Source organism: Alligator mississippiensis, chromosome 4, assembly GCF_030867095.1.
Source record: "Alligator mississippiensis isolate rAllMis1 chromosome 4, rAllMis1, whole genome shotgun sequence".
In the NCBI taxonomy this organism is placed as follows: Eukaryota; Metazoa; Chordata; order Crocodylia; family Alligatoridae; genus Alligator; species Alligator mississippiensis.
In genome coordinates, this window is record NC_081827.1 from 10388970 (window position 1) to 10619617 (window position 230648).

At 46.0% G+C, this 230648-nt stretch overlaps 5 protein-coding genes across 14 annotated transcripts; 3 read left to right on the forward strand and 2 right to left on the reverse strand.

Annotated features, from left to right (window-relative positions):
• The first annotated feature begins 25143 nt into the window (after nucleotides 1-25143).
• On the forward strand, nucleotides 25144-84516 carry LOC102561541 (store-operated calcium entry regulator STIMATE). Of its 7 annotated transcripts, none has more exons than XR_009461483.1 (10): nucleotides 25144-25393; nucleotides 52172-52220; nucleotides 53251-53346; nucleotides 55871-55992; nucleotides 69345-69457; nucleotides 70966-71049; nucleotides 72800-72916; nucleotides 72969-73103; nucleotides 74626-74854; nucleotides 74971-75262. XR_009461483.1 is itself a non-coding variant. In XM_059725757.1 (9 exons), exons 1-9 carry the CDS (start codon nucleotides 25210-25212, stop codon nucleotides 83955-83957), a joined length of 1014 nt encoding a protein of 337 aa, XP_059581740.1. In that variant the 5' UTR covers nucleotides 25146-25209; the 3' UTR covers nucleotides 83958-84516. The 7 variants fall into 7 exon arrangements, 4 of the variants coding, with proteins under 4 accessions (XP_059581740.1, XP_019343134.1, XP_059581741.1 ...); XR_009461484.1 differs by having other exon boundaries at nucleotides 74629-74854; XR_009461485.1 differs by lacking the exon at nucleotides 72969-73103 and having other exon boundaries at nucleotides 25146-25393; nucleotides 74971-75256.
• Nucleotides 84517-86912: 2396 nt separating this feature from the next.
• Nucleotides 86913-139358, reverse strand: ITIH5 (inter-alpha-trypsin inhibitor heavy chain 5). The gene is made up of 14 exons (XM_006264736.4): nucleotides 139123-139358; nucleotides 134072-134116; nucleotides 129247-129410; nucleotides 126933-127040; nucleotides 125292-125542; nucleotides 120395-120564; nucleotides 117713-117829; nucleotides 100124-100295; nucleotides 97128-97437; nucleotides 95884-96437; nucleotides 95485-95541; nucleotides 93800-93916; nucleotides 91615-91992; nucleotides 86913-89699 (listed from the first exon to the last, which is right to left on the reverse strand). The coding sequence occupies exons 1-14, from the start codon at nucleotides 139240-139242 to the stop codon at nucleotides 89407-89409; spliced, it is 2856 nt and encodes a 951-aa protein (XP_006264798.2). The 5' UTR covers nucleotides 139243-139358; the 3' UTR covers nucleotides 86913-89406.
• An 11784-nt stretch (nucleotides 139359-151142) lies between these two features.
• Nucleotides 151143-189013, forward strand: ITIH2 (inter-alpha-trypsin inhibitor heavy chain 2). The gene is made up of 21 exons (XM_014607520.2): nucleotides 151143-151320; nucleotides 153538-153612; nucleotides 156932-156964; nucleotides 158167-158339; nucleotides 158601-158705; nucleotides 161035-161197; nucleotides 162375-162482; nucleotides 163635-163763; nucleotides 166714-166830; nucleotides 168158-168326; nucleotides 170524-170649; nucleotides 171653-171834; nucleotides 172740-172925; nucleotides 173767-173906; nucleotides 174506-174678; nucleotides 177856-177984; nucleotides 180302-180415; nucleotides 182356-182554; nucleotides 184674-184846; nucleotides 186310-186421; nucleotides 188606-189013. Exons 1-21 carry the CDS (start codon nucleotides 151237-151239, stop codon nucleotides 188751-188753), a joined length of 2838 nt encoding a protein of 945 aa, XP_014463006.1. The 5' UTR covers nucleotides 151143-151236; the 3' UTR covers nucleotides 188754-189013.
• An 807-nt stretch (nucleotides 189014-189820) lies between these two features.
• KIN (Kin17 DNA and RNA binding protein) lies at nucleotides 189821-213334 on the reverse strand. Its single transcript, XM_014607521.3, has 13 exons — nucleotides 213162-213334; nucleotides 208903-208997; nucleotides 206893-206936; nucleotides 206651-206773; nucleotides 205634-205815; nucleotides 204396-204444; nucleotides 204019-204076; nucleotides 202349-202475; nucleotides 201548-201598; nucleotides 200761-200829; nucleotides 199800-199899; nucleotides 196057-196157; nucleotides 189821-192856 (listed from the first exon to the last, which is right to left on the reverse strand). The coding sequence occupies exons 1-13, from the start codon at nucleotides 213273-213275 to the stop codon at nucleotides 192794-192796; spliced, it is 1176 nt and encodes a 391-aa protein (XP_014463007.1). The 5' UTR covers nucleotides 213276-213334; the 3' UTR covers nucleotides 189821-192793.
• A 62-nt stretch (nucleotides 213335-213396) lies between these two features.
• On the forward strand, nucleotides 213397-226969 carry ATP5F1C (ATP synthase F1 subunit gamma). 4 transcript variants are annotated; one of them, XM_014607574.3, is made up of 10 exons: nucleotides 213398-213504; nucleotides 215693-215727; nucleotides 218501-218632; nucleotides 219086-219290; nucleotides 219755-219898; nucleotides 220474-220538; nucleotides 221745-221900; nucleotides 225142-225238; nucleotides 226074-226108; nucleotides 226830-226969. In XM_014607574.3, the coding sequence occupies exons 1-9, from the start codon at nucleotides 213461-213463 to the stop codon at nucleotides 226078-226080; spliced, it is 885 nt and encodes a 294-aa protein (XP_014463060.1). In that variant the 5' UTR covers nucleotides 213398-213460; the 3' UTR covers nucleotides 226081-226108; nucleotides 226830-226969. The 4 variants fall into 4 exon arrangements, with proteins under 4 accessions (XP_014463061.1, XP_059581742.1, XP_014463062.1 ...); XM_014607575.3 differs by lacking the exon at nucleotides 226074-226108 and having other exon boundaries at nucleotides 213397-213504; XM_059725759.1 differs by lacking the exon at nucleotides 226830-226969 and having other exon boundaries at nucleotides 213397-213504; nucleotides 226074-226114.
• Nucleotides 226970-230648: the final 3679 nt, after the last annotated feature.

Consider the following 230648-nt stretch of genomic DNA (forward strand, 5'->3'; position numbering starts at 1 on the left):
GACCCTACGATGACAGGCTGAGAGCCCTGGGGCTCTTTAGCCTGGAAAAGCGCAGGCTCAGGGGTGATCTGATGGCCACCTACAAGTTTATCAGGGGTGACCACCAGTATCTGGGGGAATGTTTGTTCACCAGAGCGCCCCAAGGGATGACGAGGTCGAATGGTCACAAACTACTACAAGACCGTTTCAGGCTGGACATAAGGAAGAATTTCTTTACTGTCCGAGCCCCCAAGGTCTGGAACAGCCTGCCACCGGAGGTCGTTCAAGCGCCTTCATTGAACACCTTCAAGATGAAACTGGATGCTTATCTTGCTGGGATCCTATGACCCCAGCTGATGTCCTGCCCTTTGGGCGGGGGGCTGGACTCGATGATCTCCCGAGGTCCCTTCCAGCCCTAATGTCTATGAAATCTATGAAATATATTCTTGTGACCCACTTTTGAGTTGCAACCCACAGGTTGAGAAATGCTGGATTAGATGGTCTCCTGGGGTCCCTTCCAACCTTAATTTTCCATGATTCTATGATCTGTATGTCACTGGTAAATACAGGGTTTGGAGGAAGGAAAGCATATATCCCAGTATTGTCCCTTAGGCTTTAGCTCCTGATGTCTTGGTTCCACTGGAATATCTCACTTGAATATAGAAAAGCCCAGCAATCCTGGGGATCTAAGCTGTGCTTGCAAAGCACAGCAAGGAGGTAAGCTTTGTAGAGCTAATTAGATAATGCTAACACTGCATCCAGTGATAAATTCATTCCAAATTCAGACGAAAGTCACAAAATCCATGAGTGAGGCACAGAATATTTTCCTCCCTGCCACAGAAGTTCATGACTTAGTTCATAAATCAATACCTGGAAGCCTTCCCAGCTGGAAGGCAAGGCACAGAAGAAAACGAGGTGGGGACAGTCTGGAAAGGGGGCTGGGCAGCCGGCTAGCATCAAAGATCTGCTGGGCTTCAAAGGACGGGGTGTGTTTGGTGGCGGGCTTGGGGCGAGATGCCAAAAGGAAAAGTTTTTGAGCTCTGCTGCCTCTTTGATCCATGGAACAGCTTTGGGTTGTTGGTTGGTTTGGGGGTTTTTTTGTGACTTAGTACCCTTGTATTTGAGGGACATAAAAGAGACTTGGGTGAGGCGCTGAGTTCTTCCTGGGCTGGTGAGGGAAGGAGTCCACCTATGTAAACCTTTCTGTGCGGGGGATGTCCATTGATTCACCATACATTTGTGCTTTGGAATAAGCTTTCCAGCAAGGCCTGCCTCTCATCCCATTCTCCTAAAATAAATTAGGAGATTGTGGTGTCGATGCCTACACAGTCAGATGGGTCACCAATTGGCTGGAGGGCCGCACCCAGAGAGTGGTGGTGGACGGGTCTTTTTCGACCTGGAGGGACGTGAGCAGTGGGGTCCCCCAGGGCTCGGTTCTTGGGCCCACACTGTTCAACATCTTCATCAGCGACTTGGACAAGGGAGTGAAAAGCACCTTGTTCAAATTTGCAGACAACACTAAGATGTGGGGGGAAGTAGGCATGCTAGAAGAGATGGACAGGCTGCAATTGGATCTGGACAGGTTACAGGGGTGGGTGGATGAGAATAAGATGGGATTTAATACTGACAAGTGCAAGGTGCTGCACCTGGGGAGGAAGAACCAGCAGCAGACCTACAGGCTGGGGAACTCCCTTCTCGTCCGTGCAGAGGCAGAAAAGGATCTTGGAGTCATTACTGATTCCAAGATGAACATGGCCTGACAGTGCGGGGACGCGGTCAGGAAGGCCAACCGCATCTTGTCATGCATCCACAGATGCATCTTGAGCAGGTCCAAGGAGGTGATCCTCCCCATCTACACGGCACTGGTCAGGCCGCAGTTGGAGTACTGCGTCCAGTTCTGGGCGCCGCACTTCAGGAGGGGTGTGGACAGCTTGGAGAGGGTCCAGAGGAGGGCCACTCGCATGCTCAGGGGGCAGCAGGGCAGGCCCTACAAGGAGAGGCTACGGGGCCTGAATCTGTTCAGCCTCCACAAGAGAGGGCTGAAAGGGGATCTGGTGGCCATCTACAAACTAGCCAAGGGAGACCAGCAGGCAATGAGAGAGTCCCTGCTCCCCCGAGCACTACTGGGAGTAACAAGGAGTAACAGCTATAAGTTGACGGAGCGTAGATTCAGGCTAGATATCAGGACGCACTACTTCACAGTCAGGACGGCTAGGATCTGGAACCAACTTCCAAGTGAAGTGGTGCTCGCTCCTACCCTGGGGGGTCTTTAAAAGGAGGCTAGATGGACACCTTGCCAGGGTTGTTTGACCCCAGCATCCTTTCCTGCCCATGGCAGGGGGTCAGACTTGAACTGCTCAGGTTCCTTCCGACCCTCCCAACTAAGAAACTATAAGGTCCTCCGCTAGGGAAAACTGGACAGCTCTTTTGAGGAAAATGGAGTTTTGCTGACTCTCCCCAGCTGAGGTCTTCATTTTAAAAGCTTGCTTCTTTCACACATGTCTACACTATTTCCCTGTTGTCTTTATTATTCTGTCCTCCCACCAACCCGCCCACCCACACTTGTTTTATAATTGCAGAAGGCATTATCATTTCTTAGAGGTTTGACCAGCACCTGGTACAACAGCACGTGGTCTGTTGAAACTTCTCGGTGCTCCTGCAGTAGAAATGTTTCTTGCCTGGCAGCCTCCATGCAAACAAGGAAAGCGGCAGATTTAATTTTCATCCTGCCTCCCATACTATCCCACAGGTTTGAAAGCAACTCCCCATAAACATCTCCAAGCGACTTCCTTGTCCCCCTCCCAATCTATCCATCATAACTTTCCTCTGCTATGATGCTGACAAAAGCTTGATGCCTTGTAGGTTGTTTATATAAAGGCAGGGTAGATTTGCACCTTATAGACTAACCAAAGTAGACATATCTATCTGCTGCTCTGTCTTCTTCTCCCCAACCTATCTGCTGCTCTGCTTTCTGCTCCCTGCCCTATTTACCACTGTGCTACCTTTCGCCTCCATGGTCTACTGCATGCCACACACAAAAGCTGCCCATGCCACCCTGGTAAGCATGCCACAGGTTGGCCAGCCCTGATTTAGCACGTTCCTCAGCCCTCCTCTTGAAGCTGGCCCATTTAACAGCCAGGAGGAGAAAACAAGTGAGGCAAGGAGAAAGAGAATGGATGGAGGGTGGTTCAGTGAGATGGATAAGGCCTTGGAATGGCAGGAACATGTGTTCTGGCCTGGGCCCACCCTTAATGGGGCAATAAACTAACCCACAGTTGTTTATTTTATTCAGTGAATATTAAATTAAACATCTAGTGGCAATTACATAACAGCTCGAAATACAGTCTTACTCTCATATATTGTGTACGGTAGGGTGAGGAGGGGGTGTGGGCATGGTGGGTGGTGGGGTGGGTGTGGAGTGGTGCAGGTAGGGATATGTGGTTGGGGTGGGGGGTGTGGGAGCTTTGGGAAGGTGTGGGTGTGTGTTGGGGGTATTGTGGGGGTGGGCCGTGTAGGAGGGGAGGTGTGGTAGAGGGCAGGTCTTTGGAGTCCCTGGAGTGTGAGAGTCCTGGGAGCTGCACCAGGTTGCAGCGAGTGAGGCCAGCCCCACCCAGCCATATAGCGCACAGCTCCCTGCACTCCCACCCCAGTCTCCAGCTGCAGGTGGCAGCAGTGTGTGGGGCAACCCCACCCAGCCATGTAACACGCAGCTCCTGTCCAAGGCCCTGCCTGCACATGGTGGCAGCATGTGGGGCTCAGCACACCTGCCTGAGCCCCTGGCCACACATTGTGGCAGCGCACAGGGACAACCTAGCCACACAACACGCAGCTCCTGCGCTCCCATCTCAGTCCCCAGCTATCCATGGTAGCAGCATGCAGGGCCAGCCCAATTTGGCCCCATAGCATGCAGCTCCTGCAGTCCTGCAGCATGTGGGGCCAGCCCAGCCCAGCCCCATAGCATGCAACTCCCTCTACTCCTGCCCTCTTTCCACCAGTGGGAGGCCCTGGCCCTGGCCCTGGCCCTGGCCCTGGCCTGGTAGGGCCCATACCTGCATTTTCAGGCTCACAGGTAAGGAGGCTGGGAACAGCCTCGGGGTGGGGGTGACGGGGCAGGCAAAATCTGCCAGGCAGAGACTTATTGTCTCTATCAGCCCTGGCTCAGGGCTGGGGTGGGTGGGGGTGTGGCAGGCCAATAGGGGGTGCTTCTGTGCCAAGATACCCACTTCACTTCACTTCACCCCACCAAAAACCCAGCTTTGGGTGCCTCCCCAGGGGCACTGGTCAGTGGCACTGGTCAGTGCCTCCCCAGGGGCACTGACTACTGGTCAGCCCCCTTCCTGGAGCATACTTGCAATCCTGGGGTACGGCTGCCACCACCCAGACTCAAGCCTTTATCTGGGCCCTGTGCTGCCCAGAACACACAGCCCTGTAGACTTGGGATCTTGGAGTGTTTCTATTAACCTGAAGCACAGAAAGTAGCCTCCCTTAGTCAACTGAGACAAGGGAATCGAAAAGGTGTGCCCAACCCCTCTCATGCAGGTACCACAAAGCTTGTTATAGCAGACAGCTTTATTGGATAGAGAGGGTGGGCGGGGGGAGGGGTACAGGTTAGAGACGTATCAAAGAATAACGCAGAGCAAACAATATGGCTTGGTCACCTTTTCATATGCTATATTACAATAAGCTCTATTTCTAGATTCATTTCAGGTAAGTTACTCACATTTCTGGAACGGGCTCCCAAGGCAGGTGGTGCTCTCCCCTACCCTGGGGGTCTTGAAGAGGAGATTAGATGAGTATTTAGCTGGGGTCATCTAGACCCAGCACTCTTTCCTGCCTATGCAGGGGGTCGGACTCGATGATCTATTGAGGTCCCTTCCGACCCTAACATCTACGAATCTATAAGCATCATGCAAGCTTCTCCTGGAAGCAGGCAGTTCATGGAGTGTCAGGGAGTTTCCAGATGCCTCTTCCCTCCTTTCCCCAAGATGCAGGGGCCCTTAAATAACTTTTCTGACCTCATCCCTTGGACCAACCATAAACCAGTATTCTCAGACCACGGCTGACACTGATTGGTCAGCTTAAAAAATGTCAGCACCCTCAGGTGAGAGTTTAGGGGTACACAGGACAGAGGGCTAGCCAGTTCCCCTCCTCCCGCTCCCCCCAAGAATTTGCGACCCTGTTACTATGGTGCCCAGGTGCCTTCCCCAGCCAGAGTTTGTAGCCAGAGTGGGGGGTTTTAGGCTGTAGCCCTACATCAGTGAGACAGGCAGGCAGAGAGGTTCATTCCTCCATGAGGGGTCTACTTAGCAGCCAGAGCTGTACCTCCTGCACGGAGGCACCGGCTTGTAGAGGGGCAGCGAGGGCCAGGGAGGGGCCCCACGAGCCAGATGGAATTGCCTGGCGGGTCAGACTTGGCCTTCGGGCCGTATTTTGCCTGCTCCTGATTTAGTGCATCAACGTGAAATGCGGTTTAACCCACAGTGAACAGTAACATTTGCTATAGGCTGCCAAAGGGAACTGGAATAGGTGGGTCTTCTTGGATACATTTTTGCAGTATTTTTTTTTTTTTAGCATCTAGTCCTGCAATCTTGCATGCATGAAAGTAAGATTATGCAATGTCAGGCCCATAAGGTACGACTCGAGTAGCTATGGTATAGACCGATAGTGTTGCATAGCAAGCACAAGGGTTACTGGCCTGGGTGTTGTTTGATGCCAGTCGAACCTGGTTTGATTTCCAGGCCTGGACAGAAATTGTGCAACTTGAGGCCTACACTACCTATCTTGCGCTGTCAACAGTTATAACCCAGTAGCTCAGATCTGTTACAAAGAGGATGGCAATCAGCCATTCTCCATGTCCAAAGGGGGCAGGATAAGTACTGGTCTTAAATTATAGTAGGAGAGCTTTCGGTTGGAGAGAAGGAGAAACTTTTGAGCTCTGTGGGTAGTTAAGCACTGGCACTGATCACCTAGACAGGTTGTGGAGCCTCCATCCTTGAAGCTTTTACATGCAAGCTAGATAAACACTTGACTGGACTGCTTTAGTCAGGGATGATCCTGCCTTCATAGTTTCATACTTGGCAGGGTCGGAAGGGACCTGAGCAGATCTTCAAGTCCGACCCCCTGCCATGGCAGGAAAGGGTATTGGGGTCAAACAACCTTGGCGACGTGTTCATCCAGCCTCCTCTTAAAGACCCCCAGGGTAGGAGCCAGCACCACTTCTCTTGGAAGTTGGCTCCAGATCCTAGCTAGCCACTCTGACAGTGAAGTAGCGCCTCCTGATGCAGAGGGCTGATAAATGACTCCCCGAAGTCCCTTGCAGCTCTGTTTTCCTATGCTTCTGTCCCAGGGAGTAAAATTGCAGCTTAGTTTACCATTCATTTTCAGCAGTAGATATTGGGCCGGATCATTTTCTGCATCACTCCACTTACACCAACTTATAGCAACTGAGGGTCTGACCCTTTAGGATAAAAAAACAACTATATGATGTGTTTCACTAGGAAATCATATTATTTTCAGAGTTACAATAACCTCTCATTGCGAGTGCCTGGCACAGTGCATTGCGTTACTCCATTACCTTCACAGCAGGGAGCATTTGTTTGTTCGGAGCCTTTCGCAATGGGATCCCTGCCTGTGGTGGAAGTCCCTCAGTGCTCCCAAAATACCTCTAGCCAATAATAAATAAATAGCGGGGGATTTTAAATGCATGAATTAAAACTGATTAGGGGTCTAACACAGCCCTCTTGGCTTCTGTGTAAGGGATGGGGGATGGTTGGCAACCCGAAATCCCCTGGCCAGTTCCCAAGTATCCTGTCTGGCATGGAGCCAAAACGTTCTCAGAATTAAGTGCCCTTCAACTGAGGAAATCCTGTAAAATGTGGTCTCTAACGTGGCTGTTTTGCCATCAGAGGGAGCAAAAGGGTAACCCAGATAGCTGTCCTAAATAAAGGCACAAAATGCCGGCAAGGAAGCGTGAAGGGTATCAGAAGCCTCTACAACCTCCTGCGTGCACCTGGGGAACCTAGTGAGTCATTGTGAACTATTGTTATAGGCTGGTAACCTCCCAATATCCCTGGGGAATCCAAGTTTTCCAAGGCATTATAATAACAATGTACAAAGAAGCTGACTTTGAAACTTCTTGTCATGAGAAGCCAAGAGAATTATCCTCGGAGAATATGTGAAGCCCCTTTGTAGTGAAAGATAAGTATAGAAAGTCTGGATGAAAACTAGTGTGGGGTTGGACTCTCCAAAGATAATGACAGGGCAGGTTGGTTGAAAACAAAGCACTCAAATCCATGGCTGTCAGAGATCCAGCCCAAGCACCAGAGCTGGCCCATGGAGCCATGTCATCCAGCCCCCGGTGCTGGCCCGGGATCGCCCACTCCAGGACCCGCACGCAGTACCTGTGCAGAGTCAATCTGGGACCCCCCCACCCTGCATTCTGGATCCTGTGGCAATGGTGCTTGCATCTGTTGATCCAGGACATGTGCCACACATGGCACCCACTCCAGCCAGTTTGGGGTGGGCACCATGTGCAGCACAGGTCCCATAGCAGGCACCAGACACAATGCAGTCCCAGACCAGTCAGAGCAGGTGCTGGATCTGGCATGTGGTGCAGGGAGATGAATCCCTTGCATGACAGATGCAGCGCTGCATACGGCACCCACCCTGGACCAGCTGGAGCAGGCCCCACATGGGGCTTACATCCTGCTCTGGCCTGAGCAAGCATTGTGGGTGCTGGATCCAGCATGCTATGGGAGGGAGGGTCCTTGGGCCTGATCTGGTCTGCAGGGTCAACCCTGTGCTGCTCATCTTGTGCACAGAGCCAGGTGAGTTAGACACCTCTGCTCTAATCCTTTCAAGTGGCACTTATTTAGCTCACATAATTCTCAGGAGCAATCACCGCTGGCTTTTAACATCAGATTTTGGCCAGCTGAAATGTTGGGTCTGCTCCTCAGTGCTAAGCCCTGCTCCTGTGAGAGCTGCTACTTCAGCAAGAGTCTGGACTGATGGGCAAACAAGAGCTGCAGGATCCTACTCAGTGTATCTATTCATTTTAGGTTGGATGAGCAGATGGACAATCCACTAAATAGATGCCTTTCCTTAATTTACCCATGTATTTGGGAAATTCAGCATCCAAACTTGGGACTGGACAGGATCTTCTGGATCATCAAGTTCCAGCTCCTGCTATCACAGATGACTTTGTCATATAATCCCTCTCACAGACTGAGTCTATATCCTATCCGCTTTTGTGCACTAATGGATGCCGTATTGCCTTCTGTAAAAGAAATAATTGTTTTTGGGTAGTGTTTGGTGACGACTTTATGATGTACTCGAGTAGAAGAGGAATCGCATAGTAACTTTACAGTACACTGGCAGCCACCATCATTGTTCACACTGGCCGTGTCTACATGAGCGGCAGACTGCGCAGTTGTTACTCTGCGGTCATTCAGTACTCGCATAAGAAAGTATTTATGCAAATACTAAATGACTGTGCAGGAACTGGTGTTACTGTGCAGTACTGATCCTGCATGGGTTTTTTCCAATGCTACTGCGCAGTAGTGTCACATCACGGTTAGTGCTCAGCAACACTAATGCGCAGTAGCAACAAGAAACTGAATGCAAAAACTCCTGTTGAGGAGTCATGTCTCCCAATCATGTGTTCTCAGTATTAGTCCACCCCACCTACCTTCATGAGAAACCCAGGAGGCTCTTGAACGTGTCCACACCACCACAGCAACATGTCTCAGTCAGGCTGCTGTCGAACATCTTCCACCCAGCACCTTTTACTTGAATGCTCCAAACCCCAAAATGAGCTGATGAGGGCACTGCAGGGCTATCCTTCTGCAGCCATTTTCAAGCATGCCAGAGACCAGCAAGTCAATGGTCACATGTGAAGACAAAGGCTTTCTGTTTTAAATAAGTCTTTTATTCCCACGGCCCCAACCCATCTCCCTGGTGAAGCACACCCTCCCTGCTGGGGTCCTGAGCCAGTCTCCATGCAGACCCTGCCCATCCACTCCATCTGGTGCCCCCAGAAGTTGGTTTGGGGCGGACAAGCTGGGGTGCCTAGGCAGCGGGGTCAGGACCAATGGTAGCAGCAGCCAGAAGGAGCCACCACCACTGGGGCTGTTGGGATGCAGAGTCCAGTTGCTGTGCCACCCTAGTCCCACTGCATGCCCGGGGGTTGCAAGACCAGTTACATGTGTCACAGCCTGGGCCCAGCAGAGCCGGATAAAATCCCTTGGTGGGCCAGATCTAGCCCATGGGCCATATTTTGCTCTGCTTTTACAGAAAGTGCTTACTCTGAACCAACTGAAAATCAATTAAAGGACCAATAGAAAAAAGATCAATAGGAAATGATCAGTAGAAAATATAGACTCTAACATCATAAAAATGTAGGGGAACAAACCTAAAGAGATCATCAAATCCATTTCCTAGCATTGAGGTGGGAACAAGTATGCCTAAACCAGGCCTGACAGATTATGTCTGAATTGTTCTTAAAATGACAAAATTAAGGGGATTCCACAATCATAGAATAATAGAATCACAGAAAATTCAGGTTGAAGGGACCTCAGGAGGTCACATCTAGTCCAACCCCCTGCTCAAAGCAGGACCAGCCCCAACTACATCATCCCTGCCAAGGCTTTGTCTACCCAGGTCTTAAAAACCTCCAAGGATGGAGAGTCCACCACCTTTCTGGGTACCTGTTCCAGTGCTTTACTACCCTCCTAGTGAGAAAGTTTTTCCTAATATCTAGTTTAAACTTCCCTTGCTGCAACTTGAGCCCATTGCTCCTTGTCCTGTCTCCTGCCCCCACTGAGAACAGTCCAGCTCCATCCTCTTTCTAACCCCACTTCAGGTAGTTGAAGGCTGCTATTAAATTCCCCCTCCGTCTTGTCTTCTGCAGACTATATAAGCCCAGCTCCCCCAGCCTCTCCTTGTAAGCCATGTGCTTTGGCCCCTGAATCATTGTTGTTGCCCTCCGCTGGACTCACTCCACAATTTTTATAGACAACATGTTTCAGTGCTTTCCTAATGATCTAAAATAAACTGGATGACATTTAATAAGGATATGTGCAAAATACTATGTTTAGGATTGAACAGTCAAGTGAACAAATACAAAATGGAGAAATGACTGGTTAGACAGAAGTACTGCAAAAAGAAAAACCCCACATTGGAGCTGGCTACAATGGACTGCAAGCCGGATATGAATCAACAGTACAGCTTTGTTGCACAAAAGGTAATAGCATACTGGGATATATTAATAGGACTGTCTCATGCAAGTCAGGGAAAGCCATTCTTCCACTCTCTTCAGCACTTAGTGAAGCCTCACCTGAAATACCGTGCCCAGTCTGGGCACCTCACTTCAAGAATGATGTAAAGAATTGGAAACAGTCCAGTGAAGAGCACTAAAAATGACAAGAGCTTGAGGAAACATGACAAATAAGGAAAGGTTGGAAGAAATGAGATTATTTAGCCTGGAAAAAAGAAGACTGAGGAGGGATTTGCTAACAGTCTTCAAACACAAAAGAGCTTGTTAAAGAGGATGGTGATCAATTGCTCTCTATATCCACCGGTGACAGGCTTAGAAGTTATGGGCTTAAAGTGCAACAAGGGAGATTTAGGTTGGATATTAGATATTATCAGAGGGTGGCAATGTGCTGGAATAGATGACCTAGAGAGGCTGTGGAAAACCCGTCCTTGGGAGTTTCTAAGTGCAGGTTAGACAAGCATTTGTCTTGGATGGCTTAGACCAACCAGGATGTCCCTGCCCTGAGCCGGGCGTCAGACTTGATGCTCTCCCGAGAGCCCTCCTAGCTGTGTTCTTCTGTTTCTAACTCGATAGTTAGAAAATCCCTTTTCTAATAGCAAACCTAAGTCTTCTTTGCTACAAATTAAAAAGATTTATTCTTTTTTTGGTTCCAGTAGACATGGAAAACAAATGATCACCCAGCCCCTTACAGCAAGCTTTAACATACTGGAAGATCATTATCATTTCCCTTTTAGTCTTGTTTTTTTTAATTGAAAAACCCAGTTCCCTCTACCTTTTATCGTAGGTCATGCTTTCTAAACATCTCATCATTCTCTGGATTATTTCTAGTTTGTCTACATTTTTAAAATTTTGGGGGGGAAAATCTGGCCGCAGTATTCCAGCTGAGGACTCACCAATGTAGAGTAGAGCAGAATAATTACTTTCCATTTCTTACATATAAAACTTTCTTTGTAAATCCCAGAATAAGCATTGGCTTTTTTTTATTATTATTATTATTTTTTTTTTGCAGTAGCATCACACTATTGCCTCATATTCCATTACTGATTCAAAGTCTTCCTGCAGTATTGTTGCCAAAGCAGTTACTCCCAATTTCGTATTTGTGTATATTTGATTTCTCCTTGCCTGGTATTGTCCTTGGCATTTGTCTTTATTGACTTTCACCGTATGAATGTCAGGCCATTTCTTCAATTTATCAAGACTATTATGAATTCTAATCCTGTTCTCCAGAGTGCTTGCAATCCCCTCCCAGCTTGGTGCTGTCCAAAATGTTATTCTATTTTAAAAGTCATTAATGAAAATGGTTAACTAAAGCAAAGCCCAGGAGAGACCCCTGTGGGACCTTACTTGCACTGCCTTCCCAGTTTGACCATGACCTTCTGAGAGATCTGTGAGCACTCAGCCAACAGATCTTTTTGTGGCAAGGAAGGCAAAAGGCTTGGGAAGAAAATGCTGACTATCACATGAGGCTCTAACAGGCAACATCTAGGCCATCGCTAGTTATCTATCCATCATCTGGTTCATCTGATCTTTGAGAAGACTTGTGGGGTCTTGAAGGTAGTTGTGGAGAATCTGGTCTGGGATGCAATGTTGCCTATGCTGAACATGCCACCTAAAACATAGCTGGCACACCTGATTGGCTGCAGGATGGAAAGTATCCACCAGAACTAAGGCTGCTTGGGATAGAGTGGTGAAGGCTTCCCAGGTATAACTGGGGAACAACAGATATGAGGCCGTGGCAGACCTGGTGGAGAAGGATAAAGCGGATGCCCCCAGCAGGGACAGTGTCACTCCACACATGACAGACGGCGCAGAGGGAGTGCACCACAAGGAAGAAACGCCGGGTCCTCGCCATCGGGGACTCCATCCTAAGGGGAACGGAGGGTCCCATCTGCCAGCCTGACCCCATCGCATGAGAGGTCTGCTACATGTCAGGGGCTAGGGTTCATGATATCATGGAGAGGATCCCAGCCTACATTCGACCCTCAGACCAGTACCCCATGGTTCTTATCCATGTGGGAACAAATGACGCGGCCAGAGGCAACCCAGACTGCAACGCAGACTGCATCATGAAGGACTTCAAGGCCCTGGGGGCCAAGCTCAAGGAGATGGGGGCACAGGTGGTATTCTCCTCTATTCTCCTGGTGAGTAGATGTGGACGGCGACACAAGGCCTGCATTGGCGAGGCCAATTGACAGTTATGGAGTTGGTGCCACCAAGCAGGCCTCAGGTTCCTGGATAACGACCCATACTTTCGCTCAGGGGGCTTGTTTGGGTGGGATGGGCTACACCTCTCCCCTAAAGGCAAGCATGTCTTCTCTCCCAGGTTGGCTGATCTCATGCGGCGTGCTTTAAACTAGCTTCGCCAGGGGATGGGGCCACAGGAAGACTTGAGGACACCTCCCAACCAAGACAGGTGACATGACAAGTTGTGCCCAGGTAAGTGACAGGGGTCCAGATAATCCTGGGAATCGGGGGGTGGCACACGCACCAATTCATGGCCTTAAATGCCTCTACACCAATGCTCATTGTATGGGGAATAAGCAGGAGGAACTCGCCCTCTGGATAGCTAGCTCAAACCCAGACATAGTAGGGCTCACAGAAACCTGGTGGGATTCATCCCACGACTGGGCAGTTAACATTAGGGGCTACAGATTATACAGGCAGGATAGAGCGGGGAGGAAAGGCACAGGTGTGGCGCTCTACATCAAAGAGCAATACACATCCTCAGCCAGCAGGAAGGGGTCAGAGGAGGGGAAGGCTGAAGTGCTCTGGATCAGAATACAGGGGGGTCGCAGGGAAAGGGACTTAACAGTGAGGGTCTACTACAGACCTCCCAACCAAGGGGAAGAGCTGGACTGCGTATTCATGGGTCAGCTTGTGGAGTCACTTAAGGCAAGGGATGTAGTCGTCATGGGTGATCTAAATTAATCAGACATCTGCTGGGAGGAGCAGTCAGCCAGGTCAGACCTCTCACGGAGGTTCCTGGCCAAGATACAGGACCTCCACTTAACCCAGGAGGTGCACAGTCCTACCAGGGGGAATGGCCTGCTGGACCTGGTCCTGGTCACAGGCAACGACCTGGTGAGGGGACTCCAGGTCCTCGACCACCTGGGCGACAGCAATCATTGCCTACTGGAATTCACCATCCTGCGCAGGGTGTCAAGGGCCTGCAGCGAGGCAGTAGCCTTTGACTTCAGGAGGACCAACTTCAATGCACTGAGGAGATTGGTAGGAGAGGCACTGGGGTCCTGGAGAGTAGGGGAACTGGGTACCCAAGATGAATGGTCATTTCTTAAGGAGATGATACTCAGAGCCCAAGGAGCGACAATCTCAACGAGAATCAAAAGGGGCAAGAGTGCTCAAAAGCCCCCCTGGCTCATCAAAGGCATTCGGGAATGCCTGATTGTCAAAAAGGAGGCATACACCCTGTGGAAGCGAGGGGCTATCACCAAAGAGGAGTATACCTCCATCGCTTGGGTCTGTAGCGGGGCTGTTAGGAAAGCTAAGGCAGGTACAGAACTGGGGCTAGCATCAAGGATCAAAGACAACCAAAAGTCCGTTTTTAAATACATAGGGAGTATGAAGAAGGCACCGGGTAACGTGGGGCCCCTGCAGGATATGCTAGGCAATCTGGTGGTTGCACCAGAGAAAAAAGCAGACCTTTTTAACAATTTCTTTGCCTCCATTTTCTTGTGCAGGGACCAGGACTCCCCCACCAAGATTCGGGACGGACTCACGAGAGACTCCGCCAGGCCTAGGGTCAAGGAGGACCAAGTTGGGGAACTTCTGGCGGGGCTGGATGTGTTCAAATCAGCAGGTCCAGATGCTCTCCACCCCAGGGTGTTGAGGGAATTGGCAGGGGTTATCGCGGGGCCCCTGGCATGGCTTTACAAGCACTCGTGGTGCTCTGGCCAGGTGCCAGATGACTGGAAGAGGGCCAATGAGGTCCCCATCTTCAAAAAATGGAGGAGGAAGGACCCGGGCAACTCTAGGCCTGTTAGTCTTACTTCAATCCCGGGGAAGCTCTTTGAGAAGATTATCAAGGAGCACATCTGAGAAGGGCCAGCAGCGGGGATGATGCTCAAGGGTGACCAACATGGGTTCATTAGGGGCAGGTCCTGTCAGACCAACCTGATTGCCTTCTACGGTCAGGTCACAAAATCACTGGATGCAGGTGTCGCGGTGGATATAGTCTTTCTGGACTTCAGGAAGGCCTTTGACACTGTCTCCCACACCATTCTCATTAAAAAGCTAGGCAACTGTGGCATCGATGCCTACACAGTCAGATGGACAGGAAATTGGCTGAGGGGCCACACTCAGAGAGTGGTAGTGGACGGGTCATATTCGACCTGGAGGAATGTGAGCAGTGGAGCTCCCCAGGGCTCAGTCCTTGGGCCTGCACTGTTTAATTTCTTTATCAGCGACTTGGATGAGGGGGTGAAAAGCACCCTGTTCAAATCTGCTGATGACACCAAGATTTGGGGTGAGGTGGGCACACTAGAAGGGAGGGACAGGATACAGCTGGACCTGGACAGGTTAGAGGGGTGGGCAAATGAGAATAGGATGGGATTCAATACTGACAAGTGCAGGGTGCTTCACTTGGGCAGTAAGAACCAGCAGCAGACCTACAGGCTGGGGAACTCTCTTCTCAAAAGCACAGAGGCAGAAAAGGATCTTGGAGTCATTATCGATTCGAAGATGAACATGGGCCGACAATGTGAGGACACGGTCAGTTGGGCTAACCGCACCTTGTCATGCATCCACAGATGCATCACAAGCAGGGCCAAGGAGGTGATTCTCCCCCTCTACGCGACACTGATCAGGCCACAGCTGGAGTACTGTGTCCAGTTCTGGGCACCCCACTTCAGGAGGGATGTGGTCAACATGGAGAGGGTCCAGAGGAGGGCCACCCGCATGATCCGGGGACAGCAGGGCAGACCCTACAATAAGAGGCTACGGGACCTGAACCTGTTCAACCTCCACAAGAGAAGGCTGAGAGGGGACCTGGTGGCCATCTATAAACTTACTAGGGAGGACCAGCAGGGTTTGGGAGAGACCTTGTTCCACAAGCGCCTCCCAGAGTAACAAGGAATAATGTCCATAAGTTGTTAGAGAGTAGGTTCAGACTAGATATCAGGAGGCACTACTTCACAGTCAGGGTGGTTAGGAGCTGGAACCAACTTCCAAGGGACGTGGTGTTGGCTCCTACCTTGGCGGTCTTTAAGAGGAGGCTTGATGATTACCTAGCTGGGGTCATTTGAGCCCAGTTCTCTCTCCTGCTCAGGACAGGGGGTCCGACTAGAAGATCTGCAAGGTCCCTTCCAACCCTGTATCTATGAATCTATGAATCTAAGACAGTGACAGCCACAGACATGGTCTTAGGCATGGGTTCCCAACCCCCAGGCCATGACCTGGTACCAGGCCGCAAAGAGTTGGTTGCTGGTCCGCAGGAGGGTTGGCTGCCGTGGACCAAAAGTGACTGCAGACTAGCAAACCACAGACTGGAAGTGACCAGCATACTGCGGACTGGCAGCCAACCCTTTTTTATACTACTATAAAAATGGTTGACTGCCTGCCCGCAGTATGCTGGTCACTGCTGGTCCACAGTTTGCTGGTCCACGGTCACTTCTGGTCTGCAATTTGCTGGTCCTCTGCAGTTTGCTGGTCCTCAGCAGAAAAAGGTTGGGAACCCCTGGTCTATGGTATGCACTGAAACACCAGTTGCACCCCCTACAGATTCAGAGGTTAAACCTGTGCAAAGAAACCCAATGTTTCCCCTTCAAGTATTTCTTTAGCTGTGCCCACTGCTTATGGTGATTTCATGTCTATCAAATTTCCCCAGTTTGCTCATGAAAATATAATGTAAGACAACGTCAAAAGGCAGTGAGGGCCAGGTGTGCCACAAATGATGCCCCGTGTCCTCCCTGAGTGCCACTCCAATTTCCTTGCAGTACCTGACCTGTTGCTTTGCCTTCTGCTTCTTGCCCTGGGCTCCTTGCCTGATCTGCTGCTCAGCTTTCTGCTTCCTTCCCTTTCTGCCACTGTGCTGCCTTCTCCCACCCTGAACTGCCACGTGCTACACAGAGAGGCCGTCCATGCCACTTGTGGCATGTGTGTTGCATGTGGGCTACCCTTGTCAAAAGCCTTACTAAATTCAAAGTACAGAGTATCTGTTGCTTAGCCTTTCTCCAGCAGCTAATTATCCCATCAGTGAAGGAAATTAGATTGGTTTGACACAATTTGTTCTTTATAAATCCAATCTGGCTACTTTTTATCACCTTATTATTCTCTGGGTGAGAATAAATTGTTTAATAATTTGGGCTAGTCTCTTTCTGGGTATTGAAGCTAGGCTCACTGGTCTATAATTCCTCAAATCCTCCTTTTCTCCCTTTTCAAAGATAAGTACTACGTTTGACTTTCTCCTGCCTTCTGGGACCTTCCCCATCTTCTGCAACTTCTCAAAGATAATTGCTAATAGTTCTGAGATTGCTTTGGCTGGTTCCTTAAGTACTCCAGGGTAAATTCATCAGGCCTTGCCAACATAAACACATCTAACTTACAGTGGCAGGTTCAAGCCAGAGGGGTGGCTGCCATACCCCCTGGGGTCTGTGTGGCTCCTGCCTGGCTTTTTCTCTAATATGGCCCTTCCTTAATCGCCTGCCCACTTGCTGTTATTGAGATTAAGTAAGGGAGGCTACCCATGGGCCTTAGAGTGAGCCTGAGTCCAATCAGCTCCTCAGTGGGTCCCTCCTGGACCTAGCCCTTATGCCAAATAGGCCTTCTCTGCCTGCCTGTGCCCCTGCAGGGCACCTATAGCCTCAAGGGCAAATTGCATGGCTCTATTCCTCCCCTACACCACATCCCAAGCCTTGTGGGTATTAGCACTTCCAATGTTTCTTTCTCTTAGCCCCTCCTGGGTCTCTCTGCCCTCTTTCTCCGGGCCCTCAGACCCCTCACGCAGTGCCTCTTGGGGACTGTAGACCCTCTAATCCCTCATCCCAACCCTCCTTGGCTGGCAGGTCCTCTGCTCCGGCCCCTGCCTGGTCTGGAGCTCTGTTCCTGGACTCAGCCCCATCTCTGGCCTGGAAACCCTGTTCTCTTGCTCAGTCCCTTGTCTGGGCTGAAGGGGACTCTTTGTACCCCGCTCAGCCCCATCTCTGGGCTGGGGGGGACTCTCTGTAACCCTGCTCAGCCCCACCTCTGGGCTGGGGACTTTGTTCTTGGCATCGTTTTCTATTCTCTCTTCATTTCCATTAAGTAATGGCCCTGCGCTTGCCTTGGTCTTTCTCTTCTCATGTGATCATAAAAGCTTTTCATGTTGACTTATATGTCCCTTGCTAGCTGCAGATCAGTTTACAAACTTTTGTATAGGTCAAGGCAGGAAAAAGTAAGACATTGTAGTGTTGATCTTCTGTTGTCTGCTGCCACTTGTGGCTAGAAGTGGCTCTATTTATCAGTAACCTTGACAGAAGTATTATTCAATTGCATCCCCTTTACAACTGCCAGGCATCTTGATTGAAAAAGAAGTAAAAAGAAAGATATAGATGCAAAGCTGACATGATCCGAAGTGCATGCCTGCGACGTGAGATCCAAATACAGCAAAAGCCTATGTTGGAGGAGAGAGACAGAAAGACGAACATCAAACATACAACACAAAGTCTTGGTGGTATATCAGTGTTGGTTAGGAGTCTGAAAAAACCCCACACCTCTAACTGCTGGTAACCTCCTTCCCACCGTGCCTATGCACACACTGTGTATAACCGCAAACAAGTCTCGTGCCAGAATAACTTACATTATTTGAGGAAGTGATCTAACCATGAGCTTTTTTTCATAGTATAAAATATATCTCCAGTAGGGGCCTTTGTCACTGTACCTATAGCAGTATAGTCCAAATGCTATTACTTTTGTCCAGGAAAAAAATTCTCTGCTTTTCACTTGTCAAAAACATCCTATTTTTCTTACAGGTACAAGTATCACAGGTCTTTTCATAGTTTCATAGTTTCATAGTAGCTAGGGTCAGGAGGGACCTGAACAGATCATGTAGCCTGACCCCCTGCCACAGGCAGGAATGAATGCTGGGTTCACAAGACCCCAGACAGGTGATCGTCTAACTCTTTTTGACCTTGTCCAAGGTAGGGGCAAGGACCACTTCCCTGGGAAGTTGGTTCCAGATTCTGGCCACCCTAGCTGTAAAATATTGCCTCCTGATCTCTAACCTAAACCTATTCGCCATCAGCTTCTTACCATTGTTCCTTGTCACCCCAGGTGGTGCTGGGGAGAAAAGAGCTCTGCCTATTTGCTGTTGATCCCCCTGATGAGCTTGTAGGTAGCCACCAGGTCCCTCCTCAGCCTCCTCTTGCCAAGGCTGAACAGGTTCAGGTCCCTCAGTCTTTCCTCATAGGGCCTGTCCTGCTGCCCTCTCACCAGCGGGTGGCCCTCCTCTGAACCCTCTCCAGGCTGGCCACATCCTTTTTAAAGTGTGGCTCCCAGTACTGGACGCAGTACTCCAATTGCGGCCTGACCAATGTTGCATAGAGGGGGAGTATCACCTCTCTGGACCGGCTTGAGATGCACCTTTGGATGCATGACAAGGTGCGGTTGGCTTTGCTGGCTGTGGTCTGGCACTGGCGGCTCATGCTCATCTTGGAGTCAGTAACGACTCCGAGATCCCTTTCCACCTCTGTGCTTTCAAGAGGGGAACTCCCCAGCCTGTATGTGTGCTGTGGATTCCTTCTCCCAAGGTGCAGCACCCTGCATTTGTCTACATTGAACCCCATCCTATTCTCGTCTGCCCACTTTTGAAGTCTGTCTAAATCTAGTTGCAGCCTCTCTCTCCCTTCAAGTGTGTCCACCTCACCCCACATCTTAGTGTCATCAGCAAGCTTGGACAATGTGATTTCAACCCCTTCATCCAAGTCGCTGCAATGGAAAGTCAATGGCACCTGGATGTGGTGCTAGCCACATTGCCCCTTTGTATGTCCTTGGCTTTAGAAACTTGATGTACCTAAACCATAGTAGCAAAAAATAGCTTCCCTTTCAGAACTGACATTGAATATGGACCTGATGGAGAGCTCTTCAATTTGGGACATTTTTGCTTGAAGACCAAAGTATTCAAAACAACCATCCTTGACCTTCAATACTCTAACACACACCAATACTTTGACACGTGCCATCCTTGCACACACTAAGGAAAATCTCTGGACCATGCTGGATCTCTTCACAGAAGCCTACCAAATTTTGAGCCTCTCTCTCAACTAAAGTGCTGTATCAGCCTGCTCCAGGCCATGAATGTGACCTCCCCTCCTTAAATTACCATGGAAGGAAAGATCCTGGAGGTAGCTGAGCACTTCCTTGACCTACAGCTGTTATCTCAAGAGCCTGGAGAGGTGTCACCAACAATGCCTCCAGAAAATCCTCTTCATCAAATAGGAGGATTGTTACACAAATGCCAGCATCCTTCCTGAAGCCAATGGTACCAGCACCAAGTTGGTGATCCTCAAGCATCAACTTTGCCGGACCGGACATTGTGTGCAGATGCCCGACTCGCAATTCCCAAAACAAATGCTCTACTTCCAGCTGAGATCTTGTGGCAGCCAGAAAAAATGCTACAAGGACGCACTGAAGGAATACCTTAAGAAAACAGATGCTGACGTTAAGAGCTGGGAGGAGCTGGCAGCTGACTCCAATGTCGTTGCGATTTCAACCAAGTGGCAGCCTGCTTCAAAGTAAGGTGTCCTGCCCTCGAAGCAGAGAAGAGAGGGCAGAGGAAGGAAAAGAAGAGGAATCCTAGCCTACAGTCTACTTTCCTCTGTGAAAAGACCTGCCAGTTCTGCAGACTCAAGGACTGGACTCTCAAGTCAGCTCAAGACCCATCAATGAACTTTGGTAGAGATCATCCTCAAATTGAAGGATTGTCTCTGCTGCCAACTATACCATACCAACCTGGTTGCTCAAGGACCAAGAACAGGTCAGGGTTGCGAGTTTCCAGACAATCATAGCCAATTCCCCATGGCCAAAGCAGCTCTCATTTGGTGCTGTAGGGCTAAGGTGAGCCTGGCATACAGCTGCAGGAACGTAGTTTTCCACATCCAAACCCTGGAGATACAGCAGATCATCCCAAATTTCCACCTTGGTCCAGCCACTCCACTCAGTGCTCACTGTATGAGCCCCAACGTGACTTTCCATTCATTATATGTAGTATCTCAGGGATTACCTGCACTCAGTGCTCATCATATGAACCCCATCGTGACTTTCCATTATATGTAGTATCTCAGGGATTACCTGCACTCAGTGCTCATTGTATGAGCCCCAACGTGACTTTCCATTATATGTGGTATCTCAGGGATTACCTGCACTCAGTGCTCATTGTACGAGCCCCAACATGACTTTCCATTATAGGTGGTATCTCAGGGATTATCTGGAGCGTCTCTCTGTTTCATTCTCTATCATCCACTCATCTTCAGTATCACCACTGTATGTCCAGCTGTTATTTGCAGCTACAGTAGACAACAGAAGGGTGGTGTTGCATGGAGTTTTTATGGTTTTGGTCATAAGCTTGCAAAATGGCATAGAAAGAAACACAAATTATGGGGTGGAGCAGAAGGATTTGTGGGACTTGGGTCCTAAACTCCCATCATTCCAGGAGAGGAGTGACAGTGCTTTACCATACCCAGGGACTGCCCTGCAACATACAGCTAAATGTTTCCCAAAATGTCGAGCACCAGGCAATGCTGTCAGGGACATGGGAATCCCTATCCACAGGGTCAAGCGATCTCTTGTTGATACAGCCAACTGCTGTGCGGAAACACTGCACAAGCAAAGGCAAACCACTGTGAACATCCTCCAACAAACTGCTACATCAAGAGAAATCTCCTGGCAGAATTTCTACTGCTAAAATTTTCTAGAGGAAACAAGAAGGGAGCATAAAAATCAATGCCATTTTAAAGGCTATTTTATTTAAATCAATTGCTGCTTATATTTTTTCTTTTGAAACACAAATCTGTTTAAAACAATATTTGAAATGATGTTTGTCAAGGCCATCTGGACTCGTAGTAGAGAGGCTATTTTTTATTAGGCCAACAAGATTTTTGCAAATAAATGCATTCCATATTCTATTAAAATCTCTAATAAGCAATAATAAGCTTTTATTATTTTTTCAAAGGCAAGGCATTCTTTGTCAGGTCTCTGGCATAATTTCTAGACCATCATGGCTACAACTACACTCTTACACTACTGCATGCAGGTTAGATTAATTTCATCTCCCACTGATTTCAATGAGAAGGAGGCACTGAATCTGCTCAGCCAGTCTTGAACATCACAATAAGGACCAATTGTGGGCACTTGAAAATACGGTCCACAGTAACCAAAAAACAGTCTGTCATTTCACTAACTATAACTGATATTTTACGTATTAAAATATGCTTTAATAAGCTGGCTTTGCCCCTTACACAGTTAACACATTTAAAGTATTTGTATTTAATGAATAAAGAACAAGTTGAAATGCTTTGTGTGTTTTGAGTCCCAAATTGCATCCAAATACGGCTTAACTCAATTTCTGCGTATAAAAATAGCTAGTAAATAATGCTTCATTCACCAATTGCTAACACAATAAAAATGTAAAACTTGAGCATCAGCATAACTTGATGTTGTTATCTAATTGCTTAAATAAATATGTTCAGTTGTTGTGCCTCCTCCTAATTAGCAAAAAAAGAAAAAAAATGTATGACATTTGGTATAAAGATTGAACATGGCTGCAAATCAACAGACCTCAAAAGATATGCCAACTCTTGAAAATGAAGCTTTCTTTAGAAGGATAGCTAAAAACACAAATGCAAAAACCAGATTAAAATCAATAATTTAAAGCAAGGCTTCTTAATCATAATTAAATCATGATGAAAGCCAGTGATTTAAATCACTGGATATAAGTCAATCGGTGAGTAGGCCTTCTCTTTTCCTATGGCAGGAAATAAAAACTGGATGTTTTTTGTGTGAGTGCTAGTTTCTAGGCTAGTTTATGAGCAAATTACAAAGTCAGACGCCCGCCTAGCAGAGATCAGGAGTGTTTCTTCTAGCTCTGATCTCTGTGAAGGACGCTGTTCCTCTCACTAAGGAAACCTGGTACCTAAATTAAAAAAAAAAAAAAAAAAGGATCAAGCCCAACACCTTGAATTTGGGTTCTCCTTATGCTACATTACCGACTGCTCAATGACAGGGGATGTGCTGGCACATGATAAAACATAATTTGCTCTTGCAGTTGAGATGGGTTGTATTTTAACTTTCTGAGCCTGGCTGACTGCCAGGACTTTTACGTAGAAATTGTTTCGGTGGGGTGGTGCAGGCAACTACCCTGGAGATCTTCAAAAGGAAACTGGATGCACACCTTGCTGTGGTTATTTGACAGTCTTTCCTGCCCACAGCAGTGGGGCTGGACCCAATGATCCCACAAGGTCCCTTCCAGGCCTAAACTTCTGTGAATCTGTGAATAATAATAATTCTCAGAAATCCTATAATGATCTGGGAGACTTTTTTAAAGCCTAGCATTGCCCACATGACCCTCACTGCAAGGTCTAAGTCCCTTGGTACTGCATAAACTGGACTTGGGTCAAACAGCTGGCAATAAGGGGCAATCGGATGAAGCAGGGGTCCCGTCCTGGTGCTAGTCTGTACTGATTCTGGAGAGAAAGCTGGTCTGCTGCGTGGTGGCACATGCCTGTGGCCTTTGCTGAAGGAAAAAGAAGCCGAGGGCTCAGTTACCACAGGGAGGGAAGTGGTGGCCTTAGGGCTGTCGGGCCCCTGGGCAAGAGAGTCATTTGGGGCCCGGTAGAGGCTTAATTTGGATGACCTATAAGCAAGTCGGACATTCTTGATTTCGATTCCACTTTGCCCTATCCATGAAACTTATTCATAAGTTGAAAAAAGAACAAACTTTTTTTAGTAACTTCACCCCCGCCCCGCCAAAAAAATTGTTGCAAAATTTTGGGGCCCCCTAAAGTGCAGGGTCCCAGGCAGTTGCCTGGTTTGCCCTCCCCTAAAGCCGCTACTGGGGAGGACTCCCAGCCGCCCCGACTCAGGTCTGTGCGGCTGAGTGAAGCAAACCCCCTGGAGCTTCGTCCAGCCGGAAGGGGGAGTCCCTCTCACCTCTAGCCCCCAGCTGAGAAACTCATTGCCACCAGATCAGCTGCCACAGTACTGCCAGCTCTCGGGATCTTGGGTGGTGTTCTTAGGCTAGGAACAGTTGGATTTTCCCCCAGGATAAAGCTTTTATTCTGGGATCCTACGGACCTACCAGCCCATTGTCCTTCCCCCTCCCCCAAGTATATGTAGCTAAAAACAAGAGCGGTTTGCTCTGGGACAAGGAATTTTACCCTGTGATTTTACAGACCCACTGAAAGGTACCAGCCAGAATCCAAAGTTAACACCCTGACCCTGGACAAATCAAGGGTAATTTGAGGGAGCCATCATTCAAAAATCTAAGATATAGATATAGATACAAAGATATAGATATAAATATAGATACCCAAGATATAGATGTAAGGATATAGATATAGTACCGAAGATATAGATGCAAAGCTATAGACATAGATACCCAAGATATAGAGGCTAAGATATAGATATAGATACAAAGATATAGATATAAATATAGATACCCAAGATATAGATGTAAGGATATAGATATAGTACCTAAGATATAGATACCCAAGATATAGATATAGATACCCAAGATATAGATGCAAAGCTATAGACATAGATACCCAAGATATAGAGGCTAAGATATAGATATAACTATAGATACCCAAGATATAGATGCAAAGATATAGATATAGATACAAAGATATAGATATATAGATACCCAAGATATAGATGTAAGGATATAGATATAGGACCCAAGATATAGATGCAAAGATATAGATACCCAAGATATAGATATATAGATACCCAAGATATAGATGCAAAGATATAGATATAGATACAAAGATATAGATATATAGATACCCAAGATATAGATGTAAGGATATAGATATAGGACCCAAGATATAGATGCAAAGATATAGATATAGATACCCAAGATATAGATATATAGATACCCAAGATATAGATGCAAAGATATAGATATAGATACAAAGATATAGATATATAGATACCCAAGATATAGATGTAAGGATATAGATATAGTACTCAAGATACAGATGCAAAGATATAGCTATAGACACCCAAGATATAGATATAAATATAGATACCCAAGATATAGATGTAAGGATATAGATATAGTACCCAAGATATAGATACCCAAGATATAGATATAGATACCCAAGATATAGATATAAATATAGCTACCCAAGATATAGATGCAAAGCTATAGACATAGATACCCAAGATACAGATGCAAAGATATAGATATAGAGGCTAAGATATAAATATAGATACCCAACATATAGATGTAAGGATATAGATATAGTACCCAAGATATAGATACAAAGATAAAGATATAGATATAGATATAAATACTCAAGATATAGCTACAAAGATCTAGATACTCAAGTCCTAGATACAATGCTACAGATAAAGATACTCAAGATATAGTTACAGTCCCGTTCAGGAATGTGGAAAACTTCGCTCCTTCTTCCACGGCTGCACCGTCCATACATGCACGTATATATATGTGTGTATATATATATATATATACAAGAAAGAGGAAGTTTCCCGCGTTGCCGAGCCGCAGCCTTCCCGAGCCGGCCGTAGCGCCGCGCCGATCCGATCCGAGCCCGCGCGGTGTGCGGTGTGTGGCGGGGCCGGGGCCGGGGGCGGGCAGAGAGCGCCCCGCCCCGCCCCGCCCCGCCCCGCCGGGGCCGCCGAGCAGCTACTTGAGCGCGGTGCGCGGCGGCCGCGAGTCAAGTCGGGTCGGGTCGGGTCGGGTCGGGCGGGGTCCGGGTGCAGGTGCAGGTACAGGCGCGGGCGGGATGGCCACGTCCCCGGCGCCCGGCTCCACGCGGTCGCTGCTGGTGTTCGTGACGGAGCGGCTGGCGGGCAACCTGAGCCAGGCCGAGCTGAAGCCGCACGGCTGCGACAACGGGGCGCTGATGGACCGGCTGGGCGTGCTGGTGCAGGGGCTGCTGGCGCTCATGGCCTTCAGCACGCTGATGAGTGAGTGCCCCCCGCGCTGCCGCCTCTCGGGGGACCCCTGCCCAGGAAACCCTTGTCTCGCACGGGTGTCCTTAGAGGGTGGGGACAGGGTGCTGCCACCTAAATGCGTCCAGTTCTGGGGAGGAAAAACTGTACTGGAAGTGCCCCTGGTATAAGGTGTGATGGGACCTGCCCGCTTAGTTGGACTCCTGAAAGCGGCTGGATGTGTGCTTGGAGGAAAGGGGCAGCTGTGGGGCGCAGGGGTAAGGGGCATGGCAGAGCTTCCTAGACGTGCAGCGCCGGAGGAATTGGGGAAATGCAGTGGGGGTGGAAACCCCCCTGGTCAGACCCAGTTCCCTTTCAGCATCCACCCTGTGTGGCTGTGCAACGGTACGGTGCTGCATCGCTCCAGGACGTGGGTTACTGCTCGCCAAGTAGAGCTAGGAGTCCCCCGTCCCCCACTTTAATAAGGGGGCACTAAGGGCCTGTCAGTGAGTGCTTGGGGCAAATAAAATGCAAAACACAGGTGGGAGAGCGAAGGTTAACGGTTCAAAATGCGTGCTGTTAGAAACAGCTGAGTGCTTGATCCTATAAGGCTTTAATTTGCCTTGAAACAGGCAGAAACAGTCATTTAGACTTGCCCAGGCAGTTTTGAACGATGGTTCCCTCAAATTACCCTTGATTTGTCCAGGGTCAGGGTGTTAACTTTGGATTCTGGCTGGTACTTTTCAGTGGGTCTGTAAAATCACAGGGTAAAATTCCTTGTCCCAGAGTAAACCGCTCTTGTTTTTAGCTACATATACTTGGGGGAGGGGGAAGGACAATGGGCTGGTAGGTCCGTAGGATCCCAGAATAAAAGGCTTTGTCCTGGGGGAAAATCCAACTGTTCTTAGCCGTTGTGGGCAGCTGCATGTGCGTTGCAGATGGTGCAAGTGTCTTTAAATAGGGATTTTGCGTGGCTTCCCCAAAGAAGCGTTTTTGTGGGGGCTGGGTGTTGTAAAGTGCTAAAGTTGAATTTTGACATCTCCCTAGATTCAGAAGTGGGTTGCAAGAAGATATGGAAGGATCATGAACAAACTTTCATAATGAATTCTCCTTTAAAAGAGGAAAAACATGGGAAACCATAGCTTTTTCTTTGCAGGTTAATAAAGTTTCAGCTTGCGTGGGGCTGCGTGGGGCCTCCCTCTGCCCCACACTGCGGGGCTGGGGGTGGGGGCAGCGGGTCAGGACTGGCCATCGATGTTTGCAAATGGGTCCTGGTACAAAAAAGCTTGGAAACCACCCCTCCAGAGATCAGTGACCACATTGTACTGCTTCCAAAAAGTTTAAAGCACAGTTTAATTGCAAGAATGAACTAGATGCACTGGATGACACCTGCATTTTTTTTTCCTGACTCTTTTATTGTAGAGAGAACTTCAGCTGGGACACTTCAGTGTTCAAAGCATAGGATAATCTTTCACTTGGGTTTAACAGGGAGGTGGAATAGCTCCGTGTTTCTTCTGGCTGTCTCTCCCCATTGGTTTTGTGTTGGATTTCACAGCAGCACCGGGAATTTGGAAACCCTGCAGCTTGCTTTCCAAATAGAGAAGTGTGTGCAGGCTCAATGCATGTGACTGACAAACATCTGAAAGGGCGAGTGTGGGGATGTTTGGGGGCACAGGAGCTCTGCTCTCAGCTGCTCTGCCCCTTCAGTAGCAAGGTAAGCAGAGCTTACACCTGTTCTAGCAGTGGGAAGCACTCCTATTAGACAGATGCAAGTCTTTATGTGTGATCATGGCAGGAACACCTGTTAGTACTTAACTTTTGTGTAAAGAGTGCTGTCTCCAGGAGTTGGCCACTTGAAAGGACAGTAGATTTGAAGCCAGCTGTAAACCTAGATCCAGTGGAGCAAAAGGCAACACAAAAAAATTCTGCCTTTTCTAAGGAGTTGTGGCACAGGTTGGCTAATAGCTACAACTCGGGGGTTTATTGCCAATGCTGCACAGTGGATTTGAGCTGTTCTTGAATGACTTGCCATCCTCCACTCGCCCCCAAACACTCAACTTAAATACCTAGCTGAAGAGGCTACGGTAGCGCCCCAGTGAATGCATTATTAAATCTACAGCAGAGTGGGTTGATGTTACCCTTTGCTTGTTAAGATTGTTGCTTTAAATCCTAATTTGACTGTAATCAAGGCAAACAAAGTCATGGCTGTAATCTGTTAATGAAGATTGTCTGTGCTACTGTGAGCAATTACTCAGTCATTTATAAAATGTTAATGAAGTGGGAAGGGTAATTGATTAAAAGGTAATTCATCATGGGTTTATGGGAGAGAAGAGAAAATAAAGCCAACAGATTGGCCTGGCAACAAATATGATACTATTTTAATGTAGAATATACAGTTCTAAATTATGTGGCATAATTGATACTATTTCAAGGCTAGATGACTTAAGTGCCTGGGTCCTTTTAAATACTATGTTAGTGTTTATACAAAAAAAAATTAAATGCAAATTGAGGTGTGGAAGTTTATGGCTAGAAACACTGGGCCAGCAGCTTCGTAATGGAGAGAGAAGTCAGTGGGTTTAAATCCCTTTCCCATTTGAGTTGCGGGACTACTATGAAGGGTTGTGTTATAAGGAGCTAAATGAGACAGAGGGGGTATAATGTGGGTTGGAGCAGTGAAGCTAGACCTGAATACCCAGGTTTTATTTTTGGCTGTACCAATGTTCATTATCTCAGGCAAGTCCTGCATCACCTCTGTATTCATCTCCCTCCCCTAGCCTCCCCACCCCATTTTGCCTGTTGTTGTGTTTAGGGTCACAAAGGGATCATAATACACCTGGGACTATGTTGGTACCATCCCCAGTGCAATAGGAGGAAGTATAGGAAGAAAATACTTATCTTTTATGGAGGTTGGGTTGGTTGGGGTGGTAAAGGAGATGTGGAGCAGGTGTTGGGTGGTGTAGGGTGGGTGACTCAAATTTTAGGGGAAGCTTGTTCTATTAACACCATCTTTCTTTTAATATTTTACCACTTTAAATTTTTTTTTTTATCTTCTACTGAGATCAGTGCTGGTAACTGGGTAACAAGGTGCTTGCGAGTTGACTAGAAGCAGCAATTAGAACATGCTTATTTTAAGTGGAATAATCCTGGATCTGTTCCTCTCAAGAGGAGAGGCTGAACTGATGGTTTTAAGGTGGTTTCACTATGGCTAGCAACAGAAATTACACACAAACTGGTATAAGTGATTGGAAACTGGTTCAAATGTATAATGCAACAGAAATTCACTGCACATCAACCACTTTCAAAATGGCCTGAACTGGTTTGAGATAAACCTGGATGGATGTGGTATCAGACTTAACTGATTTAGGGTAAATCAGTTTATTGAACTTCTGTCCCAGAGCTGCTCCAGATACATGTTAACTTGCAGTCCCCCAGCATCCCAAGATGCTTTGCGCTCCCCCTTCCATAGTTGAGCAGACTAGCCTTGGCCTAAGCTGTGTGCTTCTGCGGCTCAGGGAGGTGTGCTCTAGCGCCCCCCGGCTTCTGGCCTGGGCCACTGCGGGCATGCGGCTGCATTTCCAGAATCAAAAGTGAATGTCTGTTCACTGTTATCGGTTCAATCTATGCAGCTTGGACTAATCTGCAAAGATTGAGTCAATTCAGCCTTAGGCTTTTTGTCTGTCTGTACTTGGTCATTGCAGGAGGAAAACACAGGAAAGAACGATCATTTGATCTCGGCAGTATTCCTGCCCAGAGCAGGGGGGGAGTTGGACTCGATCTTTTGAGATCCCTTCCAGCCCTTAATTTCTATGATCTTTTCATCTTGGGCACCAGGCCCACCCACTGAAGCACAGGCTAGTTTCTAGTCCCTTCAGTACCAAGGTTGACTATCTGGTGATCCTGAAGTGTATTAGTGACTCGAGTGTCATGAGAGCAGCAGAGTTTGCTGTGCTAAAAGAATGGACTTTGCAGGGCTGTATGCAAAAACTACAGAAACAAAGGTATCTTTGGATAAAGTAGGATAAGATGTGCCAGACCAGCGAGGGGGTCACTCCAAACCAAAGGGAAGGGGTGAGGTCTGAAATGAGATGCGAGTAGCTGAAATGTAAACTTGTCCTGTTCAGATTTCTATGATAGCTGAAGCCTTTATTTGCCTGCCACTTCTCAGCAGAGACGGAGTAACAGTAACCCCTTTTGCCAGATGGGTTTGTTGCGATGGAAGAGCTGCGGGGAAGGTCTGTGGGCAGATCTTTGTAACGTGGACTAGGCCTAAAGTTGTAGAGCAAATTGCCAAATGGGGACCTAGGGCAAATGTGCTTGAGATCCTAAGCTGCTTATTTTGGGAGCTTTTAAGGAGGCAAATCTGCAGCCAGAGTGGTGGTAACGGGCGACTCATTTCCATTTGGGTGACAATGCCAGTTTGATGTGAATTCTTCTCCCAGTCAGAACTGGAAAGATGCCATCCCATGGGCTTGAGGTTGCCTGAGTATTACTGTTATCTGTAGGTATGGTGTTGCTTAAGGCAGCTGGATTACAAAACTTGGCCAAATAAAGCTGTTGAAGGCAGTTGTACACACTTTGGGCAGAGTTGAAAAGGTATGTTGGGGTGGGGGAAGCACAGCAGCAACTCCAACTTTGAGGGCCACTTTGTAATATAGATTTGCAAATGCAGGGCAGGCCCCATTGGGATCTGCTCTGGGAGGACACGAGCCCTTGGCAGGCTTGCAATTGAGGTGGCTAGACTATGTATGCATTCAAAAATTAATGAATCCTCTCTCTGCTACTACATGGGACTCGATGTTTTACTTTTCAAATCCTCCTTCATTGAGCAAAGTGGTTTAAGGCAACCCTAGGGACCCATTATAACTCTATTAGACTTGTTAGTTGTGTGTTGTGCAAAGAGCATGCATGGCATCCTTGCGGCTCTGGCCCATGTCTAGTACGTCTGCATCCAGATCTTGACTCCAGTAAAGACCAGGGCTTGTTCTGGTTCAGAACGAGCCCTACACTGGTAACTGCTTTATTTGAAATTAGATTCTCTTATCCTTTTACCTCCCTTGTGTTTGAAAAGAAATGGGGGTGAAACACCGAGCGGCAATCTACCACGTTCCCTGTGCAAGGTCGCAGCAGCCAGAAGTGTGGCTAATGGCATAATCCCATCTGAGGAAGCTTTAAACATGGGTTTTGTCTTGATTTTTTTTCATAAAGGTGAAAAGAAATGGCATTCCATGGTTATTTTGATTGTAGAGGCCAAATGTTAATCAGGAGGGGAGTTCTGGGAGTAGTGGCAACGAAGAGGGAAATGCAACTTTTTTTGCAAGTGACTTTTTCCAGGGAGGACTTCTTTGGGCTTTGACCAGAATAGCCATTGTATCTATATTTTGAGTTTCAAATATGCAGTCTACTTCCCGTCCCCTCCTTGCCCCTAGTCCTGACTTAAAATAATAAACTGGGGACTTCTGGAGGGTTTTCTGTGCATCCTGGTGGAGACTGATTTTATTTTTTTTCTCCCCTTCCCTCCACCCCCATTCTAAGCAAGGAAGCAACCCTATTTATCAGTATGGTTGTGGCACCCTTCAGGTACCTTGGCTTATTAGACTTACCCCTTGCAAACTTTTCCTCCAGGACTGTAATTACAGTTCTATCTTCAACTCGGCTACAGACGTTTCAGCGTTGCAGCTATGTTCCCTTTTCCCTATGGTAAATTGCTTTTCACTGCCTCGATGCCCATGTCCTTTGAGATGCAAGATGCAACATGCATTGTCAAGGAAAGGTTATTTGCAAATGGGGGGGGAAATGTTCATACAGCCCAGGGCTGTCTTGTGTCCTGTCTGCACTGAAATGAGAGCCATGCCTGAAAGCTGTTTAGAGCGTGGCATCCCTCCCTTAACTAATAAAACAGAGGCTCCAGCCTGGTTTTTGAAAAGGGCTCAGTGCCCTCCGGGTGATGTTAACAAGGGGGTCATACCAACACCCCCTTCAACACATCACTGCTACTGCCTGAGGCTGATTTCTGTATATGCAGGAACTTAAGGACAAGCTTCAGAGGCTAGTGCTACAGCAAGTGGCAAGATGGTGATCATAAGCATCACCACCAGCCCTGCTTAATTTTACTCGATACTTCCTCCTTTTAGAAGACCCTGTTTTTAGTTGCTAATAACTTTGTCAGACTTCAAGCATTTGGGCTGCTATTTTCCATGCTTGGGCTAGGGACAGAAATTGTGCGCAAACCAGTATAAGTGATGGGGAAACTGGTTCAAATCTAATGCAACAGAAGTTCATTGCGCACAGACCCTTTCAAAATGGGTTTAAGGTAGACTTGGATGGATGTAGTATCAGACTTAAACCAATTTAACCTAAATCAGTTGTTGAACTTTTGTACCAGATCCCACCCAGATTCAGGTTAACTTACAGTCCCCCAGCATCCCAGGATGCTTTGCATCTCCCCTGAAAAGTTGCATGGTAAGTGGGCTAGCTTTGGCCCAAGCTGTTACTCCAGCTGGGCAGGGAGGCATGCCCTAGCACCCCTTCCCCTGCCCCCCCAGCTTCTGCCTGGGCCCCTGCGGGCATGTGGCTGCACTTCTGGAATCAAAAATGAATGTCTGTTCGCTTGCTCATCAGTTCAGACTAACCTGCAGCTATTGAATTGATTCAGCCTCGGGCTTTTTGACCGTCTGTACTTGGCCTTGGTGTGTGCCACAGGATGAGTTTTTTTTGGAAGCAATTTCTCTCATGGTGGTAGAAATCTGTGCAGAATAGGAATACCACAGACCTCATGTGCCATTGTATGGCCAGCCGGCCTGCTTGATGCATGGACACCAACCTACCTCTTGCAACGAATCCTGCATGCGTGCAAGCAGAGTTGCACTTGTGATACCTGTCCACCCCAGCAAGATGCAGTTAGCCACTTGTTAGGAAGTGCATAGAAACACCAAAACTTATGAGGTGAGCAGATCTTGGCTGCTTGGAGTGAGGCTGCCATAGGAAAAGAAATTGCTTTAGTCCTAATGCTGGTTCACAAGAATCCAGTTCTCAACTGTTTGGTGGAAACACAGACTTCAGGTTTGATATTGATGATACAGCTATTTGAAGCACCTAAGGACCTGAGGCACACCTCCGTAACTCATGTGAACCAAGTGGCGCCCAACTTCAAAAAGCTAATCTATATATTACAGTGCTTTATCTCTTTGCACAGAGGCTGGACAGTGGCTGGGGCAGGGATCATCCAGACGGGGACAAACCTGAGCCTGGCTTTTCCACTCATCTAATGACAACTCTTCTCACACCTTGTAGCACCCTTCAAAGGATCTGGCAGCACCCCAGAGTGCTCAATCACCCTGGTTGAGAATCGCTGCTCTAGACCCAAGGATAAGCTTATTTGACTTTTGCCTTCTCTACTAGAAACAGTTAGCATCATGCTTTTGGGTTAAAATACCCTGCCTCTTTACCTGCTTGTTCTTATCTTCTCTCCAGAAAGAGAAGCATGTGATGGATGCTGCTTAATTAACTGCTCACTAGTAATATGCATGGTATGGGAATACACGAAGAGTATACCTATCCCACAGGTTCTTTAAGACGCAAACTTCTTCACGTGAGGGTATAGAACAGGAACTTTCTTTTGCCTTTGTCATGTAAGTCTGAAACTGGATTTTTCAGTCCTAAAATTTAAATGCTAGTACTCTGTCCCCTGCACAGTATGGTTTGTACAGCTGTTGAGGTAGGACCTTGCTAAATAGCTCAGGCGCAGGTTAAGTTTACATGTACGGAGCTGTCTGCTTTTTTTTTTTTTTCTTCCATTTAGGTCTTTAAATTTGTGCTGACATCTTCTGAATACTAGCCTACATTATAATATCAACTTTAAATACGAAGCAAGTGGGGTCCTAAATCCAGCAGGAAGCTCCTGGCTTCTGAGAAACCTAAGCAATATTTAGCTAGCACCAAAACTACCCGAGGCAGCGGCTGCCCAAGACCAGAATTGCAAAGGTTGTTGACTGTTCCTCCCAAGAAACTGTGAAAGAATGAAACTTCATGTCTGTGCATAGAAGCAAAATGAGGAACGTGATTAAAAATTGCTTATCATAAATCTTAAGGATGCTCTTGCTGTAACTGCATAACATCTGCTCGGTACTTTCCCAGCCTCTCCTGCCTGGCTTCCTGCTATGAGATTTTGACAGGCAACTTTAACCTACTGTATTTTCTTGCATACTACATCTCCTGAAATATAATAGGCCCCAGACCTCTTTTTTTTAAAAGGCAGAATGAAGGAAAACGATTTTTTTTTTTCCTTGCAATAAGAAATCGAGTAAGGAGCAGAGTCTGCTCATTGCTCTGTGCGTTGCGTGCAGATTTTGCTTTCACTTCCGCTACAACCAGCAGAAACCAAAGTGTGCATTATATACAAGAAATGCAATAAGAACCATTTCCAGCAACTTTTTCTGGTAGTAATGGGAAAATGTGTGGGGGTTTTTTGTATGCAAGAGATGACAAACCCAGTGGGTCACTGACTTGCCTTGCCTCAATTCTAGTTCTTTTCTGAATGGGGAGGATTTTGGTCATGTCAACTGATTTTGGGTTGTAAAACCCCACTGGCTAAAGCTCCCTTGGGATTTTGGTGCACTAAGTAGTTGGCATTGAGTAAAAAGGAGTGGGGATTTACTGTGAGCTGCTCTGAAGTAACTGCATTGCGTGTCTGCTCTGATCCATAGTAGGTGAAACCTACCCCACAGTAAGTTTGGCACATGTCCTACCATCCTTCTTTGATTTAGGGCTAAGCTGGTGCACTTTAGCTGCTTGTTGCCAGTTGATTCATGTCCTCTTACCTCCATAGCATCTGAAAAACTGGTAGCCTACATCGCTTATGCCTCTCTGAACAAAATGGTATATGGGTCCTGCCCTGCCTTCTTCCTTTTACTTCATGGGAATTAGTTCATGCACCCATACTTTCAGCAGCTGGAGTGCAAAGTGTAAGGGGGGGGGGGCCTTCAAGGCATTGGAAAAGGGACGTGGGTAGTAAGCAAGAGGAGCGCTGATGGAAAAAAGCATTGAGAAATTGCATCCTCCGCACAGCTATTGTATCGGTGTGTCGTCTGGCTTTATGAGCCTTCCAGCGGGAGGGGAAAAAAAATCATTAGCAGTCTTCACCCAGTGTTGCCAACTCCTGCTATTTTATTAGGAAACTTGTGACTTCAAAAGCCCCAGCATCTGAATTTCTGAGATGTGTAGGAGACTCATCGTGAATCCTCCTAGCCCTTCTGATAAGGAGGAAAGCGAGAAAATCTGACCCAAGGACATACAATGTTAACCTAGAAGGCAAACACCCCAATTGTGTAGTATTAAATATTCTTGAAGCTTTGGGGTTGCCCCTGCTTCACCTTGGAACTTGATTTTGAACTAGATGGCCTCTCGATCTCTCTCTTCTGATTGTATGATGAGTTTAGGAGGCCTGGGTTTGGGTCTGGTCTGGGTGAGATTTGGTGCAGCAGTAGGAAGTCACTTGCCTTGTCCTAACCATTAGTTTTCATCCATAGGAAAGCAAATACCGCTTTCTGAGCTCCTGGATGCTGAAGGTGTGAACTTCATAATGATCACATGAAAGTCTGCTGCTATGGGCATGGGCCCAGTGGGGTGAGGATGCCTAGCGGTCTAAAACTGCACGTTATCCAATAAATATCGTAGGTGGTAGTCCTAGTTTCTCAGAAGGCAAGTTAGATGTGTAAGTCTTAAACTAAGTAAGATAGAGAGAGCACAAGCTTGTGAGAGCCAAAGTCTACTTCGTTGTATGATTTAAGTGAATTTTGGTTCGTGAAAGCTTGTGCTCTCTGTATATCTTACTGGGTCTGTAAAAGGTGCACACCTATGCTGCCTTCTGACTGATTGCAGACTAACATGATCTGGTTCCAGCTTTTTGCAAGCTGCCACTTTTGGGCCTTGAGCTCCAGGAACAAAACAGTTATCTGTCGATGGCCCACTTGATCCCTGGCCTCTTCATGGAAGGGCCTGAAAGAGGACGAAGTGTATTTTTGGACGCTTGGGATGGTAGTAAGAACTACTCCACAAACTTAATGCAGACTAGGGTAATTTGTCAGGCTGGAATGACTCTTGAAGGGTGCAGGCAGAACTTCTTTTTATTTTTTTTTCCTTTAAATCGGGAGAGAAAAAGACTCCTATCATAGGCTTGCATTACTTGCTGATTAGTGTGAAACTGAGGCTTGAATTGGACATTACTTGCAGCTACTTTAGTTCATGTGTGGTGTTTAATGATGGTTGATGACACTGTCCCCATTTTACAGGGGGAAAAGCAAGGTGCTTGAGTGGAATGACTTGCTTTGAGGCTACCTGGAAATAGAGCCAGGATCTCTGCCCTTGCTACAAGGCTGCACTGCCTCCCAGTATTATCTTGGGCTCATGACTGGTCCAGCTATTCCCCTCTGACTTAAACCTGCACCTTTTATAGATTAACTATCCTGCCTTCTCTAACTAAAATGCCAGCGTAATGCCACACGCTATGATGGAGCCTTTTCTCTACAGATAAATGCCCTTGTGCTGCTTACATGGGAGCATTTTCTGGGCCTATATTCAATGCAAGTAATCTGGTTAAGTATCTTTAGTAACAGGTAAAGAAGCCGTAGTTCCTCTTTGGGGAGCAATTTTCAATATTCGAAGTTGCATCAGAGGGGTTTTTTTTGCTTTGTTTTGTTTTTGTCTCTTTGGAGCAGTTCGAACGCACGGGAGATCTGCTCGGAAATATGCTATGTCACCTGCTTTCAATGAACAAATGTCTAGCCCTTTCCTAAGCAAATATATCTGGTTTTTCTCAAACCCGTGTCCTCTTGTTCTAACCGCAGTATCTCAAACTTGGCAAACAACTTGTTTTACTTTTGCTAATTATTCCCCAAGACAAAACCCCTGTTTTGAATATCAGTTGAGCCAGTCTGAAGTACATTAGTCTCCCAGCCTAAATTGGTATACGGGAAATGTGTAAAGGGTACAACATAACTCGCAAACAAGGAACTTAGGCCTTAATACTTCTGAGTACCTGTTGGATACAAATATTACTTTAACCCGTACTTTTTCTAAGCGACACTATTCTAGTTTGCTTAAATAGAGGCACCAGCAGCAACAATGGTCTTTGTAACTGGCCCGATCTGTTAGACTGACGGCAGATGTATGCCACGAGCCTTGCTCGCTCGGGCAGGCTTGATCTCGAGAGCGCCTCGCTCCTCGGCCGCTTCAGACAGCTGTTCTGTCTTCCCTCCCATTGTTTCTCAGACCACGCCGTCTGGGTCGCTGCATGTTCAGACTAGTAATAATGTGAACCCCAGCACGCTGGCCTGTGCATCCTGCCTGTTGACTGCTTCCTCTCTGGGGCCTGGAAGATGAATCCTGTCTGGGAAAAAAACTGTTTGATGGCAATAGGCATGCAATGTAGTCTCCAACTATATATAAATAGCTTCAGCTTCCTCTAATACAGTTGGCTTCATAAACTGTGCTCTGGAGGGGAAGAAGATGCCCTTTCCCTTGTACAATTTAATAGCCCAGCTGGCTAATGAGAAAGTTTCATAGATGTTAGGGGCTGGAAGGGATCTGATCATCGGGTCCAGCCCCCTGCACCAAGCAGAAAAGATAACTGGGGGTCAAGTGAGCCCAGCAAGGTAGCTTTCCAGCATTGATGTGTGAATACCTTATTGCCTTGGGCAGAGGATCCATTTGACTCTAAACCACATCAGGTTCTTAAATCCACTCTGAACTAGGCTAGGTTTGGCCCAGGTTCACTTGTCACAGGCAGCTAAAAAGGTGGCTGGCCCTTTTTTTCAAGTCCCTAGTGTAAATGGGGTGACCCCATTTCAAGAGGGAGTAAAATGCAGATCAGACAGCATAGAGGCTTTACTCTGCTGGCAGCAGAGTGGTGTATGGTGAGGATCTGCCCAACTTCAGTGTAGCTAATCCTTTCTCTGCAATAGAAGCCCATCTACATGGCTGCTTCGAACACCTTCCTTGCATGGTATCTGAGCTCTGGAGGGTGCCACAATAATATTTCACTGTAGTACGGCATTGTTTGTCAGTGGATTTCAAACTGTTTTACCAAGTAAATAGGATAATAGGATTTTGCAGATGGGGAAACTAAGGCAGAGAAGGCAAAGTGGGTTGCAGAAGGTCACCCAGCAGCACAGCTGGCAGTAGAAGAGTCTGCATCCCACCGCAGCATCTTCTACGTGGTGCTGCCTCAATATGTCCAGTACTAGGACTTCCCCAGGTGAATGAGAGTGGAGCATATGGAGTAGGGGTATGAAGAGCTGAGTGAACATGGTCTTGTTGTAGTCTTCATCCATTACCTAGCATATTTTTCTAAATCTACCTCCAAGCTGGAGGAGAGGCTGGGAACTTGCCTCATCTTATGCAGAAACACTTACTGTTGGGTCATGCTATAGCTTTCTGCAAAGAGTTAAACTGGCAATGTGCTGCTGCTGGTTAGAAGTACTATAAGTATTTAAAAAGCCACAAAAACCTCACAACCCCCCCCCCCCCCAATCATACAGTAGCAAGATATTAGATGACATGCAGAAAGTCAGCAGCTTGGTGTTACGACTTCAACAACAAGGTGAGTCGACATTTAATTTATGGGTGTCACCCAGTATTGAGTGTGACATTACAGACTTATCACACCTCCAAAATGATTGGTTTTGTTGACCTTTTGGTACCTGTCCAGTTCATACACATGCATGGCTTGCTTGTTGAGATGTTTTATTTGCATACTTTCTGGTACCACTAGCAAGTTTCGTTGCTTTTTTTTTTTTTAATATAGCTTGTCTTGTGTGATCAGACATCAGGTAGAGCTCTGAGAATACTTGTCTTGGGGCTCCAATGTGTACTATGTCAAATATTATTATCTTTAGGGACCTGCCAAGCTCACAGTGGAAGTGGGCTGCACAGCAGCCCCCTTAATCTTGCAGGTTCCCCCACATGCCCCCCACCCTGCTGATGGGTAGAGGAGCCCCACTGCTTGCTCCTGATCAGCAGGGAGGCAAACAAATGTGACTTGTTCAAATATGGGGTGGGTGCAGGTTTCCTGTCCTTGCAAAAATATAAACAATTGCAATTGTGTGTGTACATTTGACACAATACACATTGGGGTAATTGCAGTTATATATTTTTGCAAGGACAGGAAACCCTAAGCTGTGTGTGTTTTGTGTTTGTGTTTTTTCTTGTTTGTTTGCAGTTACCCAATGTGTATCATGTCAAATGTTAACACGCATGCATGTGTGCGGTGGAGCTTCTCTGCCAGTCAGTAGGGTGGGGGGTGCACTGGGGAACATGCAAAATTTGTGTGTGTATAATAGCTGTAATAGCTAATCCAAGCCAATAAAATATTTTTATACACATGCATGCATGCATGCATGCATATGTATAAAGTACATATACATGTATTTTATATACACAAAGTACACACACAGAGCTGTATCTATTTGCATGTAACTTTTCTAATTCAGTGTCTATTTTAGTCCTGTAGAACCAATAATAGATCTCCAGGAAACCACTTCTGACAAAGGGCCTGCTCAGAGACTTGCCTCTCTTTACCCAACAGTGTCTGAAATTTCAAAGTACACACAATGCTTATTGTCTTCCGTTAAACCGGAAAGGCTGGGGTGTAGCTTGCTTTCCTCCGTGCCCCTTCCCTCTTTGGAGCCCAGTGCTCCTTGTTCAGATTCTTGCCCCATTTCCTTCCCCTTTGCTTAGGTGTGGCTCTAGTTTATTCTAGGTATGCAGTGGCCAATGTACAGTCTTCTTGATTTATAAGAGAATCCAAATGCAGAATAGACCGCTGTTCACTAACAATGAAGCTGTTCATAGAAGATTTCTAACAAAAGCAAGTCTTTGGTTGCAAACTGAGGTCATATTTATGGGTACACACTTGTTCCCAGGTCAAAGTGCAGGCATGTCTCTCATCCTGGGATAAATGCAAAAAAATAAATAATTCCCAGATGAGAGACAGTAACAGTTTATCCTGGGTTATTGCAAAGTGTGTCTGTGTGGTTACCCCAGGACTGCGTTATTAAATCAGTAGCAGAAAAGCAGCCCTACCTTCAGCCACTCACTAAACCCTGATTAGAAGGGCATTCATTGTGTGCCAGTCCTAGGATATTTTTGTTCCAGGACGAGCACAGGCAAAACGTTTATCCTGGGACAAATGTGACCTCTTCCTAGCCTGAGAGTCATACGTCCTGCCAGTGGATGGCAGTTCTCCTCTCCTCCCTGCTTTGGAAGCTGAGTAGACCTTACCAGGTTAATCTAGAGAGAGGTACCTTGTTCCTAATGAGTTTGCCAGATTTGCAGCTGGGAAGTCTCTTGTTCAAGTGAAAGAAAACTAGTCTCTTCTGCGGTCACTCTTAACACTGTTCCAGTATCTGGCTGGCAATGGATTTAAATGGTCCCTCCTCCCTTCTTTTCCTTTGGGTACCTATACAACTTAAATTCCCCTTGGAAAATATATACATCTCCAGCTGGTTGGTTGGTCAGTCGGTCGGTCTGTCTGTCTAATTTTTTTTGTGGGTTCGTGATCAGCAGTCCCTGGATATGAGGATGACGGTCTTCCAGGAAATGGGGAAATCAGTGAGTCTGTAGCTGCCTGGGGAGACCAGCTGGAGATCACACATTCAACTGCAGATACAGCAAAGTTTGAGGGGCAAGGGGGTGCATGTGTGATTTGTCCACCTCCATTGTGGGATGGGTTTGCTTGAGTTGATGGATGCCACTGGGGGCCAGAAGGCACTGTGGTGTATGATTCAGTGCTTGAGTAGTGACCTGGGTATTGATGCCAATGTTGTGTTACGCAAGGCCTTGGATCTCTTTGGCCTGGTAACCACTGGTTAGTTGGGAGTATAGGCTTTGTTTTGGGAGCCAGTCAGCAGGCATCCTTATGACCTAGGGATCCTGGTTTTCTCTGATTTGGATTTTTTTTAATTAAAATCCAATTTGAAGAAAACCCCAAATCCACACTTTTCCATGATTAAAACGAAACACCGCTAAGATAGATGGATAATATCAGTTGAACAAAATGTTTGATTGATAGATTTGCAATTTTAAAGCACTTTGGAAGCCTACCAGTGCCTCAGTCAAAATAAATTCTAAATGCCTATGTATTTTGGTGTTTGGCTTTCTCATGGACAATCGAAGCTCCCTTCGCTCGCCAGGATGTGGGTCGGGCTGCGGCTGTCCCTGCCCTCCACTGCTTTGTGGCACTGAGCAGCCCTGATCTGCCAGTGTCCCTCACTCCTGACCTGCACCCCCTATTCCCCTCCACCCCAGCCCCACCAGAGGAGGCAGGTACTGATGCCAATACTTTATGCCAAAGGCTGCAGGAGGCAAAGTGTGTCTGAGCCAGCCCTGGCTGGATTCCCAGGCCCTGCCCTGTCCCCTCCATCCCCCTCCCCCATGGGACAGGGTTTGGTGTTTCCTGCCCTTCTTGCAAACGGCTCCTTGCAGGCTGGCAGAGCTCCAGCCCGTGAAGGCAGTTTGCAAAAGGGGGAACAAGTAGTTTCCTACTTTAAAGGGGGAAATCCACATTTTTCCACATGAAACAGAAAACCTGGATCCCTGTGTATGCCATGTCTTGTCTTGTCCAATGGAGCTGGTACTGTATAAACATGCTGGTGGTGTCTGCTCGAGCCAGAAGACTGGCGTTTGTGTTTAACCCACAAACACTGCTCCTTGAAAAATAGAGCATAGACGAGTTTGAGCCATGAAGTTAGGATTCAGATGGAGATCTCTGATTGGCCTCGCCTTTGCCAACCTGGTTTACAGTATCTGAAGGCTGGGTTTAAACAGCAAAGACTGAGATGGGCTAATCAAGTTTTTAGCAGTGCAGTCTACAGTTAGCTTAAAGAGGGGGAGGAGAGAGGTTGTGGTTTTTGGTGGGGGGGAGAGGGGGGCTGGATTTTTTTTATTTATTTATTTTTTTTAAAGTCTGAGGTCTACAACCAGCTCAAAAGATTTGATATGAATTTAAAAAATCCAGGTGTTTGAGCCAGATGTTTGGGATGTGCAAGCAAGAGAGTTTTCTAAAGGTCCTTCTTTTGACAGTCCTGCTACTAAAGAATGAAAAGCCCTAATATACAATAACACAAGACTTTAATGCCTGCATTACATTACCCCATTACTGATGCTAAAATGGCCATTAAGCGGTGTATAAATAGTGATCCTGAAACAGCCGTTCAGGTTTGAACTTGGGTCTCTTGAATTCAAAAAGCATGAGCCTCTGCTTGTCCAAGGTAAAGCACTGGCTTCTTTGCTCAAAAGTTATGGAAATCTGTTCGCCCGGTCTCCCTGTTTAATGAAGCTTCATGGAGAGACTTTTTTCTTTTCTTTTCTTTTATATGTAATGTTGCATTGTGGTCAGCTTTGCTAGCCATGTGCTTAACTTGGTTGTAAGCACTCTGATGCAATCACCTTCATGTTTCTTTGTCCTGTAAAACTACTAGCAGGCATCCTAGCACTGCAAAGGAAACCAATAGTTCCCTCGTCTCCATGTTCTCAAGGTTTCCAAAATAAAGGACTAGCCAAGATGAAATAAGCTTGTTGAACTTGTTGAGTCCTTGCCCATTGGGTTCTAATGTCGCATGTTTGTACAGCTCCAGGCAGCTGAACAAACAGTTTTTTCTGGGTTAAGGTCAAGCATGATTGATGTGTCCTGAAAGAATGGCTTGTTTCAGTCTTATAAGCAAATAAAATCATTAGGAGGGAAGTCCGAAATTTACCTTGATTTCTAGGGTTCACAAAACCATGCTATAACAACTTGACCTTGTGAACACCTGTTGAAAAGTGGCCTGAATCCAAATTCTGGTCTCCAAAATGCACTTAATGAAATACCACCTGACTGGGTTATTTATAGTGCTGTGATCACATGCAGTATTATGTGCATATGCGCATACCGACCCTTCTTGCACCACAGGTTGCATTCAAGTGAACGAGGGTGGGAAGAATCGTAGAAAATGAGGGTTGGAAGGGACCTTGGGTTATCTAGTCCAACCCCCTACTTAAAGCAGGACCATGACCAACTACTTCATCTCAGCCAAGGCTTTCTCTAGCCTGGTCTTAAACTGCAAAGGATGGAGATCCCACAACCGCTCTGGGTAGCCTGTTCTAGGGCTTTACTACCTCCTAGGGAGACTGTTTTCTTTTTTACTGATATCTAACCTGAACTTCTCTTGTTGCAACTTGTTCAGTCGCCTGCCAGCACTGAGAAGAGTGAAGGCTGCTACAAAGAAGATGCAGCTAGAACTACCTGAAGAATGGTTATTAAATCCCCCATCTTTTCTCCAGACTAAATAACCCCAGTTCCCTCAGCCTCTCCTCATAAGCCATGTGCCCTAGCCCCCTAACCATTTCTGTTGCCCTGTGCTAGACTCCCTCCAAGTTGTCCACATCCTTTCTGTAATGGGGGGCCCAAAGCTGGACACAGGACTCCAGATGAGGCTTTACCAATGCCAAATAGAAGAGAATAATCACCTCCCTTGATCTGCTGGCAACGCTCCTACTAATGTAGCCCAGTATGCCGTTAGCCTTCTTCCCAACAAGGGCACGCACACTGTTGCCTCATTCAGTTTGTCCACTGTAGCGCCCAAGTCCTTTTCTGAAAAGCCGCTGTTCAGCACATCAGTCCCCAGTCTGTCGAGGTGCATGGGATTGTTCTGCCTTAAGTGCAGGACTTTGTACTTTGTCTTTATTGAACTTCATGAGACTTTTTGGCCCAATCCTCCAATTTCTCCAGGTGTCTCTGAATCCTAGCCCTGTCCTCCAGTGTAACTACTACTCCCCCCAGTTTGGTGTCACCTTCAGTCTTGCTGAGGGTGCGCTCTATCTCATTTTCCAGATGGCTAATGAAAAATTGAACAAAACCCTCCTCACCCCAGACCAGTAAGGGACCCACACTTTCCTTGATCTTCCTCTTGTTGCTGACATACTTGTAGAAACCTTTCTTGTTATCCTTTACGTCCCTTGCTAACTGCAACTCCAGTTGCGCTGTGGCCTTTCCAGCTTTATCCCTGCATGCCCAAACAATGCTCTTATACTCTTCCCTGGATGTCTGTCCAAACTTCCACTTCTTGTAAGCTTCCTTTTTTTGTGTTTTAGCTCATTGAAGCGTTCCCTGCTAAGCCAAGCTGGTCTTCTGCTATACTTGCTAGTCTTCCTGCACATCAGGATGGCTCATTCCTGCACCCTTAAATTGTTTTTTGTGGGATGTTTTTTCTTTGAAGTACAGGCAACTTTCCTGGACTCCTCTCCCCCTCAGACTGGCCTCCCAGGGGATCCCATCCACGAGTTCCCTGAGCAAGCTGAAGTCTGCTTTTCTGAGATCCAGGGTCCTTACTCTGCTGCTCTCCTTCCTTTCTCTCAGGATCCTGAACTCGACTTCTCGTGGTCACTTCTGCCCACATTGCCATCCACTATACTACATTCCCCACCAATTTATTCTTCCCTGTTGATCATCAGGTCAAAAAGAGCATGGCCCCTAGTTGGCTGCTCCAGCACTTGCACCACAAAGTTGTCCCTAGCACTCTCCAAAAACTTCCTGGACTGCCTGTGCACTGCTGTATTGCCCTCCCAGCAGATGTCAAGGTGACTGAAGTCCCCCCCACCATGAGAACCAGATCCTGTGACCTTGACATTTACGGTAGCTGTTTGGAAAAAGCCTCGTCCTCCTGGTCTGGTGGTCTAGCAGATCCCCACCACAGCATCACCCTTGTTGCTCTCCCCTCTGACCTGAATTCAGAGACTTTCAGCAGATCCATCTCCAGTTTTGTACTGGGGATCTGAGCAATCGTACAGCTCTTGCATTTAAAGCACAACTCTTCCTCCTGTTCTTTGTGAACCATTTGCATCCATCCGTGACGGTCCTCCAGTCATGTGAGCTATCTTACTCCAGTTGCATTGCAGTTTTGTGACTGTGCAAGGACTTCTAGTTCTTCTTGCCTGTTTGCCTCAGATGCACAGAGCCCAGGAATTAGCCTGTTGCCTTACTTTCTCAGGAAGAATGAGAAGGCCTCTTCTGTTGCCCCCTGCTGCTCGCGTTTCCTCCAGTGTCCTATTTTCTAGGCTGCTTCTCGCAAAGTCTGTTGACCCCAGTACTTGTAGGGTGCATGTAATGGCTCTACTAGGCGTAAGGGTGGCCATTGTAGAGGACAGTCTGGTTGTCCTGTATTGATACAAAACCGGATGCCTTTATGTTGAAGAGAGAAATAGGGGATATAAAGGCGTCCAGTTCTGTATCAATAGAGGACAACTGGACTGCCCTCTATGATGGCCATCCTACTTAACGTATTCAAGGCCCCTCTACTCTACTTCTGTCTGTAGCCACTGGAAGTCTCTTGCAGGAGCTGTACTCCCAAAGCAGAAAAAGATCCCCTTTTTGAAGAGTTTATCAGCTCCCTGTAGCTTTCATCTCTCCAAAGAACCCAGTCGCTTTAATGTGGATTTTGCATTGCCCCTAACCTCTTGGGTCAAAGCTACTGAACTATTCCACTGCCTGTATAAGCCCTGGTAATCTTGGCTGGCTTTTTAGTTGAAATCTTGGACAGCCTGCCACAGCGCCGCACAGTAAATGCCCTATTAAGCAGTTAATTATTTCTCTATAATACTAGCTTTTATCTTTAATACAACAGTTTTACTGTCTCTGATAATTACACCGTCTCAGATAACTCTCTTAAATCTAATGAGGCATGACAAGCCTTGCTCAACAAGGCAGCACTCCATTAACTTCTTACCTCTTATTTGTCATCTTATCGCGCTGAATTACTGTATTCCTAACCGGAGCAGCTCGGGATGCACAACGTGTCACTTTCCATTAGGCCAACAATGAAAATCATCGCCGGAGCTCCTGCTGCCAGGTTAATGGTCACCGAGCGAAGATGGCTCATTGGTCCACCGGTGCTGCTCAACAGCTACTCCCTATGGCTTGATAAATTTCTCTGCGCTGTAACCTGAACAGGCTCGTGCAGTTTAAGTACCTTTCACCCGCTGAATGGTCTTGTCAGCTCGTACGTCTTTCTCTTGTTCCCCAGGCGGAGACAAGGTGCACGTAGCCCTTGGAAATTAATCTCTTTGTGCAGAAGGTTGTCTGCTCAAGGGTAGCATGTGTGCAATAAAGGGCAGTTGCCACAAAACCCAAGAGGAGATGAAGGTTTGATTTGCTGGGATCCTTATGAGCTAGGCTAGGAGCAGAGCTATGAGATGTCTCTTGCTTGGTAATGAGGCTTTCATGCAAGAAAGAAGGACTGTCTAATCCAGTAGGCTCTTTTGGGGCAGGGGGGCTCCCCATCTCTGAGGCCTAGAATAATGATGAAGCTTACGGCTTACAAATCGGTTCAAAATGAGTAACTCAAATTCTCGTGGAGAGAGAAGATCCCAGTAGAGTGACCCTAGAGTTTAAATTCAGCATCCTGTTAGTTGGCTTTAGATTATGCTGCTAAATTCTGCTCGGCTTCTATGAAGATGCTAAGATTTCTTTTAAAGTGCAAGGTAGTAAGCAGAGATGCTCCTTTCTACATACTACTTCCATCTCTGTTATTGTCCAACCCAGAGGTGGCCAAGCTATGGCACAGGCAGCCTTTTTGTGCATATAGGGCAGGGAGCAGAAAGCAAAGTAGCGGATCGGACAGGGATCACAGGGCTGGGAGCAGGAAGCAGAGCAGCAGATTGGTCAGGGGAAGAGGACTGAAGTAGCACTTGGGGGGTAAAGGGCCAAATTGTGGCATGCTGCCCCATATTGGTCTAGCCCACAAGCAAAGTGGGTATAAGTCTAGGGGGTGTCAAGATGCACTTCTGTAAGCTGGCATGTTGCCTTCTGTTGCCCAGTGTATCCCACTGATTGCAGCCAGGATGTGGGGAAAGGAGTGGAGGATGCAACCCTGCAGGTAACTAGCCTTATGCTTTGAAAATAACTCCTAATTAACCTAATATTTAGCAGGCAGCCAAGGCAGGCGCATGATGGGTTCTTATAAAAACAAAAGTATTATGCTAGGAGCTAAAACATTCAGGTAATTCAGCTAACTGGCTTTGACTCTCGCTTGTAGTCTGTAATGTGAGTGTGACCGCTGCAGAAACGACTGTTGCAAAATCTACATTGCAAAAGTGGAGTTGCAGCTGTGCAGCTCATGAGCGAGCGAGGAACCTTCTCTGGTAAGGATATATTCTGAGCCTCCGGGAGCCGTTGGACCTGGAGCAGAAACCCAACGCGGCAGTATTGTGGCAGTCTTCTCCGGCTAGAAAAAAACCTATAGTTACTGGTCAGGAAAGACACTAACTGGGTTGTGATCAGGACACACAGATGGTTGGTGCCTAAGCCAATGGAATAGGAAGGGCTGATTAGGGTAAAATTGGAGACCTCCTCGTTATGCAGGCATAAAAAGGAGCAAGCTTGACTTCCTTTTCTGGTTTTGAAGTCTCGTTGTTGGTCTTAGGACCTGTGCGGCATCCGGTGGTAGAGTTTAGTAGGATAAAAAATGTAACCCTTCTGTGGATAATTCCTCTGAAATGCATAGCAATCGCTTTCTCTGAGGCTGCGTGTTAAGTCAGCCAGAAAAGTAACCCTTTTTGCCAAGGGTAGGTTCTCTGTCTTATCAAGCAGGTAGCTAAATTTTGTGGTCTGCACGTGTAAGCCAGGCAGCAGCCAGTGTTTGCCATAACCTTGTGGTTACCATCAACAAGTGCTTGAAGCTGGCATCATCTGCATGTGCCGGCACTGAAGTGTAAAGTGCAGATTATTCTCTGCTTTGGAGTTTTCTACCCTTGGTCCAAACTGAACCCACTGATCTCCAGGGCATACTGCTGGAAAAATCTGATGCCGATTCCTGCAGAAAACCCTTAGCTGCGGCTTGGGCTTTGCTCTGTTTGCACAAGGGGTAGTTGCATTGTTTCTTTCTGAACTGGTCAAATGTCCAGAGCAGCCAGTAGAGCTAGGCCAGGGCTCATGGGAAGTGTTGTCAATGCAACCCATTAATGCTGCTCATGGCTACAGCAAATACTTCTGCAATTCCTAGATGCACATCTCTTTAGGTTGATGGGAATAGTTGTTGCCCACAATAGGTTTGCTCCATATTGCTCAACCATAGACCTGGAGAAGTAGAGGATCGTGAAAAATGGGGCTTGGCTTACAAACTCATAGAGAGACCTTTCTATTTCTCTGGCACACTACTATAGGAGGCTTTCTACCTCTACAGTCAGAGTACAACTGTTTTAACTCCATTAAGCTTTTAAACTCTTTTGTCTTGATATTAAACCTGTGGACATCCAGTTTCAAGCTCCTTGCAAGTACCAGGGCTAGAAATTTTTTACCAAACTCCTGAACGTAGTGAGTTGGTCATATGACTGTTGTGGGTGTGCTTTTGAGGGGGGGGCGGTGTTTTGAAGTGACCCCAAGGCTACAAGACTGGGGCTGGGAGAAGAGCCTTTGGCTTCTAGTCATAAGCCAGTAGCTTAGTGATGGGTTTTAGGCTAATGTTAACAACTATTTACAGACACCTTGAAAAAGCCAGCACTAAACATATTACTTTTTCTTTGTGGGGATGGCTGGTGTGATCAGCATTATACTCTTTGTTCATGTTGGCACCTGCTCTCTGTTAAGGAAAGGTACAGAGGCAAAGCATGGGTCAGTAATTCAGAGCTAAGCTAGGGCAAGAAGTAACCGGTCACTAATTACTTGTTTTGGCGTGCCAATACAAGTTGCAGTGCTTCTGTTCACAGGCCTTGTCAGGCTCTGCATAACTTGCTGATGTTCCTGCACCTGTTTTACAGACTGGTGAAGAGAAGTGCTCTGTCCCCCTCCCCTTGGTGGTGAGTTTTTAAGCTGTTTCAGTGTTTGTAGAGTGCTTAGGAGAATCTCAGGTTCATGGGACCTGGGAAAGGGAACAGAAATACTCGAGTATTGCTCTCTCCGTTCCCTTCTGCAGCTGCCCCACCTTCAGATCTTCACCATTGTGGTAGCACCTGGGAGCCCGGATGTCAATTTAAATGCAGGACTGTGCCAAGAGCAGTGTAGCTATATTAAAAACATGGTTCTTGCATGTCTTTTTAAATAAATAAAGACCAGGGTCAACAAGTGAATACCCAGATGGCGAGGTGCCAGGAAACAGTGGGCCCACCCAAGGGTACTTCCATCGTCTCCTCTTGAAGGGCTTGCCTGCAGCCCCCCCTCTCTCCTCCCTGCACCAGTAGCATTGCCAGTAGTGCAAGCTGTTCTGTATTCATTGCAAGGCCAGCGTTGGCAGCTAAGGAGAAGAGGCAGCTGGCCAGGTGGTCCTACCCTTCCCATCTGGCTGTGGCACCTGTTGGAGGTGGGGCTTGTCTTACACGGCCTTCACTTCCCCCAGGAAGGGACTCTGAGGTGGGCTGCTTGGGGCCCAAGGCTATTGCTGTGGGATGGCACCCCTCTTTTTCCATGGCAAGTATGGCACAAGTCTGCCAGCACAGCTTATTAGACTGAGCCATGCCTGCAGGAAAACTGCAACGGTGGGAGCTGTCAAATTGATGCGGCTCCCTGGGCCTGTCTTTTCATCCGTCCCTGATGACCGACAGTGGCCTTGGCACACATCTCCTGGATACCTTTTTTCTTTTAGGGGAAGTGGATTACAAAGCTGAAACGCAGTGGCTGAAAGGTGTGCTGAGAAGCTACCTGAAGAGGCCTTCAAAATCCTCTGTCCTCAGCTTAGTGACTACTTGAGCATTGCTAATACTAACAAATGAACGTGCCTTGTAACTTCACCTGGCGTGCCAAATCCTTATAAATGTACTAGGCTATTAGTTTACAGCATATACCCCAGGGACATCTTTTTGTAATGGGATTATACATCACACTTACTCATGCTTCTGTATTTTGCTATGATGCATGTTTAATGCTAGGATCACAGCTTCCCGCTAGATGGCACTCGCTGTCAGTCTTTTTCTAAACTTCCCCAGACCCAGGAGCAACTGCACGGAAAGAATGCAATTTATTTTTTTTAACCCTAATATTCTTTTTATAGTTCAAAAAATATATTGGGCTTTAAATAACAGACTTGAGTCCACTCCAGATTGGAAACATTTTTTTTAAGCCTGCTCCATCAATCTTCTGTGGTTGTCTCAGGTTAATTCATTACCTCTTGCTAGTGCTGGCTTTGTGACCAATTACCAGGGATTTTAAATGTTTTGAGTTTGAGACTGTATCTGGCTCCTAGTATGTTAGTGCTAAAAGACTGTTGTGCTAAAAATCATGTAATGCAGAATATGGCTGTTGCAAAAAAATTCATGGGGACCATTCAGCATCACTCTTTTTAATGACAGAGCCACTCTTCCACACTGTATTTGCTTTATCCTTGGGTCATCCAACTTCTGGGCCCCTGGGGACTGCCCCATGAGCTCCCCCCTGCCACATGCAGCTTGGCTCACCACCTCCCCTTCCAACCTGCCCATGCAGGCCGCCCAGGTGCCCCTTACTATGCAAGTTACCCAAGCAGCCCATGTACAGCACACACAATGGGCAGCTTGGCCACCTCCTCTGCTGAGCATGCAGTGTCTGCAGCCCAGCTCCCTGCCCTGTGCACAGCATGGGCAACCCGGCCCCCAGAAGCTGCAAGAGCAATGGGCATAGAGATAGCCAGGTGGGAGTCCATAGGCCATATGCTAACCCATGCAGTTGGACAACCCTGCTTTCTCCTATTACCTGTGAAAGACAGGCACCAAGCAGACCCCCCCAAAAAATCAAACTAACCAAAACCCTGTGGTTGTTAAAAATGATGCAACAACTACAACTCTTCCTCCTCCTCTTCCTCCTCCTCCACTGCCCTGAAATTCAGGGACCTTTTCGTTACTTCGTGATCAGGGAAAGCACCGAGTGGCTGCCTTCAATGGTTCTTGTGAAAAGATGCTCTACTTTGGGATACCCTAGTGTAAATCTAATACAAGGCACTGCCTGCAGGCAGCTGAAAATCCTAGTTTGTCTTGCACTCCAAGGTGCTTCAGGAACACACACGTGTGCCTCTTGTATTTGGACATGAGTGACTGTGGCTACAGATGACTTGAATTGCAACAACTCTTCTCCATTTCAAGATTGGGATGGTCAGTGCAGTGCAAGCCCACTTTCAATTTACACACTGAGAATGAATGAAGAGGTGTAAGGTGCCTGGGTCTGCCCAGATCAATGCTCCTGTGGTTGCTCGGTGCTGCTCCCCTATGCTTACTCTAACTTTCTTTCCAGGAGAAGCCCAAATAGGCATCTGAATAACTGAGGCTTTGCTTATCCATGAGGGAGGGAGTATTACTAGACCCCCCAGGATCTTGATCTCTGCTTTTTTGTACGACCCTTGGTGAGCTGCTGAAACTCTGGCTTCATTTCTGAAGCAGGTTAGAGATTCTTCCCTTGAGGATTGATGGAAGTAACAGAGCATGCTTTGGCTTCCTTGGATGGAGGTAATCTGTAGCATCAGATGAATGAAATGAAAACAAGATCTTCATAGGAACTGGCAGGCTGACTCGAGTGGTCTTTGCCCATTCTTGCATTAGCTAGTGCTAAGCCTCCTCATTTTCTGCTTCTACCATGCTTCAGACCCCTCCTAATACTAGTCCCCACTGACCTTTTTTTTTTCCTCTGAGCAGGTCTTACCTGTTGCTGAATAGGGCTTATTAATAGAGTTATAGTCATTGCATCATTTGGAGACCTATATAACATCTCCAAAATGACAGGAGTACAAGACAACTTTTGCAATAGTCAATGGACTATTAATAAGCCTAATCAGCAACAGGTAAGTTCTGCTCAGGAAAGTCAGATGCGACTGGTATTAACCGGGGCGTCTAAAGCAGAGTGCGTGTCCCGTCCTTCCCATTAGATAAAATTTGCAGACTTCTTTGGAAAGGGGTCTTGGCCTTTGCGTATGGGCTAGGCAAGCTGCGAGCATCTCTACAACATCAACATCATTTTGCAAAAATTTTGTTAGTCTAATAAAAGATGTCATCTCTATTATGAGTCCTGATTGCCTTTCTACAACATCCATGCACTTTGCCTAGTTTCTGGATCTCTGTGGGGCTTAGTTTGGGAGCCAGGTGCTTATCTTCTCAAATCTGGGTTACGCACACAATGCAAGCCCAGGTGCTAACTAACAGGAGTTTTCAGGTCAAATGGCAATGTGACAGATGAGCGGAGGTGTCTCTCTGGGGTGGGGTGATGACTGTGTAGAAGATTTATTTAGGACATAAGCCCTTCAAGTCTGCCCCAGGCCTCTTCAATCTAACCTCTGCATACTAACCTGATCCTACTGCCTGTGTGGGCTGCTTCCCCTAAAGTACGTGTGGATTTTTTTTACATGGTAATAAATACTGTTGACAAGAGTCTGCAATTCCAAGGCTATTAAGGAGCTAGCAAGTGGCCAAGCCAGTATGGGCTAGACAAGCCTGGCAGCACCTGAATGTCTGGCTCTTGACAGTGGCAGAGACCGCCAAGCTTGTAAGACTGCCTTTAGTGTTAACTTTCTGGTGGCTGCAACAATCCTTGGGGATCTTGGACTAAAACGCATCTTAGCTGTCATCTTGGCTAGAGAATTAAGGCTCTCCTCCGCGTGACCAGTCCAGCACAGACTTCCTCATCGACTAGCCCACACATCTTAATATTTTCTGATGAACCATTTATCCCACTTGAGGAGAGGCCAGGAGGTGTTTTGGGACTGAAAAGAACAGGGAAAGCACATTTTGGAGAAATGTCAAAGTCCTCTTGTTAATTCTGCTGCCTCCTAATCTTGCTGCTTATTCCAGTAGGCGCTCATCCCCTCTCCTAATTGTGACCTTTCCGTTCTCTTGCAGTAAAACGATTTAGGGAGCCCAAAGAAGAGAGGCGTCCCTGGATGATATGGTGAGACTTTCCCAAAGCTCTGAATTAAGATTTTTGAGACCATCTTATTCTGCTTATGGTAGCAGGCCTCTAGATCCTGTTTCTAAATACTGAGCACATGGTTAATGGAGTGATGTTACCTTTCCCTGTAAAAGTTTCCAAGATGCAACAGATAATCCTGGCTGCTACATAGCATGGCAGGTTAAGAGTGGTGGCCCCGTGTGGTATGTTAGTTGAGAAGTCCCTCTAACCATTACTAGTAAATGGTTTGGTTACTAATACTAGACAGCCATGTGCAGCTTCTAAAATGGTTCCTGTTGTAACAAAGCAAACTAATTCGGGAATGGGACGTGTAGATGGGATTACTATGAGGACACCAGGAGGTTTAGAAAGCTGTTTAAATGCCAGTCAAAATCCCCCACCCGCAATCTGTCAAGACTCTTGTAGCTGGTACAGAGCTGGCAGCTTGGTTCTGTTCCCCCTGGAAAAAGTGCCACAAGTATTATCACAGTTGGTATGAATCCTGTCCTGCCATCTCCCTCTCCTTGTTGATATCCTCTGCTAGGAGACTGAGGGCTGAACAGGTCTAAGTAGGCTCCAGAACTGCACTAAAAACTTCTGGTTTACCTGCAGCAAATTGGCAGTCATGTCAGACAGCAGCCCACAAAGCCACATCCACACAAGCGTGGACAGTTCTTAACCTGAGGGCAAGAAGCAGCGGCACACCTTGTCCCCAGATAATGCCTGTGCCATGTGCCCTCTGGCACGTGGCAGGTTACCCTGGGTGGGGTAGCACTGGGCTGGCCCCAGCAGCCTTACCTGGGAGCCTGCTGGGGCTTCAGCAGAGGTGATCCTGCTGCTCGGCGCCTGGCTGGCAGCTGGAGTGGAGCCAGGCTCCAGTTCTGGGTGGTGTGTGCTGCCCTTACAGGCACTGCATCACTCTGCTCTTTTTTTGCACACACATATTATTTTTTTTTTTACTCTGGGATCTCCTGAGCTTGTGTATTTTTCTCTAATGCTGCTACTGAACAGCTCTGTCTCGTTGCATCAGGTTTTATGACACCTCCAAGCAAGCCATAGGTGCCCTCTTCATCCATTTTGCCAATGTTTTCCTATCTGATCTTACTGAAGAAGACCCCTGCTCTCTGTAAGTATAGCAGTGTGTATGCATGTATGTCCTTCTTGTGACAGGAGGAAACTATATCATTTGCAGCTATAGAAGGCATGGCATATGCATGGTGGAAACAGACACTGACTTAGATGATCTTCAGTGTGAAATGATAGTGCTACACTTGAGCTGCTAGAGCTAGGTTTTTACCTCCAGTAGTATGGGAAGTGTAAGACTGCACATTAAGTGGTTTCATAGACATTAGGGCTGGAAGGGACCTCAAGATTGAGTCCAGCTGCCCACCCAAAGGGCAGGAAGTCAGCTGGGGTCATAGGATCCCAGCAAGATAAGCATCCAGTTTGCTCTTGAAGGTGTTCAATGTAGGTGCTTGAACCACCTCTGACAGCAGGCCGTTTCAGACCTTGGGGGTTCGGACAGTAAAGAAATTCTTCCTTGCGTCCAGCCTGAAACGGTCTTGCAGTAGCTTATAACCGTTCGACTTCGTCATCCCTTGGGGCTCTCTAGTGAACAAACATTCCCCCAGATACTGGTGGTCACCCCTGAAACTTAGGTTGCCACCAGATCACCCCTGAGCCTGCGCTTTTCCAGGCTAAAGAGCCCCCAGGGCTCTCAGCCTGTCATCGTAAGGTCTGTTTTCATGACCTCTGATCATGCACGTGGCTCTTCTCTGCACTCTCAAGCTTCTCCACATCCGTTTTGAATTGCGGGGCCCAAAACTGGACACAGTACTCCAGCTGCGGCCTCACCAAGGCCAAGTATAATGGGAGAATGACGTCCCAGGATTTGCTTGAGAAGCATCTATGGATGCAAGCCAGCGTTTTGGTTGTTTTACTAGCAGCAGCATCGTGCTGCAGGCTTATGTTTGTCTTGTGGTCAGCGATGACCCCCAAGTCCCTTTCATCCGTAGTGCTAGCCAGTGTAGCACTGCTGAGCCTAGAAGGACGCTGCAGGTTTTTCCTCCCAAGGTGGAGAACTTTGCATTTTTCAGTGTTAAGCACCATCAGATTCTCATCTACCCATTTGCTGAGCCTGTCCAGGTCAGCCTGGATCGCCCTCCTGTCCTCGTGTGGATGCTTTGCCCCAAAGTTTGGTGTCATCGGCGAACTTGGCCAGTCTGCTTCTGACTCCAATGTCCACATCATTAATGAAGATGTTGAACAACATGGGTCCAAGGACAGAGCCTTGGGGGACCCCATTGGTCATAGGGCACCACGATGCTTGACTTCTGTCAACCACCACCCTCTGGGTCCGACCACGGAGCCAATTGCCCAGTTTCCCAGGTGTCTGCACCTGCGCAGTTTGGACAGAGCATTGCTTCCCAAGTACCTTGAGTTTGCAGCTCCTGTTGACTGTCATAGACTTGCTGCATAATGCTGCCCAGGCTGCTGCTTTCCTTTACAGGTCCCCAGTTTAGAGGGCAGGTACCTGGAAAACACATGAGGGTCTGCAAACAGCAGAAGGACTAGTGATAGCATTGCTGAACAGAATGGCAATTTGTGTATTTAGACAAAAATATGCACGTCTCTTGCCTGTCTGATTTCTAAAATCCAGATTTGTTCAGATTTGTCTCTGGTTTCAAAGGAAACGTATCTAAAATGCCTTTTTCTACTATGACCTCAGTCATTAGTTTTGGGAGCACCTTTTACTATATGTTTTGTGTTTTTTTTTTTCTGCCTCTACCAGCACTAGCTTTTGGGTTTATAGTGCTAGAGAAGAACTCTTGGTTAGTTTAAAAAACTCCAAAACCAAAAATAAAAACAAACCCAGTAACTCCTCAAAGTAATTCACTAATTCAGATTTCCTGCTGCTCTTACTTAACGCCCCCCCCCCCCTTTTTTTAAATTGCATATCTCATTTACAGCTTTGCTGGCTTTAATTTGGTACATTTTGCAGACACTACTGAAGCTTTTTTTTTTTTATGGTTGGATCCATATATAACCTATTCCTTTTTTTTTTTTTTTTTTTTTATAGGCTTCAACACAAAGTCCATGCAGCTTCCTCTTAAAATAGACAAAGCTCAGCTGTATCTTTTTCACCTACATAGTTCCCATCTTTTAATTCTGAACAAGGTCCTTCAGCATCACAATGCATCATCTATCTTTCTGGTGGGAGATGGGTCTCAACCCTTCAGAAACACAAGCTCGTGGTATAATTTTGTATGAAAATAACATCCCTCAAAATTGCTCATCTCTAGGAAGGGTGAGAATGGCAGAGATCTCTCCTGTTTTGGGGAGTGAATTTGGCTTGGAGCCATGTCAAAGGTCCTTTTCAATTGATGGTCATACGTTAGGTGGTCTGGACACCATAGTAGACCCATCACTTGCTTGTATGTGCTGTGGGCTACATAAACCAACAAGACTTAACCAGGCTAGTTCGGTGGAGTGAGTCTATGGAGCGAGGTGAAGGAGACTTACTAGTTAAGACTCTTATTTCAGCAGGGGCTTTAAGGATACCACAGCTAAAATTTGTGGTACAATGGGAGTAGAGCTCAGCTGAACATGCATTACGAGGTGTGTTCTCTATTTTTATTTTATTTTTTTAGCTATTTAATAAACTTCATCCTTGATGCCACCCTGGGGATGCTGCTGATCTGGCTTGGGGTGAAGGTTGTGTCCTGGTTTGTGGAGCGTCAACAGTACAACTACCTCATCTTTGGAGAGTATGGTAAGTGGAGGACAACTGTTCTTCCCCCTACCCCCAATATGTGGGGGGTTTTCAAATCAATACACAAGATGAGCTTATGCTCACAGTTCACGTTGGAAGGTGCAGGGTAATCGAACCTGGATTAAATGAGTCCAAGAGTTTCTGTAGCAGATAACTAACTTCTCAGAGGTGCCTATCAAAAGTGCTGTGGTCACTAAAAGGCTTTTGAAATCACTTAAGTTGCAAATAGCTCTGCATCTATAAACCCTTCCCAACTCTTTGCAAGTAAAACTCTCCCTCACCAACACACTGGCCAGCCCGCTTCTCCAAGTGAATAGGTAAGCTAAGCTTTGCAACCCCTTCTGAAGATCAGCTAATTCAGCCTGCCTCCATAGCTGGGCTGAAATGTTTCAGGCCAGGATGAGCAACTCAATACCAAATCACTTGCCTCATCCATGTTGGATGGCATACAAGTAGAATCGAGTACAAGAATGCGATTGCCAAACTTGAATACCTTCTGATAGCAAACTTTTAATTTGCCAAGTAATTTCACTTTATGCTTTCTGATAAAGGTCTGGCTTAACTGCTATCCTTTTTTTGTCTGTCCTCTATTTTGGAACCTGGGAACCTGGTTTTCCTCTTCTCGTACAGCCCCACTAGAGGGTAGCACTTCTCCTTGTAAAAATAAAGTTAAGCAAATACAGTACTGCCAGTTGGCAAAGTATTTGCCTTCCTGTGTTTGGGGGTGGCTTTTTTTTTTGTATTTTAGTCTAAACAGTCACTGAAACCTCCATGGCTCTGTGGTTCATAGCCAGTCCTGCTGGAAAAGTGATGTTCTCCTTTTCCCACTGCACATACTTACTGTGGGGGCTAACAGACTTACTAGAATTAGCAAGGGAAAATGAGTATTGTGGTTTGTTTTGTTTTTTTCATTCAAAGTAGCTGAGGCTTGCCGCAAAGTGAACTCAATATAAAGAGTTCATTGGTTCAAAAGATAGCATTTCTAGTTTGGTGCTTATTTTCACAGCTTCAGGGTTGTTGGTTGTAGCTGTGTTGGTCTAAGGACATAAGCCTTGTCTGCCTATTTTCATAGCGACCTTCTAGAAGTTCGAAATGGGGAGACCTGACTTCTAGAAGCCAGGTCAGTCTGCCTGATTTTTGCCGGAGCTTTTAAGTGGGTAGCTGGCTAGTCGGGTATCCATGTCCAAGTTGTAGCCATATTGGTCTAGAGACGAAAGGAATCGCAATTCATGGTAGAGGCTTTTTTTTTTTTTTTTTTTTTTTTTTTTTTTTTTTTTTTATTAGACCAGTTAAATTTTTGCAAAAAAAAAAAATTATTTAATTGCAAGCTTTCGGGCACAAGCACCTTTCTTCAGGCATGGGAGAAAAGGTTAACTGGTTAGAGGCACTGGCATGTGTAGGTAGAAAGGATGCAATGTAGAAATGTTTTTCACAGAGAAACCTAGGAAATAAGATGGGGCAACTGGGCAAAACTTCTCTCTGTATATGTGAAGGCTTCTACATGTTTAAGATCTGTTAAGACTAGAGTCATTCTATTGATTATTGGCTTGTCATTGCATCAGTACAACACCGCACAGCTTAACTCCCACATTTATTATGGAAACAACAGTTGGAGACTATCCCATATGCATGCCTTAACTACAGAAAGCCTTGTGGACAAGGAAGTCCTGCCTTTATGGGGGATTTGAATGGGTGATGGCAGGGGCCAGTACTGCGGATGTGCTCAGGCAAAGAACTTGATCCCTTCAGGAGAGGGACTTGCCATGGTGGGGACCTAGACCAGATGACCAGGAAGTAGCATCCAGACGTATGTCCCAGTAGCATGGAAGAAGGTACAGCATCCCCCCCTTTCTAACAGTTTGTCTGAAGAAGGAAGGGCCTTGAGGAAAAGAAGCTTTAACTTCCTTCCTGATGCAGTAAAGAAACGTCTTCATGAAGCAATGGCAGCTTTTGAGACGTGGTTTCAAGCGAGGCAGGTAGGAGGTTGGAGGACCAGAAGAGAAGTGGCTGCAGTTCTTGGGTGGGGAGAGGTGACCCTGGGTGGCTATAGGTGTTGAGCTGGAGGAGGGTGCATATTGCATGCAAATGGAGAAAGTGCCCATGCTTTACCATGGGTTAGATGGATGTGATGAAGAAGCAGAATGACAGTATCTTTTTATACATGAGTACTTGTTATTTTATACCTTCTCCCATGACTGAAGCTGTATGCGAACTTCTGTTCAGGGCATTTCCATTTGTAATCTTCAGGTGAAGCCCTTGAGGCTGGCATGGCGGTTTGATTAGTAGAGAATAAATCCATCTGTCACAACCTCTGCCCCAAAGTGACCAGAATTACTATAAATTCCCATGTGCACGGCTGGTTAACAGTAGCAACACCAGGATGTCATTGCCTTCCTTTTGACCCTGCCAGTGTGAGATCTTGGGCACATCCCTTTGTCTCTACCAAATGTTGCTGTATCATGCCCATCCCTTAGTGAGAAAACTTGACTTAGATGGGAATTGGGATTTGAGTGGATATTCATGACTCTCCTGGAAATCTTGGCACAGCATGGTTTCAAAACTGGAAGCACTCAGTTTTGAAACACCCCTAAACTTCTCTTGTGCTGAGAAACTTATACTTAAACCAGCCTTCTGGATAGCATGAGGGCAAGTGATGGATGATGCCATTTTAATCTGCAAGGTTAATTAACACTTTGTCAATAGAAGTGAATGCTTCCCTGTGTCTCTGTTCCACTGCGGCAGTGGAAGCTGTGCTTTTTAGTATTAAGCCCAGCTGCAATATGTCACGCTCTTCCAAAGAAGGGAGAAATGCCAACTGGCTGGCTAAAGAAATGATTTAAATACTCTTTTTGTCTGGCTTGAGCAGTTATTTTTGTTGAGGAGCAAAGGCAGAGCATGCAAGTCACCTATTCTTTGGAAATGACCTGTTTGGGGAAATACCAGATCTTTACAGGGAGGTTCTTAAGACCCAACTTTTACAAAGCCTTGGCTGGGATGATCTAGTTGAGGCTGGTCCTGCTTTGGGCAGGGGGTTGGACTAGATATGACCTCCTGAAGTCCCTTCCGACCCTCATTTTCTGTGATTTTTATGGCTAAATCACTTGGGTGGGTGGGGGAACCCAAGTTTCTTAACTCCTGTAGTTCAGTTAATAAAGGTAGGAACCCAGTTGAGATTCGGACCGTAAAGGTGGGTTCCTTTTAAATCCTAAAAATGTGACTTGGGACACTTGGAGCTAGATCTGGTTAAAGTTTTGATGTTTTGAAACTCCTTGAGGAAAGTAGGCAAATGCTGAAGGGAGGGTTGCTGTGCCAGGCTGCAGCCTGGATCAGTTAGCCAGCCAGCAATGAGCCACCTGCATAAGGGGCTTCGCCAGGCAGTTAGCTATAATGGGGGGAAGTGACTGGCTAACTGGGAATAAAAGAACAGGAAGAAGTCAATGAGGGCAGGGGGGAGTTAGAGGTGGGGAAATGGTTGGATGGGCTGGGAGGTCTCCTCCTCGAAGGAAGACAACGGGGGGAGAGATGACCCATCCCGGGCATGCTAACTTTGGATTGTTTGACCTTTGCAACTGAACCCGGTGGTGCAGATCAACCCTGGGGTTTTGAAGCCTGTGTTGCTGGGACCAGACTAAGGGCATGTTCATTTGAATTGTTACTTGCTTTTGGCCAAGCCCTAGGAAGCGGAGGAACCAGGGGCATTGCAGCCTGTGGTTTTTGGGCCCAGAAAAAGACTGTTACTGGGACCAGGGACTAATTTAAGCTGGCCACCCACTACAATTGTCTGGGTGTCTTGCACTTTTTTTTGTGTCAGGAGTTTGCGAGTAATTCAATGTTCGGAGCACCGCTAGGTAGGTTTGGATACAAATCCAGAGCGTTGCCTGCAGTGAGAAACATGCAAGCAAAGGATTAGGGAAAGGGAACAACCAAAGTGTGTAGTGATCAAAGTGCAGCCTAATGCATTGCTTATCAGCTTCACTTGAAAATATTTGTTTTAAACCCCTCCTTTCTCCTCCCCTTCTCCTGGAAAGATGGGGGACAGTCTTTTTTTTTTATTATTAAACGCATTGGGGCTACAAGCCTGTAGCTCCAGTGATTCTTCTGTACAAATCGAATAGGATGCTTCCATTAAATCCCTGGCTGGATATACAGAAGCAAGCTGGTTGGGTTGGGTTTTTCTTTTTAAACACCGTTTAGCAACCTACTGAACTTGGCCTGTCTAACTGAGTTGTAGGAGAGCATGCTCCATGCCAGCTCATGGGTTTAACTGCGGTCCTGTGTGGGATGCATTTTTGGCCCTGTGATTATGATTAGACAACATTTCCATAACAAATATTCCCACGTCCAGGGGCAGTCGGGAAGTTGTCTGCTAATGCTTAAGCAACATGTCTTAAGTGACCCAAGTGCCTGCCTTTCCTCTGTGCAAGGAGAGAGATGCTCATCAGTTTTCACAATCTTGCTCTTTGTGCTTGTCTCTTGACTTGGACTAGGCATGTGTGAATTTTGTGTTCGTGGGTAATGGATGCCTAAATATAAATGCCTCTAAGGAGTAAAAGCACTGGAGAATGGGCATCATTTTAACTTTTAACTAGAGCAACAGTTCTCAACCAGGGTGCTGTGGCATCCTGGGTTGCCTTGATCACTTCAGGGGTGCTGCAGGGTACCATACAATGCTAACACTGTTAAGTCTGCAAGCATTATTCACAAGATTTAAACCCAGAGATTTCCTATAGGAAGCCATAGCATTAGACGGACCACAACAGGGCAGAATGTTTTTGGGTTGTTTGCAACAGAAGAATTGCTGTGTTATCTTTCTGTAGTTGAAAATCAAGTGAACTAAAAGCTGGGCACTTTCAGAAAGATGGCTTGAATCTAACAAGGTTGAAAACCACTGAACTAAAGGGACTAATGATTTCAGTTGTAAATCCATGGAAATGCAAGTTTGCATTTGGTAGGTAGGTATTTGGACTAGAAGGGGATCTCTTGAGCCGTAGGCTGGTCCAGCTCTTCCAAATGGGTATCCATTTATATGCTGCCTCTCCTCTTTGAAGTGCTTGTCCATATTTTGGTCCTGTAGGGGTGCTTATGTGCCTCAAACACTTGAGCTCCAACTTCTTGCCCTGCTGATACCTGTATAGCAGGCCTTGCTGCTTCTGTTCTGCTAAGGATACTTCTTGTTCCTCAATTCTCAACTAGCATCTATAGTGTTCAGCTTGCAACCTTTCCAAAAGCCACCTGCTTGTTTTTTAACTTGATCCTTGCATAGAAAGCATGAAGTAGGGCTGGAAGAGACCTCCAAAGGTAATGTAGTTCAGCTCCCTGTCTGAGGCAGGATCGTCCCTATCCAAATCATCCTATATAAAGCCATAATCTAAACTCTACTGTTGGCTCAGGCACAACGCAAGACCTAACGCCCTAACCTGCCACAGGTAAAGCAAGGGAACCACCGTAGCCAGTGTCCTGCTTCTAAAAAGTGGTGTTAATATATGCTTAAGAGATGTGAGGTAGAGGGCCATGCTCCCTGCTGCAGAGGAAGGTGGAAACCCCCAGAGTCCATACCAGTCTAACCATGGGGTAAAATTCCTTTCTGCTGACCCCAAATGTGATGCTTGGTGTGACCCTGAGCACAATGGCAAGACCTAGCCAGGAACCTCTGGCTTTGGAGCAATGGCACACCCCAGTTGACATCCCCAACCTTGGCTGCAGCTAACACCCAATTCCTCTAAGGAAAGCTTAAATGCCCTGAGACATAGCAGAAAAGGGGTAGAGGGGGAAACCAGAAATGTGGCAAATACCCATGATAGAGCATAGGCATGGTTATACCTACATCATCCTCAACCGGTAGCTGTCCAACCTCTCCTTGAACACCTGCAGTGATGGAGGATGGCCCATAACTTCCCTTGGCACCTATTCCACTGCTGCACTGTCCTAAACAGTGAAGCATTTTTTTTTTCCAGATATCCAACCTAAATCAACTTTGCAACTTCAGCTCATGAGTCCGTGTCCTCCTCTGTTCCCATCTTTTGAGAGCCTTGCTTAGAAAGGGCTGAACGGACAAGGAAACCAGTGTCCCAGGCAAGCTTTTGGCCTGCTCCGATGTCCAGTGAAGTCTGTCCTTTGACCGTACCCATGGGTCAAGACAGGCAGTCTTAAGTTTCAAAGGCTATCTTTTCTTGGGGGGGTGGAAAAAATCTCCAACAAGTGGCTTCTGCACTTCAGATCCATCTTGTACCCATTCCTTCCACCCAACAGTTGGTCCATGGCCAACCAAAAGGTTTTGCTTCTCCAGAGCTAAGCTGACCCTTGTCCCTGGCATCGCATATGGCAATTCTCTTTCAATGGGAGTAAGTTTGGATTGAAACTTTTTACCTGCTGCTGTAGAGGAGTCAAACCATCACACTTTCTCAGCTTGTTGCCCTCTGGTTTCTGTATTGTTTCTGGTCTGCATCCAGACCTTTGTATACCACTGTTTAGTGTACATGTAGCTTCATAAAGGCAGCGAGTAAAGCTACCTGGTGGTAACAAATGCAGCTTGCAGGCAGCTCAGTGCATTAAGGAAGCATGGATTTAAAAAAACCCAACTTTAATTTGTGGGGAGAACAACTTGGAGTAGAGAAAGCAGTGCTGCTTGTGAGAGACTAAAGGCTCATGCCATATCCAGCACCGCTGAAGTACGTGCAGTGAGGCCTTGGGACAAAACTGTTCTTTCCTTGGGTGGATCCACTTTATTCTCTGGGGAAGAAAGATGGTGATGAATCTGTCTGAAGCCCTTGTGCAGTCACTTGACATACCGTATTGAAGTCTTGCTGGGCCACTGACACTGTTTATTTTGCACAATCCTTGCTGTCAAAATCCAAGTACAGGTATGGGGTGGAGGCCATGGTTTTATCACCATTTCCCTACTATGAGACCTGGGTTTTCTGGTTTAATACACATACTGGCATCTGCATGTTTCTTAGCAGGACAGAAATGTGTAATAGGGACAAGCTTGACCAGGATAAGATGAACATAAGAGTGAGGGAGCTCAAGATAAGCATGTGTCCTGTTGGCTTGCAATCAGCCTTGGCCACATCCTTTGGAGCCTGAGGTCCTAATGGATCCATTGCTTCTCCTATAGAGGTAACAACTATGAGATGTGCATTTTTTTTTTTTTCTCCACTCCTCTTCCAGCGGCTGTATTGGTCCCATGGCCTAAGATCTCAAGGCTTGATGTTAACATCTGTGTCAAAGGAGGTAGGCTAGCAGCTAGAACAGGCAGCAGGTAAAGTCTGCCTATACAGTATTGGGCTCCAGCACAGTCCTGAACAACCTGATGTTTGGTCATCTGAGAGGGGTGATGTCCTTCTGTAAGCCAGAACTTGATCTGGGAGACCCTTTAGTGTCTTAAAGGCAGGCTCCTTCTGAAATGGACAGTGTCTACACTGCGAGTAGCAAGCGTTGTGGGGCTGCTGGAGATGCATGCTTCAAGGCATTTAGAAGCTGTAGCTTGGAGGAGGGAGACTTCTCTTCTCCTTCCTTTTGGTGAGCACAGGAGTCCGAGCCCACGTGGATACCTGTTAATGGTAAATCCTGTGACACTGGCATTCATCCAGGCTGAGTTGGATGCTGGTTAATTCTTCTCGCCTAGTAGCCCAGTGGCTAGCAGACTTGACTTCTCTGCCCAGGTAAGGAGTTAGCTGAACTTCCCGCTGGAAGTGATGCAGCTGATGTCCCCAGCAGCTAGATGGCTCCTGTAGAAAATAGAGGCTTGACCTTCATCCCAAGTTGGCTTGGCACTGGACAGCTTCTTGTTTCCAGGAAACCAAAATTAGCAAAATATAACTGCAAAACAGCCACTGACCCTTTGGTCAGGGGGCAAAAAAACAAGCCCACATCTAATCCAGATTCCTGCCTTGTGCTTTAGAATAGATTATCTGGTATGAAAACAGTTTTTTATTTTCAGAGATCTGAAAATAAAACCAAAAACAGGAGGATAGGGCAGATCAGATGCAAGAACATCTGGGAAACCCTAAGCCAGGCCTCTGTTATGCAGATACTTGACAGATTTTTTTCCAATGACCTGTCTGCTGTAATATCCAAGGCTGCTTGTAGGCAACTACCCTTTGCAAGAGTTCCCCGGGGATTTCAGTGAAATGTTTCTGCAGAACTAGAGGACTTTCAAGCACTGAAACATTTCACTGAATTCATCATGCAGAACCTATGGGCACTTGCACACATGGGGAGAATCTGCTCCATGCTGGAAATCAAGTGCAGCGGAGCAGACTCGATTAACCTGGGAGATCTGTCGATTTTTAATCGAGTTTACTCGAGCATGTAAACTGATGCACACTGGCAGTCTTGTGCATCGTGTGCATTAGTGACCCAGAGCATGGCAGTGCTGCGCTTTGAACTAAAACGTGCTTGGTGCGCTTTGAATTAAAACGCATTGAATGTGTTTTAGTGCAAAGTGCAGCACCACAACCCTTTTCTCAGTGCCGATATGCACTGTATCAGGAGTACATGTAAAAATGCCCTATGAGACTCCATCTGCAACCAATGTGAGCTAGGCTAATTGGAGAGCTCTGGACCAATTCCCCATGTTGTAACACTGATAAATTAAATAGGTTGTTCTCCCAGCTCCAATATGACAGCTGGGTCTTGCTCTTAGACGAGGCTCTGTCTGAATGTGGGCAAGTGACTTCCCTCTCTCTTTTTGTTTCTTCCCCCATCCTTTTTTTGCTTTTCACTTACTAGGTCTTGGAGATGCAGTATCCAACTTAGTTGGTGGTGTGTCAAAGTGGTACAAAGCTGATTTTCAGTTCCCATCTTCAGAACTGAGACTTTGAACTTCTCCTAGGAATGGAGATATGCGCTAAATCAGCAATCTGTAAAATGTTGGTATTGTCCAACCTCCTGCAGTGTTGGAGGAGGGATCATTTTGAGGCAATGTAGATGAAAGGTAGTAAAAAAAATTGGATAGGTTTGGAAAGATGGATTTTTTTAACAGGATATTTAACTTCAAATTAAAGCCTAATAAAAATGTTTGAGGCACATGTTTGCTGTTTCAAATTATCCAAGTTAGTTGTATGGGGAAAGTTGCTGGCTGAGCTCTTGGAAGCAGAGTTTGAAGTGCTAACATTGAGAGAGAGCCATCTATATATCGATAGGTGGATGTTAGCACTTCATAGAGAGAGAGATAGCTCTCTCTCAATGTTAGCACTTCAAACTCTGGTTCCAAGAGCTCAGCCAGCAACTTTCCCATCCAGTTAACTTTGATATTTCGAGCAGCAAATGTGCCACAAATGTTTTCATGAGGCTTTAATTTTTAAATAGTTTTAATTTTCTGAAAGTGGCTACTGAGGGCCCTACAAGTTCATCCCCTGCCTCCCCCAAAATTGAACTAGAAAACTTGGGTGCATCTTAAATTTCAAAGATCTCTTATTTGAAAGAACACAGTGATTTGGTCAAATTTTAAGATACTACTGTAGGAGTTGAAAACAAGATTTGCTGCTCCCCCCCCTCCCCCCCATGTGCACGGATTAAAAACTACCCGTGAGAAGGTAAGACTCATTCTGAAATCTTTTACATTTGTTATTAGAAACGCACTCAGTTCAGATTGAACTGTTTCTAGATTCAAATCTGTCTTGTCACTGTATGTATTGCATACTTAACTTTTAAAAGCTGTGTTAATCCACTTTTTTTTTTAAAACTCTTCTTGCCCCCCTCTTAACTTGAACCAGGGTTTTCGTGTTGGTTTTTTTTTTTTCTTCTGTAATCCTCTATTTGGAAGGAAACTGAAACATGCCATTGCTCACTCATTTACAGTAAAACTTAAGCAATATTGTTTAACTTACTCTTCAATGTGTAGAGGAACAATGAAGCTTACACTTGATTGTGCTTGTGTACAAGGAAGCTGCAAGTTGCCTTGTTTTTTTTTGAGGCTAGTTCCCTTTAAAAAGTTGTCTTTTTTTAAAAGTTTCCTAGAGTCTCACTCTGCCTTTGTGTTTTAATTAATACCTGAAATGGATTTTATTAGTTGATTTAAAATCTCCTTGGCTTTGTCCTATAGCAACGAGACCACCGGTATACAACTGCAAGGCTTACAGACGAACCTATACCAATCCAACTTGGTCAGCACAGGCCTGTCTGTGCTGCTGTGGAAGCAATTTCTCAAGCTTCCTTCCCCCCAGATTCATAGACCCCACTTATCTGTGCTGCTGAAATCTGTTTTGATCTCTTATTCTTGCCTAGGGAGGGAATGGCCTGCTGACTGGAAAATAACATATTTTTCTTGTCTTGCAAAGCCTAATTATAACCCAGAAAAAACAACTTGCTTGATCTCTCGCAAACTAAATGTGAGGGGGGAGGAAGAAAAAGCTTTGAAACCAGGAAAAGGTTGGCATTGGATTGGAGCTTTCAAGTCTGAGATCCTTTCTTTCTTCAGCTGTGCTACTCCATCCGTGGTAGTAAAGATGAACTATTTGGACATGATAAAGCTATCTGGCATGCACCGTACAAAGCCCAAGAGCCATTGCTGTTGGGATGATAACAGCTGGAGGTGTTCTGCAGACTTTGCAGAGCCTTGGTGGGCCCAAGACAGCAGATCAATTATTAACCATGGTCACATAGGCTGAAGTCTCATTTCTTCTCTTTGGATGGACTTGGGTTGCATCTGGAAACATTCAGCCACTGCAGCTTCCACTGGGAAGCCTAACAGCAGAGCATCTGGGGATGTGCGGAGGATGCTGTGGTTTTGGAGACCGGCCTCTCTACAGGGGTCAGAGCACACCAGCTGAGCACGCAGTGACCCAAAGGGAAGCCAGAACTCGAGCCCAAAAAGGAAACGCAGTGGCTTTTGTTTTCTCTTGTTGGGGTTGGGACTAGAATAGCACCAGGAATGGGGGATTGGAAGGGGCCACTGAGGACAGTCCCTGCATTAGCAGGCAATCCAGGTCCATGGTTTCAAGGAAATCCTTGCATCAAACTGTCTTGCACAATGCTGCAGATTACCAACACCCCCCTAGACCACCTGTAGGTGAAAGGAAGGGCAACCAGGGCACTGCCAGTGCCATATCCTTGCCTGCTGGACTTGTAACAACCAAGAATGTGTATGGGAGGGGATCAGATGTTGGCACGTGGAGAGAAATCCACCTCTTGGTTTGACAAGTGCATCGGGGTGGCGGCACTCTTCTTCCGGATGAAGGAAACCACTCGCTCTCCCAGCACTTTCTCCCCTGCAGACAACCTTCTCCCTTCCACTCCGTCATGCAGCTCTGTGCTAGTGTGAGTGCAGGATAAGAGCCCAGCCCCCAGAAGCTGCACAGCTCATGTCTAGCCTCAGTGGTTTGGTTCCCTCCTTTTTTTTTTCTTTCCTCTTCACCTCCCCTATACCCAAGCTGTCCTGCTGCTTGCTCCCTTCTGCTCTTGCTGTTCCCGTAATCACCCTTTCAGCTTCTCGTCTGCCTTCCACCTGCATCCGGCTCCCAGCTTTTCTTCCTTTTTCCAAAATCATAGAATTAAAAAAAAATTGTGTTAACACTTCAAGTTCTTAAGGTCTACGCCTGAACTCCCAAGTTTCTATCCTAACCTCTGATTGCACCCACCTTGTATTGTACAAAGGAGGGCTAGGTTGAAAGCAATTAGAGCTACAGGATTTTTATTTTTTTTCTGGCTAATTAAAATTGCAGTGCTAGAGCTAAACTTCTGCTTGCTGAACTAGAAGCCTGGCGAAGGCCCAGCCCTTAATGATCACAGGCATATTTCCTTTGGACTTGAAGATCCAGAACTTCAATACTGAACTTCTTTTGTTCATGCCCCTGGGAGGTTTTGCTTGACGGGTTTCTTCGTGTGCAGCATTAGGAGTGGCAAAGCACTTTCTTCTTTTAGTGCCCAATTTATCTTGGCTGCAAACTCGGTGTGCAATAATATGAGAATCTGTCTGGAGGGACAGAGGTGCAAGGACTTCTTAAACAACCAGAGTTATGATACAGAAAGAGAGACCCTCTGAATGCAAGTTGCTGCTGGAGCCAGGTCTGATTTTGCTCAGCTGCTTTACAAATTCTTGTTGCATCTGCTTCCCGTGCACACTAAAGGCTATATTGGACTCGAGTAGCAAAAGGAAATGTCACTTGTGTCTCGAGAGCCTGTTGCCAGAAACTGCAACCCAGTTTTGCAGACCCGAGATCCCAGGGAGCCTGGAAGGGAAGCTACTGCATGTAACTGATATGACTCCACTTATAGTTGCTAACAATAAATACACTTTTAGTTATCGCTACACAAGTACTAGTATCATTCATATTTAGCTAGCTTTTTATTTTTATTTATTTTTTTTTATTTTTTTCTGGGTTTTTTCCTTACTCAAAATGAGGCTGATTTGAGAACCTGTCTCAGTCTAAGGCCATGAGTATCATAATCCCTGACTCTTTGCTCTCATCAGCAACAGATCCCTTACATCTGCACTGTGTAAGAGGGGAGTTATGTCAGTACATGGGTTCAGTCGCATAGTAAAAGCAATGCCTGCTGAGGGGCTAATCTTAAGGGTCAAGAACTCCTCCATCAGAGAGAACCTGGCAGTGATACTGGATGTGGCTCAAGACCCTTCTGGCACCTAAAATTCCCCTGGAGGTCTCATTTGGGTGCAATACTCTTTGCTTGCTGTTTGCTGCTGTACTTGGCATATAATTCAGCTTGCAGCAGAGGGGCAGTACTTCAAAATTGTATGAAAATTCAAGGAATTATGATCATGAATCTAACTTTAAATATGTATTCGGAGTCTGTATTAATATGCATGTAGAAGATAATAAGCCTGAGAAATGGCCAACCTTGGTTTGATACTATTCTACACAAATTCATTGAATGTCACTTTTTGAAGTGTGACTGGCCTTGTGGGTAATAGGGAAGCAGGAGATGGCCTCTTGCTTTTTTTTTTTTTGTCTTTTTTGATGCTATCCCATGTGGCATTTTTTCTCATAAGCAGACTATGGGGAAATGTGATCTAAATGCACCCACTCTGGTGACTTTGAGCTAATCATAGAAAATTTGGGTTGGCAGGGACCTCAGGAGGTCATCTAGTCCAACCCCCTACTCAAAACTGGACCATCCCCAACTACATCATCCCAGCTGAGGCTTTGTCTATAGCATCGTAGAAACTGTGACTTTCACCTGGTTGAAAAATGGCTCTGAAACCATGATTGCCCTGCTACCAAACAGGCAGAGCAATTTACTGTATTCACACTGGAATAATGTCTGTCTATGAAATTTTAAATAAAGCAGCTTAACAAGTAAAGTTGGGGAGGGGAGTCTATTGAAAGCTTGGTTCTAGTTGGGATTTTCAGTAACCGAGCAGAACCCTTTCTGTACCTATCCTGTTCTCTCAGGTGATCCTCCACAAGCTGCTGCTTGGATCGGCCAGTGCATCCTCTACTTGCTGATAATGGTCTTTGAGAAGACTGTGATCAGCCTTGTCCTGCTCATCCCTGGTTGGACAAAGGCAAGTTCTCAGTTTGTTTTTGTACCCAAGGGAGTTGTGCCGCTGCATTATACACCTTCAGTGCTTTAAGTCATACCTCACAGGGAACCTTCTGAGATGCATGAGCAAGAACCTGCATTTGGGGGAGCATTTATTGGCTGAAAAATGATACTAGAAGTAGACCATTAAAGACCCTTAAGTAGAACTGTTCAGCCTGTCCAAAGCCAAGAGCTTGTCTTTATGGCACTAGTCTGAAACGCTAAGACTTGGATGGAGAGAGCACAAGTCTCCCAGCTCTTCTGCACTGTGACCTTGGGAAGATGTCAGCCTAGGCACAGCTGAAGGGACACCATGCATCAGGGTACAGGCTGGCTCTGGAGACTGCTGTGCTTTCTGGGTGCTTGCTTCCTAGCTTTCTTTTTTTGCAGTGTTCAGAAGTAGTCTGGGCAGGTGGACCTCAAGGCCAGTTGTCTCTACTAGTAAGCAATCCCACAATGGCAGGTTCTGGCCATCTGGTCCTTCTCTACCCCACTTCTTCCATAAGTAGAGATGGGGTGAAGGAAGATGTAGCCCACCCATTTCTAAAGTGGCCTCTGGTTTACAAATGGCAGCATAGTCAGCTGTAACGTGAGCTGTAAGACATGATAGAGATGGCAGATCACGTGGTTTGAATTGGCCTAGGCTGGCACTTAACACATCCATTAAATGTGCCATTTACTTCTGCTTGTTGCTGTAAGTAAAATTGCAGACTTTGGGTAACCACTAGCATTCAGTGTCCTAATCTGTTCCCACCACTAATTGTTACTGGTACAAAAAAAAATTAATTCTGCGCCTGCTGAAAGAGTGCAGCTTACCCTCTGCATGTGGCTACAGAGAACAAGCAACTTGGGGTGTTTTCTCAAGGATCAGTACTGCAACCAGCTTCCTTCGTAGAAGAGACCGTGATGTCAAATTTGACCGATGTAACACAGGCTGTGAAAATTTATCCAGTTACTCGGGCACGGAGTCTGTATACAGTTGATTCCTGGGAATGAATATGAACTTGCTGGTGAGACAACTGTTGATGTTGAGTTATAGCATGTCTCCACTGCGATCCAGTTGGTACCTGCCTGCTGACACACAGTAAAGAATGCTTTGCCTAGGGATAACGAGCTAGGTTTTGCATTGACCTATATGAGAGTAGAGGAAGCTTAAACAGTAAGTCTGGATCAGGCTGTGTGTTTCTGGATTCCTTTCAGCACACCTCATGCAAGGCGGTTGTCCTTTTTTGCAACCAAGAAAAGAAGCCAAGGGAAATCCCACCAGTTGCTTTTTAAAGACCTGCACAGCTTATGCTTCACGAACGAATAAACATCTGCTTAGCATTCGGGTTGTCAGGAAGTATCTGGAGGGAGTGCTGTAGCTTGTTACTCTGGCTCATGTAGAGAAGCAAGATGAAGGCTGATGCAGCCTCTGTTACAGCTCATGGCTAATATCTCCTAATAGAAATAACGGTTTAATAGCCTGTTTAACTTTTGTTTCCATTGCAGCTTCAGGAGCTTTTGCTGGATTACATCCCAGACCCTCAGCTGGAACTTGTCCTGGTGATGCTCGTTGTGCCTTTTATTGTCAACGTAAGTGGAGCCGGAGGACCTTCCTGAAAACAGTCTGCATCGTTTATGCTTCAGCATCCTGAACGGAGATCGCTGCCCACGTAATAGGAGGCAGTTCTTTCCAACCTGACCTTTGTGGGTAAAATCAGACAAAAGACAGGAGGAAGCAAAGGCGATGTGACCAGTGTCACAACAGGCCAGTTCAGGCTAGGGTTAGTTACCCCCCTCTCCTAGGGCAGCCAGTCAATTAAGCTAAAATATCTGCTGCCTACCAAACTGCTGCACATGCATAGCAACTGCTGTGCTGCCAACACTTTATCTGATTTACTTTCCAGCATCATTAACTGGAGGAACTTGACTTTGTAACTAAACCCCTCACTTCATACTTCGTGGGAGCTCTGTAGAGGCTGGCAGCTTACTCCATATAAGTTGTACTGTAATTGCACAGACTGAAAACAGATTCCCTACCTGGAAAAATCTACTCGGGTTGTAAAATGAGGCCAACGATTGTTTAGATAATGTAAAGGTGAGGATAGCAAAGAGCCTCGAGTTGTTTGGGGGGGACTCGAGGGCAAGTTTTGTCCTCAAGTCAGTTGCTTAATAGATTGTGGCAATCTCAAGGGGTCATTTGACAGCGATTGTCTTGCTGCAGTGATGGGAATTTCATTTCATTGTGAAGCATCTGGATTTCCTTTCCAGCAGGTCAAGAGGTCCCAGGCATTCAAAGTGTTAGTTGTTGCCGATCATGAACTCTGGTTTTGCTGGGTGAAGATTTTTTTTTTTTTTTTTTTCCTCCCCATGGGACTGTAGTTTGCACGTCTGTGTCTCCAAACTAAATACAAATTACAGACCCTTTCTCCACTTCTGCACCCTCTGAGCTAACACTGCAGGATGAGCACATTAGATTCAAAGTAGATTCATACCATCATTGTATCAATGGAAAATTAAGTGTATAGTGCTATGAAATCTGGCCACGGGGAAATGCTGGATGCTGTTGTCAGATCTTCTGTTTGTGGAGATCTTGGAAATGGAAACTTTGGCAAAGTTGAGAAGCTGCCTAATGTCAAAACTGGGAAGAATCTGCTACAAGTCAGACCGTAAAGCTCCAATTTACTTTAAAATTACTTGGGTGGAGGGGGTGTAGAAAGGATGAATGGAAGCCAAGAAGTATGCATGTAAATAGGATAATTTAGGATCATCCTGTATGATGTCAGTCTTCTTGCTAAAAAGGATTTTTTTTTTAAATGGGACCTCCTTGAATTCCAGCTGGGTGTTTTTAGTAGGTGTTCTCCCTCCCAAAGGGCTGATATTCCTGAGTGAGATTTTTCTAAACTATTTTTCCCCTACCAAAACTGCTGCTAGTTTAGAAAATATCACTTGGAAATAAGTCTCAAATCCTTTCGTTAGGTTTCCATGATCCAAAGTGGGTGGGACCAGAAATGCTCCGGTTGGTGAAATGGAAAGTCATAGTGCAGTGTGGTTTGACATGGCTATAGTGATGGAGGTCCTGTGCACAGCCTGCTGGGAGTTGAAAAGTTTTCTATCCGCCTTAACTTGGGATGTATAGAGTTTTCCTCGAACTTTGTGCTTGTTCCACTCGATGTCGCATGCATCCTAGCAAGTGTATTAGTGTCTTACGTAGGTGGTAGTTCATCCCAGAAGCTGTAGAGCCACCCCTTTGGTCATGCCAGGTCAGTCTCCTTACACTGTATAAGGCTGCCCTTTTAGAAATAACTTTTTTCCTCCTTTTTTTTTTTTTTCTTTCTTCAAGGCCCTCATGTTCTGGGTTGTAGACAGTTTGATCATGAGGAAACACAAGCAGAAGGACAGCCTTGACCTCAGCGGGTCCATAGAAACCCCTCAGACTGTGATGACTGAAGAATCCCAGGTAAGAGCAAAGAATGCGCTGTGCAGATATGCCTGTGACAAACCCTCCTTAGGGCTGCTTCTTGGATTTCAGATTGATCTGGGCAATGTGCCGTATCCCTGCGATGGAGCTCCAGACCCTCCCCACAGCTGTGCAACACCACGCTTCCTTATACCTTGAGAGGAGTTACGAGCCATGTTGCAAAAATGTAGGTGTCGGGGCTTAAGGGTAGGAGTCCCTTCTCAGTTGCCCCTTGTACACATTTTAGTCTGACACTTGCAAGCTCTTCAGTCCAAAGGGCAAACATTAATCAGTGACCAATTGGTTTGTTCCCATTATTTGCTTATACAAAAGTTCACTGGACATGTATAGCGTCCATACCTCTGACGGGGTTTTCGGTCAAGGCCACAAGCCAAGCTGCTGCATCTAATCCTTTCCTTCCTCCTGACCTCCAGCCCCGCTTCATAAGTGCTGCGCATACAACTTCTAACTTCCTGCTGTGCATTGGTAAGATCAGTGAAAACCTGTAAAAGGAGTGAAGCTGGCATCTAAACTTGGCTTCTGCTGGTAGATTTAAATTCCTCTGGAGGTGGACCTGTGCAAGGAGTGCATTTTTCTTTTTTTGTCCGTTGGACCCACTAAGTTTACTTGCACTTTTGGCATTTAGCGCTGAGACTAAATCTGATAATGGCTTATACATGGAAGCATACGATGAGCTGGCAAGTGTTGGTGCAATGTAGGCAAGAATTTTAGCCTGGAAATGTGCTGCTGTGTGTATCAGATAAGCTCGGTTTTCAAGGGTATGTGGCATGGGAGAGCAGTGGTTTTCAGCCTTTTTGGACTCGGTGCCCCCTCCCATAACTTGTGAATTGAGTGGCACCTGATTTCAAAAAACTACTCTATGTATTACAGTGCATCCCTCCTTTATGCAGGGGCTTGGCAGTAAGGGTTTGGGATTGTCTAGGCAGGGACAAGCCTGAACCTGGCTTTACTACTTATCCCCTCACTCCTCCCAGCACCTTTTTAAAAAGCCTGGTGGCACCCCAGGGTGTCTTGGCAGCCTGGCTGAGAATTGCTGTATTGAACTTTTTTGTATGGAAAAGTGGCAGAAAAGTGTTTTTTAAACTTATCAGGCAAAGGAATGGCGCACGCCTGGCCTGCGTACCTCCTTGGATGAAAGCTGAGTTGCTCCCCAAGAACACAACTGGGTGGGGAACCCATCCTTTCACAGGAGTTAAAGCAAAGCAGGTTTGATCTGGCTGCTTGTTTTACTTTAGCTCTTAGTTCAAAGTGTGACTCTTATGCTAATCTTTTTAAAAGATCTGTATGGACACGCCTATGTTTAAAAAAAAAAAAATGCCAGAACTAATTAATCATCTTGAACCAACTAGACAAATACTTTGTTCAGATTGAAGCATACTTCTGATCTCTGACCTGTGGCTGCTGCTGTTCACACTTTCTTTCCATTGTAGTTGGTAGAGTTGGCTTTGGAAGGCTCTTTTAGGGGATTTAAATCAGTCCATGCTTGTCATGGTGGATGGACACCTGAACACTACTTTTCTTGCTCTTGCAAGTTGAAAGCCTTGTTTTAAACAAGTGTAAAGTTGTTCTAATTTTTTAACTTCTCTGGAGTTGAGGCCTGACCTCCTTCCCCTCCCCAGTTCTCAGGCTAGAAAGATCTGATTGTAAATTACCAACTTGTGGCACAGCTAATCCCTCTTATTTTGTAGCAGATAAGAGTCCCTAACCTAAGAGTGGCTGAAAATGGAGGTATGATGGTGCTATAGCCGTTCCAGGGTGGAGGGCTGCTGTTCTCCAACACTGCTGGTGCTGCCAGTCACATCTGGAAACCAACCATGACTGTGGTAGTGAAGAAACTCTACTTGAGGCTGTCCATATCTAGGGAATCATGCTTTTGTGGAAACTATGAAACCTGGTGTTTCCTGCAAAATCTGCAGGGTGGGTATGGGGAAAGAGAACTTTTTTTTTTTTTTTTTTTTTTTTTTTAAAGCTTTTTATTTCTTCCCCTTCCTGGATGGGTCTTGTCCTGCCAACTGGGTGCCTTTCCCTCCCAGGTGGGCTGCATCATGAAGAAGGTACCAGTCAAGGCATTCAGCAGTCAAGATGGCAACTATCTCCTTGTCCCTCTGCCAATTGGCACCAAGGAGCAGAGCCTTGCCACCCATCAATGCAGAGGAGCAGGGCCACTACAAAATGCCTGCAAAATGGGCTCTTTGTGCTGAAACAAAGCTGTGAAAACGGCCATCATGCCGCGAGTTAAGTAGATCCCTACCCATATCCCAGCTATTGCAGGGTTTCTCCTTGCAGTGCATTTTCCAATAACCAAGTAATAGCTTCTGTGGTGGGGTGGTTTTTTTTTTTTTCCTCTTTGAAATGGTCACAGCTGAATAAATCTTGCTGTAGGGAAGGCTTTGCAGTTGCTTCCTTTCCAACTTCTCATCTTACTGTGGCTTTTATAGGTTTCAAGTACATGACTCCACCCCACCCCCCGCTCATCTCCTTCTCCCCCCTCTTTTTACATGTTCAGAAACATTAGCTCCGACTCAAAGGAAAGACTAAGCTGACCTCTAACATCCAAATAACTTCTGTTGGCTTGACTTGTAACCTTCCTGCTCTACTCTCTCTGGTGTTGCAGCTAGCTAGGAAGTGGCTTTAACTTGGCATTTTGAGTATTGTCTTACTAGAGCTCTGCCAGGCTTGCTGCCTTCATTTTGACCTTGCTCCTTCACATACAGCACAAAATTGCACAAGCTGTCTGCTGGTCAACTGGCTGCACCAGTATTCGTGCCCAAATGGGCAAATAGTGTAAATGTAATGATCTTCAAGACCTCGGACTTCTGTCTCTGGGGACAGAAATTGCACACAAACTGGTATAAGTGATTGGAAACCAGTTTAAATCTGGAACCCATCTCCAACAGAAGTTCGGTGCGCAAACTGCTTCCAAAATGTCCGAACCCGGTTTAAGGTATCAACCTAGATGGGATGTAGTATCAGACTTAACCGATTTAAGTTAAATCGGTTTATTGGACTTCTGTTCCAGCTGCCTTCCAGATTCAAGTTAACTCGGTCACCCTGTCTCCCAGGATGCTCTACACCTTCCCCCACAAACCCACCCTTGCAGGTTGGGCAAACTAGCCTTGGTCCAAGCTGTCTGCTCCAGATGAGCAGGGAGGTGTGCTCTAGCGCCCCCCAGCTTCTGGCCTGGGCCACTGCAAGCCTGTGGCTGCATTTCTGGACTCAAATGTGAATGTCTGTTCGCTTGCTTATTGGTTCGGTGTGTGCAGCTTAGACTAACCTGCGAAGTCTGAATCAATTCAGCCTCAGGCTTTTTAACTGCCTGTACTTGGCTTTGATGTTCTCCATTAAACTTCTTCAAAGCCTTGTGTCTGGTGATATTGTGGAAATACAGCATTGCAAGCAGTTCCCTTAACTTTTTAAATTGGCCATCTGAGTTATCTCTTTAATGTGTCCAAGGCCCATAGTTGCAGTGGCTAGTGGGTATCTTGTATCCAGACTTTTGGAGCTAGGATTTGGTTGGGATTTCTCCCCCTGTATGGATAGTCAGTGGTGCATGTGTTCTGCTTGTTTGACCAAGATAATTCCTTCCCTGGCTGCTGGTAGCTAATTGAGGAGGGGGAGGGGGATGCTGAGTATTGCAGGCCAGCTCTGCCAAGTACAAAGTGCCTGTGAGTTTATCAGCATTCATCAGGACCGTCTCGGATAAGGCGCCAACAACCCCCATTACGTGGCTTACTTGAATTTCACCCCTCTATCTCCACAATGAAGGGTTTCATTCCTGTTGCATTTGAGCTCAGAAAAGGCTTGTGTATATATAAAATGGAGCTGCTGCTCTTAACCTGCTAAGGACACTGTAGCACGGTCTCTGTGGCTGGAGCGAAAGCACCTAAACCATCTAAAGGGCTAACATCACTGCTTGCAAAGCCCCAACCAGCAATCCTGCTACTGAAGTAATGACTGGAAAAGGGCTAACGTGGTCCCCATTTTCAAAAAGGGGAGGAAGGAGGACCCGGGCAACTATAGGCCGGTCAGTCTCGCCTCCATCCTTGGTAAAGTCTTTGAAAAAATTATCAAGGCTCACATTTGCGAGAGCCCGGCAGGGCAAATTATGCTGAGGGGAAACCAGCATGGGTTTGTGGCGGGCAGATCGTGCCTGACCAACCTAGTCTCTTTCTATGACCAGGTTACAAAACGCCTGGACACAGGAGGAGGGGTGGATGTCGTATACTTAGACTTCAGGAAGGCCTTCGATATGGTATCCCACCCCATACTGGTGAACAAGTTAAGAGGCTGTGACGTGGATGACTGCACAGTCCAGTGGGTGGTGAATAGGCTAGAGGGTCGCACCCAAAGAGTCGTGGTAGATGGGTCGGTCTCGACCTGGAAGGGTGTGGGCAGTGGGGTCCCGCAGGGTTCGGTCCTTGGACCGATACTCTTTAATGTCTTCATCAGCGACTTGGACGAGGGAGTCAAATGTTCTCTGTCCAACTTTGCAGATGACACAAAGCTATGGGGAGAAGTGGACACGCCGGAGGGCAGGGAACAGCTGCAGGCAGACCTGGACGGGTTGGACAAGTGGGCAGAAAACAACAGGATGCAGTTCAACAAGGAGAAATGCAAAGTGCTGCACCTAGGGAGGAAAAATGTCCAGCACACCTACAGCCTAGGGAATGACCTGCTGGGTGGCGCAGAGGTGGAAAGGGATGTTGGAGTCCTAGTGGACTCCAAGATGAACATGAGCCGGCAGTGTGACGAAGCCATCAGAAAAGCCAATGGCACTTTATCGTGCATCAGCAGATGCATGACGAATAGGTCCAAGGAGGTGATACTTCCCCTCTATCAGGCGCTGGTCAGACCGCAGTTGGAGTACTGCGTGCAATTCTGGGCGCCACACTTCAAGAAGGATGCGGATAACCTGGAGAGGGTCCATAGATTCATAGATGTTAGGGTCGGAAGGGACCTCAATAGATCATCAAGTCCGACCCCCTGCATAAGCAGGAAAGAGTGCTGGGTCTAGATGACCCCAGCTAGATACTCGTCTAACCTCCTCTTGAAGACCCCCAGGGTAGGGGAGAGCACCACCTCCCTTGGGAGCCCGTTCCAGACCTTGGCCACTCGAACTGTGAAGAAATTCTTCCTAATGTCCAGTCTAAATCTGCTCTCTGCTAGCTTGTGGCCATTGTTTCGTGTAACCCCCGGGAGCGCCTTGGTGAATAAATCCTCACCAATTCCCTTCTGTGCCCCCGTGATGAACTTATAGGCAGCCACAAGGTCGCCTCTCAACCTTCTCTTGCGGACGCTGAAAAGGTCCATGTTCTCTAGTCTCTCCTCACAGGGCTTGGTCTGCAGGCCCTTGACCATACGAGTTGCCCTTCTCTGTACCCTCTCCAGGTTATCTGCATCCTTCTTGAAGTGCAGCGCCCAGAATTGCACGCAGTACTCCAACTGCGGTCTGACCAGCGCCCTATAGAGGGGAAGTATCACCTCCCTGGACCTATTCGTCATGCATCTGCTGATGCACGATAAAGTGCCATTGGCTTTTCTGATGGCTTCGTCACACTGCCGGCTCATGTTCATCTTGGAGTCCACTAGGACTCCAAGATCCCTTTCCACCTCTGTGCCACCCAGCAGGTCATTCCCTAGGCAGTAGGTGTGCTGGACATTTTTCCTCCCTAGGTGCAGCACTTTGCATTTCTCCTTGTTGAACTGCATCCTGTTGTTTTCTGCCCACTTGTGCAACCTATCCAGGTCTGCCTGCAGCTGTTCCCTGCCCTCCGGCATGTCCACTTCTCCCCATAGCTTTGTGTCATCTGCAAACGTGGACAGAGTACATTTGACTCCCTCGTCCAAGTCGCTGATGAAGACATTAAAGAGTATCGGTCCAAGGACCGAACCCTGCGGGACCCCACTGCCCACACCCTTCCAGGTCGAGACCGACCCATCTACCACGACTCTTTGGGTGTGACCCTCTAGCCAATTTGCCACCCACTGGACCGTGCAGTCATCCACATCACAGCCTCTTAACTTGTTCACCAGTATGGGGTGGGATACCGTATCGAAGGCCTTCCTGAAGTCTAAGTATACGACATCCACCCCTCCTCCTGTGTCCAGGCGTTTCGTAACCTGGTCATAGAAAGAGACTAGGTTGGTCAGGCACGATCTGCCCGCCACAAACCCATGCTGGTTTCCCCTCAGCATAATTTGCCCTGCCGGGCTCTCACAAATGTGAGCCTTGATAATTTTTTCAAAGACTTTACCAAGGATGGAGGTGAGACTGACTGGCCTATAATTGCCCGGGTCCTCCTTCCTCCCCTTTTTGAAAATGGGGACCACGTTAGCCCTTTTCCAGTCTTCTGGGATTTGGCCCGTGCGCCACGAGCGTTCGAATATTCCCGCCAGTGGCTCTACAATGACGTCGGCCAGTGCCTTCAGCACCCTGGGATGGAGCCCATCCGGGCCTGCCAACTTAAAGGCATCCAGTTCTTCCAAGTGACTCTGCACCATCTCAGGATCTACGTATGGAAGTCTGGCGCCTTGCTGCTGCCTCTCTACAACCCCAGTGAGACACTTATCGTGCCCCTCGCTAAGGAACACTGAGGCAAAGAACTCGTTGAGGAGTTCAGCCTTGTCCCCCGTCTGTCACCAATTGTTTCTGTCCAGAGAAGGGCAACTCGTATGGTCAAGGGCCTGCAGACCAAGCCCTACGAGGAGAGACTAGAGAACCTGGACCTTTTCAGCCTCCACAAGAGAAGGTTGAGAGGTGACCTTGTGGCTGCCTATAAGTTCATCACGGGGGCACAGAAGGGAATTGGTGAGTATTTATTCACCAAGGCGCCCCCGGGGGTTACAAAAAACAATGGCCACAAGCTAGCAGAGAGCAGATTCAGATTGGACATTAGGAAGAACTTCTTCGCAGTTCGAGTGGCCAAGGTCTGGAACGGGCTCCCAAGGGAGGTGGTGCTCTCCCCTACCCTGGGGGTCTTCAAGAGGAGGTTAGACGAGTATCTAGCTGGGGTCATCTAGACCCAGCACTCTTTCCTGCTTATGCAGGGGGTCAGACTTGATGATCTATTGAGGTCCCTTCCGACCCTAGCATCTATGAATCTATGAAGTGGAAGCAGTGACTTGCTGGAAGATCCCGAGTCCTGCTGTCCAGTAGGTCTGTGAGCCACCCCTGTGCCTGTCCAGGTCTTCTCTACTGCTGAGCTATAGAAATGGTGTGTGGGGCTGTGAAGAGGAGCAAGGGTTGCATTATAGCCTCGAACACTTCCAGGAGTGACTTTTGTCCTCTGGTATGAATTGAATTTTCTTTCTGTGCTGTTTTGTCTTTTTAAATTCAAAAAGCTTCCAACTGGGAAGGGCTTCCAGCAGGCTCTTTCCTTCAGTCCCTTGTGAAGTTCCTTCCCCTCCCGTCTGAACACGCTGTGCTGTGTGCCGGTGCCTTGCATATGTTGAATTGCAGAAGACTTGAGGGACATGCAGACTTGAATGAAGGATTCCTGTATTCCAGCCTCGACTAATATCTCCCTGCCGCCTCCTATGCAAGTGCCAGTAAACCATATCAATGGCATCATTGTTCTCTTTTCATTGGAAAAAAAAAAAAAAAAAAGTTGGATTTTTTTTTTTTTTTTTTTTTTAAAGCCCTTTAATGTTCATTTGATCTCGCTGGGTTGGTGGCTGTACCCAAGGGCACATGGCAGACTAAAGAGCTAAGCTGAAAGTACACCCATCTGACCTTGCTTTTGCACTCTTTTTCAAATTGTCTGTGCAGGAAGTCTTTTCTCAAATGACCCTTGAATGTGCCTCTGGATGTTGTTTCATTGGTTAATGTTGGGACTGATGAGGGATCATGCCATGAGTCTAATGGACCATGTGGCTATCACGACACTTCTGGTTTGTGCGTCTGAACCAGTCCCGTCACCCCTCCCAGCCTCCATAGCTTTCCATGTACTGACTTATGCCAGGTTTCTATTAATAACACAGAGTTGGGGTCCTAATGAACTTCACAAGAGTATTTCAGATACAACTGGGATGGAGAGAGGGAGATTGAATGAATGAGCTGCTAGTTTTTCACAAGTGCTAACTTCACTTGATACAAAAGAAGGGCTAACTGGGCTGACAGACTAGAGAACAAAACTTAAGGTAGCTGTTTTTATTTGCATCGTGGTATAAATAACCTCTCGGCTATATTCTGATTATTGATGGCCCATGTTACACCTTATATTCTCCATTCTTGTGACAGTGATCTATTTAAGGCATGGTTCTTGGCTTGGGATCCAGCCTGCTGATGGAAATCAAAGGGCCTGGGGGAGTACTGGGGTGGTGCTATTGCCCTGTGTTCTAGGTCTGTTATTATAAGTCTTCTGCTGCACCTAATCGGTTCATCCTGTTCATGATGGACACCTCCTGTTCTTGACCCATCCTGATGGGTGACAAGGTCCCTTTGAGCCCTAAACTCCTGTGAATCTGTACTATCCATCCTCCTCTTAAATCTCCTCCAGTAGAGGAGCTAATGCAGCTCTTTACATGTACCGTGTGTGTTTGGGGACCTATCCCATGGCTCTTGGCACCGTGATGCTCCAGGATTTTCAGTGGTGGGAGAAAGTTGCCTTTCCAGGAGTCTGCCAAAGGGAATGTCTTGGCACAGGTGTCTGTCTGAAACCTTGCTGCAGAGTAGATGGGTTGGGGACTTCAAGCCTAGGCTAGCTTGAGCCCTCTGGGTGCAGGCCAGCAGCCCTGTGAGGTAGATGTCAAGATGCTGCAATTACAGCAGTGAAGTTCCCAAAACCAGGCTGGGATGCTAGTTCAGAGGGTCCTCGCCATCCTAAGCAGTAAAGCAGGATGCCTGGAGAGTCTTGGGGCTGGCCTCCAACATACCTGTCTAGGCTGTGTGCAAATTGATGCTTTTACCTCCGGAAAGGGACAGCTTTTTGTGACAAATGACACCTGGCCTAGCCAGCTGTTTGCTTTCAAGTTCCATAGCCCCCAGCCATGCCACACTTCACCTTGCAACACAGCAAGGGAGACTTGTCCCCACTGAAATGTTGTATTATAAAACACTCTTTCCATACTTTTCCAATGCATAGTGGGGTTTTTACCATGCTTCCCACTGCTGTACCTTTCTCATGTTTATGGGACACGGTTAGCTTTGCTTTAGTTTGCAAAATCAATCGAGGGAGTCCAGGGCAGGCTGTGCAAGGGAGCCCTCTCCCTCCAGCCCCTCCGTCACTTTTGAAAGATAGTGATTCATTGCAGTTTTCTGTGTATTTTCCTGTTTAGTCTTCCTGTTGCCATGGTTGTTGGCCCTGAGTTGCAGCCTGTATGGTTGCAAATGAACACGCCTTACATCTGCCATGTGTGTGCACTGGAATATCTACAGCCAGAGACCCACACCCTCCCTCCCCTCCCCCATCATAGCTGATATCCAGGACTAGGAAGAAGCCTTATTCCTCAACTATCAGGCAGCATGTTTAACCGTGTCTCAAAACACAGCAATACAGGCAAGACCTCCTTTGGCTTTGATACTTGGGAGAAAGCATGTCAGAATTGGATGCATCGTGTTGGGATTCCTAATGATGAAGTACCGTAACTCTCATATACAATATACCTCTGAATATAATATGCACCTTTTTTTTAAAAGGCTGAATGAAGAAAAAGATTTCTTCCATAATGGAGTTACGGTGGCATAGAGCAGGGGTAGAGCCTAGCCTTCAGATGATTTGCCGTCTCTGAAGCCTTCGCTGCTGCTAAAGATTGGTTCCCATGAGTGGATCTCCGATTTGCTAAAGAGTCTCTAAAGCTGTGAAATAAGAGATGGATCAGGAGATGTTAGCACACAGCTAAAAGAAAGGCATGCTTGATGAGTGGAACAGCAAGACCATTAGAAAAGGTAGACAATTGTTAGCACATCTGGAATGAAGAACAATGAGCCATTAAGTCTATTAATTCCCTCAGCTGTCTGAATACTAAGCCCATGGCTACTGCACTGTGGAGCTGGAGTCAAAGCATGGTGTCTGTTTTAGGCAGAAAATTAGCTTCCCTGCTTAATATACGCACCCAATTTTGGGGGGCTGACTTGAGGGGCAAGAAAATATGTCAATACATATTGGACATGGGCTGGAGTCTTGTTTGCTATCTAAAGCTAAGCAGGGTAAGATGTGGCCAATGCAGAAATGGGAGGCTTTCAGTAAAGCTGGGTAAGAAGTGGTTTTCTTCTTTAGTAAGTGGTGCTTGTTTTTCAGAGGTTTCTGGCTCTCAGCGGGTGGTTGGTGACTGATATGTAAGCTGTCTAGCTGACAGATTTGCGTCTGAACTGATCCAATCTGCCTTTTTAGCTTAACTCTTCCACTTTGAGCTGCAAATGCCACTGGATTGCAACTACCCCTTGTAGGATCTAGGGGGATGTCTACAGATGGCCAACGAAGTGCTATGCAGAGGTACCCAAGCTGGATCTGAACAAAAGAGCTGCATCAGTACAAGCAAGGTGGTCTGGCAAAGCTAACCGGTCTGGTTGGAGTGCTGTACTAACCACAGCTATTTTGCTTCCTGTATTTGAACCAGCTTGACTATCTCTGCACGGCATGGCACTGCACTGCATAGACAGGATGGATACCCAGCTCTAACTGGAAAGAGTGCACTGAGCGGGGATTAAGCTCAGACTTTGAGCCTTGTATCACTTTGACTAGGGAGGCTTGGATCTCTTGATCTTAGGGCAAAATGAGGGTGGCTCTGTATGGTCACTGATGAAACTTTTTATCTTCCAGTGAGCTGTCTTTTAGGAGATGCTGCCTATGGTATGTCCAGTTTAAAAGGCATTTGGTGCAATGCAGCTGCAATTATACACCAGCTGTGTAGCCATGAAGCGCAAGTCCTTGGTCAACAGTCTCTCCATTCATTCTTGTCTCTGCAGGTGTTGCTCTCCGCGGACTTGGATTTTGACCATCCTGAAAGCAACCGGGACATCTCAAGGCTCCAAGGGACCAAGCCGAAAGTGAGGCAGGCGGGCTACCAGGTGGTCATTTAACCAGCTGGAAATCAAGTGAAATGGAGAAAGTGCCAACGAAGAAAATAGTGAAAGCTGTTGTTGAACTCTGCCGGAGGGCTGGGTAGGCGTGATAGTCTCTTGTACCTATGAATGGAGACCATATACTAACACTACCCCGACGGACCCTTTGAGAAGTTACTTTTTTCCCCAATGATGTATTTGTACATTCTGCATTCTTGCTGCCTGGTATGGTGGCTGGCACTGCGTATACATAGTGCCCGTACCTGTATTTGTCTCCCGAGCACAGCAAGGGTAGAATTAATAGTTGCATTTCTCTGGCTGGCCAGCTGGTTTGTAGTTTGTCAGGACTGAGGCATAAAGGAAAGCTCAATCTTTTTATAAGAAGAGATCTTTATCGTGTATTAGCTCTACCGGGCCACTTTTTTATATGCACAGATACTTGACTTTGCAAAAATGTATTTAAATGTCCTTTTTGGGGGATGAGGCTGATTGGACCAGTGAATGACATGGGTGTCTGTTTGGTTTTTCTTTTTACTGTTTTATACGGATGGTAATAAAAGCCTGATTTTTGAAATTGCTTTATGGTTGGAGCATTCTTGTACTTGTCAGGCCCTCACAGCACAGTTATTGGTAAACTAGTTCCATTTTTCTTAATGCCCATCTTCCACTGACTTGCAGCTTGTCCTGCAATGTCATGACTGAACTGGAGTCATTGTGAGGTTGGTCGTGGCTCTCGGCTTTTTTGTTCAGAGAAATCGGAAGTCCCTTGAGCCAGTGGTGGTAGGAAGGGATGTGAGGGGGAGAGTGATATATCTTAAAAACCTGCTGCCGATGGCAAAGCTCATCTGTTCAGGAGATGGGGCTTTTTGTGTCTGGCTGAGACCAGAAAGGACTTCCAGGGAGGACCTGAAGGGTCTTCCCGGGCTTTGCTACCTTCGGCTTCAAATGCACTTCCTTGATCTGCCTTCTTGCACAGAAACGCAACAGCAGGTGTGGCTCTGAGTAAATGCTGCACTGCACACCAGGGGAGAACAAGTGATGTGGCTGTGCTGCTGCATGCTCTACTGAGGGGTGTTTGGGGCCTGGTTTTTCAACTAAAATACCAGCGCTCCTAAGGAAGACTCTGGAGCCAATGGGAGACTGGGGTGTGGTTGTTTTGGGGGTTTTTTGGAGCACCCTCCTTGATCCTCCAAAATGCTGTGCCCTCAGCAGTGCCTAATGATTTTTTTGCTGGATACCAAACAGCTCCCTATGACTTACTGAAGCTCGTAAAGTGTCTCTTTAATGAGGATTTTGAAGTGCAAGCCCAAACTTGCTTCCCCTCCCTCCTTTCATTTTTTCAAATGAACCTTTTAAGGCCAAGTCATGAAAGGTCAGGACCACGTGAGGTTCAAAATGCCAACGTGGTTTACAAACATCCGAGACTAAAGGTGCCAATTACAGTATGTGATCCCTTCCACGAAGGCACACATGGCTGAGTCGAAAACCGTGTTCAGAACAGAGCTGTGCCAAAATCGTGAGGTCTAGATGTTGCAGGGGTTTGGGTTCATCTTAATCCAGGTGGCCAAAATAGCACTTTGCAAGAGCTCATCTTGGTGAAAAACCAAACCATGCCCCAGTAGACTGGCATGGTGTATTAATATTTTATATGACACACAATGAAGTGCATTAATCTGTTTCCCCTATGCAACTTGTGCACCGTCATACAATGCACAAGTTGAGTAGAAGCTAAATTTTTGGGCTGCAGGAGATACCTGCAGCAAGACTTTTTGCAAATATGCATTTTTGTGCTGCTAGTTGAGAATTTCATGGAGCAGCAGAAGTTGGACCTCTCGATACACTTTATTCTTTAGCAAAGCACCCTATAGGCATACAAAATGCGTGCATGCACTTCTTTCCCTTGACTTTGCCCATGGTGTGCAAACACACTCGCATACAGCACATCCACATTTTCCTGCCAGTGCTTAATCTTATCTCAAGGGCTATTGCCATGGTCAGCAACACCCCCTCTTGGGATTGCTCCCATTTTTTATTTTATTTTATTTTTTTCTTTTAAGGCTCCTAAATGAAATGGAGGTGGAAAGGATGGAGAGAAGTTCAGGGCTCCCTCTAGCTATATAATATAGGGAAACCTCCTGAAGAATAAGGACTTGGGACAGGGGACAAGCTGATTGTACCTCCTTTAGGCAGACAAGGTTCCTTGGGTGAATTTGATATCTTTTATTAGACCAACCCAAATAGTTGGAGAATATTTTATTAAGCAAATTCACCCAAGGAACCCTGTCTGCCTATGTCCTTAGACCAACACAGCTACAACCTAAACCCCTACCTCTTTTAGAAGCTTTTAAAGCTTTAATAAGAAAATACCTCTCCTTTAAACAGTACAGTAGTTTTACCCAAGTCCTGTTATAAGATCCTTTATCCTCCTTCAGAGAAATCTAGAGTCACTACACAGCCTTTTCCACTAATGTTTAAATACCTAGAGATCTTTTATTTAACTCATTTTCTCCCACTCCACCCCTGCAAAAAAATAAAAAATAAAAAAATACTCCCCTGCACATACTTCACCAGGCAGAACAACTTATGACCCATCTTAATGTTCAATCCACTGAGGCAGCTGGCTCGGATCTTGTAGAGAATGAAATGCAAGACTGTGTAGATTAGAGGATAAATGTCCCTTTGAGGAGGGAAAATGCTTTGCCCAGTGTGTTTTATATACCTGTGGACTAGACTCTGCATAAAGATGCTGCTAGAGGATGGCATTTGGCTTTTTCTAAGCACGTTTCCATCAGGATCCCTCTGGCTTAGTGTTCATTATTGGTGATTGAAGGGTCTGTTGGGGGAGAAGGGGTGTGCAGCTGGTCTGCCACATGACAGAATAGACCAAGGTCTAGTTCATGTGAAACAGGCCTGCATTGGGCCTCTGGCCAGGCTTGTGCTGCTTCTACACCAAATAAAAACTTTACTTCTATGTTCACTGTAAAATGTTTATTATGAAAATGGATAAGTGGACCCATGTTACCCAGAACACCAAGGTGCCCTCGTGGCAGCTGCATGGAGTGAAGCTGTATTTCACTGAGAATACAAGTCCCTTTCTTTGCCTGGGAACTTGCGTGCATAGAGGAGCGCACCGTAACCCAGAGTAAAAAAAAAATCAAAAAAAATAAATCTACAGCTACCATAAAAATGCTGCCCTCAATGGACTGTGCATTTCCTACAGCCTGGCACAGTGGTGGAAGACCAAGCTCTCTCAAGGTGTTGAACTAGGGTGAGGAGTGGGAACTTGGTAGGGAAACCTCTTGGCAACAAGTGCGGTGCAAACGTGCCTGATTCCCTTGGGGATGTTCTTTCTGCAGCTTCACCAGTATCCAGACAACCAACTCCAAGTAAAACAGCCAGTTGAGTGCAGGATGTAAAGCAGCCTATGTATTCCTGCCACCTTTTCAGGGCAGAAACCAGTTTGACCAGCACAGTTGCCCATTCCCTTTGATATTCTCCCTCCGTGTACCTGCTGCAGGACTCTCAGCTTAGGTTGTTAGGTCAGCTTGCAGGAGGTCTGTGCCTTAGCCCACACCCAGGCCTCCCACCAGTCAAACAGCAGGGGTGTGTCTTTTCTTTCTCCAAAATAGATACTGGTCACAAGTGTCAGGCCTATGGTAGCTTATGTGGCAATCCTGGCTTGAGGATTAGGGTGGGAAGCAGCACTCAAAAGTCTGCCTGGGTTGCAACCAGCTCCCTGGAGAAGATTGTTTCTGTGCCTAGGGCTGTGAATTCTGCTTTCATTACAAAGCACTAACTTTGGCGCGAACTCTTGGCACTTGAGGTACCCTGGCTGAGCTTGGTCTTAGGAAATTTTTAATCACAGCCAGGCCTATTTTCCTGTAACGAGTATGAAAATTCACCAAAATGCAAAGCTTAAATGCGTGTGTAATGCACCTGCACAACACAGGATCAATGGCAGATCTTGCAGCTGAAGGATGCTGTAGATGCCAGACTATGGTGACTTTTTCTACAAAACATATGGTGAGCAAAAAGACCAGCAGTGAGTGTGCCTGCATTGCTAAATCTCAAAGCTGTTCCTCTGCTCTTTTTCCAGATGACAACTATTTGGCTGTTTTAAAAGATGCTTCCACACACGCTCCCTTCCCTTTTTGAGTCCCAAAAAGAGAGAATACATTAGCTCAGCTTTGGCCTCCTGCACAAATATGTTTCTAATTGCTGGAGTCGTCTCTGGCAGCATTTTACTAGTATAAGATCTCCCTGGTGGCTGATGTGCAGCTTTATTAAATGATGCTTCATATTTTTAAATAGATCTCAAGCTAGTCCTTTGGACTGGCTCCCTGTGCTTTCAGGCACCTGCAGTGGGGGTGTCTGGCCTGATTCATAACTTTGCCTTCCAAACTGCCTTGTCTGTGCAGGAGAGGAGAGGACTGTTTGAAGGATAGGCATTTGGAGATTAGAAATGAAGATCATAGTTTGCCCCTCCACCCTTTGAGCTGCTTTCTTTCCCAAGGAGCTCTGACTGTAACGGTTGCTAGAGGAGTCTCTGTAAATACAGGAGTTAGGACATGCGCTGTGGTCATTGGATTCCTAGTGTCCAGAGAGCTTAAAACTTTTCCATTAAATAGAGGTGATGCCTAGTACTGTAATGAAGCAGCTGAGCTGTGTGTTGGATGCCCATGCAGGAGCTTTTTGGAGGAAGGAAAGAACATGGTTTTAAAACCACAGCTGAAGGACTGCTCAGCCAAGGTGCTATGAGAGATGGAGCTTACGCTGTCACTGTCATTGGTTTGGACGGAGTTACCATCCAGAGCACGGCTGCAGTCCAACAGCAATAAGCCATGCAAGGGTATGCTCTGCTTGAGATCCCCCGGGATAGAATTTAATTCTTCCCAACAAACCCGAACCAGGTAGTGAGGGCCAAGAAAGCAAGGCTGCAAAGAGGCTGCATGGTTTGTTTAACCCTTTGCTGCCCGTGGGTTTCTTCCAACACATGCTCCTGCCCCTTACCCAAAAGCATCAATGGTTGAATCGAGTGGTGCTCCAGATCATCTCCGCAGTCAATGAGATCACTTTGTTTTATCCCACCTCAAACATCGTCCTCTACAAGTTGTACCTAGCTGTGTGCGATGAGCCATCCGCTGGTGGATATTGCACAGCACCGCGGGGGATTGATTTATTTCTACCCCAGCTTCTCTCTGCGCTGTTGAATTCAACAATACCTGCTCCCTTCTTCCCCCTCCATCCCTGCCCATCTGGAAAGTGCTGGCCTCCTTGCATGCAAAGCCTCACCCCCACGTTCCCAGGACTCAACCCACGTTCTTCCAGCACAGAAGAGAGGCAGCAGATTTCCAGAGGGAAAAGCTTGAGCACCAAGAAAAAAAAAAGCCCCACCCAGCGCGAGAGGCTCTTGCAGGGCAAACGATGCTACACGCGCTGGTGCAATCAGTGCGATCTGCCCTCACAGTCAGTGACTCATCCCAACGCCAGTTCCTGTATCGAAAGGATGAGAAGCCAGATAATCCTTGTAGACCCCATCAATCAGCTTGTCTGCATTGTTCTTGGCAAACCAACAGTTGACTTCCTGCTGACCGTTGTAGATCTTCCTCTGCTTCCGCACAACAGGAACCAGGCGACCTTTCACCTTCAGGGTATTCCCAGGGCCTGGCTTCGGCTCTTCTGTTTGGTTCTGACCGAGCAGCTGAGCACTTTTGCCTGGAGGGTCCTGGGCAAGTTTAACCTCATGGTACAAGAACTGACCTGCAAGGAAAGGTTCAATTTACTTACTGAAGTGGCTGCTTGGTGCCTGATTTTTCTTTTCAATACTGTCCACCTTTATTTTTATCTTTTGTAAACACCGGGATGATGCTAGGAAGGATCTACATTCTCTTTTTCTTTTGCAAATCTCACAAACCTAGCAGTGGGGCTGGGGATGAGACAACGGGGACCACAATGCTGCTTCATTTCCAAACGCACAGGTCTCTGCCACTTGAGCGAAAGGAAAACTCCCCAAGCTGCTAGAACTAGTAAACCTCAGATTCCCATCTGTGGGCAAAGCTCTTGAAAGGCAATGCACATGGCTCTCAGAGAGCGCCAAGGATGCTCCCTGCAACCTGGGAGCCCTAGGTTTCCCTTTCTTGCTCTGGAAAAGCCTGCAGGTGTGAGCTGGAGTAGGCATCTTCATATCAGAGCCCAAAAAAGGGTCTTAGATGCCTGAAGTGGGACTTAAAATGCTCCCTAAATTCAAAGTTGCAAACCTGATTGCCTCTGGTGAGCTGCTGTCTGATCCCAGAGGTGCCTCAGTTTACAAGTTGTGGTGATCGTGCATGTCCGGAAGCATTTTGCAACCTTCCCAGGGCTGAGCGGCTCAGCCCTAAGCCTGCCTGGGATGCAGAAGCTAGGGGTTTTCCTCTGCCTATTCCTTCCCCGAGGGGCCCACTGCGGTACCTGCCCTCCGAGCACACCCAGTAGATCATCTCCCACACACAATGCACTGGTGGCTGCCACTTTCTTTTAAAATACCAGTTTTATACATACTCCTGCCACAGCTGAGCACCCTCCTCATCACTGTGGAGTCCTCCTTACATGTATCCTTTCTGGCCAAATGGATTTTAAGTCTTTAATTTTTTTTTCCTGCTCTGCAGAACAGCTTCAGCAGGAGAGATGAGAGAGCGCCTACCCGCCTGACAGTGAGGGCACTCTCCTGGGAGATGGGAGATATGAGATGAAGACCCTGCAGCAGAGGAAGGACTTAAAATTGGGTCACCCACAGTGTAAGTGACTGCTTGAACCACTGAGCTACTGTACAAGAGGAGGACATTGGTCTGCCCCCCTTGGGAAAGAAGGGAGAGAGGTGTTCTCCTTTGCAGGAGGCAGTTCAAACTGCAAATCTTGCATGGCAGGTGGCATCTCCCCATGGCCCTGAATTCAATGCCTATGTCTTAGAGGTGGCCGGGATTTAACCTCTATTTCTCCCCAGGTATCCAGCTTGTAGCCACATTGGTCTAGACCAGCAGTTCCCAAAGTCTGACAGATTGTACACCACCAATTTAAAACAATACAACCCCATGTACCACCAGCAAAGTTTCAGTTCAACTTTAAGTACCACCAGCAATTTTTTGGCATATAAAGTAATTATAATAACTCTGTTAGTGCGTACCACTAATAGGTTGTCCAAGTACTACTGGTGGTACCCGTACCACCAATTAGGAACCGCTGGTCTAGAGGCAAAAGCAATCAGGACTCATAGTAGAGGTGATATCTTTTATTAGACCAACTAGTTTTTTGCGAAACAATATTAAAATTTTATTTTTTTTTTATTTTATATTTTTGCAAAAATCTAGTTGGTCTAATAAAAGATACCACCTCTCCCATGAGTCCTAATTGCTATTTCTCCCCACAAACTAGACACAGAGATGCACCCTGGGTCCTAAATTCCACTTGTGAAGTCCACGTGCATTGAAATCCTCAACCCTGTGATAGCTATGGTCCTTTTTTGGGTCTAGCCCCTGGAGGAGTAGGAGTCGGTCTTCACTGGGCCTAAGAGGGAGTGCTAAACCCTTCAAGCTACCAGATCCTGCATCTTTCCCTCAGCCCCCTTTGAAATAGCTATGTCCCCCATATAAATAATGCATTTGCCGACAATGGACAGAGCCGGAGAGAGCATGTCACCCACCTAGCAGCCCGTGGGAATGGGTGGAGAGCCCTTTGCTGTTAGAAATGTAGAATCCCAGATGGTCCTTTTGATACGGGGCAGGATTCTTGTACTGATGAATCAGGACGATGAAGCTGATGGTGCCTCCTATCGTCACCGTGACGTTGGAATTGGCCGCGACGGACACTTCCAGGCCGCTGCTCCCCACAACGGCGCTCCGGTCGCATGGCAGGATGAGCCTTTCCCCATCATCCAGAATGACTTTGGTGGGTGTAATCTCTAGGTAGGATCTCTCTGGCTTATTGCTGAGGATAGTGATGGTGCTAAAGTAAGTCCGTTGTTTCTTGTGGCCGCTGGGAGGAGCCGGGGCTCCAATTAATTGCCCGTTCACAGTTACACCTTTAAGGAAATGAGAACCAGAAGTTTGAAACCAGAGCATATGAATAACTCCAGGCTGCTGCCCTGCTTCATATGTAATGTGAGCCTCATTTTTGAGTGGCCTCAAAACCATCTGGGGTCAGGCTGGATGATCTGTTCAGGTCCCTCCTGACCCTAGCTACTATGATACCTAGCTACTACGATCTCTCACGGGGCTACTTTATTCGGACTTAGATCACCAGCGCTAAAGTCATGAAGGCGGTCAGAGATTTGCATGCACCTCCAATACGCTCACCGATGGGTTTCAGAAACCACTCTCCTTCCACTGTGCCTCAGTGTTTGGACCGGAGAGGCCGACTCAGAGAGCGAGATTGCCTCTCTGCACAGAGCTCATTAAGACCATTCTTGGCCTAGCGTTTGCCGGCAAGAGCATCAGGTCTGGTCACCCTGGCTGCCTTTCCATTCAAAACTGGCCTCAAAACCAGAACTCATTTCCTATCAACCACCCAATGATAACAACAGAGGATCGTGACTACCCTGGGCTCCATCCAAACCCTCATCACAGAGTGAAAAACTGCCTATCCCATCATCGCAGTAGCAACTCTGGTCCTTTCTCCAAACAGGCCATTTCCTTTAACAAAGAGAACTGTGTTTTCCTTCCAAGTCACTCAATTTGATCCGCCAGAGCAGGCAAACAGCAGCAAAACACAGTCTGGGGGAAAGTAGTGGGCTTGTTGCCAGGAAGTTGATTTTATATTAAATAACAGGGGGGGAGGCAGACAGGGCTTGGAGCTGGGACCACTGCTACCAGCGTAACGCAGAACAGATCTCCAGCTCTTTCAGGATTTTTTTTCCCCGCCCCCAGACTTTTCTATATTTTTTGCATTCTTGCTCCGCAGTTTTCCTGCTTAGGAATAATCCTCTTACAAACCGCCCTGCTTCAGAATCCCAGATCAGATGAGAACCTGAGGCAGGCAGCGCCCATCCTGATCTCTCCAAAGCAGATGCCTAATCATTTTGGTTTTCACCTTGCTTGAGGCATTCCTAGTTGGAAGCGAAGCTGTTTGAGTGCAATTATTACTGATCCTCTGTTAAAATAAACTGCTCAATGCTTTGGAGTATTTTTTTCATTGCAGCTCGGGAGGGACTCCGCTGAAAGCTAAGTAAATAGTGTGCACTTGAATGCTAATAAGTGGAGCAGACTCTGATCCTTTGGATCTCAAGGGTTTCTTTCACTTGCAGCGATGGTTGCAACCCGTGGGCTGCAGAAGCTGAGTCAGTGCAATCCACTGAGGGTGCAAAGGAAGGACAAATCCCTTGCATAATCTCTAGTGGGCAGGGGCGCTGGCTCATACAAAGCATCACATGTTTGCAAGCTGAAAATGAAATGACCATTTGTTTAACGGCTTGAGGAGCAGTCAAGTGCAGCCTACACACTATACATGGTTTGACTGGTCAGTCCTTCAGATTCAGATCAAGCTGGATGTGGGGACTCTGTTTCCCTGGTCCTCACTTCTGTATTAAATACATGGGTAGCTGCAATCTGCTGCATCCTCCATCATGCAGGAAGTAGCTGCCTCTGTGGTTTCCTCCGCAGGGCAGTATTCGGACACAGTATTTAGGACCCTTGGGTTCCACAAGCAGCCACTGGGATGGCACATGCATGACACATGCCATCTGCAAAAGGGCAGTAAAGCCTCCTTCCTTTGCAGGCTCATTTTAGTCCAGCTCACCAGGCATCTCATTGCTAAACATCCTACCTACAGGACTCCTGCCTGCTGCTCAGCTTTCCTCAGGGTAGCAGCAGCAGGATTCCCTATTATCTTACCAGACTCTTTGTGGTCAGAGACCAGTCGGAGAATGTCCCCGGGTTGCCCATCGATATTGAAGCAGACAGCTAGCTTGCTGGAGGGGAAATCGATGACAAAGTGGGGGTCCCCGTCCACTGAGAAGACACAAAAGGGGGAAGAGGTGTGAGGGAAAGCTGCAAACAGAAGCATTCAAGTAGGGAATTTCACAAAACGCTTTGCAAAGAGCATCAGGACCACCGTCTCCCGCATCCACTGATACCTTAGGGCACCTGTACATAACACGTGTACGCCCCTTATATTTTAAGGGGTTGACATAGAAAGTATGTCTTTATTCTTGTTTCCACCAAAAACATTGAGTTTGGGGTGCAAAACAAAAGTGAAAAATTAAACATTTCAAATGGGAATCCAAATACTTCGACCTTGAAATGATCCTCCTCAAGGGAGCTGTAGTTTGCGTGCCTCCTGTTCTCATTTTATGTGCAGGCTGGACACCATAGCTGGTCTACATCTCCACCGTGCACTGAAATCTCCTCTGACTGAGAAGGCAATGAATAGTGACCGCTACAGCGTATGGAGGAAAGGTGTGGCTGGGCATCCTAGTGGGAAGCAGGGACCTGTGAGTATTTAACACACGGATTTGACTGTGAGGAGGGACCGAGGCAGCACCAAGGGACAAAAGCAGAATACACTTCTTTTGGTTTTCAGCTGAAAATCTTTCAATCTCTGAGCATTCCCGTTTTGCCTCTTTTTATGTAGAAAGCAGATGCTTTTTGCAAAAAACAAGTGTTTCGTTGAAAACCCAGTTTTCCATCCATAAGCAACCCAAGTGAAGATATTTCCACCAGCCCCATGTTTACCTTCAATATTTGGCACAGAGAACAATAATCAAGACTATAAAGCCCTCCTGTCCCTCCACGTTAATTTGATGCTTCAAGTAGATTTTCAGCTCAGTGGCTGACTCATCTGGGACCATTCAGCAGACAAGGGACAGTCGGAGATTGGCCTGAGCCATAAATGTCTGAGCCAGGTCTAATTTTCCTCAGTGCCTTGTTGAACTCAAATCCAGGTTCTTGGTTTGAACCAGTTGGTAAGTATTTAATGTACTAGAGGGATGTTGACTAGAGTGGGATGAAAATAAAAAGTTGCAAAAACTTAGAAAACAATATAAATGCAGAGGGCAAGAGTTATGGGGAGGCGTTTCTGAAACGTCAGCAGAATTGCTTGGAAAATCACTTTATTGCAACCGACTCTAAAATCGAGACAAATTTCTTATTGCTCCTTAAACAAACTGGCTTTCTTTAAACTGTTGTGGGGAGAAGGGCAGGGGCCAGATCAGCCTGGATAAGTCCTACATAAATACACTTCCCTTTAGCATCCACTCTTTGCCACTATGTATATTGGATTAGACGGACCCGTGGCCTGAAGCACAGCTCTTATACATTGTGACGATAAAAAGGTTCACGTAAGATAGCACTCTGCCATGCTTCCTCGCTGGCCCTCTCTCTAGCTCCGAGTACGTCCCTGTCCTCTTTCCTCTTTCTCTTCCTTCAAAGTGACCCTGTTTTAATGGGATAAATTGGACCCCAGCTGATTTGCTACAGGAGGCTACATGCCACAGGGATGCACAATGGAGGCTTCTGTGCCTCAGCTGTTTTTTATCTCCAGTTGCAAAAGTAGATGGGACTGGGAAACAGACACTCACCTGAAGTTTTGGAGATCCTGATTCTTTGTTTTTCTTGTTGCTTGGGCGCGCTGAGAGCTGGGGAGGAGAACGCAGCCAAAGTCACGTTAGAAACAGCAGAATAAGCAACACTGCAGCTCCGTTCCCAAAACACCAGTTGGAAAAATTGCCCACGGTCAAACGGCACATGCTCAAGGTCAAATGGCATGTGACATACCCAAGGTCAAACGGCATGTGACATGCCCAAGGTCAAACGGCACATCAGTAGCAAGCCTAGTGCCATAAAAAGTCACCCTCCCCCCACCACACACACACACTTTCATCACTAAGGTTTCCTCTATTCATGCAATCAATTCTGAGGAAGTGCCTATTTTTAAAGCGCGTTCCCCTCCAATGCTGTCAGCGTGATTTTTTTTGTACCTGGCAGGGCCTTGTGTCCTTGCAAACCCTGCAGTGTTTCCCCAATGCCCTCTGTAGGAGGATGGGCATAATCTCCCTCCGGTCCTTCCGACTGAAGCTCAAACTCCTTCATCTTCAAGCGAGTGAAAGGGGTGACGAAGTTGTAGGTCAGAGCCAATGACTTGGCCCTCTCCATCAAACGTTCCTTCTCTGCGCTGTCATCGCTCTTCAGCCAGGAGGTCAGCAGCTCCTTGATGGTGAGGTAGCTCCAGGCCCTTTCAACGTAATTCTGATCCCCTTTCCCATTATCCAGGCCAGGGATGCCCCTGATGTCGTTCCTACTCGGGATGTCTATGTTCACGTCAGTCTTCAGGAGGATGTACTTGTTGCTGTTGCTGGCCGTCACCTCCACGTGGAAGCGGTCTGAGGTGTGGTTGATGACTTTGCCAGCAATGACGATTTCGGACCCATTGAAGTAGTTGGGGAAGAAGTTCTGGGTGACCTGCTCCACGCTGTCCTTGGGGTAATCGACTCGAATGTCGGAGAGAAGAGGAGTCCCGACTTCGTCATAGAACCTGAAACAAAGTCACATTTCCCAGAAATTAGTGCTCTCAGCGAGGTACCCGCATACAAACCTGCCCGTTTTTACACACGTGCTGTCTTTGCACTTGAAGTGGGACCTTCCCCAAAGCTCATTTTAACAGGCAGATTTTCCAGATTGAAAATATTTGGGTCTAAACAAAATATCCCATGTTTTCCACAATTAGCAGATGCTTTTCAGGCCTGGGCGCCTTAACGTGGGAAACAAAATGAGTCACGCATCCTTCTTTCTGCACTTCTGCCTGAGACGCCCATCTCTCCAGCCCCACAGCTAGAGAGATGCAATATCTCAATACAAGTAATTTAAACAAAAGCATTGTTCTGAAGGGCACCCAGGTTGCACTGTAGTGTGATGCACCTTGTGAGAAGGCCTAAGGGTGCCCGCGGGGTCAGTCATCTGCATCCCGACCCCTGAGTCTTACCCGAACGGCTCTTTTTACCCACAGCCAAACCAGGAGTCCCAAGGCTTGGAGCTATTTGAGTTATGAACTGAGCTGGCCCCTCATTTTGCTTAACAGCCCCTATCATTATAACAAAAGGCCCCAACCCCAGATGCAACATCTGCAGCTGCAGCTGGTCTCAACTCTGGATCTATCAAGGTCTCTTCTTCCCCAAACCATGCCTGAAAGAGGTGATGCAGCCATGGCTGGGCCCCCAGAACCAACCCTTTCAGCTGGGCAGCAGCATCCTCATCTTCCTGGATGCGCCGCATCATGCCGCAGTTCTCCAGCGCCATCCTCTCCAGCAGCTTGTAGTCAACATCGTTGCCGATGCCGATGGTGAAGAGGCAGAACTTGTCGCGGATGGCTTCCTTGGTGTTGCTGAGGATCTTGGAGGACTGGGTCTCCCCCACTGTGGGCCTCCCATCCGTCAGGAAGATGATCAGGGAGACGCTTCTGGCATCAATGTCATTCTGAGCAATGTAATCATTCAGCAACTTCGAACCCGTCTGGAGAGCACCATTAATATCAGTACCTGAGGATGCATCAGAGACATTAGCTTATTCTCCTATCTAAATGCACTGCACATGGCTACTCAGAGAAATAAGGGGACTGTGTCTGTAAGTAGGTTCAGCTGCTACAGCCCCTCCTGGCAGATTTGGGGAATCGGGCAATGACTTCTGGTTCATTTTATGAAATGGTCATGTCACCGGACAAAAAAATTAAAGATGCTATTAGCCTCAATGACCAGGCTTTCCCTAGACGCTGCCTATGCTAAGGATGTGTGACCTGGGAGAACGGGATTTACGCACTTCGGAAGGGAAGAGGATAAGACGGGGGGGCAAAAAGTCTGCAAACAGAAGAACAAAAAAACCCAAAGGTAGCATTTGCCTTAAAAAATTCAGGGGGACTCCCAGGTGGAATCCTTTCCTAGTCCTTTTAAACTGGGGGGTGGGGGGAAACAAGAAGAAAGACATAGTTGTAGAAGTAAAAGGAAAAAACTCAATGATGGAGGTTGGAAGTGAGAGAGGAACAGTGTGGAAAAAGCCCTGGCCGTACCCTGTTACCTCTCCCTTTCAGCATCCACCCTCTGCCACTGTGACACAGGATACAGCAAATGGACCTATGGTCTGAACCAATAAGTAGCAGTTCTTGGGTTGGGTTTTGACCCAATAAATGGGTTTTGACCCAATAAATGGGTTCTGACCCAATAAATGGCATATTCTAATGACCCAATAAATGGCATATTCTCATGACCCAACAAATGGCATATTCTTATGATTTGGGAGAGGAACCATGCGTAGAAGGCGGTCACTTGGGAGTCCTTAAGGAATTCTGAACTAGGTCTTCACAATACTCAAGAACAATAAGGAAAATGATCCAGAGAAATGCATACAGGTGGTTAAACTGCATTACTTGGCTTTGTATATCTCTTGTGGCAGCTAAAGTAAAAAGCGACGGGTTTTGGAGCCTTTGCGCTATGTACTTGAACTATCACAAGTCCTTGGAGAAGTCAATGGGAACATCAAATGTCTTTTAGGTTGGAGCTCTGGAAAAGCGCATGCTTAAACAGCTGTGGTGAATGGTAGCAAAGGAGCACTGATCTCGGGGATGTCAGGCAGCTATACCTGAGGTCCCATTTCTGTGAAAGGTTAGACAGTAAATCTGTGTGTCACAAAAGCCAAGAGAAAAGAAGAGAGCACTGGAGCTTATTCAGAGTCAGGAAATTTAAGCGGACGGGTCTAGTGTATCAGGACCCAACATAACAGCCGGGTGAGCATCCAGCAGGGGAGCGTGCTATAACAGGAGGGTTGTCTCTGTTTCAGCAGATATGTCTACGATCATGTACAACATGTGTGAACTTAAAAAAAAAGAGATAAAGGGGGTGGAAAAGATAGGTAAAAGATAATGTGGCCTGAAAACCAAATTCCTCAATCTCTTTTTGCAAATTAGGAGCTGGGACTCTAAACCCAGAACCTCCTTATAACAGGTCAAATTGTGTCCCTAAAGCCAAACACTGGCAAATCTCTGGCATTCAAACACCACACTCAGATATTCAGATGCATTCCTAAAAGCAGGGAAAAAACAACCCTTGTAGCTTTGATACTGTCCTTTCCAGCAACGATCTAGCAAATGTGCAACTGAACCCTGAAGGCAATCCTCCCCCTCCCAAATTATTTTTCAGGCAAAGACTTGTCTGCTTTAGTGTGTGAGTGGATGGGTGCATGTCCTCACACCCACATCCCAAGGAGGAGATGCCCCCACCTCTCACCCCCACCAATATCTGCTTCCACCCAAGAAGCCAAACAAAGCAGTGCCCTCCCAGAACGAGGCAATCAGTACACTGGTCTTTGTTGAGCTCCAGAGTTCAATGTGCAGTTAATCATTTCCTCTCTTTTTGGCTTGTTATTAATTAAACCTATTCAACAGAAGATCAGCTGGCACGTTGAATGGTGTTCTTATGGCTTTGTTCAATTGGTCCTAGTCCCACCTTTGGTAACTGTTTAGCAGGGTGGGTCTCTCACCCTCTTCCTAGACTCTTGTTCACAATACAAACAGTGCAGCTGACCATCCTGTTTGCTCATTTTCCAACCCTCAATAAGAATGAGCGGACATTGTTTAAGGGGAAGAGAAGCACAGAAAACCCTTGCAAACCTTTAGCTAACTCAAATCTCAAACGTCTTTGTAAGAATTTGGGGCGGGACTTGTACAGCAGATTTGACCGGGGATCTGAGTGTTTCATGGGGAGTTTGGTTACCCAAGAAGACTATTAGATTGTCAGGGTTCCCGAAGTTGTGCACGACAACTTGCTAGAGAGATCACGACACTCGCCACCTCCCCTTCCATCCCAATCACAGGAGCAATTTCCCCCAGCAGCAGCCACTGCAATCATGAGAATAAATGACAAGAGGAAAGTCTTATATGTATTTTAGCTGTCTCTTAATGCTGTCAAGCAGCCGGATCCAACAGCTGCCACCATATGAGCACACTTTGGGAGTGATTAGCTGGGAAGGTTATGAGAGCCGAGTGGCACTTTCCAATACGTTCAGTGTTGGCCATATCTGCTCCCTTGGACGTCAAGAACTTCAGTGGCAACAGGCCTAGGCCAACGTTATCCACACTTTGAAAATAACACTGGGCAGACTGGTGAGATCTTTGTTCTGGAAGGTATCATTAACTGCATAAAAGAAAACAATCCCATTTATATCTCCATCTCTTACCTCCGGTAGGTGACATGTTATGAATGTACTTCTTGGCATCTCTTATATTGTTTGGAGTGACCGGCACCAGACGATCCTGCTGCCAGACCTTAATTCGGTTGGAAAACCCAATAATATTGAAGTGGTCCTCAGGCCGAAGGTCCTGAAGGATGGTGAAGAGGGCATCTTTGGTCTGGAAGAAAAATGAAGAACAAGTCCAACTGTTACTGCTTTAATGACTGTAAGCCCGGCTCTTTTGGACGGTGATTATATTGCTTTAGTGCCTTGAGGGGAAGCTCTGCTGTGTTCAGCACTGCACAAAAGACAGATCTTGCCCCAAAGAGCCTGCAAAAGAAGGGTAGGATAAGAGACAATATTTGGATAAACTCACTAACAGGGGAGCACATGGGAAGCATGGTGAGTGGTGGACTAGGAGAACATCATAGAAACCGACTGGCCATTTAAATAAATTTGGGCACCTAAGTGTGATTCTCTTCCACCTCCTTCAAGTCTCTGAAGATCCATTAATGCCTCTACTTCTGTAATGCACCATTGCCTGGCTTTTGAGACTGAGTCACAAAAAAAGCTGCATGGAGGAGGATCTAGCCACCTTTTGCATTAACTGGCTTTCAGGGACTCAGGGTGCCGTAGTGTTGCACTTAGGTGTACAATTCCACTTACATGCTGAATAGATTGAATAGAGTCTGGCCCACACAGCCTAGTCATTACCAAGGCTCTTGTAGGCACTGATGTCTGTAGGTGGATTTTAAAGCTAGATTAAGAAGAGGATAAAGTAATGGATTTGCAGAGATACTTGCAGGGAACACTTTAGGGGACAGCATGGGAGAATACATGTAGGTGTCTATCTCAAGCACTGACAGCTAGGTAATCACCACTCATGGAAATAACTCTACGCTGGGGGTTCCTATGCAAAGAAAACTGGGAGAGAGATTCAAAAGCCCCACCAAATTTGGCCGCTATATCCCTCTTGATTCCGCACTGAAGCCAATGATGTACAGCAATTGCAAACAACTTGACCCATTGCAGCAGGATCTCTCATCATCCCTCCAGCTGATGAGATGGGAGTGGTCCAGTGGGATCATTTCCAGTGACTGCAATGGACTTTGAATCAGGCCTCAAGTGTGTTTAGTTCCTCCCTAGTGATTGTTATCCAATTTGTAAACACTTGCCAAATGTTATTCTGATTTCTCCCTCTGTGTCCAATCTGGCCACAATTTAAGATTTAATCCAGTGCAACATTTCTGCAGACAGCTTTCCAAGAATGGTTCAGAGAAGAGAACGCTAATCTGGGACTGTGATAAAGGGTGGTCCCATCTCTCTTGGCAGGGAGCAGAGAGTCCAACAGTGGGTCAAGCCCTAGGCTTCAGAACGGATAAGCTCCAAGAGTTTAAAGACTTTCCAAACTCTTGAGGCCATCTTTTTCCTGCAGCAGACATTTCCTGTTTCTTAGGAGTTCTGTTGGAAGGGGAAGTGTGGCACTTAGTACAAGAGCGAAGGATCTCAGAGGCACTTATTCCTGGCTTTTCCGAACTTTTGAGTGCAACCTTACCAATTGTTTTTCAAGTGATTTTTGTTGTGTGATGCGCACGTGCGCGCACACCAGTGTGCATGTATGTGTATGGGTTTAGTTGGGTCCCAGAATGAGCAAAAGTTAGGAGCATGAGACCCAATTTGGACCAAACTTATTTATTCCTCCCTAGGTTTGACCTTAGCTTATACACGTGCTAAGGGCCTGACCCTACACAGCACTGAGGACTCTTGACTCCCCACTGAAACTCATGGGAGTCAAAGGTACTTTGCCAGACAGGAAAAGGACCTGTCCGTGACAGGACCAGGTTGGAATGAATTTCCCTGCTTGTCCTCTATTTGCATCACCTTTGAGACAAGGCTGCTTAATCGTGGCTGTTGCAAGGGGGAAGCACCTCTCTGCAAAGATGTGCTTGTGTCCTTGTAACCAACCCAGCGTGCAATGCAACCAGGACTCCTCAGCCCCACACGGCCCATTGGAGACAGCAGCGTAGGGAGCTCACTGAGTGCCTGGGGCAGGGGGGAGGTGGCAAGGGTATGCTGACCACAGTAGAGGCAGGAGCACCTTTCTGCATACCCCACTAACCTCCCCTCCAAATACACTGGTGTGGCCTGCACTGCCCCACTCCGCTGCACTGACAGAGGCAATGCAGGGTTTCCTTCTGCCACTGCAAAGGCTGGGGTGGGGGTAAGGGGCAGGAGGGAAGTGCCAGTCTGTTTGCTCCACTCACCTCCTTGCCCCTCCCAAGACACATTGATTGCCACGGCACTGCCCTGCCTGGCTTCTTTACCTGGGCAGGGGCAGTTCAGGGCTTCCCCCACAGCAGCAGACTCCGGCAAGGGCACCTGGCAGGGAGGGGAGCGGGGTACAACCCTTGCTCTGGCCTAGTTACACTAGTGATGGGACAGCCATGATTTCATAGACATTAGGGCTGGAAAGGACCTCACCTCCAAGGGGCAGGAAGTCAACTGGGGTCAGATCACCCCAGCAAGATAAGCATCCAAACGTTTCTTGAAGGTATCTAAGATAGGTGCTTGCACCACTTCTGGCAGGGAGTCTATTCCAGACTCCGGAGATTCAGACTATAATGACGTTTTTCCTAATGTCCAGTCTAAAATGGTCTTCCAGCAGTTTGTGACTATTAGACCTTGTCTTCCCTTGGGGTGCCCTGGTGAAGACTCATTCTCCCAGTCTTTGGAAGGGCTCAGGCTTCCTCTGCAAAGGGCTGGGAATGAGGCAAGGCATTGAAAGGAAGCTTGTTAACGCGACTGTATGGCTGATGTCCCCTGGCATCTGAAACATGTTGCCCCGAGCAGAGCGTGCTGAATGGGCTGCTTTGGAAACAGCCTCTGAACCTTTCCTTGCACTGACCAGCGATGGGAGCAAGGAGGGAGCGTGCATGGGGTTGGCTCTGCAGCAGAGTATCTGGCAGGTACTTTGCTTAGAGTCTACGGACTGGTTTCTTGATTCTGGCCATGTAAGGCCACAGCTAGGATTTATCTTTTGTCCGGATAGTCACAGCTGCTGCCAGGAGATTCCAGATTTCCTTTACACCTATTCGTGTCCCAGCACTTCAGATGCTGCCAGGGCCCTGAATGAGTCATGCCACTGCAACTTGCTACACAAAGCTTTCTCATGGCTTAGTAGGGAAGTTAACTCTTGGATGATTGGCATTTTCCAGACTGCTAGCTTAAAGGGCTGCATGAAATGACAGCGGAGTTGCCCTGGGATTTATGCCGCCATTAGCATTTCTCCGGAAGCCCCATTCAGGATCGCAGTGCTGTCGTGCCAGGTGCTCGCACACTGGGAGCAAAGCTGCCTGGAGACGTGCCTGGATGCACCAGGCGGAGACGACGGGGAACGTGCCGAAGGAAGTCGCAATAAAAACAGAATTTGGCAGAAAGCGCTTTTCCTCACTCTGCGGGGAGGAGTGACGTGTCAGTCTCACCGCAGAGAAACGGGCTTTAAAAGAGGCTAAGTTGGCAGGTCGGAGGTGTCCTCGTTCCAAAGCTAGCACAGGAGAAAATGAGCCAGCAGGCGCCCGGGGATGCGCAACAGATTCAATTTTGTTCTGGCGCGTTTGCAGCCCCCCGCGACTCAAAAACAGTGGGCGGCTGTGACAGCTGCCAACTTGGCTGACACCGCAGGGCAGAGCTGAAGGCATCAGTCTCTCTATGTTGGGCTGAAGAGCGGGGCTCTGCAGGTGGGATCTGGAGCAGATGTCCACTGGGGGCCTGACACCAGCTGCGTGAACACACAGCCCAGTGGTTTACGCTTGCTCCAGGCTGCTTTCTGCAGGCCAAAGCTGGCGGGAGCCCGTGGCACACCCAGCAGTGCTACTGCTCATAATAGACTGCACCTTTCAGTCAAGGCTCTCTAAATGCTTAAAAATCATGAATCAGCCAGGTGCAGCATCTCCATCAAATTGAGGTCCAGGGGGTAAACTGAGGCACAATGCAGTGAACTAACAGTTTAAGTGTTCACACAGGGAGCCACCGGCAGAGCTAGAGAGTGAACTCAAGACTCCCGAAGGTCTAATCTCATCTTTTTTTCTGGAGTACAAGCCACGGTGTCCCACTGTTGAACCCCCAGCGACTACCCCTCCTTCCCAAACCTGCACGCAAGGGCGGGTGCTTTGCAGGCAGTGGTCAATGCAGCACACGGTGCCCATGCCGCCTGTCCTTTCTTTTCCTGCCAGTGACGCAGGAAAGCCCAGAGGAGCCAGGAAGAAGGCAAATAACCAGAGAGAAAACTTCTCATGCAAGACGCTGACACGGGCATTCCCAGCTGCCGAGGTGACGGCGTCAGGCCAGCTGGGGACCTTCCTGAAACGGGAGGGTCACCCCAGTGACATTTGCACCACAATCTCGCAGTTGTTGTATGGAATGGGCCAAGGGTAAAGCGAGGACGTCAGGCATGAAATGAAAGTCAAGCAGTTCAGAGGAGACAATGCTGGGCTGTTAGGCTTCCCTAGCACTGCCAGACAGTGAAGCCCCTATTAAGTGATAGCAGAGCATCAATTGCTTCATTACGATACACTTTCCAATCCCACATGCTTACGGTTTCCATGCCCTAGCTACTGCCTTGGTTAACCCTGCCTGACATGCATATGCCTGACACTGATCCCATTAGAGGTCCTGGAAGCCTTTCCAGAGACTTGCACTGACATCAGACCAGCGTCTGCGTCACTGCAATGCCATATGTAAACACTTGAAACCCTTCTTGGCAATTATTCCCAGAGGCAGAGGAAATTCTCCCAGGATTCAGGCCTCACTGAGCTCATTCCTCAATACCCTTGTGACACCCTAAAATTATACTGCGGGGGCATGCCCTTGATATAGGCATCTCATCCAGAGCAGCCTTCACAAGCCCAGCGCAGGGCTTGAACTTACATCTCCGGGACAGTAGCAAGACACCCTAGCCATTCTGTACTTTGTCCTCTGGAGACCTAGTAACTGCCCACAAATTTCTGCCCAAGAGCAGAGATTTTACATGGGGGACACAACTAGAAGCCAGGGGAGGACATTAAGAAAGGGAAAATCTTGGCTGAATATCAGGAAAAAAATCTCAACTTACCTGTGTTAAGGCAATGGGAGGAAACAATTCTGCCTTGTCTGTCTGCCAAAGGTGCTTCTACACCCCATGGCTCTGCCTCACAGCCTTTGCCATCTTCATTTGCACACACTCCAGGGATGCAGAGAAGTATTATTGGCTCTTTTTTCAATGGGGAGCCAAGACCTACAGGCTAACATCAATGGGAAGTAGGCACCACCATATCTCTGACAACCTGGTTTTATGTAACATGGTTTTGGGGCGTCTATGGAAGAGCAGAGGCCAGAGAAGTAAGCGAGCATCTCTGAGCACTGGACCATCCACAGCTGTAACCCACCTGAGTAAAGTGCAAGAAATATAGGGCTAAGGGCAACGCTAAGGACAGGGAAATGAATTGGGTGACCAACTTTGCCCATAATAACTGTCTCCCCCACGTGCATAAGAAATAGGAAATACTTTCACAACAGCCAGAGCCTCAAAGTTAACAAACAATGATCGCACATCTACCACTGTTTGATCAGCTGCATCTACTGCCTGTATTCCAGCAGAGCTCAGGAAATGCCAAAAGAAAGGTCGCAAGTGCAATGACTATAGTTACTACAGTAGAGCCACTGCAGAGATTGGGAGCCCACTGCGGTAGGAACTGCAGCAGGAGATCCACACGGCATGCGATCCAAGCCAACAAGAGAAGCAGAGGATTATTATCAGCCCCGTTTTATAGTAGGGAAAGCGAGGTACTCAAGAGATCCTATGATTTGGCCAATGACATCACATAAAGCTGAGATCTGGACTCATATCTAGTGAGTCCCAATGCAGTGCCACAGCTTCAGCATTCCTCTGCCCCCTTCTCCATGCACGGTGCAACACAGACCACACACTAAGCATAATGTGGACCAAAAGTTTTAAACTTCAGCTGTTCCTCTCATCCTTTTACCTCCTCCCTTCATTTACTCCATGCCTGCTAATGCGGGAACTAGGGCAATCTACTCTTTCTGTTCTTTGAAGTCAGCATCAGGCAGCTCACTGCCATCCACCCTCTCTTTCAACGCATCTTTGTGTTTTCCTCCGAGCAGATGCTCAGCACACAAGCAAGCGCAACTCCTGAATGACTCCAGACAACGGGAGTTTTGCTTTTCACTGACACTGCCAGCAAGTGAGTAGAATTTGGATATAGCTGCTCCTGACAACACCGACCAGCCTCCTACAGATCAATGGGTTGCCTGGTCTTGCTCTCCTATACTTTGCTAGTAAAGTGGGCAGCATGGACTCACTACCAGACCCTGAAAAAGACCGTCCTGCCTCAGTTTCCCAGTCTGAAAAGCTGAGGAGGGAAGAAAAAATGGTCTAGTGGAGCACAGACGGCTGTTCAGGACTCCCAGTCTATTCCACCTTTGGCCAGAGACTTACCATGCGACTTTGGTTAAGTCAGACCCAAATGCTCATATGGACTTGAATCCTCTAATAGGAGTTAGATGCCCCAACTCCTGTTGAAGTGTAGAGGATGCTTTGGGGTGCCCCCTGCCACTTCTCTCAAGCACACGAGAGACAGATCTTGAGAGTGGCAATGGGGAAGATGCTCCAAGGTGTCTTCACTGCCTTGGTTCCCAGTTCGGTGCATGCAGTTGGGAACAGTGCATGGGGCTGAGCTCCCAGCAGCTGTCTCGACTGCTGTGGAAGCAGAGTAAAGGCACCCTGAGTTTCTGTGCCCTTTAGTTTCCCACCTCTACAATGGCGATAATACCACTCAGGTGGTGGAGGCTGGGATAAGTAGGTTAAATACTGTGATAGACATCACAGTCCAAGGATTCGGAGAGCTACCATAGGCATAATGCACAGCTACCAATCTCACAGAGCTGTTGAGAGACTGAATTAACACCAGTAAAGGGTTTTACATAGGCAAACTCTGTATAAAAATGAAGCGTAAGGTTGTAAACTACATATCAATCCTTTTTGTTTTTGCGAGTTTAAGTGAAGAGAACAGGTGTTAAGTGAGTTTAAGGGCTTCAGTGTGGTGTTGCAGTATGTCTACAGGGACACAGAGTGGTGAATGAAGCACTGAATTGTTCTCCCGGCTTCATTCTTTGTGAATGGGATCACTTCGCTGAACAGACAAGTCTTCCACTGAAACTCCAACCAGCATCTGGACAAGCAGTTTCCATGGAGTGAATCATGAAAAGGTCAATGCCGAGACAGAAGTTACCCTCTGCCCTCCATGCACTGCCTCATGTCTCTCTCTCCCCTGTCCCACCACTTGAAAACTATCCCGAGCATTTGCTCCTTGTCCCCAAGTTACAGATCAGCTGCTCGGATAGCATTGAGGGGATTCCAGCACTGCAGCAGATGTGGATGACGGTGATTTCAACAGCGATTAGTCACTCTTCTAGTGGAGGCCAGGGCGGTTATGCTTTTTACATCAATTATCCTACGTTCCTTTTCACACGATGTGGGGGGAGAGGAAGCAACTTTTTTTTTTTTTCTCGTGTTATTTTGCTGAATGTCCATCAGCCTGGTGGTCGCTGCAGTTATGGGCAAGTTTGGAGAGCCCCCTGTTTGTTCATGTAACCCACCGTTCAGCATGTATCTAACTATCACGCCCCCTTTGTGCCCAGCTGCCAAGAGCATTGGCGCATCACTGATCCCTCGAAAAAGCCCTGGCAGCTGGAGTCAAAAACAGCAGCTCATGCTTTTAGCTGTGGTATTCTCCATCTCATTTCCCCCAGGGTTAGCCCAGATTGTGGCTACTGTCCAAACCAAGTAATGACTATAGATGACTGTAATGGTCCACGGGGGTCCATGAGAAGGTAGCAACAGTCATTTTTATCTGGATTACAGCCACATCTATTGAAATCAGGTCTTCTTTGTGGTGGCACTATACCTGAGGCAACCTGGGCCACAAAGAGCTTCCGATCTAAACCAGTGATTCTCAATCAGGGTGTCGTGGCACCCTGGGGTGCCTTGAGAGCCTTTCAAGGGTGCCATGAGCTGCCACACAATGTTAGGACTGTTGGTGTGCAAACACAATTCACTAGTTAAACCCAGAGATTTCAAATAGTGTTCAAAAAACCATTCTGCTTGGTTGTGGGCTTTCTGAGTTCTTCGCAGCAGATAAAAATGTGCTTTTATTTTTCCATAGGCAAAAATGAATGAAAAGTAAGAGTTGGCATTGTCTGAGAGGGGCTTTGAGTCTGGCAAGGGATGCCTTGAGGCTATTAGGGGGTGTCTCGAGTCTAACAAGGTTGAGAGCCACCGATCTAAACAGATGAGACAAACAGCGTGAGGGGAAACAGAAGTACAGAAAAGATAAGAGACAGGACTAAGGTCACCTAGACGATCATGTCAGAGCCATAAACAGAACCCAGGTCAAACCTAGTCCTGTGCTTTAACCACTGGAAACACTGCCCCCACAGAAGAAGGACTATAAAACAGACTGTACATGGGTAGACCTGTAAAGTCACAGGCTCCGAAGGCAAGAATGGACCACTATAATCCTGTAGATCGGAGTGGCCAATTTACATGCCACTCTGCATATGGCATGTGACAGATTGAGGAGGGGACAGGCAGCGCAGCAGCATTTAGGGCAAGAAACAGAAAGCAAAGCAGCAGGTTGAGCACAGGAAGGGATCAGAGTAGCACTCAGGGGCTGCATCTGTGCATGTGCTTAACTGCAGAATAGATTAATTAACTGCAGAGTAGATTAATTAGCTGCAAAATAAAGCATCGTCTACATGTGCAACAGTATTGGGACGCGATAAACTGATTTATGCTGCAGTAAAATAGTACTGTTGGGGACAGAACTATCTTACACCGGGGTAATGTACTGAGATTAAACGCACATGTAGACACTGACTGCAGGTGTAAAGTGCACCCAGTTAGCCCAGCCTGAGGCCAGACTCCTGCCTGCTACCTAGCCACATGGCTCTGCACTTGCAGCACCCTCATGCCCCAGCCAGCCCCTCCTCTGCCACCATCCGCCATGGGGATGATCCCAGTGCCCAGTGCCCCCTGCCAGCTCAGGTCAAACTGCTGCTGTTCTGAGTGCACATGTAGTTACTGCACCTAGGAGTACTTTACTCTGGCTCAAACTGCTCCAGAGTTTATTGCTTCAAATTAACTGCATGTGTCAATGCACCCACGGAGGATGCAGGCCTAATCTGTGGCACACCTGCCATAAAGGTTGGCCCCCACTACTGTAGATGGAAGCCACAGAATAGATGAAACCAGATAAACGCCTGACTTTTGAACACCATCTAAATTTCTTTTAAAGACTCCAAGTGACAGCAAGTCTACTTTCTCCATATAGGAAAAATGCCTTGTGTTTAATCACCCTCACTGCTAGGAAATGGCAACTTATTTCAAAGTTGAATTTATCTAATTTCACCTTTCAGCCGCTGGCTCTTGTCTGCCTTTGACTATAACACTGAAGGTCACTCCAGATATCTTTTCTCCACTTTCCTTCATAGGGAAATCAAGTCACTTCTCAACCTCCTCTTTGATCGGAGTGAGATCTTTACCGCACACCAAAAGGCTTTTTTTCCGACCTTTTCCTGGATTGTTTTTGTGACCTCCTTTATGCTCTTGCCAGGATTTCCTCGTCCTCCCTGAAGTGCAGACACCAGAACTGGACACAGTAGGGCAGCAGCTCTTGGAGTCTCTGATCTCCCTCTCTGCCCCACAGACCATGTGTGGTTTTCATTGAAGAGCTTGTCAATGCACTAAATAGCAGTGATGTCGCACACAGATGTTTATGAATGTGTTGTTGAAATGGCATATGGCATCTTGGTGCCAGCCACAGAGAAGCAGTGTTTTAGGCGGATGTGAATGAAAAGCCAAAGGCAGCCTCAGAAAACAATGACTTTTTTCAGTTATTCCAGCACACTTGCTTTTTCTCTTGACTTAGAACAAGCTAAAACTGCTCCATGTCTTCTACCTACCATTGTCTGCTCCAGCAGCACAAGTGCTCCCTGGCTATAAATATTCATACGTGCATACAGAAGCAGGGCTGGAAGGGCCCTCGGGAGGTCACATCTCATCCAACCCCCTGCTCTAGGCAGGTCATCCCTGAATAAGCCGTTCCAGTCCGTGTTAGTCTAGCCCAGTGGTTCTCAGCAGGGTGCCTTAGCACCCAGGGGTACTACATGATCCTTTTGAGGGTGCTGGGTGCTATGGTGCTCTTCCCTGCCCAGCCCTTATGCAAGGAAGTAAGCACAGGCTCCTCTGTTTGACTTGTGTGAGCTAAATGCATGCTCCTGGCCTCTCTTCCCTGCATGGGGAGCCATGGGCAGGCTCATCAGTGCCAGACTCCATGATCCTCCCTGCCCCGATGATCTCTGAGGAAGTGCTCCTTCCTCCTGCTCCCCCTCACCCCTGCACCAGGAGTTACGTGTTGCAGTAACTAAATCAGTTATTGAAGCGGGGTGATGCTCAATTCACAGGAGTTACGGATGGGTGGCAGGAGCCTAAACAAATTGAGAACCACTGATCTACATAACCTCTTCTTAAAAACTTACAAGCCTTCTCTGTGTTTTTGGGCAGTTTGTTCCACCCTCACAGTGAGAAAGATGTTCCTAATATCCAACCTTGTTGCCATTTTTAGACCATTGTTCCTCAGACTATTCTCTGTGGTCATAGGGGACAGGACATCTCCATATAACCAGCCTTAAAACTCAGCTTCCACTTCTTTTCTCTTGGCCAGGTCGCTAGGGTTGCACTTGAAGACATGTCCATTGCCAAACTAAATCCAATACAGAATATTTACATAGCTTGTAGATAGCCCTTTTCATCCATAGATCTCAAAGTGCTTGACACCGTTGGGCAACGGCATTAGCAACTTTTACAGAAGGGCAAACTGAGGGCTAGAGAGGTGAAGGGACATGACCAAACTCACCCGACGGGCCAGTGGCAGAGCGGATAATAGAGCTCAGGCTGCTTGTAGTGCTGTAGTGGCTAGATTACATCATCTTCCACCCCAGAGGTGGCTGCATGTGGGTGGGGAATGAATGATTCCTCTACGGTTCACGTGGCATCAGAGCCGAGAAGCCTTGAACATGTCCAAAGACCCAGGCACAGGAGTAGACTCTGTTTGCACAGAGGTCGTTGTCACTTAAGTAAGTTATGTGCTAATGCCATGTCATGATGTACCAACTAAAGGGCAGTTTCGAAACCCATTTAGTCAAGGGGAAAGACTCCCATCGACTTCACTGGACTTTCGGTCAGAGTCCAGTAGGTCTTCAGCTTCAAAGCCTGCACCACCTCTGCTTCCAGCTCAAAGAGTTCATTCTGATCTACAAAGCCCTCCATGATCTGGACTTTGTAGGAGAGGTAGTACCTCTCCTAACACCTGAAATCAGCTGGAATACTTCTGCCAAACATCCTGAGAGTTGAACTTCAGGGGGCTTCAAGCTCTGAAATTTGCTTCTATTCCTTGTGGGACCCAACATGTTGACTACAGGGTTTGTGGAGGACACATGAACCCATGTCTGCATCATGTGAAGAGCCTGCCTGAAGCAGGTGCTGCCAGCCACTGTCAGAAACAGGATACCTGACCAGATAGACCTCTCATCCAGTATAACAGTTCTTATGCTTCCTATGAATCGCGTGTGATTTCATCTAATGGGATGTTTGAAGCAATGCAAATGTTTGATGAGATGAGTGGGGAGGGGTATGAAGCATCTGCAGCGACATATTCTTTGTCGGGCATATTTTATAAACTGATTCTACATTCACATCCAGATTGGTGCATGAACGTGTTTGATAAAGCCCAAATTTAAACAGAGAATCTCACAGTCACCACATGCATGGTAGCTTTGGAAACCACTGAAAGCTGCAGTTAGTACTTTTTTTTAGAGGTTGCCTGGCAGTTTAAGGTAATTCTCCTGGGCAGAAATTGCTTTTCAAATTAGTCAACAGGCCAACTAGCAAGAGAGATCATTCATTTTGGGCATTTGGGGTTGGGAAAGTGTCAGGCTTAGTGGTGGTCATCATCATAGACTGGTTGTATAGAGGATCCATACCATCGATATTCCCCCACAGAAATCACTTAGAAATCAAGAGAGACATGTATACACAGGGAAATGTATATACTGGGTACTCAGATCTTTTTAGGACTCAAAACAATGATAAAAGTAAATCTGTCCAACAGAGACACAATTAAATATTAAACAAATTTATCACAATCCCAGTCCCTTTAAACCACTATCTCATTCACAGTTAAAGCAGCTTCCTTAAAAGTTTAGTCAATTAAGCTGAATTTAAGCCCTAACTAAACTAAAACCATCTGCCATGGATTATTCTGGCCTTTCACAATCTTGTCGCCCCAGATTGCTGGCTCTAATTTTGCCTGAGATGGTGAATTCCAGCATCTCGTACTGCAGACAGGGGCATAACGAACTAAATTTGTTGGAGTACTTTCACGTAGTGCTTATGCAGCACCTGGAATAAGTGTATTTATACAGCCAAAACCAGAAGTCCTTACTCAGGAAAAACCTGTAGTTACAAGACAGTGGGAATTTTATTTGATATCTTGACTGTGGGATTTGACCCCAAATTACCATATAGATTAGGAATTCATTCCTAAACCCATTTATCCTTACCTGAGAAGATTTTATTGCTCAAAACTATGAGAGTAGACATAGATACTTGCAAAATACTGACAAACGTTCACATTTAAGTGTGTACACAACCCTAGTATCTTCATATAAGAGCCCCACTTGTCCGAGTGTGAAGTGATAAAGGTCTAGCTGGGGGGAGAAATCGTTTTCATCACGTAGAAAAAGTCAGGTTGAAATCTTTTTGTTGCAGAGAAACATGCTTTGTAAAGGAAGCAGATCCAGCATGACCATGTTACTGGCTTTATTGTACAAAACCCATCTTAATCTAGCAGGTGAGCTAGTCACCGGCCATACCCACGCTCTGACTGTAACAGGATCAGGCGATCCAGATCTAAACCAGTGACTTGTAGCCTAGTTACAACACAGTTGGGAATCCTGTTGCACATCACTGATTTTCAAACTGTTTTGCCCACATATCCCTTTACCTGCAAAATATTGCTGCTTGCACCCCTTACACGTTTCTTCATGTTTACTGACATCACCGTGCAGCAATACCATTACTCACTGGGCATTGACCAATCAGCAGCTCCACTGCCATTATTAAAATTTAAGCACTTTCCCCTTGGCAAAGCACCATTTACCCCTGGGAGCATGCATACCTCAGTTTGAAAACTATTTGTGTAGGTGGAAACCAACAATGTTCATGTAACAAAAGCTGAAATCTGGGGCAAACCATTCATTTACATCTTGCCAGAGGGCACAGGCAGAGTTCCTCACAACTTTTAACTACTGCACAAAGCTCAGAGAAGAATGGTTTTATAATGAGATTCTCTGGTTTAGTAATAACAGGTGTGAACAGGGCTTTATGTTCTGCTTTCTTCATCACAACCAATACCCACAGGTCAGTGGAGTGGAGATGTTGGAGTCAGAAACATCTCAGGACACATTATCGTAGCCCTTATCCACCCTGGACATGCCACTGAATAGTTCATGCTGTAGGACGTTCTTGACCTGAGCTTTCATTGCCACCATAGTGAGGGGCATAATAAATAGGATCAGAGCCAGCACAGCAAGCCGTTGTGCTTCACAACTCTTAGTAAGAAATGCGTGTTCTCCATTTGCTCCAGGCTCATATTTAATGCAGTTATTTTATTCGGGACGTTCTCTCTTTTCACCTTGCAGATGGAGGAACAAGCTCTCCTGGAAGCAAACAGCATGTTCCTTACTAGCACAGTAATAATAGCTGCCTGCTAGGACTCAAATGCATGAACCAGTTTCTTTCCCTTCACAAATTCCCTGTCTGCCATTCCCTGTACAGGAATTTGTGAGACAGCTGGGGCTGACACCTCAGCTGGGGAAATGGGGCATAACATCACTAATAATTATTATATTATTATGTAAGAACCCAAATTTAGATGCTATTAAAGCCACAATAGAAAAAATCCATGCCTCTTTGTGGACTAATAAATGAATCAAGGTCAAAGCTCTCCCAAGCCTAACCCTCCAACTTGGCTCAAGCGTGCCAGTTTCTGTGGCCATTTGCACAAAAGGGTGTAGGACAGCATGACACCCTTCATCCCTAGCTCAAATAATCAGGTACTCACTTCCAGCTGGGTGGGCTGGTGTGTAATCTTCAATAGGAGTCCAAACCAAGGCTGGGATTCATACTTCTGGAAGCAACACAACTCAGCCACCCTCCCATCATCCCTCTTGACAATGCAAGAAAGGGTCCGTCTCTTATGTGGACAAGGTGGTTCCACTAAAGGCCTGTCTATATTGTGTCCCTGGCATTCTTGAAGATGGGCCATGGCAAGAGTATCCCTCTCTACACCCAGGGACACGGTATGGACATCCTTATACTGGATTTCTGCCTGTCCCTTCAAAGACTGCAGTGTCAGGTCCTGGAGGAGAAGGGGATGAGCACTTCCCACCCACCTAAGTTCGCAGGCATGCTCCAGACCCACAAGTGCAAAGTGCAAAGTGCTGCACCTAGGGAGGAAAAATGCCCAGCACACCTACAGCCTAGGGAATGACCTGCTGGGTGGCACGGAAGTGAAACATGAGTCGGCAGTGTGACGAAGCCATCAAAAAAGCCAATGGCACTTTATCGTGCATCAGCAGATGCATGACGAATAGGTCCAAGGAGGTGATACTTCCCCTCTATTGGGCGCTGGTCAGACCGCAGTTGGAGTACTGCGTGCAATTCTGGGTGCCGCACTTCAAGAAGGATGCAGATAACCTGGAGAGGGTCCAGAGAAGGGCCACTCGTATGGTCAAGGGCCTGCAGACCAAGCCCTATGAGGAGAGACTAGAGAAACTGGATCTTTTCAGCCTCCGCAAGAGAAGGTTGAGAGGTGACCTTGTGGCTGCCTATAAGTTCATCACAGGGGCACAGAAGGGAATTGGTGAGGATTTATTCACCAAGGCACCCCCGGGGGTTACAAGAAATAATGGCCACAAGCTAGCAGAGAGCAGATTTAGACTGGACATTAGGAAGAATTTCTTCACAGTTCGAGTGGCCAAGGTCTGGAACGGGCTCCCAAGGGAGGTGGTGCTCTCCCCTACCCTGGGGGTCTTCAAGAGGAGGTTAGATAGGCATCTAGCTGGGGTCATCTAGACCCAGCACTCTTTCCTGCTTATGCAGGGGGTCGGACTCAATGATCTATTGAGGTCCCTTCCGACCCTAACATCTATGAATCTATAAGTTCAACACTGACCTCACTTCAGGCTTATCTGCAGCATCCATAAGCTTTTTGCTTTTGGAAGGCCTGAGAGCAGCTGCAAAGGGGCCAGCTCAGAGCAGCCTCCCTGGCCAACTTCCCAGGTCTGGAGCCTACCTGTAGGCTTAGGTGGGCATGGCATGTGTGTGGCCTCCTCAACCCTGTTCTTGGAAAAAAAGAGGCTGGGTAGGAGGAACCCAAAACTTGGAACTTCAGAAAAGGAAAGGCACAGGAGAAAGAGAGGCAACAGGACCATAAACATGAGATCACTTCTCAGACCTGTGGGATGGGTGAAATCCAGGCTCCATTGAAGTCAATGGGAGTTCTGCCACTCCTAAGCAGTCTTTTGCTTTGAATAATCACCATATCTTCATTTGGAAGCTGCAGCCTCTATTATGGGCTCCCAAGGGAGGTGGTATTCTCCCCTACCTTGGGGGTCTTCAAGAAGAGGTTGGATAGATATCTGGCTGGGGTATTAGGATGCCAGCACTCATTCCTGCCCAAGGCAGGTGGTTGGACTTGATAATCTGTTCAGGTCCCTTCCAATCCTAGCATCTATGAAACTATTATCCACCTTTGTTGTGAGCTAAAAATCAAGCGGCACTTTTAAGACAACAGATTACCTTCTTTGGTGGCTTGCGTGGCAGCCATGCAATCACTAAGCACACAGACACGTACTATAACAACCTGCTGTCACTTAAATAAAGATGTAAAGGCATTTGCACCAGTCTGTTGGGGAAAGCAATATTGCAGACTGGCCCCCCAAATTCTGCTGCTGCATTGTTTGCTTGAAAAATAAATGTCTCTGTTGTCTCTTAAAAGAAAGGGTGAAGCCAAAAATTCATCCACTCCTGCCTGCCGAGTATAAAGTGAGCAACCAGCAATGTAATACTGAGCCCAGGGGATTAACACTCAGTGCTAAGAACTAGTGTGACCTGCTCGAGTGTTGTCTCAATAGAAGGATTAACCTTTTGTCACTAAAGAGTTTTATTCTCATCCTGATGAGGTCAGAGATTATGGGGCATTAGTGTTTCTTTCTGTCCCATTATTTAAAACATTACAGCTTGGGATTAAACTTGGAGACTGGCTCTTAAAGCCACTCAAATCCTACCATCCTAATTAAACTAGAATTTTTCAGCTCACATAGACGCCGAGGTTGGGGCTGTGGGAGAGGAGAGCTATTGAAGAAAGTCTGCAGAGTCCTGTCTCCATTTCCACAGGAGCAGACAAGAGCTCTTTCACCGTTGAGCACTTCATAGTATCATAGTAGTCACCGGGACTCGGTGAGGCTGGGAGAAGACAATCCAGCTTCATGTGAGAGCTGTGCAACCGTAACCAGTGGTCCAGAAAGTCCTCCTCAGCCCTATGTTTCTATGCATCCTGCCTCATCGAGAGTGCTGCTACTAGGTAAGGCTCACACTACCAAAGAAGTAAAGATTAGCCATGGAAACAAGGGGGGAACTTGGGCTGGTTGGACAACAGTGAGCATTTTGGGGGAGAAGGGTCGGGAGAAAAATCAAAATAAAATAAACTAGTTTTTCAAGGTTTCAACATTTTTCACGGCATTTTTCTTTTTTGACAAATGCATATTTTCATAAGTGAAATTTAAAAAGCCACACAGTTTTAACTTGGGGGTTCCCTCCTCTCTCCTCTCCCTGCATTGAGAAAGGATGGGAATGACAAAAGAAAAACGTGAAAAGGGGGGAGAGAAAGGAAACACAGACACTTTTCGTTGCTGAAAACTGAAAATAGACTCCCCCCCGCCCCGATTTTTCCATCAAAAACCCCAAATGAAGTATTTTCAGACTTTTTTGTTCGTTTGTCAAAAAAAGAGTATTGATGGAAAGTTTTTGAGCAGCAACACTGAAATCCAAATGACTCCTGGGTACTGCGTCTAGAGACCAGTTCTTTGCACAGCCCAATACCCGCCTGCCAGGTCTCCTCAAACTTTCCCTACTTTAGGAAACAGTCCTGTTTCTGACCACACTCATCAGCAATTAGCTTTGCTGAACCCACACTGAATGGAGACAAATAAAACCCAGAGCAAAGGTGCTGAGCACTGATTAAGCCACATTCAATATTGGTTCATCTTTTAGAACAACGGCCGACATCCAGGAGTTAATAGTAGGTCTTAAGCCTGGTTTGCCACTAGGGCTGGTGTTGGGTGGTCTAAGACTAAGTGCTAATCATTTTAGCCCCCAAATAAAGTATCCTATGTCCCGTATTGCTGCATGTCTCTTACCTGCCGGAGCTTTGTTCCCACCATGGACGCGCTGCTGTCCAGTACAAACACAACGTTCTTCGGCAGTGGAGGGAGATCCCGGGGGGCAAAGTAATGCACGAAATACCCATTCAGAATCTGGGGAAGAAACCCGAGAGTCAGGAACACAATACTTCCTATTATGCTTATCATCACCATGCTACGCTGGTAAGTAATGCTCTCGGCGACGTCAACAGACATGGCACCATTGGAAAAGGATTGGCTCTTAATTCTGGAACAGTCTCTTTCATGCAAACCATATTTGAAATGACTACTAGACAAGTCCATGTAGAGACGCAATGAACGGGAAAGGGAGGAAAGCAATAAGCTGCCCTGGGTAGATGGGAAGGAGACCTATTCGAGTGAGATTGGAAATATTCTTGGGGAATGAGGCTTGGAAGTCAGTGATGTGGTGGGAGAACTGCTGTTCCAGATGTCTCCGGGGATGCAGAAAGGGGAAGCAGGCTGAGAGGAAGCAGAGAACAGTCCAGGCAGAGTCCATTTCTATGAGGGACAAAGTCATAGTTGTTTTAGTACAGACAGCCCGCAGCCTGGATTCAGTCCGTGGAGTTGCTCCCTCAGGCCACTGGACTGCCAGCATTGCCAAGAGGAAGAGCCCACCTCCGAATGGTGATCCGCAGCAGGGAGGCGACTGAGGATCGACAGTCCCAGTTGCACTCCAGCTGCTGCACAGTTCACCATTGCCATGGCCCTACCTCCCTGGCTGCCAGCTGCCAGCCCCGGGTCTCTGCCATGTGCCCATTGCTGGAGCCACAGCAGGAGACGCGCAACAGCGGCAGCTCCAGCTCTGGCACAGGGCAGCTGGCAGGGGCTGGAGCTGCCATCTCACATCCCAGTCTGGATCCACACCACTGCTACACCAGTTTCCTCATGCCGTGGTGTGGAGCCAGCTTTCAAGGAGCCCCACAGTCCGGATCCAGGCTACAAGGTGAGTTTGGCCCCCTTGGTTTAGATGATAAAGATGCAAACCTTCAAATGGGGTCCTGAACGAATGGTAATGACCGAAGCGGGGGCAGGAGTTATCACGTTTCACTGGTGAGAAGATGAGTGGTGGCAGCAGCCTGCACATGCTTATCTCTACAGACCAGAGACTTGGGGAGCCAGAAAGGAGGAGGAGGAAGAAGTCTTGGGCATGAATTTCAAGCAGAGGAGGAAGCACAGCCGTGAGTCTGCATCATGCTAAACAGTGCAAAAGCATTTTTTTTTTAAATCACGCACACTTATGTGTGTGACCACAATGAAGCGGGAAGTTGCGCCTTTGGTAGAGGAATTATACATAGGTCTTGTGGCCCCTTGAGTCCTATTGAAATGATCAGGATTCAAGCGTGTCTTCAAGCAGGGGTGAATTTCAGCTGGTAGGACAGGCCGGTGCAGCTAAAAAGGCGGCTTTTTGTTCTTTGTTCACCTGTTTAGAGTTACCGAGGCAAGCTACCCGTTGTTCAGTAAAGGGCAAAATCTGTCATTTTCTAACAGCTTCAATCAAACTTTTGTTCAAACCTGCTGAGTGCGTGGGAAGAGTGGCTGCTTCTACTATTTTCTTACCTATAATTTCTCCAGTGCCGCCTCTCCTGCAAATCTTTAAAAGACAAGGTGCATGCGTGGGATCTGAGTCCTAACTATTTTTATGTCTGATTTAGATAGTTCCCCGTAGGAAACTATTTTTAATGTAACAATAGCTTTGATGGAGCCACGAGAGGTCCCATGTGTCATTTCTTCATAGCACTGGCACATGAAAAACATATTCTATCACCAGAGCAGCCAACAAGAAGTCTGCAAAGTTGTATAATGACTGCCCCCATCTTGAATATAGAGGTGTGGTCATACCAGACTAAAAATCCCAGCATGTAACATGCAGTCGTGACTTGTACCTCAGGATAAAATGGTATTTTTCATTTAAGGAGTAGATGCCTCCATGCGCAGTATTCTGATTAATGGGTGGCAATATTGCCAGTTCTAATGACTGAATCACTAAGCCTTGCAATATTAAAGGTATGTCCATGCTTGCCCGTGACCATGCTAAGTAGCACCACTGTGAAAACACACCTCATCCACTTACTCCTGCTTTTCATGCTCCAAACAGTGAACAAAAATACTGTTGTTTGAAATGTGCCCAACGTTGCTCGCATGGTAGGGACATCGCTTTGCTTTGGCAGGCGCAGAGCAGGAGTGGGGGGACAAGGTCTGTTTTCATGGCAACATTCCCTAGCCTGGCTGGAGACGCAGTAGATACACTCCGATTACCCTTGCTGTAGGGAAGCAGATCACATCAGCATCTCAGTTTTCATTTCATTTTCAAGAGCAGGTTTTGAGCTCTGATTGGCATTGAGGAAAGCTTGAAAGCCTGAAGCAAACAGGCACTAAAAGTTAGAAACCAGCAGGCAAAAAACCCCAAAGAATCCAAATTATGTTATAAAAATACAATGTGGAAATGTTTAAGCAACTTGTGTGCTTTGGGGGTTGATTGATTTTTTGGGGGTGGAGGTTGGTCCCATGACATCGGCTGCAAGAGGCTATCTTATATTAGGGGTGGCTTTTCACTTCTTCATGAAACCGTGGCCCTTACTGGGGGCAAATTTTCTAGGAAATATGGGTTGCCTCTGGCATAGCCAGTAGTGTGAGAAAGACCAGGTACGCATACTGTACCTGAACGTCCCCGATACTCAGCTCCCTGTTGACGTCATATCTAATGATAAAATCCCCCAAAATGCCATTCCGGGCAATCTTGGCTTGTTGTACAACGTTAGGTGTGAAGGTCACTTTAGCCAAAGTTTTTGTCTGTCCCACAGTGGTAGAAGGAGGCGGAGAGCTGTCCTCTGGAGGGAAGGCAAGCAAAAACATTACAACATTTCTATTTATTTCTTACACATTCCCCACATCGCAGTACAGCACGTAGAGCAGGGGCGGGCAATTATTTTGGGCGGAGGGCCACTTACTGAGTTTTGGCAAGCCATGGAGGGCCACATGATAGGCAGCCAGGGGCAGATAAATATTCATTTTCTAAATTTTTTAGGGGCCCTGTGGGCCGGAGAGAATGGCCTGGCGGGCCGCATCCGGCCCCTGGGCTGCATTTGCCCACCCCGACATAAAGCATTATGAGATGGCACGAAGACACTGTGACATAATAATAAGAATGACCTTTTCCTCCACACCTCTAAGTGACTCTAAAACTTTATAAGGGCTGCAAAAGCCTGGCTGAACTCCGTAACCTTGCTATTAGTTTTGGAGGTGCCCTTAAACCTGAAGATTGGGGTCTTCCCTGTGGGGTTGTTAAAGACCTCTCCCCACTTTTTCTAAGAGACAGTGTCTCCCTGTCTTGACCCTGAGTGGACCAGTTGATTGCGTCCCTCTGTCCCACACAAAAGCAGCTGTATTTCACTGAAGGTTTTATGCTTTGGATATACTCAGGATATTCAGGATAGCTGAGATACACTCAGGATAGCTGAGAAAAATCTATGAAATCTAGGCTCTCGTTATGTAAATGGAGATTGGCTAAGTTCAGATGAAGTCTTGAACTTCCCCAGATTTTGGGGGCACTCAGGCCTCACTACCCAATGTTAGTAAAAGGCTCTATGTCACACTAAGGATGTAAGCCCCTCTTTGTCCATGACACATCCATCCTAGGCAGCAGCCACTTTAGTTTCCCATACACCAGGGGCTCACTTTGAACAGGTAACCTAGAGGGAAAGTGCGCAGGATTGCATTTAAGATGATGGCTGAATGAAGAGCCCGTATGATCCAAGTGCTTGCCACCTAGTTTGTGCCCACAATGAACTAGTGACAAAGGCAACGCACAAATTGGACCTCTGAATCCAAATGCAGGTGCTAAGTCAGGCCTGCAAAGCCAAACTATGAAAATTTGGTCAGCTATAGTTGTCTTCACTTGACCTGATGAAATGAAAGGCCCAGGCAAAAAGGATCGAGCTAAAATCAAATTCAGATTCTCTCAGTGTTCGAGATGGTCTGGAAGAAGAGCTCGAATGCAGAGTCCATCCGAGCGCTCAGACCGACGTTTCTAGGGAGCGCACCCTCGGTGCTGTTTTGAACATTATAATGCAGGACAGAAATACCCTGGCTAAGGGTCTGCTATGCCAGATTGCTGCCCACAAATAGCAAACATTATCATCCACATGCTCCATAGGGAGAAAAGGAAGTCAGATGCTGAGCAGGAAAGGGAAAGGCCCTCACGGAGAAAGGCACGGGGAATTCTGGGCTTGGACGTCATCTGGAAATGACTGCGCTTTCAGGTCATCTAAAAGGGAAGGGATTTCTGGCTTCTACTTCCCCTGCACTGTTTTGTTTGCATTGCAGGGGCAGAAAAGGAACAGCCACCTGTCCACGAAATCATTTGCCAAAACTCATTTACCTAGCGGCTTCCTTTTGGAAAAAAACAAACGCCTGGCTGCTTTGTCTGCCCGAGAGCTGCTTATAAAGGAAACATGCCAGAGAGCCCTGCCATCACTTTGTCTCTATGCTGTATCCAGGCGACAAAGGGACCCATCCACACTGCCTCCCCCAAATTGCTTCTCTCTCTATAGCAAACCTAATCCAGAGCCTGCAGCAGCACGTCCAGAAGCGTGCAATCCAGTTTCACCTTTGTGACGCAGATCCTGATACTCACCCAAAGTTAGAAATACAGTCACTATTTGTGCTACAATAGACAAAGTTTTGTGCAATGTCAGGAATGTGAGAGCGGTGCCATTTGTCGGCCTTAACAGAAAACACCCTCTTTTCTACATGTCTACATCTGTTCACTGCTTTACATACTGTGTGGACACAAGCAGACTTGTTTTTTGCCACCGTTGGAAATGGCAAGACAATGCACGCTCCACAGCAAGACAGAAATCCTTTCTACTCATCTATCCTGAATGGTACTTAACGTTACTCACCAAGTGTGTTGGGGTGCGTCCAGACAAGCAACTTATCATGGGATGAAAGGGGGGGGATTTTACTATGCCTCATGCATGCTCTTATCCCATAGCAAGTGCAAACAAAACTGCAGTATGTTGGCCCTCTTTTATTGAGAAATAAACTATTGCAGCTTAGTGCTCATCTCCCATGGGAGTGAGAGCATGTATATGGGCAGGTGCCAGAGAGCAGTGGATGGGTAGCAAAGCAAATCTGTTTTAGGACACAGTAAACCATTCACATGTCCATGCACTTAGGCCGGGGGATGGGGAATTATTTTGGGCGGAGGGCTGCTTACTGAGTTTTGGCAAGGGCTGCCAGGGGCAGATAAATATTAATTTTCTAAATTTTTTAGAGGCCCCACAGGCCAGATAGAAAGGCCTGGCAAGCTGCATCCAACCCACAGGCTGCATTTTGCCCACCCCTGACTTAGGCACATCAGAGACATGTAGCAGGACTGATGCCTAACCAGGTGATAGACGTAGCAGCCAAAGCATATCTGGCTGTCTAGACCATTTCTGTTAATATTGCCCATGATTCTTTCTTTGCCATATAGTGAATGAGCAGTGCTCACAGATTACCAGTGAGACAGAAACACTGAATGCAGAAATCATTTAAATGCAGAAAGGTCCGTGCTAAAACAGACCAACGGTGTTTCTCCTTCCTTACCCCAGGTCTGGCTTTGATCAGAGCCACATGCTTTGAGGGAAAGCATAGAAGCATTTAAGCACGTAATCTGTGATAAAACCTGATATTCTTCCTCCTCCCACCTATGCTGAATCTCAAGGGAAGGTAACATTTAAAATTAAATCCGACATAAAAGACAGCAAATGCTGGCACAAGTGTGTGTGTCCGTACATAGACGGCTTGACCCAAAGCCCACAACCCCTCAAGTCTTAACTTGAGAGTTTTTGAATCAGGCTCATAAAATAGCTGGCGCGTTCAGCCCTAGTCCTCAGTAGGAAAAGGACTGCACCCTTTCTTTTACTGTATATCCACTGACTTCAAATTCAGAGTCTTAGGCCAGATCGGTGAGTAAATCAACTCCGTTCCACTGACATCACTGGAACTACATCAATTTACGCCGGCTAAAAATTTGGCCTTGCAAACACACGTCCCAATTCAAGGCCATGTCCTCTTTGACCACTAGCCTGTTTTTTTTTTTGCTAACGTACAATAGTTTTTAGGCATCCTGTGCTCCATGCTGCCAATTTGCACAGAAACAATAACTTGTGTGTCATGAAACCACCAATGAGGACAGTTTATGGTACAACATTAGACCCTTGTACCACACCTGCTGTCTACTGCTTTGGCAAAGCGTGGACTTTCCTCTTGGAATTTCCCATGTTCTAAAATGCAGGATTTCCTCCCTGCCTTGGCACGTATGGATGGGAAAACAATTCACTTAAAATAAACAGTTCCCAGGAGATAGGGAGCCAGAGAAACGGCTTCTCAGATGCTGAACATAGGCATTAAAGGCCTGCTTCAAAGCCCAAAGTTGGCTGTAGATCAGGTCTTAATTTCAAAAGGATTCAAAGTTTTCTTTATCGGCACACATGCCCTCTAATACATACACGCATTTTAGCTTCAAGCAACAAAAGCCATGAATCTCTGAGTAAGGCTGAACTCCAACTGCTGGAGCTCATATGGGCCTGGACCCTTCTTGGTCATTACTAATCTATTACTGCAATGGCAGCGGTGATCCCTCATGGTAGAGGATGATCGCTCCTACAGGTCAAATGCACCAGAAGGAGAAGCCTGCACGTGACTTGTTTTATGTGAGGAGGCCATCGAGCATAAACAACCACATGGACCTTGGCGGAGGAGAAACCTGTGTCCAGTGGCAAACTGAAGTTACTCCTCTATTGCAGCCTTCATCCACCTTCACAGCCACTGAGAAGTATGCCTCCTGCATCTGCCTGCTCCACTCCTGAGGTCTTTCTGTTGTGTTGCTCTTCATCTGATACCTCACCTTTGACCTTACGGCCATGGGTGGCCCTACCAGGAGTACAAGACTCCCGATGGTGTTGTTCTTAGGGTCATTGGTACATGCAAGCCTCGCCACCCCATCAAGGTATCAGTCCATAGAGAGGAATCTATGACAACTGCCTTGTCAAAGTTGGGACAACCCTGCCAGTGGCAAGAAGAGAAAGGATCTAAATGCAGACAGTGCGCAGAGCTGACATCACTTAAATGCAGTCACCACTGAGGGGAGTGTGATAATAATACTACAGAATAATGGTTCAGAGGGGATAATTTGCCCATGTTGCCAGGCCACCAGGGCTATTCCTACCTGCTACCCTTATGAGAAGTGCCCCACCATCTTTAATGCCATCTATTAGTCCAGATTTAGGACTCATCCAAATGATACTGCCATCCATTGGACCTCAGATTTAGGACTCATCCAAAAGGTACTGCCTAATGCAATATTTGACCCCGGATTAAGGACAGAATCTGGGTCTACTGAGAGTGGGCATTGATTAATGACTGAGAATGGACTACTAAGCTGTTACCACCACCAGCCAGAGTTATGGTTGGAAATCTCATAGTAACCACAACCCACCCAACCTCTGCCACGAGAAGTGATGCAACCACAGCCAGAAGAACAAGGGTAGGCCATATTATCTCGATTCACCTATGTCTTTCCCGCTGCCTCTCTGCCGACTGTTTCGAAGAGGAGGCACCTCCAGAGAAATGATGCCCGAGCTCTCAAGGATGTTCACCTCCACTCGTAACCTCCCCACAAGCTGTTGGGGCCGGATGCTGACTGTGTACTCATACTTCCCCAGACGTCTTTGCAAGAGCTCTTCATAATGCAGCAGGAAGACAGCCTGGGTCTTGCGGGGAATGGTGCCAGATGCCCTGAATATCTCGAATCCATTCTCCCTGCAAGGAAAGTTCAAAGGAGCTTCATTGAAGTCAGGTCCTTTATGTCAGCAGCTAGCATCCTCTCATAAATGACCATGTAAAACACCATGTGTAAGCAGGGAGCTTCCATAAGAAGAGGAGTTTTAAAGGACTGAGATTATTAAGATGGAATAGGAGATATGACAAATTCATTAAAAAAGGAACATGAATTATAGAGGAAACAAAGAGGACGGATGGTACGGTAAGTTAGGTACTTCCTTGGGACTCCTGAAACTCAGGCTGAATTCACTGCTCTTCCATATCTCTTATGCAACCTTGGCTAAATCACTTAGGCCCAGGTCTACAAAGGTATTTAGGCTCCTACACAGCTGTGTGGATCTGGCTCTTATTTCCTCTGTGCCTCAGTTCCCCATCCATAAAACAGGGATGATGACACTACCCTATCTCCTAAGGGGTGATGTGTGAGCTACTTATGTACATATATATAAGTATATATAAAGGGAGAAGTGAGGCGCTTATATACTCTGGCAGTAGGGGCCATAAATTGTCCAGACAGAGGCTGATATATATCTACCCTATCATTTAAAAGGAGAAAATAAAAGGCCTCACAACAGGATGAAAGTAAATTATTGGGAATGCTACGTAGCGTTAACATGAGAACAGAGCACTGTTAATGTATAATACTTAGCAAGTATTAGAAAAAAAGGGATCAGGGACTCACTATCTGAAGTTACCTGAACTCAGATAAATAAATATTATAAGGGTCATCATCAACCCTTAAACGTCAAGGCTTAAGCCAATTAGCAGCCAGGGTCAGGAGGATAATTTTCACTGCATGCTATAAGGAATTGCAGGCATGTTATTGGCTTGGATAGTCTTCCTTGGAGGGCATCATCTTCTGGTTATACGAGATGCTGAAGTGGATGGACTATAGAAATGACTGCACTGCTGGCTCATATTATGCATCTCTTATAAAGACATCAAGGGCACATTTGAGCACCCAGGAAGCTAGAAAGCAGCATATTAGTGATGTAGCTGAGAAAGCATAATCATGAGTATACATATGAGTGCACATATAGGAGACTGAAGATGCTTTTCCCCCCTGCGTGTCATGGACTGTTCTGTCTATGAACAACGGATCACACACCAGGCCTATTGAGTTTTTTTCTGGCTGTGTCAGTGACTAATTTTACAGCCATGGTCAAGTTACTTAATCTTCGTGCACCTGAGTTTCCCAGTCTCTCTCTTGGGAAGTGATAATATGTATCGCCCTCACCAAGATATTGGCTTAATCATCCAGAGCCCCTTGCAAGAAAGCTAGTATTTAAGAACTAAAACTAAAGCCTCAGAAAGGTAAAGAGGAAGACATCTAGTTTAGTTGCCCCAAACTAAATGGACGGAGACTTACCCCTTGTCCGTGGGACTAGAATGCTTATTGTCCTTCTCTTTGCCTTCATCTTTGCGTTTTTTTTCTTTCCCTGTGACTTCTCCATGATACGTCCTGTCCCCAGCAATCCTGAAGAGATCAGAGATATCAGCCTTGCAGATCCACAGTTACAGAGACAAATTCAGGCACGCGGCTGGCTCATCCTGCCAATGCTTGGGCACGGAAGAAGGCCAAACGGAACAACCCCAATAAAGGCGAACAAGCGACAGAAACATCGACTCAGACGCTGACCCACAACTTTCCTATCTGGCTCCAAGGTTAGAATTACTCCAGGATTAGTCATAATACTTCTCAACTACCAGACCCCAGCTGCACTAGGTAAGTAGCTCATTCCAAAGGGAATAAAGAAAGGTGACAATATGGAAAGTAAAGAGAAAAGCTATGTACAAGGGCAACTATCCAGGGGGTTTTATCGGTCCAACATTGCACCACATAAACCCTGGTTACTGAATGCAGACTTCTGTCTGACCAAATACTTCTTTCTGGGAACGAGACACTGGACAGTGAGCACTAACTGGGGGATATTATGGGATATTCTAAAATACAGTAGAGAGAGAGAAAACAGCCAGCAGAATGACCTTTTTATGTGGGAGTTTCAACCCAGTCTCTCCCCCCAAAAGCCGAATTCCTAACCATCGGACATGCTCCGGGCATAAACATCCTCCCTCTGACGTCCCTGCTACTAAATTCATGATCGATGCCTGGCTCTCCTCTTCAAGGAAGCTGAAGGAGAGGGAAGTCCTGGCTTTTCATCCCAAGCTTCATCAGAATCAGGCATCACTCAACAGATATAACCCAGATTTTATCTGGAGTCATTTTTGAGTCTTCATCAAGGCCTAGCTGTTTGGGTTAACTACTTTTTAACATTTGTGGGGGAGGATTTCATCACCATTTGGGGGTATTTTTGCCCAGGTTTGTTTGTAAGGCGCTGTTCTCAAGGCACTGAGCCAAGTCTTGCCATGTCCTAATGCTGAGATATTAAGTTTACCAGACCCTTTATAAATTCCCATGTCATAACTTGTTTTCCTTCTAACTTAACAAGACCCTTTTATGGGCAATGTCCAACGCCCACTCCAGTCAATGTGAGATTCTCCATTTACTTCAATGAGTTTTGGCTCAGGCTCCTCTTGGTCACAGAATCCAAGTTCTTTGGATTAGTTGCCTCCACAGAGTTCCCCGTTTGCTCTGCCAACTCCTCCCTCCATATATTTAGTGGTCATAGCTCCAAGGTTGTGGTCCTACTAGTTCTATTGCTCAGCCAAGAGAGGTTTCTGCTGAAGAATATGAAGAGACCCCAGTTTTATACCACCAGGAAGAGCAGTCTGGACAATTTTCAACCAAACTGCTTTGTTGATGTCTTGAAAATATTTTCAAAGAGGGTCAATGGAGCCCAGACATGGTTTGGATTGATACCTGTCTACCCGTGGCATAGTGCAAAACTCCAGGGCTTCAACTGGTTCCAGCCCCATTCCCTTTTCTGGGTATTTTGCAATTGGGAGGTGTTGGTCCAAATCAAAAATATATCAAAAAGCACTCAGTTTGAAATATCATAATCACCATGCAATAGAATTACCTTTCCCAACTGACAGCTCTACTCAGAGCAACCTTGCCACCAAATTTCTAGGCATTGGCACCAGAAAACCCAAAGCACGTACAGTTTTCAAGCAGCCTAAAACACTTCAAAGTTATCTCTCCAGTGTATCCTTAGAGTAAACCTCAGAAAATGTCATGGCTCCCCTTGCTTTCCCTACTCATGCCTACCACATAGCACATCAGATGAGCTGGTGCACAATTAAAACCCTTCAGGAGTTTTCCAAGAAAACATTTTGCATTGGAAAATGCCCCAATTTTTTAAATCAAAGCTTAGTGCATGACAACTGGAAGCAGCAATTTTGGGCAGTCCTCGGGTCAACGAATGCCTGTGAATTCCCAGGACTGGATCCAATGGCCCAAGAGGCCCCTTCCAATCCTACTGTCCTAGGCAATGCCCTGTTCGGGAATAATCAGTAGCCTCATGGTCAGGATACTTGATTGGGCTGCACGAGACTGAAGTTCAAGTCTCTACTCTGCCTCATTCAGAGAAAAACATATCATCTATATGAGCAACCTAACTACTGGGCTGTGTGGAGTGATTGTTGTCTATCTTTTTCACAAAAAATGTAAAAAGTCTTTGAAAGGTCTCATCTTTTTGCAGGATGAGACAATATCTTTGAAGTCGCAAACGTGCTTGTTGACTGGGAAAGCCTTTTCCCCTCCAGCTTTCAGCATAACCTACATGGTAAAATTGGAGACAAAGGCAGCAGCGGGGATCTGCATCTCAAACACGCCTTCCTTGGCCTCCGATCCGCTGTTCACCATGGTACAGGAAACAGTGGTGAAGGCGTAGCGAGAAATGATTGTGGATTTCACCGTGAATTCGGCCATCCGGGGCCTGGTCTCCTGTAGAAATTGGACAGTTTGTCTGTTAGAAACATTAACACGAAGAAGCCAAACAATCCCTCCCTTGAGCAGTTCTCTGTCGACCCCAAGGTTTGAATACAATGTGCAAACAAAGAAACCTCATAAAAGCCCACAGGCTGAAGAGCATGAGGACTATTTTGTGCCCTCTGTGAACAGGAGTGTCACAAAATGATGCTCCTTGAACATCATCCAGGCAGGATGGTATTTTCCAATGGGGAAAGTTTATACATGGACATAGTCCACGAAGACTGAATATGCTGAAACGCATGGTACGGAAAGGGTTTGTAAAGTCTGGACACATAGTAGTTTAGGTTCTCAATCTGGGATTATGAGTGGTGTTGCGAAGGATGTGATTACCCTCTCTCTTTATGGCCAAATGGGAGGGGAGCCCAAGAAAAAAAAGTCTTGCTTTTACAATGTACAACCTTTATGCAAAAGTGAACATAGGGGCTCCGCAGGATACAGCTTATAGTCATTACAATTAAAGGATCAACTCCTCAGCGGGTGTAGGTCTAGATTGCTACGCTTACTTCAGTACAATCAGGATGATTTATACCTACTGAGGTTCTGTTCATAGGTCTCCAAAGCTGGATTGGCCAGGCTTAGTGGAAAACACGTGCATACAGCTGAGGCTCAGTGAGCAACATGTCCTTTTTAGAGTGCTCTGGCCATCTTCCAGCAGGGACCAAAGCCAATGATCCATGCTGGAGCCATGGAGACTTGAAGGCCAATTTACATCTCTGAAGAATATGCTTTTGTACACAAGTCCTAGAATGAACCTGGAATTCAAAATATAATTCAAGGGGGGTGCAAACCCATGCGATTTGAAACTAAAGAAGCTGACAACTGCGTAACTAAATCTTTTAATGGCTACTATGTCCTTGGAAGAAGTCTGGTATAGGATAGACTATATGAAATTAGCTACTCTAACACAGCCACAAGCAAAATTTCTCTGGCACATTGCCTTAATGGGTTAAAGACAGATCTTTAAAAAGAGGAAAGCTGCTAAAGACTTAAATTGGTTGCTAATAAGCCAAAATAAACACATAACTCTCAGTAGCTTAGCATATGTAGGTCATGTTTCTATCTGTCTTATAATGAACTGTATCTTCTCTGGTAACAGTCCCACTGAAATCAAGAAAATGGTCCTCAGATAGCACATCTACATGTGCAATTACTTCAAAGCAATAAACTCCGGTGTAAGTCTATTGCTCCCAGCTGCGGTTTGAACATGTGCCCAGGACTGCAGCATGCTGAGCTGGGTCGGAGCAGCCCCAGCTGGCAGGGAGCCCTGGGAGTCAACCTGCCAGTCCAGGGCTCCTCCGACCTGGCTCAGCATGCTGCAGAGGGGCTGGCTTGGGGCACAAGGGTGCTTCAGTCTGGGACTAGCTGGCAGGCAGCCCCCACACTGAAGCACCCCTGTGCCCGAGCCAGCTGGCATCTATATCTACATCAGCATCTACATGTGTGCTACTTGCAGAGTAAAAAACTCTGCAGCAAGATAGTACTTGTATTTACAAGTACTACCCTTCTATGGAGTTTATTAGTTTACTCCAACCTAATAGCTCTGCACGTGTAGACACTAGGCCGCATGTAGATGAAATGAGAAGTATGTGCGCACAACACTTTAAAAGAGGGCTAAATGCTTTTGCACTGCTTTTAATGGTGTCATTGTTTGCACACCTCGGTGGTGTATTGCACATTAATTCCAGCCGCCATAGGAAATTTGGTGGCGTAATGCGCCTTAAATGACTTGGGGCGCAGCAAACTAAAACTCCTTTGAGGAGTTTTAGGTTGCTGTCCCTACAGCTGTGGAGTGAAGCACCGGGCTCCATGCAGCTGCACGGCCCTGCAGGCAGCCTGGCAGCAGCCCGGGAGAGCAGGCTTTGCCCAAGAAAAGCAGCAAGCCTGATCTTTCCTTTTTTCTCCCCTGGTGCCTGCCTGCCTGCCTGAGCTGCATGGTGCTTCCCTCTGCAGCTGCGGTGCCACCCAGGCCTACCCGAGCTCGGTGCCTGTGGGCAAGTGCCACCTCTGGGGGGAGATGCAGCTGTCATGGAGGGAAGCACCAGCCCCCCCCTGCAGCCCAGGGACCACTTTGCCCACTGGCAGCTCGCCCTCCCTGCCAGAGAGGCAGGTAAATCAGCAGGGTGTGTGCACGACATGGGGGTTTAATCAGCCCTAAGTTGAAGCAGTGTTTTTTAAAAACCACCACTTCAATTTACAGCCCCCATTTTGTCTACGCACACCCTGCGACATTAACTGCGGCGCTAGTCTACTCCACAGTAAATGTCTCGTGAAGATGTGCCAAGAGTAAGTGACAATCCCAGATAAGACAGAGGATGGAATCAGCTCCTATGTTTTGATCTGATTGAACACCACAAACCCAACTGACATGGCTGTTAAAATCTAGATCTGGCTAATTACAGACTTATGGCGTGCCACTGGAAATTGTATTTAATACCAGCCCAGGTCAAATTCCAGTTCCTTTGGGGAATTTCTAAGTGTTGTTAAGTAGTTACAGCTAAGTGAACTCCCCCAAAATAAAAAGGCTCTCATTACCTCTAATTAGAAGGTGGAGAAAGTTCTGATCTGGAGTTGTGGTTCGGGCTCATTTCAAAATGTAGCTAATTATCTGAGCTACTCCTGCAAGAGACTTGCTTGTGAAAAGTAAAGGATAAATGGCTGAAGCATTAAAATTAGTTTTACACACACTGGGCATGTCTACACATGCACTTTAGTGCTCAACAGACTACTTTACTGTGGATTCAAGCATCACGTGAAAAATGGTGGCATTATGCTAATGCACACAGTAGTCTACTGCGCATTAAGCATCACTAAGAAAGCATGCAAATGCTCTACTGTGCAGTAGCACAGTCTAATGCACATTTATTTAGTACCTCATATGGGTGCACATTAGGAAAGGCGCACTAATGCACATGTAGACATGCCCAGTGTGGCAGCTTCTTTAGTTTCAAACCTCTTGGATTTGCACCCATTCCTGACTTTCACTTTCAGTTTTAGGTTCAACCCAATGACTCATCAGCAAAACTCAGTCAAAACCAGTGAGTTTCATCTGAAAGAACAAATTCCTCCAAATATTATAAATGCCAGGGGGTTGCCTACAGCTCTTGATTGAAATGCAGCAAGGTCGACGACATATAGATTCATGGGTTTTGCAACAGCTACATGTCTCAGGTCAGCTGCAAAGGCCATTCATCTCCTCCGGTTTCATTCGTCAAATGGCAGAGATCCCTGCCAGATGATGCCCTTATCCAGGGGAGGATTCGTGACTCATCGACCCAATCATGAAAAGTGCCAGGCTTTCTGCATTAAACATGGAAACAGTTGGTGGACAGACGGTTTCAAAACAGGTTGTTACATTGTGAGTTGGCTTTTAGCCTATGTTCCAGTCTGCAAATCTTGTGCATTCCCTGGCGTTTTTGCAAAAATGTCTCATTGCATGAAGCCTTGACCTACAGCTGTGTAGGCTGCCTATTTTGTTTTCTCCACTCATTGTTAGTAAAACCCCTTAGGAAGATGAGAAGAGACAGAAAGAAAAAACATTTCTTAAATAATTGACAAAAGTTCACTCAGAAGCAGCAGTTTAGCGCAATGCTATTAGGCAGGTCAGAGCGATGTGTTTTCAAGGTGTCCTGTTATTGCGCTGTCCTGAGATATTACATTTTCTTGCCAAACAGATTATTTCGTGCCTGCTTATATCACCTACCGCAAAAGTATAAAGGGAGCAGAAGATAAAGTCAATCTACTCCTGTTTCTTCCCTCTCATCAGTTGGTTTGATCAAAAGAATTTGACCTGGTGTCAGATTCTTATTAAAAGTAATAAGTGAAACAGCCTCATCTGGGAACTGGTCATAGGAGGGAGAGAGCCATTGACTTTCAGGTGGCTGATTCATCTCTGGTCATAACAGACTGAAAGTGGTTACCATTTGCCAACTGTTGAGTGAGCAACAGTATGTGAAATGAGTTCCTCCAGCTCTCAGGGACAAGCATGCACAACCAAAAAAGGTGCAGCTCGTGGCAGGGGTTGATAACCTAATAAAGTATCTCTGCAAAGAAGCCAAAGCCCAAAAACACACAGGCTAAGCAACGGTTCATCCTTAGAGGTGCACAGTTGTTCATTCTCATGAATGTAATGAAAGTTTCACTTTTTGGGGGGGTGTATTTCTTTAAAGGCTCAGTTCCTGAAAGCGAGAGATTTCAGGAAAAGGCCGGCATGCCTTTTTTTTTTTCAAAAAATGTACATATCTAGTAGAGGGAAGCTCCAAACCACGACTTTGGAGGCTCAGCAATCAGAAGGCAAATAAAAAGGAGCTCTCCATTTATTTTCTTTTTAATTCTATTATGTTTAAGTCAGCTTTGTGGTTTCTGCATGCTGGAGGTTGATCACGCTGGAGATGGCTGCTGCACATCAGGGCTGGAGAAGATTGGCAGCGCAGGGGTGGGGGGAACTTCAGTACTACTGTTCAAGTGGTGCCTGCTGTGTGGATAAATAGACAGCTCTCCGCTCGGGATCATCCACCACCACCAAGTTTATTCAGGGCCACACACATGCACCCAAAGCCACACACTCGAAGTGTTCGCTCCCATGTAGAAAAATAAATATAGTGTAGGATACATACCAGCCTCTGCAATAATCTGCCTTGTCTTGGGACTCTGCGTGCCACCTGCAAAGGGTTAAGGGAACATTGTAACTCAGCCCATGCCGTTTTAAGTTCCTGAAAGGAAGATTTGTCGTTTGTTTAACTACGCTGTGGAGCCCATCCATGCTTCGGTCAGTGATGGATGTTGTACAGTCAGGGTTAAGTGATCCCTTTGTTAAATTTAAACTTAAAAATACACACATATTAACAGAGCTGCAGATCAAAGCTGTGGAATGGAATTTGGCTTTTGCCGGCTCAGTGCTGTGTGGCCTGCGCGTCTGAGTGCGGGTGCTCGGTCTGGACAAGCCAAGGCAGGGACCTGAGCGCTTTCAACTTTCCTCTTGAATGAGGGCTTTACCCTATGGCACCATTCACCTCGGGATCTCAAACTGTTTCACAGCCAAGAACTACAGAAGTAGTATTATACCCATTTCATTGCAGGAAAAACTGAGTCTCAAAGCAGTTAGCTGGGGTCAGCTGCCATGGTGGCATCAGTTTGAAGTCTGATCGATGTCTCCTGAAGATCTGCCCCTCACGACTCTGCCTACAGGCGAAAGCTTATTAACAAAATATTCTGAGAAGCTCTAGCTTTCCATTTAACTCACGGGGGACCAAGGAATGAAACCGTTTAACAATCAGCTAGGAGGCTGATGGATTAAACAGAGCACCCATTACAGTTACAACACAATCACATCCGTTGTATCAGCTGCCACCAGTAGTAATAGCCCCTCTGAGTTAGGTGTTGCATCTGAAATCTGCAGCCAAGAACAAGCCATAAAATGTACATCTCTTTTAGTGAGTCAAGGATGATCTTAATTAAACTGCTTTCCCTTGACGACTTCAAATCGCCCCCAAAAATCCATGCATACCAGGAAATGATTAATGCAAAGAAATCACCTTATTCATTAAAATATTGGTGAAATTCCAGATACCAGAGGAATGCAATGGCATTTTTACTGAAGTTGTTCTTGTTAGTTTACACAGAAATAACAGATTTTCTCGCCAAAGAGATGATTTTATGTCTGTTTACATCAAGGCTTGCAAAGAAATTAAACCGTTTCCAGTTCTAGCACGTGCAGCATTTGCTCTGCTATTGCTTTGATCAACATCTTGTAAAATGGTCTTACAAGAAAAATGGGTCACTGAGACTGAGGATTAAAAAAAAAAACAAACCAAACCAGAGACAAGTTCTGGGATGACATAAATCCTCGTGCTTCAGAACCAATTTATGTAAAAGTGTTAGACAATGTTGGTAAGTGATCCCTTCATTTCCTGCTGTAGGACTTCTAGCCCCCCTTATCGAGGCGTGTAGCTTCGGTCACAGTCAGAGATAAGATTTTGGACCTGATGGGCCACTGGTTTCATCCAACAAAGCAATTCCTACGTTCTTATTGGAAATCAGACAAAAAAGTCTTCCCTTTCTGGTTCAAATGCAACCCATCCTGGTAGCAATTCAAAGATGCTGTCATCTACTAGCTTTGGAGTGGCACACACAGAAAGCTTGTGGTGTTCTCCTCCAGCTCCCAGGGAACAGCTTCTTTCTCAGAAAAAAATTATTGCTGGTACAACCGCCAATAACCAATAGCTTTGTTTTCAGTCTTAGCAGAGGAGCCCAGAATTGAAGGGGCTATGGAGATTGAACTACCAACCAAGAGGTTGCCTCTTCAGGTCACAGTTGGGGAAGTTTGTACTGCTGCCAGGCATCCTGTACCTCTCCCATAGATAAATAAAGCCTTCAGTCACAGCCCAAACTCCCATGATTTCATAGATGTGCGAGATACCATTCCTGGGGGCAATTTACTCCACTGCAGAACACCCACACAAGCAAACACATCCTGCTTCGCCCCTCGGAGAGACCGAAATGGTGCATACTTTCTAGCACAAGAATGGATTCTTCCCTAATTGCCCTCTGTGATACTAAATAACATTGCCAAAAATAGCGCAGAGAAAAAAAAATCATCTTGGACAGTGGTTGAACAATGAGCATGTGCTCTGGGGGCAGGAGCAGACCTATTTGCTCTGCCACTGTAGCTATAAGGAGAAGCAAATGACTTACAAGGAACAAAGCCCTGAACTCTGTCTTGGATGTCCCATAGATCTGTCCATAGAGAAAGCTCAACTGCCAGAAGTGACGCACCCCACCTCCCGTTCTAGTTATTGTAGCCAACCTCTTTTGGCACCGTGGACATGACTGCCTCCGAAGCGGAAAGCAACAGAGATGTGTCCACATAGCACTGTGCCCGAGCTAATTAGTTCTGCCTTTTAGCATATCTGACGAGAAGCAGAGCTGAGGACAGCTGGCCTGGGTATAGTACCACGTACTCGCGGCAGAGCTGCTTCTGGTTCAGAAAAAAGCCTGTGGCGATCGCCTGACCCAGAAGCAAGTCTAGTCCATTCCCACAGCGGTAGGAAGTACCATGCTATGTCCTCGCAGCAGATGCAGCAGGACTGTACCTGGCACCAATCCAGGATCAACTTTCCTATTGCGGATGAAAGGTTTATTTCGGGCAGTCCTCCAAAACCTGTGATTTGTCCCAGAAAGGCTGGTTGCTGGTTGCTTACCTCTAGAGTCCCTTACTCCTTTCCTATAGCATCCTGGGTCTTATGTCATGGTCACCTCCTGTAGCTCCATCACTCATTTTCATGCATCGAGGAACAAAACAGCAATGTGGAAACCTGCTAGCTATTCTTTCTTACGACAGTGACCGGCCCAGGGACATCGAACGATCAGATTTGTTCTGCTAGATGGAAGCAGCGGGTCCCTGTATTCTGCCTTCGAGCAGGAGTGGGGAGGGTGCCGCTTCACAGGTTCACAGAGAAAACCATGCTGGAAACTGGGGTTGGGGTATCGCACTGACCCCCCATTGTAACTGGTTTATTCCCTAAAGCGTGAGACATGATTACCTTCCTTGTACTTAAATAGACTTTCAGTGCCTTTTTTTCGCCAGGACTGAAAACAGAGCTGGAACTTGGAGATGATTAACATTAGTCATGAGGACTCTGTCCCTTTCCCCCTTTTTTGAGAGAAATAGATGTTTTAAAGATTAATCTTGCAATCAGCACCCATGGACAAAATCCATTTTAAAGACACGGGCCATGACCCTGCAGAGAGCTATGCATGTGCTTCATCTTATACAGAGGAGGAGCCTCAGAGCTACTTAGCTCTGCTATGCAGAGGCTTAAAAGTTGGTCAAATTAGAGCTTTGTGGATTTATTTATTGATAGGGGAGGACAGAGGAAGCATGATGTTTCCTTGGGTCCACCATCAGATAAGCCTTGAGGTCCCTTCCAGCCCTACGATCCTATTCTCTGCTCCCGTTGCAGGTCTGATACAATGACTCTGCATCAGGGAATTTCTTCCCCCTCCTCAATGATATCAAATATTTGTATCATCATTTACTGGCTGTAGCATGATAGGGGCTGTGCCATGCTAAGACCTGTTGGTGGCTTCTCAGTGTTTCACAAACCAATTGCACTTTCAGAGGCAAAGCTTTCCTTGCTTTCTAGCCCCTTCTTCTACAGGAACTCAGTCTTTAACATACTGACACTCACTTGGGAGGGAGGAAAGTGCTATTTATGGGGAACTTAAGGCCACAGAAATTAAGTGACTTAACCAAGGTCACACAGGAAGTCTGTGGGTAAGCAAGGAATTGAATAAATCTCCTAAATCCCAACACAGGACTCTAACCACTGGGTTATCCTTCCTCTTATTTGCAACCATGCTCTTGCCAGTCCTAGACAAAAAGGTGCCTCAAAAAAGAACGTAAGTATAAGCCATGCCATGAAACAGTGGAGCCACCATGTTGTGCAAGTGTTCAGCATTTTGGGGCTCTAAGAAATGCAAAGCAAGCAGTGCCCTACGATCGTCGCATCTCGCACCAGTGTGAGAAGCAACTGCTTAACACCAAGCATCTGCACCAGAGTTTAGGACAGGGAGAAAAATACTGTATCCAAATTTTAAACAGTCAGAATTACTCAAAAAAAACTGGAATACAGCCAGAAGACAGCAGTTAACTCCCTCACTCTTGCAAAACCATGCCATGGGTTTTGTAGTTAACACAGAGGACTGGGACCCTTGGTGGAGCTGGCATTCAAGGGCAGAGGATGCCACATCTAGCATGGTGCCCTCTACCATCATGCCAGGGCATTGGGACTTCACTGGCTCAGACTGCCAGCTACTGGATACGTGTCACTTCCCACAGCAAATTGCCCCTTGAACTCACCCATCGAGGGACTGAACTGGTCTGGTGCCACAAAGCATGGGAGATTGGATAGTGCCGGGTGATGTAGCTATTGGACCAATAAAAGTATCTAACATGGTCCTGTCTCTTGAGGGATATCTAGAGTTTTAGAAAACACCCATTTGAAAACCTGAAAAAGGTGACTTGCCCAGGGATTTAAGTGCAGTTGGTGGAAAAGGTACTCACACACAATATTATGGGAAGTAATATCTCACTGAGTGATATTAAAGGGAAAGAAAATCAACAGAAATATTCTGTGCTTCTTATTGCTCTATGCAACACTATATACACGGGGCAGTATATGACCAACACCTGAACTTTAATTAGCACAGCTGGGTTACATTATCGGTCACCTGTGAAGCTATATAAAGCTTGTGAGGCTTTCCAGATAGACCAGGAAAATCAGGGCTCTCTGTCTTACAATCACTGCAATCTGAGTCTAGATCAATAATAAAACAGAAACCACAAGCTAGAAAGGAGGGAAGGCAAATTAGGGGAACCCCCAAGGGAAGGGTTTTGACACTGAGATCATATGTGTTTATTTGCTGCAACGAATGGGAAACACAAAAATCCCTATTACTGCCTTCCTTCACCTGCAAAGCGGTGTCACCTTCACCACTCATGAAGAAGGTGCTGGGAGTTGCTGTCACCTGTTAGCACTTGGGTTCACCAATGCAAAAAGCTCCCAGGAGAGTTACTTTAAACTAGCCCCTTCCTCCCCCAGTGAATCTGACTAACACAGATACAAGCCAGAAGAAAGAAAAAATATCATTACTGTTTAAAACTTACACGGTCAATGTAGTTATAATCCAGCATCAGCTTCTCTTCCAGATACCTAGCTAGGATCTCAGAGTCGGGCTGCCCAAAGGAGACTGGGCAGCTGCAGCAAAGCCACAGCAAGAAAAACATGGTTTGAGGGGCAGCAAGGGGGTCCTTCCCCCTGCAAGTGGAAGAAAAGCCCCTCTTGGTGCCGTGGCTGTTGCCTGCAGCTGGCTGGGATGGAGAGAGACTGCATAAGAAGCTGACAGGAGCTCTCAGCCTGCACCCTCCCTCCCTCGCCTCCTCCCCATCTCTGGACCAGCCCCTTTTCAGTCCCTGGGCCAGGACTGGGCTTTCCTCTCTAGCATTTCACCACAGAGCAAAAGCAGCTCCTGGAGGCCAGGTTTGACTCCCCAGAATGAACACACGATGCTGAGTTTTTCTGCACCTCAGCCCAGGCCATGCCCTAGCAGCTCTGCACTCTCCCCTCGTGCTGCTGCAAGCTGTGCCTTGAGCCATTCAGAGTTCCTCTGCCTCCCGCAGCCACTCGGTTCGCAGGTTTCTTCCACCACTGCCAGAAGCTATCTTGGGTGGCAGGACATCTGCCACAGGTGGGCAGCACACAGCCCCCCATCCAGGGTGTGCACTAATGCACCTGTCTCTGAACTTGCACTAAACACCTACCTGTATAGAGGGGACTTAAGCGCTTTAAATGCTCCTTTAGGTACTGCTGGCTTTTGCAAACCTCCTTCCCCTTGCTTGCTAGACCTGCTGACACCGAGTTTCCATTGGTAAGCTCTGGGGGCTAAGTCAACTGCTAACAGTCCTAGCTGGTTGGTGATTCTCTTCCTATCTCACTTGCAGGGTGGGATCCCGTGGGCTGGTTCACATCTCCCTGCACATAGCACGGCCAGGGCCCCTTTCTGCCTAACTATTGAAGTGCCCGATCAGGAAGAAAGAGACCAGGGTTTAAAACCCACATCTGTTCGAGAAGATCTGAACCCAGCTCTCCCACTGCTGGGGTGACTGTTCCCACCTTCAGACATGGGGCAGGGGGGTGTTTCTGGGAGGAAGAGCCAGAGCTATGTCTCGGTCCTGCCTGTGGATGCTGTTAAACCTTTATTGGGACAAGGTGACTGGGATCCTGGGGGTGCTACTGGCACTACCACCACCCCCACACATGCCTCCACCTCAGCATTTATCCTGGCTAGCTTGGACAGCCCCTGCTCCACATGCTGGCCTCTAAGGACCCCTTCCTTGGTGTTTAAGTATGTTGGGTAGGGAAACATGGGGGCCAAATGCAGTGCGGTGAGTGCCAAGAGGCAGCAAACTACCTAGAAATTAAGCCTGCAATGATGGGCTTTGTAGATATACAGTGAATCTAGCCCAGGGGCGGGCAAAATGCGGCCCGGGGGCTGGATGCGGCCCACCAGGCCATTCTATCTGACCTGGGGGGCCCCTAAAAAATTTAGAAAATTAATATTAATCTGCCCTAAGCTGCCTGTCATGTGGCCCTCGATGACTTGCCGAAACTCAGTAAGCAGCTCTCTCCCCAAAATAATTGCCCATCCCTGATCTAGCCCCTCAGCTTCCTCACCTCCCATCAGTTCCCCAACCCTGGGAACTGCACCAGACCCTGCCAAGACCCTGCTTCCTCCCTGCAACAGCTAATCCCAAACCTTCCCCCAGCAACAAGAGCCCTGCTTCCCTCCTTCCAGCTCTCCTGCTCCACTGGTGGCAAAGAGCCTCTCCCAGTCCCATCCCATCCCTTTCCCAAATCTTATGTCACTTGGAAAACCAAGCTGATCTTGGCCCCGGCAGAGCCGAGCCCTGCAGGAGGGAGAGCTGTGAACGGACACACCTCTCAGCTGTCTGAAATGTTCCCTGTGCCAGCTGGCATGGGCAGGGCATTTCTCTCAAAATGCATTGAACAGCCTTCAGCCTTGCAGTTTATTAGTCTAAAATAAGATGAAAACGTTGCCTGAAACGAGCCCAGTTTTGACATATTGCACAGTAGCACCCAGAGGCTCCCACAAAGGGCCCAGCCCGGTATGCTCGGTGCTGTACACAGTAAGAGACAGGTTGTGCACCCCAAAGCTATTTACAATGGAAGCAGGCAAGGAGCAGGAGAAAGAAAGTATTCTTCCCAAACACTGCAGCCCAGAGAGGTTAAGTGACATGCCCAAGGCCTCATGACTTGTGGCAGAGAAGAGAATTGAACCCAGCTTTCCTGTGTTTATACTATGGTGGTAGGAAGCACAGTCCTGCTGCTGAAATAAGCTCCACTGACCAAACGTCACCCCACATATGTTCCCTTTGGGAGTGAGCCCTTGAGGACACCGTGGGGGGTGCCCTCAAGACCTGAGTTTCTGACTCCCTCCAGGGCAAGCAGCCCAGAGACCACCATTACAGCTTCATTTCCAGTGTGATGTGAGGAGTATGGAAGCAGGTAACTGGGGACCATAGGTGACTGATAGGGGGTGCGCAGGGGTGCATGTGCTCCCCTGATGTCCGACACTGATGCTGCTGGTAGGACTGGTGCCCCCCCTGACAGGGTGGGTGGCCTCTGCAGGTGCCCCCCCAGATTCAGGAGGCACCAGTCACTCAGACTGGGGACTGAGCAAGACTGAGTACCACCGTAATGCAGACACACCCTAAGTGACTCTGACCCATTCAGTACCTTAATCCTTCTCTTTAAGGGAGTATTTGCAAGTGTTTTGAACTGTTGTCTACCTTTGCGTCCACAGAATGAGAGAAACGGGTTTACATATACTGTATATAGGATAAAGTACCCTGATTTTTCTCTAGACAGTGAAAAAGATCCACTGAATTTGCAGATTGTGGTCATTTGGTACCTTCAGACAACACTTCAGAGAATAAAGCAGGAGGCACAGCTATTTGCATGGGAAATTATGAATTGCCAACGCAGTTTCCAAAACCCCCTGATTGTACCTGTTTTCCTGTCTCTGGACTTATCTGACCGTCATCCATCCTAATACCTCACAATCATGATAGCTTGTGGCCTCACATCACTGTGTTATCCCCTTTATACAGGAAAACTGAGGCACAAGTATGATTCAGGTACTTGCCCAGGGTCAAGCAGGGAATCGGTGGCCGAGTGAGAATTAGCCACATCTTCCGAGTCCCGGTCCTAAGCCTTGTCTCTTAGATGACTCTCTCTGGCCCTTTCTAATAAGTCCCTTGTGGATCCACTATGGAGGGAATACCATCTGTCTTCCTCCATCCCAGCACAAACCATGCAGGGCTATCTGCAGCCCCTGGGGTGGGAGGGCAGCACCTACAACAAGGAAGCCAAAAAGAAGGTATAAACTTATATCTGATTCTACAATCACATCAGTGTAAAGGAGAACTAACTCCAGAGACCCTGGTTTCACACCCCTGTACTTTGCCATCCTTATCATTATTATTTATTTGCAGACTGATAGCACTTGGGAGCCCCAGAGACATCAGCCAGGATCCCAATGAGCTCATCCCATTCAAACACTTCTTCAAAAGAGGTTCCCTACACCAAAGAGCTTACAGCCTAAGATGAAAGACTATAGGGTATGCAGGCAGATGGACGGACGGGGCAATCCAAGGAACCAAGGGAGCACTGTGAGTACGACAGGCCATGAGCTCAGCCTGCTAGAGGCTTAACCACTGTGATTTTTTTTTTGTAGGCATCATAGCAATGGAGAGTTTTAAGGAAAGGTCTGGAAGAAGACAGAAAAAGTAGCTTTATGGATGTGTATAGGGATCCCCTCCCAAAGGGTGAAAAGTAGGAGAAACAAAGACACTTCATTCACTTCATTAGGATCACTCTTGATCTGTAGTCAGCGTGAAGTGGTAGAAAATAAGATGTAGATGAGGGCTGGCGGTGGGTAGGTTATTGGCAACTGCAGACAGTTGAAAGTGCTGCCAGGATTTATAATGGGATTAGAATACAGCCCACTGTATTCAGGCTCTCAGCTGAAGAATATGAGGCCACACAACTTAACAAAATATGATTAATATCTGTTTTGAATGTTGTTCAAGTGCCAGCAGGGTCTGATGTGAGAACATTAGACCGAGAGTCCCGCTGTACATGTTTCCAACCCCCACCCTCTCTCCTTTAATGTGTTCTCCTCTTTCTAGGTGCTAACGTGCTTGGCACTGGTCTCGGGATGTCATTAAAGATGGAGATAAGCAATTATTCAGGTCTGCCTGTTCTCATTAGACATGCTGGCTGCTGAGTTAAGCTACGTACCCTTGGCAAAAATCGGCAGGTGTGTTTTGGGTGGGTGCTTGTTTACATTAAATTGCCTGGCATGTCTGCGGCCAGTATGAACAGATATGTTCTGCAAAGGCATGACCTGACAATTTAGCCTCTACAGTCTATACGCTTTTCATCTGGGACCGATCCTCTTATTTCAGTGGAACTAGCTGTGTATATCTGTGGATTTACTCTGCTATGCAACTCTGTAGGCAGAATTGCCCCCCTTCGTTTTTCATTATGCTGGTTAACTGCACGCTTGGGTGCGTGGAAGTCAGTGTTAAATCAGGCCATGGATTTCTTATGTAGCACCTTTCAGCCAAAAGAACCAGAAAGTGCACAACAGTCTTTAAATCTAATACAGCCTCCCGTTCATTGTGATCAATGGGAGCAAAGAGCTATGTCCATATATGTATACTGCTTACACACGCGTGCACACTCACACCCACACACTTATATATATGGGGAAGAGTGTTCTAATACAGTAGATAAGACTCTTGTCTAGGACGGAGGTAGTCTGTGTTTAAACCAGGCATTGGTATGGACCAGGGGTGCTCAACCCCCGGCTTGCAGGCCAGATCCAGCCCACAGGGCTCTTCACTGGCCCAGCAATTTGGCAGTGGGGGAGTGATGGCAGCATTAATTGCCATTCTCCTACTGCCAAAAATTTCTGAATCCATGGGGAGCCATGTGGGCCAGATACTGTGGCCCTATGCTCTAAATCAGGCATGTGGGGCTGGGGGGTTCAGAGCCTGATCTGGGTGGCTTGGAGCCCCATCTGGGCAGTGTGGGGAGGGATCAGTGTGTGCAGGGCAGGATCCAGGCAGCACAGGATGGGATCTGGGAGCACCAGGTGGGATCCAGGGGTGTGAGGCCTGATCTGGGCAATGCAAGGATCCCTCTAGGCACTGACTGTTGGCCCCACGCTACTCATCTGGCTCATGGGGCTGAAAGGTTGAGCACGACTGCTAGACTTTCTGTATGACTTTGCATGAATCTTTTAATCTGCATTTCATTTGTTTCATGGAAATGGTAATAATCCATAACACAAAGGGATCACTTTTGGTTAATCACTGCAAGAGGCTCAGATGCTATAGTGGCAGGCAAAGCCATCCCTAGGAGTGTGCGGGGCCCGGGGCATATCAGCCCGTGTGGGGCCAGGGAGTGGCAAGTGGCTGAAGCGTGTGGAGGCTGTGGTGAGGCCTGTATGGCACTGTCCGTGGCCCCTCCACAAAAGCGCAGGGCCCAGGGGCAGTCACCCTGGTTTGCTAACCTCCCACCCCCACCCCAAGGGACAACCTCAGTGGTAGGGCCATTTTAGGTATTTACTTGTGTAAGTAACAATCACACTTCTTAGGTAACCTGTGATTAGCATTGACCAGAAGATGGGCCCCTCCCCACTCCCTGCTAAAAATATTTAAAAATATTGAATGGGGAAAAGATGAAATTCTTCCCCAGGAAGTGACCTCTAGGAAAATTCAAAGCACTGAAGAGACATTTTTCAGCTTGCTGGCAGCCTGTCCAGCAGGCTGATATCATTTGTACTTTCTCCCTGCAGCTGCAAAGTGAAATGTTGATTTCCATTAAGAAAATCAAATAGCAGGCTTCCTCCTGCCATCTGGAAGGCAGAAGGTGAGACTGACAAGAGCTTTCCAGTTTGTCTGGTAGTGACTGCATCTCTACCACTTCCACTATATGCCTTCCCATCTCCTCCTTAGCTTGAGCCATAGGCCAGACTAAAGGGAAGGATGAGTACAGGGTCACTAAGGGTATATCTACACTGCTGCTCCAAGGGCTAAGTACAGACAGTCAATTCCATCTTTGCAGGTTAGTCTAAGATGCAGATATTAAACTGAGAAACAACTGGACAGACATTCACTTTTGATTCAGGAAATGCAGCCACATACCTGCAGTGGCTCAGGTGAGAAGCTGGGGGGCGCTAGAGCATGGCTCTCTGGCAGGTGGCCAGCATGGGCTGTGTGCTTGTTTTCTCTTCCTGCTACCACCAAGATCTCTGGGATTTGCAGTCCAGACTCACAGTAGAAGGACTCTGCAGGGTTGCTCATCACTTCCTCCTCCTGCTTCCAGGAGTCTCTGGGATTTCTAGTCCACAGTTGCAGCCAGCAGTAAGTTTTTAGCAGGGCAGGGCAGCTCTGTATATGGGGGAAGGGAAAATTAAACCCCCTCCTTGGCCCCAGATCCGAGCCGGGGCTTGCCTTGGTGGGGGGGATAGTCCCTGCCTCCCCCCTTCTCTGCTGGAGCAGGCAGCCCAGCCCACCCCAAAACTGCAAAGCATGCTGGGATGCTGGGGTTGGGGACTGTGATTTAACTTGAACCAGGAAGGGGTCTAGAACAGAAATTTCATAAACCAGTTTGACCTAAATCAGTTAAGTCTGATACTACATTCAACCAGGTTTATCTTAAACCAGTTTCTGCCATTTTGAAACTGGTTTATGTGCACTGACCTTCTGTTCTGTTACAGGTTTAAACCAGTTGCTGATCACTTAAACCGGTGTATGCGTAACTTCTGTCCCTAGCTAAGAAGTGCCCCGTGGGGGATGCCCTTCTGCCGCCACTCTCTGTTGGAGACAGAGATCTCTAGGGTGATGACAGAGAGTGCCCTTAGGATATTTTTATCATCTCATTCCCAGGTGGGGTACCTGCAGTGTGGAAGTGGGTAGGCAGAATTTGCTTCTTTGTGATGCTCTGGGGATTGCCAGAGAAGCGGACAGATTTATCCTCAATTTCAACATGAATTGCACCTTCAGTCTTCCAGGTGCCAGCCAGGGACCAGTTTTATTGTGATTCTTCCAATGAAAGGTCAACAGGTTTTGCCACAATTGACATTTTCCCAGGGAAAATGTGAATTGAACGTTTGCCATTGGAAAACTATTCCTATGAAAATTCCTGACCAGCTCTTTAATCTGACGCATGGTACCAGAATCTGTAACCTTGTATAAAAATGCAATTTCTGTTGAAATGCAGTGCCTGATTTGTTGTTTTATTTTATTTTTTAAAGATTGTGCATGTTCTGGAAGCCTACAAGATGATGGTCTGTGTTTATTCGGAGACCCTGTCTAAAGGAATAGCACTTAACTCTTTGTATCCTCAAAGCATAAAGTTAAGCATCCCTGTGAAGAAGACTATTATAGTCTATTATAACTGAGGGTGATTTAAAGAATTTCCCAATGTTTATGTAAAAGAACCTGGTTTCCATTTCTACATGCTGTTCAGCACCAGTTTGGGCTTCTGGAAATTATGTGACTGGTTTACATGGGCACATCCTGTTTTCTGTATCCTTTTAAAGCCTCGTGGGATAAATACAAGGGGACCTAAACATTTCATCATATGTTGCCTTGTAATTGTGCAGAACAAACTTCCTATCTGTAAGTGGCTATTTTTTTTTTTAAAGCTAGTTTGAAGATGTCAAGCCAACTACAAGCCAAAAAATCACATTTCAAATAGACATAGAGAGATTCTGTGTACATAGGTGCACTAGAGGCTCACACTGATGTAAGCAGGAATAGTACATGGCTTTAGAGAAAGAGAGAACTTCTTTTCTTATTCTGGAAAATTATCCTAAGCCCATTCAACACAGTTGGTAGTGCCCAAAATGTTGTCTGTCTGAAGGTCTGTAGCAGCATCCCTGCTCTATTCTGCCTGAACTGCCTTCCAAAATGGTTCAGGTCTCTTCTGCAAGTATATTTGTGCCATTTGTGCCATCTAGTGGTGACAACGATTTCAGTGAGTTCATGCTTCCAAACAGCACCTAATTTGCTCGCACATTGGTCTGGAGGAAAAAGCCATATGCATCCAAAGAAGAATAACACTAGACACGAAGTCGCTGTTTAAAGAAAAGTCTTTGAGGCTCCAGTCCTGGGTACTGTTCAGTGCTGACCTCTGCCGAGGGGGTCCTGTGTTTGTACAGAGTCTTATGGAGGGGCTTACAGGATTGTGGTCCTTTGCACACCAAAACGTTGTACTGCTTATGTCCGCTAGTATAGTGGGGTGCAATTATACCAGTATAAACATGCTTTTCTTGGCATAGCCTTTTCCCCATACTGAACAGGCAATAAGATGCACTAGTGTGAGGTATAGTACCTGTATACATTAGGTAAAAAAAGATATGATTTGACATAGAATCATAGAAAAGTAGGGCTGGAAGGGGCCTCTGGAGGTTATCTAATCCAGCCGCCATCCAGGTGCAGAATCACCCCTATCCAAACCATCCTATACAAAGCCACTGTCTAGCTTATTAGACGAACTATGCAATCAACCTCGATATAGCCACAAGACAACACTCTCACCTGCCACAGGTAAAGTAGAAGGCAACATCAGCCAACGGTCTGCTGCTGTGAGGGTTGTTAAAATACGCTCCAGAGATCCCAGGAAGAGGGCCAAGCCCCCTGCTACGGAGGAAGGCAAAACCTCACAGACCATGCCAATCTCTATGGGGTAAAAGTCCTTTCTGACCCCAAATATGGTGATCGGACTGACCCTGAGAGCAGAGGCAAGGCTCTCTAGCCAGCACATAACCTGGTATAACCAGTATAATCTATATAAACCAGTGTATCTCAGCATAACTCAGGAATGGTACCAGTATAACTCTCCACGCTAGGAGCTGTACTGGTATAACGGATATACCATAAACAAAATCAGCCTCCCCTGCAATTAAAATAGTTACACTAATCCAAAAGCTATGTATAGACCATACAGTAGTTTGCAGGTGATTAAGCTGATGTCTGAAAGAATATTGTGCAAAAGAGTGTTGTCTACTTGGGACCTGTTTCATGGCATGGGTTACCCCAAATTAGTGCATTCAAGCTACTTCACAAAGCTTGAACATTGCAGCCACAGTGGAAACACCACTCGAGTTACACAGACCGACTGGTCAGCTGCTCAGAGTGACCGGAGTAGCAGAGTGATCACACTTGGTCACTCACACTGCTCTACCTCCTCTGCCTTTCTGATTTTGGGGTTTGTCAACATTACAACCCTTCTGCCAGCAGACAGCACCCATCACAGAAAAGATGCATGTCTTGTCTGCACCTGCATGGCTCTTTCGGGGATGGTATTCCTCCATGAACAGCCTCTGAGCTAGCAGGAGAATGGAGAGGCTCTTCTTCAGCTCTGGGGTATGCAGGTGGACACACACATGTTTTGAGGCCCTGTGACTGATAAATCATCAATTAGTGAGATATGATTAAAGTAGAAGATTGGAGTGATGTGTGTGTGTACACCAAGCATGCATGTTCTGCTAAAACCTGTCATTGAGATATAGGCAACAGCAATAAAGTGGGGAAATCTTTGTAAATCCCTGATGGGTTTAATGCCTAATAGTCCTGGTTAAGAAATTATTTAAATAGAAACTAAGTTATTTTGTATGTATAATAAATATTCTTGCATATAGAATCATAGAACAGTAGGGCTGGAAGGGACCTTCAGAGGTCATCTAGTCCAACCCCCAGCCTAAGGCAGGATTATCCCTATCCAAATCATCCTGTACAACCCATAGTCTAAACTGTACATAAAACTATTGTCAATCTGGACACAGCACAGACCTAACACCTTAACCTGCTACAGGTAAAGCTGGGGAGAACCACAGCAGCCCATGTCCTGCTTCTGTGAAACGTTGTCAATAGATGCTCAAGAGATCCCAGGTAGAGGGCCGTGCCCCCTGCCACAGAGGAAGGCAAACCCCCCCACAGTACGCACCAATCTGATCATGGGGTAAAACTCCTTTCTGACCCCAAACACGGTGATTGGTCTGAAGCTGAGCGCAGGGGCAAGACCCTCTAGCCGGGAACCTCTGGCTTTGGTCCCAGCAGGAGTATTGGCAAACCCCAGTCCAAGTCCCCAGAAGGGTTATTTCTCCTTTGCTGTACTAGACACTTACTGACATCTTTCATTCTCAGCTCCTACAGACATGTGGGGAGCCTGCTCGGATGCACTGGAAATCCAGTGCATCAGAGCAGACTTGATTAATGAAGTTTGCTGGAGCACGAAAACTGATGCACTCCGGTAGCCTTCTGCATCATGTCTATCAGTGTCCCCGTGTGTCCCCACACTGAAAAAATGGTGGCGGGGCACTTTGAAATAAAACACATTCAATGAGCTTTAGTTCAAAGCACCCTACTACCATTTTTTCAGCACAGGGATGCTGATACACGTGACACACAGTTGCTTTTAATTCACACGGCTCGCTAATTCAAGTGCCCGGCACCGTGTCCCACAGCACGTGTAAAAATGCCCCAAGATTTTCCTTAGCATGGCTCAGACTTAATTCTGAGATGTCTTTCTTTTTTAGTCTTGGGAGGATAAAACTGCTGCTTCAGCAGAGAATTATCCTGAAATGGTGGGAAAGGGAGAATGTAAAAGCTACGCACATTCGCAGTATTTGCATTATATTAGCACATACATATGTATTCTTAGCTCAGTACCTTTCCTGCATGCTACATGCACTGCTGCCTGCTCTTTGGTGTACACAGTACATCTGTGCACTGTTCCATACAAGCAGTTCAGGGCCATGGGCATGCTGCACTTGTACCCAATAATGTCAGCACAGACCTCTGCTGCAGATGTGATCCACAATGTCTCTTGGCCCCAGTACGCACTTTGCATTTGTTCCTCAGCTAGACGTGCTCTGCACTAGGATGCATTTCCCTTTTGAAGAATGAGGTTATACCCTGCTGCAGCTATAACTCACTCCAGATGCCTCTGAACCTGTCCCCAGGCTGACTGACGCCTTGGAGGAATGGCATGGGTGCACAGACAAGTGAAAAGGGGAAGGGGTTTGCTGTGTGTCACTGCTCTGATGTCACCACCTATATGCATGATGTTATTCCACAATAAATGCAAGTTCAGCCGTGGTACCTCAGCCCCTTTTCATTGGTGGGTAGGTTTCTCTGGATAAGCTTTCATACACCACGGGGTAAGAGTGCACATGAGCAATTAACTACAGCGCAGCTCACCAGTAGCATCCCCAGGGATGGGCAAGCAGGGCACCGCACCCAGGCACCAACTGAGAGGGGACACAAGACTGGCAGCACTGGCGCTGCCCAGGGTACAAATCTGCTTGTTACACCTCGCAGCTCACCTGCAGCAAAACCACACCTCTTTTCCCTCGCAGTTATTTCTCCATGTGCCTACATCATACATCACACATCGTATCCTAAGGGCCAGATTTTAGGAACTTAAAGATACAGAAAGGAACATAAGAGGTTTTCAGTAGTGCTTAGGTGTCTAAATCCCATCGGTTCCAATGGGAGTTAGGTGCTTTTGAAAACTTGCCCAGGCCCCTACCTACATCTTTAGGTGCCCTTTGAAAACCTGACTTCCACCCACTGTCTTTAATGGTCTTCTACACTGCCAGAGTGAAGTAAAGGGGTATTTATGTAACGCAAACCCACATCTCATAATACCTACCCACTGGCGGATTGTGGTTTGGAGATCCTTCGAGTATTTTCGCATTAGTCTCTTTCAAAACTGGTTATTGCCTTATTTGCCATCCGACAGATTTATCTGGAGTATGTTTTCTCTTTGATCTCTCATATTTTTAATTTTTCAAGGTCTGGCCAGCGCCTGACAGAGAATTAGTTAAACACCAGGGGCATTTACAAAGGGAAGAACTCAGCCTATCCAATGCCTAGCTGCTATCAGGGGCATGACAGGGTGAAGACACGGTATTTGCCCAACCATCACCCCTGCCCCCACTGCTATGCCTTGCATCACAGGGCAAATATTGACCCAGGGTCTAAACAAAGTCAGCATTTCAAAATTTTGTTGAAAATACTACATAACCTCCCATTATTTCCTAGAACTTGGCTCAGTGTAGGAGAGCTCCTCTATCCAGTGCCTATGCTAGCTGCTCTCAGGAGGCAAGGAGAGAGAAAATGAAGCCTTCGTTTTGCTTCCTGCTTTTATTCTTGATTTCTGAAATGCACAGCCTTGATCTCATCATCGAGGGGATCCCAGATGTAAGTATTGAAACAGAGGGCCCCTTCTTCTGACACTCACAAAATGTAACATCCACGCTCCTGTTGCCTTCAGCGAGCCCACCACTGGGTCTATCGAGGACTTCTCTTAATGGTTTTGCCTACTCTGCATTCTCCTTTAAGTTTCTTTTACCCTCCGCTACAATTATGCCTTGTTGTGTTTCACGTACTACCTTGTCTGCTTTCTTAGTACTGCTCTTTGATATGGTTTTATTAAACTAGGGGCAGATATTGGCATGACTCTGGATTACTCAGCCCCAATCCGACTTCAGTGAGGCTGTGTGTGGGCTCAGTACAGATCTCCTAGTAGAGATGGGGCACCGTAGACTGCAGTTAATTTAGGAGAGGGACCATTGGCACGTCTACTCAGCATAATGCAGCACTGTGTAGAGGTACTTAAGTGAGATTGGTACCCAGGGAAGCACAGTGTGTTAGTCCAGGTGTAACATGGCTTTATTGCTTCAGGAACCCAAGCTAGCTAGCTTGGATATCTCTGAAAAGAACTGCATTATCCCATAAAGATATAACCTTGTTTTGCTTTCATCTCAGAATACCATCTGCTTGTTACAGTTCTGATCCAAACTCTATTAATTGTGCATATATCAAACACCGGCAATTAGCAGACAGGGGTGGTATGAAGTTCAATGAGACCTAACTTCCTTCTCAAATAATAATCATGGTAATGAGTTAGAAGGAGATACATGCTCTTTGTTTCTTGGTATGAGGTCTTTAATGACTCAAAGAGCTTCTCTCAATTTTGCAGTGTCTGGGACAAAATAATTGGTCTGACCCCTGGCCTGCACATGAAAGAGTGATCAGTTTAAGTAAAATCTTGAACTAAATAAGGTATTAAACTAAATAAGGTGCTGGATAGAGTTGGTAGGGGAGACCGTTTCAGTCATGTGGAAGGATGTGGCTCTTTGAGAGACAATTTCTTCAGAGGGCAGTGAATCAAGGAATCAAACTTTCACCCAGTTCCCCCCTTGTATCCAGGAGTAAGTTCACCCTAGCACAAAACTGGAGTAATACATTAAAAAGTGGGCACATCTACACATGCCGATTGAAAGCACATTCACCATTTTCAGGCACATTGAGGGGGTGTGTCTACACACGCGTGCCCTTAATGCTCCTTAAAAATGGTGATTTGAGGCTATTAACGCCTAAATTCAATACCTGCAAAAAAGTAGGTATCAGATTTAGGTATGAATAGCTAAAGATTTAGGTATGAATAGCTAAAGCGCCTTAATGCACATGTAGATGCGCTAAGGTGCATTAAAGCTGTGTATGTCAACTGACTTGAGACTTACCTTAGTCCCAAATTGGTCTGCACATCGCATTAGTGTGCATGTAGATGTGCACCTAAATTGCCTTGATGCATATTAGGCAAATATGCATTAAGTTTAGGTAAATGTAAAAGCACATGTAGGCACGCCCACTGAGATTACATCAAAATAATGACTGAAAGGAGATATAATTGTTCCCTTTGAATAAATCAGGGAAGTAAGGTCAAGAAAGGAAGCAAGCTATTTAAACTAAAGGACTATCTTGATCCATGCACAAATAGCTATATTATATTTTCTCACATACAGCATATACCTTTTTCCTAAAAACCAGCTGTTGGAAATTGAAATGCACATAATATGTAAGAAATATGGTAATAGCAGGTTCTGCCACTTACCAGCTGAAACCAAAAGTAAAATCTTTGGTGATCTGCAGGGAGCAGAGCAATGAGAGGTCTCAATACCCTAGGTGCTGATACTCAATTGCTTACTAATAGGAAAGATCTTTTTTTGATTCATTCTTCCGTTCAAGAACAAGGTGCTTCCTATATTCCAAAGCATATTGTATATGAGAAAATACAGTAAATCTGCCATGACTAAACTCAAAAAGCATTTGATTCTGGAAGAGCCTGCTAAAGGGGAAGAGTGGGGCAAACACCCAAATAATTTTAGGATTTGGCTCAATATGTTTATGAATGGGGTGACATGACATGTGATATCAGAGATGTGATGACCCAAAAAGTCCTTTCTCAGTCCAACATGAAAGCGAAAGAAGTGGCTCAATTATGCTCTTCTGCATAGCATCCATTCTATCATCTTCAATGCATTACTACTTCTGAAATAGAAATCTCTGATCTTGAAATCTCCCCTAATGTGAATATTAAAACCATTTCCCTGAGTCTCATTTTGTCTCCTGCAGGATCTGAATAATTTACTTGACCTGGAGGTCGATGGATTCCTTTCAAAGCTGATGGCAGGAAGTGGCAGGTACCAGGTACAATAACCATAAAATATTTAAAAAGCCTAAGGAGGGAAGGTGGCAGTACACTACAAATAACAGAGTAATGACACACATGTGGTTAACCTCATGCATGGGGAAAGTGCCATTGACTTCAACAGAGTCTGCTCGTGTGAATCTGGTCACAGACTTGGGGCCAAGCTGTCAATGGGGAAGACACTAGTGATGGACTAAGGAGCCTACCAGTCCTACTGTTAGACCCCTGGTTCATATTTACCTTAGGTAAAGCTTGGTTTTACCTATGAAATTAGCTGGTGCTGGTAGAGTTGGTAGAGCAATTAGCTCAGTAGAGCTGGTCAAAGTTTGTTAAAATGTTGTACATATTGTGCAGATCGTTTCAATCTGTCATTTATTAAAACAGACCAATTTTAAAGTGTTTTCTCTGGGATATTGAACTGAAATGTTTCTTGTGATTGACAAAATGGTAATTAAAAAAAATAGTTTTTTAATTTCAAAATATTTTTAATTAACCTTTTCTCTTTGGAAATCAAAAATGAGGCTTTGATCTTGTAAGCACTTACAGACATGGTTAACATCATGCATGCATGCAAAAATGTCTCTTTGAGTAAAATTGAATCACCTGTGGCGTGGAAAGTTAACTTACACGGGCTTGATTATCATTTCCCTGGAGGCTCTTTTATGATGATCAGGATGCAGAAGAAAGCTTTATATTGGGTATAAATATAATTTGCTCACACTTTTAAGTTCCTTTTCCACTGTCAGAGTGACAAAAAGGGACTTTAGTGCAAAGGAAAATCAGGTCAATGCATATTTGCAGATTTAGAGCCTATATGACTTAGGCCTGGTCTAGACCCTGTATCAGTATAACTGGTGATTGGGGTAATTTTTCCCAATACGGTTATAGTAATATAGCCGATAGCATGAATATAGTCATACAAGGGTCTTGTACCAGTATATGTTATTCATCCGCAATCAGAATGACCATTCTCTTTAACCCTTGGGATAACAGATGAGCTGAGGTGGACAGTAGATAACCAGTCTGCAATGATGACACCAGTAGGCCATGCAGTTGCATCTCCATTCACAGCTCCTCACTTCTCCTCTGCATCTCACATATTAAGACAGCGGAAAACAAAGGTTTTGAAAACGTAGGACTAGCATCCTTTGTAACATGTCAGGAACTGTGATCTCCATTGAAACCCAGGCAAATGCCAGAAAAAGCTTTCTAGCAAAGTTTGTCCCACTCTAAATTGGTCACAGTTCACTGGTATCTCCACTTACCCAGCTGCCCAAGTGAGTGATAAACAGAAAAGCATGCTTGCAAAGTCACATTCATTTATAGTCAGATTCTTTATTTCAGGAGTGGCAAATCTGGGTTACTGGCTACTGATCTTTGATGTCTTGTGAGATACCATATAAAGCCAAAGTTTTCCGGAGTGACTACTGATTTTCATGTCTCCATTTCTTGGGTACCCAGCTTAAAGACAATTAAAAGAGGTCTGTGTTTCAGAGAGCTGGTACTCAGAGCTATCAATGAATGAGGTTTCCTTTTAAGGTCTGTTAAGGTAAACAGCCAGAAATTCAGGGTCTCAATCTCAGTAATCACTTTGAAAAATCTTGGCTATGAGTTTTTTGTTTGACCTAGGAACTTTTCATAGACATTCATAGACATTCGGGCTGGAAGGGACCCGGAAGATCATCGAGTCCAGCCCCCAACTTAAATCCATCTTGCCCTCCATACCCTTGCTATAACCGATGGGAACTTTGTAGTGGTTGTTGCCTTTGTACAACTTTGTTGGCCAGCTATTGCCTCATACAACCATAACTGGAAGTGATTTGGATTTAAGCCACATGACCAAAGTTTGTTGTGTTTGGTTCACAATGCCACAGCACCACCATGGAAGAGATGAAAAACAAAACACGAATCTAGTGAAGAGCAACACTTGAATCCAGCCTCTGAAGAGGTTCAAAATACAAATGAAGAGCCACATTTTGAATGTGGTCTCTACTTTATCAATGGCATAAATCCAAAACTTCAGATCTACCCACCACCAAGCTTAGAGACATCTGAAATCTGGATCAGGATGTTTCAGCTGGAGGCCATCTCTAGCTACTTGCTGCATTTCCCAATAAAAACTTAGGTAGTATTTACTCACAGTCAGAAAGTAAGTTTCTCTACTTATAATCCTTTAAAATATCTGAATAAGTGGGACATCATCTATTCTACCCAGATTTATATCTGTTGCATAGATTCATCTGGCTACTCAAGCACCAGTTAACTCAGCACAAATTGAACAACTTGAACCTGTATCAAACGTCACAAAAAACCCAAACCATTTTGAGATTCTTTTATATTTTCTGCCTTCTCCCTCATCTTGAGCCCCTGTCATATATTTGAGGTTTATATTTGGGACAGCTAAGCATCATGATCAGATTAGCCACAAGATGTCACTGCTGCTTGACAGAAATTCCAATTCCTGCTATTTTCGTGTGGCAGTAAAAAAATAGCTTGTTAGTGACAATTATTTCAAGTCTGTAAGTGAAAAATGTTGATAAAAACCATGCAAAATTTAAAAAATACATCATTTTGGTTGAAATTTTCCACTGAGTTTCAAATTTTCTTAGAAACATGAAAATAAATATAATTGCCAGAAAATGTCAAGATTTGTGTTCTTCTCCCAAAAAAGGCTTCTTTGGGGAGAAAGTACATCGCTTTTTAGCTAGAGAGTGTGATGAAATAATTCAGTTTTCCTAGGGAAGCAGATCCCTCTCACAAAACAAGCAAATGGGCAAAAAAAGTAACATTTTGCCAAATGCTCAATTTTCCCTCAGGAATCATTCCAATGGAAACATTGTCTTCAGCCCAGGTTTTGGTTTTGAAAACACCTAAGTCCCAGAGGCAGACTTTCAACCACATCTGATTGGTGTCACGCTCCTAAATCACATGGGGGCTTTTGAAAATACCATATTTAAATATAAGAAAGAAGTCAAATGGGACCCTGAAAACTAAAATGAAGCAACTTAACTTGATTCTGAGTATTTTGTGAAAGTTTCATAGTTTCATAGTTGGTAGGGTCGGAAGGGACCTGAGCAGATCATTCTAGTCTGACTCCCTGCCACGGCAGGAAAGAGCTCTGGGGTCAAACGACCCTGGCCAGATGTTCGTCCAGCCTCCTTTTAAAGACCTCCAGGGTAGGAGCCAGCACCACTTCTTTTGGTGTATCTATGCAATGGGCAATGGACTCATTTTTCAATGGTTAATTTATCTTTATTGCAGTCTGAATTTTCAGGCGTGCTGAAGTTTCACCCTTCATTTCTTTTTTTTCTTTGTCAGAGAAGCACATCGGACGAGCACTCTGGAGAGTCGGTGAGTTTTCATTTCTGTGGAAAAAATAAAAGGACAACATGATTTTCCAGTTAATCATTCCCTGGAAATCAGTCCCTGTGTTTGTTCTGCTCTTTGGTTGTATCACTGATCGGGTATTCACCTGTTGTCTCTGAACAGCTGACTGCTTACGTAATGCTCCTCCACAGGGATTCATACCACCTACTATGGTTGTCTAGATTGTACTGATGAAGGAATAAGCAACAATAAGAATAGCAATGTGCCCCTCTTCTCCTTCAAAGGCAAATGTTTTATACCCATCAGATCCAACCAGGCTGTTCTCCTATTTCCAGTCCTACATCTCAACCACCTGCCAAGTTCAGTCCAGTCTGTGCCATGCCTCCCCCCGCTCTTGTTTCAGGTTCATCTTCAAAAGCAAAAGGCTTGTCAATCCTCATCCTCCCTTACAGGATGTGTTAATGAAATAAATAAAAGGCTTGCCTATGCTTGAACGGTAGTGGCTTACCTTAAAGGAGTGATTCTCGAGCAATCAATAACACTCATGCAGAAGGCTGTCGAAATATTCTTTGTTACTTTTTGACCAGGCTTATTTGTGTGTGTTGAGTAACAGGATTCAGATACAGTTAACTATTGCTCAGAAATGAAAATAGTGCCCATGCAGGTGTTGGCAAAGACAAAGCCATATAGGAAATGAGGTGGGAACTTTGCCAAACACCAAAAAACATGGTGGTCTTCCTCCTGGGCCAAGAAATTTGTTTAGGAAGCAAGAAGCTGTAGGTTACTTGGCTCTAACCACTGTCATGAAACTTCTCCACCTGCATCAGTCTGGTGCAGGGGCGGGCAATAATTTTGGGCAGAGGGCCACTCACTGAGTTTTGGCAAGCCATCGAGGGCCACATGACAGGCAGCCCAGGGCAGATTAATATTAATTTACTAAATTTTTTAGGGGCCCTGCGTGCCGGATAGAATAGCCTGGCGGGCCGCATCCAGCCCCCGGGCCGCATTTTGCCCACACCTGATCTAGTGTCCTGCATTACTCCTTTGTCAGCCAAACTTGTCTCAAATACCCGAGATGTGCAAGACTTTTCTGTCCTGTCTGGGTGCCTTTTTGTGAGGAAATGTGGCTGAATACAAGCACTATGGTCAGCAGAGGATGGATCTGGTGCCTAAGTTATTCTATGAACATATGTCCCAACCTTGGAAAATGCTTTGTTCCATGACAGACGGACGACAGTGACAAGATAGGTATTTACAGCTATAAAGTCCAGTCCACGATCACATCGCGTCTGGCCAGCACAATGATCCAGAGCAAAGTGGTGAATAATGCTAAGCACCCTCAGCACCTGGTGTTTGAGGTGCAGATCCCCAAAGGAGCCTTTATTGACAACTTTACTATGTAAGTAGCAGCAGTCGTGGCCGTTGTACCAAGGGGGTGTCAATGAATGAATAAAAACATGGTGGGAGAGAAAACATCCCTAAATCTTTATCTTATGTAAAATGCTATTTATTGGTTAACCTTTAGTCTCTCTTATTTATGCAAAAGATTCCACCGGATCATAAGTAGGTTTCATTTGACTTTTTTCATTAGACTAAAGGACCTCCCTCTTTCCTGTCACAATGGCCTCTATTAGGATCTACCTGTGCTTCTTTTTCTCAGGGATGTCAATGGAATAACATTTACCAGCTCCATTAAAGAAAAATCTGAAGCCAGGAGAATGTATGCTCAAGCCAGAGCCAAAGGCAAAGCTGCTGGAATAGTGAGGTGAAAAGATTTCTCCTCTTTATTAGCATTTCATCTGGTTAAAATCTCACTTTATTCTTCCCTGATTGAGAGATTATTTCCTTTCCTGACAGCAATGTATGACCCTAACATAATACATGTGTAATGGCTCTAATCTGGGAAATCACTTAGACACATGCTTAATTTTAAGCCTATGAACAGCCTGCTGAACACTGTGCTAAAGTGCTTTGCTGGAGTGCAGGCTATGCATTACATAGTTGTATATACGTTTATTATGAGCAGCTTGTACGCTGCAAATATGGGGGGAAATTCAACACTGTGCAGCTGGCCAGCCTGATGTCTCTGTACCATTTAGGTCTTATTTGAAGAGTTTACCTGGGAGATAAGTGGTGCACAGCACTTGTGCTGGCTTGAGAGGTTGCTCAAGTTCAGTGGCAGCATCACAACTAGGATCCAGGAGGCCTGGTTCAGGTTTCTGGACAACAGGACCATCAACTTGTTTTTCCTTTTCAAGGCAGAGAAACTGGTCGCCTGCAAATGCAAGATAGGGGCTGACACTGCACTAGCCACATCTCGATCCTGGGGTGGGTTTGAAATGGCTTGGAGTTTTGAATGGGAGGAATTCAATTCCAGGTTTTGATTATTGGATGATATATGGTGTGGACTGGGGCTCTTTGCAAACTTCAGATCTACCTCTCTGAGTCTTGACTCAAAACACGGCAAAAAAAGAGCTGCTTGAAAACTCCATGGGAGCATGTCAGTTGAGATGACATTTGGTTTAGGAAAAGCAATTGAAGCAAAGCATTTTAAGAAAGCTGAAACTCCCCTCCTGGGAGTGGAACATTTGGGATGATTTTTGGTTTGTTGGTTTTGAAATGACTTGTTTGTTTCTGCATTTATTTTTATATTACATGGCATGCTACAGTCAAAATCAGAAAAGTGGTTTTTTGATTGGCCTGAAATTTTTTTTTTAATTACACTGTATGGGAAATTAAGTGTGCATACATACACATATATACGTATACATACATACATATATGTGTATGTGTATATATACACCCCCACACATATATACACAATACACACACACACATATGTATATTCTTTCTGGATTGAAATAAAAAAGACAATTTTAGAAATTTATATAGTCTGGAGGAAAAAAGAATTCTGACTCTAATCAGCTTTGCTGTTTGTGTCCCTGGTTTTGCCACACATAACCAATGATAGCAAGAAAGCCATGGCCAGATCACTCAAATCACTCTAGACATACTCTGTTCATATATAGTCCTTCTAAAGTACTTGCCTTTCCTGGGGAAAGACTACTTGGCTAAATGGACTGTTAATCTAAAACAGTTTGGCCCTCCTTGGGCACGTCTACATGTGCATATTAATGTGACGCAATGAACTCCGGCACAGTTTGGGCCAGAGTTTATTGTTGCTAAGTGTTGCATCTACACGTGTGCCTGGGACTGCAGCACGTTGAGCCAGGTCACAGCATCTCTGGCTGGCAGGGAACCCCAGGGCTCAGCCTGCTAGCCCAGGTCTGCTCTTGCCCAGTTCAATGTGCTGTGGAGGAACTGGCTGGGACACAAGGGTCCTTCAGTGCAGAGCTATCTGGTGGGCAGCCCCCACACTGTAGCACCCTTGTGCCTCACCCAGCCACCTCGGCATCTACATGTGTGTTGCTGCAGAGTAAAAAACCCTGCAGCAGGCTAGTACTTGTAAATATAAGTACTACCCTGCTGCAGAGTTTCTTTGTTTCCGGTGGCCTAAGAGTGCTGCACATGTAAGTGCTGAGATGTTTATGGTGGAGCTAGTTAGGCAACTCCACAGTAAATGTCTCGTGTAGATGTGCCCCTTATGTTCTTATATTCACGTTCCTCTGGAGCAGTAGTTCTCAGCCAGGATGCTGCAGCACCTTGGAGAGACCCTTTCACAGGTGCTGTGATCACAGCCAGGTAACAGTATCCCATATGCCTGGTGGAGAACCGGACCGGGCATATATGCTCTCCTGCCCTGTTAGGGGTCTCTGATAAGCCTAAAGCAGAGAGGAGAGCCGGCTTCTGATGCAGCCCTTCCCAATCTGCTTTCCCCTCCACCCCCATCAGCAAAAAGTACACTTAACTCATTTTTCCACTGTCAATTTGACAGTGTTACTTAGTTAATATACAGGAGGCTAAGTTTAAGGCCAGCTCCTGCAGTAGGTATATATTTTAAGCCACCTTGGATTCAGCTGAGCTGGGCTTTTAGTAGAAAGCAAGTGTTTTAAGTTGTACTGGTCATCATGAGTTTCTTGTATGTAGGGGCTTGCTGCACAGCGATACCATTTTATGTTCTGAAAATCTTTCAGGAGCAATGCCCTGGACATGGAAAACTTCAGAACAGAAGTGAATGTGCCAGGAGGAACAAAAGTCCAGTTTGAAATTCATTATCAAGAAATGATTCGGAGGAGATTGTCATCTTACGAGCACACTATCTCTCTGAGGCCCGGGCGACTGGCAAAGCACCTTGAGGTAGAGCAGATGGCTAAAGGGTTGTGTGTTTGCTATTCAGAGCATGGCAAGTAGCTGGCAGTTGTTTGAATTTCTCAGAAAAGATGAGCACTCATGACCAGAGATCCTGGTCTTCTCTGATTTAAAAACATCCCCAATTTTCAGTTAAAAAAACCCAAAGTAACCCCAAATCCACATTTCCCATGATTAAAATGAAACACCACTTTATATATATACATCTATATAATAGTGGTGCTTCATTGAAATCACAGAAAATGTGGATTTGGGGTTACTGTTTTTTAACTGAAATTTGGGGATTTTTTTTAAAGCAGAGAAAACCAGGATCCCTGCTCACCGTTCCTACAGTGTGCACTACTGAACAGTTATACACGGCTCATCACTCCTTACTTATATGAATCATGCAAGCAAATGGGGATGTCTTATATGAGGAAGACAAACAGGAGTTCCCTTTTATTTTGAATGCTACCCCCAACTACAGAGAGAAGTGTCCTGCAGGCACAACCAATATTTTGCACTATACATCTTTCCCCTAAGGTCACTGGGTTGTGACTCAGGCCTTGAACTGCAGTGTAGGAGATCCTTTTGACTGAAGACCTAAATTGCTCCTGAATCCAGTCTCCAGACTCCTTGCCTGATTTCCTACCCAGTAGGAAAACCAGAAAGGGCTTAGCCCCAGTCTTGGGACAAGAAGGGAAAACCATTTCTGTCCTAGTCTCTGCACACACTCCAGAGGTGGGAAAAGCAGCTCATTCTCCCCACTAAATGCTTGACACCATGAGCTTGCCAATGAGTCTTCTCCCTGACAGTGGGACAAGAAGGGGCAGTGACCCAGGGTCTCCGCTGGTAGCTTGGGTCCAGAGGCTAAAGTGAGGAAGGGTAGGTAGAAGGAAGGACAGAAGTGGACCAATTTCTTCTCCTCCAGTAAAAGTAGGATAAGGCCTCCCATTCAACTTCCTAGTTATAGGTTGGGGAGAGGGCACTATTTACTAAAACTGTGTTGTCTTGTTCTGTTTTAATCACTGTTTGAACCCCGCCTGGGGTAAGACTGGGTCCATTCCTAAGGCAACATTCACACGGGTCAGGATCTGCCTTGAACGCAATCAGTGGAGGGGGCTTATGAGGCATGGGTGAGGGTATAATTCAGCTCCACTCTCACTGTCCTCCCCTCTTCCTTTAGGTAGACATCCGGATTATCGAGCCTCAAGGACTTCGTTATGTGCATACTCCTAACACACTGGGAGACCACTTTGATGGAATCACTACCTTGTCAAAGGGAGAGAAAAAGGTAATGGTCAAAGCAGGAGTTGATCTCAGGGAATATTTTCTCACATGGGGTATATGGTTCTCTCAGTATTTGCTGGGACCATGAAAAAACAATTTTATGCTCACCACAAAGAAAGGACCACTAAAGGGAAGATCTGCCTTGCAAAATGCAGACCATTGATGCAGACCTTGCAAAATGCAGACCACTCTACCTTTAAATAGGGTTTGGGCCCTGAAAAGGAGGAAGTGTCAAACACTCTATGAAGTCCAAGAGGCAATGTTATTACGGTTCCTCATGTCATGAGGGTCAAGTGCAGCCAAAAATACAATTAAGAACTGAATTATCTGCATATTCAGCAAAAGACTCCAGATTTAGCATACAGTGGTGCAAATGCACACTGAATAATGTGCAAATGTACATACAAATATGTTGGTGAAATTCAGTCCACAGCTGGATTCAATCATTTTAACTCTTTTCTGTTCATATCAACTACTATCCAAAAGAACAGGAGTACAGGCTGAATAGTAATTATAGTTGTACTATTACTGCTAAGGATTTGGTTGTTCCAATAATGGGCCAATGTTAGATGTTGTGCAAACACAGGACAGAGGTGGCACTTATTCCTAAGAGCTTACCATCTTAATGCTGCCAGGCACAAACACAAATATTGAAAATTTATTATTGACTGTATGATAGCCCTTATTTTCTTTTTTAATGAATGCAGCCAGGAAAAAAAAATACCATGGGTGCATCTAGACAAGATGAGCCTGGCGCAGCCCTCCAGCCTGCAGCCCTCCCAGGGGGCGTGTAGCAGCAAAAGCTGCACCTCCCACCCCATGCCCCCCCTGCACCACGCACCCACTCACAGTTCCCACCACTTTGCTGCCTGCTGCAGCCTTGGGAGCTGCCGTTGGGCTGTGCCGCACCCCTCCCCTGCCCCTTCTCTAATCCCAGCCTCACTCCCTCCCTGCCTCAATGCCATGGGGACGTATCCCTGTTTTTTACATTATAAAGTGAGTTTGCTTTATGTGAATTCAATTTATGCGCCAGTCTACAGGAATGCATGTACCGCATAAATCTAGGGAAACCAGTATCTAGCTTCTTTAAATGATCCCACGTTCATCCAAGGTATGGTTTTGCAGTGGAGTCACATTTTTCATTTCTCATTTCAAGGCCCACATATCCTTCAAACCAACACTGGCCCAACAGCGAAAATGCCCCACTTGCTCCTCCACGGCAGTAGATGGGAATTTTGTGGTGCAGTATGATGTGAATAGAGAAAAGGCGGCTGGGGAACTGGAAGTAAGTTCATTCTGTTCATACATGCTCCTGTTTGACCAGCAATAGAAACCTAAGACTCACCATGGCAGAGGAGAAGACTCTAGGACCTCTCTCTGGTACTTTCTGCTTTCCACGAGGGTGGAACGAAGCACTGGCAGAACATGACCAACAGATGAGAACTAAAGGACAATGAAAGGGCAAGGGGGGTTGTAGGCAAACAGAACAGAGGGCATGCCTACATGTGCAGTTAGTGCTCAGAAAGCTTACTGCACAGTGGCCATATCTACATGAGGTGCTGAGTGCACAGTAGCCCGATACTACTGCGCAGTAGTGTCTCGTGGCAAAAAACTGTAATGCAATGCTACTGCACAGTAGTAGTTGGCAACTGCACAGTAGTGTCACAAAAAGGCATTCACTGGCAATACTGCACAGTACCTTGGGTTACTGTGCATTCGTTAAGCACTTGTTTATACACAAGTACTATAAACAAGTGTATAAAACAAGTACTAAACAAATGCACAGTAAGCCAAGTTACTGTCCAGTAGCATCTTGTGTAGATGTGGCTAGTAAGCTTTCCCCGAGTTCTTGTCTACAAATGCACCTGCCAGGATCAAATTTGCTCCAGACAGGAGCAGTTCAGGGCAGGGATACTCTTGTCCTGCTTTGCTACTATACGGCCACCAGGGAGAGATCCAGGCCCCCCTGGGTGTAAGCCCTAGGCTGGCAGAGGGCACTGGGGTCAGGCCTGGGTTTGGGTGGGGTGGGGGAAGCTGTCCTGCATCTGGGGTAGCTGCCTCAACCCCATCCCTGACCCAGGCAGCTGCCTGCTGCCCAACTCTGATCACGGAGCTCTGGGCAGGGACAATGTCTGCTGCCCTCACAGCAAGCATCTCCCGGCCCTGGGCTCCAAGATCAGACCTGGGGCTGTGACATTGCCCTCCGCCCTGGGAGCTGTCTGCTGCTGAAGCTGGCTCTGATTGGGACAGCTCCCAGGGGAGGGGGGAATTGTCCCAGCCCCTGGCTCCAATCTTGGAGCTGGGAGCCGAAGCTGCCTGCTGCAGGGGCAATGGGATCGGAGCCAGCCCTGGCAGCAGGCAGCTGCCCAGGACAGGGGAGATTTCTTCCATGCCCTACTGCCTGGGAGCAATTTGCTCCTGGTCAGCTATGTAACCATGCACTATTGCGCAGCAGCTACTGCATGGTAAACCTACTACCTGTATTTACAGGTAGTAGGAAACCACAACATAAACTAATCTACTGTGCAGTAGCTCTTGCAGATGGTTATATAGTGACACTTTATTGAGCAGTAGATTAGTCTATTGTGCAGTAAAGCGTCTTGTGTAGACACACCCAGAGTTATGTAAATTCTGATTTGACCAGAAGTCCTAATGAAAATGGTAACAAGGACAGGACCGACTTCTTATCTTGCCTATAACCCATCATTTCTCACTTCATAGTGCTCTCTCCAGCACCATTCAGAGGTCCTCAATCAGGCAAAAGAGTAGTTGAGCATTGTATGGATGCATCAAAATATGGCAAATTGGTACTGCATTAGCTTTGTGCTGACATCCACTTCGGTTGAATCATTATGGATGGGTAAGCGCGTGTAAAACCCTGCTCTTGCATGCCAATGCAGGGCTGTCCCCAAAGGGGGAGCAAACCGAGGTGTGTTCTTTCTGGCAGAAATTGAGAGCGCAGACAGAAGTGCAGCTCCCTGCTGTAACTGGGGAGGCTTTACAGCAAGAGCTCTGAGTTACAACGGTGCCCCGGACCAAACAGAAGTTCACTGTTGGTTCCAGCAGGGACGGGAATCTTGCTGCTAGCCACAACCAGTTTCCCCTAGCCACGGCCCCTCCTCTCCCCCAGCCTGTCCCTGTTTTCTGAATGGGAAGCGGGGAAGGCAGCAGGGAGGAGCTCATTCTAGGGGGTCCCCAACTGGCACTGGAGGGTGGGGTGGGTGAATTAAAGCCCCCCCACCTCAGGGGGGGCTCCAGTATACTCACCCACCCTTCAGCAGGGGCTGAAAAAAACCCAGACTGAACTGCCTCCACTCCCTTTCCCCTCTCCCATTCTGAAAACAGCTCAGAGGCTGGCAGACACAAGTTACAGAAGATGCTATACTTTGAAATGTCTTCATCCAAATCTGAATGCGGGGTCAGATTTTTGCCCAATCGGCCATTTTTGAAGCGGTCTGCAGCCGTGCGCTTGTGTTTAGGCATGACTATAGACTGCTTGCTGTGGCCAGATGGGGTGAAAATTGTCACTACTGTCTATGCCCTGACCAGTGGTGCTCACATATTGTACAACGATTGTGAATGTGATCTAAAAGGATGCTTCTGACATGGACCTGTGTAACTTCTTGGTTTATGATCAATATATATTAAGTTGAGGTTCAGTACTGAAAATATTCAGAACTCCAAATAGCCAAGCTCAGTCCATTAATAAAAAACAAATTCTGACTTAGAAATCAGGTGTATTACAAAGCCATTACCTCACAGAAGAGATCTGCCCTAAAAACTACCGCTCAAAGGCACCCAATATTTAAATGCTGCCTGGTTTCCACTGAGTAGTAGGAATTTCAATGCTGTTCCTAAAGTGGCTTAACAGGTTTTCACCAGCCCTTATCTTTCTTTTAGCCAAGGTATCTCAAATTCAGCAAACAAATAATTTACTTATGCTAACTAATTCCCTATTTTGAATATCAGTAGAGCCACTTTGCTAGTATCACTATAAATTCTCATGGCTGGAATGTCGCAATTCAAGACTAGCGAAGGAAGAAAGCATTCTTTGACTTTGGTTCACAATTATACACTTACCTTGAGTACAAATATTTGCGGAATATAAAGCATTGATTAACGAACTGAAAGAAGAATTTGTCTCAGGAAGAAGAATAAAATCTTTCATTTCATTAATTGTCTTGTGACACAGGATCTTTACAAGATCTCAAGTTACTGGAATTTTTATTTTGCAGATTTTTAATGGCTATTTTATTCACTTCTTTGCTCCTGAAAATCTGGATCCTCTGCCCAAAAACATCTTATTTGTTATTGACGTCAGTGGTTCAATGTGGGGCCTGAAAATGAAACAAGTAAGTGTTTGATTTCTACAGCCAAAAGGACTTGCCTTTATGTCCCCCTGTTATACCTAGGTATTGCTTTTCTGACTGTGGTACAGCCTGCTCTTTCCATCTTTAGAAATCAGGGACAGATCATCACTCAAAGTGACTAGGTCAGACCTTTAAATATTCAATCAAAGTCCTGCTCCAATGTTTTCCTGAGTAAAGGACTTCAGAATTTGACCCACCATATTTAATAATCTTCTTTAAATGTTTTACAACACGGATGTTGTCATTTGAATAGCACTTAGCTCTTGAGCAATACTTTTCAAGCAGAGACATCAAAGCACTGGGCAAAGACATCCACCTTATTCCTACAGATACGATACCACTGAGCATTGGTGGGGTCTCTGCTGGACTGTGCATCGAGTTTGTGGGCACCAGATTTCATGAAAGATGAAAACAAGTTGGAGACAGTCTGGAGAAGGCTAACTAGAATATGGGGGTTTAGAAAATGTAACTAGCAGGGGGGAACTGAGAGCAGTAGATTAGTTAAGTCTAGAAAAGAAGACTTGGGAGGATGTGATGAATCTCTAAATATGTCAAGAAATTTTTATAAAGAGGACAGTGAAAAACTGTACTGAGCAATGATTGTTCTCGAAGCAATTGGTTTAGAGAAAAAGACGTCTGGGGTAGATATGGGAAACACCTTTCTAACTCTAAAAACACTTATGGTTATTCCAGGGGTGTATGTTGTAGCCCTGTTGGTCTAAGGACATAGGCAGACAAGGCTCTTTGGGTGAATCTGATGTCCTTTATGGTTATTCCAGGAGGTTAAAGAATCACTGGAGATTTTAAGAACAGGCTGGATTAACATCTCAGGAGCAGTATAGGTTTATTTGAATTTGCTTCAGAGACTAGTCTTTATAGCCCTCCATTTCTGTGGCTTTGAAGCAGAAACTGAGGTGCAGCAAAGTGTTTTCACTTGCCCAGGCTTATGCAGCAAATGATGATAGCACCAGAAAGAGAACTTGGCTCTCCTAACCATCGTATCTACCTACCCCCACGTGTTGTTCTCCCCTGGGCCATGCTGTCTTCACTCATCACTACTCTCTCTCTTTCTCTGGTGACTGGCATTAACCCAGGCTGGGAAAGACCCATTTTGATTTTGCCAGCTTCTTCAGAAGCAAGCTACATTTTCCAAAGAGCAAAGAAACCAGAGGAAGAGAGAGAGATGGATAAAAGCTTCCAGTCTCTGCCTGCCACTCGCATCTTTAAATATCAAATAGCTAATTCTTATAGGATGCTTTGAAGAATAGAAACCCATAAACATGCCTGTGACTGTGAACTCCTTTCTCAGACCATTGAAGCGATGAAGGCCATTCTGGGTCAGCTACAGCCTTCAGATCAGTTTTCTCTCCTGGATTTCAACCACAATGTCCGATGCTGGAGGGATGGTTTAGTTGAAGCCACCCCATCACAGATTGACGAGGCCAAGAACTACATCCAGGGAATCCATCCTAATGGGGGTAAGCGTGTTTGGTAACAGGGTGCCCCAATTTCCCATTCACCCAGCTTGAGAGGGAGAAGGGGCATGCTGCAAATAAGGGGACAGGCAGATAGGGCTGGGGGCAGAAAGCAGAGCAGCAGATCAGGCAGGGGAAAGGAATTGGAGTGGTACTCAGGGAGGGTATAGGCCCAATTTGTGCGATGCTTGCCAAAAAGTTTGGTCTCTACTGTACTATGTCATGATCATGACTCATTTTCTCCATCCTGGTATAAACCAGGACTAACTCCACTGTCATTGATGGATGTATGCTGGTGGCGCAGAAGCAATGTGGGTGGGACACACTACAAGCACAAGATGGAAGCTTTTGTGGCTGATGCTCAAGAACTGGAAATTGATTTTGCCTCTGCTTAGAGAAGTGGTGAGACTCTCATCGGAGCTCTGCATCCCAGTCTTGTGTCACATTGTTAAAAGGAGGTTTCAAGATTGGAGAAGATGCAGGGAAGAGCCATTGAAATCAATGGGGAATTGTGCCAGGTTCAAGCACCAGGGGCAGCCGTGATGCCCCTGATGGTCACGCAGCTCCTGCCCAGCTTGGGCTATAAGGTAGACCTCCCTAGATTGCTCACCCCCTATGCCTTGATCTTATTGAGGATTATTTAAGGGGGCTGCTCAACAGCTGTAGAGTAAATCTTAATCTGTGCAAGTCACTAACAGGACCTTCCTGGTCTCAGCTGTCACTTAAATTACACAGGACCTCCCTGCCTGTCTGCACCCCTCTAGGGCACCTGTAGCCTTAAGGGCACAGTGCATGGCTCTGTCCATCCCTACACCACACCCCATACCTCACGGGTGTTACCACTTATGATGTTGATTTCCCACAACTTGGCCCCCATCGGCTCCAGGACCCCCTGGTTCCATGCTTAGCCCCTCTCCAGGCCCAGGGACCTCCTGGTCTGGCTCAGCTCTTCTCTGGGCTTATGGACCCTCTGGTCCATGTCTCAGCCTCTCCCTAGGATCCTGAGCCCACTTCTGGACCCCACTCTCTCTACCTCTGGGATCCAGGGCTACCCATTCTCTGAATAGGCTTTGAGCCTGCCCCCAGCAGAGCTCAAGGCTAAACCCATGGGCAACTAAATAAAAAGCACCTGCATCTTCTAGCAGGCACCCAAACCCTCTCTGGGCTTAACTAAGGCCACCTTCCTATAGATAACAGCCCCTTTCTGCCCCAAGTACCTTTTCCTTGCTTTCCTAGTCTGCAGAGTTTCTTAATCAGCTCCGCTATTAGTTCAGGAGTCCTGCTGCTCCACTGCCAGGAGCTCCTCCCTTCATGATTGCCAGTGCAAGACTGCCTGCCCAGCTGAGGCTTTGGGCTTATATAGCTCCAGGTGACTCTCCAATTCGCCCCTCTGGACACCTGCAAGCTGCCTTTCTTGTTGTTTGCCCTCATAAGGGAGCAGGGGCACCTTAGTGCCTTGCTACAGGAACCAAATGAAATGTTGTAGGTGTAAGGCTGAAAGAGCTTGATCTGCTTAGCTCAGCCAAAGGAAGGTAAAAAAAAGTGATTTACTTATGGGATACATGATACCTTCCCCAGAAGAAAATACTAGCTATTAAAGGGCTCTTAATGGAATGAAAAAAATGCATAATGAGAACCAATGGCTGGCAATTGAAGCCAGGCAGATTCAGACTAGAATTCAGGCACATGTCTTGATCAACAGAGGGATTAACCATCGAAGCTCATCACTAAGAGAAGTCATAGATCTTTGACCCTTGGGACAGAATTCTATTTCACTTTATGGGTCTAAATGGCAGCTCTTTTCGGTGCTCAGTGCTTCCCAGAAGTCTTTGTCCATAGGGGCTAATAATGGTACTTTCTCAGCATTAACCTTTATTTAAAAGAAGGGACAATGAATTGAATGAATATGTTGGGTGCATTTTAACAACCCTTACAGCAGTGGGATGCTAGTAGCCCTCATCTCCTTGCTTTATTTGTGGCAGGTGTTTTTGGTGTCTTTGGGAAATAAGCCTTGTAGCAGCATTGATTATGCAGTTTTAGGAATGGGTTAGACAAGGACTTGTATGAGATAGATTGGCTAGGTGTGATCCTGCCTTGAGCAGGGGGTTGGGCTAGATGACTTCTGAAGGTTTGTTCCAGACCTACTTTTTTTCTGTGATTTTGTGAATAGGAGCCATGCTTGTCATTGCCTCTTTAACAGGTACAAACATCAATGAAGCTCTTCTTCGAGCAACATTCATTCTAAATGAAGCCAAAAACTTAGGAATGCTGGACCCGAACTCGGTCTCTATGATCGTCTTTGTGTCCGATGGAGACCCCACTGTAGGTAAGGCTCTTACACTTGGTGACTTCAGTGGAAGTAGTCCAAGACATACAGGCAACACAGGCATGCTCTACAGATGAGTTAACAAAATCTTCTTCCACCAGTTTGAATCCTCTCTCAACTGGTAGCAAAAGTCTAAGTTGTTGCACATTAGTTTCCCAGTGGAGGAGAAATCGGATAAGTTTCTGGTATATTTTAACTGTAACTTGCTTTAATTACACATAGGCAAAAACCTAGAACAGTGGTAATTACACACAGCATGAAGCAGTCCTCTATTCCCCAATGACCTCAGCCCACATAATAATGCCTAGTCCCCAAGAAGCAGCTTGGTCCCAGAAATGGCATCCAAGAGTGGAGAATAAAGAAGAAATCAAATTAATTTAAGTGCAGGTTGGATTAGTGCAGGTTGCTGACTGTGGAAATTGCCTCAAGAGCCACCCATGATTTCAGAAAGCTGCTCCACAACTAAAAATGCCAGTAAAAAAATTGTGTTTCTAGCCCTAGTTTCCTAGTTTCAAAGGTGCATCTTAACTGTGAGAAATAAAAGTCCAGATTCTATTCCACCTAGTTGCATAAATGGATTTAGGCAATTAATACAAAAAATGAATGCACCCTCCTCCTGCTTTTTGTGACTCAAGTAAAGGCTAACGTGATGGCGTGATGCAAAATTAGATGCATTAGTGGATAGTGGATGGGTGGAATAGAGTCACGTTTAAATAACTAAGTCCATTTAGACACCTAATATGTGGATCAGACTATATGAGTCTGGCCTGAAGTGTAAACCATTATAGTGTTTTTCTTCCTTATTCTACATCAAGTTTGAAATGAAAGTTCTCAGAAGCAGGAACAGCCCCATTCCTTCTAAATGAGTTACAACAGAAGACCAAAAGTTAATGAGAGTCCTAGCTATGCAAGATACATGGGATCAGGTCTCACAAAAGGATCCGTAGGGATCATTTTTAGTCAGTTTGAAGGAGACTACTGACTGTCACTCTCTCTCCTAAAGGTGAGCTGAAGTTGACTACAATCCAGAAGAATGTGAAACAGAACATGCAGGATGACTTCTCTTTGCACTGCCTTGGGATTGGATTTGATGTAGACTATGATTTCCTGCAGAGACTTGCTCAGGAAAACCGCGGCACAGCCCAGAGGATTTTTGGAAATCAGGAGACCTCTTCCCAAATGCAGGTGCATTGCTTTCCCATCACCCTTTCCCTATGGTGGGTCAGCTTTTGCTCATAGCTGTGAATCTGGAGTAACTCCACTGAAAGCAATGGAATTACTTCAGGTTTGCACTGGTGTCACAGGGCATGCATTTAAGCATTCCTAAATTGAATGCACATTAGTTTAATGCACATTAAGTGGGTTTAGACAGGCGTCTACATGTGCAGGCATTAAAGCGCATTAATACTCTGTGTGTGGAGTGACTTGGGACTAAAGTTAATCCCAAATCAGTCCTCACATGGTGTTAATATGCTTTAATGTGTTTACACATGCATTAATGCACTTTAATCATTTGCAGGTATCAAATTTAGGTACAATTAGCCCCAAATCACCATTTTTAAAGTGCATTAAAGGCACACACATGGAGACATGTACCCTAATGTACCTTAAATTTAGGTTAATGTGCCTCAAAGCATCTCATGTATGCACACCCACAGATAATGGAATCTAATCTTAGGGATGCTGTGCAGTCACAGTTGCCTCTAGTAACCCAAGAGCTTCGATTTGTATTCCATAACACAATCCCAGCCACAAAATTAAGCTGGATCTAGATCTGAGTTCAGGCTGGCTTGCACATTAGATTACTATAGAGGGAAGGGTTATAGTCATGAAGGCTATATCCTCATCCACAGTTCATCAATCAGAAAGAGCTGGCATTTGGGCTTGTGTCTATAAACTATAAATAATGATGGCCAGAAAGTCCTTACTCTACTTCTGTCCACTCACTCCAACACATGTGGTTAGAATTGGGCTTGCTTGTTTTGGTCCCAGGTTCTGGTTGCATGCTTTTTTTTCCCAATGGCAGTAGCATCTCAGTGAAGGCTGTGTCCAATGTAGCCACCTTACACTTGTGCCCTTTCCAATCACAGCAATTCTACAGCCAAGTCTCCACCCCGCTCCTCAGAAATATCGAGTTCAACTATCCTCAGGAATCGGTGTCAGACATCACCCAGAACAGCTTCCATAACTACTTTGGAGGGTCAGAGATTGTGGTATCAGGGAAGGTCGACACTCAAAACTTGCAGCACCTGGAGAGTGTTGTCACAGCCACTGCCGTGAGTCAGGGACTCTACAGAGCGCTCATTTTAGCAGCTCAGTCTGGTTCATTCACATGCACATGGGTCTTTCTCTGGAAGTGGTAACAGTTTATGATCCATACAGTATTTTGCCTGATGAAGTAGAGAACCACAAGTTCTGGGTGGGTTTTGGCCAACAGCGTGGCAGCAGCTTCAAATGCAGCTTTCTGTGCCCTACAATGGAATCTCTTGGTAGTGATATTTTATGCTATAACAATCTTTTATTGTAGGCCAGACCCTATACTTCAGCCTCTTCACCATGGACTGCTCCACTATAGCTTGTTCAGGGGCAATGGAGCTGTTCCTTGCCAAAGCCCCCACTCCGAGGACCTAAATAGCACTGGTTAAACTAGCTACATCCAAAGAGTCCTTCTCCATCTGGGGTATGCAGGGAGGACTCCTTGTTTCTCTTCCTGCCTCTGGGAGCAGTGGTACAGCTCACCCACCTTGAGCTACAGCAAGAGCTCCACACACTCGTCTTATCTCTGCCTCCAAAGGTCTTTTTGGTAAAGACAGACACCCCTCACCCATCCTGACCAGCACTACCCTGTTAGTAAATATGGGGGAAGTGTAATGTGGATAAGGACAACATGGATTTTAAAAGTCTTCTCACGTGAAAGGCAAGGTTCATTGAGTAGATGTGATATCTTTTATGACACCAACTGAGTAGTTGGAAAAAAAGTTCTTAGCAAGCTTTGGAGCGCAGTCACCCTTCCTGTGTGAAACCCAGCCAGGGACGAGGGGACGGGTTATTAGTGGGGAGACACAACTGCTCCACTCCTTTAGCTTGCACTCTGATGATGGTATCTTTCTTGCTTAGTCGAATGCACAGCTAGTCATGGAAACCCTGGCGGATGTCGAGGAACTGGATGATTTCATGAGCAAAGATAAATACGCAGACCCCAAATTCACTGAGAAGCTGTGGGCCTACTTGACTGTCAACCAGCTTCTAGCTGAGAGGTGAGAATTATGCCAAATAAGCGGCCCTTAAGAGGGACCTATTTGACATGGCAAGGGCCTGACAGATCAGTGAGGTGTCAGTGTTAATTCACCTTGCAAAACCAGGCCTTTGATTTTTCGCATTAAAAATGTAAATAAATAAAGAAGTGTAAGTGCCACCTTTGTACCTCAGGTCTTCCCTCCACTCCCCTTTTGTAGCAGCTGGTGCTGGGAAATAAGCTGTGGCTTTTGGGAGCATGCAGATTCAGTTAAGGGACTGTATGTGATGTGAATGGGACATTTTCCTGAGCAAAGGTTGAGTGAAAGCTAAGGGTAAACCTCAGAATTTGACCTTTTGTCCTTACAGAGCTTGATCCATGGCCATCCATCGAAGGCAAAGGAAAGCTCCAATTGAAACCAATAGAAATAGGACCAGCCTTTGTGATGCCGGTCATTTGAGTCAAGAGGAGTTTCCTCAGGCCCTCATTCTTTCTTGTTTCCATTCCCTGTGTCCTAATCATATAGCAATGTCACCATTTAGCAATAACCCAGATCACAGCTCTCATTTCAGCATCAGATGTAATGATGGATCACAATGTTTCTTTGGTTTTCCAACACAGAAACCTGGCCCCCACTGCTGCTTTGAAAAGGAACATCACCAAATCAATCTTACAGATGTCTCTCAACCATCACATTGTGACCCCCTTCACAGCCATGGTGATAGAGAATCCCAACGGGGACGAACGGATGCTGGCAGATCAACCTCGAGACAACAAAAAAGGCTGCTGCCCAGGTTGGTGTCTAGCTTATCTAGGTCTCGTTTTGGCTATGGGAAGCGGAAATGACTTGTTCCTTGTCACTCGTGGAGATTAACAAGGTGCTCTAGGATAGTCATGGAGCTACCACTGAGCCCCACAAGAAATACAGATTCTCGATATTCCTCTCGATGCTCCCACAGCACCAGGCAGCCTCATGCTGAGATGTTGGGCAATTCTGCGCATGCTACCTCTGATAGGGGAAACGGCAGGGCTGTCCTAGTGTGCCAGTACAGGTAAATGAATTCACTTTAACTAGAGACAAAACTAAATAACCCAGGAATAGCCAACTAATTAACCATCTGAACATGGCTATGTTGCTTCCATGCCAGGACTATCATTCAAGCCTAGTGAGTAGGCCCATGTGGAAGATAGGCTATTAGGTTGTATTAGAGGTGAGGGGAAGGTGGCTGTGGGATAGCAGGTGAGGTTGGGGAGTAGATGGACTGTGGTGTTGCGGGGCTGGGAGAAAGTGGACTATGGAATCGAAAGGTTGAGAACCACTGTCCTAGGGCAACATGTTTGTGTTCAGTCTGCAATTTAGACAAAAAGGTCTAGTAGCCTTCAGGTCCTCGTTGAATATAAAGTCTTGCCCCTGTGCTATCTTGTAGCTGTTGCCTTCGGTGAGGATTGAATGCACCAAGCTGGCAGTTGTAAGCAAATCAGTACGCCTCCTGTGACACATCTCTAGGTACTCTCAGACATATCACTCTGCTGCACTTGAAGAAGTGTAGACACACTGTCTGAGACGCATCTTTGCCATTTGGTGTCTCTGGAGAGCCTCCAAGATAGTTATTGGTAACTCCGAAGATTGCATGGAGTATTTTTAGTCCATAGTGTTCCCTTATGACAAATTGGGGCCTGAGATAATCCCCACTGAAGTAAAAAAGTGTTTTTCCACTAAATTCAGGGGACATCAGGCCAGGAGCTCCTGATTAATCAACAACCATTGCCTTGGGTTCTTCTCGTGGTCCATGTCTTATAATAGCAGTATTATTTTTGTTGAGGAAAAATGTGTGAACTGAAATGATAGAGGCACTGAAAAACAAAGAAACGAATTCCTGAGACAGCAAAGAATGGTGATTTATTGTTGGTTAATTAACAGGAGATGTACTGATAGGTCCTCGATGTGTGACAGAGGAAGCAACCAGCCTATATTGCTGCAAGAGTCTTACAGTTGAGCTGCTTATTAAACTGCAGGGCCCTCTGTCTTGCATTCTCAGTTCCCAAACTGCTGGAAACATCAAAAGTGTACTCATTGTGGGAATATCAAATGTGGTTTTTAGGTCTGTGAGTTGTTACAATTCAGTCATTTGTTTTTCTTTTAAACTGGACATCCACAACTGAGATCCAGGTTATTCATATTGGGTGCATCTACATGTGCAGTTAATGAGACTGAATAAACTCCAGCACAACTTGAGCTGGAGTAAACTAATCCCAATGTCACCTTCTACACATGTGTTTAAGCACAGTAATTTGCTCCGCTATCAGATAGTAACTGTTTCTGACAGGACTACCCTAAACTGGAATAAATGAATCTACTGCACACTAATTGTGGTGCACGTATAGATGGTGACACTTTACTGCACATTAAATTAGTCGATTACGCAGAAAAGCACATGTGTAGATGCATCTGCTGTGTAGTAAACTTGCTACTGCTAAACACTGCTGCCCAGAGGATCCCATTAGCTCAACCTACTATAATGGACACACATACACAGCATCAGCTGATTGCTCCCAATTATGTTTTGCTTTTCTAGCAGATAAAAATGATCTCATTGACATCAACATTGAGCCCCATTGTTCATTCAGTGGGTTTACACATCTCCCTGTAACATTATATGCTAAAGACTGAATTCTATCACCACTAAAATCAATGGCAAGACCCTTGGGGTGCTGACAGAAATGTAAGTCTCCACTGTAACTCATGGCACTCTGCGTAAAGCACCATGAGTTAGAGCAATTCCCCAAACCAGGGGTGGGCAAAATGCGGCCTGCGGGCTGGAAGCAGCCCACCAGGCCATTCTATCCAGCCCATGGGGTGCCTAAAAAATTTAGAAAATTAATATTTATCACCCTGGATGCCTCTTATGCAGCCCTTGATGGCTTGCCAAAACTCAGTAAGCAGCCCTCCCCACAAAATAATTGCCCACCCCTGCCCCAAACCCAACAGACATTCACCTGTTGGGTCAGGGGAAGGGATGTTGCCTACCTGCCCATTCCATGATTGGGGCTGGGCTGATGTAGCCCCACCCCCACCTCCCAGCTCCGGTGCTGTCTGTAGGAAGGGAGAGGGGCAGAAGGAAGGGAGCTGCTATGGAAAGCTATGGAGTCCTTGCACAGGTTTCAGTCCATTCCATAACAAAACCGTATTCCCAGAAAGCTGCACTAGAGGGAGTTTTGCTTGAATAACAATGGAAAAAGGTCTAACTTGTATTTTATGAATTAGACTACAATGTAAAGTATAAGGCCCTCCATAAAGTATAAGGCCCTTATTCATCTGAGTAGTCCTTAGGCAACAGAAGTAGGCCCACATTAGGTGTGATAAGGTTACCAGTCCCACACTAGTGTTCTCCATCACACTGCTTCTCCACATAAAATACCTCCTAAAGCAGGAACAGTGCAGCAGTGTCTTCATGGCAGGGTAATGAACATGGGGGATAAGCCAATTAGCTCTGTCACAGCAGCGCTAACTATTTGGCCCAGAAGGCTACATGGAGGCAGCTACACTGCTTCCCGTTTCTCAGGCAAGCATCACACAGGCTGTTTCCAGGTGCTGTGAGTATATCATTTAGATATAGCTTTATTCTTGCATGTCCCAAACTGAGAAACCGATTCAGCAGAGCACTCAACTTAAATCTCAATGCTTACATTTAATTATGGGGTAATTCTTAAGCCTCAAAGGCTTTGCTGAACTGGGGTATATTCACAGGAAATAAATGTCAAGTTTTAAAGCACACACAATGAACTGGTCAGTGGCCCACATTCTCCCATCAGTTAGGGCAATGCAAATCTGTCATTCTCTTGTAGTAAATAGATGTATCCCAGGTTTACCCCAGTGTGAATGGGACCGGAATCTGGTGTTCTGTCTGAGATTGAACCCAGCGCTGGTCAATGTGAATAATTACTTCAGATATAACTTCTTCACCAAACAGGTACCCTGGGGATAACCCCAAAAGTCCCTGACAAAACCATCCCATCCTGGGCAAATCCCACACCTGTGGCACCAAGTCCAGCATCTGCACAAAAAGCTCCAACGTTTGCAATGAAACCCATACACACAGGTAAACAATGACAAATGTATAGTGTCTCACTTTACTTACCGTGGCTCCTTGAGTTGTTTTAGAAATGGCTGGTGGGGGAGGGAAACGGGTTACTGAGGGGCTCAGTGTGTCCAGATGGACACAGATAACACCGATGTATTTGAATTCAAGGCCTAAATGTGTTTTGTGCTAACTGTGGCAGAGATCTGTGCCAGCTGCCCCATTTTTCCTTGTTGAATGGACTGCATTGTATAGGTTCTCAAACACATGTTGCTCCTTCTTTTATTGGCTGTTCACCTAAATAAGTTAACTACTACTGCCAGCTCAAGGAGCTACACCTTTAGCCAGGGTGGTACAGGCCAGCGCTGAAGGACTCAGATTCAACCCCTATTGATGATCCGTGCAGGCAATCATGTATACTCCAAAGTTACCCCTAAACATACAACATCCAGGACAAACCCAGGTAGATGATTCGGCTTTATGAAGGAGTTAGCATTGCTTGAACAATTCAAAACTTGAATGGACAAGGCCCTAGAAAGTAAAAGGAACCACTCTGAAGATAGGTTAGAAAATCTAATAGGTCTCTGCCATCGGCTACAGGCAGGATCTGTCCAGTGAGCTTTCTTTTGTCCTATCTATAGTTGCAAAGCTAATGAAATGTTATTTCCATTGTAAATGACAGCATGAATGTCCTGTGGTAGATAAGGATCTCTGGACTCGCTGCAAGCTGCTGGATCTTGTTAACACTTGGGTCTCTGCCATGAGTTAATGTCTATCTTACAGAAACCAGCTGGGAAAGCCATTGTCTGCAAGAGCTCAATAATGAAGCAGGAATAGGGTTAGCCATATGCGAATGTATATTCAACAGTAACTGCCGGCCCTTTTTTGGCATTCACAGGACAGATCAAGGGTTAATTTTAGACTTGGATATCATTCAACTTGCTCTAAAGGAAGGGAACAGAAGGAAGTTAAACTCCCAGCTCATTTGTATCCTCTTCTTACTGAAGGCAGTGATAAACCTTCCATGGCATTAGCAGTGCAGGATCAGGCCAGGAGTTAGAGTACAAGCATGGGATTTACAGTTAAATCCAGAGGAGGCTGGCACTTAAAATGGCAACCCAGAAAACCCCACTGAAAGAGCTGTTTAGTACTGTTTGATGGGAAAAGCTGAGCATATGAGTGTGTTTGAACCCCTGAACTTCTCCAAAGCATAGTCGGGGCTGTAAGCAAGCAGGCACCCCTGTCCACTCGGGAACCAAGCCCCGAATCCTCTTCCAAAGGCAGTTCCTACAACTCAATGCTTACAGAAATGAGCAGGGCTTGGTCTTTTATTTTAACATGTGTTTGGATGAGGCCTTTTTGTGCTCTCAGCCATGCCTGCCACCCCTGGAAGAGCCTTTTGGTTACCAAGCTGTAAGAAACGTTGAAATGAGGGAGACACTATCTGTCCTGCCTGATGAAGTTATATCACTGTGCAGGAAAGAATCCAGGAGTCATGGGGCCAAAGGGAGAAGCAATACAGGAAGGAGCATGTGCCTTGCCTAGTGGTTAAGGAGCATAATCAAGGGATGAGATGGGATGTGTAGTTTCTAATCCTACCCTCCAGCATTGTTTCTATGTTTAAAATGATGACTGTTGGATATACAATACAGAAGCCCGTGCCAGAGGTAGTTCTGTTCCCTGAGTGGCAGTGATGTGTGGGGTAATGGCTACCGACAGTGGCATGGCAGCAGGGATAACAGTGGCAGCAGCTGCTATTTTTGTACCCCATATAAGTCAAGCACCCAGGGTTAGTGCCCTGGTCTCCTCCTCTTAGCATTATGATACTGGTCCCTGGAGCAGACACCAGAACCCAGGCATCCCAGCTCCATCATGTGAAAGCCTTAACCGCTAAACTGTAGTTATGCACTCGCTTCTGGGCAGTCTCCCAAGAAGGGCATGCCATAGCCGTACGCCATGCCATAGCCATGCCATAGCTGAAATTCCTATGGGTTGAGGAAGGAATTTCACTGAGGCCTTCCACTTCCCCATGGCAAGTGCTCTAACCATTAGGCCATAACACACCAAGCAGCAGCAGTTCCTCCTCTCTTCTGTTTTAAGATTTGTCTATGTCAGTCTTGCCGCTTCCTATTGAGTGTGGTGAGAAGTAATTAATACTATGAAGCACTTCACAATTATTCAGCAGAAGTGACTATGCCTATCTGTGTAACTGGGTATTAAGCTGGGTGTAGTGAAAACCAGTACTGAGGTACTGAGCAAAAGCGGGTCACTTCCATGCAAGTATCGGACTACTGCTCATGGTACTTTGGTTTAATTCCCAATTATTTGTGCATCTTAGTTGATAATGACCCACATTTCATCATCAACCTGCCAAAGAGCCAAAAGAACATCTGCTTCAACATCAATGCTGAGCCTGGAAAGATTCTGAACTTGGTTTCAGATGCTGATACTGGTAAGAAGTTTATATCTAGGTTTTTCCTTAAGGGTTTTTGTTTGGGGAAGGAAACGTTTGCAGGTTGCAATGAGTTGCTTCTTGCTTTACTAAGCGCTGTCAGTTCTCATCAAACCAATTACCATATCCTCCTATGTACCCAAGTTTTACTCCACTGATGTCAGTGCAGCTACTCCTGATGATTTTCACTGGCATCAATGAAGTTAGCCTTAAAGCACATGCACACCTTGCAGAGCAGGGTGGCTGGGCTTGGCTCCAACAATATGAACACCAAGGGCCAGATTCTAGTCCATCTTTTGGGCACATAAATGAACTGAGGCATCTAAATACGATTCTGTTCTACACTGCTCGAGTCCATGAAAAACAATTAATGCAAAAGACAGGTGAGTCTTCCTCTACCTTGCCCCTTTTTGTGACTCACTCTGAAGGGCCAGTTGACAGTATGTTACAAAAATGGATGAATTCATGGATTTTCAGCGTCTCTAGCAGGGTGAAATAGAATTGCATTTAGGCACCTAAGTCCACTTAAACACCCAAAAGCTGGAACAGGGTCTGGTCCTAAGAGCATAGAATCTGTTCCCTGCAAACTGGATTGGAAGTTTATGTACTCTACATAGAGGTGCTCAGACATTTGGCCCCATGGGCCCTGCATGCTGGGATTGGGCCTGACCTGCCCCTGCTCAGCCCTGCGCATGGGGATCTGGCCCCGTAACACCCCTGCCCAGGCGTGTGTGCCAGGATTAGACCCCACATACTGGGATTGGGCCTGCACTGCCCCTGCCTGGTTACATGGCACCTTTGTCTGGCTCTGCATACTGGGCTCAGGCCCTGGTGCTGGGCTCACATGCCAGGATTGGTCCCAGGCTGCCCCCCTCAACCCTGCACACTGGAGTGGGGCCCCACACATTGCAATCAGGCCTATACTGTCCCCCCTCCCCCCAGCCCTAAATGCCAAGATTGAGCCCCAGCACACCCAATGTATTGCACGGGGCCATGCAATGTGGCCCGTGGGGCTCCCAACAGGTCTGGAAATTTGACAGCAATGGAGCAGCAGCCACTTTCCAGCCAGCCAGTTTTCAGACCTTTGGGGAGCATTGTGAGTTGGATGACATGGCTCTGTGGGCAGATCTGGCCTGTGGGCCGGAGGGGTGAACACTCCTGCTCTACACAATTGTCAGCCTTAAACATTTAGTAAAGAATCTTAAGTTCGTCACATGTATTTGGGCTTCACCCTGCTGCTCGGCTCGCAGTTATTGCTACTCTGCCCAATAATGTGAGCTGTTAGTGAGTTTGAACAGGTGATGCATTAGTAGCTTTCTTTCAGCGACTTAGAGCGGGCCTCGGATGTTCTGAGTAGGTTGGCTGTGGCCTGAACAGTGTGTGAGATAAGACATTTAGAAGGAATGTCTTGCATCTTTTCCCTTTTTAGGATGGTCAAGAGTGTCATAACAGACCTGCTAGGTCGTGATCAGCATGTATGTTGTGATAATAACATGAACAATAGAATGAATAAAGTCAGATGCATTTTATGAATAAGAATGAATGAATAAGAATGAATAAGCCTTGAATCAATAGAACGAATAAAGTCTAATGTCTTTTATCCATGTGGAGCTGCGAGACAGACTTTTGCAAATGCACAACGAGAATTGCATTCATTCTACTTGTGAACTGCTGCTGAGGATCTGGGTTTATTTCATTTGCACTTCCAGATCTGCACAAAGGAAAAAGTTGGGAGGGGAAAGGGGAGGAGAGAGAGAGAGGGAAAACAAAACCCAAAGAAATCTTCGGTGCCAAGCAGGAAATTAGATTACTAGCTAGGCCCCAAAACAAGGCAGTGAGAATCGACCCGCTCTGCTGAAAGCACTTCAGTTCAAAGAGCTGTTCTGTGACTTAAGTGCATGTCAAACTTGTTGACAATATCCACTGCTGCTTCCTCCTAGGAGTTGTAGTCAATGGGCAACTCATCGGGGCCAAGAAGCAAGAGCATGAGAAACTGAACACTTATTTCGGCAAAATCGGCTTTTATTTCAAAAGCAAAGACTTGAAAGTAGAAGTCAGCACAGAGATGATAACCCTGAAAGATGGATCTTACAGCACTGGGCTGTCCTGGGCCGACACTGGAAGCATCATTCGGAAAAGGTGAAAGGGAGAGTTTCCCTTGGGTAGAAATGGCAGAAATGCATTTAGAAAGTGTCCATCTCTGGGGATCAGAAGGCAAGATTGGCTTTTTACATTCCTAAAGAGATCCAGTCTGGTTAGCTTCCTACTCCATCCTTGAAATGAAAGGCACAAGGTCCTTTTGGTGGACAGCAGGCCATCCCCTGAGTAGCTGGTAGTCTGAAAAGGCCTTTCAAACACACTCACTGCTATGGTCTTTAGATGTTCATACTATTATAGCCTATTATTTGCACTGCAGGAGACACTGCAGGTGCCCCAATAAAAGATGTTAGGTACCGTAGTTTCTGTCCAAAAGAGCTTGCATCCCAAGTATAAGATAAAACAGGTGGTAAAATGAGATGGTACAAGTCAGCATGATCCACTGTCATCTCAGCAATGACATGCATATGAAAAGTTTATCACTATGGATAATAAAAGGCACTAGGCTCCTTGCTTGACCCTATGCAACCATAACAAAGCAGCATGTATTAGCATGTAGGACAGGGGTGGGCAAAATGCGGCCTGGAGGCCGGATGCTGCCCACCAGGCCATTCTATCTGGCCTACGGGGCCCATAAAAAATTTAGAAAATGAATACTTATCTGCCCCTGGCTGCCTATCATGTGGCCCTCGATGGCTTGCCAAAACTCAGTAAGCGGCCCTCTGCCCAAAATAATTGCCCGCCCCTGATGTAGGAACTCACAAATTCTAGTGGATTCTCCCATTGAGTTTCTTCATAATTTGGAGTTCCTTGATTCAGTTTCAAAGGTAGATTTGCACCTTATAAACTTAGTAAAACAGATATATAGTAAAAGCTTTTGTGAGCCAGAGCTTTCTTCATCAGATGCCGTAAAAGGATATGCACAAGGTGATCTATCAAATAGAGAGTGATTTGAATACAAGAGATAGGGAAGGAAGAAAAGGAAGGAGAAAGAACAGTGCTAGGAGAGGCAAACAAGTAATACACACATAGGGTAGGGACAAAAGTTACATATAAACTGGTTTAAGTGATCAGGAGCTGGTTTAAACCTGTAACAGAACAGAAATTCAGTGCACATAAACCGTTTTCAAAACTGGTTTAAGATAAACCTGGTTGGATGTAGTATCAGCCTTAACTGACACTCAACCCAGTTTATGGAACTTCTGTCCCAGACCCCATCCTGGTTCAAGTAAATTCACAGTCCCCCAGCATCCCAGGATGCTTTGCAGCTCTGAACTATGCTGCCTGCTGCAGTGGAGCAGGTACTACCTCGCGCCTCTGCTCCTTAGCCTGCTTCTGCCTGTGTCTATCAGCCCGTAGAGACAGGGGGCAGGGGAACACACTTCCAGGCCTCTGTAGCCAGGGTTTACACAGCACGTGGGGGTTTTTCAGCCTTAGCAGCCCTCCCTCCTCCCCCTTCCCAGCTGCTGATTGCTTCAGCAGCTGCCCCAGGAGAGAGGGAGAAGAAGACCTCCAGGCCAGGTGCCTGCCCATGCAGCCCAGCATGCGGGCAGTGGGGAGCCCCCACCTTGGGGGGCTTCCCTACACCCCAGTCCAGGTCTCCCCAGCCTGGGGCAGCCGCAGGGAGCTGGGGGGAATTCTTCCCCTCCCAAACTGCATTGCTGCTTGCCTCAGCCTCTGAGTCTCAGGCAGCTTCAGCAAGGGGAGGGAAATTCTCTTGCTCCTCCACAGCTGGTTTTGCCTTAGCTGCTACAAGGCAAAACGTTCCCCAAAACTTACCAGGTAATAGAATGGTCGTGGAATACGAATCTGTAGTCCCTGTTTAGACCACACTTAACAGAATCCAGTCTGGGGGTGATTTCTTGTTCTGTATTCATTTTTTAGTTTTGTTGCCTAAAAACAGCTACTTTGAGTCAGCGATAGATTGTTCAGGGAGGTTGAAGTGAAGATGAATGAGCTTTGGGTGTTACAATCCATGTTATTTGGTCCAGAATAGAAGTAGAAATAGAAATGGTCCTGCGCACCCTTTCCTGGGTAACAAAAGATCTTTAATTGCCCATTAAAATACAGAGCTGTTTGGATACTGTTGCATGCAGAACAAGCAGAGTATCTCTGCACAATGAGGGGCACTGATTTCACTTGGTGTTCATGCTTCTGCTAGGTTGCTGGTGTCCGTGAAGAGGGAACACAATGTGACTATCACAGTGGATGGGGAAATGTCCTTCATGGTTGTACTTCACCGCGTGTGGAAGAATCACCCTGTCAATGTTGATTTCTTGGGAATCTACATTCCCCCTTCAAATCCGTTTTCTTCCAAAGCACATGGGCTGATAGGTAAGGCCTGGTTTTGGGACGATGGGGGAAAAATCCACTTCTTTAGGTTTTTGGTCACAATCCTGTGTGTAAATACTCCGGAAAGAAGAAAGCTCTCAAAAGACGGGGATGAGGTGCAAAATCTTGTTCCGATAGTATTGTTGACTTTCCCGAATAAGTTTATCTTTTGGATTCAGAGAGATTTTACATAATCTACATGCATACAACCAGCCAGCTTCTCCGCTGGTACAAATCATGATAGCGTGGTCATAATAAGTCAATAGAGAGATGCCAATTTACATTAGCAGCAGATCTGATCTGCCACGTGTTAGGCCCTTACTACTGCATTCAGCATGTAGCCTTTGGTATCTGACTTCCCGAATGTGAAGCCCAACCCCTTAGAGAGTGCCTCTAGTCCACAGGGCCTTGAACAGTCATGCAAGGCAAAACCAAGGTCTTCGAGGTCTTTTTTAATGAAAAAAATGCTGTGATATATGTTATCTCAACAGCAATCGTATACTCCTGCTACTTTCCCAGTCCTGGATTGGAAGGGACCTCAAGGGATTCAGAAGTGACCAAGTCAGTCATTAGACTTGGCCATCAAGACAGGCCTAGCCCCAGTTTTGTGCTCCTGTGGGCCGATGCAACTCATGGATACTAGGACAAAATATGTGAGGATGAGGGAGAAACCATTTGGGGTCAGAGAGGTTCAGCTGCGGAAAAAGCATATGGACAAGGACAGGCTAATGTAAGGTCTGACCACTCTCAGGCCACCTACTCGGAGTGGCAGAGGGGGAAGCTTCCTTAACAAAGCCATTGTCTTGTTCCTTCTAAGCAGAGCCTCTTCTTTCAGAGAAGATGAAACAGAGACTTCTGGGACATCTTGATACCGCCTCCCTAGCGGACCCTATAAGCACTGGGTCCCAAGTGCATGTCCCAGAACTCATCTTAGGTTCTCTGTCTTGGACTTGGCTAGGAAGTAGAATAGAGATCTAATTTACATGACAACCTATTCCATCCTCCGGTGATGAGAGAGCCATCCCAAAACGCATTGGTTTTCTTCCCTTTGCAAGTCACCTTTAAGCCTCTCCTCCTGCCCCACTCCTCCTCATCGTAGTTCCCAAGGAAAGGTCTGCAAACGAACAGAACTAATTAGCATGCAGTTTTCTTCTCCGCACGTCACAACTTCACTCTTTTTCACGAAAGATGGCTGTGTCTAAAGTAGAGTCCCGTTATGTCCACAGCATGTCTAAAGCATCTTTCTGGGATCATTTGACCCCAGCAGACTTTCTGCCTATGGCAGGCTGGACTTGATGATCTCGCGAGGTCCCTTCCAGCCCCTAACATAGGGAATCTCTGAAATTAGAGATGGAGCCCTTTGATCCACACAGAAGGAATTTGCTCATTACGGTTTATTTTTAAATGTGCTATGCAGCAGGTTAAAATATGATGACCAAAGCAGTGTTGACCTTCTCTTTGATCAGGCCAGTTCATGCCTGAACCAGAAGTGTCTATCTTCATCGAGAGACCTGGTCAGGATCCAAAGAAACCAGAAGCCACCATGGAATTCAAAGGACACAAATTTACAGTCACCAGGTAGGATTTCTGAGCAAACAGAAGGCAAGTTTAACAAGAAAAATAGCAGACCCTAAAATTTGTAGTTGAATCCAATCAATAAGGATCTACCACATTCGCAGAGGCTGCCCTCCGATACCGCGGGCAGAACGTGGACCCAGCCAGCCATTTCGTGGATGAAGCGTGGTGGCTCCTCCTTCCCACCTGATTGGCTGAGGGGCCCCAATGGCCCCGACCCTTGCCAAGGGCCACATTGTCATGTGGCCCTGAGGTGGCTATTTGTCATGTGGCTCTGCTCCTCGCCACTGATTGGCTGCAAGGGCTGTCATGCCACGTGACAGGAAGCCCTCATAGCCAATCAATGGTGAGGAGCAGGAGCGATAGCCATCTTGCCCACAGCCCTTCGAATGGGCAGCCTCCCTGCTCCCTTTCCTGCCCCACTGTGCTTCTGCAGCACATCGAGGGCTGCTGGCTCACTCCGAGGAGCCAGCATTTTCTTTTCTCTAAGTTTTTTTTTCCCTCCATGGATTTCATGGTCACTGCCCAGTGTTAATGGGCAACGCTGGATTTCGTGGCATTCACAAAATTGCAAATTTGGTAGGTCCCCACAAATCGATCACAATATTAAAAAAAAAAACACCAACAACAAATGGAAGTCACTTCTTAAAAAATGACTTTGGACTTCTCTCTGTGGGCCTAGAGATTTCCTTTGTTTAAAACCGCAAACAAACGTCTCGTGCTTGTCAGCAGAGCATATCCAGAGTAGAACTGAAAGTCAAGCTGGGTTCTTTCGTGTTTGTGGATCACCCCGTAAAAGTCAGATTCTGGCCTTAGTTATAATCACAGAGATCCAATGTTCATTTCTCCTGAAGTCTTAGGTGATTCATGTCAACTGCATTGTCTACCCCACACCATGGGAGTCCATGGCAATGCTGTGAATCCATAGCTTTGGCAGGAAGGAGAGGTGGGTTGGAGCCAAAGAGCAGCTAACTCCTTGGCAGTGGATATTGCCATCAAAATTGGCATAGGAAGTAACGCTGCTCTCAGGAAGTTAGCATGATTAGGATGGCAAGGAGAGAACTTTTGGCAGTATGACCCCCCCTGGAACCTGCTTTGCAATTAGGGAGGCCAGGCCACTAAGCTAACCAGAGGCCTCAACAAGATCACAAATGGAACTGAAGTGCCATTAATGTCTGTGCTGGAAGTAGCTTGATGGCTGCCCCATCTCTATACAGCTTGTCCTATGACAAATCATAGCTCTGGATTTTGTCAAGGAGGATGCTAGCCTCAGGAGAGCGACGTGTTTCTGTTTGAACTCTTCTTATAATGCACATTTTTTTGAAGAGAGGTGGCCTGCACAGACCATGATGCATCTGCATTTCAGAGCTTGTTTATCAAACACCTTACATCCCCTTGGGATGCAAGACATCAGCAGGCTTTCCCAGATTAGTGGAACTTTACATCTGGTTTGCAATTGAGAGAAACTTGTTCAATCCCAAATGGTTTTCCACATGCCTGCCAGAGACAGGAGGAGTCACAAAGCTGTGATCATTATTAGGGGTCTACCCAACTTGAGGCGGCAGCTGGCTGATTTTACCAGGGGCAGGGGGCAGCTGCCATTTTCATGGGCTGATCAAGGTGGGCCCCCTCCACACCTCTAGCTCAGGGCCCCACCCCTCACTGCTGATCGGCTGGAAGGGCTGACTCACACAACCCACCCCTCACCACCAATTGATGGAGAGGGGCAGGGCCGCAACACAGGCAGCCCTCTCAACCAATCAGTGGCCAGGGGAGAGGCAGCAGCCATCTTGGGCTTCTCTTTTTGCCAGCAGCACACTCCCCCCGTGCACTATGCAGCCAGTTCACAGTACTGTGAGGCTGCTGGCCCCCTCTGGAGAGCCAGCATTTTATTTTCAAGTTTTTTTTATTTTTGCTCGTGGATTTCACAGACATTGCCTGCTTTTGTGAATTCTGTGAAATAATGATTAGGGACCTATCAAAATCACAATGCTTTGCAGCTTACTTTCCATTATGTTGCCTATCAAGGTAGGAATCTTATCATCATGCAAATAGAGGGGCCCAGCTGCAAACAGGCACCTCCAGCTAATGACAGTCAGCACCACTGAGGATCAGGTCTCACTAATGCGTTCTTTTTTTAACCTGTAATAGCATAACACCTCTCCTATGTTGCTTCCTTTGTTGCAGAGGGTTGCAGAAAGACTACAGGACCGACCGAGTGTTTGGAACGGATGTGCAATGCTGGTTTGTGCACAACAGTGGGAAGGGTTTCATTGATGGGCATTACACAGATTATCTTGTCCCCCACCTGTACAGCTTTCTGAAGAATCCCTGAAAGGCCAAATGCTAAACCAGTTTATAAAGAATAAAAATCGTTTTGTTTCCTTTCCACGCGCAAGACAACTCATTCTTCTTGGCCTAACAACCCAGGCCACTGGGCAACAGGTATTTGACTAAAGCAGCCATTGATTCAAGTAGTGTTTCAGAGTGGAGGAGGAGGCTGTCACTGTAAAACACAAAAGTTGCTTTCCTTTATAAATACATTTCTTAATAAGTAGTACATTTAAAAAAAAATAAAAAACTGTAATAACACTACTTGTTGGATTATAGTATTGTATCCTCTACATGCGGTATCTGATTTGGGTTGATGCCAAACTCAATTAAATACTTCAACAGAGGGATATTTAAGGAGACTTGCAAGAATGCTGTAAATGTATTTGCTTTCTTAGCAGTTTACAGCAATGAAATAAATGACAGTATTTAGCACTTAATCCATTGCTTTCATCTTCTAAGCATTTTGAAAACATTAATAAAAGTATTCTATAAAGTTTTATGTAGCTTATGCATGGACAATAAAGCTGGGTAGGTGGGAGGAAAATAGTGCTCACATTACAGAATAATCCCATCAATAGAGGAAGCTTCACTTTGTCAGAATCAGAAGGTGAGAAGGGACCTCAAAGGCCATCTAATCCAACCAACCCCCTGTACAGACGCAGGATGCACTACCCCCAAGCTATCCCAGACAGATGTCCATCCAGCTTCTTCTTGAAACCATCTGACGATAGAGGTTTCACAACTTCTCTACATGACACGTTCCACTGCCTTATTGTTCTTACAGTTAGAAAGCTTTTTTTCTGATGATTAATTTAAATCCGTTTGGCTGCTGTTTAAACCCATTGCCCTGTATCTTGTTTTACAAACAAGACTTAGATAGCATGCGCCACCATAGTACATGCTTATAAGCCCAAGATCACATGTAAATGAACTGTAACTTCTAGACTTTTACTTCAACATGGAAACAAATACAGTCTACAAATTAAAAATTTGAATTGCTACCTCTTTTATGTTCAAATGCAAATAAAACTATACAACCTACACCAACAAACCTAAATCCACACAAACTCATGGACAACTTTTTTTTTAATTGGGTAATTTTACACAATATAAAAATGGCTAATGGTTCTGTTGCAGAGGGTAGGTACTGGATGGACAGCCTTCTAGAAAAGATCAAGAGAGCAGCATCCAACAAGAGGGGAAAGTGCCACACTGCAATGGGCATAGATGCTGTAATAGTGACAAATCCTAAAACCAGCTCTGAACATCCTTTAAAATAAGTATGTTAACAATATGTGGGAGCAAAATCTCAAACCTGATCAATGGAGCAATGGGACTGGAAGAATGAATGTAGGGATTTCCCAACATGTTTTATAAAAAAATAAGTACTTAACATTAGGCTCCTAAATCTATATGTAATCACCTAATAGATGATCTTGTGTACAAAATGCTGCATATCCAAGAGCTTCCCCTGACCTCAGTGCAAATATCATTGCTTTAAAACAAAAAACAAAAAACTGGTCCACCTATTTAGGGCTCAACTGTAGGGGCTTTTACAAATCCTAGCCAGGCTGTCTTGAATTCATTCCTGGCTCTTTTTCTGAGGGAGTAACTTTTCTTTCTGTCCTTTATCTAGAAAACGGAGATATTGCTACTTGCTTTCTTTCACCCATACTGGGAGGAACTGCTTTGAGTGAGGGTGAAGTGTCATTTGACATCAAGCTGCATAAATTTCTTAAAACAAATTCAGAGGCAAGGTTTTCCTTAAGTCACTGTGTCACTGCTTGGCTTTGCATTTCAGTTACTCCTGGAGTTAAAAGAAGCAATTTTATCAGCAATGAAATGTTACACAAGAACATTAAACACAGTAGGTGTCAGAAACATGTGCAATCTATTATTTCACCTGCAGGGGTCCCTGTGAGACTAATAATTCAAGTGGAAAAAAAAACCTCAGGCAAAAGAAAAATGTGCACATCTATGGAGCTTATCTCTTTTGCCAACATCAGGAGCTTTCAGACTATAGCTATCTCAACCCATCGTCATTGCTTCTTTCACTATCCAGTCATTAGGTTCCTACAGAAGATGTGCCTGTTAAGAAAGAAACAAGTCAAGTCAGCTCAGCCCCAGGGAACTGCTCGGAGTTAGCAGAAGGTCAGGCTTTATTGCTACTGAAACCAAAACATTGAGGACTCATAGCCCATGTTCAGCAGCCTCCATTGGACAGCAAGCCTCCTAGAGTTTCTACCAAACACAGACATTTTCAGAGGCAAGACCTCCTGGCCACAGCTCCAGCAAAAGCCAAGCATGAGGAACTACAGTCCCTTCCTTCTTGCTCTCCAGTCCAGTGGAAGATGCTCTGGGGATCACCATCCCCTGCCAGTCCCTATGACCTCCCTTCTCTCCTGCCCCACACGCTGAATTTCCCACACTATTGCCAAATGCATTCATATCCACACCACACCCCATTCTTTCTCCCCATCTCCTCTCACCCAATTAAATGACTTCTCCCTCTTCAACAGTGCCCTTCTAGCTTAAGTCAATACAGATCTCCCCTCTCCTTTCCCAACTATTTACATGATTCAGAACCACCAACTTATGGTGGCCCCAAACCATATAATGACTGCACCACTGTTACAATCAACAGCCCCTCCCCTGTTGTGTGAGCCTAATGCTTGTCACCCCCTAATGCATATCTTCCCTTCAGGTGCATTTAAAGCTTCTCCAGCTCTGGACCATGTATTCCTACGCATTTATACAATGGCCACCAAAAAGGAATCCTAGCTTAGTCCAAGTGCTACAAAAACACTAATAAAAGAGAGTGGATCAGTAGTGACTTAATTATATATTTTTTAAAAATCAAGTGGCCATAAACAAGCGATTTGTCCTCTGTAGTTACACTTAGTTGGAGGAAGACCATTTCTGTCATGTTCCAAGAAGACAGAAGATCTAATTAGAGACACATCCAGCCATAACGTAATGCTGTCCTCTTCTGAGGACAGTCTGTCACTTGTAGTTATTTGAACAAATAAGGCAAGAAATTCACCTGCCCCTCTCTCTGCTGGTGCTCCCCGATAGTAGCAAGCCAATCGAGCAATCCTCCTGATTAGAAGGGGATACGTGCTGAGAAAGAGCTGCTTTTATTCTATAAATTGCTTTAAAAATAAACATTGTACAAAACCATGTCACAAAACGGGACATATTTGAAAACGGATTACAAGTAAAAGTGACTTGCAGTAGAGCTGAGAAACGGCAGTAACAAGCACAAAGGACAAAGCACCGAGATCAGCTTGTATCAGGTCACTGAGGAGACTGTGCACCCAGCTGGCCTCACAAATGTGCTTGTATTGTAATTCATGCCAATAAAGGGCTCTGTTTTGGAGTCCATGCAGGCAAGTCACTTCCTGTAAATACCAGTGGCTTTGACAGGACCAAGGGAAGTGTATCAAAATATTAAGAGAATTTAGAGATAGCTCTAAAAACTGGTGGGTCACAATTTTAATACCACTCTTAGGTATATTATTGCAACCCTGAAACCTATTTTGCTGCAGCACTGTTATGTTTCTGCTAGTCTTTCCATCCCTTCACTTATTCCTGAAGGAAGAATTCAGTTTCAGTAGCTGGTCCAAAAGTACCTTAGACAAACTCTGACAATTATCACACGTGTAGCACCTGACTTAAGGGACCCTTTTAAGGTGAGATATTTTCTCAAATGTTTAACATAGTTCAGCAAGAAAGAAGTTCCAGCCCACAGATATCAGCAGTATCTTACAAAAGGAACCCAAATGGTTACAATATAGTTCAACTTTCATACACAATCATCTAAGACAAAATTTCCACAAATATTTAGGTTACAGATTTACAGCAGTCTTTACATACACCCAGTTTGTTTGTGGTCAATCCTCTCTCTATATACAGCTATATTATAGAAATATACATATACACATACTAATTAAAAACCCTGACATAGTAGAGCATTGCATTTGTAAGGAGAACATAAAAGTTTGATGGTTTCCAAAAATCCATGGTGCCTTAACTCAAGTCTCAAGCAAGTTTGGAAATGTCTTCATACTGAATACTGTCAACTCGGCGTCCTTTTAAAGGCCCCTGCAGATAAACAAATTGCAAGAAATAAGAGAAAATATAAACCTGACATGGTTTAAAATTATATATGAACCCAAGTCATCTGCTTTTAGACGCATTTAAAAAAATGTTAAGTGAATGGCACTGGAAATTAAAAATCTGCCTAGCAGCAAACTGGCATTTGTACACAATGCTGGACTAACTCTTATTGATTTAACTAATGTTCAAGCATAATCCATCAAAGATGGGACAAGGCATGTATGAGCAAGGTCAGATTTTGGAGAAGACTGCATGTAATTAAATAAGCACAGGACAGGTTGGCAAGATTCAAGACATTTGTACAGAGAACAATGAATTTCAATTGTTCATGGTAACGGATTTTGGAAGGGATGTAAAATCTTGTGCTTCCACCTCTATTTGAAATAAGAACAAGGTTTTCCATGGGAAAAGATGAGCCTGTATCTGCTCACTACATGGCTTTTCACACGTTCCCCCTGGGAAACCTTTTTAGAGCAGCTGGCCAGGCACACATGACTTGTTTGCTGCCAGTGACTTGTTCCCCTCCTTTACCAGTTGCTGTCAAAAAACCTGGCAAACACCAAGGGAAAACAGTAAGATTGGCTGCGAGGGTGCAGAGCACTGCTGCAATGCAGCCCCTTTAAACTGTTCTTTAAAATAACACCCCTCCTCTCCTGGCACCGAATCAGACCTTCATGGGCTAGATCCAGTTCACTAGCCACAGGTTGCTAACACATGCCCTGAGGCATCTGGTGCTGAAACATGGGATACAGGATGAGAACCTGGGTCTGCAATTCCCATTGTCAGAGGAAAACAGCTACATAGACAGAGATAAGGAATTCCTTTGCAAATGCTCTGCTATAGGGCTGTATGAAACGGCTATGTTTCGATTTGGTTTCAGATTTGGCCACTTCAGAGGGACAGTGATTTGTTTCAGTGTTTTGGATCACTGTTCCATTTCGATTTGGCCAAATCTGTTTCGGAGTTTCGATGCTGTTTTGATGACTCAGCCATAGGCTAAAATGGGGAATCACTAAAATGCCTATAACTTTGTCATCTTTTGCCTGATTCGGATGTAAACTGCAGGGATGGTAGCCCCTTCTGAGGGCATGAAGCCTGCCAAGTTTCAAGGATCTGGTGCAGAGGTTTCCAGGAAACTGCACCTCAAACTGTTCAAAACTCGTATCACTTGCTGGCAGTGGCAGCATGCTGCCATCTCACACGCAGATCCGGGGGCCATGCCCCCCGGGGAGGTCTGTGGGGCTACGTCAGACTCCCGGGGGGTGCAGACCCCCGGATCTGTGTGCGGGATGACAGCAGACTGCCACTGCCAGCTGGGACTGGTGCCTGGTGCAGCCTGTGCTGAGCACCAGGAAGACTGGTGCTGCCGCTGGCCCCAGCCAGCAGCAGCAGCCTGCTGTCATCCTGCATGCAGATCTGGGGGCCTAAGCTCCCTGGGAAGGCTGCGGGGTTGTGCCGGACTCTTTCCAGGAGGCACAGGCCCCCAAATCTTCATGCAGGAAGACAGCAGTCTGCCGCCGCTGGCTGGGGGCAGCGCCAGGATTGGGTTCTTTCCAGCACTCAGCACGGGCTGTGCCAAGCAGAAGCAGCATGCTGTCATCCTGCGCACAGATATGGGGACCCGCGCCCCTCGAGAGGGCTACAGGGCTGTGCTGGACTCCTTCCAGGGGGCGCGTGGGCCCCCGAATCTGCACACGAGATGACAGCAGGCTGCCGTCTCTCCCCCAGAGCATGGAGATTGGAAGGGACCCCAGGGGCAGATCGCAGACACTGGCCAGCTACAGATGTCAATATCAGAGCAACCCTTTCCCCCCTCCCTCTTAGTTTCTGTTTCTCTGCAAGCCCGGCTCTAAAACTCTGAAATTTTCCAAAACGTTTCAGATGGTTTCATTTTGTTTCGGAGCTGTTTCGGAGTCTTCCGTTTAGTTTCAGATTCGGTGTTTCAGGCACCAAAACAGGTTGAAACATCTCCAAAACAAAATGGCTGCTGAAGTTTCGCACAGCCCTATTCTGCAATGAGCAAAGGGAATTCCTCAGAAAGCAATGCCTTTGCTATACATAGGGGCCCAAGGGTATGGTCCTCTACTGTTGTGTGCGCTCCAAGGCAAAGTATGTGGTAAGGTCTTAGCGTTTCCCTGGAAGACTTTTTCCCCTCAAGAGGCTTCCGTGTGCTTCTGTATTATTCTAGGACAACTGCAAGCAGCTATTTTGAACCATTCTTTGTGAAAGGAACATGAGAAACTACTGACCCTCCCACATGTTGCAAGAAGCCCTGTAACACTGTCAGACACATTGGTGCATGTGTAGATTTAGAAGCCTAATGTTAAAGTACTTATTCTTTATAACAAATGTTGGGAATCCCTACATTGCATAACACTAACTTGTATAAAGCTCTAGAATCCCTCTAACTTGCATAAAACTCACCACCCCTGGGCACCATCATTCAGTAGGTGATTATAGTGGGGGCTAGCATTTCAATGACAAAACTCTCATTGGCATTAATAACTCCAGAAGGAAAAAACAGCACTTATACTCAAGTGCAACTCAGAGAATATTTTCTGTGAAAAACGTGCTTTGTAATAAAAATGCAAACACAGTCTTTAACTATAAGCAGCATGAACAAAGAAACTATATCCATTAAGCAACAAGCCATGTGCTGTTTGGTAAACACAGTAAGAAAATTCATTCTTTTACATGTATTGCTAAACCCAAGGGTTAAAGCGCTAGAGACAGGATGCATTTAAGTTGCAGGAAAGACCTGCAATTTCTGCAGATGAGTCTATGGCTCAAGGATTGGACTCTTATGTCACCTCAAGACCCATCAATGAGCTGTGGTAGAGATCATCCTTGAATTGAGGAATTGCTACTGACGCTACATTTAAGTTGAACTCACTAAACAGTTTACAAGCATATCTATGATATGAAATGTGAATATTCAGTATATCTGGTTGTCCTTTAAAGGTAACATGGTCAATGCAATAGGTTGGGACTTAGAAAACCTTGTTCCTAGTCTGACAAACCTGTTGAAAGACTACAGGCACTGTTGTGTGCCTATAGTCCCTTCTGCTGATTCCCCATCAGCAGAAGAAGGGTAATGATCTTTATTTCCTTTCTAAAGGACTTGCGAGTCACAGATGAAAAATCCTACGTAGGAGATATGTGCCATTGTGTGAAACCGTACTTACAGAGTCAATTATTATTGTAGCACAGAAGCTCTTCTCATTTATAGATTCCAAGATGCCTTCATTTCCTCTGTAACCTCCGTTTAACACCAAAACTTTCTTTCCTGAAATAGCAAAACAGGAAGAAAATCTTTGTCCCAAGGAACTCTCAGCATCTTTTGACCTGTCCTTCTGTTCAGACAGCACAGGACAGAGATGCTTTGCGAAGTCCATATCAGAATTGCAGATCAGGGTTCATTAGCAGGCTGTTCTGAGATAATGCTTAGTTTTCCCCCAGGGCTTGTGTCATGATGCTCTTTAGTTTAATGTTAACAAGTGGACATGTTAGTAGCTTCTGTAGACTGGGTTCACTGCACATCCCCTGGATCACTGCACCCCTCCACCCTGCTCCCCATGTACTTTATCCTCTTCTACTTCAGGGACCATCTGCAACAGCTCCCACAACTTTCCTCAAGCCAGGGCTGTGTGCATCTTCCCTTTGCCAGGGTTCCCTTTTCTGTTGCTGTACCATGCCCCTCCCACGTTATGTGCCATATTCCCTTCTCCAACCAAGGCTCCTGGTCTCCCATTTTCCTTCTCTATGCATCTTCCCCCTTCCAATCTACCAGAGGGTTTTCTGTAATTTCCCATTTCAGCCCAGGCCAGAAACTGTGTCAACTCATTTCCTCCCTCCCTCCCACCTACCCACCCACACCACAGATCCTCTTCCTCCTCCTGCCAGGGGTTGTACATGTTGCCTACACCCCCTTCCCTCTACAGAAAGGTCTCCACTCTCTTCCTATGCCATGGGCTCTGTGTCCCCATGTCCCCTCACTCTCCATAAGGGCTCTCTGTTCACTCATTCTGGATGCTGTGTCCCTCTTCTCTCCACGCTCCTTTTCTCAAAGCTGGGGGGATCAGAGTATGCCCCTGCAAGCCGGTTGTCTAGCCTGCTGGTTTCTGCAGGTTGGTTTTGTTCCCTGAGGAGCTCCTTAGCCAATCTTCCCAAATGCTGCTCAAGGGCTTTGCTTTAAGACAATAAGCAAAAAACCAAACTCTTCTGCCTTGTTCTAAGCCAGGGGTAGACAACGTTTTTTGGCCAGAGTGCCAAAAAAACCACAGTGTCTACGCTGGAAGGTGCCAGAGTGCCGGCATGCCAGAAAAACAAAATTGGGGAGGGGGGGTGGGGAAGGGGGGCACCATACAAGGCAGGATGCACTGCATATTCATATATTTAATACTCATAAATGTTGCCTTTGTTGTTGTGTACTTTTTTTGTTAAGCATGTTGCAGTGAGAGAGAGAGAAAAAGAGAAGTAAGAGAATGAGGAGAGAGAGAGAGAGAAAAAGAGAAATTAAAAAGAGGAGAGAGAGAAGAGCAGAGAGAGAACCAGGCACATACACATGCACACAGAGAGCCACACATGCACACATACATAGAACCACATGTGCACAAACACAGAGAACCAGAACAGACACATGCACACACACATCCAGAACCAGACGTGTGCATACACACAACCAGAGGCAGACAAACAAAGAACTAGATGCATGGGTGCACAGAGCCAGGCTGCTGGGCCAGTGGACAAAGTCTGACCCAATAATGCCCTGGGCCTGCTGGAGCCCCTGTGCTTCCCTGGGGAGGCAGCCCCCAGGCTACAGCACGGCCAGCCAAGGCCCCAGCCCAGAGCCTGCCCATCAGCCCAGCCACCCACCCCACACAGCTAAGCCTGCAAAGGTGTGGCATTCCTAGCAAGGGGCAGCACCAGCCTCATCCCAGTAGCTGGCTGGCTCAGCTGCAAGCCCTGCTGCAAGCAGCACAGGCTCCATAGTTGACAGCAGGTACCCAGAGCTAGGGCTGGCTGCAGCCAGGAGGTTGCAAGCACCTGCACACATGCCTCAGAGCAGATTGGAGGGAGGAGGGGGTGGGGGGGGAGAGAGAAAGGAAGGAAGGGCAGCGCCTGAGGCAGCACAACCCTGGTCTCTCCCCTGCTGCTGGCGCAGAGCTGATGACTGGGCTCCGGAGCCCAGAGCAGCTGCTTGTAGCCAGCCTGGGCTCTGGACCGCTGCAGCAGGCAGGCTGCAAACAGCTGTGCCAGGCTATGGCATCAGCTCTGTACTGGCACATGCACCTGCGCCTTGGAGTGGGCGGTGGGGTGGGCCTTTGGCAGCACAACCCCGGTCTCTCCCCCGCTGCCAGCACAGAGGTGATGGCAGGGCTCCAGAGCCCAGTGCAGCTGTTTGTAGCCAGCCTGGGTCTGGGAAGCTGCAGCAAGCAGTAGGCAGGCTGCAAACAGCTGAGCTGGGTTCCACAGCTCCGGCATCAGCTCCATGCTGGCAGTAACTGCACATGCACCTCAGAGTGGACAGCGGGCATTCCCTCATTATCCAAATGCCCTGAAGCTGGGCTCTCTTAACAGGGCTGTTTCCTCTTGAAGGGACAGGCTGCCCTGTTCCAGCCCTCTTTTCTTGTTTTTTATCATTTCTGTTCTCTGTCACCTGCTGTTGTGGCTCAGTGGTAGAATTCTTGTCCGCCATGCAGGAGACCTGGGTTCAATTCCTGGATGCACATATAACTAGAGACACTGATGTCTCAATGGTCTAAAGAGGAGATAGAAGATTTGGCCAGCCTCTACTCCTCCATACTCCTGCCTAGGCATACATGCCAAAAGTCCTAATGACCAGGGATCCTGGTGTTTTGTTTTAGTCATGGAAAAATGTGGATTTGGAGTTACTCTGTTAACCAAAAATTGGAGATTTTTTTTTAAACCAGAGAAAACCAGGATCCCTGCTAATGACCTCTCACCCATACACCATGATCCATGGCTAATAGTTGCCTACTACCTCTGCATCATACAGGAGGTCAAACTCTTAACATCTCTGACTTTCTTGGCATTGTGGTGGTGGCTCATTGAGGTGGGTGAGCGGGATTGCCACTTGGCACACTGCATTGTGCCCTGTCCGATGCGGGCCAGGCCACTGCCAGCTGCGGTGCCAGGACTGCGCAGCTGCAGCACCAACAGGAAGCCAGGAGGGGAAGGATGCGGGGGGGAGGGCAGAGGAATCTGCGTGCTGCATGGCCTGGCCTGGCCCTGACTGCAGCACAGCAGAGCAGCACAGGGCACAGCCCTTCTGGTGGGTGGCCAGCAGGCCAGACAGAATCAATTGGTGGACCAAATACAGCTTGCAGGCCATACTGTGCCCACCCCTGAGCAAGAACATCCCTTGCATTGTTGGAACTGAGTAGCTGTGGCTTTCAGAAGTTACTGCATTATAGATGAACATCCACAAAAATACTACCAAGATGTCTGCAAGAGCTCCCAAACTTGGCCAATTCTATATGTCCATACGAAGCATAATTCTGGAGGGAAGAGGCAGTCTAAGAATGATGCAAGGCAATCAGGAAAGTTTTTGGCAAGCCACCTCTGCTATCTCCTGGTAGTTGAAAAAGACACACTTTCAACTACTTAAACCAACGGATTCAAAAAAATACTTATACATCCTCCTTAGAAGAGCATCATTCCTTTAGGAGAGGATTGTGAAAAATCCAAAAAGAAAAAATCCACAAAATTTCCACCAAGAGAGGCCACAAGATAGTTGGAAAATTGCCAGAATATCAGAACCCAACATGGATAAGAAATGTGCTTATTCAGAGATGTAGCAAAAAGAGGCTTCTTGCCAGAATCTTCAAGTGAAGGCTTAGGAATTATAGCTTAAAGAATGAAAGCACAGATAATGATTTGATGGCTGGTTTTGAAATGAATTTACCTGGTGCTGGGATTACTGTCTCTAGATGTGTCTGGTCAAGTTTCAGCTTGTCTCCAGAATCAATCATCTTTACCACTGCTGTGTATTTGTCGATTACTTCCTGTCATGGAAAATCAAATATATTAGGAAGAGTGGTGATGGGGAAGGGAGGGTACCACATACAACTATTTTTTTAAGAGAATAATAAAGTGACGCACAGAGAAGAGGATTCTAAGCAAATGGCTTAGAAATAATTGTTCTTTGAATTTTTCTGAAGGTTTAATTTAAAAATGAGCAGATATTCAGGAACATAACTTTACTGCTGAGCTAGAAGTAACTAGAGATTTCAGGTGTCCAAACTGAGATGTTTAAAAAGGATCTGATTTTCAAAAGAAGTTGGGAACCATCCTTTTTTAAATGATGCCCAGTCGGTTAGTCATTCTGCATTCCCACTTGAAACACTTTAAAGCATCAGTTTTGTCATGTTTGACCAGATCAATTGTCTGGTCTAGTAAAGTTTTTTTTATCTCTGATAGTAGCCATAAAAGGCTGTATCAGAACAGCAGAGGCAGGCTCAGCCAGCTGAAAAGCTTGTGATCACACAGGATATGTATTCAAAGATAATTTGGGATTTTTTCTTGCCAGGGCAGAGTTGAAATCCTTAGGAACCCCCCACAGAAACCAGATGACTTTATGGTCTAAGGAAAGTTTCAGCCATGGGATCAGATCCTCAGAATAAAACAGATTCAAAAATAAACTTTAATAAGGACAACCAAATAAAGGAGTGAAGGATCTGGGAATGCATTAACACAAACTACAAAGTTATGGGGAAGCCTGTGTTCTGACAGTGGAAATTCAACTTCTAGCAACTCCAATATCTGAGCCAAACCCTGAAACATGTATTTTTTTGGTTGTTGTGGAAACAGACCCACCTCCCATTACTTTATTCAAACTTTTCCCAAATGAAATGCTCTGTACTCACCTTAACAACTGCCTTCTTTTTGTGATACTTCTCACCTAGCTTTTTTGTTACAATTTTTACAACAATCTCCTGAATGAAGAGTGAGGAAAAAAAGAGAGAGAAGAAAAGGCTACATACAGTACACACAGTTTAGTGTCCCTCTTCAATTATTTTTTAGCTTAAGTGGTCCCACCCATACAAACCACAATTTTCTGTTATGTAGCATCAGAAAGCAAAGATGCTAAGACTTGCCATTTATGCTAGCGCTACAGCATGTCATTTGCTTCAACTGAAACATTTTTGTTTTAAAAGCATATTTCAATTTCATTTTGGTACATCAAACAGCAACCATAGACATCTCACTACATCTTGAAGCTCTGGATTTAACTGCATGTGCCTTCTACTCACATAACAAGAACCAATTCTGATAGTGGATTCCTAAACCTTTATGTAGCCCAGTAGCTAATGTGGAAGAGGGTCAAACTTTGCTAGAATAAATTACAAATGCATCCAGAGAAACTTGAATCATACTCATCCTTTAACCACAAGAGTAACCCACCACAACAGAAAAGAAGGTAAGTATCTGGAGCATTATGCCATAGAATAGTAAAAACTGCACAACAAGGGAAATTAAATCAATTTACAAAATCCGGGAGCAATTCTTGTATGACAATTTGTCTTTCTGAAAAATAAAAGCATTTGTTTCAAATTCAGCCTCTGCATTTAGACGCTGCAAATCAAAAGCTCTATGCATATACTCAAAGGGCAGAATTTTCCTTGATAGACTTGTAATGATTTAGGTACTTACAGGCTGCAACCAGTAGTCTGTTCGGGCCGTTTTTTTCTTTTCTTCTTCAAACTATGGCAGAAGAAAAAAAAAGTGTCAGTCACCATGTCAGGATTTTCATATGAAAGCAGTGTTCCCCTTCCCTAAAAAACCCAAACAAATTCTATATATTCAGATAAAAAAAACCCCAAACAAGCTAAAGTGTGTTAGTGAAAATATTTTATTTTTATGTAACAATCTGAGGAAATCCAGAAATATGAGTTAAAATAAAAGTGTGTCTGTTATATTTAGTCCGGCCAAAGGCTTAGACTCATTTTCTTTTCTTGTGGAATAAGGACTCTGTAGCACAGGGGTCAGCAACCCCCGGCATGCGTGTCGAGCACGGCGCACAAGGCCATTTTGCTCGGCACACCACTGCCAGCCCGGGCTCTAAGCAGCTGCTGCCAGCCACAGAGTTCAGGCAGCTCCCAGCAGGCGGCTAGGAGGCTGCAAGCCCTGCTGCAAGCAGACCAGGTTCCTTGGGCTGGCTGCAGCCGGGAGGCTGCAAACAGCTGCTCCGGCATGTCAGCACCCTGACACCTTCCAAGGTAGACATTGTGTTTTTTTCGGCACTCTGGCCAAAAAACGTTGCCTACCCCTGCTGTAGCAGGTAGCAGTGCAGCTTGTGAGGCACTGGTATGAAACAGAGCAAGCTGCTATCACCACTTAAGAGTGAGCTGGACCCTCCAATCCTCGTTAAAGTTAGCCCAAGGGAGAGTGCATTAAATGATACAACCTTGTCATTAGAAAGGCATGCAAGGTTAGATACGAGCTCCACTATACCTCCATGATCTCATCCAGTGCAGATTTCTTCTTTTTCTCCTTTGACTGACCTGAGCTTTGACCAGTTTCTTTCCGTTTAACCGATCCGGTTCCTCCCACCATCTTCAATGCACTGGGCCCAAGGACACTGCCGGAAGAGGGGTGCGACTAATGATAAGATAGTGTTTTCATAATCAGTCTCAAAACTGACACTGCTACAGAGATGCATCTGATGAAATCAAGTGTGCAAACAAGTGCTACTGATTTTTTTAGACCCCCCCAAAAACCTATGTGGACCCCAGCACCAACAGGAGCAGATCAATTTGCAGAATTATGGTATTAGATCATAACCTCTTTGGAACACACGCTTTCTTTTGTAGTCCGATTGCAGGCGGCACCAAAATCTGTCTATTGGCTATGCTAATTTACTGGCTTGAAGACTTTGATGGATCCCTTCAACCAACTGTTACTTCCAGCCCACAGCATAGGGTAATTTTTCTGACATTGCAGAGGTACAGCTGGTAGGAAACAAGCCTGTACTACAATTAACTAACAGAACCCCGCAGGGTGCATTGGACCATATGTTTTTGCTTCCTTAGAAAAAGCCAATGCCTCTAGAGGACAGGCAAAGCAATGAAGATGTCATATCTGCAGGATTCACAACTGGATATGTATCCATCAGTGTTTGCTCTAGGCCTGAAATTTCCTATTAACATTGACTGCTTTTACACATCATGAGAAATGTAGGCCACATGACCTACCGTAGCCTCAAAGATTTAACTTAATTCCACTGAATAGCACAAATGCTTGCAGAACTGTATTTCTTACCAAGTGGAGTAAGAAATTCTGTTTGGGGAACTCTGTATGCTGACTTCTGTAATCACCCTGTATTTACGAATAATTTATAAGTATGCCTTACAGTGTTTAATCTTTGTCTATCATTGTACAGAACCAGTTTGTCGTCTCATTTTCTGCCTGGCATATGTCCCGTCACAGTTCTCATCTAAAAGTTTATCTTGTGATGATAGGAAAGCTTTCATTTTACCTGTAATATGTTTCATTACAATATTGTCCTGTGAACAAGGATTTATCATCAGCCAAATGGTTTTACAAGTGCAGAAACTTACTGTTACTCGTACTATCAATTCTTTTCTCCTGTATTGCTTGCAGTTAAGCAACTGTGATTAAATTCAGTGAAGTTTGAAAAAAAACTGGTTTAGTTTCACCCTCCAGAATGCTGAGCAGAAAAAAAATGTATCAGAAGCAACTAAAGACAGTGATCAAAACAAACTGTACAAGCTAAAATTAACTAACTCAATAAACAACAGGTGGACAGCTGCATACACCTGATATTAATTTAAAAAGTTTGATCACATATTATAAGGTAAGGAGAGAAATATGGTAAGTAAAGTGTTTCTTTGGACCTGATCCTGCAACTGGTTTCTAATTCACAGACATCCAGATAAAGCCTTAATGAGTTTAGGAGCCTACTTTTAACTTAAGCCATGTCAAGGACTTGAAGGTCAGAAAGAAACATTACATTTTCTAATCTGTTCTACTTCATAGCAGAAGCAGGCATAAGACTATAAGATTGCCGGGACAAAAACTGTCCCCTCCATGTGGCAACTAACAAACACAGGTAACCATATATGTAATATATAATAACGGATGGCCTTAGCATCTTCTCTCACCTTGCTTTAGAAGATGCTGCTACTGAAGTACTTGCGCCTTTGTTTAAATTAAATGCAACTAAAAAATAAGAGAGACATTACTCATTTCTACCCTCTAAACACATGTGCATTTAAAGATGTGACAATACAAATAATCCCAAACGAACAGGGCTACAGATTTAGACAGATTCACAATTTAAATGCTTTGGCTCACCTATTCAAATAAATTACTTTTCTTAGTAAAAGAGCACATTGTATTTCTATTGCACTTCTCACTAAAGTCAGAGTAATTTACAGAACACCAAGTAATTCTCAAACTTCACTCTTCTGCTATACCCACTGGATCCCACAAATGCCCTGTAAGCTACAAATATTTGTATGCTTAAAAATCTAGTTACCTTTTTCTTCATCATTGTCTCTGTTTAGTTCAGTATAGACAGGCCTTTCCTGCCAACATAAAACAGAACAATTGCAGGGGTCAGATAAACCACTGGCACTGCATAGCGTTGCTGGCAATCATTAATTAGCCTGATTTTACAGTTTTCTATAATGGGCACGCAATACCAGGCTGACCTGGTCCATAAAGAAGATTATGGATGGAAGACATTACATTGTTCTCATTAATTGTCTGTATATGGATATAATTTAAACAGACCAGCTCCAACCTTAGTTTAAAATTGTTTAAAACTTCATAGATTTCATAGACACTAGGGCTGGAAGGGACCTTGGAAGATCATCAAATCCAGCCCACTGCCCCAGGGGCAGGAAGTCAGCTAGGGTCATAGGATCCCAGCAAGATAAACATGCAAATTTCTCTTGAAGGCGTTCAAAGTAGGTGCTTGAACCACCTCCAGTGACAGGCTATTCCACACCTTGGGAGCTTGGACAGATCACCCCTGAGCCTGCGCTTTTCCAGGCTGAAGAGTCCCATAGCTCTCAGCCTCTCATCATAAGGTCTGTTTTCCTGACCTCTGAGCATGCGTGTGGCTCTTCTCTGGACTTACTTATGAGGAAGTGGAATTGAAAGCTAAAAAGTTTAAATCCCAGACATCAATTGGTTAATGAGTCCTGGGGCAATGCCAACAACCACACAAGGTAAAATATATGCCTGTGAATAACCCAGCAGGGAATTCCTAAGGTACCTACGGGCAAGAGCAGAGGGTTGTGAAAGGGAACTCCCGCAGGGGCTCCTTGCTCTGCACGTGCAGAACCTGCCACCGTGGAATTTCCAGAACATGTAGGATCGGATCCCTGAAGCCATGGGAGCACCTGCCTGGGCAGTTGGAGAGCTCTGGGCTATGCACCCTCTACCACCATTAAGCAAATTGGTTTCCACCGCAAAAAAAAGTGACACAAACATTTACCACCTCCTGTCATGGCCACAATTTGGGGTATTTATAGCATGAAAAGAGGCACAGACATCTGTTTGCTTGGACTTCGTGCTGTCATAAACTTTTTTATGATGGCACAAAGGCAACATCTGTTTGCAGGCAAAGGCTGATCAATCAGAGCCAGGTAACCACAAACTGTATTCCAATACAAGATTCATATGGAGTGGTTCTATATCTACATCTATATTATATACTTAAAAAGCACTTTTTTGCCCTTAAGTTTGATATACACTGTATTTTCTCACCTGTTCTTTCCCCTCTAAACCTCTTCTAACTTGTTCTTCAATGAATTTAGCTGTTTTTTCTTCATCATCAAGGTCTTGCTTCTTCTTCTTCTCTTGCTCTAGCTGTCTACGGATAGTTTCTGGGTCCCTGTCAATGTACTGAATGTACCAGCCTTTGGGAGTCTCATCCACTTTGCAAAGACCTTAAAAGAGCACATATTAAAAGTTCCCATCAAAGCCAAACCAGAGAAATATGATGTTTATTTAAAACATGATATTCATAGAAGTAGTAATATGCAAAGACATTTTTCACTGACCGCGATTTCTATAGTAATGAACGGACATAACTGTAGTACTTCCCCCCAGTACTATTTTGGGAAAACTGATTTTAAACTTTCATAAAAACAAACTTCAGCTAATCTGATTTATTTAGAAATAGGTCAGTGAAGCTAGCACTGCGAGGTAAGTACTTCAGCTTCCTTTATTTAATGAAGAAAGCATTTCCTTTTCAACATTTTAACTAGAAATAAAAGTGAAATACATGCATATAAATGATACATAGCATATTCTTATTTACATGACACAAAATTTTACTAAACTGAATCATCATTATTAGTGCTAATGTTATTGGAATGAGTTGACAATGACTATGTCACTCACAAGTGAATCCACAGAGGTCACTATAAATAAATGCCAATAAAAACCTTTTATGACACTACACTACCAAAATTCTCTGTCTTACACTCAACAGAAAGTTAATTACTGTAACTATTAAAAGTTCAGCCTTTCACTGGTCCAAAGAATGAAGACTGATTTCCCAATTGTTCTGCCACCACACTTTGCAGAAAGATTCTACGTTTGGGAAACATTTCTGTGCTAGTTTCTGTTGTTGTTTCCAATGACAATAGCTGATAACTCATCACAGGTTAGTAGTAATTCTAGTGAATACGGATTAGCAGACAGATAAAACAGGATAAGGTTAATTACAGACATGGTTCCCATTGGTTTTGAGATGTATCATGTGCATACTATAATTACCTTCTCTCCCTAACCATTTAGTAAAATCAGTCAGTGTTTCCCACTGTGTGGCATTCATGTGGATATGCTCTCGATGGCTGATATATTCATTGTACACAATATTATTGTGGACTCTCTTCGTTCCTAAAAAAAAAAAAAAATCCATTAAATACAGGTCAGTCACTGTGGAAAAACTGATTTTAATTTTTGTTATTGAGGTATTTAGGGGAAAGACAGAAAGAAACCCCAGTCCAAATATTTACCAAATCTCCTCCTGAGTAGTTCCAAGAAATCATTTCGAAATTCCCTATGGAATAAAGAAAATAAGCTCTTTAAATGTATTTGTAGTTGTATAGCATTTCTATTTTTAAGTGACAGTGGAAATTATTCACAATATAAACAAAAGTATTCAATTAAAATGAATGTCATTATATTCAGATAATCATTTACTGTTCCACTTGCATTCCTGTATTTGTAGGTATTAAAAAGCAAGTGAATGTGCACATGCACCACATGAACACATATGCATGCACATGCACACATTTCACTTTTGATAAATTAGCACCCAACCAGATAGAAATGCAGATATGCCCTTACTACTACCTTCAAGAGTTACTAATGCTACTAAAACCTGCAGCATTAGTACATTCTGATGGGTGGGTGGTATGTTCTGATTGGCTTATAAGACAATGAAAAGGGTTGTAGAATGGTAACAACAGTTCACTAGAGATCTAGAGACATGAGTTTGAGCCTCTCTGGATTCATGCTAGACACTACGCCAAGTCAGCTTTGCTGTCAATGGGTACCTGGTCATTCAAAACAAGGAGCTAAATGTGGCTGGACATGATGCTATCCCCATCGCTCCCTTTTGTGTGGACAGCTACAGAAATTGGTGTGCCTTAGCCAGGCTAGACTGATGGTCCACCTATGCTCTGGATGGACCTTTGAATAAAGCAATGCCACTTGATGCAATGCTTAGACAGAATGACATTTTCAAAAGCCCCACTAAGTTCTGATGAGACTTATCACTTATTATTCCAAACACCTGTTTAAAAAATTAGCCACTGAGTGCAGTACCACAAAATATCACCATTCATTAACATTCGGGTTCTTCTAAGGAAATCCACTGCAATATAAGAAGACTGCACAGTAAGGATGCACTGATAAAGATTTTCTTGGCTGATACCAATAGCCAATTATTCACCAGGCATATCAGGTATGTCTGTAGAGGGGAAGGGGAGTGGGTGGTGCAGGTCAAGACCCCCTCAGTGAGGAAGGGAGTGGGGCAGAGGCAGGGGCTGGGTGGTGAATGGGACCGTGGGGCTGGGACAGGATGGAGCCACAGACGGCTCGTGCAGGGGACCAGTGTCCTGGCGCTTAAAAATGGTGGTGAGGTCGCTTGAACTAAAACTCAATGAGTGAGTTTTAGTTCAAGCGTTACCACCACCATTTTTAAGCGACAGGACACTTTTAACCAAAGTGGAGCTGAGTGGGGCAAGAGTGGGACTCTCCACCCTGCTGCCTTTGCCCCAGGAGCTGTGCAACAGCCATGACGCATCCCCTGCCCATCTGGCAGCAGCGAGTTGTGCCTCCCGGTGCCAGGTAGGCAGGGGGCATGCAACTAGCGCATGGCTCCCAGGGCAAAGGCAGCAGGGCTGAAAGCCCCAAGCTCACAGTGAGCAGCCCGCATCCACACTCACCCCACTCAGCTCTGCTCCTAAAAGCGTACCGGAGCTTAAAAATGGTGGCAGTGGCACTGGAACCAAAACTCATTCAACAAGCTTTAGCTTAAGCACCCCCACCACCATTTTTAAGCACTGGGATGCTGATCCCCTAGACAACCCTCCCACAGCTCCGGCCCACTCCCTGCCCCGAGGTCCCATTTCACCACCCTGCCCCAGCCCCAACCTCGCTCATTACCTCACTGTGAGGACCTTGATCTGCCTCTCCCTGCCCCTTTTCTTACCCGTGCCCCTTCCCTCCCACAGACTTAGCTGCTGGGCGCTGCTCTCCATGCTGCCCAGCTGCATTCTTAGACGCATGCGTGCATCTGCAGGTATGCATGTGGTGTCTGGGGGACCCAGTCAGAAGGCATATTATATTTATTGGTGCATTATTAGCTACACCAGTCAAAAAAAAGCTGAAAACTGGTAATGTTAAATTTCCTTTTATTGATGTCAATCTGCTATAGCACCAATAAACTGGTACACATCTGCTGCACAGGGATTCAACTGCAGGATCAGAGCTTAAGTGGGGATATAGGGAAAACTTACTCCGAAAAATAGTCCATAAACTGCTGAGGGTTTTCAGAAGCCAGCAGTAGCTGCCTCTGGTGGGATTCAGACATACAGTGACATTTGAAGCCATTCTGCAAAAAAACCCAAAAACAAAAAAGAAAGAAAGAAAATGAGTGTGTTGTGTCCCTTGACTCAAAAGAATTAAGGAGCTGACATTTTAAAGAGCAAGACTATAAGGAAAGGTTTTTAAGTAAAATTGACCCCTGGTACAAGTAACACTAATGTTTCACAGCACATAGAGCTAAAGATCAAGACGATTCCCTTTGCTTTGCCACTATCCCAGACGCTGTCTCCGTGTTCCCCACCCACAAATCATTAAGGAGCACATCTGCGAGGGGCCAGCAGGGGAGATCATGGCCAGCAGGGGAGGGGCCCAGGGGAAATCAACATGGGTTCATCAAAGGCAGGTCCTGCCAGACCAACCTGATCGCCTTTTATGACCAGGTAACTAAATCCCTGGATGATGGTGTTGCCATGGATGTAGTCTTTCTGGACTTTAAGAAGGCCTTTGACACTGTCTCTCACCCCATTCTCATTAACAAACTGAGCGACTGTGGCACTGATGCCTACACAGTTGGATGGGTCAAAAATTGGCTGATGGGGCACACCCAGAGAGTGGTGGTGGACGGGTCGTACTCGACCTGGAGGGATGTGAACAGCGGGGCCCCCCAGGGCTCGGGCTTACACTGTTCAACATCTTCATCAGCGACTTGGATGAGGGGGTGGAAAACACTTTGTCCAAGTTTGCCAATGTCACCAAGATGTGGGGAGAGGTAAGCACGCTTGAAGGGAGATAGAGGCTGCAATTAGACTTAGACTACAGAGGTGGGCGCATGGTAATAGGATGGGATTCAATGTAGATAAATGGAGGGTGCTGCACCTGGGGAGAAGGAATCCACAGCACACATACAAGCTGGGAAGGTCCCCGCTTGTGAGCACAGAGGTGGATTGATAAGAAGCAGATACAAAGCTGCTGAACATATGTAGCTGGGAAGTCTATGAGAACTGTAAGGTCAAACCTTCATACAAACATCAGGATATAGTGCCAATAAACATGTCCAGATGAAGTGCCAAACAGATAGATGCTGGATATGATGGGGTGGAATTATCAAACCTTTATTGTTTTCAGAGACCAGCTCTTACATTATAACGGTACTCCTAAATATTTAGAAATCATCCTAGATAGAACACCATCCTATATAAAAAAAAAAAAAAAAATCACTTAACTATGACAGCAAGTAAGTTAATAACCCGCAAAAATTTCCTCTAGCAACTTACTGGGACTTCTTGGCGAGCTGATGCGCTGAGATCAACAGCTTTAGAGCTGATCTACTTTTCGGCAGAATACCGTGCCTGAATCTGGTTAAACACTCCTCATACTGATAAGGTTGACATATAACTCAACCAAGCAATGTGAATCATTACAGGAACAATCTGATCCACCTCTCTTCAAGAGTTTCCTATTCTTAGCAACACACATCCACCCCCATTAAGAAGAAAAAAAATGTCTTAACTAAACAAAGGACTAAAATAACAAAATAACCTTCAGTTGCCTATACACTAAGATCTCTTACACCAGCTTCTCTTAACCTGTGGGTTTTGACCCAAAAGTGGGTCACAAGAATATATGAAAGGGTCATAAACAAACTTTAAAAACAGATCAACGCATTTGAAAAATGGATTCTCCTTTAAAGGAGAAAAACGTGGGAAACCATGGGTTTTCCCTTGCAGACTGGCAGAGCTCTAGCCTGCAAGGGGCTGCTTGGGGCCCCCTGGCCCACAAACAGAGGGTCTGGGGACAGGAAATAGAGGGTCTGGAGTGAGGGGCGCTGGGTAAAGACCGGCTATCAATGTTTACAAATGTGTCCTGGTACAAAAAAAAATGTTGAGAACCACTGTCTTAAACCCACATCTGAGAGAAAAGTCTAGACGTCCCACTTGGAGAACAGCAATTCAACTTGGGCAAGATTGTGCAGTCATAATAGTACACTGGTTATTTTACTCACCCGAGTAGTTTTATTAATTAGATGCATGATTGGGACCCTAAGGGTTTGAGAACAAGGTGCTGAACAACCCACCCAGCCTAAAGGCATCTTAGGGGAGGCAGAAAGAGGATGCTAAGGGGTGGAAAGGACCTCAGGAGGGTCACATCTAGTCCACCCCCCCCCCCCCACTCAAACCAGGACCATCCCTAACCAGATCATCCCAGCCAAAGCTTTGTCTAGATGGATGTTAAAAACCTCCAAGGATGGAGAGTCCACCACCTCTCTGGGTAACCTGTTCCACTGCTTTACTACCTTCCCAGTGAGAAAGTGTTTCCTAATATCCAGCTTAAAACCTCCTTTGCTGCAACTGGAGCCCATTGCTCCTTGTCCTGTCACCTGCTCCCACTGAGAACAGTCCAGCTCCATCCTCTTTGCAACCCCCCTGCAGGGAGCTGAGGGCTGCTATTCAATCCACTCTCAGCCTTCTCTTCTCCAGCCTAAATCTGGAGTTCAGCAAGGCCTTTGACACTGTCTCCCACCCCATCCTCATTAAAAAACTAGGCAACTGTGGCATCGATGCCTACATGGTAAGATGGATTGCGAATTGGCTGAAAGGTCGTACTCAGGGGGTGGTGGTGGATGGGTCATATTTGACCTGGGGGGAAGTGGGCAGCAGAGTTCCCCAGGGCTCGGTCCCTGGGCCCACGCTGTTCAATTTCTTTATCAGCGATTTGGACGACAGGGTGAAAAGCAACCTGTTCAAATTTGCTGACAATACCAAAATTCTGGGTGAGGCGGGCACGTTAGCAGGGAGGGAAAGACTGCAGAAAGACCTGGATAGGTTGCAGGGGTGGGCTAACAAAAACAGGATGCGTTTCAATACTGACAAGTGCAGGGTGCTGCACTTGGGCAGTAGTAACCACCAGCACACTTATAAGCTGGGAAACTCCCTTCTTGAGAGCACGGAGGCAGAAAGGGATCTCAGAGTCATCACTGACTCCAAGATGAACATGGGCCGACAGTGCGAGGTCACGGTCGGCAGGGCTAACCGGACCTGATCGTGCATCCACAGGTGCATCTCACGTAGGTCCAAGGAGGTGATCCTCCCCCTCTACGTGACACTGGTCAGGCCACAGCTGGAGTACTGTGTCCAGTTCTGGGCACCCCACTTCAGGGGGGATGTGGTCAACATTGAGAGGGTCCAGAGGAGGGCTACCCGCATGAGTCGGGGACAGCAGGGCAGGCCCTACAATGAGAGACTACGGGACTTGAACCTGTTCAGCCTTCACAAGAGAAGGCTGAGGGGGGACCTTGTGACTGTCTATAAACTCACTAGGGGGGACCAGAAGGGTTTGGGGGAGACCTTGTTTCCCCTAGCGCCCCCCGGGATAACAAGGAATAACGGCCACAAGTTGTTGGAGAGTAAGTTTAGATTAGACATCCGTAGGAATTACTTCACTGTCAGGGCGGCTAGGATCTGGAACCAACTCCCAAGGGCAGTGGTGCTGGCTCCTACCCTGGGGGTCTTTAAGAAGCAGCTCGATGCCTACCTGGCTGGGGTCACTTGAGCCCAGTTTTCCTCCTGCCCAGGCAGGGGGTCGGACCTGAAGATCTACAAGGTCCCTTCCGACCCGACTTCTAGGAGTCTATGAAATCAGCCCCATCTCCTGATCTAGTGGGAAAACATCCAACTCATCCCATGCTGAGAGCGGGAAGCACACGATACAGAAAAAAAGAGACTGGAGAACAAATCAAGGCAGAAACGAGCGTGAATGAAACGCCGCTGTATCCCCCCAGCTTGGCTTAGCTGCAGAGCAAGTGGGCTCCCCCCGCCCCGTGCTAAGAGGAAGGATCGCACAGCAACGGCATTGTCAAGTGTATGATAAGCGTCGTATTTGTACAATCGTTTCAACCCCTGGAGGATGCACGATCAATAATAGTAAAAAAAACAGCATTCAAAACGTATGATCAATTTTGAGGCAGCTCACTGCTGCCGTCAATGCAAGACCCAAGTCACTCTCAGGGAGTCTTAACCGGCTGTAAAGGACCCAAATACAGCCCAGCGCGCGCCAGCGGCTCCCTTCAGCCCTTGCCTACCTCGGTTGCCTCAAAATAAAGCAACGCTTCAGCCTGGAGGATCCCGTTCTCCCCGCACCTGCGACTTACAGCGGAAGTGAATGAAAACAGGGATGATTCCCATGCTCATTTGCATATTTTTAGGAAACTGAGACCAGGCCCGGCCGCGCTCACCTCGTCGCGGCACTGCTTCTGGCACATCTGGCAGTACCAGCGCAGCTTCTGCAGCCCCTTGGACTTGATGCGGTTGGCGATGGCCTTAGGGCTGAGGAAATCCGACTTGCCCATGGTGCCGCCACCGGTTGCCCCGCGCCCTCACGGCCCCGCCGGAAGCGGAAGGCGGCCCCGCCGGAAGCACTTCCTCGCGCCGCCGGAAGCAGTTCTTCGCACCCGCCTCGGGCCGCGGCGCATGCGCGGGGCGGGGACTGACCTTCAGCCGGGCGGCCGCCGCAGGAGCCCGCAGCAGCGTCGCCATGTTCGCCCGGGGGGCTGCGGTGCTGCTCTACCGGCCGCAATGGTGCGGGGGAGCGGGCCATAGGGGCGGGGGAAGGTACCATGTGAGGCGGCGGGGTGTGGGGGGGGAGGTACCATTGGAAGCGGGGAGGGAATGTGGGAGAGACCATTGGAAGCAGCGGGGAGGTACCATTGGAAGCAGGAGAGGGAGTGTGGGAGGGACCATTGGAAGTTGGGGTGGGGGGGGTGTAAGGTGTCATGGTGAGAGGTACCATTGGATGCATGTGGGGGGGGAAGAGAAAGGTGCCATGAGGAGAGGTACCTTTGGAGGGGGGGGGGGCGGTATATGGTGTTGTGGGGGGGAGGTGTAAGGTGTTCTGGGGGGAGGTACCATTGGAGGTGGGGGGGAGCTACTATTGGAAGCAGGGGAGGTACCATTGGAAGCAGGTGGGGGGGTGTAAGGTGCTATGGGGACAGGTACCATTAGAAGCTGGGGGGAGGTTCCATGGGGGGGGCAGGGGAATTATCATTGGAGGTGGAGGAATGGGGAGGTACCACTTGAAGCAGAAGTGGGGGATGTGGGGGGAGGTACCATGGGGGTGGGAATTAACATTGGAGGTGGGGGAAGTACCATTTAGTACTTTAGATATTATTTAATATCTTCATCAGCAATTTGGACGAGGGCGTGGAGAGCACCCTCTCCAAGTTGGGTGATGATACCGAGTTATGGGGCAGAGTTAGTACACCGGAGGGCAGGGAGCAGATTCAGGCTGACTTGGACAGGTTGGATCAATGGGCAGAGAGAAATAGGATGCAGTTTAATAAAGATAAATGTAAGGTACTCCACCTGGGAAGGAGGAACCCCCAGCACACCTATAGGCTGGGGAGTCTCCTTCTCAGCAGCTTGGAGGCAGAGTGGGATCTTGGAGTCATAATTGACTCCAAGATGAACATGAGCTGGCAGTGTAATGAGGCCATCAACAAGGTCAGTCGCACCTTGTCGTGCATTAGCAGGTGCAGGACTAATAGATCAAAGGAGGTGATGCTCCCCCTCTATGCAACACTGGTCAGGCTGCAGTTGGGAGTACTGTGTCCAGTTTTGGGCGCCGGACTTCAAGAGGGACGCGGGGAATCTGGAGAGGGTCCAGAGGAGGGCCACTCGCATGATTAGTGGCCTTGTGATAGCCCCTACGGGGGGAGGTTGAGAGAGCTGAATCTCTTCAGCCTTCACAAGAGACGGCTGAGGGGAGATCTTGTGGCCATCTATAAATTTATTAGGGGAGGTCAACGAGGAATAGGGGAAGCGCTGTTTACTAGGGCGCCCCAGGGAGTTACTAGGAATAACGGGTGTAAACTAGTTGAGAGTGGATTTAGGTTAGATATTAGGAAGAAATTTTTCACAGTAAGGGTGGCCAGGATCTGGAATGGGCTTCCAAGAGAGGTGGTGCTATCACCTAGCTTGGAGGTCTTCAAGTGGAGGCTAGATAGTCACCTGGCTGGGGTCATCTGACTTTGGTCATCTTTCCTGCCAGGGGCCCCTTTGTGGTCCCTTCCGACTCTACAATCTATGAATTTGAGGCAGGGGTGGGGGGCACCTTGGGGCAGCAGCTGCAGGGCCCCTCTGTTGAGCTTGTACCAGGCTGCCCCTGGGGGGAGGCTGAAGCAGACCTGTCCAGGGAGGAGGGTAGTCCTTTAAAATTAAATTGCAAGTCTGGTAGGTGAAGCATGAGAGCAAGGGGACAGTGTATGGTGTCAGACAACTGAAAAAAAGATGAATTCATATGACTGAGGTTATACCAGCACTGCAGGGTAATAAAAAGAAAGTTGTGTGCGGAGAGCAGATGGACAACATCTTGCCTGATGTTAATGAATCGTATTCACTGGTTATTATCAATGTTCTTTGTCATCTTGAAATGATAGACATGTGCACCTTCCTCTGAGATTTATTTTCCTATGAACCCCTATTGACGGTGTGTGTGCCACTCATTTCTCCAAGACAGTGCTAAATATAATGTTCGTTATTCAGCAAGAATTTTAAAACAGATTGGAAAGAAACAAATAAGGAAGGAAAGAGGGAGAAAAAGGACCGTGTAAATAAGATACAAAACATGAATTAATGTAGAAGGCAGAGCGTTCTTTTTTTAAGAAATAGGAATTTGGGATATAAATGTTCGATTCTGCCTAATTGGAAAATAGAAAAGTATGTTAGCCTGTTAGAGGAGTAATTAACATTGATTTCTGTTAATTCTCAGGGGCCAAGTCAGGAATATGGCAACTCTAAAGGACAGTAAGTACTTCTGGTTTGCCTGTAATATAGGTGGGAATGTGTGCAAGGAATAGAGTATGTTAAAATGCAATATTAAATTCAAACAAATTGTTTTCTCTTTGGTAAACTCATTGTGAATCACCCTATCTACTTAATTTTAACTTCAAACCTCTCAAATCCTTTTTTTTTTTTTAAAGTATCTTTCAAGAGACTGGCTCTCATGATAAACTGTTTTTAAAAATGGCATTCCTAAGAAGATCTCACCAGCCCTTTGTTTCTTGCTTGACCAATCTCATTTCCTTCTACGACCAGGTGACCTATCACCTGGACAAGGGAGATGAGATTGATGTCATATATCTTGACTTCAAAAAAGCCTTCGATCTGGTGTCCCATGATCGTCTCTTGGAGAAACTGGCCAATTGTCGCCTTGGGTCCCCCACTATCCACTGGCTGGAAAATTGGCTCCGGGGTCGGACCCAGAGGGTAGTAATTGATGGAAGTCACTCATCGTGGTGTCCTGTGACCAGTGGGGTCCCCCAAGGCTCTGTCCTTGGACCCATACTGTTCAACATCTTCATTAATGATGTGGACACTGGAGTCAGAAGCGGACTGGCCAAGTTCGCCGATGACACCAAACTTTGGGGCAAAGCATCCACACCAGAAGACAGGCGGATGATCCAGGCTGACCTGGACAGGCTCAGCAAGTGGGCGGATGAGAATCTGATGGTGTTCAACGCCGATAAATGCAAGGTTCTCCACCTTGGGGAAAAAAAACCCGCAGCATCCTTATAGGCTCGGCAGTGCTATGTTGGTTAGCACTATGGAAGAAAGAGACTTGGGGGTCATCATTGACCACAAGATGAACATGAGCCTGCAATGCGATGCTGCGGCTAGTAAAGCGACCAAAACGCTGGCTTGCATCCATAGATGCTTCTCAAGCAAATCCCGGGACGTCATTCTCCCCCTGTACTTGGCCTTAGTGAGGCCGCAGCTGGAGTACTGCGTCCAGTTTTGGGCTCCACAACTCAAAAAGGATGTGGAGAAGCTTGAGAGAGTCCAGAGAAGAGCCACGTGCATGATCAGAGGTCAGGGAAGCAGACCCTACGATGACAGGCTGAGAGCCCTGGGGCTCTTTAGCCTGGAAAAGCGCAGGCTCAGGGGTGATCTGATGGCCACCTACAAGTTTATCAGGGGTGACCACCAGTATCTAGGGGAACGTTTGTTCACCAGAGCGCCCCAAGGGATGACGAGGACGAATGGTCACAAACTACTACAAGATCGTTTCAGGCTGGACATAAGGAAGAATTTCTTTACTGTCCGAGCCCCCAAGGTCTGGAACAGCCTGCCACCGGAGGTTGTTCAAGCGCCTTCATTGAACACCTTCAAGATGAAACGATGCTTATCTTGCTGGGATCCTATGACCCCAGCTGACGTCCTGCCCTTTGGGCGGGGGGCTGGACTTGATGATCTTCCGAGGTCCCTTCCAGCCCTAATGTCTATGAAATCTATATGTATTATGGATGGTACTTACCCTGCAAAGCTCTATTAATAACATCACCTGTTTGGAGGAATAGAAAGGTCAGAATAAGTGTGTGCAGCTGAAATACAGGGACTTACTTGTGACTGGCTAACTAATTTCTTATGTTTTTTTTTTTTTAATTATTAATTTGATCTTTCGTGTATATTTGTAAAAAAACAAGGATTTTGAGTGGAAAATGGAATAACTGCCATAACCCTGTTTTCAAAGCCAGCATATCTTATTTGATCACTTTTTAAGCATTTACTTTCTGTATTTATTTTGGAAATGTCAAAGTACTGTTAGAATGGGACTAAGTGACACCGTGGGATTAATTACCCCGGCCATCAGAATAAGTGGGAATTTAGTAATCAAGGGAAAAACAGCTTCAACCAAGATGATTCTACTGGATCAGTATTGCTTGTAACCTTTGGATGTTTTTTCAAATAGCAAAATCTCTTGCAAGGCTGATGTTTTGGGTTTGAGGCACTAATGTGATGTTAGCTATAGATTGAGTTGTTACAAACAAGCTTCTTGTATTGTTCCTGAGTGATTACTCCCAGAGAGTGAGAACAGGTGTGTTGGTTTCATTGCTCATTTCTATTCTATCAGATAACTCATTGTCTGGTTCCCCTGTTGGGGTACATTGTAGCAATCCATACTGCAAATGCTACAGTAAAAGTATTTGGTTTTTATATTTTAAGTTTGTTCTGATTTCTTTCTGTTTAAAATTCTTAGCAACACTTCTCCAAATCGTAGCTTTTTTTTTTTTTTTTATAAACACTTGCTTTGTCAAAATCTAAATTCGAGAGCAAATTTAAGGGCAAGTCACTAGGTCAGAAATACTGAGATTTGTTTCCTTTGTCCTCTGATGCTGAGAACACGTATGATGACTTGGAGAGTGCATTTATGTAATTTGTTAGGGAGCTGCAGGTGAAAAATAATGCCTCTATTTATGTGGAACTTCAGCTTAAAATTCTGTTACTTTGGTTCCTGTTCCTGGGATGTGAGAAATTACCCCTTCCTGTGAATGTCCATTCTTGAGGTAAATGTACGTAGTGTTGAGTATTTGAGGAGTATTAAACTATGAAGAGGAGTTTATACCCTGAATATACTCTTAATATTTTGCTAATTTAAATATAACTGTAAAAGTAATCCTGTTTTCTTTTTTTCCTACATAATCATTCTTTACTGTGACAAGATGGAAAAGTTTTGTGTAGGACTTTTCAAGTTTTTGTTAAGAACTTGAGCCCAATTTTAACTTCTGCATGCTTGCAGTTACCAGACGTTTGAAGTCCATCAGGAACATTCAGAAAATTACAAAGTCCATGAAGATGGTTGCTGCAGCAAAATATGCAAGAGCTGAGAGAGAGCTGAAGCCTGCTAGAGTGTATGGAGTAGGAGCCCTGGGTAAGAGAAAGTAATAATATTTCAACTTTTCTTGCCCCTTTCTTCGGTTGCACAAGTTTGGTGGCCCTTCAGTTTTGGCTCTGAAACTGCTGTTATTGGCAAATACCCAATTGCAAAGCTTTGGAGAGGGTAGATTGTCACCTTGGGAGCAGCATATGAAAATAATGCAACTGTCCATACATAAAACAGTGAAATTACCTGTACACTAAGTGCTGCTATAAGTGTAAACATAATCCACCTTAAGCTTTTCTGTTAGCTGTGCCAATCTTACAGGCCAACTGTAACAATAATAGGCTAACTAAAGGCACACTTGCAGACTAAAGTGGAATGTGGGTCCATTTAGAAATAGTTCTGTTTAGAATAGGGACTAATATATTTTGTCAGTGCCAAAATATCTTTCAGTTTTCTGGTCACTTGCAATCAAACGTACAACTTTTACTACTCTTTCTCTAGCTCTCTACGAAAAAGCAGAAATTAAGGTGCCTGAAGACAAGAAGAAGCACCTTATTGTTGGTGTGTCATCTGATCGTGGTCTCTGTGGCGCTATCCACACCTCTGTTGCTAAAACCATAAAAAGTGAGATTACTGCCCTTTCAAACAAAGGGAAAGAGGTCATGGTGGTTGGAGTGGGTGACAAGCTAAGAGGCTTGCTTCAAAGGTAATCTTGAAGTTGTTTCTTTTTTGCATTTCTCATGGTAGAAACTTGGGGATAGTTTCAGATGGACAATTTAGAACGCAGAGGCCAGTTTATTACAAAATGGTAATGAATAAATTAAATTTTCTGCAGGTACACCACAATTGTTTTGCTGATTTGTGTGCTCTGTTACACTGCACTGAAGTATGTTGAAGTAAGAATATGAATGCTGCTTAAACTAGCACTGTTGTAAAATAACTATCTTATGAATTTATCTCGGTGAACAACATTTAAAATAAGTAAATTTCCCGTTGCTCAGGCCCAAATACAAGAAAGTGCTTAAGCACGTGAATTATTTTGAAATTGAAAAGGACCACTCATGTTCTTGAAGCCAGTTGCACACTTTAGTGTTTTCCTAGATCAGGGCCCTAGACAGTTTCATAGTAGCAGGTTGGCTTACATTTAACATGAGGTTATTTTTATTTTAGGACACACGGTGAGCACTTCTTAGTGACATTCAAGGAAGTGGGGAGGAAGCCTCCCAGCTTTGGAGATGCTTCAGTGATTGCTTTAGAGTTGCTAAACTCTGGGTATGAATTTGATGAAGGATCCATTATCTACAATCGGTTCCGGTAAGGTGCTTGAAGAACAGTGTCAGTTTTTCTTTAAAAGAAGTGAATGTATTATGGGGTGAAAGATTCTGAACATGTCTATGTGGCCCAGTGCACTGTTGCATGGAACTAATTTTGGAACTTGGAATCGGTGTGGCTGCGTTACCAAAGTGCTCCTCGTAAGGTATTGCTCTGCTAGAAGCTAGGTGGACTTCCAGTAATGGAAATGGGATCGTGTTTGTTTGATGAAATGACCTGAAAACTAGTGGTGATCTGACCTGCTTATTTTTTTTATACATAATCATTTGAAATCTTAATGATATGCAGATGTCAATATTCTTTGAGTCCCTGTTTTTTGTATCTGTTAAGTGCTAAATTTGGGGTTCTGTTTTTCACTTTTACCACTACTTCCTAAAGACAATGACCTTCTTATAGCTTTTTTGATGTTTGTCATGTCAGTTTATTCAGGAGCATCGCAGAACTCTGATACCAGGTTTTGGAAGATGAAAGGCGTTTTACCTTCAACTCTTAAGAAAGAAGTACAGTTAGGAACTCTTTAGAAAAAATCATTACAAATAATTTATTTTGTTTCATAGGTCTGTCATCTCCTACAGGACGGATGAAAAACCTTTTTTTTCTCTTGATACAGTTGCTGGTTCCGGTAAGTAGTAAATTGAAAACTATCTGTCTAATTCAGTATATTCAGAATTTTTATTATTATAACAGGATATCTTTCCTGATGTTAATCAGTTAACCTGAACTCTCATACTATGATTATTTAGCAAAACTGGGTCATGTAGCTGGTTCTGGTAATGGGAAGATGGAATAGGATTGGGTTGTCAGTTTATCTTTTTGCAGTATCTTATTAAGAGTAGTTTTGGTTTCAGGTTCTGTGACTAGATTTTTGTTTCTATGCTAAAAAAGAAGTTATTTCTACCATGTCTTAGCACGCCTCCAATGGGAAATAGTTGAAAACATATAAACTTTAATATGAAGGTTGACATTGTCTCCTACTTTTTCCTCTAGTTTTTAAACTAAAAAAAATGCTTGACTTCTTTTCAGGTGATACTTATTATTCATGTTAGAGGAGGCAGAGAGAATCCAATTAAGTGATCACTCTTTATTGATGTAGGCTAGCACTTGGCATTCATGTTTATTAGTATAGTAATTATGTTAGCTTGTCAAACTGATAATAAGTATTGCAGGGTTGCATTTGTCTCTGCTAGATGAGCAGGCTCTGTTAAAAGACAAAAAAAAGAGCTGAGAGCAGTAGGTATAAATTTACATGTTTAGATATGAAGCACAATAATGGAAAACTTGGGATGCTTTGATAGAAATCAGCTGAGCCAAGAAGTGGATGAGCTGACATGGTTATATTTGTACTTAAACCAAAACAGTGCAAGTTCAGAAGCATTTTAAAGAATATAAATCGTATTAGCCAAGGCAAGAAAGATGTCTGAAGAAGTTAGTGCTTCATAAACGTTAGATAGCTGAACAATTATTACTTCTTGGTTCAAAAAATGATTCTCTGAGAATTGTAAAGGAACTGTGCAATAAATTAGGTCTGTTAGTTTGAGCCCACATATTCATGTCTTCAGTAACTGAGGATATACTGTTTAACATTTTGTGGCCTAAAATCCAGATTTGAGGTTCATCTTTTAAAACGACATAATGCTCAGTGCTTTGATTGCACCATGAGTGCACATGAAAAATAGTCTATCTGTGATGATTCAGAAAGTCATTTAAGTCTGTACAGGATGTGCCCAGAGAGTATTGCAAGTTACTGCTAAATTTAAAAGCAACCGACATTAGATGTGACTGCATTTGTTAAATTTCAATTCTTTCTCTCTCTCTCCTGTTTTTACAGAAAACATTAGCATCTATGATGATATTGATGCTGATGTGCTAAGAAACTACCAGGAGTATGCATTAACAAACATCCTTTTCTACTCCCTGAAAGAATCCACCACCAGTGAGCAGAGTGCCAGAATGACTGCTATGGACAGTGCTAGCAAAAATGCTTGTAAGGATACATTATGGGCTTTACACTCAGCAAGATGTTTAAGCAGATCTCTGTTGTATGCACTTATCCTTTATTTCATGGTGTTTGCTAGCAGGCAGAGCAGCTCCAGTTTCTAGTTTCTGCTGCTACTCTCCAGGTCATGTTTCATATTCACTGCCTTTTCACCCAAGTACTTCATAAACATGTCATCTTTACTCTGTGCTTAGGAAGAGGGATTACTGTTAAGTGACTCTGTTTCCAGTATATAGTTCTCTTGGTGAAGTGAGAAACTTTGAGTGGAAAAACAATGTAGGATTCCTTTATGACAGTGTTTAAAACTCTTAAGCTGGTCCTGTGACTGCTATGAATAGTATGCACTTTTTCTTACATGTGTGATCTGAGTGTTTCAGAGAGCTGCATAAACCCATAGCAGTTGTTGTTATTGCACCAATTTTCAGGTGGTGGGAAATGAAACGTTGATCAGAGACCTTACCCAAGATCAAATAGGAATTTGGTGGCTGAGAAATAGAATTTGGGTATTGTCCAAACTGATAGTTTACTTTCTATATTATCATCAATATCACTGTATTTACCTGAATTCAAGATGACTTTGAAATTAAGATGACCCCCCCCCCTTAATTGGATTCTATCTATGAGAAATATGTACACTTGTTATAATTTTCCAGGTACAGAATCTGATTGTTGGAGGGTCATCTTTAAATTTGTCCCCCCACTGCTACAGTGGGAAAACAGCACAGGGGGAGGGGGCGGAACAACCTTCTTGCCCCCTGCCCCTTTACCACCTGTCTCCCTTGTTACCTGCCCCCCTCCCCTTCAACCCTACTTACTGTCAAGTGTAATGCTGGTTCCATTCCCTGCCATGGAGCAGAGCACATGCAAGCTCTGGTCCTGGTCCAGCCATGTAGCATCAGCAGTGGAGACAGATTCTCCAGCATCATGGGGCCAGAGCTGTGACTGCTGAGTGGCCATCCTAGAGAAGTCGGGCTGGAAGGGACTTGGAGAGGTCCAGTCCAGTGATTCTCAACCTTTTTTTGTACCAGGACGCATTTGAACTGCTGCCCCCCGCTCCCAGCCCCCAGTGTGTGGGGCAGGGGGGTGGGTGTGTAGGGCAGGGGGGTGTCTGGGGGATGGGGGGCCCTTGCAGGCTGGAACTCTGACAGCCTGCAAAGGGAAAGCCACAGTTTCCCATGTTTTTCTCCTTTAAAGGAGAATCCATTTTTTAAGTTTGTTCATGACCCTTTCAGATATTCTTGCAATCCACTTTTTTGGGTCATGACCCACAAGGTGGGAAAAGCTGATCTAGTCCAACCCCTATGCTGAGTGACTTGTGTGGCGGGCCAGTAGGGGGCGCTCCTGCATTGAGCCGCCCACCTCACTGTGCCTGACCACCTTCCAGGCTCTGAGTGCCCTCCCTGGGGTGACTCACGTCTGGCCGACCCCTTCCCTGGAGCACACCTGCTAGCCTGGGGTTCCCGCTGCCACCATCCAAGGCTCTGGACTCAATTCTGGCTCTGCGCACCTTGGAAGACACAGGACTGATTGTCCAATGGGTACTAGACCCAATACAGGCACTTGGGGCACTTCCCCCAAGTCAGGGGACATTAGGAAGAACTTCTTCACAGTTAGAGTAGCCAAGGTCTGGAACGGGCTCCCAAGGGAGGTGGTGCTGTCCCCTACCCTGGGGGTCTTCAAGAGGAGGTTAGATAGGCATCTAGCTGGGGTCATCTAAACCCAGCACTCTTTTCTGCCTATGCAGGGGGTCGGACTCAATGATCTATTGAGGTCCCTTCCGACCCTAACATCTATGAATCTAGGGGCTTATTAGGAAAGTCTCCCTTAGTCCACACCTAAGGGGCCTCGGCATAATTTAGACCCACACCTCAATAAGTCTCCCACACTGATCACAAAGGAGAACTTTATTGATTACAGGGGGTAGGGTGAAAATGGGATAAAAGGTAGAGCAATATCAGAGGAGTATCGGAGGAATCCCGTAGAGCAAACCAGTATGGCTGAGGTAGCCCTTTTGATCTCACATCTGAGTTACTGTAAGCTAAATATCTAGTCGGATCTCGAGTAGCTTACTCGCATGCATCATCCAGAGGTGGTTGGAGTTTTCCTCCGGAGGCAGGTCACTGTTTGAGCATGCGCTTATGAGGAGAGAGCCAGTTTCAGATTCACCTGGGTGACCGCATGGCTAATGGCTTCCAGCTTTTTGCCTCCATCTACATCCTCTTCTCCTCCAGCTGCAGCCTTTTTAACTATAGCTCATGGAGTCTCTGCCGCTCCCCCTCAGAGGGTGATCTCTCGGCAGCCTCTGGACTTGTTGAGCGGGAGGGAGTGTGTTCCTGGGTCGGACTCAGGAGTTGACAAGCGTGAAGCTGACGCTTGTTCTGACTCACTGGTGCACAAGAGTTTAACCAGCTCTTCCTTCTTTAGCCCTTTCTTCATGTGAAGGCCTCTCTCTTTTGCCAGTTCTTTCAGTTCAGGCACAGTCATCCGGACATACTCGTCCGCCATCCTGACTGTCTACACTATCTAGTCGACCCGATGCCAAATTAGAAATTGTTTGCTCAAGGGATTTCAGTGACTCTATTCCTTTCCCCAAATTATGCCTCAAATACAGCAGGGTATTCGGATCCCACTGCTGCCAACCTCGCTGCGCCCAACCACCTTCCAGGCTCTGAGTGCCCTCCCTGGGGTGCCTCACGTCCGGCCGACCCCTTCCCTGGAGCACACCCGCTAGCCTGGAAGGTGGTCGGGCGCAGTGAGGTGGGCGGCTCAACGCAGGAGCGCCCCCTACTGGCCCGCCACAACTTGTACTCGAAGAATAGGTTTTCAAGAACAGGTTTTCATTAGTCAGAACAGCAATGGAGCTAATGATTAACAAAACCATATTATAGCACTGTTCTTCGCAAGCAACTGGATAACAAATTATGAAACTTGACATTATAGAGTATTTGTATTTTTTAACCAATCATATTGCACTGTGTTCACTAGATTAAGGTATATTAAAAGCTGAATTGCAGCTAACAAAACAAATGAATAAAAAACATTTCGGGGTGCAGTGCCCTGTTTGTTTGTTCTCCTTCCTTGGTAATTAATGATAATTACCTCCCGGTTAGCCACATGAATCTGCAAAATTGTATGATGTTCTACTCAAACATATCGGAGATGCAGCTTTTTTTTTTTTTTTTTTTTATAGATTCTACATCTAAATTTGCAATTTAACTTTTTTTCATAGCTGAGATGATTGACAAATTGACCTTGACATTCAACCGTACACGTCAAGCTGTCATCACCAAGGAGCTTATTGAGATCATATCTGGTGCTGCTGCTCTGTAAGTACCTGTATAAATGTGAAACAAGGGTTTTCACCTAGGTCCCTTTCATGTTTGCATCTTCTGTTTAAGAGAGCAATTCTTCTAAGGCTAATAGCGTGCATTTTTAACAACACACTGAAACTTTCCAGTAATTGGTGTGATGTTTCACAACTGCTCTGCTCTAACAGCTGCTTGTTTGATGGAGCAAGTTCTGTAGCTGTAAAATTGCAGCCTACTTGTCTGGCTTATTCCTTACCATCTTTGAGTAGACAAGATATTCCCCTCTACCACCCTCCCTTCCTGGTCCTGTGGGTAAAACTGTTTGTGTCTTTTTAATTATCTTTTAATTCTCTGTACTTGAACAGCCCAAAATCTCCCTGCAGTGTAGTGTTGATTATTGTTCGGGTAATGGGGGTGGGGGCGGGAGGCATACCATAGGTAGACCTTTCTTCCAAATAGCTCAATCTACTGTATATTTTAGAAGGCAAGGGATAACTTTTGTGGGCTGAAATTTGATGTTTGTTAAATGCAAATATGTGTCTTAAGGAAACAAACGGTTTTCACTGAGAAGTAACAGCAGTTGCCACTGTTGAAATGTGGAAAGCTATGAATGATGAGCACAGCCACTGTTTTTTGTACCTGCATAATTGATTAACCTGCATGGAATTAATTTATAATTAAGTTATAAGTAATTTAAGTGGTAAGCAATAACAGTGTGATCGAAAATGGCCGGAAAACATCTTGCGCTATAAGTCAAAGCACGTGTAGTGCTAACGAGCTTTTCTCTTTTCATTGGCCTGCTGAGCTGCTTCCTAACCTGCTTGTTCTGTTTTCTCTGCAATATCATAACCAGGGCGTAATCGGAAAGAGGCTCAGACAAATCAAGAGGTAAAGTGATGAAGCAAAAACTGGCTTTTTTTTCCCTTTTTTATTTTTTAAATGATAAAACACAGATAATCCTGAAGCAGTTAAATAGCTTAATATGTTAAAAGCAAATGTGTCGAAAACCATACTACTGAGATGTAGCTTTCAAATAGCCCTTTCTCCCAGTGTGTTCTCCCAGTGACTGGCATGGGCCCATCTCTAATTGGAATCTCTGCATATGTAGGTGGAAATCTTTTCTGAACAGTGAACATAGAAAATTATTTATAAACTTCTTTAACATTGCTCTAAACGGCTACATATATAACAGGCTTATATATTGGTTCCTGATCTAGACAGCTGTGATGGAAAAGGAGAAGTTTTAAAGTAACCCATACTTGATTCAGTGAACACAGACTCGAATATTGGCATTCTATTTGTGTTTTAATACAGCAGTCTTAAGCCACAATACTTTGAATTGGTTTTAAATGTCCTAATGTGCTAAGAGTAAGCAACACTTCAGAAATATACAGGCAAGACAATACCTTGAAGTGTGTGCAGTAGTTAAAATGCAGAAATATCCCCAGACTGATATTGAAAATGTTCGTAGAAGAAGTAGGTTTAAGAAGGCTGCTCCATACCTAATAGACAACATGAATAAAGATCAAATGGAAAGAATTGAATATGTGATCTAGTTTTAAGATAACTTTTTACTATCTTTGTGACTCAAATATTACTTGTATTTTAGATAAAGAAGAGAGGAACACCTCTAGGTGGCTGGTTTATAGCTGTATCAACAAGTTTGGTCCATCATTCTGTGAAGAATTTGTGGTAAAGTTCCAAAATATTTGTAAATTGTCTTACAATAAACATCCTACATGAAACAAATATTCTCATTTTTGCTGTGTGAATATCTGCATCATTAGCATGAAGTACTCTTTTTGAAACTTTTTAGTTTTTTACATCTGTATAACATGCATAGTGTATAGGGGGGCTTTTCTTTATAGGAGCTGAAAAAATGTTCTTCAGAAAACAAGTTGTTTGGTATCCTCAGAGTATCCAGCACCTTATTTTCAAAGAAAGATGTCACGTTTTATATATCTACATTTTCAGCTGCCCATACAAGAAAATATATCAAATAGATTCTATAGGATGGTATGATGTATAGCAGGGGTGTCAAACTCATCTGGCCTTGCAGGCTGGATGAGGGGTGGAGGGCCAATCTGCAGGCTGGATCAAGCCCAAAGACCAGCCACTTTATGGATCCAGTGCACAGGGCCAGTCTGGTACAGACCCCACATGCATTGTATACCCTGGAATGACCACACACTCTGCTTAGAGTGTATGCACTGCCTTCACTCTACACACTGCATGTGGCACCTGTACCAGATTAGCCCTACATGCTAGATCCAGCACTAGGGGTTGGTATGTGGGCCCAGCTCAGACCAGCCCTGAATCCATTGTGAAGGGTTGGTCTGGCACGGGTGCCACCTCCAGCACATGTGCCACACCAGCCTTGCATGGCACAGATCTGGTCCAGGATATGTGCTGCATGTGGCATCTGCGCAAGGTCAGCCCTGCATACTGGATCTGGTGCACCTGGCTGATTTATGGGCCTAGTCTGGCCCCCAGCTCCATCATATATGGCCAGTTTGGTGTAGGTGCTGCATGCGGCACCCATGCTAGGCTGTCCTTGTGCATGTAGTGCACATGGTGGTTTCAGCCCCCATCCCATGTGCAGCCAGTAGCAGATGGGTTTCATGTACTGCATGCAGGGTTGGGGCTAGTGCATGCTGTATGTGGCATGGTTGTCTGAGGCCCACAAGCAGCACTGTAGGCCAGATAATAGGGCTTTGCAGACCAGATTTAGCCTCTGGGCTGTATTTTTGACAGCCCTGATATAAAGCATTGATTGCATTTTTCCTTTACTTGTTTCTGTACCATACTGCTGCTACTATACCAAAATTTGACTCCCCTCCCCGTATTCTTAGTAAAATTACAAGTTTATCTAGGGCAGGCTTTTTCTTTTCTTTTTTTTTTTTTTTGGGGGGGGGGGGGGGGGGTAGGGAGCTATTTAAACTCCAAGTGGAAAATCATTCCACTATAGCACTTGTCTTGCTGTGTTAACTTGGGAAGACTATGCTTTTAACACTGCTCATAATACAGTAGTTTAATAATATGGGACTGGATGGGAAATGCTGGGCCACCGAGTCCAGAAACATTAATACAGGGTGTTTAAGCTATTAGAACTGGTACCATGAGAAGGTTTGCGCTGTTCTCAAAGTGGTGTTACTTAGAAACCAAGTGATCAATAAGTTAATGTTACATCTTGGGAGCACCTACAAAATAGAGCTTTGTTGATAATAGTTGATAATGCTGAGTTTGCTATTATGGTAACGGCGCAATTAGGACTGTGTCTAGTGACCACGATCTCTTTTTAAATTCAGTTGGGTTTGATTCAAACTGCAATTGGTTCATTAGACTTTCCTATAACTCTGTGTCCTGCTAAAATCAAACTCTTAGAGCAAATCATTCTTGGAGTATGATGGAAAGATCAGTATGCAAAGTTTGTCATGAGCAGATGAGGGGGGCCAGGGGTTCCTCATGGGTGATTGACTATATAGCTCAAGTAGTGTGTGCGGGCCGGGCCCCAATCCCGCCGCCAAGTGCAAGTTTTCTCCCAATCCCATCCTCGTCGCCATGTGCGGGCCGGGGGTGAGCTGGGCCCATCCTTGTGCACGCAGGCTGTGGCCAGCAGCCCGGGCACGCGGGGCTGGAGAGAACCGCGGGGCGGTTTGGTACGCGCAAGCTAGAATTAGTTATGGAGGCGTAATGGTTGATCGAAAAGATTGTTTACTTACACCCAAAGTTGGTATTGGTGTAGGCTGGACAAGTTTCCAGGCACAGCTCCCGCTTAGATCCTCGCTAGAGGAACACGACAAATTCGATTGCTCCCACGGAGTTGTTTAGGCTCCGTGGGTCCAGTTCGGGGTTCGAAAGGTTCCCCGGAGTTGCTTAGGCTCCGCGGGTCCGAAGTTACAGGAAAGGGATACGTCTGGGATTGCGATCGGTGACGGGGAGAGGCTAGAAGCGAAAGCTCCATAGGTTCGGTTCTATTGCCTCTATTGCCTGCTTAGGGGAGGCGCGTTGGGTCCGCGGCGCTTGGAGATCTTCATACAGAGTCTCTCTCTTCCTCCCTCCTCCGACTTGGGCGGAAGCTACCCAAGCCTTTTGTACGGCTAGCAAGCCAATAGCTAGCCACCACATGTGCCTACATTTGGAATTGGCCAATAATATGGCGCGAATCCGAATATAAATGGCGGGAACTCCTTTGCAGCATGTATTACTAGTATGCAAAAGAAATGCATCCTGCAAAGAAGCTGTAATTTGGTGGGAAATCCCCCATTGCACCAGAGTTCTCTCTCGCAGCAGAGAACTCTACCGTGCAAAGAAAGTGACAATCAGTGGGAAAATAATTTAGCGGTGCTGAAGCGCGCACACAAACAAAAACCACAACTTTGGGTTGTGACATAGTGTTGAAGGCACAAATTATGTCTCTGTGGGAATGGGAGTAGAGGTTGTCCCCAGGACCTAATCTGGCTCACACACCATTCATCTTGGCTCAGATCAGTACTTGTTTAGAAGCAGTTGTATTGTTGGAGCAAGTGCCGTGGGAATGATAGTATCAGTACCAACTCAAAATAAGAGCTATTGATGGGGGACTCGGTTTTTCATAATAGACTGACTTTTAGGTGTTGAGGAAATAGAGGTATTTTAAACCTGCTAAACTTTGTCAAAGTGTTTTCTTTTCCTATAGATCAGGTCTACTTAACCCTTGGCCCATGGGATAAATCTGTAGCTATGTCATCCAGCTTGCAGGGTTCCTCGTGGGTCTAGAAATTTGGCATTGGGAGAGAGGTGGCTATTAATACTACTACTGCTCCTGTGCTGCTAAATTTCCAAGCCCCCACAGCTGATTGAGTGCACGGACTAGATCTAGTCTGCAGGCAGCTTGGCACCACTCATTCAGCGGGGAGCAAAAAAGGTTGGGCCTCACTGCTATAGATGATTTATCATCTGTATCATTCCCAGGGTTTTGAACCCAAAGGAATTTAAGAAAGGAGTTATCTAGGAAGTTTTGGTTGTTCCTTGGACAGGTTCGGAGAGCAGTTTTAAATGCGTGTTCAGTGTGTGTATTCCTCGGCAAAGATCTGTTGCTGTGAAGTGAGGGGAAGGGCACGGAACTGGGACTTCCTAATGTAAAATCTCTTGGAAGAGGATGAAAAAAAACAAAGGCAAGACATAACAGGAGTGTTGCAGCTCATCACTTCAGGAATCAAGAGTCCTTTGTCTCTCACTGTCAGCCTCCAGCATTTAAGGTCTAGGAAGCTCTAATTCAGAGGCCATCCTCTCCCATGCTCAATAGCTACTGAAACCCCTTTCCTCCAAGAATTTTTCCAGTCCCTTTTTGGATCTGGATAAACTAACAGCTTCCACCCCATCAGGTGGCACAAATTCCACCCTTTAGTGACACACATGTGAAATAAAGCTTCCTTTGTTAAATGAG

Excerpts from the sequence above, each read along its gene's own strand:
- LOC102561541 (XM_059725757.1), top strand. The coding sequence starts at position 25,210 with ATGGCCACGTCCCCGGCGCCCGGCTCCACGCGGTCGCTGCTGGTGTTC. Across the intron at positions 55,993-69,344 it reads CCTCATCTTTGGAGAGTATG|GTGATCCTCCACAAGCTGCT; the intron begins GTAAGTGGAGGA and ends CTGTTCTCTCAG. Across the intron at positions 69,458-70,965 it reads TCATCCCTGGTTGGACAAAG|CTTCAGGAGCTTTTGCTGGA; the intron begins GCAAGTTCTCAG and ends TTTCCATTGCAG.
- ITIH5 (XM_006264736.4), bottom strand. The coding sequence starts at position 139,242 with ATGTTTTTCTTGCTGTGGCTTTGCTGCAGCTGCCCAGTCTCCTTTGGG. Across the intron at positions 125,543-126,932 it reads TCTAGTCCCACGGACAAGGG|GGAGAATGGATTCGAGATAT; the intron begins GTAAGTCTCCGT and ends CTTTCCTTGCAG. Across the intron at positions 97,438-100,123 it reads TAACATGTCACCTACCGGAG|GTACTGATATTAATGGTGCT; the intron begins GTAAGAGATGGA and ends ATGCATCCTCAG.
- ITIH2 (XM_014607520.2), top strand. The coding sequence starts at position 151,237 with ATGAAGCCTTCGTTTTGCTTCCTGCTTTTATTCTTGATTTCTGAAATG. Across the intron at positions 173,907-174,505 it reads AACCAGCTTCTAGCTGAGAG|AAACCTGGCCCCCACTGCTG; the intron begins GTGAGAATTATG and ends TTTCCAACACAG. Across the intron at positions 180,416-182,355 it reads GGTTTCAGATGCTGATACTG|GAGTTGTAGTCAATGGGCAA; the intron begins GTAAGAAGTTTA and ends GCTTCCTCCTAG.
- KIN (XM_014607521.3), bottom strand. The coding sequence starts at position 213,275 with ATGGGCAAGTCGGATTTCCTCAGCCCTAAGGCCATCGCCAACCGCATC. Across the intron at positions 200,830-201,547 it reads CAGACTACTGGTTGCAGCCT|GAGATTGTTGTAAAAATTGT; the intron begins GTAAGTACCTAA and ends CTCTTCATTCAG. Across the intron at positions 196,158-199,799 it reads GACAGTAATCCCAGCACCAG|GAAAGAAAGTTTTGGTGTTA; the intron begins GTAAATTCATTT and ends TTGCTATTTCAG.
- ATP5F1C (XM_059725759.1), top strand. The coding sequence starts at position 213,461 with ATGTTCGCCCGGGGGGCTGCGGTGCTGCTCTACCGGCCGCAATG. Across the intron at positions 218,633-219,085 it reads GTATGGAGTAGGAGCCCTGG|CTCTCTACGAAAAAGCAGAA; the intron begins GTAAGAGAAAGT and ends CTCTTTCTCTAG. Across the intron at positions 219,899-220,473 it reads ATTATCTACAATCGGTTCCG|GTCTGTCATCTCCTACAGGA; the intron begins GTAAGGTGCTTG and ends TTTGTTTCATAG.